The 237,229-nt window shown below is 40.4% G+C and overlaps 1 protein-coding gene and 1 non-coding gene across 4 annotated transcripts; both read left to right on the top strand.

Annotated features, from left to right (window-relative positions):
* The first annotated feature begins 46,167 nt into the window (after positions 1-46,167).
* CPEB3 (cytoplasmic polyadenylation element binding protein 3) lies at positions 46,168-195,839 on the top strand. Of its 3 annotated transcripts, XM_068961513.1 has the most exons (10): positions 46,168-47,175; positions 82,961-83,120; positions 90,343-90,399; positions 109,254-109,277; positions 121,902-122,069; positions 123,801-123,890; positions 144,831-144,949; positions 158,494-158,608; positions 167,820-168,001; positions 195,612-195,839. In XM_068961513.1, exons 1-10 carry the CDS (start codon positions 46,168-46,170, stop codon positions 195,837-195,839), a joined length of 2,151 nt encoding a protein of 716 aa, XP_068817614.1. The 3 variants fall into 3 exon arrangements, with proteins under 3 accessions (XP_068817614.1, XP_068817616.1, XP_068817615.1); XM_068961515.1 differs by lacking the exon at positions 109,254-109,277 and having other exon boundaries at positions 82,961-83,051; XM_068961514.1 differs by lacking the exon at positions 109,254-109,277 and having other exon boundaries at positions 121,929-122,069.
* On the top strand, positions 121,634-121,706 carry TRNAG-CCC (transfer RNA glycine (anticodon CCC)). The gene has a single exon. It is a non-coding gene; the product is annotated as a tRNA-Gly (tRNA).
* Positions 195,840-237,229: the final 41,390 nt, after the last annotated feature.

The following is a 237,229-nucleotide window of genomic DNA, read 5'->3' as shown; positions in this document are numbered from 1 at the left end:
TTTACGCAGAATTTTGCAATCAGCTCTTAATTTCTTGCTTACAGTCTGCTTCCTGAATATATTTGAACTAGAGTGTACATCGCCAGGAAGAAAAATAAAAATAACATGTGACCAGAAGTTATTTGGCCTCTGATTTCTGAAAGATGCTGTTATGAAAGACTTTGGGAATTTACGTGACTAATTATAATTAATGCTTTACCCTTTTCTCATGAAATGAGAAGCAGGCCCATGACAGGGGAGGGAAAAAAGTAATTTATTAAGGCATTTGAGATTTTAAATTCCTATTTATTACTACTCCTACTGGGTAAGTCTTCTCTTACTGTGTGTTTATCTGTTAAAGCAATTGTCAGCCAGAAGGAGATGGATACATACATTCTGCTCAAAAAACAGAATTTTATTCTAGCATATTGATTGCATAGGTTAGAGCAGACTCCATTTAATTTTATGACTTACATTAAAAGGAATTTTCACCTCATCTTAGAATTTCTGTTTGAACTTCAAACTGGAAAGTAATGTGGTACAGTTCTATTGCTAGCAAAGTGATGTGCAGATTATCCTTCTTTTTTTTTTTTAAAAAATTATATTAGCATTTTCATGAAAATTCTACTTCCTGGCTGTGTCAAAAATCCTTTGAAATAGGGAAAAAACTTTGTTATTCACCTTAAGACTGGTTAGGGAAAAATGAAGCAATTAGCACCTGACCTAGTAATCCCAATCCTTGGTATCTACCCAAGAGGAATAAAGATATATATCTACATCAAGACTTGTATGCCAACATTCATAGCAGCATTATTCCTAGTAGCCAAAAAGTGGAAACAACCCAAGTATCCATCAACTGATGAATGGATAAACCAGTAAATCTGCCTGCAATGCAGGAGACACAGTTTTGATACCTGAGTCCGGACGATCCCCTGGAGAAGGAAATGGCAACCTATTTCATTACTCTTGCCAGGAGAATCCCATGGACAGAGGAACCTGGGGGGAGCTACAGTCTGTAGGGTTTTAAACAGTCAGATGTGACTGAAGTGACTGAGCATGTACGCATGCACGCCCAAAATGTTATTAGCTGACAACAAGGAATGAAGTTCTAATACATGTGACAATATGGATAAATCTTGAAAACATGTTAAGTGAAAGGAGCTAGTTGCAAAACACCACATATTGTATGATTCCATTTATATTAAATGTTGAGAATAAATTCACAGAGACAAAGTAGATTAGTAGTTGCCAAAAGCTGGAGGGGCTGGAGAGAAATGGAGATTGCTAAAGGGCATGATGTTTTTTGGGGGGTTGATGAAAATGTTCCAGGGTTAGAGTGGTGATGACTAAACAGCTTTGTAAATTATATTGCAAAAATAATATAAAACAAATTTAGATTCTGGTGATGGTGACACAAATCTGTAAACAGACTTTAAAAATTTAATATGAGTTAATTTTAGAGTATGTAAATTGTTGTTGTTTAGTTGCTAAGTTATGTCCAACTCTTTTACAGTCCTATGGACTATGGCCCACCAGGTCTTCTGTCCTTGGAATTTTCCAGGCAAGAATACTGGGGGGCGTTGCCATTTCCTACTCCAGGGTATCTTCCCATTGCAGGGATCGAACCTCCGTCTCTTGGGTCTTGTGCATCTCCTGCATTGGCAGGCAGATTCTTTACCACTAGCCCCACTGTTTGTCAACTTTATTTTCCTTGGCTTTAGGATTTTCAAATTAGAATAACTGGAATCATAATTTATCCTGATTTTGAAGTAAAAAGTTCTTAATTGCTTAGATCTCAGTTTGACCCCCTCCAAATAAAAAGCTGAAATGCACTTACCTATTTTACATAGAGTTAAAGATTTATGGTAAATGATATTTAACCAAGAGATTAATAGCATGACCACAAAAATATTTTCCTCAATGTTATGTTTTGAAATATAAATTAATCTACTGAAAATGTTTAAAGATTCTCCCAACCTTGGAGGATTAAGATCGATAATGTAGAGTTATCCTAAAGAGTTATGAAATGTATTAATAATTTTATAATAGATTTAGAAATACCTGAGTATAAAACTATAGGAAATTTGAAGTAGTATATTACTTTAATGTTCTCCCCTGACACTTGTTTTGAACTGTCTGCCAAGGGATCCTAGAGATATTCCAAAGAAATAATAAAATATCCAGGTGTCCTCCAAGGAGAATTGTCAGTTGCTAAATTTGCTGATAAACTGCTGGTTGAGTCCACATTGCAGGTTACAAAATATTCTTCATTAATTTATTTAGCAGATATTTACAGAGTATTTATGATGTGCTTGGGTACTCTAGTCACAAATTAACCAATGACTGCCCTTTAAGAACAAAGGAAAGCTATGACAACCTAGACAGCATGTTGAAAATCAGAGACATTACTTTGCTGACAGAGGTCCATATAGTCAAGGCTGTGGTCTTCCAAGTGGTCATGTGCAGTTGTGAGAGCTGGACTGTAAAGAAGGCAAAGCACCAAAGAATTGATGCCTTCAAACTGTGGTGCTAGAGAAGACTTCTGAGAGTCCCTTGGACAACAAGGAGACCAAACCAGTCAATCTTATGGGAAGTCAACCCTGAATACTCATTGGAAGGACTGACGCTGAGGCTGAGGCTCCAGGATTTTGGCTACCTGATGCAAAGAGCCCACTCATTGGGAAAGACCCTGGTGCTGGGAAAGATTGAGGGCAGAAGGAAAAGAGGGCATCAGAGAATGAGATGGCCTTATATCACCATTGATGCAATGGACATGAATCTGGGCAAACTTCAGGAGATGGTAAGGGACAGGGAGGCCTGGTGTGCTTCAGTCCATGGGGTCACACAGAGTCGAACACGACTAGGTGACTGAACAACAACAGAGAACATACAAACTACCTAACGATACTTATATTTAAAAAAGTAACCAGACCGCTTACATGTGAAATAACTGCATGAGGATACATGGCAGTGTATGATGAAGTGCCAAGTGAGTGGCCTAGAAATACAAAGTGAGGTAACAGTTTAGAAGAGACTGTTGTGGGTTGGTGAGTTAGAGAACTTTGTGAGACAAGGGAAATTTAGGCTCTACCTTGTAGCAATAGGAGGAATTAGGTAGGTAAAGAGGTGGAAAAGGATTTGGGGTTTAGATAAGGATGAAAACATGTGGAGAGAAATTAACCTCTGTAAATGGCACAGTACCTCTCTGTTGGGCAAGAGTGAAAAATGTGGTTGGTTGGTTAATTACGGAATAGTTAAAAGGCCTTGAAGCCATTAATTCGTTTGACAAGTGTTTATTGAACAAGCAATATTTATGTGACAGGCTAAGCCAGGCACTGAAGATACTACTGGACAAAGACATAGCAACCCACTCCAGTATTCTTGCCTGATCCCCTGGACAGAGGAGCCTGGCGGACTATAGTTGCTGGGGTCACGAAGAGTCAGACACGACTTAGCAGCTAAACAACAACAACTAAGCCAGGCACTGGAGGTACAATACTGAGAAAAACAAGCACAGTTCCTATCTTTGTAGAGTTTACTCTTTATCGAGGGCAAGAGAGATAATCATATAAAGACAGTTTTTAGTTTGCATATGTTACATGATGTTATTAGAGATGATAGCTAGGATTTTGACCTAAACAGGGCAATCAGAAAATTTTTTCTCAAAGTGCACATCATGCTAAAGCCTGAGGAAGAGCAAAAGTTAATCGGACAAAGGGAGGAGGGAAGAGCATCCCACACCAAAGAACAGCTTGTGCAAATACCCTGAGAAGGAAGAGTCTTGTGATAAAGAATAGAAATGGAAACAAAAAGGGGGCTTGAGGCAAAATGGGACCAGAAAGGTCAGTCAAGTGACATACTCTGAAGAGCTTTATAAGCCAATTTAAGGAATTTTGCCTTTATCCTAGAAGCCTCTGGGAAGAGGAGTTTAGACATTCTGTAGGAAATGGAGAGTTAACTTGTAGTGGTTCCCAAACCTGCTGTGAGTCAGAGAATTCACCCTGGAAATTCTGACGCACGTGCCTTGTAGTTGTCCCCCTAAGTGATTACTAGACCAGTGATGTCTCTGCAAAAATACCATAGTGGTTGAGAGCCTCAGCTCAAAGCTACATTTGAATCTTAGCATTGCCACTCAGGGGCTCAGCAGTTTTGGGTGGGTTGCTGAATAAGCCACAGTTTCCTCATCTTCAGGAGAATTACAGTAACTACCTCACTGGGGTAACTACGTTACGGGGAGGATTAAATGAGAAAATCCATTTAAATTGTTCAGGACAATGCTGGGCACATAGTTAAGAACTCCACTGATATTAGCTTTTAATTATTACTAAAAATTCTCAAGTCAAGGTAACAGTGATTTAGGGGGATTAATTTTGCAGTGGTATGCAGAGTGGGTTGGGAACAAAGGCAAGTTAGGACTGGCCTAGATTTCAGTAACTTAGCCATGGTCTGTAACTATTTCAGAAGTTTGCTTTAACACAGCTATAAGTTCTTGAAGAGCCTTATATAGGCTAAGTAGTTTTCAAATAGATAATGTTCCTGGGCCTCTTAAAGGACTTGTTATAGGGACACCTTGATCTCCAGAATATATTTTACTGAGCATCTATAGGATTTGTTTGAATTGACCTTTTCTTAATTCTGGACAGAGGCTTCACTGGCCACTTAGGACAGTCTAAAACCTTTATATCTTCATTTGCTATGCAGAGAATAGAGTTTTAACATCTTATATCAACTCTAGTGAAAAAGATATTTACAAAAGGTGATTGATTTTACAAAAAAAATCATCATCCATTAATTAGTCTTTTCTTCCTCCTCATAAATACTGTGGAAGAACCATTACTCTTCATTGTCCTTGCTTATAACTCCTCTCTCCGGGTCACGTGTCCCTTGGATCAGTCAGTGGTGTGTCAAGAGTAGGTAAAAATCACAGGATGACACTCCACATCTTCCTTCTTGTATCTTGTTCCAGGAGAATCAATTTTATGAGCAAATATATATATAAAGAATTATATTCTTTTTAAAAATAAACATGGATGTCATAGAGCAGCAGTTCTGCTGATAGTTGTCTTAGCGAAAAACATGTTACGTGATTGAGCTGCAAGGTGAACCAGCCATTCATTTTTTACCTGAAAGACTAACAATAAACATTTTAAACTTTTGTGCTGTTAAGAAAATGAAAAGACTTTCATTCATTTAAGAATGGGAAAGAAATTTTGGAAATCATATATCTGAAAAATGACTTATATCTAGAACATATAAAGATTTCTTGTAACTCAACAATAGAAAGGCAAATAACTCAATTAGAAAATGGACAAAGGATCTGAGTAGATATTTCTTGAAGATATACGAATGACCAGTAAGCACCTGAAGAAGATGCTCACCAACATTGGTCATTAGGGAAATGGAAATCAAAACCACAATGAACTACTACATCACTCTCCCTAGGATGGCTATAATAAAAAAGATGAATAATAAGTGATTAGTGGTAAATGTTGGTGAGAATTAAGGAAAGAAGCTCTAGTATACTGCTGATTGGAAGGTAAAATGGTGTAGCCATTTTGGAAAACAGTCTGGGATTTCCTCAAAAAGTTAAACATAATGTTTCCATTTAACCTCGCAGTTCTACCCCCAGGTATATGCCTAAGAGAAATGAAAACCTATGTCAACACTAAAACTTGCACACAAATGCTCATAGCAGCATTATTCATCATAGCCACAAAGTGTAGCAACCTAAATGCTTATCATTTATGGATAGGGAAAATGTGTCCATACAGTGGAATGTTATTCAACAGTAAGGGATGAATTACTGTTACATGCTATAGCGTGGACAAACCTGGAAAATACTGTGCTAAGTGAAATAAGCCAGTCCAAAAGAAAACATATTCTATGATCCCATTTATATGAAGTGTTCAGAATAGGTAAGTCTGTAGAGGCAGAAAGTAGATTAAATGGTTGCTGACAGTCGAGGGAGCTGGAGTTTTGAGGAGTAACAATTAAAGTGTGCAGGGATTTACACCTATTTTTGAGGTGATGAAGATATTCTAAAATTGATTGTAATGATGATTGCACAACTCTGTGAATATACACTTTAACTGAGTGAATTATTTGGTGTTTGACTTGTATCTCCCTAAAGCTGTTGTTTAACGTTGTTGTTGTTCAGTTACCAAGTCGTATCTGACTCTTTGTGACCCCATGGGCTGCAGCATACCAGGCTTCCCTGTCCTTCACTATCTCCCTTGAGGTTGCTCAGATTCATGTCTGTTGAGTCAATGATGTCATCTAACCATCTCATCCTCTGTCATCTCCTTCTCTTGCCCTCAATCTTTCCCAGCATCAGGGTCTTTTCAAATGAGTCAGCTCTTCGCATCAGGTGGCCAAAGTATTGGAGCTTCAGCTTCAACATCAGTCCTTCCAATAAATATTCGGGCTTGATATCCTTTAGGATTGACTGGTTTGATTTCCTTGCAGTCCAGGGAACTCTCAAGAGTCTTCTCCAACACTACAGTTTGAAAGCATTAATTCTTTGGTGCTAGCCTTCTTTGTGGTCCAACTCTCATATCCATACATGACTACTAGAAAAACCATAGCTTTAACCATATGGACCTTTGTTGGTAAGGTGATGTCTCTGGTTTTTAATGCACTACCTAGATTTGTCATAGCTTTTCTTCCTGGAGCAAACACCTTTAATTTCATGGCTTTAACTTCAGTCACCACCTGCAGTGATTTTGGAGCCCAAGAAATAAAATCTGTCACTGTTTCCACTTTTTCCTCATGTATTTGCCATGAAGTGATGGGACCAGATGCCATGATCTTCATTTTTTGAATGTTGAGTTTTAAACCAGTTTTATCCCTCTCCCCTTTCACTTTCATCAAGAGGCTCTTCAGTTCCTCTTCGCTTTCTGCTGTAAGGGTGGTATCATCTGCATATCTGAGGTTACTGATATTTCTCCCAGTAATCTTGATTCCAGCTTGTGCTCCATCCAGCCTGGCATTTCACCTGATGTGCTTTACATTGAAGTTAAATAATCAGGGTGACAATATGCAGCCTTGATGTTGTTCCATGTTCATTTGGAACATTGTTCCAACATTCTAACTGTTGCTTCCTGACCTACATACAGCTTTCTCAGGAGGCAGGTAAAGTGGTCGAATTTAAGAATTTTCCTTAAGAATTTTTAAGAATTTTAAGATTCTTTAAGAATGTCTTTAAGACTTTGCTACGTTCTGTTGTAATCCACATAGTCAAAGACTTTAGTGTAGTCAATGAAGCAGAAGTAGATTTTTTTTTTTTTAATTTCCTTGCTTTTTCTATGGTCCGGTGGATGTTAGCCATTTGATCTCTGGTTCCTCGGCCTTTTCTAAATCCAGCTTGTACATCTGGAAGTTCTTGGTTCATGTACCGCTGAAGCCTAGTTTGAAGCATCTTGAGAATAATCTTACTGGCATGTGAAATGAGTGCAATTGTGTGGTAATTTGAACATTTTTTGGCATTGCCTTTCTTTGGGATTGGAATGAAAACAAACCTTTTCCAGTCCTGCGGCCATGGCTGTTTTCCAGATTTGCTGGCATATTGAGTGCAGCACTTTAACAGCATTATCTTTTAGGATTTGAAATAGTTCACCTGAATTCCATCACCTCCACTAGTTTTGTTCATAGTGATGCTTCCTAAGGCCCACTTAACTTCTCAGGAACATGCCCTTTCGTTGCTCCACGTAGCTGGAGGATGTGCCTGGCACCTTGTTTGTCTCACTGCTGGTCCTCTTGAGTGTGTAAACCTTCACTGGATGCTGGGTGTTGATCAGTGTGCCGCCCAGGGGCCTGGACAAAGGCCCTGTTGGAGTTGCTGACAAGGGGGGTCTGGGGAAGGCTGGAGCCAGTTGATATTGGAGGATGCCCAGGAGTGGAGAGCTTCCTGGTCTCACCTGGCTGCCCTGGGCCCGATCCGCTGCCCAGATGAATTACGATGGGCCACGCTGCTCAGTGTGCAGCCACCAGGCTGTTACCATAACAACAGGTGAACACTCTAAAATCCATTGTTAGTTGACTGATTTAATAACTTAGAACCTATCAATAGAACATAATATTATATAGCTGAGCTATTTCTATGTAGGCCATAATGAAAAGTTGGCAGAGATATAGTATTCAGCAGTTAGGACTTTTTCGTTCCACAGAAATCACCTCTAGCTAATTCAGTCCCCCTTGGGGACATTTGTTAATGTCTGGAGACTTTTTTGATAGTTACACTAAGGATGCTCTTGGCATCCAACAAGTTGAGACCAGGGATTCTGCTGAACATACTGTAAGGCACAGAATAGCCCCTCAGGGCAAAGATAATATAGCTCAAGATGTCAACAGTGATGAGGGTAAGAAGTGCTGAGCTAACTTAAGCAAAAGGCAATCTATTGGAAGGAATTGGGTGAGCTCACAGGATTGAAAATAAGGCAGAAGAACCAGGCTGGAAGCAGTCAGGTAGCAGCCACCACCGACCACCTTCTTGCAGGAACATTCCATGCTCTCATATGGGTTCAGCTCCCTCCAACTGTTTGTATTCTGCTCACAGATCAAAATCTGAGGAGGGAACATCTAATCAGTCTTCCTTGCCACTTGGCTAAAGGAAGGCAGTGTACCTTGAGTGGCGGCAATTCCTCAAAAGGAAGTCCATGCATTAGCAAGCACTTATTGAACATATGGTTATGATTCATGTACTGTCTAGGTGCTGGGAACAGAGGAGAACAAAAGAGACAAAAATGCTCTTATGGAGCTTATGTTCTTAGGATTCTAAATCAGGGAAAATCTTTAAGTAATAGTGTAAAGAAGGTTGAGTATTTGCCAAACACTAAGGCCAATAAAAAGACACATAGGACTTTTTTTTTTAAGTATTACCTCTGGATAGTGAAACTGAATATCGGGAGAGGAACCTACTTTTCGTTTTATTCCCTTTTGATGTTTTCATTTTTGCCAGGAGCCTATATTTTAAATTTGAAATTAAATTTATTTGAAATTAAATTTAAAAAATACTTGGTGCAGGTGAAGGATGAGTAAAGACTTTTAAAAAGTCATAATATTGGGGGTTCCCTGGTGATCTAGTGGTTAGGATTCTGGGCTTTCACTGTCATGGCCTGGGCTCAGTCCCCAGTCAAGAACTGAGATGCCTCAAGCTGTGTGGTCAAAAAATGTCACAATATTCCGATGGTTCTGTTTATCATGGAAAAACAGAAAGAGAAAATCTGACAGGAAAGTGTAGCCTGTAATCACTCAGCAAATATTTGTCAAACACCTGCCTGCTTTAGGTCCTTTTTGGATAAGGTATAGTGTAAGTAAATAGACCATCGAGCAGCAGCCACGTGTGAGGCACTCTGTGAGGTGGTGCATCTAGGAGGGTATTGCAGTTTGGGAAAGATCTGAGAGGTGCTCTCAGTGAGTGCTTGTTGGCGTCTACTTACGGAACACCTAATATGTGGACCCTTTACACACGTTATCCCAAATCCTAACAATGACCGTAACAGATAGTTGGCTGTGTCTCCTGTATCACAGAGAAGAGCGTGAACATTGGGAAGATGAAGTCATAGCAAATAAGTGGCATAGCTGACTTTTGAAGCCAGAGACATCTGACTTCACTGGAGAACAGTGTATGAGTATCAGTTCAGGTCAGTTCAGTCGCTCAGTTGTGTCCGACTCTTTGCGACCCCATGAACTGCAGCACGCCAGGCCTCCCTGTCCATCACCAACTCCCGGAGTTCACTCAAACCGATGTCCATCGAGTTGATGATGCCATCCAACCATCTTATCCTCTGTCATCCCCTTCTCTTCCTGCCCTCAATCTTTCCCAGCATCAGGGTCTTTTCCAATGAGTCAGCTCTTCGCATCAGGTGGCCAAAGTATTGGAGTTTCAGCCTCAACATCAGTCCTTCCAATGAACAACCAGGACTGATCTCCTTTAGGATGGACTGGTTGGATTTCCTTGCAGTCCAAGAGACTCTCGAGAGTCTTCTCCAACACCACAGTTCAAATAGCTGACTTTTGAATCCAGAGACATCTGACTCCACTGGAGAACAGAGTATGAGTATACAAATAGTGAAATAACAGTAAAGAAGAAAGTGACTGATTTGCAACAGCAATCACAGATCCACCTATGATTAATCTTTGAAAAATTTCAAAGATAGGTATCCCAGAAGCTCAGAGATGGGAAAAGAAGTAGCTGCATGTTGGAGTGGTCTGGGCAGGCTTCCTAGTGGAGGAGTGGTTTGAACTGGGTCTTGAAGGAGGAGTATGTGGATGTGTAAAAAGGCAGTGTGTGAGTTTTTACTAAATGCCTGCTTGAGTCTAGAAACATTTCACCTAATCCCCGTGGTTCCATTTGCGAGGTGAGGAAACAGAGGCCTCCCCGTAGCCTCACTCCCCTGCAAGCAATAGGCAATTAATAGGCATTAATTTTTGGCAGTTTGATGGGTGTGAAGTGAAATTTCATTGTTATAGTCTAGTGTTTACTTCTATTTGATAGCTTCTGGGTTTTACCTCTTGGGTAAGATGAACTAATGATGGAAGAGAAAGTGTACGTAATATACTAAAAGACAAGGATATGCTCTTTGGGGAGAATAGATATTCAGCATAAGTAGTTTTCTTCTATTAAAGCTTTTATGAATGTATTATAACTAATTTGATACCCTATGGCTGAAATCTCAACTTGATAAGTCTGAGAAAGTTCACCTATTAGTTTTATTCAGCATCATTTCTTGAGCTCCAACTGTGTACCAGGCACTGTAGAAAATATTGGAGATACAAAGATGTGAAAGATACTTGTGTGTTCGTGTCATCAGGTTGTCACAATTTAATGAAGAGACATATTGTCATATGTTTACAATACATGGAAATCTCTTTCAGTCATCCTTCTCCCTCACCTCATCCCCCTACCCTTCAGTCAGTCATCAGGTATGGTCCGTTTATCTCCTGAATACTTCTCGAATCCATTTATTTATTTCCATTGTCCCTCCCTTCATCCCAGTCCAGTTGCCTGTCATCTCTTACCTTGGACTATTTACTAGTCTCATTATCGATCTCCCCACCTATGCTTTCATCCCACTTCAGTTGATTTGAAAATTGACCTCTCCAGTTTACTTTTTCTTCCTTTGATTCCCGAGCAGAACGACTTGTTTAGAAATGTAGAACTGATCGTGTTACCTGCTTGAAATCCTTCCCTGGCCTGTTTAAATCCTGGAGAGAAGGAGCCAGTAGAAAGCATAAATTTAGCGATTTGGAGAAAAGGGGAGTAATCCATAAATTACGCCTTTTAAGCTTCATGAGGGCAGGACAGGACCCTACCTGTTTTGTTCACTCTTGTACCCCCAGTTCCTTGCACAGAGCCTGGCCCTTGGCAGATGTTCAGTAAATATTTAGTGAATTTTTAAAAGAGAGAGACACTTCTAAGGCTAGAATGAACACTGAGATGTTTGGATTCCGAAGTATCAGTACAAACTCTTGATTTTACAGATACAGATACATGGATAAACACACACAGATGTGTACATGCATACTCTTTTGGCTGTATCTGCTGGTAGGGCCTAAGGCATTTACCTCCCCAAACCAATGAATATATCTAGTACTGTCTCTAATACAGGCAACAAGCGTTCTTTGGGGAAATTGCTAATTCTAGACTGGTAGGAAAAGCACATCAACTTGGAACATCTACAGTGCCAGAAAGTAGGGATGTGCTCAAAAGATGACGGGGCCATGTCAAAAGGGCGTAGGTGTCAACTTGATGGGGCCCCAATGGCCAAATCAGGGACATTTCGAATAACCTTATAAATAATGATAATGAATTATAACCTTAGAATCAAATACAAATCTATGAGTCTATGCTGATAAAAATAAATGAATAAATCAGGGGAGAAGGAAAAATTCTTCCTTATAGTGGCATTCCAGCTAATTAAAAGGGTTGATGAAAATAGCAACTCACCACTTGCAAACACTACAGGAATAATGGATACAGGCAAGAATCATTGATGGATGCTAAAATCAGTGGGTAAAAATATGCTGATAAACAGGATGTTCACATAGTCGGAAAGTCTTCCCAAAGATATTTAAGAAAAAGGAAAAAACAGTAGGTTTATAGTGGAGAAATCTGGCAGACAGTACCTTAACCAAGTGATCAAAGTTATCATCACCACCATGCGTCATGTCCACATAACCTTTCTTTTGAAAGGATGCATGTGATTTCTGTGATATTATTGCCCAAAATCCATGATATGAATTTGATCATGAGGAAACATCAGATACACCAAAGTTGAGGATCATTCTACCAAGTAACTGGCTGCTGCTGCTGCTAAGTCGCTTCAGTTGTGTCCTACTCTGTGCGACCCCATAGACGGCAGCCCACCAGGCTCCCCCGTCCCTGGGATTCTCCAGGCAAGAACACTGGAGTGGGTTGCCATTTCCTTCTCCAATGCATGAAAGTGAAAAGTGAAAGTGAAGTCGCTTAGTTGTGTCCGACTCTTAGCGACCTCATGGACTGCAGCCTACCAGGCTCCTCCGCCCATGGGATTTTCTAGGCAAGAGTACTGGAGTGGGGTGCCATTGCCTTCTCCGAGTAACTGGCTAGTGCTTTTCAAAAGTGTCAAGGTCAGGACTTTCCTGGCATACCAGTGGTTAAGACTCCATGCTTCCACTGCAGGGGGCACAGGTTTGATCCCTGGTTGGGAAGCTAAGACCCCACATGCTGTGCCTTGTAGTAAAAAAAAAAAAAAAAAAGTGTCAGGGTTATGAAAGAAAGACTGAGGAATTGTCCCATATTTAAGGAGACATGATAACTAAATGCAGTATGTGATTGGCATTAGTTGGCTAGCTGGTAAAATACAGACCAGAAATAATAATAATTATAATTATTATTATTTTTAGACTGCATTAACTTTATTTTTTTAGTTTAAAGCACAGGTTGTTTTCTTGCAAAACCAATAGAAGCTAGTGATATTATATATTATTTCTTGTCATTGGTTTGATGTCTAAAAGATATTTTTCCAAAAGTAAATAAATAGGGGAAGTTTAGGAATTATCCTAAAAGGAAATCCAGTAGTTTATATAAATTAAGCAAAAAAATGAATAGTTCTGGAAAAACATACGTGAAATTTAAACTATTATTATTGGTTAATATCTGACACAGTGACTTTTAAAAAATTAATTAATTTTAATTGGAGAATAATTACAGTATTATGACGGTTGGCATATATCAACATGAATTGGCCACAGGTGTGTGTATGTCCCATGGCCCCCCCCCCCGTCCTCAACCACCCTCCCCAGACTGTAAATTAGGTAATAGTACTGAATCAGTGTTAATTTTCTGATTTTGATAATTATACTGAGGTAATTTAAGATGTGAGCATTTGGAGAATGTGGGTGAAAGTGTAGGGAATTTTTTTTTGTAACATTTTTGTGATTCTGAAATTAAAATGAAACATTAAAAGTAAAAGAAAACCCTGTTTCTAATGGTTTCATATTGCCCTTGCTTACTTTCTCTTACTTAACTCTACTTCCCAACACCTTCCTCTGGTTCACAAATGAACCCTGAGCTCTAGCATACTGGCTACTGGCTTTCTTCTTTAGTTCCTTGAACGCACCATGCTTCCTCCTCTTCAGATCCTGAAGGTAAGAAGCATAGTATTCTCTTTGCATGAAGCATGCTTCTTGTGAACTTTATTCTTTAAGGTTCATCTTATTTACTCTAGAAAACTCATCTCTGACCCCCTAGTTCAGGTCCCAACATTATGTGGTTTCATAACATCAGTTACTTTTTCACACAGCTGCCATGAAATTGTTTATCATGGAATTTAATATTGAAAGTCCTTCTCATTCACTAGAAATTCACGTTCATGAGAGATGGTGGAATTGTCTTTTTTTGCTCAATGTTATTTTCCTGGTGTCTTACGCAGTGGCTATTTGAGTAATTAATGCAAGTCATGCAATGGAACATCGCCCCTCCCCCACCCCCCAAAACACATCTTGGATGAAATTGGGCAGAGGAGATGTTTTAAGTTTGAGGAAATGAAGGTGGGGACCAGAATTGTTGGCAGTGACAAAAAAGTAGAGATGGAGGTGTCTTACCATGGAAGGTGCCATAGAACTCGATAAGGGAGGAGCAAGAGTCAAAAATGACTGGTTTAATCATCAGCTCATAAAGGTACACAGTTGAAATGACAAGAGTCACTTTTCCAGCAGTATTTTTTGAAAGTGTATTCCTAAACACTTGAACACGAAGTCTCTGTATTTAATAAAAATACTTTATGTGGTAAAATGTTGTTTTATGTGATAAATACCAATTGGCATGCTAATTAGTGTATTTTGTCTACTAAAAGTGCTAAAAAAAAGTACTATATCAGTTCAGTTCAGTCGCTCAGTCATGTCTGACACTTTGCGACCCATGAACCGCAGCACGCCAGGCCTCCCTGTCCATCACCAACTGCTGGAGTCCACCCAAACCCATATCCATTGAGTCGGTGATGCTATCCAACCATATCATATTCTGTCGTCCCCTTCTCTTCCTGCCCTCAATCTTTCCCAGCATCAGGGTCTTCTCAAATGAGTCATCTCTTCGCATCAGGTGGCCAAAGTATTGGAGTTTCAGCTTCAACATCAGTCCTTCCAGTGAACACCCAGGACTGATCTCTTTTAGAATGGACTGGTTGGATCTCTGAAGAGTCTTCTCCAACATCACAGTTCAAAAGCATCAATTCTTTGGTGCTCAGCTTTCTTAATAGTCCAACTCTCACATCCATACATAGTCATGGTAAAATACTATGTGCCTTGATAAATATTAAATGATAGAAATGACCATATGAGAATACTGGAGTGTCCCTTTGCAGTAGGTACTGTGGTGTTCCAACCCAGAGCCTCTCTTCATCCCTCAGCTGCTGGGAATTTTAGCTCCTGACGGTGAAAAGCTTTGTTTTTGCTGGATGTTGCCTTAGATTGTAGAGAACTGCCTCTCTTTAGGTTATCCTCTTAGAGGCCCACGGCCAGTGACTGGCTGATTTAAGATGCAAAGACCCAGCCTCCTTGCCTCGTTGGAAGACAAGTCTGAGGGACCCGTCCCAGCTACCACAGGTATTGGCTGAGTTACAACCACTTTGCAGTCAGTGACTCTCTCTGATTCTCCTGATCATCCTCATTTCAATGCAGATGTATTTGCCAGTTGCATCCTGCCTCAGTAAATCACTTCCTTGAAAAACTTCGTCTCAGAATCTATCTCCGAGGAACCTAACCTATGACCCTATCTAATTAGTCTTCTCCCTCAAATATACACCAAAAGTGCCCAAATAAATGTACACTTTGAAGAATTTTCAAGAACTCAGCTTCATTTTTATCAGAGAAAGAATAAGAAAATGAGTTTGGATAAAGTGAGAACCACCTACATTTACAGCTTCCTCATGGTAAAGGGAAGTTGGAAGTTTCTTGGATTTTAAAAGAGCAAACAGTTTTGCTGTTTTGGTTGACTGCAGTGTACTCTGAAATGAGAGGAACATTCTCAGTATGCTTCGTTTAAGTGAAACGAGGAAAATAATGAGTATCAGGGACCAGAGGAGAAATGGAATCATTTCACTAGAGGAAAGGATTCAGAGAGAGAGGGGAAATGATGATCTTCCTGAAAGTCAAATATCTATAAATCAAACATGTTAAAATATTGCTAAAACTTTGAGTAACCAAGATTTTTCTGTTAATCAAGCTCTTTATAATACTTTTGATTTTAAAGTAAAATTTCAAGAATTCTTCCATGTTTTTGTTTATCCATAATAAATAGAGCTTTCATCTAGAGTGTTTAGTTTCCGTTCTGTTCAGTTCTGTCTCTTCACATCACCACCCTTGTTCTCTCCTGCCTGAGTGATACAATAGCTGGCCTGCTAATCAACTCTCTCTCTGTTTCGACTCTTAGCCCCACCAAAGTCTGTTTTCACACAAAACGACGATGGCCTTTTAAAAGTATAAATCAGATTATGCCACTGCCCTGCTTAAAACTCTCCAGAGGATTCCCATCACACTTGGGGAAAAAAAATCCAAAACCTTAATTTAGCCTAAAAGGCACTGCACCATATGGCTTCTGACTGCCGCTCAGACCTCATTTTGTACCACTTGCTCTTGTTTACTTGTTCTCTAGCGACAATAGATTAGATGTTCCTCTAAAGTAGGGGTCAGAAAACTAAGAGGGGCCAAATTTTGTTGGAAGCCTATTTTTATACTGGCAAGGAACTAAGAAGGGGTTTTACATTTTTAAAGGATTGTAAAACAACTTACAACGACAGGAACAAAAACAAAGAAGAATATGTAACATGAGACCTTATGTGACTTGCAAAGCCTAAAATATTTGCTTTGTGGCCCAGGGAAAAGGTTTGCCAACTTCTGCTTTAAAGGCTTATTCCTCCTGCATTAAGATCTTCACATTAGCTGGTTTCTTTGTGTCCTCCACTACCAGTCTTCACGTGGCTGAAAGAGAAAGTATTGCTCAGTTGTGTCCAACTCTTTGCAACCCCATGGACTGTAGCCTGCCAGGGTCTTCTGTCCATGGGATTCTGCAGGTAATACTGGAATGGGTAGCCATTCTCTCCTCCAGGAGATCTTCCTGACCTAGGGATTGAATCCAGATCTTCCACATTGCAGGCAGATTCTTGACTGAGCTACCAAGAAGTCCTTTTAATTCAGGTGTGGACTTAATTCAGGTGTCACCTCACATTTGAGGCTTTTCAGTCAGTTCAGTCACTCAGTCATGTCTGACTCTTTGCGACTGCATGGACTGCAGGACGCCAGGCTTCCTCATCCATCACCAACTCCCAGAGCTTGCTCAAACTCATGTCCATCGAGTCTGTGATGCCATCCAACCATCTCATCCTCTGTCGTCCCCTTCTCCTCCTGCCTTCAATCTTTCCCAGCATCAGGGTCTTTTTCAATGAGTCAGCTCTTCGCATCAGGTGGCCAAAGTATTGGAGTTTCAGCTTCAGCATCAGTCCTTCCAATGAATATTCAGGAGTGATTTCCTTTAGGATGGACTGGGTGGATCTCATTGCATTCCAAGGGACACTCAAGAGTCTTCTCCAACACCACAGTTCGAAAGCAGCAATTCTTCGGCACTCAGCTTTCTTTATGGTCCAACTCTTGCATCCATACCTGACTACTGGAAAACCCATAGCTTTGACTAGATGGACCTTTGTCAGTAAATTGATAATCTCTGCTCTTTAATACGCTGTCTAGGTTTGTTGTAGCTTTTCTTCCAAGGAGCAGGCATTTTTAAATTTCATGGATGGAGTCACCATCTGCAGTGATTTTGGAGCCCAAGAAAATACACTCCATGTTTCTGTTTTCACTGTTTCCCCATCTATTTGCCATGAAGTGATGGACTAGATGCCGTGATCTCAGTTTTTTGAAAGTTGAGTTTTAAGACAGCCTTTTCACTCTCCTCTTTCCACTTCATCAAGAGGCTCTTTAGTTCCTCTTTGCTTTCTGCCAAAAGGGTGGAGTCATCTGCGTATCTAAGGTTATTGATATTTCTCTGGGAAATTTTGATTCCAGCTTGAGCTTCATCTAGCCCAGCATTTCACATGGTATACTCTGCATACAAGTTAAATAATCAGGGTGACAATATACAGTCTTGACATACTTCTTTCCCAATTTGGAACCATATTTTCCAATTTGAGGCTTTTGTTGACTACCTAACATAAATACCTTACCAGAGTCCCTTAATCACATCATCTTTTTTGTTCTTTAAGCACTTATCTGGTATTTCTTATTAATTTTTATTTTTTCAATAACCATTTCTCCCATGTAGAAATATCTTTTCTCTCTCGTATACTACTTTTGAGTGTTCCTGACCTTGTATTTTAGATGAAAGAGAGGGATAGTAAATACTGGGAGCCTATTGCATAGTTGGTGCTCAGAAAATGTGTTGAATGAATGAACTTCCAGATTATTTCTGAATATGAATTTTAGGGCTTGTGCTTTCTTTTTTGTTCTCTCTGGGAGGACCTACAAGTCAAACTGCAATGAAGAGCCACTTTAGAAAGGAGAGGCCAAACAATGTTTCTCCCTTAACAAAACAGATAAACTTCTGTTTTCCTTTTCCTTGCTTTCTCTAGGAGAGCCCACTGATAGAAGAATGGGAGATTCTCCCCAAAGGGGTGTCTCAAGGACATCTTATTTTAAGAAGAAAAAAAAAGAGGAAAAAAGTTTCTTCTTTCAATGTTTTAAATTTTGAGGAGACTTTTTTAGAATGGTAAGACTAGTCAAGGTCACATTCTCTAGGAACCTCTGAGGCCTTTGGGTGAAGGGTTTAGATAGGGCCCCTGGTTGAGAAATGGATTTAACACAAAGAGGAGCCAGGCCTGCCCTCAAAAGAGAAGCTGAGAACAACATGAATAGGGCTTGTTCTAAGTGATCAGGTATGATGCAGGAAGATGAAGGCCCAATAAGCACAGGTCCTGCATTTTTCTGGAGTTTATTTCAGATGATCAGGCCACCTGTTTTGACTTTTGGTTGAAAAAATACGGTCACTAAAGCAATGGGAGGCAGTAATTGTAAAGAAAATGTGGGCATTGTCCTCTGGGCATGTCAAGATGGGAGGGATAAAAGTTAAGCTTTAGAACTTGAGGTCTGGAGTCAAAATAGACCCGAACTTATTTATCCACTAGGCTTCCTAGTTGGCTTAGTGGTAAAGAATCCACCTGCCAATGCAGGAGACAGAGGAGATGTGGGTTTGAACCGTGGGTTGGGAAGATCTGGAGAAGGAAAAGGCAATCCACTCCACTATTCTTGCCTGGAGAATCCCATGGACAGAGGAACCTGGCTGGCTACAGTTTGTGGGGTCGCAAAGAGTCGGACATGACTGAGTGACTAAGCACGTCGTGTAAATAAGTGATCAGATAGTATAAACATCATCATCACCAGATGGCGAAGAAATTCTCTGAAGCTATAGGTGTTGAAACTAATAATAATAAAAAATCTGTACTCTCTAGCAGTTTAAGGATATATAACATTGATTTCTGCTTCCATAAATAGGAACTCAAGATAAGGAAAGAGGTAACGTAAGAAATGTTTGGATAGCAAGATCATTGTTGTTAGAAGAAGCATGGACTTAACACAACTTGTTTGACTCTCAGTATTAAGTGGAAAGGAGACAAGGAAATCTGTATGTGTATAGACCTTCCAGATAAACCCATCTGCTTGTCAGTGTTAGCTTTGAATTTCATACATTGACCTCTGTTACTTTACAGTTTATTAAAAATGCCCTTGTACTTGCTAATATAATTCTGATTAGTTAGGTAGGGCAGCTGTTATTATCTCTGTTTTATTCTAGAGGAATCAAAGACTGAGAAATTAAGAACATGGGTTTTAGAGTCATATTGCTAGGGTTATATTCCTGGTTCTTCCACTTCCCAACAGTGTAACCTAGGGTGAGTTACCTGAATTTCCCAGAGCCTCAGTATCTTTGCCTGTGAAATGGAAGTAATGAAGATATATACCTCTTAGGATTGTATGAAGTTAGTCATTATGTAAACAAAGTACAGGGAAATAGTATGTGCTCAGTGAATATTTGTAATTGTTATCTCCCAGGGCCAGGCAGCTAATAAATGGCAATGCTAGTCTCTAAATTTAGATAATTGGATTTCATACTGCATGACTTTTCTACACACCACCTCCCATAATATTAATAACGTTGACTCTCTGCCACTGTGATGATGTATGATGCATAACATTAGGACAGGTGGTCTAATTTGTTTTTCCAAAAGTGGTAGGAGATCCATCTAAAGTATCCCTTTTGGTACAGTTGGCACACATATCTGTTTCTCGGCCTCCTCAATAACAGGACAGCTGTGGCTTCAGGACAGAGATACACCAAAAAGCTTGGGACTTTGTTGGAGCAAAGTACTAAGGATACCAGTCTGCCACATGAGAAGTCAGAGACAGCCTACATTAAACTGAAACAATGGGAGATTTGTAGGATAGTTGAAAAAGCATGCTAACTAGTGAGTTGGAAGACTCGAATTCTAATCTTGGATCCATCACTTATAACTGTATCTTGTAACATCTTTGAGCCTGGGTTTCCACTTCTTTCTTTATTTTTCATTTTTCTAGCTTTGTTGAGGTATAATTGACACTGACATATTTAACATAGGGATCCCAGTAGTCACCTTTGGTGCTGTCACGTGTTCATAGTTTCTTTGTGGAAATGAAGAAAAGGTGCCTTTTCCTCTGGGTAGATAAAGGTCTGCCACTATGAGTCTTGAGCCTGGTAAGCAGAGCCTATGGGAGATTTCAGTCTTCACTAGCCTCCTTGGCCTGCTTTCTGGTGCATGCAAAAGCAAACATGAGGGCCCTGTTAGTGCTATTTCTCCACAGCAAGTGAGATAATAAGTTGGAGTCTGGTAAAGTCTAATACCCTCTGTGAATGTAAGGCACTGATATCACACAGTTTCAGATACCAGAATCTAGAGGTGACGTGGGTAGAAACATTGACCATTGCCCTTCCCTTTGGTTCTGGTGATCCTGGTGACTCATTAACTTGTACAACACCTACTGCATACCTGTATAGAGACTATGGCCAAGAAAGATTTTTGTCCATGTTTTTCAGGCCTGGACTAGCCTTGTTCTCTAGATCTAAGACTGAAATCAGTTCTTTTGATATTCATCCTCTTGAGAGCAATCATGTTGTTTTTAGAACACTCTGGAGTGGGACTGGGTCCTGCCCATAAATGGAATCTGCAATCTTTTGGTTAGAATTTATCTTTGGTCTTCAGGCAAAGGTCATTGAATAAAAGCTTTGTCTCAAGGGGAGAAAGGAAAGTTGTTCAGTCGCTCAGTTGTGTGCAACTCTTTGTGACCTCATGGACTGCTGGATGCCAGGCTTCCCTGTCCTTCACCATCTCCCAGAGCTTGCTTGAACTCATGCCCATTGAGTCAATAGTGCCATCCAAGCATTCTCATCCTCTTTCTCCCGCTTCTCCTGCCCTCAATCTTTCCTAGCATCAGGATCTTTTCTAATAAGTCAGCTCTTCGCATTAAGTGGCCCAAGTGTGGGAGGTTCACCTTCAGCTTCAGTCCTTCCAATGAATACTCAGGATTGGTTTCATTTAGGATTGACCTCACTGCAGTCCAAGGGACTCTCAAGAGTCTTCTCCAACACCACAGTTCAAAAGCAGCAATTTTTCAACACGCAGGCTTCTTTATAGTCAGTGCAAATCTCACATGACTACTGGAAAAACCATAGCTTTGACTATATGGACCTTTATCAGTAAGGGGATGTCTCTGCATTTTAATATGCTGTCTAGGTTTGTTGTAGCTTTTCTTCCAAGGAGCAAGCATTTTTAGATTTCATGGATGCAGACACCATCTGTAGTGATTTTGGAGCCCAAGAAAATACACTCTGTTACTGTTTTCGTTTCCCCATCTGTTTGCCATGAAGTGATGGGACTGGATGCCATGATCTTAGTTTTTTGAATGTTGATTTTTAAGACAGGTTTTTCACTCTCCTCTTTCACCTTCATCAAGAGGCTCTTTAGTTCCTCTTTGCTTTCTGCCAAAAGGGTGGAGTCATCTGTGTATCTGAGGTTATTGATATTTCTCCCAGCAGTCTTGATTACAGCTTGAGCTTCATCTAGCCTGGCATTTCACATGATGTACTCTGCATACAAATTAAATAAACAGGGTGACTATATACAGCCGTGACATACTCTTTTTCCAATTTTGAACCAGTCCATTGTTCCATGTCCAGTTCTAATTATTGCTTTTGACCTGCATACAGGTTGCATAGGAAGCAAGGAATTTCATCTGGTATTCCCATCTGTTTAAGAATTTTCCACAGTTATTGTAATCCACACAGTCAAAGGTTTTTATCACACTCAGTGAAGCAGGAGTAGATGTTTTCTGGAACTCCCTTGCTTTTTCCATTATCCAACAGATGTTGGCAATTTGATCTCTGGTTCTTCTACCTTTTCTAAATCCAGCTTCTATGTCTAGAAGTTCTCAGTTCACATACTGGCTTGAAACATTTTGAGCATTACCTTGTTCACATTCTTTGGCATTGCTTTTCTTTGGGATTGGAATGAAAACTGATCTTTTCCAGTCTGGTGGCCACTGCTGAGTTTTCCAGATTTGCTGGCATGTTGAGTGCAGCACTTTCACAGCATCATCTTTTAGGATTTTAAACAACACAGCTGGAATTCCATCACCTCCACTAGCTTTGTTTGTAGTGATGCTTCCTAAGGCTCACTTGACTTCACATGATAGGATGCTTGACTCTAGGTGAGTGATCACACCATCGTGGTTATCTGGGTCATTAAGATCTTTTTTGTACAGTTTTTCTGTGTATTCTTGCCAGTTCTTCTTAATATCTTCTGCTTCTGTTAGGTCTGTACTGTTGCTGTCCTTTATTGTGCCCATCTTTGCATGGAATGTTCCCTTGGTAGCTCTAGCTTTCTTGAGAAAATGTTTAGTCTTTCCCATTCTGTTGTTTTCCTCTATTTTTTTTGCATTGTTCACTTATGAAGGGTTTCTTATCTCTCCTTGCTATTCTTTGGAACTCTGCATTTAGATGGATATATCCTTCCTGTTTTTCCTTTGCGTTTTGCTTCTCTTTCTCAGTTATTTGTAAGGTCTCCTCAGACAACCATTTTGCCTTTTTGCATTTTTTTTCCTTGGGGATGGTTTTGATCACTGCCTCCTGTACAATGTAATGAACCTCTGTCCATAGTTCTTCAGGTACGCTGTCTCTTAGAGCTAATCTCTTGAATCTATTTGTCGCTTCCACTGTATAATCATAAGGAATTTGATTTAGGTCATATCTGAATGGCCAAGTGGTTTTCCCTACTTGTTTCAGTTTAAGGCTGAATTTTGCAATGAGTTCATGATCTGACCCACAGTCAGCTCCCTGTCTTGTTTTTGCTGGACTGTCTAGAGCTTCTCCATCTTCGGCTGTAAGAAATATACTCAATCTGATTTCAGTATTGTTCATCTGGTGATGTCCACGTGTAGATTCGCCTCTTGTGTTGTTGGAAGAGGGTCATTGAATAAAAACTTTGTGTTAAAGGGAGTAAGAAAAGTTGCTGAACCATAATTTACTTTCTCTTCACACCTCTAAAGCCCAAACTATCTGCTTGGCTGTTTATATCAAGTAGGACAGAGACAAAAAGTGGTCCGTTGGAGAAGGGAATGGCAAATCACTTCAGTATTCTTGCCTTGAGAACCCCATGAACAGTATGAAAAGGCAAAAAGATAGGACACTGAAAGATAAACTCCCCAGGTCAGTAGATGCCCAATATGCTACTGGAGATATAACTACAGAAAGAATGAAGAGATGGAGCCAAAGTAACAATACCACCCAGCTGTGGATGTGACTGGTGATGGAAGTAAGGTCCGAAGCTGTAAAGAGCAATATTGCCTAGGAACCTGGAATGTTAGGTCCGTGAATCAAGGCAACTTGGAAGTGGTCAAACAGGAGATGGCAAGAGTGAACATCAACATTTTAGGAATCAGCGAATGAAAATGGACTGGCATGGATGAATTTAACTCAGGTAACCATTGTATCTACTGCTGTGGGCAAGAATCCCGAAGAAGAAATGGAGTAGCCATCATAGTCAAGAAAAGAGTCCAAAATGCAGTACTTGGATGCAATCTCAAAAATGACAGAATAATCGCTGATCGTTTCCAAGGCAAACTATTCAGTATCACAGTAATCCAATTCTATGCCCAGACCAATAATGCTGAAGAGCTGAACAGTTCTATGAAGACCTACAAGACCTTCTAGAACTAACACCCAAAAAAGATGTCCTTTTTATTATAGGGGACTGGAATGCAAAAGTAAGAAGTCAAGAAATACCTGGTGTAACAGGCAAATTTGCCCTTGGGGTACAGAATGAAGCAGGGCAAAGGTTAGTAGAGTTTTGCCAAGAGAACGCACTGGTCATAGCAAACACCCTCTTGCAACAACACAAGAGAAGACCTTACACATGGACATCGCCAGATGGTCAATACCAAAATCAGATTGATCATATTCTTTGCAGCCAAAGATGGAGAACCTCTGTAAAGTCAGCACAAATAAGACCGGGAGATGACTGTGGCTCAGATCATGAACTCCTTATTGCCAAATTCAGACTTAAATTGAAGAAAGTATGACAAACCACTAGACCATTCAGGTATGACCTAAATCAAATCCCTTATGATTACATATTGGAAGTGACAAACAGATTCAAGGGATTAGATCTAACAGACAGAGAGCCTGAAGAACTATGGACAGAGGTTCCTGACATCATACAGGAGGCAGGGATCAAGACCATTCCCAGGAAAAATAAATGAAGAAAGGCAAATTGGTTGTCTGAGGAGGCCTTACAAATAGCTGTGAAAAGAAGAAAAGTGAAAGGCAAAGGAGAAAAGGAAAGATATACCCATTTGAATGCAGAGTTCCAAAGAATAGCAAGGAGAGATTAGAAAGCCTTCCTCGGCCATTAATGCAAAGAAATAAAGAAAAACAATAGAATGGGAAAAACTAGAGATCATTCAAGAAAATTAGAGATACCAGGGGAACATTTCATGCTGAGCACAATAAAGGACAGAAATGGTATGGACATAACGGAAGCAGAAAATATTAAGAGGTCGCAAGAATACACAGAAGAACTGTACAAAAAAGATCTTCACGACCCAGATAATCGTGACAGTGTGATCACTCACCTAGAACCAGACATCCTGGAAGTCAAATGGGCCTTAGAAAGCATCACTGTGAACAAAACTAGTGGAGACGATGGAATTCCAGTTCAAATCTAAAAGATGATGCTGTGAAAGTGCTGCACGCAAAATGCCAACAAATTTGGAAAACTCAGTAATAGCCACAGGACTGAAAAAGGTCCGTTTTTACTCCAATCCCAAGGAAAGGCAATGCCAAAGAATGCTCAAACTACTGCACAATTGTACTCATCTCACATGCCAGCAAATAATGCTCAAAATTCTCCAAGCCAGGCTTCACCAGTACATGAACCATGAACTTCCAGATGTTGAAGCTGGATTTAGAAAAGGCAGAGGAACCAGAGATCAAATTGCCAACATCCATTGGATTATCAAAAAAGCAAGAGAGTTCCAGAAGTCTACTTCTGCTTTAGTGACTATGCCAAAGCCATTGACTGTGTGGATCACAACAAACTGGAAAATTCTTAAAGAGATTGGGAATACCAGACTACCTGACCTGCCTCCTGAGAAATATGTATGCAGGTCAGGAGGCAGCAGTTAGAACTGGACATGAAACAACAGACTGGTTCCAAGTAGGGAAAGGAGTATGTCAAGGCTGTATATTGTCACCCTGGTTATTTACTTTTATGTAGAGTATATCATGAGAAATGCTGGGCTGGATAAGCACAAGCTGGAATCAAGATTTCTGGGAGAAATGTCAATAACCTCAGATATGCAGATAACACCACCCTTATGGCAGAAAGTGAAGAGGAACTGAAGAGCCTCTTGATGAAAGTGAAAGGGGAGTAAGAAAGCTGGCTTAAAACTCAACATTCAAAAAATGAAGATCATGGTATCTGGTCCCATCACTTCATGACAAATAGATGGGGAAGCAATGGAAACAGTGAGAGACTTTATTTTGGGGGGCTTCAAAATTACTGCAGATGGTGACGGCAACCATGAAATTAAAAGACGCTCCTTGGAAGAAAAGCGATGACCAACCTAGATAGCATATTGAAAAGCAGAGACATTACTTTGCCAGCAGAGGTCCGTCTAGTGAAAGCTATGGTTTTTCCAGTAGTCATGTATGGATGTATGGAGACGGACTATAAAGAAAGCTGAGCACAGAAGAATTGATGCTTTGGAACTGTGGTGTTGGAGAAGACTCTTGAGAGTCCCTTGGACTGCAAGAAGATCCAACCAGCCCATCCTAAAGGAATTCAGTCCTGAATATTCATTGGAAGAACTGATGTTGAAGCTGAAACTCCAATAATTTGGTCACCTGATGGGAAGAACTAACTCATTTGAAAAGACCCTGCTGCTGGGAAAGATTGAAGGCAGGAGGAGAAGGGGATGACAGAGGATGAGATGGTTGGATGGCATCACAGACTCAATGGACATGGGTTTGGGTGGACTCCGAGAATTGGTGATGGACAGGGAGGCCCTGCGTCCTGCAGTCCATGGGGTCGCCAAGAGTTGGACTCGACTGAGCAACTCAACTGAGCTGAATTGAGGACGAGAAACTCTGCTTCTATGAGTCACTAATCAGAAGACAATTTAGAGTCAGACAAACCTGAAATTAAGTCCTAGTTCAAACTTGTTACCTCGGACAGGTAAATCACCTTTCTAAGTTTCCATTTTCTTGTCTCAAATTAGGGACAATAACAGTACTTACTGCATAGATTTATTACATGGGTTAAATGAACTAATAAGTAGAAAGCATTTGCCACACTATGTATGTGCCATAAATGTTACCTCTTATTCCAAGGCTGTCTGTAATAGACTCTACCTGTCTGAGGGAGAACAGAGGCATGAGTTCTAGTGCCTTCCCTTAAAAAACTTAAGATATCTGGTTGAGGAGTTAACATAATTATACCAGAAAAGGTAAATAGAAATGCACAGCTATAAATGTGTGGTACAGATGAATGCTCTTTTTAGGAACTGGTGTTTGAACTCAGCCCCAAAGAAAGGCAAAGTAGAGAGGGTGAGAAGGGTACACCATATGGAACCAGTAGCATCAGTAGGGTTCAGTAGAGATATTTACCTGGAGAAGCAGGGCCAATGGTATCTAATAACATAGGTTGGGATTAGAAGGGGAGAGTTCTAAATACTAAGGTAGATGTTTGCTCTTGCCAGTAGATAACTACGAGTGATGTGGTGAAACTTGGACATGAAATTGTCCAGCAGGCGATTAGAATGCTCTTGGGAAAATGCTTAAAGCTGTAGCTAAACCTTTGGGGATGGAGGTTGAAATTGTGGAATCTGGTGATACTTCTGCAGCAGCTCCTTGGGAAGTGCCTGTTGACTCCAGTCTAAGGCAGGCAACTTGTGAACAGCATTTGAAGAACAACTTAAAAGATTAGGTAGTGTTTGCTTTTTTGAAGTCTTCTGAAAGAGCTCATGGCCTTTCACAATAATATTTTAAAATGAAAAATTTTTAAATAAAATGGCAGTTATTTTAGGGGGAGAAGAAATAACTCATATAAAGATTAATTATATTTTCTGAAATCATTCTGCAATTTTTGCAGTCTCCAGAAGGTTCTTGTAAGTGAGTTACCATGACAAAAGGAGGAAAATGATCAGGCTGTAGTTGATTGAAGGAAGGTGCGTGCATGCTCCGTCACTCAGTCGTGTCCATCTCTTTGCCCTATGGACTATAGCTGGCCAGGCTCCTCTGTCCCTGGGATGAAGGAAGGTATGCTGTATCAAAAACAGTTTGTAGAGGAGAATACCTTGTGGTGAGAAGGCTCTGTCCCTGGGATGAAGGAAGGTATGCTGTATCAAAAACAGTTTGTAGAGGAGAATACCTTGTGGTTAGAAGGCTCAATTTGCCATTGGATAAAATCTAAAAATAGTTTGGGTAGGCTTTTTTAAGAAATCAAATTTAGTTCCTGTTTATGTTTACAAATTTTTGATGCATAAAACTTTTTATGTAAAATATCTTTTTTTTTTAATGTAAAATATCTTGGTCTACTGAACATTATTCAGACCCAAGGTGAACATGGGTAGTTGATATATTTATGAATAGTAGGTTTTTAAAATTGAAATATAATTACATATAACATTATATTACTTTAATGTATATAACATAATGGTTTAATATTTGATCATTGCAAAATGATCATGACAAAAAAAATCTAGTTAACATTAATCATCACTAATAGTTACAGATATTTTTTTCTTGTGATGGGAACTTTGAAGATCTATTCTCTTAGCTACTGTCAAATACACAATACAGTATTTATTAACTATAATCTCTGTGCTGTATATTACACTTGTGTGACTGATTTATTTTATAACTAGAGGTTTGTACCTTTTGGCAACCTCTGTGAATATTAGGTTTTAGATTTAGTACAGTTGAAGTCTAGAAACATAGGGAACATAGATGAAGTCTGCTCATCTTTTTTTCCCTAACGGAATACACATGCTCAGTTTCTAAGTCGTCTCTGATTCTTGGTGACGCCGTGGACTGTAGCCCACCAGGCTCCTCTGTCTATGGGATTTTCCAAGCGAGAATACTGGAGTGGGTTGCCATTTCCTCCTCCAAGGGATCTTGATGACCCAGGGATCAAACCCACATCTCCTGCTTCTCTTGCATTGGCAGGCAGATTCTTTACCACTGAGCCATCTGGAAACACACATGTACACATTTACATGTCATTCTTTGAAATGAAATCTCCAACAAACATAGGGTGTAAGTACATAACCATATCTTTACTGTTTCATCATCACATGAAATTACGATAAAGAAGAATGACAAAGTAGTAAACGTATTAGGATGCTGAAAGAGACTTAATCTTATTTGGTAAATCAAAAGAGTAGAGACATCTTTCTACATTAGGTTATTATCAGAACAGTAACTATATTGTTCTTTTATCTATCAGTTCAGTTCAGTTCAGTCGCTCAGCTCAGTCATGTGTTGGACTTTTTGAGACCCCATGGACTGCATACACTATTCATACACTGTTTTCATATTAGAAGCTTAATTCTTCAGGTAATACAAACTGCTGAAGCTTAAAAATTTTGCTAATATGTATCAGATGCTTTAATGTTATGCCTTTCATCAAGTCTTGTTTTCTTTAGAAATATAGCTTTAAGGAAACAAAAGTTTGGAAAATAATGAAAATTTGGAAACAAATGTCCTACAACAGGAGAAAGAGTAAGTTAATTCCACCAAATTTTAGTATGGAATATCTTCATTAAACATTAAATAGCATGTCTTTAAACTAGTGGTTTTGAAATGCCTTTAATGGCAAGAGAATTTGGCTTCATCTAAAGTTAAGAAAGTACTTTCAGTTTCTAAATTGTAAGTACAATATATTTTCTCCTTTGATTTATCTCTGCATTACAGGCCTGAAGCCTGAATTCCAAAGATGAATATGGTCCTGATCCTGGAGCTTTTGGAGGAAAGACAGATGTGTAAACAGATAGTATACAAATATGGAGAATATTATAATAGAGATATGTGTGTGGGACAGAGGTGTATATAAAGAAAGGAACGGGCAGTTTTGCTTACATGGTCAGGGTCAGCTCTCTTAGGTGAGTAGGAGCAGGTTATCAAGATGTACAAAGGTGTTTCAGGCAGAAGGAATACATTCATAGGCATTATACTACATGGCGCAACCCATCCAGGGACCTGTAGCAGTAGTTTGGTATGGCTGGGAAGAAGAGTAGAAGATTCAGGTTGTATTGTATCCTTTTGGCAAGGGAAAAGTAATTAGAGTTTTAGAAAGGGGCATAAAATGGTAAAACTGTGAATGATTACTCAGGCTTTAGTGTGGAGGCCATATTTGGAAGAATACTTATGAGAGACATTCCCTAGAGAAGGAAATGGCAACCCACTCCAGTATTCTTGGCTGGAAAATCCCACGGACAGAGGAGACTGGCAGGCTACAGTCTGTGGGATCACAAAAAGTCGGACAGGACTGAGCGGCTGAGCACAGCAATGAGAGACATTAGGATGTTACTGCCATAGTTTAGGTGAAAGAAAGTGCTGCCTGTGAATGCAGAGGCAGGGGCAGAAATGTGAAACTGAAAGTCGCTCAGTCGTATCTGACTCTTTGCGACCCCGTGGACTATACAGTCCATGGAATTCTCCAGGCCACAATACTGGAGTAGGTAGCCTTTCCCTCCTCCAAGGGATCTTCCCAACCCAGGGATCAAACCCAGGGATCAAACCCAGGGATCGAACCCAGGTCTCTCACATTGCAGGCGGATTCTTTACCACCTGAGCCACAAGGGAAGCAGAAATTTAGAAGGCAAAATTAACAAGTTTTAGTGACCAATCCCTGATAGCTCAGTTGGGAGATCGCCTGGAGAATAGATAGGTTACCCATTCCAGTGTTCTTGGGCTTCCCTTGTGGAATTAGTCCTGAATATTCATTGGAAGAACCTGATGCTAAAGCTGAAACTCCAATACTTTGGCCACCTGATACTAAGAACTGACTCATTGGAAGAGACCTTGATGCTGGGAAAGATTGAAGGCAGGAGGAGAAAGGGATGACAGAGGATGAGATGGTTGGATGAAATCACTGACTTGATGGACATGAGTTTGAGCAAGCTCTGGGAGTTGGTGATGGACAGGGAAGCCTGGCATGCTGTAGTCCATGGGGTCCCAAAGAGTTGGACACGACTGAGTGACTCAACTGAACTGAACTGAATCCAGTCCAGTATTCTTGGGCTTCCCTTGTGGCTCAGCTGGTATAGAATCTACCTGCAAGGCGGGAGACCTGGGTTCAATCCCTGAGTTGGAAAGATCTCCTGGAGAAGGGAAAGGCTACCTACTCCAGTATTCTGGCCTGGAAAATTTCATGGACTACACAGTCCATGGGGTCTCAAAGAGTTGGACACAATTGCAGCCATGAAATTAAAAGACGCTTACTCCTTGGAAGGAAAGTTATGACCAACATAGATAGCATATTAAAAAGCAGAGACATTAGTTTGCCAACAAAGGTCCATCTAGTCAAGGCTGTGGTTTTTCCATTGGTCATGTATGGATGTGAGAGTTGGACTGTGAAGAAAGCTGAGCATCGAAGAATTGATGCTTTTGAACTGTGGTGTTGGAGAAGACTCTTGAGAGTCCCTTGGACTGCAAGGAGGTCCAACCAGTCCACCCTAAAGGAGATCAGTCCTGGGTGTTCATTGGAAGGACTGGCTGAAGCTGAAACTCCAGTACTTTGGCCACCTGATGAAGAGTTGACTCCTTTGAAAAGACCCTGATGCTGGGAGGGATTGGGGGCAGGAGGAGAAGGGGACGACAGAGGATGAGATGGCTGGACGGCATCACCGACTCGATGGACATGAATTTGAGTAAACTCTGGGAGTTGGTGATGGACAGGAAGGCCTGGAATGCTGTGATTCATGGGGTCGCAAAGAGTCGGACACGACTGAATGATTGAACTGAACTGAACTGAGCGACTTTCACTAGTGACCAGTTGGACCTGTCCATCAGTGAGGTGGAAGAGAAAGGATGAAATCATGTCCAGATTCTTAACTTGATTGACAACATGGATGGTGGTACCATTTAATAGGATTTAGATAAGAGAAGTGCTATAGGATCCTAAGAGAAGTTGTTGCTTAAGTAGTGGTTTGGAGCTTAGTAAAAAGATTTATTCTGGAAACCTAGATACTGGTGAACTCAGTTTTCCAGTTCATGAATGTAACACTTTCTTTTGGAGAGAGCAGAATTAGGAGAACTCTGGGGGTAACTGTATTTAGAGAGAGAGAGAACTGAGAATAAGCTTCAGAAGTGAAGAACCAGGAGAGCAGTATCTTCAAAGACAATGGAATATTGTATTAGTTGGCTACTTCTCTGTAACAAATTACCACAAGCTTAATGGTGGTAAGCTTAAAGAAACTCCATTCGTTTATTAATTTATAGTTCTTTATGACTGGGGTTCTCTGTTTAGGGTGTCAGATTCACTTTCAGGTTCATTCTTTTTGGCTGAATTGCCTTTGCAGGACTAGGGTTCCTATTTTCCTTCTAGCTTGGAATCTTTGGGGGGCCACCTTAGAATTCTGCCTACTACAAGAGTGTTATGAAGGATAAATGGAAAATAAAATAAAAATTGAAAAGTTGTCAGTTGGTCATTGATGAGTAAGATCAGAAGCCAGAGCAATTTTTGTAGGATGGTAGGGCAGAAGCTAGATGTGGTAAATTTAGGGAGTCAACTGGAAGTCAAAGGAAGTAAAGCTTGGATTTAGAGGTTTCTTTTAAGTAGCTTCTCTGGAATGGGAAGGAGAAGCCTAGACATAATTAACTTATGAAATGGATCTCAAGGAAACAAGATAGAATGAACTCTAGACTACAGCTGGAGGGATTAATGTAGACTTGTAGGGGAACTCAGTTTCTTTTGAGGTAGAAGGAAAGCAAGTATGAGTGGGGACATGGGTACGTTTGTAAAGAGGGAGGAAGGCAGCTGAGAAATTGAGGAAATTACTGTGTAATATCCTCAGTTTTTCCGTAGAGGTTAGAGACAGGGTCAATAAAAAGCAGGTGAAGTTTTGGAATTGCTACTTTGCAGCTAGGTTTTTCATAAAATTGTTGAATGAATGAGTGAACAAACTTAAACCTAATGGACAGAGAGGCAAGAAGTATAAAGAACCCCAGGTGCTCTTCAGAGTGCCTACCAAACCACACCTGAGTCACCTGGCTCCCTTTTGCTCCCTTTCTCTTGTTCCATTCTCACTTACTCTGATCTAGAATTGCTTAACAAGTCCTTCCTCAGATGCTCTGGACTTCCTGCATGTAAATTGCCTTTAGGCTATAACAATCTTAGAAGTTTTCTAGATGACTTAGGGGATATCTTTTCTTCCAAGGAGTAGCATCACTGACTCGATGGACGTGAGTCTGAGTGAACTCCAGGAGTTGGTGATGGACAGGGAGGCCTGGCGTGCTGTGATTCATGGGGTCGCAAAGAGTCGGACACGACTGAGAGATTGAACTGAACTGAACTGAACTGAACTAGGGGATATCTTATTTATCATAATTGACCAGAATGATTTTTCCTTCCTTAGACTGTGAGGCCTTTGAAGTCAAGGGATTTGTGCTTTTGTGTGTGTGTGTGTGTGTGTGTGTGTGTGTGTGTGTGTGTGTGCACCTCTAATACTGGTCTGGCACATAGGAATCCTACCTCCCTCCACTGGCCCCCCAGTTTATTTCTCTAGCTTCAATGACCCAGATTTAAGGCTCCCCTTCCTACTTGGCCAGATTTTGCTGTTTTCGCCTCTACCTTAGAGAAGATAGTTAATCTTTGCAAATACATGTATATGTTTTATACATTTAAAGAAAGTAGAACAAAAAATGGGCTTCCCTGGTGGCTCAGACAGTAAAGAATGTGCTTGCAATGCAGGAGACCCAGGTTCGATCATCAGTCAGGAAGATCCCCTGGAGAAGGGAATGGCTATCCATTCCAATATTCTTGCCTAGAGAATCCTATGGACAGAGGAGCCTGATGGGCTACAGTCCATAGGGTTGCAAAGAATGGGACATGATTGAACAACTAACACTTTCACTTTCATAACAGAAAGACAAAAAAGTACAAAAATCATGTGTCCTATTTTCTGAATTTTTAAAGTAAATACACACGTGTAACAGGATGTGTCACCAGTATCCCTGCAGCCCCCTTTTATATCCCCCATAAATCATTATTTTTCTGCAGAAGTTACCAGAATACTATCTTTTGGACCCATAAATTAGTTTTATTAGAACTTTATATAAGTGGAATCATATATATTCTTACATGGTAGACTTCTTTCACTTCGCATTGCATTCATGCAGTTCATCTAGGTTGTTCTATAAAGTTGGAGTCTATTCATTATCTTTGCCTTATGATATTTGATTCTAAGACTCTGTCATGATTTACTTATTCAGTCTGTTGTAAATGGATATTTGGGTTGTTTCCAGGTTTGGGCTATTGTGAATAATGTTGTTTTGAGTATGTCTTTTGGTGACCATCTGTTGCCATGTTTATTGTGTATATATCTGGATGCAGAATTGCTGGATCATAAGGTGTGTGGAATGGGCACATTTAATTCAGATGACCATTGTATCTACTACTGTGGACAAGAATCCCTTAGAAGAAATGGAGTAGCCCTCTGAGTCAGTCTGAAATGTAGTACTTGGGTGCAGTCTCAAAAACGACAGAATGATCTTGGTTCGTTTCCAAGGCAAGTCATTTAGTATCACAGTAATCTAAGTTTGTGCCCCAACCACTAATGCTGAAGAAGCTGAAGTTGAACAGTTCTATGAAGACCTACAAGATTTCTAGAACTAACACCAAAGAAGGATGCCCTTTTCATCATAGGAGACTGGAATGCAGAAGTAGGAAGTCAAGAGATACCTGGAGTAACAGGGAAGTTTGGCCTTAGAATACAAAAAGAAACAGGACAAAGACTAACAGTTTTGCCAAGAGAATGCACTGGTCATAGCAAAGCACCATCTTCTAACACAAGAGACAATTCTACACATGGACATCACCAGATGGTCAATACCGAAATCAGACTGATTTTATTCTTTGTAGCCAAAGATGGAGAAGCTCTATAGTCAGCAAAAACAAGACAAGGAGCTGATTGTGGCTCAGATCATGAACTCCTGATTGCCAAATTCAGACTGACATTGAAGAAAGTAGGGAAAACCACTCAGCCATTCAGGTATGACGTAAATCAAATCCTTTATGATTATACAGTGGAAGTGACAAACAGATTTAAGGGATTAGATCTGATAGAGTACCTGAAGAACTATGGATGGAGGTTCGTTACATTGTACAGGAGGTGGTGATCAAAACCATCCCCAAGGAAAAAAAAATGCAAAAAGGAAAAATGGTTGTCTGAGGAGGCCTTACAAATAGCTGAGAAAAGAGTAGCAAAGGCAAAGGAGAAAAGGAAAGATATACACATCTGAATTCAGTGTTCCAAAGAATGGCAAGGATATAAGAAAGCCTTTTTAAGTGAACAATGAAAAGAAATAGAGGAAAACAACAGAATGGGAAAGACTAGAGATCTCTTCAAGAAAATTGGAGATACCAAGGGAACATTTCATGCAGAGATGGACGTAATAAAGGACAGAAATGGTATGGACGTAACAGAAGCTGAAGATATTAAGAAAAGGTGGCAAGAATACACAGAACCATGATGGTGTGATCACTCACAGCCAGGCATCCTAGAGTGTGAAGTCAAGGAGGCTGTAGGAAGCATCACTATGAACAAAGCTAGTGGAGGTGATGGAATTCCAGGTGAGCTATTTCAAATCCTAAAAGTTGATGCTGTCAAAGTGCTGCGTTCAATATGCCAGCAAATTTAGAAGACTCAGCAATGGCCACAGGACTGGAAAAGGTCAGTTTTCATTCCATTCTCTAAGAAGGGCAATGCCAAAGAATGTTCAAACTATCACACAATTACACTTATTTCACATACTAGCAAAGTAATGCTCAAAATCTTTCAAGCCATAAGCACTTCAACAGTATGTGAACCGAGAACTTCTAGATATAGAAGCTGGTTTTAGAAAAGGCAGAGAAACCAGAGATCAAATTGCCAACATCCGTTGAATCAGAGACTAGCAAGAGAATTCCAGAAAAACATCTACTTCTGCTTCATTGACTGTGCTAAAGCCTTTGAATGTGTGGATCACAACAAACTGGAAAATTCTTAAACAGATGAGAATATCAGACGACCTTATTTGCCTCCTGAGAAACCTGTATGCAGGTCAAGAAGGAACAGTTAAAACCAGACATGGAACAATGGACTGGTTCAAAATTGGGAAAGGAGTACGTCAAGGCTGTATACTGTCACCCTGCTTATTTAACTTGTATGCAGAGTACACCATGTGAAACGCCAGACTGGATGAAGCACAAGCTAGAATCAAGATTGCCAGGGGAAATATCAATAACTTCAGGTATGCAGATGACACCATGCTTATGGCAGAAAGCAAAGAGGAACTAAAGAGCCTCTTGATGAAGGTAAAAGAAGAAAGTGAAAAAGCTGGCTTAAATCTCAACTTTCAAAAAAACGAAGATCATGGCCTCTGGTCTCTTCACTTCATTGTAAATAGATGGGGAAACAATGGAAACAGTAACAGAGTGTATTTTCTTGGGCTCCAAAATCACTGCGGACTGACTTTGGCCATGAAATTAAAAGATGCTTACTCCTTGGAAGAAAAGCTATGACAGACCTAGACATTAGGTTACATTATCAAAAAGCAGAGACATTACTTTGCTGGCAATGGGCCGTATAGTGAAAGCTATGGTTTTTCCAGTAATCATATATGGATGTGAGAACTGAACAATAAAAAAGCTGAAGACTGAAGAATTGATGCTTTCGAACTGTGGTGTTGGAGAAGACTCTTAAGAGTCCCTTAGATTGCAAGGAAACCAAATCAGTCAGTCCTAAAAGAAATAAACTTTGAATATTCATTGGGAGGACTGATGCTGAAGCTGAAGCTCCAATACTTTGGCTACCTGATGGGAAGAGCCGATTCATTGGAAAAGACCCTGATGCTGGGAAAGATTGAGGGCAGGAGGAGAAGGGGACGACAGAGCATGAGGTGGTTGGATGGCATCACTGACTCAATGGACTTAAGTCTGAGCAAACTCCAGGAGATAGTGAAGGACAGGGAAGCCTGGCGTGCTACAGTCCATGGGCTCGCAGAGTCGAACATGACTGAGTTGACTGAACAAGAATAAGAAAGTTGTGTGGACATTTGTTTTAATGGATCCTAGTAAATAGTTTTGCAGTGTAGTTGTATAGTTAAATTCAATTATACTTCCATCAGCAGTGTTTGAGAATGAGTTGCCTTACATCCTTGCAAATATATGGTATTTGTGTCTTTTCCAGTTTTTGTCATTTTAGTTGTATTTTGTATTTCTTTGGTGACAAGTGACGTAGAGCACATTTTCATATGCTTTTTGAACATTTGAGTATCGTTTGTTGAAGTCTCTTGCCCATTTTTCTTTGGGATGTTCACTGTTACTAATTTGTAAGAGTTCTTCATGTATTTAAATTATAATTATTTCAAATATTGCCTATATTTCTCCCTTTATTTGATTTTTCACTCTGACTTTTGGTTAACAGATGTTCTTAATTAGTTTAGTTTATTAAATTTTTCCTTTATATTCATTGCTTTTGTGACCTTTTGAAAAAATTTTTGCCTACTCTAATGTCATGAAAATATTCTCATATGTTCTTTTAAAGACTTTCTTGTTTACCTTTTACATTTAGACCTACAATCCATCTGGAATTGATTTTTGTGTATGGTGTGGTAAGGATGAAGGTCTCTTTTTTTGCCATATGGACATTTAGTTGACTCCAGTACTCTTTATTGAAAAGACCATCCTTTCACCACTGCAGTTACTGTGTCCAGAAATCTGGTCACCATGTTACAGGAAGGGGGGCCCCTTTCAGGGCTTTAGAGTGGGCTCTTATGTAACACTCGGAAATGAATTGCCCGAGGAAATACGTGTGCTGACAAAACAAGAGCCTTTATTGGTAAAGGGTGCCTGAGTGGAGAGCAAGAGGATAAGGGAACCCTGGAGAATTTACTCTGCCATGTGGCTTGTAGTCTTATGTTTTATGATTAGTTTCTGGGTTGTCTATGACAGTCATCTCTGGTCCATAGTCAGACTCAGGGTCCTTCCTGGTGGCACATTGATCTTTCAGCCAGGATGGGTTCCAGCACAAAGGATTCTGGGATATTGGTTGTCTCCTCACTCTTTTGGCTCCTCCTGAATTCTGGTTAGTTTTTGGAGGCAGGACCATGTTCCTTATTGGGACCTCTTGTTGTGGACAACTCAGGCAAGCAGTTATCATCATGTCTGGCCAAGACAAGTGGTTAGGTCAACAGTTTCCTAAGAACTATACATTTGTGGATCTGTTTCTGGACTTTTTGGTCCATTTGTCTATTTGCTTATCCTTGTGCCCGTAACCACACAATCTAATTACTATTGCTTCATAATAAATCTTGATGTCTAGTAGTATAAGTCCCTCTAAGTTTTTTTTTTTTCACCTAGGTATTGTTGGCATTGTTGTCCTTTGCACACAATTGTAAATTTAATTCAATAAATGTTTACTGAATACCTATTTATTATGTCCTAGGCACAGTGATATATGTTGGGAATATAGGTGTTAATAAGATAGGCGTGGTCCTTCCTTTAGTTGGAGAAGCCACTCACATAGAGATGAGAAGAGGGCCTAGGATAGAGTCCTGAGGAACTCAATACTTAAAGTCAGCAAAGAAGACTGAGAGAGAGCATGAGTGTGCATATGGGGGCAAGCGAGTAATACCCCAAAGGTAAGAAAACCAACAAAGAACAACCTGAAGAAAGCCAACGGAAGAAGGTATATCTAGAAAGTGTGGTTAATGTTGCTGCAAGGTCAAGCAAGATAAGACTGACAAAACATCCTTTGGACTTAGCTCTGATTGTCCATTGCTATAATGAAGCAGTTTCTGTAGGGGGCAGGGTGTGTGTCTTTATTAGATTGTAAAATCTTTGGTAGGAACAAAGTTCCTTGTTTAATTAGTGCTTAATAAATATTATTGCATGATGATCATCCAGGGATCTATATACTACTGAGCATCCTAAGGGCCAAAATGGTTATCTATTTTATACCACTTCCCATTCTTGCTGCTGATGAAAAAGTAATTGCTCTTTATTGTAAATGGAGAATAATTTAATACTTAACTCAAACCTTAGCTATTTTAGATAATCCAAAACCATACTTCATCCATCCATTCATTCATCCATTCATTCATTTATCCAGCAAGTATACATGGAGCAACCACCAACTACCCAGGACTCATGAGAACTGTATTGGAGATGTAAGTAGGGAAAGGAAGGAAAAAAGGAAGCCTGGTAAGATGTATTGACCCAGGTATATCTCAGTGAATTAACTTGGCAATAATTGCAAAAATCTCTGTTTTTAGAGCTTTCCATGATTATTCAAAAGGAGTCTGTGGTTAAGCTTTGTGACTTAAAGGCAAAATTTTAGAAAATGCTTCCTTTTTGGTTAAATAAAAAACAAGGGTTCAGGAGAGAAGGTATGTTTTGGGAGGCCTCCTATAATTTATTGTTTGCTTGGTATGTATTTATACCTTGGTATATAAATATATGGACTTCCCTTGTGGCTCAGACGGTAAAGCATCTGCCTACAATGCAGGAGACCCGGGTTCAATCCCTGGATCGGGAAGATCTCCTGGAGAAGGGAATGGCAACCCACTCCAGTATTCTTGCCACCACCCCCATTCCCCCAAAAGCAGCTCTGTTCTTTAGGGCTCTGATTGAATACCCCCAAGGAAATTTGTTTTAGATGAGTGTTCAGTCCTGTTCTATCTATTCATAATAATTCTAGATGGGATCCTCTCACCTGGCCAATTAAAAATACCTGCTCTCAGGCTGGCCATAGATTTAAGTTTTCTAGTAGGGTCATTTAAACTCAATTGGAGTGATGAGCTAAGTCTCAATAAAAAATTAACTTCTCACCTATTAAAAGGAAAACTCCTACAATTATGGGGAGGATCTACATGGTTAACACCAGGCTATGGTCATTTAAGTTTAAAGGCTCCTCTATGTTGAGAACGGTTAAATCATACTAAAAATGGTCAACCTGGTAATTATGAGACAAGGCTGGGTGCTTTATGAACTATGCCTGTTATTACCCTTAGAGAGAGTGATTGGTATAGAACTCAGTGGTTTGTGGCACTAGTTTATGGCGTTGACGTCTACAGGGATGACATGAAGGTGTAGCCTGGGATTCTCATGAATTTAAGGTCATACATGTTAACAAATTACAGGTAACCCCAACCAGTCCTCCACTGGTATGATCCCAATGGGTCAAAGATCTGTATTCTACTGGTATTCTATTTAGCAGTGTGTGTGTGTCTTCAATGGGGTTGGAGGATGTATGCAGGTCAGGAAGCAACAGTTAGAACTGGACATGGAACAACAGACTGGTTCCGAATAGGAAAAGGAGTACGTCAAGGCTGTATATTGTCACCCTGCTTATTTAACTTCTATGCAGAGTACATCACGAGAAATGCTGGGCTGGAAAAAGCACAAGATGGAATCAAGATTGCCGGGAGAAATATCAATAACCTCAGATATGCAGATGACACCACCCTTATAGCAGAAAGTGAAGAGAAACTAAAAAGCCTCTTGATGAAAGTGAAAGAGGAGAGTGAAAAAGTTGGCTTAAAGCTCAACATTCAGAAAATGAAGATCATGGTATCTGGTCCCATCACTGCATGGGAAATAGATGGGGAAACAGTGGAAACAGTGTCAGACTTTATTTTGGGGGGCTCCAAAATCACTGCAGATGGTGACTGCAGCCATGAAATTAAAAGACGCTTACTCCTTGGAAGAAAAGTTATGACCAGCCTAGATAGCATATTGAAAAGCAGAGACATTACTTTGCCAAGAAAGGTCCATCTAGTCAAGGCTACGGTTTTCCCAGTGGTCATGTATGGATGTGAGAATTGGACTGTGAAGAAAGCTGAGTGCCGAAGAATTGATGCTTTTGAACTGTGGTGTTGGAGAAGACTCTTGAGAGTCCCTTGGACTGCAAGGAGATCCAACCAGTCCATTCTGAAGGAGATCAACCCTGGGATTTCTTTGGAAGGAATGATGCTAAAGCTGAAACTTGAGTACTTTGGCCACCTCATGTGAAGAGTTGACTCATTGGAAAAGACTCTGATGCTGGGAGGGATTGGGGGCAGGAGGAGAAGGGGACAACAGAGGATGAGATGGCTGGATGGCATCACTGATCGATGGACATGAGTCTGAGTGAACTCCGGGAGTTGGTGATGGACAGGGAGGCCTGGCGTGCTGTGATTCATGGGGTTGCAAAGAGTTGGACACGACTGAGCGACTGAACTGAACTGAACTGAAGCCTCGACAACTTTCATAATCTTTAAATGATAGTAACCGGGCTATTAATCTATTGAATTCTGAGATCTCTGTGATGAGAAAGGCAGTACTACACAACTGTAAGACCCTTGACACCTTACAGCATCTCAGGGAGATATATGTGCTATAATTCAAACTGAATGCTGTATTTTTGTACCTGATAAATCTTTTAATGTAACACATTTGAACCACATGAAAGATCAAATTTCTGCTCTAAGTGACCCATTCCCTAGTCTTGACAATCTTTAAAAAAAAAAAAACTGGTGTCGGAGGCTCATGGCTAAAATATTTACTTTTAATTCTACTAATGTTATTAAGTATACAATTTGTATTTTGCTTGTTTCACAAGATTATTATTTCTTGTATTACCAAGTATATGACTGAGCCTTCAATGGAAATGATGACTAGACTTGAAGCAGTTGATCAAATGTATAGTTTGATACATGATCAATGATTGTAATAGTGTAACTCTAGAAGGCAATGGCACCCCACTCCAGTACTCTTGCCTGGAGAATCCCATGGACGGAGGAGCCTGGTAGGTTGCAGTCCATGGGGTTGCGAAGAGTCGGACATGACTGAGTGACTTCACTTTCACTTTTCACTTTCACCCATTGGAGAAGGAAATGGCAACCCACTCCAGTGTTCTTACCTGGAGAATCCCAGGGACGGGGGAGCCTGGTGGGCTGCCGTCTATGGGGTCGCACAGAGTCGGACACGACTGAAGCGACTTAGCAGCAGCAGCAGCAGCAGAAGGCAATGGCAACCCACTTCAGTACTCTTGCCTGGAAAATCCCATGGTCGGAGGAGCCTTGTAGGGGTCACACAGAGTCGGACACGACTGAAGCAACTTAGCAGTAGCAGCAGCAGCTTATAGATATATGAGTCATTTTCTTTTTAAATTTGAGTGTTCATTTTAGGAATGGAAGAGCAGAGATAGTTCAAGTATAGGCAGTGCTAATTTATTTTTGTCATTTATCAAAGGGTCAGAGACCAAAGTTTATTTTTCTTCACTGCGTATATTATTAGTAGACCTGTACTTGGGGTCAGGTGGATTGCTAAATGCCCAATTAAACCATTTTCAAGTACACCTGAATAATAAGATTTTCTACCTTACCAATAAAATCTCGGCATATTAATTTTAAATAATCTTGAAAAATCTATTTCTTAAAACAAGTCTTTATATGGATTTTATGAGGGAACTTTTGTTTTTTTTAAAGTTTATTGAAGTACTTGAAAATGTAGAAGTTTGGTAGATTAGGGAAGTCTTCAGAAGTAAGATTAACTGAGTTCATCCTTACAGACTCTGGAATGAATATGGTAAGTATAGCACGTTGTCAGAGGAAAATTTTTCTTTAGAAAGATAGAGGAAGGAAAGAAAATGGGGAATATACAGTAAGCTCATAGTAGGAATAAGAGGACCACTTATTTAGTTCTTTTAAAAAGAGCTTTTAGTAGATTGATTCAAAATGATTTTTTCTTCTTAAATTGTTTTGTTTTTTCCCTTGGAAATAAGTAGAAATAAAGACTGCTGACTGGTGCAGATTGGTAGTCTCTGATAATACTACTTTAGTTCTAATTGGTGAAGAGGGGAAATAGAGAATTAAGATAGTTTTAAATGATGTTTGACATTTTTAATTCTTAGTTCAATCAGCACAGTCATCAAGTGACTTTATTCTGAACCCCTTGCATGAATGGCATTGAACCAAATCCCACATGAGATAATACCTTCTGCCTATGTGAGCAAACTGGTAGTTGAAGTATTGCTTTCAGAAGCTATAGATAACACCAGTTGATGTTAAGATGTTGTGAGATTCCAGCCTTGGGGTAATGAGGTTAAGATAGGAAAAATGTACACCAGGGGAAAAAAGGTTTTAAAAGAAACTGTATCTACTTTCTGCTTTGAATAAAGATGTCACTGTCCTATGCAGTGAAACTATAAACATGTCAAATTATTTTTTAATATTTAACTAAAACACTGTTTTAGTTTTAAAGAGTTGAATTTTATTTGATTGATCATTGTATGAATAATGCAAAGTAAACTTTCATTTTGACAAGTAAAATAAGGAGGTGTATGATTTAGAGCATATCGAGTAGAATCTTGAAATAAGTGATTTGTACCTTCATTGAAAATCAAATAGAAATCTTGGTGGATAGCTGATGTCCAAAATTTATGACTGAAACCTATCTTTAACCTGACCTCCAAGGTTAATATCATATTTAATATTAAGGTACTTTTCATTTTATAATATTACATGTATTTAAGTATGGTCAGATTTTAAGTATCTTTCCCTAGTAGTCCACCTCCGCCCTTCTTTATTCTTCCCCACCCCACCTCTTTTGGTGTGGTTGGGTTCCTACAGCTGGCTACCCAGTCATTACCATTCTAATACCATTTAAGGTAGCTCCAATGGGTTTATTTATTTGAGTCCTGTAATCCAGTTTCTCTTTTAACCTGGCTTCCTAAATCAGTTGACAAACCGGTTTTTCTCTTAACAACTCGTGATTTAGATTGGTTAGGAAGATAAAATGTAATCCGGCACAACCTCTTTCCCCTGGAATCAGGATTTGAAAGGCTTCCTCCTGTCGTGGCTGAGCGTGCTTAAGTCGGGCAGAGTACCTAGTGAAGGACTTCAGCCCCCACAGTTCCTTGTGTGCGCATGCCCTCTCTTCCTACAGTTGTCAAAGTGCTTTTGCCAGAGCGGTCACATAATCAACCTGAAAGAAGAAAATAAATACTGTACACTTTTTAATTTTATCGATCCTTAAAAACTGGACCCTCAAAGGTAACTGCTGCTAAGAATTTGTTACTTGAGATTGGGTGATTGCATGTAAAGGAAGATCTATTGTGTGTGTGGTGGGGGGAGGGGAAGGAGGTATCTATTTCCCGGACTTTGCTGTAAATAAGAAAAAAGAAAAAAAGACTAACAAAAACCCACCCAAACGAATAGACTGTACGAACAGTTACTGACATTGCATATTAATTTTGTAAATGTTATTTTAATCTATTGCTTTTCTTTTGTTTAAAAGGGTCTTATTTATTAAAGATGGGTCTTGACCTTGACAGAGTGAATTTATGCAGAAAGTGAAATTAATGTCTTTAAGAAATGTTAAGAAGAGAAATGAGTGTTCCTAATATGATAAAAATTTTTAAATTTAATATATTAATATTACTTATAGCCTTAAAATAATCTGAGTCTAGCTTACTTTATGGCTTTTTTTTTGCCATAGGACAACATTAATTTTTCCACTATAAACATATAGTTTAAACTGAAGGCATTAACAGAAGGCATTGGTACTAGCATCAGAAAAGCTGTGATATTAAAATTATAATCAAATGCATATTTCAGCCATGATGATATGGCTATTGTAAAGACAATTCTAGCCCACTGGGAGAGACTCAAATCCCAGATTATAATGGTTTACTGCAGCACTGCTTAAACCAACTATAAAAATGTCTCTTTCTATGTCCATTTTCTTTGGCAACAATAGAACTTTGTGTTGCTGTGAATCCAAGCTCTTCCTGCCTCTTTGTCATATTTACAATACTGATCAAAGTCATTATTTTAAACCAAGGGAATTAAGGAACACAAAACCAATCTTAAATAGGTTTTATTGGTAGTAGTTGGCCATTTGTGATTTGTATTATACTGGGTTGGGTTCTTTTGGAGGGGTGGGTTGGGGAGGGAGGAGTTAAGGTGGCTGTGAAGCTTTTCCTTGAGCCCACTATTTTGTCTATGTATGAAACTTTAGAATGAGATATTAACCAGTTTGAAGATATTCTTCAACAAAATAGTAGAACTACTTTTAATTCCATTTCTTAGTCTGACATATTTTGCTTAATAGTTAACAGCAGTAGCAAATCCATTTCCCAGCACATTTATTTTACAGCAGTTATCGTGAGAATATCCAAAGGCACAACTTCTGTGTGTATCTGAATGCCATTTTAGGAGTGTCCTGAGAAAGATCCTTCTCCGAGTATCTGAGTTAATTAACTGTATTAAATATATTAATAACTTTGTTGCAAGTATACTGAATCACCATCTAAAAATAATTATGTATTTGGTCATATGCACCTTGAACATTTCAAAATACTTGTTTTCAGGGTCTCGGCACTGTAATATTCATATATTTAAAGGAATTAACGTGTTCTAAAGGACAAATGAACTCAGTGGTAACTATGGGTATGGAAATCTCCTGGTTTTGAGCGATTACTATTTTCATCCTTGAATGATAAAACAGGCTGTATGGCAGAGGTGAATATAGCCCTTCTATGCGAAATGGAAAATACCATACACTCCTTATATGGCTAAATGAAGCAGTGATGGCAATGCACTATAATTACAATGTATGAGAATTTGCGACTTTGTACTGTGCTATTTTTAACACGTTAGCTAGCATATGGTAATTCAGGGTCTTCAAACCATAATCTTCCACTGTTAATACTAGTGATAAGAGAATAGGTTCTAAATTTGCCAAAGTCTTGTGACCAAGGCAGCAGCAGGAGGATTCAAAAAATGAAAAATCTGGCAACCCCAGTATTATCTTGACTTCATACTTAAATCTGAGGGATTTTTTTAAAAGCCCCACCCCCACCTCATCTCATAGACAGTCCCCCGTCCTCCTCCCTCTTTTCTCTCTCCTTCTTCCTCCCTCCCTCCGCGTGTCTCTCTTCCTCTCTCTCTCTCTGACCTCAAATCCAACGAGAACATTTCTTCACTCTGCAGAGAAATTCTCAGGCTTCTGTTGAGACCTGAACTACTGAGATGCCAAGAAATCTCTTGAGAGGCAGAATTGGAAACGAGAACATTGGAGAATAAGCAAAAAACAAAACAAAACAAAACAAAAAACCCACCCATCTAATCCTTAGAATAACAAGAAGCAAGCAGTTGCAAATGTTTCAGTAGATTTTTACCTCTTTTAAAAGGATGTTGGTTTTTTTTTTTTTTAATGTCTCCTAACAAAATGGAGTAGCTGCAGCTACTGGGAGGCCAGAGAATGGTTGTGCAGTTGAGTCCTCCTAACAAATGGCAAGGATTTCCTCCCTCGTGGTTCGCTGCGGCTAAATGAAACAATTATCTAGGCAAGAAGGCAGTTTGCTAATCAAGGGGGATAAGACTACTGTTTCTTTAAAGTGTCCGAGCTGGGAAGGGGGAAGAAAGGGTCGTGTGTGGTGTCTTTTTAACCTTGCTGAAGGACGCAGCTGTATTTATTGACGTATGCAAATAGCTGGGGGAGGGTGGTGCTTGGGAAAAAACAGGAACCAGAATCAGTTTCTCATTGCAGGGTGAACGCTCTGAGTTCCGGTGAAGGGGAAAGAGACGTGGCGAAATTGCTGTCTTTCTGTCTTATAAGCACCTCTCTTACTAATACAGAAAAGGAACCTAGACATCAGAAAGGGTGAAGACGCTCTCACAGTATTTTTAGAGACCTTGCACGAGCTCCCCGACCCCAGCCCGACCTGTTCTTCTAAATGGGAGATTATGGATTTGCATTGCAATTGGCTAGTAGCGGTGGCACTGGATTTTCGCAACTAAAACACCCGCCCGCTCCAGCAAGCGGCTTTAACGAACACACTGACAATAACGCGTTTCTCTTTTTTCCCATTTCAGCTGCGCAAACCATGCAGGATGATTTACTGATGGACAAAAGCAAAACCCAGCCCCAGCCCCAGCAGCAGCGGCAGCAGCAGCAGCAGCAGCAGCCCCAGCCCGAGCCCAGCACCGCCGAAGCCCCTTCCACGCCCCTGTCCTCAGAGACCCCCAAGCCGGAGGACAGCAGCGCAGTGCCGGCCCTCAGCCCCGCCGCGGCTCCGCCGGCCCCTAACGGCCCCGACAAGATGCAGATGGAATCGCCGCTCCTGCCGGGCTTGGGTTTCCACCAGCCCCCTCAGCAGCCGCCGCCGCCACCGCAGGAGCCCGCGGCGCCGGGCGCGTCTCTGTCGCCGTCCTTCGGCAGCACCTGGTCCACGGGCACCACGAACGCGGTAGAGGACAGCTTCTTCCAGGGGATCACCCCAGTCAACGGGACCATGCTCTTCCAGAACTTCCCGCACCACGTCAACCCAGTCTTCGGAGGCACCTTCTCCCCGCAGATCGGCCTGGCGCAGACCCAGCACCACCAGCAGCCGCCGCCGCCCGCGCCGCAGCCAGCGCAGCCCGCGCAGCCCCCGCAGGCGCAGCCCTCGCAGCAGCGGCGCTCGCCTGCCAGCCCCAGCCAGGCTCCGTACGCGCAGAGGGGCGCCACGGCGGCGTACGGTCACCAGCCCATCATGACTAGCAAGCCGTCCTCGTCCTCGGCCGTCGCGGCCGCAGCCGCCGCCGCCGCCGCCTCGTCCGCGTCGTCCAGCTGGAACACGCACCAGAGCGTGAACGCCGCCTGGAGCGCGCCGTCCAACCCGTGGGGCGGCCTGCAGGCGGGCAGGGACCCTCGCCGGGCGGTCGGCGTGGGCGTGGGCGTGGGCGTGGGGGTGCCCTCGCCCCTCAACCCCATCTCGCCTCTCAAAAAGCCCTTCTCCAGCAACGTGATCGCGCCGCCCAAGTTCCCCCGCGCGGCTCCGCTCACCTCCAAGTCCTGGATGGAGGATAACGCTTTCCGGACCGATAATGGTAACAATCTGTTGCCATTTCAGGTAATGCTCCGGTGCACCTGTATACGCTTTCCTTCCACTCCCCTCCCTTTTCCCTGTCTTCCCTGCCATTTAATCTGCCATTGATTGTGGTTCTTTAAAAAAGGCAGCGTTTGCCAACTCCCCTGCCCTTTTCCGAAGCCTTCAGTTCACTGGGGGTGTTCCACTACGGGGACAAGGGTGGGGGAGACGTTGTGACTGCTCGAGGAATCTTATTTATGCACCCTGACGAGATAGAAAGGGGCCTTTTTCTTTTAGCCTATTTTTTCTCTTCGTCGTGCTTGTGCCTCTTCTCTTAACCTTCTTTGACAGGAAAAGCTGCAAGTGTATGGCAAGGTGCCGGCATAGTTCCAGGCTGAGTAGGCTGAGTGAGATTCCTGTCTTTTTCAGTGGCTGCACGTTTCACGTTATGCAATCCCGGGCTCAGGGTGTCTCCGGAAAGCCGTCCACTCCCAAACCACCCTGGCCCTACTCTTCAAGGGGTTAACAGCCCTGGAGTGGTGCTATTTCAGACAGTTGCATATGCTCAATTAAACTAATGTGAACACATGTGTTTATGTCTCGCTAAGGTGCTGGCATCATTAATAGCAATCAGCATATTGCCCCTGCCGGGAAAATTAGAGTGTGAGATTCCAATAAACACTGGAACTGTATCAGGAACCAAGATGGAAGAGTGGAAATTCTAGGGGTAACCCTTCCCATGTTAGCTAGGACTTAGAAATTTTTTTGTTTTGTTTTTAATCCAGAGGATAGAGACAATAGGACGCGACCTTCAGAGCCATATTGCAATGGAGTCTATTTGCTAGCCAGCACTGAAATATTTAAAGCTGCAGTGTCCTTCAGTTGGGTTATTTAAGAAGACAGTGCAGATCAATTACACTATTTGAAACTGGGCAAAGTGAAAGTCTTGCAACTTTAATGAAAAATGAGCCTTGTGTCTTGGTGTTAAATGCCAGTGAAAAACTCAGGAAGTGCTCCAGACAAAAAGGTTGAATGGAGTGTCCTTATTCTGTACTTGCTTTCTGATCCAGTGCGTGGCCACATCAGTTGGCAGTGTGCTGGACATCTTGAGTTGGAAAAGGGTGGTGAGGGTGAGGGCTCACTGGAGGCCTTTGTTCTCAGGAAAACATTCATCCTTCACTTACAAACTGATTTGTCCATAGGCTTCCAGGCTCGGTTAAAAAAGAAAGAAGGAGTGAGGGCGGCTCTGGATAAGACCCAGCTTAGATCTTTGGATCCAAGGAAATGAAACAGAAATCCTTTGAGCATTGCTGAAAAATGGCAGAATCGACATTCGACAGAGTTAGTTTAAAGCATCAGGTGCAGTTGGAGCCTTATTTTATTGCTCTTTACATTTCAGATGTGATGTTTGGTGTGGCTCCCATCCATGAAGGAGGAGGTAGGGATATTAAGAAACACATGATGCTGTAAGCTAGAGCAAGAATTTTTAACCTCGTCAGTTCAAGAGGGTCCCTGACACCCATAAATTATGTGTATGAGAATTTTTAATGAGCCAGTCTTACCAGATTTTTACAGGATCGCTTCAGGGATGGAAGAGTCCAATTTCTCTATGTGCTTATTTGTGTGTGTGTGTGTTGGAGGGCTAGACAGGCAGGCTGCCTTTGATAGGAGAGCCCCTCTTTTACTAACAGTCTCTCTTTTTATTCTGATGCGGTCTACCCAAATCTAGTTTTAGAAGATAACCTAAAATCTAACAGAGAGATTTCAGGCCTGGAAGCTGATAGTGTAGACATTAGCTATTTCTAAGAGTAGAATCTGAATACAACTAGGTTTTGATTAATTATTTCCAGAAATGGGGACTAGGGAGAGATTAAATCCATAAAATTTCCCCCAAACTGATATTGACAAGTAATATGGGGATTGCCAGTTATTTCTCAGCAAAGCGTTTACCAGCCATGCTAATAAGAGCCAGATGGACTGGATTGAGTTTGGATTCTTGTTTTTTCATCCCTGGTAGTGCTATTGAGTAGGGAAAGATGGCCAAAAGATTTGTAGGAGGAGAGATTTGATTGAAAAGTGAGCTTTATAAATTTGGGCTTAGGAAGAATTATGTGGACTTTATGTCTCTCTCTCTCTTTTTAAAAACTATTTAAAATGGAGCTTTAGGGTTTTGAAGCAATATTAGAACCAGAGTAGGAGTAACCTGGCTGTGTTTTGGCTTGGAATATTATCATACTAGGTTTCTATTGATAAATATATCAAGTTTAAAAAGACAAAAATACCTTGAGTCTTGAGGGCAGAAATTTACATGTTTGTGTGTGTATTTGAATCATTTTTCTACAAAAAGATAATGCCTTAAGTAATTCTTAATGACTTTTTAAAAATTATTTTGATAAATAGGACTTTTTTCTTTAGGAGTTTATTTCATAGAATACCACCTGAATTTGTTTTTATTCCACAGACTGTTTGAGCTAAAAGGGGCTTTCAATAGTGATCTACACTAATGTATCTTAAGATTAAAAAAAAAAATCCATATCTCCAGCCCATTCCCAACAGTGCTGCTTCACTCTTTCGCCAACTAATAAAATAGTTTTTGGAACTTTTCTTCTGTGGTTTATATTGTGAAAGCAGTCACTGTATTTGAATGTGATTTTTCAAACTACACATGCTTTCTATGCCCTTCCCTTAATTCTAACAAAGTTGACTGGTTTCTCTGTGTTAGGGTGGCTCCTTCCTTAGGGATTACTTGTATCTAGAAGCCACCTTGTTTCTATAAATAAGGAAACTGAGGTCCCGAGAGGTAGTGTGGCATAATTAAGGTACTAGCGCTTTGGCTAATTTTGTTGATGTGTGTTCTTAACTTCCCTGTAGCACTAGTCCTGTCAGGTACAATTCATTTTAATATCAGGCTCTCTTTGGGCTCCATTCAAAGGGACTTACTTATGGAACTCTCTCATGAGGTTCTCCATCTGGCTCTTAGTGCTGTACCACCCACCATCCGAGCTCAAGAGCAGTGAGTCACCCCGCATGGGGTATTATACTATGCTTCATTCTCTTATTTATGTAAGAAAGAGAAGCCTAGGTTTGTAAAAGGACTAGAACCAGAGGTATTTTCTCTATGTAATGAATTTGGGCTTAGATACCATTGTTGTCCAGAGACATTTAGAAAGGACTTTTGAGAGCACCTGTTCCACAACTCGGCTCATTTTCCAGAAGAGGAAATGAAAGTTCAGATGGCTTCCTCAAGTTCAGGTGGGTAGTTTCTATCAGAAGCAGATTTTGGAGACAGATTGCTAGGTTCACATCTTAACTCTGCCAGTTCCTAGCCTTGTAGTCTTGAGAAAATTGTGTATACATGTTGATCCTCAAGTTTATCATCTGTAAAATGGGGATAATGATAATTACTTGCTTCATAGGAATTCAGTGAGAAGCTACATATAAAGTGCTTAGCACAATTTTTGGCTCATAGTAAAGTACCTTATAAATGTTGAATTATGATTATTGCTAATTATAATGGTGACCAGAGGCTTTGTATGATCTTATCATAGTGGGGATTACTGCTTTTTCATTCTGTGCAATCTGAAAAACCCCAAACTTCTGTGTAATGTTATTTAGGCTTTTTTTCATCTGTCTGAAGGTACTCTCTGGTTACTGTAACAATGAGGTGATCGCCCACTTACCTGTGAGCGAGGTCCTTTGCTAAGCACTTCATATGCAGTTTCTTTTTGGAACTCCTTTAAAGTAGAGGATTATTAGTAGCCTCATTATCCTGACAAAGAAATTGAGCGTTAGTGCGTTTACATTATTTCCTCACAGTCACATAGCCAGTAACTGGCAGAGTTGGGATTTGAACCCAGGAGATCTGCCTCCAGAGCCTGTGGAGTACTAGTGTTAATTGTGCTGGTGGGTTGTCTATAACAGAGAAAGAAATTCCTTACATGAATTCATGGGAATATAAATTATTTAAAAAAAAACATGCCTATGCATAATAAATTTTGAAGAAACATCAATATTTTCAACCTACCTATTCTCCTTTTATTTTTGAAACTCTCTTTTCAGGAGGTAAACTGTCTAGTTTATTCTTGCTTTTGAGTAAGGATAGTATGTATGGCCTAGACCTTTCTATAGTTGGTTTCTTAACTACTGCTCTAATGTAAAACCACTTAAAGTCCACCCAATTCCACAAATTGTTTCAGAACTTATTATGGTATGGTTAATATATATGCCAGAAAAGCCACAGTATCTATATTCTATGTAAAAGAGGCATTGGTTAGAAAATATTGGAAGATTTTCTATACTACTGAAAACATTAATATATAAACTGTATACTTTAAAATTGCATGTAGAAAAGGACTTAGCTTTAAACTCTTCATAACCTTGTAGCAAGTTGATATAAAAATATGCTCTCAGAATTGTAATGAGTTTAGATATCCTCTAAGACATAATTTTCTACTTAAATAGCTTTCTCCATTGGTTGGCCTATTTTGCTGTCTTCCAAGGGCTGCGTAAGGGGTAATGCTTATCCACTTGGAGTATGTCATTGCTTAGATAGTTTTTGTAGTGTTTTGATCTGCAAGTGTCAAAAGAATGTGCTTACTACAATATGAAAAATTTGATGAAGCCTTGTGGATTTTACTGAGGAAGGGAATGGAGGGGAATATAGAGTAGTGGACAGCCTTTCAAGTTTGGAATGAGGAAAACTCTGGTTGAAGCCCCAGCTCTGTCACTGGTGATTAGAATCAAGTCATTTATCCAGTGATTTCTTTTTCCAAAAGTCTGCAGAAATGGAAAGAGCCTGTCTTTTGGGTTTCTTTTATGAGAGAATGTATATAGGTATCCAGAAAATTAGATACTGGTATGGCAGAGATATTATTTTGCCAACAAAGGTCCGTCTAGTCGAGGCTATGGTTTTTCCAGTGGTCATGTATGGATGTGAGAGTTGGACTGTGAGGAAAGCTGAGCGCCAAAGAATTGATGCTTTTGAACTGTGGTGTTGGAAAAGGCTCCTGAGAGTCCCTTGGACTGCAAGGAGATCCAACCAGTCCATTCTGAAGGAGATCAGCCCTGGGTGTTCTTTGGAGGGAATGATGCTAAAGCTGAAGCTCCAGTGCTTTGGCCATCTCATGCGAAGAGTTGACTTACTGGAAAAGACTCCGATGCTGGGAGGGATTGGGGGCAGGAGGAGAAGGGGACGACAGAGGATGAGATGGCTGGATGGCATCACCGACTTGATGGACTTAAGTTTGAGTGAACTCTGGGAGTTGGTGATGGACAGGGAGGCCTGGCGTGCTGTGATTCATGGGGTTGCAAAGAGTTGGACATGACTGAGCAACTGAACTGATGGCTCTTAAATGTCTGCCTAACCACTGGTAACTGGAGACAGTTCCAGTTTAATAGAAGACATGCTTGTTGCTAGCCAGTAGTCCAGGGTGAAATGCTAGTGGGCATCTGGAAGCAGAAAGGGCCTAGAAAGATGTGTCCAGCAGCAACAGAAGAGCAACGAAAGGCTGTGTGTGTGTTATGCTGACTGCCTGTCCTAGAAGCCAGTCATGGTGCTCTGAAGGTGCTCTGACTTATGTCACAAGGATGGTGTGTATTTGTAACTACCTGCTTCTTCTGTGGCTAAGTCACTAATGCAAGTGTGAGATTCTGGTTGTTCTGGAGCCCCAAAGGCTCTGATCTGAAGCTCCTTACCACCACTACCCTGAAGCCCACGCCAGACTCTGTAGGGAGCAGGGTAGTTATGAGAAAGAGAATTCAGTATAGATACCCACGTTTGGATCTTGACAGTTGAGGATTATATTCTAGCTACAGCTTCAAAGGTGCTTTCCTGGAGAGATCACTACTGCTTGCAGTAGTAGCCGGCTTCATAGGGAATTTTCCCCAATTGGTTCCTATACCTTGTAGGTGGCTTGTTCTGCGGGCATCCGTTATGCTTCAGTCCTGTTACATCTAGTTTTCATATGCTTTGGTGTTCATTACAAGTGCTGGGCATGTAAACTTCTTAATGTGAAACCATTGTAATGTTTTGACCTAATTTGATGTAGGGAAGTACTAGTGAATTATAATAATACAATAAATTAGCATATTAGAATCAAGACCACTTTTCTTTCCAGAAACACTATTACATAATCCTCAGAAATAATGACTATATGATATGAAACGTTGTTAGCAGTCTTCAGAGTTAGAGAAACAGAAATGGGCACCAAAGAGCCTTTATATCGTTTGAAGTGATCATAGAATAAATGTACACAGAGGGAAAGAAATGTTGTGTACTGATGTTGTTTGGATAAGACTTGTACAGCCAAATATCTTCATTTCTCAAGTGTTCAAACTTATTTCAAAGGCAAGGTCAGGTACAGGACAAAAAACTTAACTCCTTATCTTTAGAAATTCCGTGCAGTGAATTAAATGGCCAGTGTGACCAACTGAACCAGCATCTAGAAGTTCATGAGCATCTGACAGTAGGTGCTCACTAAATGAATGAATAAACATTTAAATACAAGTTGCTACAGTTTTGTCCTTTCTACAAGACCGCATGTTTAACATTTTCAAGACAACTTCTCCACTATAGCATTTCTCTACAAGGTGTTCATAGAATATGAAAACATAGGCAAATGTACAGAATGTCATAAAGGATATCTTCACATAGTTTCTAGGCTGTGACTCTGTTTGTAGGTTTGGCATGCTAAGAAGTAAGCAAGGGTCTTGCTTCGACGTGAGAAATTTTGGCCGCCAATAGAGGGTAACATTAACTTGTATCCTGTGAGCTAAATTTTTCTTTACTTCTTCACTATTAATCAACTCGTTTTTTTGGAGTTAACTGACCCTGTCATGGTGATCTGTTTTATTCCTGTCTTCCCAAATCAAGTTATAAATATTTGAAGTGACCAGAATGAGCGTCAGAATACATATTAAGGTGACAATTCTTTGGTCTAAGAGGTTGACACAGAAGTAGATTATAGTTGGCCTGTTCATCTAGTCATTCATTTGAAGATTGTGAGATTAGAAAGCAGAGATGTAAGGGGCAAAAGACATTGTATCTTAGATACATGGTAGAGTTTTGGGACTAGCTAAGGATTTAAATACTTAAGAGGAAACATTTTAATGATCTGACATTCTAACCCCCTAAGTCCAGGAGACCTAGTTCTTAGGTTTCAGATAGCCAGCAGTTAAAAAGGACAAGAAGTGAATGTGCTCAGAAGCACCTCTCTTTTGCAATCTGTTGTGGAAATTTTCCTTTCCTCTTTTGGACTAGAGACATATAAACTAGATATGCAGGGGATTAAAAATAGTGAAGACCAGTGAGGTTTATGAATAAAGATTGTGGGGAAAGGCCGAGAGACAATTTTTGGATCATGAATCCATTGTTTATGTGTTTGCATTTGATTTTATGGGTAAACTATTCAACTCTTTGCCACATTGTTATTTGAAGTGATTGTAATCAATGGTAGAATCCTGTGTTCAGATAAACAGCCCATGCAGTATTTTTGTTAATCACATATCTATTACAGAATTTGCTGATCAAAGGGATGGGATTTGTATTAAGTTTCTTTTGGCATCTTTGTTCACAGTCATAATCCATGTACTCCAGCTTGTAGGTGTTGTATTATTTTTGATGTCATCTCCAAACAGATTCAGCTAACAAATACAGGGGACCCTGCATGTCAAGCACTGGCCTCACCCTTTTCACATAAAATATTTTATTGAATCCTTATACGTTTCTTGTCAATTAGGGATCATCATCCACCTTAGACTCAGACTGTCACCAGACGAGTAAGGTGACAGAGGAGGTCTTTTGACTCTGTGTCCAGTTCTCTCATTTTACTACACTTGCTTGTCTGTTACCACTTAATGCTCTTTCAGTGTGCCTTTGATATTTCACTCTTTCCCCAGAAATTCCCTGATTCCCCTCATCCCTCATTTCCTGTAAGCCCTCCTTACTCACTGAAATGAGATGAGGTTTTTGTTTGTTTCCCCACACTAGAATGTAGGTTCCACAAAGACAAGGACCTTTTTCCCTGTTGTGTTTTCGGGGTTGTAATGGTACCTGGGGTATTTTAGGCACATGGTAAATATTTGTTGAATGATTCACATTTACAAGTGATCGATAAGATATTTATCGGTCATTTGCATGTAGTTGGCAATGTAAGAGCAATTTCATCTTATAAACATTTAACTGGCTGCTCCCCGAGGTCAGGCACTGTGGATTAAAGCTGAGCCGTATCCTGTCCTCACCCAACTCCCTCACAAACGTGAGCTAAAATATAGGATGGTAAGTTTTATAATGGGATGATATCACACAGCAAAGAGAATGTGTGGTTGAATCAGAGGAAGGACACATTAAATTGTGGAGAGGGGTAAAAGGGGTGGGCTGGAAAGGCTCTAGAAAAGTCTTTTGTAGTTAAAAATATTTTCAAATGTTTTCTGATTTTGAGAGTAATACATGTTCATTATAAACTTGAGGGAAAAAGAGTGGCTGTCATTCTTTCAGCCAGAAACAGTTATTCTTAAAGTTTTGGTGCATTTTCTGATAATTCTGTCTTTAATGTATTACATGTATAGTATATTTTATATGGTTGAGATGATTTTATTGTAAATACTTTTATTCCCATATTTTTTAGCTTTTCATACTATTAAATTTATAAACTTTTTTTTAAATAGTCCATCACATAAATCCCTTGCAGTTTAACAAATTATATTTGTATTTGGAGGATTTCACTTTTCAGTTTTTAACTGTTAAACCTAATGGTGTCATGAACATCTTTGGGCATTTAAAATTTTTATGTAGAGGTGAGTGGATAGGATTCCATAGACAGACCAGGACATCATGGTTGGCGTTGCAGCAAAGATTTATTTTAAACAGAGGGAAAAACAGAGTCACAGGAAAACACATGCACACACACACACACACACACACACACAACATGGTGTATTGAGGAAGCAGAAGATTCAGCATAGTGGTGAGGCTAGTGGGAGATGAGGCTGGAGATGTAGGTAGGGTCAGATCACAAAGGACATTCCAGCATTTCTGTGCCTTCACCTTTTTTCAGTAGGAACACAAGGATTTTTAAGCTGAGAAAGCCATTGCAAGGCTTTAATCTGCCCAATGAAGTGATCAATCTTTGTTTCAGAAAGATTCTTCTGGGATATGGATGGTCAGGAACTGTACATAAGCAGGGAAACCAGTTAACATGTAAGGACCTAAAGTTATTGAGAGGAAGCCACAGACTTGAGGAGTGAGTTAGGAGACCAACTGGAGGAGTGGTGATTGCTTGGATGTGGGTAATAAGGGAGAAGGAGGCGTTTAGAATGACTGTTCAAGTTTTGGTTAGGCAGCTGGGAAGGATGATTTAGAGGTGAAAAGGCTTAATAGTGGCAGATTAGAATTTTCATGACTCATAAACCCAGGTGGGTTTAGAGTGAAGGAACTTCAGGAGGGAAAGCTATGTGTTGGGAATATTTGAGCAAGTGATTTGACGTTTCTTATCCACCCATGCTTTTGTGTGACTCTTAATGCATGGGAAGAAGGCCTTATTAAGATAGATTACTTTGTGGACTACTTATTAGAACATGAAATCCAAGAGAAGAAATAACTACCGTTCTAAATCAAAAGCCTTTTCTGATTCTAGTCTTGATTTTTTTTTTTCAGATGGTACTCTGAGAATTAGACTATGTGTTAGCCGAGTAGTCATCTTGTTTATAGGTTACAGCTAGGCATCGCAAAAGCTATAAGGAATTGCTAACCAATTGATCTTATGGGAGAATAACAAGAATTAAGAGAAATGGGCCCTGGTATCCTTTATTACTTAAGCTGAATAAACTCACTTGAGAGGTCAGTATATGTTATTAGCCAGACTGAAATATCACTAATAAGGTCTTAGCAAAGTTGAGATTAGATCTTACGGAATTTAGCTCTTCTGAACTAATAAAATGCTTAGTTTTTAAAATGGGTGTAAACATGATGAAATGTTTTGAAGCTTAAGATCCATAGAGCCACAGGGAGATGAGCTCTCTGAGAGGCTGAAGGAGAGATGGGGACAGGGTATAAGATCCACCAGAATTGTGTGTTTATTCATTTGTATTTCTAGGGAGAGAAGTGGGCTTTCACGTCCATTAAATTCCCAAAGGAATGCATAACCTGAAAATGATTAAGAATCACAGATGTAGAATAAAAGTGCTGTCAAGGCACCCAGTACACCTTTAAAAGATGAAAACTTAGGCATCTCTTAAACTTTATCTTTCTCCCTCATCATAGCTCAAAGGAATTTCCCCTAACTATAATTTGAGAACTTTCTAAATAGAAGCAATCTAACTCCTCTTTTATGTAGCTTTTTCTGGAGCACTCTAATTAACTTTTCCTCATAATTTTTTGGCATTTATTTAATTGGTTTATATATATTAAATCACATACTTACAATGAGACTAACATTAAAAATATTAGGGGACAAACTAATCTTGTCCTACCAGGTTACAAGTCACCTGGTTGTAAGTAACCAGGTTGTAAGTAACCTGGTGGACAGAAGTTTATGGGCTTATTGATCACTGGTGTTGAATATACTATGGGCTCTTTTTTTTTTATTGGAAAGGTGGAACTTGTGGGTAAATCTGGAAAGTAAGCAAAGCTTCAACTATAGTAGATGCTCATGTATTGAATAAATAAACGGACTAGAAAGCTTTTCATTTGTTTTTGTTTTCTATTTTTTCCTTTTTTCTTTGGACTAGAAATTTTTGATTCAATAGAGGGCTGTCGATCCATTTCTAGTTCAGTTAGAAATACTGCATGCAGAAATTGCAAATATATGTGACCTCAGAGAAGTATTTCCCCTCTCCCATTTTGTGTCTTTGTTGTTGTTTTTCCTACTGTTATAACCTACTGAAGAGAATAGAGAGTAGACTAGAGGTGGTGGTGGTGGTTTGGTTGCTAAATCGTGTCCAACTCTTGCAACCCCATGGACTATAGCCCTCCAGGTTCCTCTGTCATTGGGATTTTCCAGGCAAGAATATTGAAGTGGGTTGCCATTTCCTTCTCCAGGGCATCTTCCCAGCCCAGGAATTGAACCCTGGTCTCCTGCATTGCAGGCAGATTCTTTACCGACTGAGCTAGAGGAGAGGGTAAAAATTGGAATTTAGACAGGTAGAGCACAGTTGTCGTAAATCTCAATGATAGACCTGCAAGATACCAAGAGATCTTACATTTTTCATGTAGAAACAATGTTGCCTGTATGATACAGGCGTTTTGTTGTTGTTGTTTAGCTTTGTAACCAATTAACTACTTAGAGGCTAGTGTGGACACGTAATTACCAACTATTACTTAGTTTCTATTGGTTAAGAGCCATTTTAACAGTAGAGCATTTTGGAATACAGTGTCTTTAAGATGTATAACATGAAGGCCTGGTAAGAAAAAGTGACCAAACTTTTGCCAGTTCTGAATTTTTTCGCAGCATCATATTCTGCACATACTTAAAGCAGAAAGGCTGTTCGGTTAGTTTGCTTGTTTGGGGAGGCAGTTGCTGGGTTTTGTTGTTGTTTGCTTTTAACGGGACAGTTTAAATTGAAGCTTTACCAGGCACCTCATTGCCATCATGCTCACTCGGAGTTCAAAAGGTATCTGAGGGGGGAGAAAAGCTTAAAAATAGTTGTTTCTTAAGCTGCAGAAACACAGTCGGAACACTTTGAATCATTTTACAATGCTGATGAAACATTATTTTGCAGTGTTTGTCAAGTTAAATTTTGTGTTGATTTTAAGCAGAATAAAGACAGACTAATGTGCTAATGTTTCAGGCTGTTGCAAAGTGTAAAACTTGGTGAATGAAAATTTTAAACCCTACTTTCAAAGGCTTTATAAATTTAGCATTTTAGAGGATTTGGGACTGGGTGGGGAGATTGATTTTATCATTTTGACCTTGAATTCCTCAACATTCCAAAGACATGAGCTCATCTGAAGGTAGCAAAATTATTTAGTTAACATTTTAGAGTTTACTGCCTACTTCCTACTTATTTGCCAGAGTAGGTGATTCCGTTTGACCTATCAACTTTGATGTGATCTAGCATATAAAATGTTATTCCAGTGTGGCTATTTTAAAGTTGATGAATCATCCAGGTATAACACAAGATTTTCATTTAAAAATACCGTGGGATATTTGATATTCCAATTCAGGCCTAGATTCTGTTAAATGTGAAATATAGAAAGGGATTTAAAGGATATTACAGTTTCATTTCAAAAATGTAAGGCCTGGAGTGAGGAGGAAAGGAAGAATCTCTTGGTGGTGAAGGTATTCCGTCACACCGAGGGTTATAATGGAGTACTGAAGCAGACAAGGGGGTTGAAGTGACACATTCTCTTAGCGGGATATGAATAATAGAGAACGTATTGAATACTGAGACGGCAAAGGACATTGAAAGACACTGAAGAAGATTTCAATGAAGAGGACAAAGCAAGGTAAAAGGATGCTTCAGCTTTTGTTACAATAATTAAATATTCAAAAAGGCAGCCACTTTATCCTATCCAGGAAGTTAAGCAGTTGCCCATTTTATATTCCAGTTTTATGCAAGCAAGCCATAGGCAAGTAAGCTGACATCAGGGATTTACATTAAAAAATTTCTTCTAGGGAATGTCAGAAGCAAGTTCAAAACCCAGTCTTTTAATCTCCTGTGGCATGATCATAATATTCATGATGCCTCTAAGACAGTTCGTTCATTGTAAACCATCAAAGAAAGATAGACCGTGTGTTCAGCATAATTTGCATTGTGTATATTATTAATGATCTAGTCTAATGACTTCACACAGTAGTCAGAATTGTAAAAAGATGGCCTATGTAGAAAAGATATGTTCTGTAGATTTGTATTCTGTAGAAAAAGCTGTAGAGAAACTATCTATGCTGTGTAAAATTCTTATATACTCTTATATGTTTTCTCTTTATTGTAAATCTATAGAAATTCACAAATATGTGGCAGTGCTGTTAACTGGAGTTTGAATTCAGTATTTACAAAGTTCAGACTATGTTCTTGGATTGGTGTTAGGTCTTAAGGATGACTCAAATGATCTGAATCCTATCTCTAGGAACTAACATACATGCAATGGAGCTTAGTATAAAAAGCAAAGACCAGATTGTGTGATGTGCTAGTTGCCATGAATGGCCAAGTAGGGGCAAGAATAATTTGGCCTAGAATTTTTCTTTTTTAAGTGATAGGGAGTTCCTTGGTGGTCTAGTGGCTGAGACTCTATACGTTCACTGCTGAGGGCTCAAGTTTAACCCCGATCAGAGAACTAATATCTCCCAAGCTGCGTGGCCAAAAGAGAAAAAAAAATTTTTTTTAATTTAAAAAGTGATTGTGTTAGTGTCCCTGTAGCTTCATTTTAAAGGATAAATAGAATTTGACTCAATAGCATGGAAATCCAAACTAAGGAAAGAAAAATGAGCTGTCAACGGTCTTATTGAAAAGACTTTCTGATGAGAGCTGGAAAACTTTTAGGTCTTACTGAGAGATAAGGATGGATTGGTTGTTCCTTAGGATTATACATAAATAAATAAATATTTTATTTTCTAGATTCCACTTGGTTTTAAAAAGCATATAAGAGAACTTAGATCAGAAGTAGAAGAGATAAAGGATGCCTTTCTTTGGGAAAATGAAGCAGAGAATTAGACTAATACTGAAGATGCTTATCACAATGGTGACAGTTTCGAATGTCTGGCTGTAGAGAGTGGGGTTGTCCTGCAGACACTGGGGAGCCCTGAAGGACTAATATGAGAGCAGGGGCACAATAAAAATATGTTTTTAGAAAGATAAGGCAGATGGTTTGAAGAAATGTGTGTGCCTGCCACAATGCAGCCTGGCGACAGGGAGGCTGGTGAGAAGCCTTGATAATCTTGGGTTTACCATAAATCTAGGGAGGTATATCCGATCACCAAATCTCAGGAGATATTTCTGGTCACATCACTTCATGGCAAATAGAAGGTGAAACAGTGGAAACACTGAAAGGCTTTATTTCTTGGGCTCCAAAATCACTGCAGATGGTGACTGCAGCCTTGAAATTAAAAGACACTTGCTACTTGGAAGGAAAACCATGACAAACCTAGACAGTGTTTGAAAAAGCAGAGACATTGCCGACCAAAAAAGCTATGGTTTTTCCAGTAGTCATGTATGGATGTAAAAGTTGGACCATAAAGAAGGTTGAGCACAAAAGAATTGATGCTTTCAAAACTGTGGTGTTGGAGAAGACTCTTGAGAGTCCCTTGGACTGCAAGGAGATCCAACTAGTCAATCCTAAAGGAAATCGGTCCTGAATATTCATTGGAAGGACTGATGCTGAAGCTGAAGCTCCAAGTTTGGCTGCTTGATACGAAGATCCGACTCATTGAAAAAGACCTTGATGATGGGAAAGATTGAAGGCAGGAGAGGGGGATGACAGAGGACAAGATGGTTGGATGACATCACTGACTCAATGGACATGAGTTTGAGCAAGCTCTGGAAGATGGTGAAGGACAGGGAAGCCTGGCGTGCTGCAGTCCACGGGGTTGCAAAGAGTCGGACACGACTGAGCGACTGAACTGAACTGAATTTCTCCCCACTGTTTATTCTGAAATATCAATATATAGAAAAATTCAAATAACACTAATGCATCGTTTCACAAATAATCCAAGGTGAGCTCTATTATGACTACTTTCCAGGCCAAGAATCAGATGAAAAGCAGTCCAACAAGGGAGGTATAACTGGGAAACCTTACAAGGGGAAATATGTCAGGAGTGCTGATGGATGGGGTTGAGGGATTGGAGTACCACATTCTTCTGAGCTGTTATGCTTAAAACAGTATCTACTTTAGGCTGTTCTCCCCTCATCTTTCTCTTCCCCTTCATGGCTTTACTCCAGCTAAAATGTGGTGACAATGTATTTTCCACAACATTCTCTAAGGAGGTCCCTATCCATTAAAAGGATTGAGGAAGAGGATGCCCTTCCCCCCTTCTCTTTGGCACTTGGAGAATTTTGCCACTTCTGTCTGAGTTTTATCATTTGAAGCTCAAGAAATCAAAATTGCTCTTGCCTGTTTTCTTCTTTACCTCCCGACAGGGATATTTTCACTTCTTGAATTCCTGTCCCCAAATAGGGTGAGTGTTATGCTGCTGAGGGGCTGTTCAAGTAGAGATGAGCTGCAGGCATGGAGTTAAAAGTGAAGATGCAGAACTGATGTAAAGTCAGGTCCTGGCAGTGAGTGAGGGTGTCTCTTCGTGCGATAGTGTTCCCTGTAACACCTTCTGCTGCTCTTCCTTCACAGAATTCACGAAAGGGTCATCTTAGATGTTCAGCAATTTATGTTGGCTCACTGCAGATTGTAGACTTGAAGGCAGGCTGGAAAACAGGGTCTCTGCTTATAATTTTTTGAGCTTTTTGAACACATCTCTCCCTTTTACGTATGTGTGTACACATATAGACACACACCCTGTGGAGACATTTTGAATAGACCATTTAATTATGAAGTGGTATTAGTGATCTAAAATAAAAGTAAAATTTTCTCTTTGGTTTTAGAATACTGTTTTCTCAGTGGTCATTCTTAAATCATTCTTCATTTGTTAATATGGATTTGATTTGAGTACTCATTGAGAGTGGGGAAATAAGAAACTTGTTGAAAATGAAAGTAAAACTGCGAGATTGTTGTTCATCGTATTAATAAATCAAGCAAATGTATTTTTGTCATAAATGCATAGTTCCCAAGTTAAGATTTTTATTCTGATGTTCTGTAGTTAGGTTGCCATAGGATTTGGAGGGTATCTGATGTCTGTATTTATTAAGAAACTCTTCTGATTTACTGATGTGTAGAACTCTGAGGAAGTTTCCTCACAAGAAAATAGTTAACCTTGGGTGGGATGGGTGATTATTTTGCAGTAAATGGGAATGTGTTACTTGAGATTAGTATGTATGCAGTGGTGAAAAGTTGAAAATTGAGTCTTATGTATGGTTTTCTGTTTAGTGATTTGAGGGTGTATTTAGCTTTTCATAAATATGGCTTATTTAAGTGGCTATAATTCTGGAGTTTAAATGTCGCCATTGAAGGAATCAAAATGGCACAATGTAATTCACAACGTAATTCACTCTGTACTGGGCAAACTTGGTGGACGCCAACTAAGTTGCCACATTATAATCAGCTCTAGACTAGGGGGTTTACCCTGGCCTTTGGACTTTAAATTGGTGTTCTACTGAGTTCTAAGACTAAGAGGGCTTTCCTGGTGGTTCAGTCGATGAAGTATCCACCTGCAATGTAGGAGACGGGTGTTTGATCCTTGGGTCAGGAAGATCCTCTTGAGAAGAAAATGGCAATCCACTCTAGTACTCTGGCATGGGAAATCGCATGGCCAGAGGAGCCTGGCAGCCGACAGTCCAGTGTGCTTGCAAAAGAGTCAGCCGTGACTTAGTGACTAAACTTACCAAGACTGAAAGAAAAGTAGTAGAGATGGCCACCTTTGTTTCGTTTCTTCCTTAAAACTCCTCTCTTGTACAAAACAAGAAAATGATAAGGATTCTACAGTCTGAAACTTAGATGATGTTTCCAGCCTTTTTATAAGACTCAAGAACCTCAATGAAACTGATACAGTATACTGGTTGTCTAATTTAATGTTACATACTCCTTCCTACTCTGTCGCAGGAACTTTAGTGCCCATGTGATCTGCTCTTTCACTTTTCCAGGAAAAGGTAGATTGCTACAAGTGTGGATTTCAATTTAGATAATTTAAATCAGACAGAACAACCTATATATGACTACTTTTTTCTGACTGTTCCTGTTACACCTCCTCAGTATGACTTATTGCATTTTACAACTCTTAATTCATTGACTTTGTTAATGCCACATACAGAGACCACCAGGGAAACCAGTTGATCATACAAAGCCAGATTTCCTAAACTTGCTGAGCCAGCACCATCTTGACAGTCTCATGAGTGTCTTAAAAGTGGGGGAGTTAGTGTATATAAGTAAATTTTGGAGGCTGAGGTTAGTTCAGTAACCTCAGTTATGTGGATGACACCACCCTTATGGCAGAAAGCAAAGAAGAACTAGAGAGCCTCTTGATGAAAGTGGAAGAGAAGAGTGAAAAAGTTGTCTTAAAACTCAACATTCAGAAAACTTAAGATCATGGCATTCGGTCCCATCACTTCACGGCAAATAGATGGGGAAACAGTGAGAGACTTTATTTTTTGGTGCTCCAAAATCACTGCAGATGGTGACTGCAGCCATGAAATTAAAAGACACTTGATCCTTGGAAGAAAAGCTATAGCCAACCTAGTCAGCATATTAAAAATCAGAGACATTACTTTGCCAACAAAGGTCCATCTAGTCAAAGCTGTGGTTTTTCCAGTGGTCATGTATGGATGTGAGAGTTGGACTATAAAGAAAACTGAGGACTGAAGAACTGATGCTTTTGAACTGTGGTGTTGGAGAAGGCTCTTGAGAGTCCCTTGGACTGCAAGAAGATCCAACCAGTCCATCCTAAAGGAAATTGGTCCTGACTATTCATTGGAAGGACTGATGTTGAAGCTGAAACTCCAGTACTTTGGCCACCTGATGTGAAGGACTGACTCATTGGAAAAGACCCTGATGCTGGGAAAGATTGAAGGTGAGAGGAGAAGGGGACAACAGAGGAGGAGATAGTTGGATGGCACCACTGACTCTATGGACATGAAATTGAGTAAGCTCCAGGAGTTGGTGATGGAAGGGAAGTCTGGTGTGCTGCAGTCCATGGGGTTGCAAAGATTTGGACATGGCTGAGCAACTGAACTGACTAACTGAGGTTAGTAATAGGGTGGTTTTAGGTCAGAAATTAGCATAGTGTGGGCAGGGATTGGTTAAATTTGTTAACTAGTCTAGTTTCTGGAATAGTCAGTGATTTAAACTTTGGAATATAGGAATTCAAGCTGAGTTGCCATTAAATCTGTCTGTAGCGGCACTGCCCAAAGAAATGGACTGCAAGGCACATAGGATAATTTTCAATTTTCTAGTGGCATATTTAAAAAGTAAAAAGAAACAAGTGACATTAATTTTAGCGATATATTGTTTTTAACCTGGTATATCCAAAATATCATTTCAACATGTAACCAATATAAGAATTACTAACAATGTATTTTACATTGTTCTTTTCATACTATGTCGCAAAATCTAGGATGTGCTTTTACATCTACAACACATCTCAATTTGTTCTAGCAACATTTCACTTACTCTATAGACTCGTGTGGGTTGAAGCTACCATATTGGACATTGCAAATATAAAGTCTTAGAACAAATGGATCTGAGTGAACTGATGTTTAAAGCAGTTTTGTCTTAGTTTGTGCTTTATGTCATGATTTGGCACAGTATATCTGTACTACAAATCATAGTATAGTTCCCCCCCCTCCCACAGGGCACCTGATTGTTTTTCTTTCTCTTTATTTTTTAAATTATGAAAATATGATAACACATTTACAGGAGACTTGGAAAATACAGAACAAAATTGCATTCAGTTCCACTACGTATTAGAATTTTTTAAGTAGGTAAATTAAAAATTTTATATAGTTTTATAACTTGTGATTTCTATTTTTTTTCTTTTATGCATAAATCTGTGATTTCCATTAGCATGCCATCATTAAAACAACATATAGAGAGATACAATATGTAATTTACTAAGAAAATATAACAGGTTTTTAATATGCTTTACAGACTATCTACTAGGCTAAGTCTTTGTTTCCATCAGGTAGAATGTTTCATCAGATTTTCTAAAGCTAGTGAGTATTTTGAGCAACAGATATTTCCCAGAAATGACTAAATGCGTATATTGTACTGACATTGTTTCTATTAATTTTATGTAGTGCTTTCTTTATAGTTGACAAAAACATTTTACATGCATTCTTGTTATCACTAAAAATATTTGTAGATATTATCTTTGAGCCTTTATGTTTACATTTTGAATGAAATAGTTTTCATATAGGATAGATGACTTGTCAACAGAATTATTCAAATGAAAAGTAGTTTTGGAAGTACTGTATATCTTGAGGTTTTGTTCATATCTACAATTTTTCCAAGTGACTACAGATTGTTCAGTAGTTTAGGTATTAGTCAAAGAGTGTGTGTGTGTGAGGGGAGGACTGTATGTGGGTATGTGTATACATAATATTTTCCCTCCTTTCTTTTGATCTCCAACAGTTTCCCTGTCTTCTATTATATCAAAATAATTACTGTAGGTTTTTCGTGTGCCATATATATAGAGAGAGGGGGCTTCCCAGCTGACACTAGAGGTCAAGAAGGAGACATAAGAGACTCAGATTCAATTCCTGGGTCAGGGAAGGTTCCCTGGAGGAGGGCATGGCAAGCCACTCCAGTATTCTTACCTGGAGGATCCCAAGGACAGAGGAGCCTGGGGGGCTACAGTCCACAGGGTCGCAAAGAGTCGGACACTGCTGAAGTGGCACCACACATGCAGGAATAGAGAGATGTATGTATATGTATTCAGTTCTACTTGAGTGCAGTTTGTTTGGCACTGGCCTCTTTCATAATTCCATAGTTTGCAGCCTGTAAATCATGCCTTGCTTTTACCTGAGTTCATCATTACTTCATGAAAAAGGAATTAAGGTTCATTCTGAAATGCCATACCATGCTATATGACACCTTCACTTCCCTAGGTGATGACAGAGACAAATAATATTCATTTGTTTATTTATTTCACATTTGCTTGGTGCTGCATTTGGTTGCATAGTCTGCTAAGTCCTTTGCCGATATCTTCATAGCATCCATGTAAGGTGGGTGTTATTGTTATCCTCATTTTTCATATGAGGAAACTGATTCACAGGGAGGTTAAGTAGCTTGCCATTTCTATTGAAATGTGAGTGATTTTCAATGTGCTGTGATTTACAAATCTTTACTTTTGCCTATCTACAGAGCAGCAGAGTTTTATCATTTTGGCTGCCATTGGTCATCCCAATGAAAAGACTGATTTTCTTTCTTTTTGGCCCTACCACCCACTCCAGTATTCTTGCCTGGAGAATCCCACAGACAAAGGAGCCTGATAGGCTACAGTCCATGGGGTCGCAAAGAGTGGAACACGACTGAGCGACTAACACGCGCGCGCACACACACACACACACGCTTGTGAGATCTTAATTTCTTGACCAGGGATTGAACCTACGCATGGCAGTGAAAGTGCTGAGTCCTAACCACTGAACCCCCAGGGAATTCCCAAGACTGATTATCTTTTGTATATGGTTGTGCAAATAGTGACTTCTTTCTGCTTTTTCCTTTTTAGTTCTTCTTGGCTTTTCTTTCTTTTTTCCTTTCTCAACTGGTGCCTTGAAATCCATCTTTTGAGTCTTTGCTTTTGGAATACTGTACATACCTCATAGTCTCGTTGAATGAGGATAATCAGAACAGCCAGTCCACTTGCTTGAAGCTATATTATATTCTAGTGACAGAGTTCATGGAAGGAATATTATCTATGTATTTATGCACAAACGTATATTTGTGGTTGTGTATTTATTTATGTCCACATGTAAATCTTTTTACATTGGTATCTCAGTTTTGAGGCTGTCAAATTCCCACCAGATTTTGGAAATAAAATTAATTTTCGTGAATTGAGTCAGTTTAAGACTCTCCAAATGTCTTCCCCTTAAAACAAGGTCCTACTTTAATTACTTTTAAAAAGCAAGTTAAGTGAAAAATTTTCACTTAAAAGTAAACACTTCCCTCAAAGTAGTGTTTGAAACACAAGTTGAAGTAAAACATTAGGGTTTTTTCAGTCATCTAATAGATGTGGGAAAGATTTAAAGTTATAGACAGAAAAAAAACCACTTTTAGAATTATTCATATTTTTTGCTTTCCCTTGTTCCTGTAGATTCAGCTTAATGAATAAGAAACAATAATATAAAAAGATACAACTCTTTTTCATACAAATACTGCTCCACACCAGGAATGATAGAAAAATAATGGCTAGATAATAACAGAAATGAAAATTATTAACTAGTAGTGATTACCCACCTAGACACAGAAGAGAACATGGTTTTAAAGCTTAGAATTGCCTGGGTTTGACTCCTATCTCAGATACTTTCTGTTTAATGTCTTTTTGCCTCGGTTTCTAATAAAGCAATAGTATTTATCTCCATAGACTCTTTCTCTTATGAGAAAAAAATGAGATGTAACATGTAAAGTGCTTAAAACAGTACTGGGCACATAGCCAGTGTTGATCAGTTCTGCAAGTATTTAATTCCAGGAGTTTTTGTTAGCCTTGTTGCTGGTTTAATAAGACAACAACGTTCTGGGATATGTTGAAATGGAATTGGGTATGCTAAGTAAGTCTCAAAAGAACACCCTAATGAAGTTCAGATGAGCTGAGGTGTGGGAAAATGCTTTCAGAGATGTAAAGTACTCTGTAAATAAAAGTTAACAGGAGGAAATCAGATTACTTGTTGCTTTAGGATGCTAGTGAATAAATATTTGCAGATCTGACTTAACAGATAAAGGTAATACTCTCCTCCAGATCCCCAAAGTTGAATACCAGGGAAAAGATTTAAGGCCACAAAAAAATAGTCTTTAAAATAAACTTGGACTCTTTTGTGGTAGAATATTATTCTGAAGTTGGGCACATTCACACACAAATTAACCTGATACTGTGCTGGAGAAATGGTTTCCTAAGGTATATCCTTAATGTTAATAGTATTTACAAATGAGTCTTATTTGTTTATAGCCTATACCATATTTCCTTTGAAGATCTCTTTGGGTCCTTCCAGATTTCTTGAGGAAGTTGGACCCAGGTGTCTGTGCAAGTCTCCATGCCTCTGGCCTTCTTTTTCTGAAAACATTTTTGATGTCTCTGTCGTTTGTGCTCCCATAATTCCAAGCACATAGCTCTGTGATTGTGCTTACCTCATTATATGGTAATTATCTGTAAGTGAGACAGCTGGCTTCTTATGGACAGGCTGTGCCTCACTTAACTTCTTCATTTTTAATGCTTGACATATTAAAGTTTTTAATAAATGTATGTGGAATAAATGAAGAAAAACAGCCCTCAGCACACTTGACAAAATCTTGTTAGCACTAACATTTAAAGCTGTTCTTCTAAAAAATATTCTGTGATGTAGATATTTTGGAAATTCTCAAAAGTACCTTAGAGTAGCATTACAAGAATGATATGGGCTTCATTTTGAACAAAATTTTTTTTAACCTTCCAAATAACAAATATTTTAATAAATGTAGATGCTTTGCATTTTGGATACTTTAACAAGTTTGCGTTTAATGTGATATCATTTAAATGGAAGATTAGGCTGAGGATTTATAGATGTTCTTTTCTTCCTGGAATTCTTACATAACAAATAATTTTTTGTGTGTGGTCAGCCTTCTCCAAGGATACCTGATTTGTATTGAGAACCAAATTTAAGATTTAGTTTCTTCATCTGTAAAATAGAGATTATAATATCTACCTCATAGGAAAATTATAAAGATTAAATAACCCAAGTAAAGTACTGAGCACAGGGTCTGGCACATATTAATTATCCATTATATGGCAGCTGTGACCTAATAAATTCTACAAGATGTAATGAAAACCAGTATACCCATCCATTTCCCTCTCTCTAGAGATAGATTTGAAGCTATTTTTGTAAATCAGCATTGTTTTATGTCAGAGCCAGTGGTCATAAAGGGGGAGTAACCCTTTTCAAATTCAAAAAGAATGCATTTTTAAAAATGGTTAAGAGAGCTTTTAACCAAACTTATCCTATTATATTTGTTGTTACTTAATCTGACCTAAATCAAATCCCTTATGATTATACAGTGGAAGTGAGAAATAGATTTAAGGGACTACGTCTGATAGATAGAGTGGCTGATGAACTATGGACTGAGGTTTGTGACATTGTACAGGAGACAGGGATCAAGACCATCCCCATGGAAAAGAAATGAAAAAAAACACAAAATGGCTGTCTGGGGAGGCCTTACAAATAGCTGAGAAAAGAAGAGAAGCAAAAAGCAAAGGAGAAAAGGAAAGATATAAGCATCTGAATACAGAGTTCCAAAGAATAGCAAGAAGAGATACGATCTCTGCCTTCCTCAGAGATCAATGCAAAGAAATAGAGGAAAAGAACAGAATGGGAAAGACTAGAGATCTCTTCAAGAAAATTAGAGATACCAAGGGAACATTTCATGCAAAGATGGGCTCAATAAAGGACAGAAATGGTATGGACCTAACAGAAGCAGAAGATATTAAGAAGAGGTGGCAAGAATACACAGAAGAACTGTACAAAAAAGAACTTCATGACCCAGATAATCACGATGGTGTGATCACTCACCTAGAGCCAGACATCCTGGAATGTGAAGTCAAGTGGGCCTTAGAAAGCATCACTACAAACAAAGCTAGTGGAGGTGATGGCATTCCAGTGGAGCTATTTCAAATCCTGAAAGATGATGCTGCCAAAGTGCTGCACTCAATATGCCAGCAAATTTGGAAAACTCAGCAGTGGCCACAGGACGGGAAAAGGTCAGTTTTCATTCCAATCCCAAAGAAAGGCAATGCCAAAGAATGCTTAAACTACCGCACAATTGCACTCATCTCACACACTAGTAAAGTAATGCTCAAAATTCTCCAAGCCAGGCTTCAGCAATACGTGAACCGTGAACTTCCAGATGTTCAAGCTGGTTTTAGAAAAGGCAGAGGAACCAGAGATCAAATTGCCCACATCCGCTGGATCATGGAAAAAGCAAGAGAGTTCCAGAAAAACATCTCTTTCTGCTTTATTGACTATGCCAAAGCCTTTGACTGTGTGGATCACAATAAACTGTGGAAAATTCTGAAAGAGATGGGAATGCCAGACCACCTGACCTGCCTCTTAAGAAATCTATATGCAGGTCAGGAAGCAACAGTTAGAACTGGACATGGAACAACAAACTGGTTCCAAATAGGAAAAGGAGTATGTCAAGGCTGTATATTGTCACCCTGCTTATTTAACTTAAATGCAGAGTACATCATGAGAAACGTTGGGCTGGAAGAAGCACAAGCTGGAATCAAGATTGCCGGGAAAAATATCAATAACCTCAGATATGCAGATGATACCATCCTTATAGCAGAAAGTGAAGAAGAACTAAAGAGCCTCTTGATGAAAGTGAAGGAGGAGAGTGATAAAGTTGGCTGAAAGCTCAACATTCAGAAAACGAAGATCATGGCATTTGGTCCCATCACTTCATCGGAAATAGATGGGGAAACAGTGGAAACAGTGTCAGACTTTATTTTGGGGGGCTCCAAAATCACTGCAGATGGTGACTGCAGCCACGAAATTAAAAGACCCTTATTCCTTGGAGGAAAAGTTATGAGCAACCTAGATAGCATATTGAAAAGCAGAGACATTACTTTGCCGACTAAGGTCTGTCTAGTCAAGGCTATGGTTTTTCCAGTAGTCACGTATGGATGTGAGCGTTGGACTGTGAAGAGGCTGAGCGCCAAAGAATTGATGCTTTTGAACTGTGTTGTTGGAGAAGACTCTTGAGAGTCCCTTGGACTGCAAGGAAATCCAACCAATCCATTCTGAAGGAGATCAGCCCTGGGATTTCTTTGGAAGGAATGATGCTAAAGCTGAAACTTGAGTACTTTGGCCGCCTCATGTGAAGAGTTGACTCATTGGAGAAGACTCTGATGCTGGGAGGGATTGGGGGCAGGAAGAGAAGGGGACGACAGAGGATGAGATGGTTGGATGGCATCATCGACTCGATGGATGTGAGTTGGAGTGAACCCGGGGAGATGGTGATGAACAAGGAGGCCTGGCGTGCTGTGATTCATGGGGTCGCAAAGAGTCCGACACGACTGAACAACTGAACTGAACTGAATCTGTTTTTATTATCAGTCTCATCTGGGCTTGGATGAGACTGTACAGTAAACTGGAGAAGCAGGGTTTTGGGGAGTTTGTTTTCCCTCCTTCCATTAGAAGAGAGGGGTTTGGAAACAGAAAACATAATACGCTTCTCTTCCTCTGGTTCCAGTCCATCAACGTGGGGTGAATTTTCTTGGTACTCACGAGGTTCCCTGTTTAAAAATAAACACACAGCACATTGGTGACATCTCCAGTGGTGGCCGGGGAGTGACAGCAAAAAGCTAGAGTCCGTAGCTCTTAATCTACGTGGACGCTGGGTGCGGCATCATCTATTGGTTTCTGAAGGGGAGAAGGACCCTAAACATGTGCTAGCCCAAAGTGGCAGTTGTTGCCTTATCGTTTTCATTGCCATAGGACTATTTGCATTAAAGCAGCTGTATTTTGCTGACCAGTTTTTAAATACAGGGATCAAAGGATAACAAGGGGCCAGAGCAGAAGCATTCACGTTGCGGCCCCTGTCAGATTCTGGTGAATCTGCGAATTCTGCTGTCACTTCACCTAACCGTTGGAGCCAAACAAGTGAACGGCAGCAGAGCATGTTTTGGTGTTTATTAACGTAGATATATTTTATGGCCTAGTAGTGCTTTTAGGTAGATGCTGGAGCATATTATTCTTAAAAGGTTGTACATGGGATAAGCTGGGTCTCTGAAAGTCACAGTGCTATCATTATAAGACTGGAATCTCTAGGATTAAAAAAGAAAAAAATTGGTCAGAAACAATAGGAGACGTGAAAAGGTGCTGTGCTTGAGGGTTTCCGGAGGAACATTAAAGACATCTTTATAAACGGAAATGAAGGGAGTCCAGTGGTTGAGACTCCACGTTTCCACTGCAGTGGGCATGGGTTTGATTTGATCCCTTGTCAGGGAACTAAGATCCCACATGCCACGAAGTACAACCAAAAAACGAAGTAGAAATGATACATACTGTGACAATGACTGGCAGCAGGGTTGCCTTTTGAATTTCACTACTGTGTGATTTCGATTTAATTACCTGGATCCTTCAGTGGCTCCTGAATGGAACATACTTTGCCTTTTTCAGTCATAGCTCAAAAAGTTGTTAGGACTTACGTGCTGTGACTAAACTAGGTGATTTTCAGGCAGTATCATAATTCCTCTTCAAATCTTAGGAAAGCTTTTTTCTTTTTTTAAATAATAGTTTTATTGAGATATAATTCATAAACCAAGAAATTCATTCACCCTTTGAGTATATTTACTAAATTATATGTCAGTCTTTACTATCTAATTTTAGAACATTTTTGGCATGGCCGAAAGAAACCTGTACCCATGAGCAGTCTCTCCCCACTTCCCTCCTGACTCTCCTAGCCCTAGGCTATACCCAGTCTGCTTTTCTGTCTTTGGATAATTTGCCTGTTTTGGACATCTTCTATAATTGGAATTATACAACATGTGATTCTTAGTGACTGGCTTCTTTCACTCATCATAGTATTTTTAAGGTTCGCCCATGTTAGAGAACATCAGTATTTCATTTTTTTGTTGCTGAATAATATTCTACTTGATGGGTTTGCATAGTTTCTAGTATTTGGAAATTGTAAGTAAAGTTGTTTTATAAAGTTTTGTGAGCATTTATGTACAGATTTTTGTATGGACATGTGTTCTTGTTCCCAAATTGTTTTTCCAAAGTGGCAGTACCATTTTGCATTCCCACCAGCAATTTATGAGAGTTGTTCCATGTCTTAGTCAGCATTTGGAATTGTCAGGATGTTTTGTTTGTTTGGGTTTTAGCCTCTCTAATAGGTATGTAGTTCTTTGTTAGTTTTAAATGAAAATCTTGCAGTATGAAGCCATCGGGAGGATGATTTAAATGTAAAGCAATCATTTACCGAATGCCTGTTATATGCCAGGCCCTCTACCGGGTGGTGAAAATATGGAGAAATAAGGTACATCTCTGCTCCCATGGAAGTTATAGTTTATTGAGGATAACAGGCATTAGTGTTGATTTTCTGGAGTTAAGATGTTGGGGTCGGAAACACCAGTAGAATCCAACATTACCTGGAAATGGCCAGTTTTGTGGATGGATTCTGACATTTATGGTCAGTAACAAGAAAACAATATAGAGAGTATATGTACCTTTGCATAATATTCTAAGATAGGTTTGGTTGTGAAGGTCTCCCCTTACGTTGTCATGTCTAATAATCAGCTACTTGGTATAATATTCTGCTACCTAACAGTTTTGGTCCAACACCAGCTAGTCACATATGCGCAATAACTAGGAAAAGGGGAGCTTTAATTTTCGGAGTTCCTTGGACCCTGCTCTTCTGACCTCTCTAGTTACCGCTTTCCCTCTCTGTGTCCTTTTTAGGTCTGACTTTCTGCCTTTTACCTAGCACACTGCTAAACTGTATAATCACTCCTTTTAAAAGTGCTTATGTACTTAGCTCTGAGCTATTTACCACAGTCAGAAGTGGTAGCAATAGGCATTTGTACTTTTTGTCCAGTTGACCCTGTCAGTATTTACCCAGCTAGATCTGGCCTCAAAGTGAATGTCATTTATGGTGAATAACATTCTAAGAGCCATGTTTCCCTGTGTCTGATAAACTGGGCCTCTTACCACATCTTATAGCAAACCAGTGAGGAGAGCTGTGCAGGAAGATTGGGGTGGCAGGGAATAGGACGAGATGAGGTGAAACTCCTGGGTTGTCCCGCAAGTTGTCATGCTTATCTCATTTTTGAGCATCTCTCAGAGCAGGTCAAACTATCCTTTTGCTGTTATACAGTAAGGAAAAAATATGATCTGATGAAAAGTTTGAGTGGTTGGAATTAGTCATCCTTATGAAGAAAAGAATGAGAAAGCTTTGATTTCTTTATGTACGGCTGTGTTGCAGGTTCTTGAGAATTTCTTGCATGGAGAATTGAATTGACAGTAATGTTGAAGAATATTAAAATTCATAGCAGGTGCTGGGATCAATTATTTTTCTCTGAAGATAGGAAAGTGAGAGAGATCTCAACTTTGTAAGGACTTCAGGTTGGATAAATGGAGAAGGCAATGGCACCCCACTCCAGTGCTCTTGCCTGGAAAATCCCATGGACAGAGGAGCCTGGTAGGCTGCAGTCCATGGGGTCGCTGAGGGTCAGACACAACTGAGCGACTTCACTTTTACTTTTCACTTTCATGCATTGGAGAAGGACATGACAACCCACTCCAGTGTTCTTGCCTGGAGAATCCCAGGGACAGTGGAGCCTGGTGGGCTGCCGTCTATGGGGTTGCACAGAGTTGGACACGAGTGAAGCGAGTTAGCAGCAGTAGCAGCAGCAGGTTGGATAAAAAAGGTGCATATGCTTGCTATTGAGTGACTGGGGGAGAGTCTACAATCATGTTTTCAAGAGGGCTACAAATATGATAATCTCATTTGGGATGGTTAAAATTGACTGAAGGACTTGATACCTACTGAAGATGAGATGAAAATCTACATTTGAAAAGTTTTTTTTTTTTCCTCTTCCCCATAGATTAGTGACATTGATTTTCCTTTATGTGAGAACGGTTTTAATCTTTGGACAAATGTTTATCAAGCAGCTTGGTACTATAGTAAAGTTCAGTTTGATATAGGGACCTCATGCTTTTGATATGTTCTGACATACAACAGCAGTATTGGTTTAGAACTATAAATTCCTAGACTTCTACTTTGTGATAAGTAGAAATTTTCTATTACTACTCATCTAATTGTTTCCTATCCCTATCTAATAGTTGTTATGAAATGTTCTATTTGTTCTTTCTGGTACTCTTAAGCATATTCTATGCTTGAGATTACTACATGCTGATCTTTAGCGTGTATTGCCTCTTGGATTTTTACTCAGGGCTGTCAGATTCCATAGATCCTTATGTTTCATTAGTAGTGGTGTCCTTCATAGAAACCAGGGGTCAGGAAACCATTTTGCCAAAGTAGCCAAGATCCGTCTAGTCAAAGCTGTGGTTTTCCCAGTAGTCATGTATGGATGTGAGAGTTGGACCATAAAGAAGGTTGAGAGCAAAAGAATGGATGCTTTTGAACTGTGGTGCTATAGAAGACTCTTGAAAGTCTCTTGGACTGCAGGGAGATCAAACCAGTCCATCCTAAAGGAAATCAGTCCTGAATATTCATTGGAAGGACTGATGCTGAAGCTCCAATCCTTTGGCCACCTGGTGTGAAGAACTGACTCCTTGGAAAAGACCCTGATGCTGGGAAAGATTGAAGGCAGGAGGAAAAGGGGACGACAGAGGATGAGATGGTTGGATAGCATCACCGACTCAATGGACATGAGTTTGAGCAAGCTCTGGGAGTTGGTGATGGACAGGGAGGCCTGGTGTGCTCCAGTCTATGGGGTCGCCAAGAATCGGACATGACTGAGTGACTGAACTGAAATGAGATAAAGTATGGAGGAAATGCATTTAAAGGACCAGAACAGAAATTTTGAGAAACTGGAGGATAGGGAAAAGAATCTGAAAATCAGAAATTATTTTATAGACTGTACACTGGGATGATCACTTGATTCCTTTAACATGCTGACTATGCATTTACCTGGTAGGCGGTATGTGTGTATAGTTGGGTAGGGGAGAGCCAAGAATAGATATTAAAAGGGACCTATCTCAGAAGCCACCTGATGTGAAGAGCCGACTCATTAGAAAAGACCCTGATGCTGGGATAGATTGAAGGCAGGAGGAGAAGGGGATGACAGAGAATGAGATAGTTGGATGGCATCACCAACTCAATGGACATGAGTTTGAGCAAGCTCTGGGAGATGATGAAGGACAGGGAAGCCTGGTGTGCTGGAGTCCATGGGATCACAAAGAGTCAGACATGACTGAGCGACTAAACAACAACTCAGAAGCACAATATTGATCAAAGAAAGCAAATAGCAAGATAGCATGCATGTTTTCACATTTAACAAAACATAGCAAAATAATATATGTTTTCTACGTATGTATGTATGTGTATTTTTAAAAATCTGAAAGAATATATGCCAGATGTATGTAGTGGTCTTAGAGAGTTTTAAAAAGGCAGGAGGATTGGCAGTTTTTGCTTTTTCTGTAATATATTGTGTATGTGTGTGTGTTTGAGAAGAATATATTCATATTTTTAATTATGTAATTAAATATCCACTTAAGAACAGGTAAAGCATATTCATTACCCTTAAACAATGTTTATAGTATAGAACAGGGAATTGAGATAGTTTCAAATAACGTAAACTGATCAGATAATAAAAGCAGTATGGTAGAAATTCAGAAATGACTAGTTTTATGGGTTCTTGCTTATGGGTTGAATGCCCTTAACCTTGAAATATTTTATCCTACGTATGTTGGAGCCCTATGATAAATAAAAACACCTCCTTCAGGAATTCCTCCTATTTCTTTGATATCATTTCACAACCCTATTTATCCTTTGCTAGCCCTTTCGGACACCTGTCCTCCTTTTGATTTTTGATCTTGTCTCTGCCCCATTGCTACCAGCCAAGCTCCTGTTGTTCACGGGACTCATGGCAACTGATCAGTGTAGAGCATTGGAGCATTACTGGTGTGAACTTGAAAGTCACATATCTGGGTTCACATCCTGATTTCTGTCCAGCTTTGTGACTTTGAATAGTTATATAACCATGATTAATTTTGTCATGTGGTTCCAGAGCTGCTCTTTTTTTTTTTTTTTCCCCAAATGCTCTCTTGCCCCTTGCAGCTTTGACTTTGTATCTCTAGGAGAGGAAATGTCTGGGAATAAGCCAGAAAGGTTTGGAAAGGGTCCTGGATTTCTCTCCCAAGAAAAAGGCAAATAAATTAAATAGGGCTGGTAGAGGCTTACCTGAGGTTGTCCTGGAGGGTAGATCAAACTTCCTCTTGAATTTAACTAGTTGTCAGTAGAACCAGGGTCATTGACCAAGGGCAAGTGAAGGTTAGGTTGCCTGTGTGGGAGAGTGGGATCAAAGAGTCCTCTCTGTGATTGTGTCAGGATTAGGTTGAGGTGGGTGTTTGTGAAAAAGATTTAAGGTGGAAGGAGTAGGAGGAAGTCAGGGAAGCAGTACAAGGAGTCCTGGTTCTGCCTTGTAACCTTGAGCCAGCTACTTCTGTCTCCAAGATTTAATTGCTTAATTTATAAAATGGGGTAAAAGCTACCTACCTCACAGAGTTGTGAGGGAATACATTTAGCATTTTTAGAACAGTGTCAGGCACATATTAAGTACTTGGTAAGTGTATTAACATTAAGTCAAGCTAGGGGAAGAAGGAAAGCAGGCCTGATGAACTGTAGAGTAAGGGTGGGCTGCCTCTGTGTACATCTAACTGATAACATCTGTCCTGCCTTATCTCTGGAGAAAAGAGTCAGTAATGGGAAACATTATTTATACACGTACTAATACATTCTGATATGTTTGCTTGTTAAAAACAAGCTTTAAAAGGTGTTTTCCCTGTTTGTTACTCCCTATACCTGGAAACAGAACTAATGGGAAAAAAAGACTTTATGTGATTATTTGCCGTTTGTCACCTCTGTTGTTAAATGGTAAATTGTGGTCTGATTTTCTGTGTGCATAATTTCTGATGAATTTCAATTCAGATTTTTTAGTTTTTCTATCTTTTTTGTTCCTGGTTAATCAGTTAATTCAGCAACGTTTACTACCTACAAAACTAAGAAGGGTGAATCGTATGTAAATCTAAATTAATGAGGCATAGATAGAATTAATTTTAGAGAAAAAGTAAGTCTCTCAGCACTTATTGACATTTGCTCAATTAAGAAGCCGATGTAAATTCCACTGTGCGTTTCACTTGTTTCATCTGTTGAGCACTAATATTCCAATATTAGTACAGATTTCAGTATTAGTTCAACAAGGTACAGATGCCTTGTTGTACTTTGCCATCTAGTACTGAAAACAGCCATAAAAAGAGAATTCTTTTCACTGCCATTTTATAAATGTAGATGATCAAGGCTTCGACTTGTTCAGAATGACATGCCAGCAAGTGGCAGAGCCAGAATTTGAAAATCAGATGTCTGATTTCAAAGTCTGTTCTTCTAAAAACTAGGCCACCAACTGCTTCTCTCACCCACAATCAATTAGGAGACTACAAAGCTGACCCTTGTCAAAGTGACCCAGCTTGTTTGTTTCTTGCTGCTGTCTAGTCTCTCCCCTCACTCTACTGTCCCATTTTAGTGATCAGATTCATGGGTATAAAGGCTTAACTTGAAGAATCATCCAGCCAGTCATAAGAATCACCAGGACATTAATTTCTTTTTTTTTAAATTGTTTATTTTTGATTGCTCCGTGTCTTCGTTGCTGTGCACAGGCTGTCTCTAGTTGTGGCGAGTCGGGGCTACTCTTTGTTGTGGTGCCTGGGCTTCTCACTGCGGTGGCTTCTCTTGTGGAGCTCAAATTCTAGGCACACAGGCTTCAGTAGTTGTTCACTGAACTCGGTAGTTATGGCTCACAGTCTCTGGAGTGCAGGGTCAGTAGTTGCAGCACATGGGCTTAGTTGCTCTGTGGTACGTGGAGTATTCCCAGACCAGGGATCGAACCCGTGTCCCCTGCATTGGCAGGCAGATTCTGATCCACTGTACCCACTAGCAAAATCCCATTCATTTCTTTTTAAATTATAATTAAGTTGCTTTTAGCCAGAGCCCAGGAACCTGCATTTTCACCATTCTACATGTGAGTTTAACAATCTGACAGGTTGGGAACAATTTCAGATACGTGAATGCTTCTCCAAATGTCTGCTGCAGCTTTCCTGACAGGCAGTCATCTAATATCTGATAGTCCTCTGACAGAAACTCACTGCCACCTTGCCAAGAAGGTCATTTCATTGGTAATTAGATGCAATGCTGTGCTTCCGTAGAACTTTCGTTTACCATCCCATATAGCTTAGATCAACTTCTTTGAACCTATTTTTATACTTCTTAAGTATTGGTTTGGAGGTCAAATCCAGGATTGAATCTTCTCTGAACCTTACCTCCCTTGTATAAAATGAAAATGTTATCTACCTTGAAGGATCATATGAAGAATTAAATGAAAAAAAAGAAAGTATACTGTCCTAGCTGGAAAGAGTCTAAAATGCCTTCATTAGCTATTTTTTAAAAATAGTTCCTTCACCTCATCAGCCTTTTTGGAAGTAGTGCCACATCTGCAGGGTTCTAGTTAGAAGTGTGGATACATATAATAGAAGGCTCTTAGACACAATCTGGGATTGTCAGTGCCAGAAATAGTCGGTCCTTTTGACTACTCCTCAACATACTTTTTTACTTCCTGCTTTGGGCAAAGAATATGATACTTATTTTGGGTACAGATAAGCTTGCATTTCTGAAAATTAAGCTTTACTCCATAAATAATTGGAGTTTCCACTGATAACTTGAACTCAAAGCAAAACAAGTAATCAGCGGCAAGATTCTAAAGGCGAAAGAAGGGACCTTCTTAAATTATATAGGGACCAAAATGGAGAAGCAAAGAAAATATTTCATGTCTCTTTCTTATCTATTAGTGCACAATTAACTGCTGAGTGTTAAAAAGGAAAAAAATGGAGTGTAGGCAGAAAAGGTTGGGAGGGCAGCCCAAAGAAAGAAACGTTGGACTCCCTGGTGGCTCAGTGGTAAAGAATCAGCTTGCCAGTGCAGAAGACACGGGTGCGACCCCTGATTTGGGAAGATCTCCACTAAGGTCTATCTCTCAGTGGAGAAACCAAGCCCGTACACCACGGCTGTTGAGCCTGTACTCTGGAGCCTGGGAGCTGCAACTCCTGAGCTCACAGGCCACAGCTGTGGAAGCCTGAGTGGCCTAGAGTCCGTCCTTCTCAAGAGAAGCCACTACAATAAGCCCATGCTCTGCAACTAGAGAAGAGCCCACGCAGCAGCAAAGACCTAGCACAGCCAAAAATGAATAAGTAGATAAACTTGTTAAAAAGCAAAGAAATGATGCATGCTAGCTCTTTGAGAAGTACAATGTGAGTAAAATGAACACTTCAGTTCAGTTCAGTCGTGTCCGCCTCTTTGCGACCCTCTGAATCTCAGCACGCCAGGCCTCCCTGTCCATCACCAACTCCCAGAGATCACTCAGACTCACGTCCCTAATCTTCCCAGGTAAGATCCCATTTTGCCAGTGAGAATACTGAAGACATCAAGAATAAATGAAGACAAGGCTAATTGCTGGTTAAATGACAGGTCCAGATTTAAGACACAACTTTATAGAATGTGATTTGAAAAAGAACTATACACACACACATATATGTCTGTCTTTTTTTTTTTTTCTTGACTGCACCACATGGCATGGGGGATCTTAGTTTCCCGGCCAGGGATCGAACCCATTTCTCCTGCATTGTAAGCACAGAATCTTAACCACTGGACTGCTAGGGAAGCCCCTGTATGTTCTTTAAGACATAGATGTGATTTAGTTTTCATTGTACTGTTTACATTCCTTTGTTAAAACACCTGTCATACTCTCATTTTAACTGGTTATGTCTCCCTCTACTAATTACTTGCAAACGGACTAGGTTCTAACATTCATCTCTGAATCACCAGGACCTGGCCCTTAGCTTGGGCATTAAAGGTTTGTAAGAATGAAATTTCTCTCTGTAGCGTCTGAAAATATCTGTGCCCTCTACCTCATGTGTGAATTTAAAAAGACATCTGTGCCCTTCTTACTGTGTGAGTTAAAAACAAGTGTTGGATTGGAAGGGGTATTATAAATAATCTAGTTCAATCCTCTCATTTGTATAAAGGGAGAAATTTCAGGCACGGACTGGAGAGGTAGGTAGATAATGATGTCCAGAAGCCCCTTGTTGATTGTAGTTGTTCTAGCACTTTTGCTTCTGGTTCTCAGTTTAGGGCTCTTCTTGGGTCCTGCAGCTAAACTTATTGCATTCATTCATTCAATAACCCTCTGGGTTCCCACTTTATGCTCAGTGCTGAGGAAATGCCACCTTCCTTTCTGCCTCCATGGATAGGTATATGGCTATACTTTCCAGAAACCAGAAGGAAACAGCTTCCCAAGATTTTAAGACTTAAGCTGGAAAATGATGACTGTAGCTGAGGTTTTTACCTAGTATATCCCTTTTTGCTCCTCTAGGCCATCATTTTGTTATTCTGTTGCTCAAAGGGGCGGATAAGTGATCATTTGCGAAGCTGGATAAACTCTTCAGGACCCTGAAAATAATCTCTCATTGCTGTAGTTTGATTTGGTGTGGTTGTTGAGGTTTATGACTGTATTGCTTTTCTTTTAACAAAAGTAAACTAAATCTGTTCTATAGTATTAAGTTAGGCCATGAACCACACTTCCTTTTAGGCTCATACTACTAAAAATAATTTGTAGGTGATGGTTTCCCATGGGCTTAAATGAAACACAGTAGAACAGTTTTTTTCTTCACTTTGTGTTAGCTCTCTGGTTTCAAAATGTTGTTGAATCTAACATCATGAAAACATATAACCTTGGGTTAAAGTTTTTTTTCATGTAGTGTTTTTCAAAAGGTAGTTTTAGTATTTTGGACACATTTTAATTTTTATACAGTATATCTAATGTATGGATCTTAGTAATAATTATTAAAGATGCCCAATACAATTAATTACATTGAAACTATAGCCTCCTTTTGATTTTTCAGGGAAATGTTTCCATTTGTAGACTGAGCTCTTAGTGTCTTTCTCTAGGGAAAAAAATCTCTATTCATTTGACTAGAACATTCATTTGATAGTAGAGGCAAAGGGTAAAGGGTTGAAGGCAAAGTCAACTCACTTGACTCTTTTTTGAATTTTTTTTTTTAGTTCATTTGAGAGAAAATTGGTCTGAAGTAGTGGGGCATATACATTAAAGAATTATTAGGGAAAAGGGTACAATTTAATTAATTATGAAAACATATTAAACTTCATGTTGTCAAGTCATTATTCTTAATGAAAAGAATGACTGTGTTATTAAAACTACCTTGAGTTTTGATTCATGTCATTAATCCATGGAAAGAAGCAAATGATATGGTTATTAATTTTATGAAGTAATTTTATGTATTATTTTGTTTTTATTTTTAGGACCGGAGTAGGCCCTATGACACTTTTAACTTGCACTCGTTGGAGAACTCCTTAATGGATATGATAAGGACAGATCATGAGCCTCTGAAAGGTAAACACTACCCTCCCAGTGGCCCACCAATGAGTTTCGCTGATATAATGTGGAGGAATCATTTTGCAGGTTAGGAATATTCATATGTCCATTCCTTGCTTGGTGTTTTAAACAAAAATCAGCTTTTTATTAATTGTGTTTTGTTTTTCTTTTTTGTTTTTGTTTGTTTGCTTCTGTAAAGCATTGTGGAATGTATTTAAAGTTGATTTTTTTTTAAACCTGGGTTCAGCTACCTACCATAATCATGGTTGACTGCTTTAATCATAATGTCTGGCAGAAGCATGTGTTGGGTAGCTGAGGTCGTGGTTTATAGCATGAGACCCGAGCCAAGTTTTCTGGGCTTTGTGTATTTGAAATCCTTGGCCGAACCTGGATTAATTCATTTAAATCCAAGTCTACTACAAGGAAGTATGAGATTTAATCTCCAAAGGCTCCTTCAGAAAACTTTGTAGAATAGGGTTTTATTAAAATAAAATCACTTTCCTAGGGTAGGAAGTATCACCACACACACTTTAAGAGCAGGTAGTGACACTTTGCATTCTCTAAGGCTACCCTCCCAGTGGCCCACCAATGAGTTTCAGGGAACTCAGGGAAAATGTTTTGAGTTAAATGTAAGGCATAAAGTCCCAACGTCAGCAATATTAGGATTTCCTATTTTTAGAGCCCATGTAAATTCAGGAGAGGGGGTGATATTACATTCATGATTACAGATAGTTCTTGTTATGGATTGTAGGAATTCTTGGGGGCATTACGATATTTAAAAAATATAGTAGAATAGTTTTTCTGTGGAGATAGCTATTGTACTTGGGTTGAGAGTCTAACTATCTGAAAACTGGAAGAGTTAGCCACAGGGACACTCATCTTGTGTGAACCCTTATGTCCTCTAGAGTTGTGAGGAATCTGATCCTCTCTGGTTCTCTGCGGGCTCTTATATAGGATATGACTGACTGGGAACGTGATAGTCATTTCCTAGTCATTTCCTCACGCCACGCCAAAAATCTATTTCATCATTTTCTTGTCACACTCATGATTTTCTGCTGCTTTCCTCAATTTCTAGTGAAAAGAAAGTGGTTAACAGGCTGTGAAGAAAATAAAAGATTTTGACAAAAGCTATATTTTAAGGCCTTTAGAAGTAGGAAAAAAACTGCCTCTCATTTTGTCATTGTTATAGTCACTGTTACCACATCTTTCTTCAGCAAAGATTAGGTACCTGGTAATTTCACTTAGAAGTGAGAATGGTGTTAAAAAAACACACACACACGTAATATTCGCAGACTGTTTTGTGTTTTTAGTATCTTCTAAGGCTACATCTGTCGTCCTTCTCTACCAGGAACAGCTGTAAGCCCATCCTATTATTCTAAAGAAGTCAGCCCTTGTTCTTTATGCATGTCTGTCTTCTCTTGGTCTGTGTTCTTCTAGCAATAAAAGATTATGAAAGGATGTTAGATTATGGTCTATAAAATAATTTTCTAGAGTTTTTGTGAATACTGATTAAGCAGGAGTTGTGCTCTGTTGAGAGTAGCGCTGCTACAGTACCTTACTGTGGGCCAGGGTAAATGTCTTATTCCACTTGTGGTGGCTCCCCCCCTTTTTTTTTTAATTTTTAATTGGAGAGTAATTGCTTTACAATGTTGTGTTGGTTTCTGCCATACATCATTGTGAATCAGTCATAACTATACATATATATATATCCCCTCTCTCTTAAACAAACCTCCCTCCCCCCGGCCCCAACCCTGGGGCCGTTTTTTTCTTATCTGTCCAGCTACCTCTGCATAAATTTCTCCAATACACTTGCAAATATGAGGTTTCATCTGTAAAAGGCTTTTGAATTGTACTTTAAGATACAATATGACCTAAGAAGTTGGAAGGCATTTAATATGTGCATTTTTACAGTCTCAACATGCTTACAACTTCACAATTCATACCACTCACAGTGATTTCCTATGAATGATCTACTTCCCGTGGTCAGTTACATCACCATGTTATTGTCCCCTAGTTAGGGTGTTTGAACTGCCTGCTTCCGTTTTCCAACTGGGAGACTTTTACATTTGGTTATAGCACCATATGTTTGATCCTTATTATTTCTAAAAACATAATTATGATGCCAGCATTTTAAGGGAAAGATTTTCAGTAATTTTTTACTTTAAAAATGGAGCGCAGTGTAATGACTAAAAGATAATTTAAAAATAAAAGAAACATTGTGATGGTGCCTAGTAAACACTTTTTCCCCTGCATAATAAACACTCTTTTTATCTGGTCTTCATAATTTATTAACAGACCTTAACTTTGGACTCTTAGGTTGTTTCTAGCTTTTTCTCCATTATAGATAGTGCTGCCATGGACGAGTTCTTGAGTGTAGCTTTTTTTTTTAAGGTAAATTCATAGAGAGGGTCTCTGGGTCAAAAGATGGAAATATCTAGATGAATTGAGCTTTAAGAGAAAGGTGATAGGCTAGGGTACCTATCATGTGGCTTCTGTATGAGTCTGTCCAAAGACACTGCTCCTTATCTATCCTTTTCTTCCTCCTGCCGTTAATATCCTCTTTTAGTTGAAGACTATTTTGAGAGTCTTTAAATTCAAGTTAGAGAGTCATTGGTTTTTTGTGCGCTTATTTGTTTTGGTGTTTTGCTCTGGATTTCGGTTTTCTTCAGAAAAAAATACATTCTCGCTCATTGTAAGAAATTCAAATGGTATGTAAAAAGATAAAAGAAAAGTGAAAAAACACCTGAACCTTACTACCTAGAGATAACAAAGATTATTATTTTTATTAACATTTTTCCAAACATTTTATATTCTCTCTGTAGGGTATGAGGTATTTCAACTCAGCCTTTCTGATTTTGCAGCCGTTCAAACCTGGGTTTGAATTCTGGTTCTCCCTTTAGTTGGCTATTGATCTAGACTCGTTAGCCTCTTCAAAGCCTTAGTGTCTTCATCATTAAAATAAAGCACCTCGTTCATAAAGTGAAGGAGAGATAAAGGCCTCAGCAGTGGTAGTGGTGTGCCTCTGCCCGACCTCGGTAATAAAGTAAACCTTTTTATCCCTACAGAATTTACTCCTTCTATCTAGGCTGCAGCTAAATGTTAAAGGCTTTCAAATGCAAGCTGTCAAAATTGTGTCTTTGCCATAGATACAAGTAGTAATTACTGAAGGATAAGCATTCTGTCATTATAAAAAACGACCTAAATGAGAAAGAAAAACAATCCTCCTAAGTTTTATTGGCTCTCCAAAGTTTTTTATCTGAGTAGTGTAAAAAAATATAATTAAGTAGGATATCATATTCCTGCAAAATAGAAGTACTTCATGATGTACATAAAGTAAACATGATGAAAATAAGTTCACAGTGATATTTCATTGTATAAATGTTTTCAATAAGAAACCCTTTTATTCAACTTTTCTCTTGAATTGAGGAGGAAAAGGATGAGTGAGGCCTTAGCAGGAAGAGTTGTCCTCTGTCCTCTTTTCTAGTGGACATAGGGAATGCTAACTCTTCTCCTGACTATGAGAATTAGGGGGATTTCTGGCATCAAGAGAGTTATGATTAGAGGTACTCTCCTGAGTTGCTACCATTGATGAGGCTTTACCTAGCCACTGGGGGAACCCCTCTGAAAACTCAGGGACGTTAGGTTTGATTATTCATACCCTCTCTTGGGATTTTCATTCAAAGAGGACTAAGTGATGTGAGAGAAGAAGAATAATAGGGCAAAACCAACAACCGTGCACTGGGCAGGGCAGGTGACATTATGAAGTCACCTCAGCCTGGCTAGAGTAGTACAAGCAGACACCGTGGCAAGAAAACAGGAAGCAATCACTTTCCTCTCATCCCACTTAGTCTGCATGTTGTGACAGAGGAGTAAGCTTGGCTGGCTGTTTGGGGGTAGTGCCTGATGAAACATTTAGCATTACACAGCCTTACAGAAAACTGGCTCCATTTCCGAAATGTTGAGGTCACCTTGTTTTAGAAAAAGTGCACCTTCATTACGTTGAGCTGATTCAGAAAGGTATACGGTCTCTTTACTTACTTGGATTACTGCTCCGGTTCTGTTTTTGTACTACCTCCTTTTGGCCCGTATCAGTCCGTCTTGTATAAAAGTTGGCTGATTGCAGAAACTGTTAGGGCACAGGCTCTAAGTTAGCAAGAAGTGATAGTTTCTGTTCTACACAAAAGGGAAGATGATACATAGAAGTTGAGTGATTTTTTTTTTAAGTTGGTAACTCCCATTAATTTGTCCAGTGATCCTTTTAGTATAGCGCTATAGTCACCTAAGAGTAAGAAAAAGATTAAGGGTACTTAATCCTGGGTATACCTCTGGAAATTTCTGGCTTTAATTGTTCCAGAGTACAGCCTGAAATGAGGAAATGTAGGCACAAAGGAATTGATAACATACCCAAAATTATTCACTACTGGTATGCAAAGAAACAAGGATTTGACCTCAGGTTGAACCTCATTTCTTTTGCTTTGTGGTTCTTTGAAACATATTTCAAATGTTATAGTACCATACTTTTATAATTTTCCCTTAAAAAAAAGGGTTTTAAAGCACCATTTTATTGTATTCTTACCTAATGCATTATTTTATCTTATAGATACTTTTTCTGAGACACTGTCTCTTCAACATTATTGGGAAAATTGGTAGGAAATAGAATGCAGTAGAATGTCCATTGTCTTATAATGTTTTCTAGAACACAGCGCTTACATTCTGTTACATAAAGGTCTCCAAAGGACTTGACTTTTTAGCACATATGGGAATGATTAGAGAAAGATACAGCAGTTGTTCCCTATCTTATAACAGTATTGCAGAAGTGAAGAGGTGACTTTCATAATCAATTACTAATTAACAGAAATTCCAGTTTTTACTTCAGACTTACAGAAGTATAGGTTTAGTTTGACTCTGAAACTAAATAACAGTAGAGACAGTTTTATATAACTAGCATCTTAAATATGAATATGAGTTGAGCTTACAAGACTGTGATTTTTATAGTCTGAAAAACTGTATTCTCCAACCTTGCTCCCTTCCTCTCCCACCCCCATTTATCAGGCCTTATGCAGTGGGGAAAGTGGGACACAGTCTCAGATTTCCACAGCATCATTTAACTCAGTAAAACCAAGTATGCCTTCCAGTTTTCGAAACCTTATATTTTACACTATACTTAAAAGATAGCTAGCTGACAAGAACAATTTAAAAATAGCAGACCATGGACAGGTGACAAAATGTCACGCAGGCAGCACCAGACTGCATTAACAAAAATCACCAGATGTCACACACTTGATTCTATTTTCACAGCTGATTAAACAGCAGTCTTTGTTGGACAAAGGGAAGAAAAAAGAAATGGCCTCATCTGAGTTTGGAGTCAGTTTTTCTTTTGCTTTTGATATTTTCTCTCTCCTTCAAAATCCCAAATAACCATAAAACGTAAGGCATGCAATATATTAAATTTAAAGAATATTATAAAATAAACCTCGTTTTAGATAAGAAACCTTTACACGTATATACTCCTAAACGGGCAGACTATAAATCAAAATGCTAACAGAGCTTGTCTTTAGTTGATGATCTTATTTTTTTCACTTTTCTGTATTGTCTGATTTTCTCCATGAAAATATATTTTATAATCTAGACATTAATTTTTGAAGAGGTGAAGAAAGTAGCTTAAAGAAGCCATAAGCAGTTTACTAAAAAGGATTTGCATATTGTTGGGAAAAAATTATAGATTACATTTAAGTAATTGATGATGATGGATTTGACACTGAACTCGAGTTTCTCATAAGATCTTAGTGGATGATCTTGATCTAGAGATCATTAAAGTGACCTCGAATTGGCCAAAAGTGGTAGGAAGGATACCAGGAAGGGCAAAAATTTTCTTCTTTTCAGCAAGTAGTGATACTTTCATTTACAAAACATTGCCTAAGGCTCTTGTTTTGCTACATCTTTAGAAGATTCAATTGGAAGTAATCAGTGTAGAGGATGATAATTAGAATTGAACTACAGATTTTCCTTTCAGCCTCATCTTTCTAGGCTGAAAAGTTTTAAGACCTGATGGAAAGAGTATAAAAAGGATCCAGCTTCTGGAGGACTACAACATAAGGAGTTCCAGAAACATAAAAACTATTATTTGATGTAGTAGTAATAAACTACACAATTCTTTACCATAAATGATTGTAGCACAGGAAATAGAAGTTGAATGAGCTAAATCTGGGCTTGCTTGGTTTTCTTGATAGCCCTTTATAGTTATGAAAACATTTAGGGAACATCCCTGCTTTACGGGAACAACACCAATATCTGAATATTCCTAGGTCAGAGATTGAGAGACCCTCTCAATGCACCCTTTTCTTAAATTCTGATTGGCAGTGTTTGGATTTTTTTAGGGCATATTTTTCAGTGACTGGTTGTTTGTTAAGTTTGAATACCTCAGAATATGATAAGTAAATCATATCCACCTCCATTTTCCCAAATAATTAATACATCTTCCACTCTTAAACCCCTGAGGCTGTTAAAACATTTGATTCAGACTTGGCATCTTACAGACCAGAGAGTAAATATTTTAGGCCTCTGGGCCATATGGTTTCTGTTGCACATTATTCTTTGTTTTTTAAATTTTGTGTTTGTTTTTACAACTCTTTAAAAATATAAAAATGATTCTTCGCTTGACGGCATACAGCATACAAAAATAAGCATCCAGTCCCCTGTTACTGTAAGGACAAAGGTCTGGACATAAGTATTATGTCCAAGGTCATCTAACTAGTTAGTGATAGGGGCAGCCCAGGAACCCTAAATTTTGGGGCCAGTAATTGTTCCCCACTATATCTGTTACGTAAATTTACATCTTTCTTCTGCTCGCCATTCTCATCATTATGTTGCATTTTGAGCCGCTTTGAAATGTTTGTCTTTGAATTCTCTCTAAGCTTCAAGTTTATATACTTCTTTGAATTCATTATTTTGGTGCTTGAATTTGAAGGGCAGTATAAATTGTTTAAATAAAATGTGTAATCCAGGGAGTTGGCATGTTTAAATTGGAATGCGGGAGATGCGTTAAAATTTCCTATTATAATGGAAGCTTCTTTTTTGTTTTGGTTTATTTTATTTGTTGTTATTGAGACTTTGGCTTTGTTTTAAGATTTTTCATGTGTATGTTTTTTGACTTGATTTAAAACTGTTGTAACTGCTGTGGCCTTTGATAGCATTGTTTATAGTTTAATCTGTTTTAGTTTTTTGTAATGTTCATATTGTGCAATATATTTGTGATTATATTTAAACATTCTTTTCTTTGTGCTTAAAACAGAATTGTTTTATTTTTTAGGACGCATGGGAATAAATTTCCATCATCCAGGAACAGATAATATTATGGCACTTAACAGTAAGTCTCCATATGAAATATTCTGTAAACTTAGCAATCGACAGCATGTAATTTCCACTTTCTCAGTTATTCATTACATTTCAGCCTGCCACTGACTGCAGTGAAGACCATTATTTTATACCAGTGGCTTTCAGAGTATGTTCGCAAAGTGTAATCCGTGGACCATCAGCATCAGCATCATTTGGGAACTTAGTAAATATGCAAAATCTCAGTCCCCACTACAGATCTTCAAAATCAGAAACTTAAGGATGAGTCCCAGAAATCTGTGTATTACTAAGTTCTGTAGGTGATTCTGATGCAGGCTAAAATTTGAGAACTGCTGCTGTATACAAGGGACTGAAAAATTACAGTCCTGGGAGCCATATCTGGCCCCCTGCCTGTTTTTGTAAATGGTTTCATTGAAACAGCCACACCCATTCATTTATGGATTGTCTATGGCTACTGTTGTTCTACAATGGCAGAACCAAAAAAACCCTAAACTGTTTATTGTCTGGCCCTTTACAGAGAACTTTGCTGACCTCTGCTGTATACTGTTGCAGTGCGGGAAGGAAGGAGGGCAGGATGAGGGTGGGAGATGAAAGGAGAGAGGGACTGGGCGAGAGAGTATGAATAAGTAGATCAACTTACTGTAACTCAGAATTTTCTCATTGTGGTAGGTAGCCAACTGGAATTCAAACTGGACATCAGGAGTCCCCCATTAGTGGAATTTGCAAAGGAATGTGTCAGTAGTTTTGCTGCTTAGCGATAGTTTTGTCAGTATAGTTGTTGGATTGAGCTCTGGAACATCAAAGCCTTATTAGCCAGAAAGTCGTTGTATTAAATCATACTGCAAGAAATACCTGGCTGGCATCAACTCTCCTTCCTATTGTCTATGGACCTAATAGTTTTGCAGAAGAACAGTCCCTGAAAGGAAATTGTCTCTTGTCTAAAGGACAGTACAAGCCATTGAATCCCTCAGGATGTAAATTTCCTTTTCCATCAAATGAGTGATATCAGGTTGTCCCCTCTCATCCTCCCTGACACACAAGCTGACTCTCAATACACATGGAAGACATACTGGGTCAATCTGCTGTTGTCTACAACATTACCTCTTTTCTTCTTGCTTGAGTAAGGATGGTGAAATGCCATTGGTGTTCCTTAGAGCATATTTAGGTTATCTCTATATATTCCATATTTCTCTTGGTTCTGACATGTAGCCTCCCTTCCAAGGAGCACTGCTGAGAACCACTGGCATTATTTGATAAGGCGGGGCCTAATTTGTTCCATGCATTTCTTCTAAATAGCTACTATCTCCTATTTTTGGGGGTCTTGAAAGCAATGAAAATTCCAGGCTATCCACCTCTATTTTTTAATTTCTAGAAGAAAGGTCACTTTACAGTTAGATTCTGCTACCTCTAACTTTTTTCCTAGAAGTCGGTATTTTAGGGTGAGGATTAATAAACATGCTTAGCTTGCTGACCTACAGCAATTTTGTGAACCTTTGTGAGAACACTTCAGTTAGATGATGGGATTTAGAATTAAATGTAAAGGGAAAGAACAATATGATAGTGTATCTGCTTGAAGGAATATGTGTGTATTTTAGAAAAGACCTAATTTGCCATGGTATAAGTCTTCTTCTGCAAGAGGGAGAGGATATAATTTATGATTTTCTGTGTAAAAAATGAAGCTAAAGGACACTTTTCTTTTTAAAAGGTTTTGATTCTCTTTGATTTGATTCTCTTTAATCTCTGCTTTTAAACAAGAGATTTCATTTCTGTTCTTTCCACTTTGTACATGTTGTTTAAATCCCCCGTTTAGCCTTGAAATTTCCTCATCTCTAAGAGAAGGAGACTGAATTAGGTCATCTTAATGATTGCTTTCAGAATGAAGATTCTGTGATGCTGCAATATTTTTTAAAGTACCAAAAGGGTCATTTTGTCAATATCTGTATCAAATGTTGATGAGTTATGCATATTTACAATATTATGGCAGATACCAGAGCACATCCATCTTCAAATGACTATGGGTACTGCCCTGTAGGCTCCTGAGAGTAAACCATAAATACAAGCAGGGTTTGACATCTGCATTACTTACTGTCAATTTGCTTTCAAAGTTGACTTCAACTTGAAATGATCAGAATAAACAAAATATTCTCCTTGGTAGATACTTATGAGGTCTACAGGTTTTGACAGATTTGCTATGATAAATCTTTTTTTCCCCTTGTATAGTTGGACCCAGCCCACCTGGTAACTTGTATATAACATGCACGAACACACCTGTGTATTTTTTGTCTTCCCTTTTATGCCTACAATTTGTCAGCCTGGTAGTTACTGTCTTGTGACTTGTCTGTACTTATTTTCCCTCAATCTTCATGTAGATGAGGTCACAAATCACACTGAGATGAGGTCAGTTCAAATCAGTTCAGTCCGACTCTTTGCGACCCCATGAATTGCAGCACGCCAGGCCTCCCTGTCCATCACCATCTCCCAGAGTTCACTCAAACTCACGTCCATCGAGTCGGTGATGCCATCCAGTCATCTCATCCTCTGTCCTCCCCTTCTCCTCCTGCCCCCAATCCCTCCCAGCATCAGAGTCTTTTCCAATGAGTCAACTCTTCGCATGAGGTGGCCAAAGTACTGGAGTTTCAGCTTTAGCATCATTCCTTCCAAAGAACATCCAGGACCGATCTCCTTTAGAATGGACTGGTTGGATCTCCTTGCAGTCCAAGGGACTCTCAAGAGTCTTCTCCAACACCACAGTTCAAAAGTATCAATTCTTTGGCACTCAGCTTTCTTCACAGTCCAGCTCTCACATCCATACATGACCACTGGAAAAACCATAGCCTTGACTAGACGGGCCTTTGTTGGCAAAGTAACGTCTCTGCTTTTCAATATGCTATCTAGGTTGGTCATAACTTTTCCTCCAAGAAGTACGCGTCTTATAATTTCATGGCTGCAGTCACCATCTGCAGTGATTATGGAGCCCCAGAAAATAAAGTCTGACACTGTTTCCACTGTGTCACAGATCAGTATTAATTCAGAATTTGTGATTATTCAAAGAGGCTGGGTTGAAGTTGAACTATATTTTCAGGCCAGAAGGGACTAGCTAAGAAAATTAAAGAGAGTTCAGTCAATGGTTAAATTTTTTAAAAAAGGAAATGTGAGTCAGTTGTAGTGTTTTTTTATTACCCCTTTTTGCTATGCAAAATTGGTGCTTCCCAGCTCTGTTCGTAACGCTGCCATTTGCTATATCTTTAGAAAATCTCCCATTGTTTTACTTTCCTGATCTTGCTCAATCCCAACACTCTCCTGAAGGTGCCATGTTGTCAGGTTTCCTGACTTGAGGAGACAGAGAGAGGTGTCCTGGTGAGCATTTTCATATCTCATTTCCACTCCCCAGCTTTTAATAGGCCAGTTTCCCATTTGGGGGATATTCCTAGTGCATGTCTTCCAGCTATACCTTCCTGTCAGAATCACCACTGCCAATGTCATCTAGAAGCCAGGAAATGGAGCTTGGGAGAAGAGGTTAGCTATAGAGAACAGTAAAGTGGTGGACATTTAGTGTGAAAAGACTGGCAATATTTGTGGAATGCCACAGAGTCTCCTGATTTTTGCTATTCAAGACCATGAATCGGGACTTCCCTGTGGTCTGGTAGTTAAGAATCCACCTTATAATGCAGGGGATGCAGGTTCGAACCCTGGTCAGGGAACCAAGATCCCACATGATGCAGGGTAACTGAGCCGATGCCCATGTGCCACAACCGAGACCCAGTGCAGCCAAGAGAATAAATAACAGTGAGACAAGCAAACAGTGACTCCAGTAAGAATTAGCAGGCCAGCCACTGGGGAGGAGACTTAAGAGACACATCTAAATTTTGGCTGGTCCCCAAAAATAATAGTCCTCAACTACAGAAGCAGAGATGGGAAGATTCTGACCCATCGGTAAGTTCTGCCACTTGTTGCTATTTCCAAAATGCAGTTAATTTTGAAACAATATGCCCCTGCCTTTTAAGCTGTTCGTGTATTTTTTTTCTTAGTTTTTCAATAATTCTCTCTTTTCATCCTCTTTAGCCTTACACCAAAAACACTAGAAGTTTGCATAAGGTAGTTTTATTTTTCCTTCTTTAGAAGGAAGGAGACTACCAAGAGTGCTTCCAGCTATATATGTAGTAGTTCTATTAGCAATATTTTTTTCTAACACTTAACTGTAGCTTGTGTGTTTTCCTTGGTGTGTTTGTGTGTGTGTGTGATTACACTCTAGGTATAGAGTTGAGTTTAGCAGTTATGGATTTATAGGGGATTGATACCTGCCTTGATGCTCTTTCCTGTGTTATGATGATCCTCAGAAAAGGATATTGGTGCCTTCATCATCAGTCAAATGAATCAAAGTTATGGTCAAATTAATGTTCAAAATCAGAATGCCAGGTGCTGTGATTTACTCTAGGAAAATCACTGCAGATTACTGCCAAATATATCCACTTTGTTTCTTTTGACTGGGCAGCTCCTCTTCTTTCAGGTGGAGAACCAGCTTGGAAAAACAGTGAAATACCAGAAAGATGCCAGATGAGTACATTAGAAACGGGAACTATTATGGCTTGGTGGTGGTTTAGTCGGTCAGTCATGTCTGACTCTTGAGACCCCATGGACTGTAGCCTGCCAGGCTCCTCTGTCCATGGGATTCTCCAGGCAAGAATACTGGAATGCATTGCCCCTTCCTTCTCTATAGTATGGCTTAAGGGATATCACTCAGCTTCAGGGAGGTACCTTCCAAGCAGGCTAGGAGGCTTGTGAAACATGGAGATGGAACAATAAATTAGCACAGTCAAGAAAAACATTGTCTAGAATCAGACAGATCTGGTCCCACCTTCTATAAGCTATGTGACTTTGGGGCCACATTCTTACCTTCTCTGCCTCTGGTTTCTTCAGCTGTAAAATGGAGATCATGATCACTAGGGCATCCGTATATAAATCTTTTAAAGTTTAGCGTAGCCGCCTTGTAGATAATGCTCTGTTGAACTGCTGTTGTGATTGCTTGCATCAGCTTTATGGCTGCCTTTTAGGATTTCCTTTTCTTTGCATGTAAGACTTCCAAAATATATCTTACATTGATTGTACTTAGATGTTTTCCTAATGGAATTTAAGGCAGCACGCCTGCAAGTCACTCACAGGCTCGAGTGGCTGTCCTGGGGTGTACTACATCTCTTTTTGTGTGAATCTTTTTTTCTGCATGAAATGCTACCTGCCTCTGTCCCCGGACCGAAGCATGCACCTTCCTTGGGGCTTAGAGTTGCTGTATCTTTCATGATGTTCGGCACTTTCAAAGGTGCTATACAGTGATATTTGGAATGTAAAATGGGATAGCTATTTTAGACAGCAGTTTGGCAGTTCCTTAAAAAGTTAAACATAACACACCTACCATAGGACGCAGCAATTCTTAGAACTGACTGATGTCCACACAAGGCGTGTATGTGAATGCTTAAAGTACGATTAGTCTTGATAGCCAAAATTAAAAATAATGCATATGTCCCTCAACTGGAGAATGGATAAACAAACTGTGGTATAGTCACACAGTAGTTCTATTTAGCAATAAAGAGGAACAAATTATTGATTCATTCAGCAACATGAATGACTCAAAATAGGCTGAATTTTAAAAACTAGAATAATATTACATTCTAGAACGTGAACACTAATCTATGGTGAGAGAAAATACAGCAGCTTTAAGAATATTTTGAAGTAATATCATCCCCCTTTTTTCAGAGAACAAAACTGAGGGCTTAGATCTTAGAGGAGTCATATGATAGGGATGGCTTCTGGCTGGCAAGTCTATGAATCTCCTAAGTATCTCTTTAGTTAAACCAACAAAAAGACAGTTATGACACTCTGCTGCTGCTGCTGCTGTGTCACTTCAGTCGTGTCTGACTCTGTGCGACCCCATAGACGGCAGCCCACCAGGCTCCCCCGTCCCTGGTGATACTCTGAGTACCTCATTATTTTTGTGAGATTTAGATGACGTTAAGCACATGTACAAATAAGGTATTAATATAGCTACGTTTTGGAGAAGGCAATGGCACCCCACTCCAGTACTCTTGCCTGGAAAATCCTATGGACGGAGGAGCCTGGTGGGCTGCAGTCCATGGGGTCGCTAAGAGTTGGACACGACTGAGCGACTTCACTTTCACCTTTCACTTTCATGCATTGGAGAAGGAAATGGCAACCCACTCCAGTGTTCTTGCTTGGAGAATCCCAGGGACGGGGGAGCCTGGCGGGCTGCCGTCTGTGGGGTTGCACAGAGTCAGACATGACTGAAGTGACTTAGCTTATAGCTACGTTTGGTAAGTAGAGGGCATAGTCTTATTTAGAGTAGATGGCTTTTTTTTTTTTTTTAAGACATTAGCTCTGTAATGTAACATAGGTTCAGTTTTATCTAAATTAAAATTTTTCATGCCATTCATTGTTTGCTATTTCTCACCTCGTGACTAGAGTCTGTTCCAGGTTTTAAGAGGTGAATAAGAAATTTGAAGTGTCAGTTTCCTTCTGACAGGGAGAAATCATTGTTTGCTATCACTCTTCCTTAGCAAACTTTTGAAATTGAAGCATCCCATAATAAAACCTTGTATGTTTGAAGACCTAAATTAATATATTTACAAAAAAAAAACAAAACATTGATCTGCTTGAGAAACTCTGAGGTCATTTATAGCTAACATGTTACACAGCTGATGCACCAAGAAACCTGGAGCTTAAGATTATGCTGCCTTCCACTTTGTCCTCGTTATTAATGCCTTGAAAATATTTTTGAAGACTCTGCCTCTATTTCTACTTGAACTGAGGGCTGCCAGTGCATTTGTTGAATCAGAAGGGCAATGTAAAAGGGTTTTGGTATGAACTTTTTGCCAGGCAGACTCCTCTTCCCCCTCCCTTTCATTCTCTGTTGGGAGTGATCTCCATGGGGAGCAGCTCAGCTGAGAGGAAGTGGCAGAGAGGGAGCGGAACATGTGATGCTTTGATGCTAAAGTGGGAATAATGCCAGGTTTGCTAGAATTTCAGATGGAATTTTCCAAAATTTGAAGAGTACATTGTATTTCTGCTCACCATGAGTTGATCTAAGTAGTGTTTTTTTTTTTTTAAGCAGAGTAATAAGATAGTGAAGGAATTATTTTGAGATTCTCAAAGATATTGTCTTTGAGTATTTTGAACTTTTAAAAGACCAGATCCCTGTTTCTATCTGAACAGATTTAGAAGTAAAATTAGTATATAATTGTGGAATGAATATATTCTAAATGATGACTAATTTAAAAAGCAGAATAGTAATCAGAAGGACATGTAATGATCTATATGTTTTAAGCATTCAAAATTCAAACTGTTTTGCATAGATGCTGCACATGAACATGGTAGGGACCTAAGGACATTGTTGTTTTATTTTGACCTTCTCATTTAACAAATGGGGAAGCTGAGTTCGAGACTATGTGGTTGTATGTCAATGCTACTGCTTTCTCAATTTGTCCCATCCACTCCTTGTAGGAAGCTGCTGTATAGGCATAGGGGGCTCAACCGGTTGTTCGAGGGGTAGGACAGTGTGGAGGATGGGGGAGAGGTTCAAGAGAGGATTTCTTGAGCATACATTTATTTATGAGGCATAAGGGATATACATATGTCCCTTCTCAAATTTATTGAGAAGGGACATATGTACACTTATGGCTGATTCATGTTGTATGATAGTGTAAAGCAATTATCCTCCCAATTAAGAAAAAAAAAGACTGTGAATTGGCTAGGGTGACATGATGGAGCCAGAACCATCTGCCTTTAGGTTGAAGATAAACTTTGCTTTAAATAATTCATTGTTAAAAGTGGTTACATTATTTTTTATACTAGTTTAACACAAACACACAAATTCAGTGTCTCTGGCAGAATATTACTTGTCACCTTGTTCATGCCCTGAATGCTCAATAAATCCTCTTTTCCCAAAATATAGAGTGATATACCTGGTCTACATGGCCTGGCATTAAATATGGTAAAGAAGTGAAGCCTGAAATATTCTTGACTTACTATGCTGGATTTTGGAACACGTTCTCTCTGTGTGTAAATATGTCTCAAGTATCAGGATTTGGGTGCTCTAAATAAATAATAAAGATTCAGGAAACTGAAAACTTGCCTGCTTTCCCCTGTGGATTTCCCTGTTTGCTTCCTGCACTTGTGTCAGCAGTAGAACCTGGACTTCTCTTTTATAACACTCATCGCCCTGGCGGTTAACTATTTAATGCTGGTGTTTCACTTTAATATGTATGCTTTCAAGAGGGCAGAGACTGGCTTCTGTTCATAGCTGTTTGTTGGCTTCCAGCGCAGTACCCAGTCCATGGAGTAGGTACTAAGTCTGGGAGACTGGAAGAGAGGGAGTGCTGTATCAGTTGTTCAGTCGCTCAGTTGTGTCTGACTCTGTGACCCCATGGACTGCAGCATGCCAGGCTTCCCTGTCCTTCGCCCTGTCCTTCACCCTGTCCTTCACCATCTCCCAGAGCTTGCTCAAACTCATGTCCATTGTGTCAGTGATGCCATCTTGTCCTCTGTCATCCTCTTCTCCTCCTGCCTTCAGTCTTTCCCAGCATCAGGGTCTTTCCTAATGAGTCAGCTCTTCGCATCAGGTGTCCAAAGTATTGGAGTTTCAGCTTCAGCATCAGCCCTCCCAGTGAATATTCAGGATTGACTGATTTGATCTCCTTGCAGTCCACGGGACTCTCAAGTGACTTCTCTAACACCACAATTCAAAGACATCAGTTATTCGGTGCTCAGCTTTCTTTGTGTCCCAACTCTCACATCCATACATGACTACTGGAAAAACCATAACTAGATGGACCTTTGTAGATAAAGTAATATCTCTGCTTCTCAATATGCTGTCTAAGTTTGTCATAGCTTTTTTCCCAAGGAGCAAGCATCTTTTAATTTCATGGCTGCAGTCATGATATCGCAGAGAGACTGAAAAGCACAGTATAACAGCCTTAGAGAATATCTAGTCCACCTTAATTTCTTCCTAAAGATTTGCTTTAACGTGGACTTGCCTGGTGGTCCAGTGGTTAAGAATTGCCTGCCAATGCAGGGAACAGGGGTTCAATCCCTGGTCCAGGAAGATTCCACATACTGCAGGGCAGCTAAGCCTGTGGACTGCAGCTACTGAAGCTCACGTGCACTGCAACAGGAGAAACCACTGCAATGAGAAGCTTGCACACCACAACTAGAAAAAGCATGCACAACGAAGACCCCACACAGCCAAAAATAAATAAATAAAAACATTGCTTAAAAAAAGAAAATAGTTTTTAAAAAAGATTTGTTGTAACTGTTCCTTTTGGAAGATGGTACTAACATGTATGGATCTAGCAATTAAATTAACATAAATTAACAGTTCATAGAGTGCTTTCACAGACCTCTCTCCGCCTTTGAAATGCTTTAAATGGTTTGCAAGACATAGTCAAAATTTCATGTTTCACTCCAGAATTATTCTCCTATCCAAGCAAAATATGGCTCTGTGATAGAGCAGTCTGTGCAACTTACTGCAGGTTTTAAGAGAAAATTGCAGACTTCAAAGGATTTTCTAGATTCCAGCATGTTTTAGGGATGCCCTGTGATTTGTTTCCTTCTGCTGTTGGGGCCCGTTGATAGAAAACAGAGAATTGTGGTCATTCCTTTCTTCATTGCATCCTTGTTTTAAACATGGCAGTGTCTTTATTTTCTGGAACTTGCTGATGTCATGCCACCAGCAAATAGCCATCGATGGCTTAGACACACAGATTGTTCTGCCAACCAGTCCTTTAATCCAAAAAGAGCAATGACTTCTGACCTTTTGGGTTTTTCTGGAAAGGTCACTCAGGTTTCCTTTAGTAGCAATTAACTAAATAATGCTTTATTGATGGTAGAGAATTCGTGCATTTCTGAAAATGATCACTTTTACTTTTAGAACATAGCCTCCCTTGTTAGTGGCAAGAATTTTAACACATTGTCCCTTAAGCCTCTGGTGTAGACTGTGAGTCTGAGACTTGAGCGAAGACTTGGTATGCAGATGATCTGGAGGGAAAATTTATTGCCTGAAACTTTGCCTTCTCTTCTTTGTTAGTCTCCATGCATGCACATACCTTTGTTATATGACTGAAGTTGTGGTTACTGTTGTCTTGTTGTTTTTCCAGACAAATGTAGTGGAAATAATGCAGTTTGGAAGAACCAGGCAGATCTGGGCTTAAATTCTGGACCCATCTCTTATTTGTTTCCTTGGGAAAGTTGCCTGTTTTGTTTTTTTTTTTAATTTTAAATGGACATGTTAATCCCTTCTTTACTAACAATAAAGTTAAGTGTGCAATGTTTGATTACCAAACCTGGAAAGAAATACACACCTAACAGATGTTAGTCTCTTATCTTCCCTCTTCTACCCATGTACCCCTCTCTTTTTCCTTTTGAGTTAGCAGTAATTCTTCATCTTGGCTCTACAAGCAACATGGAACCAAAGGTGGCACCAGGGAGGGGAATGAGCTTTTCTCTGTGGTGCCAGAGTTCTCCCCACATTCTCGGGTCTGTTCCTTTCCATAACTTTCTTCCATGAAGGAGCCCTCCTGCCCACTTGAGAGGAGCCTTGTTGGTAGGGAGGAGCCAGAGAGGCTGAGTAAGGGGCCTGGGTACAGCAGCAGCTGTTTTTGTCCACCCTTTCCTCCCTCTGTATAAATTTCCTACATTATCTGGGAATTCAGACGTGTAGGGTTGGCAAGTGTTGGCTATCCTGAACAATCTAAAAGTTGAGTGAGTAAAAGAGGCTTCGTGAGATTTTGGCATAGTGAAGATGCTTTATTGGCAACATATGCCAGATATTTGGGTGCATGCCGTAGGCATTTTCAGGCCTGACTTTGACAGACTGATCGGTGTAAAACATAAAATACTCTGGTATGTGATTAGGATCCTCAGAACTTTGCTTGATTTTGTGGCTTTGGGGGAGAGCAGTTAGTGTGCCATTTAGCAATGTGCTACTGAAATTAAAAGGAAGGTGGTAACAGTTACTCCCATGGAAAGCTCTGAGGCCTCAGGTGTGAGGGTGCAGGGGTGTCAACTGATGCCAGCTCATGTGCATGTCCACACTCTCTAACCAGTGACAGCAGTGACATGCAGAGGTTCTTTACCTAGGTTTGTTTCCAGAGAAATCTTGTCAGATGATCAAATTTTAAATGACCTTTCTCTGTTTCAGTGAAAAGTTTAAGACATGGACCTGGAAGTTCTGAAGTGATTACTTTGATAGCATGTCCCTTATTGAGAGGTTTACTTAGTAACCTATATGGTAAATGTAGTTTAGACATTAATACGAGGTGTGCATGAACACTGCACGATGGTATAGTGAAGCCTTGACTTGACCATTTTGGACAAGATAGGAAAAATAATAGTGGAGAGAAATGGAAAGGGGAGTTAGGAGTTCCCTAGGAAGCAGAGAAGAATAGATGTTAAGATGTGGGTATCTGGATCCTTATGTTAACTGGATAAGTGATTATATTATAATGATATTATCAGAAGAATAGTTGAATTGGTGTGACTGGAATATATGAGTCTCATGTATGGAATAGTGGGAATGAGGATATGAAAGGTGATCAGAGGTCAGATGGTGAAGGGCTTTGGTATTTGTTCTCCTGAGAAGCCTGGACAGACAAGTGTTGTCTTACTGGAAAATTGGGTTTATCTGAAGGAGGATGTTAAGGGTGATGTGGGGTATGGAAAACTGTTTCTTACGAAGAATAGCTACCGATAACTTCATTGCAGAAAAGAACTGCAAGGGGATGAACTAATGATCCTCACATAAGGGGCTGGTGTCTATGGTTAAGAGTAGCAGTGAGGCAAGTGTAAGAAAGAACTTTCCAACTGGAAAGAATTGTCCTACCATGGAGCATAAGTCTTCAGTTTTCAGTCATGTTCTCTGGAACCCCTGCACCTGAGGAGATACTTTAAGGACCATTATGAGGAGGAATATCTAAGAGGTGGGGCTCTGAATCGTATACTGCTTCACCCTAAACAACTGTGTTCAGGGAACAGATGTATTTGTTAACGGTTCATTTGTTGGAGGAGAGAGGATTCTGCTAATACTTACAAAAAAGCTTGGGGGAAAAATGACTCAAGAGACTGAAGTGAGCCTCATTTTTTTTTTTTAAACCCTAGCTCTTTTTCTTTTACATTAATTTTATTTTTGGCTGTGTTGAGTCTTTGTTGCTGCTCAGGCTTTCTCTGGTTGTGGCTGAGCGGGGGCTACTGTTTAGTCGCGGTGTGGGGGCTTCTCACTGGGGTGATTTCTCTTGTTGGGGAGCACAGGCTTGGTAGTTGTGGCACATGGGCTTAGCTGCTCCCGGGCATGTGGGATCTTCCTGGATCAGGGATCGAACCTGTGTCTCCTGCATTGGCGGATGGATTCTTTACCACTGAGCCACTAGGGAAGCCCATCAAGAATACCTTGATGAAGTTTTTCTAGCAGAACCAGGGAGAATATCTTTGTGTTGGTTATAGAAGTAATTCCTGTTTCGTGTGGAAGGTTGCTTAAAGATCTGTAAGCTTCCTATAACATTTTGTGAGCAATGAGACAGGATATTATGGTAGTAATAGCACTACCATATTAGTAGTGAAAATTTGAGTGAGATGTTTCTTTTTATTAACCTTGGATTATGAGAGGAGCTGGAGGGCTGCAATCCATGGAGTCGCAAAAGAGTTGGACAAGACTTAGCGACTAAACAACAGCATAATACTAAGAGCAAACTCTTGGAGGATGAGAAGGTTGTGGAAATCCTAAAGGGAATTTCTGTGTATTTTCAAGGACTGTACAGGTTTGAAATACTGGCTGTTTGATCTTGGTGGTTAGGAATAAAAGCTTTGCAAATGTCCATTGACTGATGTGTTACTTTACTAGGGATACTATAACAAAATATCATAGACCGGGTGGCTTTTTAAATAAAAGAAATTTGTTTTCTTGCAGTTCTGGAGACTGCAGGTCCAAAATCAAGGTGTTGGCAGGGTGGTTTTTCCTGAGGCCTTTCTCCTTGGCTAGCTGATGGCTGCCTTCTTGCTGTGACCTCACATGGCCTTAACTCTGTGCATGGGTGCCCCTAGTATCTCCTCCTCCTAAAAGGACAGCAGTGCTTGTGGGTAGGACCTTACCTTTATGGCCTTATTCAACTTATTTATCTCTCTAAAGACCCTGTCTTCAAATATAGTCACATTGCTGGTTAGGGCTTCAACCCTTGAATTTTAGGGTGAATGGATTTCACTTCCTAACAACTCGTAAATGTATCAGTTGTAGTATTTCCATACTATGGAATATTACTCAGCAATAAAGAGAAACAAAACACATGTAATAACATATATAAATCTCAAAAACATTATGCTAGATAAAGTCAAACACATTGATTTCCATTTATATGCGGTTGTATAAAGGGCAGACAAAATGAAGAAAGTAGATTAGTGGTTGCCAGGGCCCATGGTTCAGGGGATAAGATCAACAGCCAAAGGGCACAAGGAAATGTTTTAGGGAGATGAATTGTTCTGTATGTTAATTATGATGGTACAAGTTACATGGCTGTATATGATTACCAAAATGGATCAAACTGTAAACTTATAGTGGAGGAGTTTTATTGAATATAAATAATACCTCAACTTAAAAGAAAAAGAATAAATGCTTTAGAGCCAGTGTTAACCTGAATTCCGTCCCAGCCCTGATGAATAACCTGGACCAGGCATTCTCTTTGGGCCTCAGTTTGCCCATCTGGAAATATACATTATGGTAGTTGCTTTGGCAATTAGAACATAAGCATTTAGCATATAGTGCCTGGATCACAGTAAATTATTAGGTTGTTACATGGTATTTCTTTTCCTTTATGAAGTACGTAAGCAACACTAGTATTACACTTGCCAGTTATTAGTGTTATTTTTTGAAAAGATTTTTTGAAAAAATGGGTAAGAGTTCAACAGAAAAGGGTAGGAAGAAGGGATTTTGAAACATGCAAATACTTTATGGGAATGTAGCAGATGAAAATGTATCCCATCCCTTCCGGCATCATTTTAGCTGCTAAGTTTATGAATAAATTAATCTTTTCAGTTATAAATTGCCAGATTTGAAAGTTACTGAGCTAAAACTCTCACCTGCCACTATAAAGACAAAGATAGAGGCAGTGCATTCATGGGACAAACTCCATCACTCCTGCTCTTTGGGAATTTACAGTCTTAACTAGGAAAAGGGGGATATTTTTGTACTAACTTTAAGATCCTGACCCATCTTAGGTAGATTTTTTTTGCATGACTAGTACTTAGATGGAAGCTGAAAGGGAGGGACCATTAGATGTTCTAATATAATTTAATTTTGAATATTGAAATGGTATTAAAAAATAAGTTTACAGGGTGTTCTTAGAAACTGATTTTATTGCAAGTAGAGAAGTTAACAGCTTGTCCCTATAGTCAACAGTTTTGACATATTTCCAAGACAGTTAGTAAAATGTTGTGTTAAGATCTTTGTATATTGTTTGTTTTCCTAAGTATAGCATCTCAGGGACTCTGCTTAAGTTCCTGAAATGGGTGCATGCTACTTTGATCCACAAAAGAAAGAAGGTAGACCTCTCTCCTACTGCCTCATGCTATGCACCAGTGTTTTTGAACCTCTATAGTTGAATCTGTGTATGATGTTACTTTGCTACAGAAACTTCAGCAACTTTGGATGAATCCATGTAGATGAAAATTTAGTTTAGATTTTAAAGTCAGATCACAGGTTGTCCTTAGAGAATCACGTGTGTGAGTGCAGCCATTTAAAACCTAATGCGGCCCAAGTCTTAAGGAGTAACAGGTGGTCCGTTTTATAACAGTGCCTCCTGTGCCTAACAGAGCTCCGTGCTGTTAACATGAGGGTACCGTTCACAACGCACTGGTCATTGAGCATGTAACTGGCATTCAGAGTAACTGGCATATCCTATATCCCATAGTACATGCACCCTTTTATACTTATTGTGATGGATTGCAAAATATGTTTTTTTCAGTTTTGGATTATTCAGGTTTATGCTTTGAAGATTACAAAAATTTAACTTTTTGGACTTTGTACGTTAATATAATCCCAGGGAATTGATCTAAAATGTTTGTGCTATTTTTTTTAATTGAAGTGTGATTATGTACCAAACAATGCACAGACCATAAATATATACGTAGTACAAACCTAACACAAATTAACCCCTACCTAGATCAATACCCCAGAACCCCACCTCAGGTTTCCTTCCAGTTAATACCCCTAGCCAAAGGTAACCACTACCTTGACTTCTAGAAACTGAATGTAGCATTCTTAAATGAGGTCTAAAGTTGTTCAATACATAATGAACAGTAAAAGAATTTTATCTGTAATGGTGATGATTGCTAATAAATAAAGTTTGGAGGAAGTAGATAAGACTTTGAAAATTATCATATCTTGTCATATCTGGTGTAACTTTACGCTTTCATAGATTACATTACTAACATAGCATACTGAGCAGTCACATTACTTCCTTTATTTCTATGTGGGGTCATTTTGTGCTGGCTCATGTTGGGTTTATGTATTCAGTACTCTTTCTTGTGTAAAGCTATTTTTGTTCTCAGGGGAAGCACTGCTGCTGTGCTCCCAAATTTCTCTCCTTGGTGTTCTTTTCATTACCTCTCCCTTAGGGAAGAGTTTGACTCTAATTTGTCTATTTGCAAATAGCCCTTATGAGCAAAGTGTTAATCACCAACACAGGTGGCCTACATTCAGAAGGCCATCATGACATGCATTACTCCTTCCTTTGATTGCACATATAGCTAACAAGCCATATTTGCTGAATGCTAGCTTGATACAGAGCTTTCTGCCCGGTGCATTAGAGAGTATTAAAAGAAACATAAGATAGTGAATTTTTCCTCTGGGAATTTAACAGTATAGTGAGGTGGTTGAAAGTGTGGACTCTGGAGCCAGAGTGCTTAATTCATATTCCAAGTCCACCACTTCCTAGCTGTTTGATTTTAGGCAAGATACTTAATTTTGTGTCCCATTTTCCTCATCTATAAGAAGAAAGCAAAAGAATACTCATGTCATAAAGTTGTGGAGTATATTAAATGATATTAAAATATGTTCAGTTCAGTTGCTCAGTTGTGTCCGACTCTTTGCGACCCCATGAATCGCAGCACGACAGGCCTCCCTGTTCATCACCATCTCCCGGAGTTCACTCAGACTCACGTCCGTCGAGTCTGTGATGCCATCCAGGCATCTCATCCTTGGTCGTATTTTGTATTATTTCACACACATAGTAAAAACTCATTAAGTTTTAGCAGTTACAATAAAAATTACTACAGATATCATAGGTAAACTATTGAAATTGGGACCAAGGTAGCAAGTAATTATTCCACAGTGCATGATTAAAGCAAATTGAAGCATCTCAGATCACTGCTTTAAATTGGCTTGATCCAACCAGTCCATCCTAAAGGAAGTCAGTCCTGAACATTCATTGGAAGGACTGATGCTGAACCTGAAGCTCCAGTACTTTGGCCACCTGATGCAAAGAACTGACTCATTTGAAAAGACCCTGATGCTGGGAAAGATTGAAGGTAGGAGGAGAAGGGGCTGACAGAGGATGAGATGGTTGGATGGCATCACTGACTCAATGGACATGAGTTTGAGTACACTCTGGGAGTTGGCGATGGACAGGGAGGCCTGGCTTGCTGCAGTCCATGGGGTTGCAAAGAGTCAGACACAACTGACCGACTGAACTGAACTGACTCCGTGTGCCATCTTTGCCCCATGTTATCAGAGTCTCCAGGCTGATAGCAGCCAATTTACTGTTCATATCAGCAAATGGAAAAAGAGGAGTCTGTAAAAATCATGAACCATTTAAGGAAACTTTGTTTAAAACTCCCAAGTATTTGTGAAATACTGATCTATTTTTGCAGTTTCAATGTGAGAGATAAATAAAACCTCTTTCAAGGCAAAACAAAAATAAAAAACTCCCAAGTATGTCTTTTGCAACTCTTCCCTGTCCCCAATTCAGGAGGCTCTTCCCCTCCCCCTTGACTGTCTGGTTCTATTCACTTTGTGTTCTTTATTACCTGAATGTTTAGCAGTTAAAGTCTTCAGTGAGCAGTATTTTCATTTATCTTTCAGGGATGTTAAAGTCTGATGAGTCATTTGTACCTTAGTATCATAATCAAATTCTTTTTCATTGAGTATCTGGCCAGAAATCAGATAGAATGAAAGAATGGGAATGTATTGTTTGGGAGAGAAATGAGTAATTTTGAAATACAAAATGTTTTATTTCCTCTCTGAATAGAGATTTTATAGTGAGGAGTGTTGGGCAGCATGACATCACTGGGGATGGGAGAAAAGACAAAGAAATAAGTGGTAGGACGTCAAAACTTATTTTCCTCTCTCTTTTTTAAGTGTTGTCTATTAGTGTTAATTTACCCATGTTATTTATTATAAGTGAAGTAGGCTTTGGGAGGAACCAAGCTAGGAAACTACCATTTACTACACATTCTGTGGGAAAATGAATTCCAGGTTCCAAATAATGAAAAGTATAAACGTTCCTAAAATTTTTTTTTAGAATGCATTCCGCTTGTAAGTAACATGAACAGTAAACGCTATGTGAATTCAGAAGAGGTATTTTTCATTGAAAGTTAAAGCTATGACAGAGTTAGGGAGTATGTAGAGTTTGAATAATCCTTTTAATCTGGCTAACCCTTTTTAATATTTGTGTCATGGGAAAGTGAAGAGGCCAAAAGTGTGTTGATGAGGGTGAGTACGGTGTCTGAAGAAAGATGGGAACTGGAAGAATGAGGTTAGCAACTGGTATTTCAACTTTCTAGCTGAAAAGTCTGAATTCTTTTGCTAGGAGAGAAGTAGTTTTCTTTAGTTCTGCCTCATGCTACAAGTGTAACCCCAAATTATCCTTGGTTTTTTTTTTTTTTTTTTTTTTGGTTTAAAGTTAATATGGTAACATTTCCTGCCTTTAAAAAATGGATTAAATAGAGTTCTCATTTAAGTGTTACTGAATGTGGGGTTTCAAATTTGAAAAACTTTCCACTTTGGAAGTCATTGTAGATGACAGGATCTCCTATAGTATATGCATGATGGTAGTCTAGCTCTGTTAAACATTGTAACAATATACTCTGTGGGCCTTGAGTTTTGAAGGGAAAAATAATCTTTAAAGTACTCTGTTCTTCACTATGGGATGTACCCACTGCCTCCTTTCTGCTTTTTCCATTCATTTTCTAGATGAAAAAATATTGTTTCCTACACCTGTAATACTGTATGGAAAATAAATGAGGAGGCTTAGAGAAAACTTACAGTAACACATTCTGTAAAGCAACAGCTAATTGTGTAAAATTTTTATGCAGTTTTCAGGGAAGACTGTGAAGTGTGTGTGTGTGTGTGTGTGTGTGTGTGTCTACATGTGTGTGAAGAAATTTAGAATGACCACCATACACCACAGTTTTTACTTATTTAGGATGAATGTTTTTTACTTCAAAGTGATGTCTGGTGGTAGTACATAGTACGAATGAAGATTTAGAAATCAGCAAATAATTTTACAGAACTCTATTTATCTATAGCTGATATAGATAATGGGCCACAATATAGATCCTTATAAGATTTGTTAAACTTAAGCATCCATTATATCCTTTCCAGTGGCTGCCGCATCCAGTTGAATTTCTCTTTAAGTTTGTGATTTAACTTGTGCTTCATAAAGGGTTTTTTTTTTAATGTAATATCTCTTAGTCACGTTGAACAGTATCTCCAGATTAATTCTGAGAATACTTAGAAAAGGTTTGTGTGAATATTTTTTTATTTCTAAATTCAGCATTTTGATACAAATACCCATGGTTTTCTTCTGTGTTTACATGCAGCCAGGAGCTATGGGCGAAGACGAGGTAAAATTTTTTTAATGAGATCTTTTGCTTGCCAAATTGTGAGTAAATATGAGTGTGTGTGTGTTTATACTTGTGTGTGTAAAACAATAATTATGGTGTGGTATGATGTTCTAGCTTAATTATTTTAGTGAAATAATTCTCTTATCTCTTTTGTTATAATTATTTTTCAATGTTAGTTGGTAATTTGTTCTTCTAATCCCGATAAAGACATGGCAAAGACTATTTCTAACTGGAAGTTTGTGTTATATGGTTTATTGTGAATGATCTTAAGGGAATAAAGGCCAAGCATCTGTATTTTGTTGTTGTTCTGTCCTCACTGCGTTCTTTTCACGTTACTTAGAAGTTAGGCTTTGGAGGGCAATTCTTGATCTTAGTAGCTTGACTGGCGAGTTTTTTTTGTGTTACATCCAGAGACAGATTTACCTTGGAGCTAAATGAAGCTTGAGTTTCAGGTACCCTCACTTTCGTGGGATCCCTTCCAAGTTCTCTACCTTATCTTTGTTTTCTTTTCTTAAAGAGAGGTCCTCTATTTATGTAGGCTCTAAGATCCATAGAACTTGCATTCTCTCCTGTCCACACCCAAGCAAAGTAATGTTGCTTTCATTGTGTATTGCTGTAATCTTTCTAAAGCATTTCCATATCTATAATTTGTTAAATAATATTACAAAGTAGGTAGGGTAAGCCTAATCTAGTAGAAAGGTATGAAATTCAGGGTCAAAAACTTAGGTTGGAATCACTGCTTTATCACTAACATTTGGTATCCTCATCTATAAGTTATGAAGTAATAAAATCAACCTTGTCCAACTTCAAGAATGTTAGTTAGGCATCCCTGGTGGTCTAGTGGTTAGGACTGTGGCTTCTATTGCTGGGGCCCTGGGTTCAATCCCGGGTCAGGAACTAAAAAAAAAAAAATTTTTTTTAAGAATGTTAAGTTAGTGAATTAAAGTATAAAAAATGGAAGAGGAAAATTTATAAACTAAAAGCATTCCACAAATGCTGGTTGCTTGGTGCTCATTTGCAAAAGCTGGGAGAGATGAAGTAACTTGCTTTGTGATCTCAAGTTAAAGTCAGAGCCAAGACTGGAACCCTTGTCTTTTGGCTGCTTGTTGGGTGATGTTATGTCTCTGATTCTGTAAATGAGTCCTGGAGAGAAAATAATAATATTAAATTGATAGTATTTGTTCCACAGTAAATATTTGTTGAATAGGTGGATATCAGCAGGACTTCATATGTATTTGAGTTACCATTGAAACATTCTTTCATGGTGGAATCACATAGTCAGTTTTGTTTTCACATGATGGTGAAGAAAAACATTTGTATAATTGGTTATTTTTTAATTATGACAAGACCCTTTAACATTTTTTCCTCTTATAATTTTAAAATTTCAAGTGTAGAAAATAATATTACTGTAATTATTATGTAACATATTTTTTTTTTCTTGGTGCTAGGAAATTGATTGCTCTCAGGGAAGGAATAGAGAAGGACAGCATCTCAGGGGCAGATAACAGACCCTGTTCTCATCTTAGGCACTGGTCAGTCCCCAGACCTTGTCAGTATATTTCCTCTAGTTTCTCAGGCCTTCCCCATCCCTTTCCATTCGCTTGTTTCATCTTTCTGTCTTTCTTACCCTCTTTCTCCATTCAGGAGTTCTATCATCTGACGTCTTCTTGTTTCATCAGCCTCATCATCTCCCATTTTTCCTACCTCACCTTCCCCTTGACCAACCCTTGTGCTTTCCCATTGTCTAGCCATTGCAAGTACTGTCCACCCTTCCTCTCATTTACTTAACTAAAACCTATCTTTAGTTAATGCATTCAAGCCTGACTCAAGCCTTACCCCGTCCAGGAAGCCTTGCCTGGTGGCCTTACAGGCCATGTTTTCCTCTGCTCTGTTGCTTACTTTCCTTCTGCCTTTTCTATATGTCCTCATTCTTCAACGGGAGATAAGTTCTCTGAGGACAGTTGTCTCATGTGCCTTACACTGTGACGTACATATAGTTAGCACTTACTGAATGCTTATTGATGAGGATTGTTTTGAAGTCAGACCCCATGTCTATGCAGACCAGAATTTGACTTTGTATTTTTCAATTATTATATACTTAAAAATCATAGTATATTAAATACTAGGCATCAAGAATATGCGATCACCTGTAATTTCTAAACTGCTGAGAAAATAATTAACTCTTCCTAGTTCCGTGTTACCTTCCCCATCTTTATTTGTAAGGTTTGACTTAATCGTTTTCAGAAGCCATGATATCTTTCCATCAAGTGCTAAGCTAAACACTGCCTAGAATGACTTGGTCACTGCTCTGTAGAAGTCTGCAGTTGGATAGTTGTAGATGAAGAAGATAATGACAGAAATGTGTGTATGTGTCTGCACATACACACACATACACGTGCGTGACAGAGAAAGAGCGTGACAGGGCACTGAAATACTTGAGTGTTGACTTTCTGTAATGAGAAAAGAACAGCCAGTTAATTTTTCGATCCCTGCTTTTATTTAGTCTTCTGTTCCCAAAACAGAAAAAGAAGAAATGTCATCTTTTAAAAATGTGGTAACGTAGTCATACAGGATGGGGCAGGTATATCTCATATTTACTCTCATTTTCTGAAATACACTCATCTGGACCAACATTACATGGTATAAATATGATGATCTGGCCAATTTCCTCACACTTGTTTATTTGTATGATCAAGGATTGTATTAATGCTTGATTTATTTCCTGTAAACAAAATTTAGGCTTTCCCCTAAAAACATAAAAAGTGAACTTGCTGATGTGTGTTGGCTGTAACTTATATTCTATGTTTTACATACATGTTGGTAAACATTTTAGTAATAGAGGGCAGAGGGAATTATCTGTGACAGTTTCAAGATCTATCAGCAAAATTTAGGCTGGTGAAACCTTCCATCTTTTCTGATAAAACCTGGAAAGGCTTCCTGGAACAGGTGGAATTTCAAGAACTCTTTGGATGATGGAAAAGGAATAGGAAGTGAAGCACTCCAGGTATCTGATTCAACTTAAAAGGAAGCTCTGAGGTGAGACTGGCATGGCCAGATGCTTGGAGCGTGTGCCTGTGAGTGTATGCAGTGGGGGCCAGCTGGAGAGGAGAACTTGGCAGTGAGATGATCTATGCTACCCTGATGAATGGTTTTTGACACAGATACTGTCAGGCTTTAGGAGCAGGGTTTCATGATACAAGTAATGAAGACAGGAGAGAATTTGGACATTGGTTGACAGCTCGGATGGGGCATCAGGTATTGGAGGGTAGACTTTGGCAAATCAAGTGCCTTCAGTAGTACAGTTGAAGCAGTAGCAGTTGGAAAGAACAGTTAGGTGTGAAAGAATAGGATTTGAAAATGGCTATTGATTGTACCCCATGGACTATAACCCGCCAGGCTCCTCTGTCCATGGACTACTCTAGGCAAGAATACCAGAGTGGGTAGCCATTTCCTTCTCCTGGTGATCTTCCTGACCCAGGGATCTAACCCAGGTTTCCTGCATTGCAGGCGAATTCTTTACTGTCTGAGCCACTGGGGAAGCTCCAGTTGTATATAAAGAATTTAAACATTCAATTGTATTTCCCATTGATTCCCACTTTTATTTTAAAGATGTGTTCCAGTAGACAAATGTTGATTTCCCTTGTGGAATCAGAATGACAGCAAAGAATCTTAACATTTTTCTTCCATAGTGTTCTGACTTTCACAAGCTTTTATATATGTTTTCCCATACAGCTGCAGCCCCTGTTAGAAACTAGCCTAATCGCTGGTGTTATATGTGATATTTGCCTACACATTTTACAGCACACTTGATTAAAATATATGTTGTGTTTTCATCTCATACGAGTTTTTATGGTCTCTGGGAGACTTTTGTCCATATGCAGAGATGTTGGCTATGCCAGTGCTCTTGATGTTTAACAGAATTTCTTAGTTAAAGAGCAACAAGGAAAATATGAAAGATCTTTTTAAGTAATGTGAATGAGCAAATGGAAAGAATGATTGGAGTTACTTTACTATTGGAGTTACTGTGGATTGGTGTTACTATTGTAAAATGTAGTTCTGTGTATATTTAATCCATAAAAATCTACTGAAATTAATAGATGATTTAGTCAATAACAAAGGTTCTAAGAATCCAATAAAACAAACTTGTGTATGAATTTGGTGTTGTCTTTCTGCCAAAAGCCTGACCAAGGGAGGAGAGGTCAGCTGTATCAGTGAGACCATGGTACAAACACGATATTCTGCTAATTCAGACCAGGTTGTGCGAGCTTTCTTGTCTAGAGGAAACTCTGGTTCCAGAGTGAAACATGGACAGCTGAAGAAATATCTGACTGTTCATAGCTCTGGTATCTGAAGTATTACTGCTTATAGTAATAGGAAAATATGAGCACAGGAGATGGTGAGTGGAATAAGATCACTATTTTTTCTCTTTTGCAAAGAAGTTGGTCTGGAAGGAACCTACATTGATTATGAAGGAGGGGTTCTGGGCTGTCTACCTTAATTTCATTAAATGTTTGTGTGCCCACTGTGGGTCAGATGGTGTGCCAGACCCTAGCTGTCTCTCTTCTGAGTGTTCACTCTAGTGAAGGAGAGAGAGATGATACATTTTTATATTCAAACAAATATTTTTATACTCAAAAGTTTTGTTAAGTACTAGGAAGGAAGAACAGAGAAGGCAGTGGCACCCCACTCCAGTACTCTTGCCTGGAAAATCCCATGGATGGAGGAGCCTGGAAGGCTGCAGTCCATGGGGTCTCTGAGGGTCGGACATGACTGAGCGACTTCACTTTCACTTTTCACTTTCATGCATTGGAGAAGGAAATGGCAGCCCACTCCAGTGTTCTTGCCTGGAGAATCCCAGGGACGGGGGAGCCTCGTGGGCTGCTGTCCATGGGGTAGCACAGAGTTGGACACAACTGAAGTGACTTAGCAGCAGCAGAAAGGAAGAATGGAAGTATCCTTTAAGGGAGGATGATTTGCTCTGAGAGATGTTTAAACTCAAACCCTAGGGCTGGAAAGACAAAATGGAAAGTCTGGAAAGATTTGTTTATCTTTATTATTTATTTATTTGTTTGTTTGTTTTTATTTTACTTTACAATACTGCATTGGTTTTGCCATACATTGACATGAATCCGCCACGGGTGTACATGAGTTCCCAATCCTGAACCCTCCTCCCACCTCTCTCCCCATATCATCTCTCTGGGTCATCCCAGTGCACCAGTCCCAGGCATCCTGTATCCTGTATCGAACCTAAACTGGCGATTCATTTCTTACATGATAGTATACATGTTTCAATGCCATTCTCCCAAATCATCCCACCCTCTCCCTCTCCCACAGAGTCCATAAGTCTGTTCTATACATCTGTGTCTCTTTTGCTGTCTTGCATACAGGGTTATCATTACCATCTTTCTAAATTCCATATATATGTGTTAGTATACTGTATTGGTGTTTTTCTTTCTGGCTTACCTCACTCTGTATAATCGGCTCCAGTTTCATCCACCTCATTAGAACAGATTCTTTAAATAAATATTTTATTTTGGAAATTTCCACATACACAAAAATAGAATTGTTTAATGAACTATGTATTCATCACTTAGCTTCAATGATTATCAACATTTTTGCTTATCTTGTTTCTTATATTCTCCTTCCTTTTTTCCTTTAGAATATTTTAAAGGAAATTCCAGACATCAAAATACAAATGTTTTAAGAGGCTTGAAGTGTAGTACTGATAAATGTTTACAGCATTGATAAACCTTGAAAACATTATGCTAAGTGAAAGAAGGCAATTACAAAAGACCACATATTGGATGGTTCCCTTTTATGAAATGTCCAGAATAAGCAAATCTGTTGAGACAGAAACTAGACTAGTGGTTGCCGAGGGCTGAGAGGGTTCCAGGAAAATGGGGAGTGACTGCTAATGGGTTAAAAGGATGAATTGTATAATAAGTGAATTATTTTTTAATAAAGTATTAAAAAAGGGTAGTGGTGAAGGGGAGAGGAGCTTGAGGCAAGAAAGGAGTTTGTGTTTTTGAGGAAGTATCAATAAATAGAGCCCAGAATGGCTGAGGTTGGTAGGAGAGAAGGCGGGTGTATTAATATGAGGTTGGAGGAAGAATGGAAATCTGATCTCACTGGGCTTTAGCGCCTGGTAAGGATTTTGAATTTGATCCAGATATAAGAGGAAACCTATGAATGTTTTAAAGCAGGGTCAAGTGATCAGATTTATGTTTTAAAAGAGCACTCTGGCTTTTGTTTGGAGTGGAGTGAGAGGAGAAGTGGGTTGTCTAGTTCAAAATGATGGTAATAGTCTAGGCAAGAGAAGATGGTGTTTTAAGATAGGGTAATGCAATGGAGTTGGAAGAAGTGAACAATCGGAAGATATGTTCTGGAGACAGACTCAACCCTCTCTAATGGTGTTAGACCGAGGAATTGAATATGGAGAGCAAATAAGAAGGAAGACTCAAAAATGGTGTTTAAGTTCTAGCTTGAACACTTGAGTGAAGTGTGATGCCACATGTCTAAATAGGACTGAGCAAGAATAGGCTTCAGGCAGAGGTTGAGTTCATTTATAAATACATTAAGGTTGTGATGCTTAAGAGATAACCACATAGTAATATCAAGTAAGATGTATTTTTATCTATTTGTATTCTAGTATTAGGGTTTTATGTAAGATTTTTGTGTAATCAAAGGAATGCTGCTACCCTCAGAGATGTGAAAATGTTTTCATCTAGTTCAAATCTCTCATTAAGTAAACAAAACTCAGATAAGTGAAATGTTTTATCCAGGGTCACAGAGGCTGAAACTTGACTATCTTGACTTACAGGCAGCTTTTTTATTTTGTTTTCTCCACCTAAGGGAGAAATGCCTCATAAGGCATTTACTAAAACATCCCCAGAGTAATTCATTTCTGAGTTCTTTCCAAAACTAAGAGGAAAAGGATCAGGTTTGGAGTGGGAATATTGGGTGAAGATTGCCCTGGAGCTGCTGGATTGACAGCAGAGATGTGGGAGCTCAGAGGGGAGGTCCGAGCAGCTTTGGCAGCACAGCACGGCCAGTGGGCTACCATTCTGCTTCTTAACTGAAAATAGATATCAGAAAACCAGACCATTGGTGGAAGAGAGAGCCAAATGGCTAAAGTGCAACAATTAAGAAGTATTCCTCCTGCTTTTGCTGACTTATTGAGTATGAATATTTTATGTGAGAGGATGAGATTCTAAAGCAGATTTCTATGCTAGGTACGTAAGAGTATAAGTTTTGGTAAGTAATGTGACTTACTTAAAACGTTTTGCTCTTGGGAAATGCTTTTATTAAAGAAAAGAAACATGTCAGAGGCTACTAGTAAAGCGGGACCTCTAATGGGACACAATTTGGGTACAGACTCTTAAGTTTCAGTTTCTAGTAGCATGTGTCTAGAAACTAAAATTATACCAGTCTTCTCAGGGACTGTCTGTCTTGGAGGAAAGATTTATGCCAACCAGATGAATGCCTGGACAGACTAGAATGCCAGTGTTTCAACTTATCATGGAGATGGATGTAACAGAAATGAAACTTCAATGGCTGGCTATTTATCTAGTAGTTCAAGTCACCTTTTCATAATAATTGAATAATTAATAGAGCAGTCCTTCAGGAGCTTATAATCGGAGCACAGGGAAAAAAATTGTGTTTAGGTTCTAGAAAGATCAGATGAGCCACAGATGTCCCACAGAGTCATCCCCGCAGTATGATAAAATCCTCCTCTCTCCTTTTGGTTTACGCTGGGAGATGCAACGGATTCTTAATCTACCCTTCTGTCTTTTAAATGCTTCCTGCAGACTGACTGTTCTGATCTGAGAGGACTTGAGGCAGTCACGTTATAGTAAGGTGGATTAGATTATAGATTTTATGTTCCATTCCTGAAGATACTTTTCTTAACTTGATTGAACTTGCAAGTTTCCCAAGGCTCCGTACACTGCACACAATGTCTCTCTTAGTGGCTGTTTGCTACAGACAGGTCAACTGCTTTTCAGTGCTTCTTAAATTGGAGCATAGGAGTCACTGGGGAAATTTGTTAAAAGTGCAGATTTTCAAGTTTGACCTCTTTGATTCAGATTAAGTAAATCTGGGGACTGAGTTTATTCTTAGGTCTTACCTACAGTTAGAGAAACATCATATATGTGTGAATTCTTAGCAGTTTCATTTCCAGGGGCAAATTCTTTCCTGAAGTCTATGATACTCTATCTGCGAAGACAGAAATTTACTTTCAAAACCTTGGAAAGTTTCTTAAGTACCCACAACCAATTTTTAAAACAGGTCAAATTTTTGTAGTTAATTCTTGCTTTTAATTAATTTATTTTTGTCAAAATACTCTGGGGAGGCTGTGGTTATGTTGGCTACACAGAAAGAAACCTCTCTTTGTTCCAGAATATCTTGAACATCTGCTGCTTCTCCTAGCTGCTCTGGTTCAAGACTTCCTCATCTCCCAGGTGGACAAGTCACAGATTTCTTCAGAATTGCACCCCATCCGTCCTTTCCCTGGGTGTACATTATTAATGGAGTGATGGTAGCTGTTGTTGGATTTGGGGTAGAGGGAAGAACATAGTCAGGTTGTGACAGGAGGAAGATGGATTAGATGGGAGTATCAGTCTCTAGGGAGTGAGTACATTTTTTGTTTTTAAAGAAAAGCTAGTATTAGAATGAAATAGCAAATTTGGAAAATGTGGAGTGTAATATGTAATGCTTGAACAATCAGAAGCAAGAGAAGAGATCTCAGCCTTCTGGGAACAGGATCCCAGAAGGATCCTCAAACCCGTCTATTGTGTTCCAACATTTACTTATTTGCACATGTTATTTTCCTTTCTTGTCTGCTGCCTCACTGTTAACACTTACTGAATACCTATTTTGTGTGCCTTTATTAGGACGTGAAAATATAGTGGTGAACGAGATTAAATTGGTCCTTGTCCTAACAGAGCTTACAGTTTCATGGGGTTGGGGAACGAGATACCAAGTTAAAACCCATATGATAGCATAATGGTAACTAGGGGAAAAAAAAGGAAAAAGTGCTGTGAATGGATGGAAAAGGGCATCTATTCTAATCTAGAAGGTCAGGAAAGTTCCAGTTGAATTTCACTGACTTTTTAGCCTAGACCTGAAGAATCAATAGGACTTAATTAGAAAACTGGGGAGTTGAGAGGAGGGTGTTTGTTTTGGGTAGGGGAACACCTTTTCCTTAAGGCCTGAGGCAGGGGGGAATAACAGAAATATCTATGGAGGCCTGTGTCATTGGAGGTTAGTGAACCAGAGGGAGAGGCCAAGAGAAAGTCGCTCAGTCATATCCGACTCTTTGCGACCCCATGGACTGTAGCCTACCAGGCTTCTCAGTCCATGGGATTTTCCAGGCAAGAGTACTGGAGTGGGTTGCCATTTCCTTCTCCAGGGGATCTTCCTGACCCAGGAATCGAACCTGAGACTCCCACATTGTAGGCAGACGCTTTACCCACTGAGCCACCAGGGCAACAACTCTTAACGTAGGAGGGTTAGGCAGAGGCCTTACAGTTTACAGAGATGTTTTTGTACTTTATCCCCAAATTAGGGGTGAGGGGTTTTAAGGATGTGACAAAGAGTGTGGTCATGTTCAGATTAATATTTGAAAATGGTGGCTGTTTTGTAGGGAAAGCATTGTGGAGTACAAGGTAGGAATTAGCAGACTGAGCAAGTTATTGTATAGACTCTTGAGACTGTTTTCATGGGAGAGATGATGGCAGTATGGACCAGGGTGTTAGGGCTGAAGGTAGAGAGAACTGAATGAAGAATTATTTTGTAGCATGAGTTGGTAGGACTTAGTGGGAGATGGATTAGATGTGGAATATGAAAGAAAGGGATGTCAGGATTGACTCCTAGATTTCATGATTGAATTGAGTGCGAATAATAGTTATTTTCATTGAGATTGTAGGAATGCTAGAGAAGCAGGCTTGGCAGGAAAGATACGAGCTGTTTTGAAAGTTCTTTCTCTATGGATTCTTATTCTTCATGTTTGAAACTATAACTCCCACAAGATTCTGCTCAGAATTGCCCTCCTGTGAAGTCATTCTGAAGCTCTCTGAACGCCCTGCTTCTACCATTTTCCATAGAGCAGTAAATTGTGCCCTTGTGTCATTTGGTAAAGTCTTCTCTTAGTATTTCTGTCTCTACTTGATAATTGGGCTTCCCAGGTGGCTCAGTGGTAAAGAATCAGCCTGCCAGTGCATGAAACTTGGGTTCATTCCTTCGGTCAGGAAGATCTCCTGGAGGAGGAAATGGCAACTCACTCCAGTATTTTTGCCTGGGAAATCCCATGGAAATCCCATAGAAATCCCTGGTAGGCTCCTCTGTCCATGGGGTCCAAGGAATCGGATACGACTGAGCACATATGTATGCACGCATTTGATAAATTAAGTGCTTGCTTTTCTCTCTCCCCAGACTTGATTTCTTGGGCAGGGGCTACCAAATAGCTCTTATTTGTTTAATGTTCTCCAAATGTGGATAATTCTACAAGTGTTTTCCACTGAGTTACATAGTATGTTAAGATTTCCTTTATCTTAAATTCAGGTAATACTAGATTAAGTTATTTTACTACAGAACTTTCCCCAACCTTTGTATTCTAATACGGCTTGTGAATCTCTGGGAAGGGCATAACGTGTATAGTATTTTCCAATATTATTTAGTTCTCCCACCCTCTCCTCCACCAGATTTTGTTTTCTGAGCATCTCATGTTACTACTGTTGAGTGTAGGAGTTGGTGATAGGAACAAAGGTGGGAAATGCTGGTTTGGGTTCACGCTTGTCACGGTAGGGACATAGTTCACTGAGTGTGGACTACATGAAAAGCAAACCCACGGCCATGGGCGCACATCACTGGATGTCTTTGGGAAGCTTGTTTTGCCTGCAGTTGTTGCAGATCTAGTTCTTTTACTCCCACTGAACAAAACAGACATCAGGGGATGAGAATTTACTGTCTCTTGTTTGCCCTTGCCAGGCTAAAAAAGCTAGGTGACATGAAGTGACAAATTTTGTGCTGTTTCTTTGTAGCTAAGCTGGGAAGAGTGGAACAAAAAATTCTTTGGTCCTTTTAGTTATTAACTCTCAACATCAAAACAGTGCCTTTCTTACACCACCGGGGTTGTTCATAAAATAAACAGAGTTATATTAGTAACTTTTTTTTTTATAAAAGAAATAAATGTTCAGTATTTTTCTAAGGCTATTTATATTCTGTTTAGAGAGTTGGCTATAGTGATGCAAAACCTAGGTCTCAGGGAAATATAGAGTGGAGAGACTAAATGAGAAAGACAGTATCTTTTTTTTGAAAAGCTTATGAATTTATTTTAGAGGGGAGTTTTTCTCTTTTTCAAACGTTAGAAAGTTCAAGATAATTCATTTTTAGGGTAGAACCTAATGGAAAGTTTTACCAGGAACTCACTGACTCAAACAGGAAAAAAAAATTTTTTTTAAACTTAAATTTTATTTTGTAATGCCAGATGGCACTATTGTGTTGTATTTATTAACAGATTTTAACTTCTGGCATCTTCCTTATAGTCATGTGCAGAGGGTTAGGGGCCTTTGCTTCTCAGACTATAGAGTTAACAATGGACATTATTTTTTTGAATGACATAAAATACAGCTTGGGTTAGTCACAACCACACCTACATCTATATATCCACATCTTAATTTATATGTTTTGATTCACTTGCCCCACCTTTTATTATTGCAGACGTTCATTTCCAAATGGGAGTAGCTTGGAGTGGCAGGGACAAATTGATCATTTTTAGTCCTGCTCTCAGAGAAATTATCAGCTTCCGTCATCAGTTTAATATTCCCCCGCCTATCAGGGCCAGTCTTTAGAACTAAACCTCTGAGGTTACCATGAAGCGCAATCAAAATCTGTGAATAAAGATTTATTTTATTCTTCCCTTTAAGAAATGCCTGAGGAAAGGAAAAGTAATCACTGAATACTCTTAGCAGCAGAGATAGGGGCTGTATGAGTAAAATGTAGTGATATATTTTAGCAGCAAAAAACAGCTGTGGTTTTTTATGCTTCTTGCTTAGTATCAGTCCAGTCACTTCTGTGCTGTACTACCTTTACACAAACAATGATGCTATACATGGAAGTCTGGTCAGTGTTACCTAGCAGCCTAGATGGGAGGAGGGGTGTGGGCGAGAAGGGATACACGTATAAGTATGGCTGAATCCCTTTGTTGTTCACCCGGAACTTATCACTACATTGTTAAGCAGCCATACCTCAATACAAAATAAAAAAGTTTTGTTTTAAAAATTGATGCTATAAACTTGTCTAGACATGGTAGTCTGCAGTTGCTTATTCTACTGAAAAAAATCACTGTTTATGGGACTTCCCTGGTGGTCCAGTGGCTAAGACTCTGCAGTCCCAATGCAGGGGGCCTGGGTTCGATCCCTGGTTAGGGAACTGGATTCCATGTGCCACAACTAAGGATCAGAGAACCTGCATGCCCAGCAAAGCCACATAAATAAGTACTTAAAAAATTAATCACAATTTAAGATGTATTTTTTGGAATGCTTCACTCTGTACTTTGGTTCCTAATAAAACATGTGCTGTCCAGGAAACCACTTTTAACCATAGAAACTCCCGCATTTGTTTCAGGTCGATCTTCTCTCTTTCCCTTTGAAGATGCCTTCCTGGACGACAGTCACGGCGATCAGTCTTTGTCATCTGGCTTAAGTTCTCCCACTCGCTGTCAGAACGGGGAGCGAGTAGAGCGCTACTCTAGAAAGGTGTTTGTTGGAGGCCTTCCTCCTGATATCGATGAAGGTACCATGCCCTCACTAATGGCTTAATAAAGGCCAGGGTTATTACTTGTGTGATCTGACCCTACCTGTCCTCTTGAAGACGGCTTTAGGACCTTAATGTCTTAGTGTCAGGAGATGAGGATGCTCAATAGATGGAAAAGAAAGAGGTTTTGCACCTCTGGTCTGCTCTTCAGACATGGCAGTCTCCAAACAGCTTCTCATTTCCTTGTTATTAATTTTGGGTCACATTTTTAAATGATAATGAGAACTAATATTTACGAAACTCTTCCAGTAAGCCCCTTGTGTGCTATGTGCTTCATATTATCTCATTTAACCTCCACAGCTCTCCTCTAAGTCATCTCCTGCCAACTCCATTTTGTAGATGAGGAAACGAAGGATCAGAGAGATAGTGGTGCAATTGGAATCAAAATCCAACTGATTCCAGAACTTTGTTCCTATCCATCACACCATACCATTTCATAATTTAATGTAGATACCTGTTAATGAAATAACCCCTTTTGCCTTTGAAACAATTGAGGCTAATTAGAATATTTCTTAATAATGTGTTTGAGATACTAGCAATCCAAAAGTGAGTTTCACTAGTGCCTAAGGCTGGTCAACACATAGTAGGTTGTCAGTAAATATTTGTTGACTAGAAGAATGAAATAGAATTGTGACAGAGTTAACTCAAGGGAAGAAAACAACTCTAGTTCTAGTAGGCTTTGGATCTGCTATAAAAATATTGGTAAAACAGAATTGTTTTGCCAGCGTTATTCAAGCTATAATATTTCTCTTAATTTATCATGATTTTCTCTTTTTCATGAGAGAAATGGTTTTACTTTAGGTTTACTGCTTTGACGTTGTACACAGCTGAAAGCTCATTTTTCTCTAAACTATTCTTTTACTAGTGTTAATCTCATCTGTAGAGATGCCTGTTTATGGAAAACCCCTTGGATTTTTCTCTAAGACAAAGGTTTTGATCACGGCTGTGGTTTAGTCGCTCAGTCCTATCTGACTCATTGCGACCCCATGGCCTGTTGCACACCAGGCTTCCCTGTCCTGAGAGAGTGGCAACTTAAACCTGATCAGGAGCTCAGTTATAACCTTCTGCTTTGAATCAAAAGTCAGAAGGTAAAGATAAGTCCGTTAAGCTATACCTTTTGAAACATTTTCTTTATAGGATGTGTGGTAGATATGTGTAAGAGAAAGAGGCCATTGGCTTTTAGTTTTTTCTTATCCTTAAGTCACTTATTGTCCCTGCTCCTCACCAAAAGAATAGTATCTATTTCTAAAAGAATCTTATATTAACAATAATAATCTGATATTAATAATCTGAGATTAATAATCTCAGAGATTACTTCACATAAGTAGATATGTATTTCAAATATTTTGTGTATTTTGCCTTTTTTTTTCCTAAAAACGGAGAACATTCCTATTTTTACAGCCTTCTTTTTCCTTGACAGAGTAGTCACCTTCGCTAATGTCAGATATTTTTTCTTCCAGATTCTTTATATTAGGCTTATTGAAAGTGAAGGGAAGTAAATTATAGTTTGAAACACATTCTGCATGATTGATAGCAGATAACCAAATGTACCCCTCTAACAATGGTATTTCACTTAGTAAATTTGACTTCTGTAAAGAATGCTCTAGAAAACAGCTCTCAAAAAACATTTTAAAATAAAAAGATATCTTTGATGCTCTTCTGTTTGCAGTATTTTTTCTCTTCTGCTAACATTCCTTCTTTGTTTTGTAGATGAGATCACTGCCAGCTTTCGCAGGTTTGGACCTCTTGTCGTAGACTGGCCTCACAAAGCTGAAAGCAAGTCGTATTTTCCTCCTAAAGGTAATGTGCTTAAAATGTCTGCACTGTTCGCCGGTTGGAGAACTAGCATGATAGTTCAATAAAATGCAGCATTTTAACTCTGGAAATAGCTTTTGACTTTCCCCCCCATTAAGAAATCATTTTAATGTTGATTGTTTTGGGGACTGTTCCCCCAGGAGCGTACTGATTGTTTCATAGCATCTACTTTTATTGGCAATGAGATCCTGTGAGTCTGCTGTGAAGGAGCCTTGGCTAACTTTTCATTAATTGAAAGAAAAGATCTAGGGTTTGAGGATTGTCAACAATGGAAAAGATTATTTTGAATAAAATTTTATTTGTAGGCCTAGCCCTGTAGTTTTATAGATCTTATAAAACCCCAAACTTGGACAGTGTTTTAGTCTAGTGACAGTTCTAGTTCTAGTGACAGAAGAAGAATGACATTATATGAAATTACCTTTGTCCATGACTGTATCTTAAGTGACTTAGCCTGGTGATGGGTAGAGGGTGAAGTAGCATGACCTTGACTCCCTTTCCATAGCCTTGCTTTCCTTACTTTTGGTAGGCTTTTTTGATGGTTTATGAGGGCATGAAAATATATCACTTTGTTTATAGTTTATCATTTTGTGGAATCTAGGGAACTTTTCTGATGGTATTAATTCTGGGTATGTTCCTACATTTATATTGAAGAGTGTTTTGAGCTACAGAGAAAGTTTTCTTCTTGTGTTATGGTCTGTATGTTTCAAGGATGTCCTTCCTCTCTAAGGAATTCGGCTTTGATGTGTGTTATTGTGTAACAATACTCACCACAAGAATATGGAGTCTAAATACCTGTCCTTCCTGTGCCTTGTACAAGAATCAAATTATACCTTAGCCTAGGAATGGCAGGACGCTTCCTTTTATGTCTGGTTTATTACATTTGTTACCTGTACTTCTCCCCATTCTATTGCCTATGAAATAATTTATTCACTAAATATAAGGTTATTTGTTTGCTTTTAACATTCTTCTGTCGATCCTCTCCAATAATTTTTTAAAATTAAAAATAAGTTTTATATTAGTCTAAAAAGATAAAAATCATCACACTGATTATTTCAGTGAAGGAATGTATTCACTTTGTGGTACATATATGACACTAAAGAAATATTTAAAACATGTTTTTAACAGTGATTAATGGTTTGTTGAGTCAGAACCGTGGTATTTCAGTGAATGAATGAGTTCATCTCACTGTACTGCATGTAATACACTCTGTAAAGTCACATGTATAAAAAGGTGTTCCTGAGAGTACTAGTTGTACATGTGAATGAAGGCAGTGTCATTTTAGGGAAAGAATGTATCCACCATGCTGTGGTGCATGTGATACACTCTATAAAATGACATGTATAAAAGATACCTTCCCTCTACCTCCCCGAGACTGAGTATGTATTTATTCTTGAAATTAAATTTCAAATACATCTTATAAACAACCAACAATATTGTGCTTTAGACATGTGTAAGAGATATTTTTAAGAGTGCTAGTGGAAAAAAAATCATTCTGAGAAGGTTATAAAAATCATTCTGGGATAAAAGGTGCAGAATGATCATTGTAAAAACTAAAAATGAAAATAAGCACATCTATGATCATGTCCAAAGAAAATTAACCCAAATATACCTCTGTCAGAGATGATCACTATATACATTTTATTAAATATCTTTCTTATATCTCTTTATGAATACATACATTTATATGAAATTTAAAATTTTATATGATTGGGATCACAGTATATATGCTAATATTTAATAACATGCATTTCCCCCCAGCAATGTCAACATCTTTCTATAAGAAACTTACATTATCCTTAATGATCTTGTTTTGTTTAGTCAGTCCTATTGAAAGAGGAGAGTGAAAAAGTTGGCTTAAAGCTCAACATTCAGAAAACTAAGATCATGGCATGTGGTCCCATCACTTCCTGGGAAATAGATGGGGAAACAGTGGAAACAGTGTCAGACTTTATTTTGGGGGGGCTCCAAATGCAGATGGCGATTGCAGCCATGAAATTGAAAGACGCTTACTCCTTGGAAGAAAAGTTATGACCAACCTAGATAGTATATTGAAAAGCAGAGACATTACTTTGCCGACTAAGGTCCGTCTAGTCAAGGCTATGGTTTTTCCACTGGTCATATATGGATGTGAGAGTTGGACTGTGAAGAAATCTGAGCGCCAAAGAATTGATGGTTTTGGACGGTGAAGAAATCTGAGCGCCAAAGAATTGATGCTTTTGAACTGTGGTGTTGGAGAAGACTCTTGAGAGTCCCTTGGATTGCAAGGAGATTAGTCCTGGGTGTTCATTGGAAGAACTGATACTAAAGGTGAAACTCCAGTACTTTGGCCACCTCATGTGAAGAGTTGACTCATTGGAAAAGACTCTGATGCTGGGAGGGATTGGGGGCAGGAGGAGAAGGGGACAACAGAGAATGAGATGGCTGATGGCATCACCAACTCGATGGATATGAATTTGAGTGAACTCTGGGAGATGGTGATGGACAGGGAGGCCTGGCGTGCTGCGATTCATGGGGTTGCGAAGAGTCGGACAAGACTGCAACTGAACTGAACTGAACTGAGGACATTAAGTTGCTTTCAGTTTTTTCTCATGCTGCTTCAGTGAATATCCTTGTGCCTTCATTTTTTTGCTTTTTTCTATGACATCTTAGGGTGAATTTGCAAAAGTGAGGTACATGTTTATACATACTGCCAAGCTGCCCTTAACAAAGATCATACACATTTATATTCCACTGGTAGTACCTAATTTGTGAAACTTTGTTCTGTTGATGATCTAGAGATATGGCTCTTTTTCAGTCTTTGCCAATCTGATGGTTAAAATAACATCCTTTCTGGCATTTTTCCTCTTACTAGCCATTTGAATTTATTATTTTACTTTATTTCATTGACATTTCATTTCTGTCTGGGATTAATAATAGAGTAAGGAACAAGAAAAGATCCACCTTTGTTTTTCCAGGTAATATGCCAGCTGTCCCAGCTGTCATTTATTGACAGTTCTTTTTTTTCCTTATTGATTTGAATCATTAGAATTCAGTATTGGTTGAAAGGTCATCTCTCTTGTTTCTCTACACTGTATTTCAAAGACTAATTTTTTAAAAAGGTAAAAGATTTCATTAGTAATTTTGTTTATGTGTTACAATGATAGGTTTTTTTTTGATATATTGGATTAAAATATATTAAAATTAACTTCACCTGTTTCTGATTTTTAGCTTTTTAAATGTAGATATTGGAAAATTTTAAATTACATATGTGACTCATATTTATTGGGCAGCACACCTGCAGAGCACGAGTCAACAAACTCTCTTTGTTTAGCTGTGAGCTCAGAATGGTTTTTATATTTTTAAGTGTTGTGAAAACACATACACAGAGAAGAATAGGTAATAGAGACTATATGTGGCCCTCAAATCCCTTTGCAGAAAGTTTATTGACTTTTGTAGCCCAGAGAATTGTTTACCTTCTGAGACACCCAGTGACAAAGGAGGCATTTATTTCAGAGGAAGTCTGTGTAGACATAACTAATTATTAAATTTCGTTCTTCTGTTGGAGATGATCACTGTAAAAGTAACAGTGAAAATAAGGATATATATGGTCATACAGTCTTTACCCATTGGTCAGTTGTGTCCAATAGAGTAAAACAGAGTAAGTCATTGTTGTGACGTATGTTTTTGGTACATCAGTTCCCTTCAAGTCTTCTCTTTTCCAAGCTAAATATTTTCACATCTCTGCTCATATTTTATGCATAATGGACCACCATTATTCTTGCCTGCCTTTTTGGTACGTGTATCATCTCCGGAACTTCCCGCTTAAATTTGCCTCTGAGAGTTAAAGAGAAAACATTTGGGTTGGTATAAGCAGTGTAGAGCTTAGCAGCTCTATGAACTCTCCATGGTTTGGGTGCCCTTCCTATTTAACAGCGCAATAACATAGACTTGTAGGACATTAGAGAAGTTGCCCTTACTTTACGACCGAGGTTAAGTGTTGAGATGGACTAGTGAGAGCCAGGCCAAGCAGAGAATCTGGATCCCCTGATTCTGGTCCTCAGGCTTGCATCCTCAGAGAGCAGCTTGCCTCTCTGGTGATTTTGGGGTCAAGGAGGAGAAATAATTATTAAACTTTTGGCTCCTGTTGTGTTTTGCTTTCAGCCAAAGTCTGAAGGTTGACCTATTTTGGAAGGACCTAAAGAAATTTGGTGTTAGTCCAAGGTTGCAGTAACTTTGAGATTCCATGCCCATTGCTTTGAACACTGGGGACACCTAAGTAGTTTATTCCAAACTGTTTTGTGCCTCGTTAATAATGCCCCCTCGTGCTGTTTCTGCTTTTCTTTGAATTCCTCAAGTTTTAATTCAGGTCAGTGCTTTTTTGGTAATACTCCTCTTGTCAGTTATACTTTTCTTAGGTCCCTGCAGCTTGGCCATTAGGCACAGTTTCTTTGGCTTTATGCTTTAGGCTTATGTGTAGATAAGAGGAAAATAAGAACCATACACTATGAAGTCCTTCTCTTTTTTTCTCAGAACGTGTGTGCCTAATGAAATAAACAGTATCATTCGTGTATCCAGCAGGTACGCCAGTATAGATTTGGAGTACGGTTTGTCAAACCATGGCCATTTCATTGAACTATGGAGAGCTTAATATCTATGTAAAGAAGCAGTGACCACATAGGTCAACTGTTCTCTTAAGTGTTGTGGGGCCAGCAGAGTGAGAGGGGATGGAGACTGGGGTTCTCACCAGCACAAAGGCACTGAGGCATTTGATCACCTCTTTGAGGATATGCAGAACCCTCTGGAACAGTTTGTCTGTGGGTCACAAGCAGGTCATTGCTTGGTGTTCTCCACAGCACCTCTGAGAACATGAAGGAGGAAGAAAGCATGGAAATCATATTGTGTCTTCATGATGCATTCTCAGACCTTCTGAACTTTAGAGTCCTCTGGGGGAAATCATAAAATAACACAGTTACAAACTATAATAGTTCTCTGAAGGAAAAATGGAGAATGCAGTGACTTTTAAAAAGGGGACTTCAGTTTAGACTGAGGATATAGAGTTTCTTTGAGAAAACAGGGATTAGGTAGAACTGATTATTGAGGAGTTAGCTAGAAAGTGTAGGGAAGCAATTTTCAACCAGGGGAATACCATGTGGGAAATAGTAAGAAAAGGGCTTTACTTCCTTTGAAGAAATGAAGGAAGGGTGGTTGGAATGTTGTGATGAAGGAGAAAATGATGCAAAAGAAAGCCTTGGAAAGACATACAGTTTTTTTCCCTTCCCTCAGTTGCTCTAGTCTCCCAGAGAGAGTAGATATAAAGGCATTTCTGTGGTGTTTGGGGTGAAGGCAGAATGGAGTTGGGTCAAATAGAAATATCAATTTAACATACTTCCAAATAGTTACTGATAAAACTAAACCAAAGTCTTGCTTTGTGTTTTCTGCATTTGGTTCTTGATGATGAAAAGAGATTCAGCTAGTCAGAATATTGAGGAATTTTCCTGACATTCCATCCTCATGCTTTTTAGTTCCGAAATAGCAGAGTTGAAATTGTGAGTGCTGGAAAGAGAGGTTCTCCCAAATGTTAGCACATGAACCAATCCCTGCATTCGTACAAAATGCTAATCAACATCACTATGTAAGTAGCTTGGGTGCTAAGGTAATTCGAAGATAGTTACTACAAGTGGATGGTGAGAAAACAATTTAAGTGTGATAGAGGGCCTGCTTCCTGGTGCAAATGATCAAGTAGCGTTGAGATTATCAATCCATCTAATATTTGTTGCCCATCTGTCTGTGGAAGAATCTATACTCTCTGGCCTTGTGGGGCTCTAGAGAGGAAACCATTCTTGTTTTTGAGAAGACTGCAGTTTTTCAGAGGAGACATGAGAACACAGATGTGAAACATTAAGTAATCGTAAAGACCATGAATTTGGGAACTAGACTTGCTGGGCTACCCCACCTCTTAGTTGTATGACCTTAAGCATGATGTTTAGCCTTTCTGTTCCTTAGTTGCATCACTTGTAAAAGAGAGGTAATATGAGTACCTACTTCATAAAGTTGTGATAAAGACTAAAATGGATGAATCCATGTGTAGTACTTAAAATCATCCTGGCATACAGTAGGTTTATGAGTGATGTTATTTTTATTAAAGAAAATACAAATCAACTTATGGTTAATGACAAATGAGTGAAAAAAAATTCTAGGCATCCAGAGGAGGAATAGATTATCATAGGCTGGGGACTTCCCTAGTGGTCCAGTGGTTAAGACTTCACACTTCCATACATGCAGGGGCACAGGTTAGATTACTGTGGGCTGTGCAAGACCTGAGTCTTAAAAGCTAGACAGGGATAAAAGAGGTAAAATAATGATAATTATTCTGGGGGTTAGAATAATGAAAATTAGGATGGTAGATGTTTATTTAAGGACTTGTTGTCAGCTAGGCAGTGGGTTACTATTTTCTGTGCTTAATCTTATTTTAAACTCCACAAGATAAGTGCCCTTATTAGCCCCATTTTAAAGAGTAAGAAATCAGAAGAGTGTAATTTATTCACCATCATGTGTTAAACGATAGGCCCACTGAATGGGAGAATCGGCACTGTTGCATGTGGGACAGTCAATAGAGAGAAAACCAGTTTGGTGTGTGGTGTTGATCTGATTAAAAACATGCAGTTTGGTATGTCCTCACATCTTATCTGGGAGGAAATTCCTCATGGGCACTTGACATTGTGGCTAGGGAATTTGGGAAGAGTCTGACGCTGGAGGTACACATCTCTTGAGAGTCAACTTTATAGAGAGGAGGGAGAAGAAAATGAAAAGCCGTGAGTAAGTTCTGTCTGGAACCAGAAAGAAAAAGAGGACACGGCAACAGAGGTGAAGGGGAGTGAAGGACTGGCGTTGTATCTGTGACCGTGGTGGCTAAAGGAAAGAAGCTTCAAGCAAGAACAGTCAGCACCAACAGATACGCCAGGGTTACGGAGCAGTCCTTCATGGAGTAGAGATGCGTGTGGCTCTCTTGTCAAGTACAAGATCATAGTAATTTCTGTTGGTATCCTAATTCTAGGCCTTAGTATTGTAATGAAATAGAAAGCAATCTGTTTTGCAGTGAATAAGTGTTATTTTATAAGGAAAAAGAATAATTCTGCCTCCCTAGCAAAGCCACTGTCATCATTTTTGTTTCCGTCCAGTCTTTATTCATATATATCTTTTTTGTGGGAGTATAATAATAGCAGAGATACAGTTTTTTATTCTCCTTCCTCCCATGTTTCTGCTTAATTTTCTTATTTTTTAAGTGGCTGCCTCACTTATTACACCATAATTTACTTGCTTGTTTGTCATGTAGGCTATTATGAATAATGCTTCTGTTAATATATCCTTTTGTATGGTTCTTCTTTAGGATAAATTTGCAGCAGAAGCTTAACCAGAGTTGAAAGAAATGGAAGTCCTAATGACTCCGGATTTGATATCACATGGCTTCCCAAAGCAATTTTCTGTATGAAGTTTATGCTAATTTGGACATCTGCAGCACATTTTTTTGCTTAGTTTTAAGTCAGATGAATGGTACATTGCAGTTGTGGACTTACCTTTTTTGCCTATGTGTTTGGAATGTAATGGACCCCTACAGAAGCCAGAAATCACATTGATTTTGCTCTTGTACTTGAAGTTTAAACCTTTTCCTCTTGGGTCCTCTTCGTCTGTTGAATCTTGGGTATTTTTTGACATCATCTTCGGTCATTTTCTGCTTTACCTTCTCTGACCACACTGACTCCTTTGCTCTTCCTTGAGGTACACAAAGTCTTCTCAGGGTCTTAGTCTTTTGTCTGAAACTTCCTTTTGTCTGAAACCGTCTTGCCCCAGATTTCTAAATGGATTGCTCCTCTCTTCCCATAGACAGACTCTGCTGAAATGTCACCTTCAGAGAGATCTTTCCTGACTTCCATATCTCAAATAGCAGCCCCTCTATTCTCTTGCTCTCTAATCCTCACTCTCATTTTATTTTTATTTTCCACCCTCATTATTTATTTTTCCTTGTGATAAGGTATACTTATCACAACCTGAAAAAAATTGTATGTGTTTTTTTTTTTCCAGCTAGGAGTGTAAATTTTATAAGACCAGGGATTTTGTTCTTTGCTGTATACTCAGTACCTTGCACACCTGTATCAGTGGCTAGCCCCCAGATATTTGCTAAATGAGTGGATTTTATCTTTGTGAATAATGAGTTCATTACTTGTGCAGAGAGAAGCAGAGTCCATCATATGTTAGAGCTACCCTAAAGAGCATCTCATTCTAATCCAACCTTTATTTTAAGCCAGGACTCAAAGACATGATGTGTCTTTTGCTAAGAGCACACATCTCTTATTAGACAGACTTGAACCTGGCTGACCAGTAGTATATACTATTTCACCTGGTGAATTATCAAAAAAAAAAGTAGTTTTTGTTTTGCTAGGGTGTGTAATTTGTGGGAAAGGTAAATAGATTTAAACTATATAGTCTGATAACTTATGCTATTATTTGCAAGGCTGGATTTTATATAAAACTTAGCAACTTAAGCTATATGATCCATGGGCACACTTTCATAGCTGTTTAAAACTGAAAGTGATCCTTGGTTTTTTCCTGAGTTCTTCTCTTCTGTTGGTCACACTTAACTAGCTGAGGGTATTTCCAAAGAGCTGGTTTAGGTGAAGGCTGTAGGTCTGAGCTGCCCTTTAGCTGTAGCTTAACCAGGGGATTCTGCCTCTTGGGTGATGCCAGGCTGTTTCTGCACATGAGTGCATTGCTCTGTAGGCAAATCTTTGACTGCAAGGATCAGAGAGTTCTCTTGTGCTACTTCAAATTAGGGTTATGGTTATGAGGAACAAGGAAAGCCCCAAAATAGGAGCCACGATACAACCAGGTGTCATGGAGACTGTGCTCGGGGGTGGCAGGCTGCAGGGATTTGAACAGTAGGCACTATTAATTCTTCCTTGTAATGTTCTGCATTATTATGAGTCAGCTCTTCTCTGCATATGTGCTTCTTTCTGTGCTTCCAGGGGGCAAATTGATTTCATATTTCTAGTTGGAATCCAGAGAGAAGGAATCTGATCAGTTCAGTTCATCTTTTAACCCCTTGCTGTGACATAGGCCATCCTAATGGTAGTGACCTTAGAATCCTTGCTGCTGCTGCTGCTGTCGCTTCAGTTGTGTCCGACTCTGTGCGACCCCATAGATGGCAGCCCACCAGGCTCCCCCATCCCTGGGATTCTCCAGGCAAGAACACTGGAGTGGGCTGCCATTTCCTTCTCCAATGCATGAAAGTGAAAAGTGAAGGTGAAGTCACGCAGTCGTGTCCGACTCTTAGCGACCCCTTAGACTGCAGCCTACCAGGCTCCTCCATCCATGGGATTTTCCAGGCAAGAGTACTGGAGTGGGTTGCCATTGCCTTCTTCGTAGAATCCTTGAGTGCTTAATAAAAAATAAAGCAAATGGCATAGTTCTGCTTCCTTGAGCGTGGTGCTGTGCATGTGGGAAGATTAGGTTGGGCATGGCAAACTTTTGTGACAGTAGATGTGTTTCTCATAATCTCCCTCATCACCTCCTGGGAGAATAGCCCACATCCAAAGTTGCTATTACTAGAGCGACAAAAAAAAGTCTGCCTACTCTCAGCCTCTGCCCCTGGTTCTGAACCAAACAGCTGCTCCCCATGCTGCCAACAGTCTCACCTCCTGTGGTGGGGCTGAGGCCAGGGAGAGGAGTTGGCATCTCCTGGGCAGTGAGCACAGCTGCACTACCCCTGCTGGCAGAGACCTCTGGGGCAAAGGCAAGGCCAGCAGCCAGCTGCAGATGTTGGACAGGCAGTTGGCCACATGGCTCTGAAACTGTGTTGAGACTTCGGTGGTGCTGGCATCCTCAGCCCACACGAGAGCCAGCATCGGCCCCAGCAATTCAGGTGCACAGCCAGGTAGACGGAACTGTGACAGTCACGCCTATTTATGCAAGAGTGACCCATGGGCCTTGCTCTCTGCCTCTTGCCCACCTTGGATAAAGTATGTACTTCTAAGTGGCATTTCTGCTGATCATGTATTTTCTCCACACTGGTCAGGCTGACTTAACTGCCAGTCCTTGTGACCAAGGTCATACAGTCATGGAAGTTTACACAATACAAACATAGTTTGTGAAGCTGGCATAAACCCGGCCACGTAGGATTCACATTGACTTTGAGCTGACTAGCTAAGCAGATGCTGTTTAAGGAATAGGAAAGAGAGCTCTCCTTGAAAAGGGCAAAATAGGTCATTGTGAAGCTGCAGTGGGCTGGACTCACGGCATCTCGTTCCTTTTTCCTTCAGTTTGTCTAAATCTGGCTTTTGAAAGGAAAGTTTCCAAACTTCACATTTTTTTTCCTTGTAGCGTAAGTTGGATGGAAATAATTCAGTGTTGTTTTAGGCCCAGATTCCAAGTTTTTCCACCTTCTGAGTTACATAAACTGATCAAGTTGGGAACCTAATGGAGTTTTAGCCTGTACTTAACCTTTTGCAGTTTGTAAGCTTTTGAGTAATACTTGGCCTTTTTTTTTTTTTTTTTTAAAGCACAGTTCCTGGCTTATAAAATTCATAGTCTTTGATGAATTATGAACCCTTTTTTATATTTAATTGATAGAATTTTCATTCTTAGGATGAATTTTCTTATAAAAAAATATGGAAATTGCATTGCAGAGCAGCAGGAGTGGGCTTTTTGTTCTGTTTTGTCCTGTTTTGACAGATGGAGCAGTTATATTGTTGCTTTTAACAGCCTAGTACACCCTCAGTTTAAACTGTTCTATTAAATACCTCTTTTTTTGCATTATATTACAGATGTAAGAGTTAGTGTTTGACTTTAAACCATTAATAATTTGAGAGACTGTATAGAAAGAAACAGGCAGTAGGAATGTACAGACCATGGAGCAAAGCCAAGCAGCGACTTGAATAGCAGAGACACCGTGCCCTCTGTCTTAGCAGGATCTGTCGTGCTATCCCCAGGCAGAGGTGCTGGGAAGGGGCAATGCTGATTAAATTTGGAGAAGCCAGAGTTAAGTCCAATGAGAAGTTTGTTTTGGAGACAGTGAAATATAGGAACCAAAACGCCAGGTGCAAATTTGGTAGGCTGAGGCAGAGAGAATGTTTTAGAAGAGGGTGTGGCTTGGGGCAGGACTTGCTGACAGGAGTTGGAATAGGGCTAAGACCGTGAGCCAGAGAGCCCAAGAGAGGATGTGTCATCTGAGAGGGTTCAGAATGGGAAGCTGACTGAGAGGATCTCGGGAAACATCTTGAAAGCTGAGAGCACAGACTTGGGTTGTCTTCCAAAATAGAACGGATAGACTTCATCTTGAGAAAGGGAAGCCGTGACACCAAGAAGACCTCTTGGTAGCAGCATTAAGAACTCATCAGAGGAGTGTTAAAAGTGCACGGAGGCGAAATTAGATTGTCAAAGTTCAGGCAGTGTACAAGCAGGGTCGGACTAAAGCTTCATCTGCAGGGAAGTGTCTCCTGGGTTAAAATGGAGAGCTTGCCAATTGTCTAAGGAGACAGAACAACAAGCAGTGGGGCAGGAAGTAGCTATTTGTGGACTCGTCGTGGGCACCAGCAGTTACCAGCTAGATGACCTTGAGCAAGTTATTTAATCCCTGAACCTCAGTTTACTCATCTGAATTAATACTGCTATTATTATTAAAAGGATTATAGGAGACAGTGTACATATGCATCAGTTTCATAGAGATTAGATAGTATTAGCGTCCTTCCCCCAGTTAAAAATATGTTGCTCAGTAAAAATAAAACTGCCCGACTAGTTTGACCAGTTCCTTCCCACACCCCCAGTCTGATCTCAGTTGTCTTGGTCAGGTGCTTGTTGGAACTGACTGTGACTAGAACTGACAGATTTGGCAGACTTCACAAGGACCTCTTTATATAGGGAATGTGTGGTTATGTAAACACAGCAGACTTTAAGCCCAAATGCCCCAGGTCACTGCCCTGGACTGTAGGACTTTACTAAGAACACAGGAAGCAGGCTGCCAGTTTCCAGTTCTGGGGTGGGTCACTACCCGTCAGACTTTTCTTGTCCACTCTCCCCTTCCTCCACACCTCCTGCCCAGCAGCAAGCCCACCAAGCAACAGTTACTAGTGTAATAGAAAACACAAAACAGGCTTGAACCAAAATGTTTTTTCCTCAGCTCTGTGTAGCAAAGATAGCCAAAGAAATATATTTGGTTCCAAATCTCAGGGAAGTGTTTAGGAATCCATGGGCAGTACCTGCTGAGCCATCTCTGCATCTTAATTAGGCTAAATCCTTCCCTTGGAATGCCCTCCTCCAGTTTTTCATGTAAAACTTGTCTCCTATGCTACCACCGACAGAATGTCTTCCCTGATTTCTTCATCCATGTCTTCTTCACTGAAAGATCTGACTTCCTTCTATGAAATCCAACTTTTTAAAATACATTTTAGAAAATACTTCTAAGGACCCTGAATGCATTGCTCCTAGATTAGAGTTTTCTTGATACTTACTCTTCATGACCTTCATGTACTGGTTTATAAATTTCTGGAGTACAAAGATTTGCTCATACTAGGATTCCCCTGCATTGCCTAGGGTGCATAGTGAATGTTCATTACATCTTGGAGATCAGATGTTCTCATCTAAGATGGGGATGAATAAGGAATCCACTTCAGAGATCTACCATGTTCCACAGGCAGCAGGCAGGGGGTGATGAACCACTTCATCCTTTCTCACCTGCCACCCCAGTCACATACTCTTAACTAATAAACTCTACTCCCTGGTTCCCAAAGAAGCCAATCCTTTGACCCTTCCAAGTCTTGGCCTGTGCTGTTTCCTGAACTTGGACTGCCCTTCCTTCCTGCTGCGAAGCTGGTAAGTCACTTCAGTTGTGTCTGACTGTGCGATCCCATAAACGGCAGCCCGTCAGGCTCCCCCATCCCTGGGATTCTCCAGGCAAGAACTCTGGAGTGGGTTGCCATTTCCTTCTCCAATGCATGAAAGTGAAAAGTGAAAGTGAAGTCGCTCAGTCGTGTCTGACTCTTAGCGACCCCATGGACTGCAGCCTACCAGGCTCCTCCATCCATGGGATTTTCCAGGCAAGAGTACTGGAGTGGGGTGCCATTGCCTTCTCCCGCCCTTCCTTCCTAGAAAAGCAATTATCCTCCAGCCCAGATATGCCCTTTACAGTATGGCTTTCCTGATGTTTGGGCCTCTCTGCTCAGTGCTTTATATGATATAACCCCAATCTAACACTTCTCTTGTTGTTCTTTAGTCACTTATTTACAGGCTCCATTTCTCCAGGGCAGGATTTCTTTCTTGGCTTATTTATCTTCATAGCTTTAGTGCCTAGTGTCCTACCTTGAAACTCCTAAACATTTTTGGTTCTGTTGAATTGAATCCAAAGGCAAAGACTCCTGAGGCAAACCAAGTAGGTCCTCTGACCTGAAAGCCAAGGTCAGGGAGAATGTCTGGAGCAGACTCCCTGTGCCAGAAAACGTCTGAACTCACACAGCTCTGGCTGGAGAGGTGTCCTTCAGTTCTCTCTAGGAAGGTCACAGGAAATCAAGGAGCCTGGGTTCTGTGCAGGGAGTGAGCTCTCTCTCTGTCCAGACCTTGGAGCCTTCCTTCTGGTACTGATTTCCTCTCACCAGAAACTGGCCCTCCCTGGTCGGTCACCATTTTGTGAATGCAGCTGCAGCTCAGGGCACAGCTGTGCAAGTTGGAATTGTTTTCAAACCATTGTGGTTGATAACTTAAACATATAAATCACTAAGAACGTTAGTTGATTTTTAAGAAATATTAGGTCTTTCAAAAGATCACACACTTCTTTAGAGACTGAGAGAGTATATTACCCTCTTTGCCAGAAAGACCTTGTGGTTCTAATTTTTTTCCACAGTTTTTTATTTTGAAAAATTTCATAGCCTACAAAAAGTATGAGTACAGTGAACACCTATATAGCCTTCCTCTAGATTCTCCAGTTGTTAGCATTTTGCTTCATTTGCTTTTTCTTTTTTCATGTCAGTATGTGTATATGTATGTGAAAGTGTTTGTTGCTCAATTGTGTCCAAGTTTGCAATCCCGTGGGCTATAGCCTGCCAGGCTCCTCTGTCCGTAGAATTCTCCAGTCAAGAATACTAGAGTGGGTTGCCATTCCCTTTTCCAGGGGATCTTCCTGACCTAGGGATCAAACCTGGGTCCCCTGCATTGCAGGCAGATTCTTTACTGGCTGAGCCACCAGGGAAGCCTGTGTATGCATATCCACCTGTATGTGTTTATTTGTTTTTGGCCCCTCTGGGTCTTCCTTGCTGTGTGGGCTTTCTCTAGTTGCGGAGATCTGAGGCTGCTTTCCAGGTGCCGTGTGTGGGCTTCTCATTGCAGCGGCGTTATGGAGCACGGGCTTTGGGGTGCACAGGCTTCAGTAGTTGTGGCTTCTGGGCTCTAGAGTACAGGCTCAATAGTTGTGGCTCATGGGCTTAGTTGTTCCACAACATGTGGAATCTTTCTGGATCAGGGATCAAACCCATGTCTCCTGCGCTGGCCAGCAGAGTCTTTACCACTGAGCCGCCAGGAAAGCCCCTGTGTTTTTTGATGAATCGTGTGAGAGTAAGTTGTAGACATTAAGACTGTCACCTCTAAACACTTCCCCATATCTTCTGAGAGCAAGAGGTTTCCAGATTGTTCTAGTCATGTCCTTTAGAATTTTTTCTTTTTTAAAAAAGAATCCAAGATCCGGTCAAAGTGTAGCCATACATTTAGCTGTCATATCTCTTTAGTCTTCAATAATTTAGATAGTTTCCTATCCTTTTGTCTTTTGTGTCTTTTGGTGGGTTCATGTTGGATGCTCTATGGACTATCATTTAATTTGAATGATCGGTTATTTCCTTATACTGAGATGCAGGGGGAAACACTGTTAGCGGGTGACATGCTGCACCAAGGACGTAATACGAGAGGCACATTTAGGTCAGTCAGCCCTGTTGTTGGTGACGCTCAGTGTGATCATTTGGTTATGGTGTTGTCGGCCAGGTTCTTCCTTTGTGAAAGAACCTTTTCGTCCCTTTGCAAATACTAATTAATCTTTGAAGTGATACCTTAAGATTGCATGAGTAACTTGTATCTTCTCCCAAATTTACACAATGGTTTTAGCATCCACTGAAGATTCTTGCGTAAGTTGATGATTACTGTGAGGACGATGGTCATTTTATGAAAATCTGATTTAGTGAGATCTGCTGTTTAACTCCCTCAAGAGCCTTCATTCTAAATATGCTACCTAAAAATACATTGAAAACCGCTAAGTCTTTACTATGAAAATTTGATTGACCTAAATAAAGCTAAACTTCTGATTATTTTGAAATTCATCATTTTAACTCTTCTTAATAGAGTTTTTTTTTTTTTTAGCTGAGATTGTTTGGTTTTATAAGCTCTTCTTAATATAGTTTTTGTGGGCTCTAGGGTGGATGTATCTGCATAGACCTTAAATTGTAGGACTAAAGCACAGGTGACCACTTCCTGCCACTAAACCACTGTCAAATGATCACTGTCACAAAAGTGACAAATAATAAATAGGCAAGTACTTGTTTGCTAGTGGTGTTAAAATTTTTATGTCATCATTTTTAGGTGAGTCAGTACAAGTTAATAGATAAAGAATGAGGCCACTGGAAGCTGACCTAAATTTCAATCCCAAATTTACTCTCTAGGTTTTAATCTGAGGTATCCCATAACCTCTTAGAGCGTCAGTTTTCCTCATCTGTGAAATGGTAGTAATAACAACAACTGTATTTACTTCAGAATTACTGTGAGGTAAAGTGTTTATTTTTAGCAAAGCGGATCCTGTATTGTAAGCACTTAATAACTGGTGTTTGTGGTGGTAAAGTTGGTGGTGACTGTTACTTGTGCTAGGGATCAAATATAAAAAAATGTAACAAGAAAAATTATGTATTCAGGAACTTAGGAAGCTTTGCTTTTGAAAGGTAGCCAAGAACATTTTGGAGGTTGTGGTAATGTGTTCTCAGGTGTTAAGGGGGAGAATTTTTAAAATTTTTCCTTCAAAAGCCTGGCCAAACAAAATGGAATTATCCCCGTAAGTCCCTGCCCTCATGCCATACCTGTTTCCCCAGAGAAGCACATTGGTCAGTTCAAGCTTGTCCCCAAATCCCTCACAGTCCTCCTCTTCCTCCCCAGCCTCTCTGGCCCTGGTGGGAAAGCAAGCAGCTGCCTGCCACCCGTTCTGCCCATAACCCAGGGTGGGGATGGTGGCCATGCCAGGAGTTCCCACTGCTTCCTCAGAGCCCAGATTTCCACCCACAGACTGGCTCTGAGTTGAGGGCCTCCCATAGCTCATCACACTTCGTAGGTACTTGGGTAAAAAGGTCACCATTTCTGAAACTTGAATTTTATAATCCTATAATCTCTTGCCTGGCTCAGATGGCACGGGAAGATGGAGGGAGTTATAATTTTGAGGCCAAGTTTTTTTTTTTTTTTCTTAACACCTTTCAAACCAAACTAATAGAAGAACCTACCATCATTGTGACAGTTTCAGAAGTTCGAGTTTTAGGTATACAAGGCTTTTATTTAAAGACTGTATTAAAATCAACAAATAGTACCACATTGGGTCATTCTGTCTCCTGTAAAACTGGCTAATGATATACGAAAGCAAATATTCAGTTACCTTATTGTTTGTTTACAGTAATATTCAAGCTGTCATTCAAAAACCTTTAAGATTTTCCTTTAGTATCTAGATTACTTCCCTTTATTCACCAAATGCTTACAAATGCGAAGAAGAGAGTGTATCTCATTCATTTGAACTCTGAGTTTTATAATGAGACCACATGCAGAACTCAGTTTAATTTTACATATCACAGGGACTTCCTTGGTGGTCCAGTGGCTAGAACTCCCTGCTCCCAGTGTCGGGGGACTGGGCTCGATCCCTGATCAGGGAACTAGATCCCACAGGCCACAGCTAAGACCTGGAACAGCCAAAATAAATAAATATTTTAAACAGTTTACATAACACAAAAATAACTGAAAATGCAACAAAAGAAAAATTGACGCTTGCGCAATATCCTAGTTTTCAAAGCACCTTACATATGTCATCTACCAAGATGACTCTGTAAGATAATCAGGACAAATAACTAGTTTCTTCATTTTACAGATAAAAGAGACAAGATTCCTAAACTTTAGCATTCTGGTTCATGATTTCACCACTTAACTGGGTATTGGAACAGTCACCATCAAACAAGTCACTTAATCACTCTTCAGGTTTCTTTTTTACTTTCTTTCTCTCTGGTTGCTCTGGGTCTTCATTGTGGTGTGGGGGCTACTATTCATTAGGGTGCAGAGGCTTCTCATTGCAATGGCCTCTCTTGCTGTGGAGCACAGTATATGGTGGCACTCAGGCTTCAGTAGTTACCTTTCGAGGGCTCTAGAGCATGCGCTTAGTCGTTGAGGCACAGGGGCTTAGCTGCTCAGCCGCATGTGGAATCGTCCCAGACCAAGGATCAAACCTGTGTCCTCTGCATTGGCAGGCAGATTCTTATCCACTGTACCACCAGAGAAGTCCCTCTTCAAGTTTCTTTAACTGTAAAACAGAATTTAAAGTAGTGCTTGCCTCACAGAGTGTTGTGAAGATGGAACAAGTTAATACACATAAGGCATTTAGAAACAGCACCCGGTGCATAGCAGATGCTCAGTAAATGTTAGCTTCTATTATTACTACACAGCTAGTAAGTGTGAGGACTAGGACCCCAATCCAGGCGTGCTGACTCCCTAATCCAGAGCTCTGTCTCCAGTACCATGTGGAATTTGCCTTTTAGTAAGTCATTGATTTAATTTCCGTCTCATGTTGACCTTATTATTTTTGAAGGCATCTTTTTCTGCTTTGTTTGCTTTGACCTCGAATTTCTGAAGATCAAAGGGGAATGTGTTTGAAGTTTTCTTCCTTCCTGATTTTTTTTTAATCCTCTGACTTCTGTTGTCGTCTGGGTTTGGTTGACCTTGAGGTATCAGAAGGTGTTTTAGCAGGTGAACATCTCATGAAGTTGTTCTCATGGGTTGGTTGGGGTTTCTCTGAGTTTTACTTTGGTTGAAAGGCCTGGGGTAGGAGGCAGGGTTGGCTGCACTTGAGTTATACCCGTTCTCTGAGGTGCTAAAGGAATGTCTGAGAGTAGCGTTACTCAGAGTAGCAGCTGCAGGGAGTAGAGACCATTTGTCGTAAGAGAGCCATTCTGAAGAAATCGGTAAAGTATTATGGCATATTTTCTGGGAAGGGAAAAGAAGTTGTAGATTTTTTTCTTGGTAATAACATTTATAGCAGGCTTTTACTTGTGATTCCCAGTTTTTACTCTGTCCACCACCAGTGTTGACATTTATGGCTATGAAATAGGCCTGAGTGAAAAACCTGTGCACTTTTGTGGTAGCTACTCAGCTGCTATGGGGCGATACCCTCCCATTCCTCTGATGCCCAAGTTGAACCCAGTGTGGGATGTGATGCAGAAGATTGTAGGAGGCAGGCAGCAATGTACAGGAAAGGTGCAGCCAGCTCCATGGCCCTGCAGAGGCAAGGAGCTAACTCAGCTAGCGCACTGAGCTGTCCATCCCTAGGCCTTTTTGATGGGCCTGCTGCATTTACTGTACACAGACAGGGTCCTCTCCAAAAACAGGATGTTCAGTATGCCTCTCAGGATCTTTATGGAAGATTTGCACCAAGATTTAACTTGGTGAGGCAGGAGATTTGAGAAGACATGCCGAGACCTCTTTGTGATCTTTGCATTTTTTAACCCACTGACCTCTAATACTCTCCTTGACAAATTTAATTAATGTTCTCACATTAAATGAAAACACTGAACTTTTAATAGATTCCCTGGGGCTTGGTAATCATTTGATATCATTTCCAAAGGAGAGAGGGTATGAAGAAATGATGTATTATCCTTTCTAGTTTTTCAGTTAAGTTTTATTGTTCTTGCCTGGCCACCTGCTGAATTCTTTAGCCCATCCAGCCCGGAAGCGAAGCCCAGGAAACAACTCTGGGTCCTGCCACGCAGGCAGTCTCATTCTTGTGGCTCCATACCCGTTCCTGTGGGCTTGGTGCTTTCCCTTGTGTCCTGTCGTCAGCCTGATGTGGTGGCCACTCCTGGTGTGCTGCCTCATGGTTGATCTTTCTCCTGCTGAGTTTGCTTGGATGCTCTGTATAGTAGATGAGGAGTTGGAGGAGAAGATAAAGAGTACCCATTATTCACTGTCCACTGCCACTGCCGTTACATGCTGCTCAGGACTCCAGAGAGCTTTGCTTCTAGGCCAGTCGATGAGCTGCTTTGATGTGTGAGAAGCTTCTGAATGTGGTGGTTCTTATCCTCCTTCCCCACTTACATCTTTCTGGCCCTCAGAGTGCCAGTTCAGTTCAGTTCAGTCGTTCAGTCGTGGCCGACTCTTTGCGACCCCGTAAATCGCAGCATGCCAGGCCTCCCTGTCCATCACCAACTCCCGAAGTTCACCCAAACTCATGTGCATCGAGTCGGTGATGCCATCCAGCCATCTCATCCTCTGTCGTCCCCTTCTCCTCCTGCCCCCAATCCCTCCCAGCATCAGAGTCTTTTCCAATGAGTCAACTCTTCGCATGAGGTGGCCAAAGTATTGGAGTGCCAGAGGAGGGCCTTATTTCTGATGATTTCCTTTGAGGTCACTAGCAGGACTGGGAGTAGAGGTGACAGCTGAGAGACTTAGCAAAGCTAGAAGGATTGTAGAGAGGTCAAACAGTTGAACTTAGGCTTAGACTAACTCATGGTGGACCTTTGCTTAGCTGCCAATGTGGCAGCATGTGCCAGAGCTTGCCCCTCCAACACCTGTTGTCCTCTTTGATGTATTTGCTGATTCTCTCAAGTCAGCTTCCTTGCTTGTCTGGGCTCCCACAGTGCTTTTTATTTCCATTTATCTCCCTCAGCTTTGTAGCAAGTAGTTAATTGTTTTACAGTCTGTTTCTTCTACCATGTAAGTGTCTGGACAGCTGGAACTTTGTCTAGTTCCTCTCACTATTCCTCATAATCCATAGATTGTGTCATTTGTAACAGTTGCTTAGTAAATCTTACTAAATGGGACAGAGCTCAGCATGTCCATGGACATCCTGCCGCTCATGTCCATGTTTGCAGATCATGTACTCAGCTGTGAGGCAGGAGAATATCCTTGAAGAAACAGAGCATCACCATCAGACATGACATATAAAGACAACACTAGCCTATTGTTGAGCTTCTTTTTTCTTTTTTTGACAACTTTCGTTGAGATATAATTCTCAGTTCGCCCATTTAAAATGTATGGTTCAGTGGTTTCCAGTATGTTAACAGAGTTATGCAGTCACCAGCATGATCAATTTTAGCAGATTTTCATCATTCCCAGAAGAAACACATATCTATTCCCTCCACTCCCCCAGCCTTGGACAGTAGACCACTAATCTATTTTTGTCTCTATAGATTTGCCTATACTGGGCATTCCATAAAATATATAGTATTTTGTGCTTGGCTCCTTTCAGTTAGCATAGTGTCTTCAGCACACATTCAGGTTGAAACACGTGTCAATCCTGGAGCTTTACGGAAATTGGAGGCCAGGTGATGCTTGTTTCAAGAGCGGCTGTGGCTCAGGCCAGTGGTGAACCTCTTGTTGTTGTTGTCCAGTCACTAAGTTGTGTCCAACCCTCATTAAAGTTGACCAAGCCGATATAATGAAAGCTCCATAGATGTGACCTGAACTTGCTTCCCTGAGTCATTTTAGAAATCAAAGTAAAATTTATGAGTATCTAATAGAGTGCCTGGCACATGAGGGTCTCAGGGCGTATTTCTTCCCTGTGTCCCACTTCAGGTTCTTAGATTTTAGTAAGAACTCACCAAAGTGAAACAATAGATGAGTTTTTAGTTGGTACTTTGAGTTTAATTTACTGATTCCTCCCCCAACCCTTTTGTTTTTGTCTTCCCCAAGGCTATGCCTTTCTGCTGTTCCAGGAGGAGAGCTCGGTACAAGCTTTGATAGACGCCTGCCTAGAGGAAGATGGGAAACTGTACCTGTGTGTGTCAAGCCCCACCATCAAGGATAAACCAGTAAGTAATGTGCAGCCAGCTGTTGCTTTTCCAGAGCATGTGTGGAATCAGAATAGCTGATCACCTTTCCCTTGTCATAAGAATGCTGGGAACTAGGATCCTCTTACCCAGGGTGACCTCGCTATGCGGTAGCGTGCTGGACTGTTGTGGATGGGGAGCTAATAACAAATTTCTCAGTTTTTGGTTTTATACCTTTGGGAATAAATGTAAACAAATTTGCCCTTGTCTTTCACTTTACAGTTCTTTTTAGCTAATTCCTATTCAGAAACTCTGAATTGAGATAAATAATGCCCTTAGTGGTTTTGGCAGCTGGTTTCTGTCATTATTTCAGATCAAGGGTAGGAGTGATTTATTTATTTATTTATTTTAAATAAAAGATCATAATCTTCGATGTTTATGTGCCTTTGAATGCAAAGCTTTGTGCTGGGTGGTACCCACAGCTGGCTAAATAGAGCCTTCTGGGCCAGGAGCTTACACTCCAGAGTGGATAGCTTCAAGCAGAGAAGGGGCGGGGAAAGATGGAGAACGTGGCTCCAAAGCTGTAAAATAATGCGCACTGCTATGGAATTTGTGGTTGAGTCTGTGGTTTCTGAGCCAAAGAGTGTGAGTGAATAAGTCACTGGGTGAGAAAGGAACCTTTCTCCTGACAGAGGGGATATCAGTGGAAAAGAGGCAAGACTGTTCAGGGCAGAAGAAAAAACTTGACTAATGCAGCAGAAGTAAACTCCAGGAGGTGGGGAGGGATAGGGAGGTCTGGCGTGCCGCAGTCCATTGGGTCGCAAAGAGTTGGTCACGACTTGGGGACTAAACAAACACAACAATGATCCCTGAGGAGGTTGGGAGAGGGGTGAGACTTGTGTGTCAAGGCCTGATGCTCAGAGTGGGAAATAGAGTAAAAACAGTAGCGTGGGCTAAGGGGCCAAGGCACGTATTTACCACGGGGCCTGCAGCATCCCCTGTAAGACTTAACCAGAGGTATGGGCTTGGTTAACAGCAAGGTTTACTCTCAGAAACATGTTTGGGGAAGGAGTTGTGCTCGGATGTAAAGCTCCCAGTCTGAGTCTTGATTCTAGCATTTAAATATCTGCTTGACTGCATAAGTCACCTAATCCTTGCTGCAACTTGGTTTCCTCACTGATAAAATGAGAAGACCAATAGTTCCTCTCGGGATGTTGGGGGGCTCAGATAAGAGGAAGAAGCATGTAGAAGCGTTTGATGGGGTCGGGTACTTGCACAAATTGTGCTGCTTTGTCCTGCATGGTGTTAGAGGACTGGGGAGAGCGAGATCAGAGGTTACCTACTGAGCAGCATCTTTTGAAACAAATGGTGACTCTAGAACAGGGTTTATAATTGTTTGCAGAAGAATGATGCCAGGACTGGCCGTCTCTAAGTGGGAGAACGCAGCATGTAAAGCAGAAGAGTGGGTTACTAAGGAAAGGGAACCCTGAGTCATGTCACAATGATTGATGCAGAAGAAGAGGCAAGGATTTTAGCAGGTTTGAAAGTACCTCTGTAATTTTCAGTTTCTGGGACCATTATCCAGTTTCTGTAACAGCAATAAACAACATTAGATAGGGTAGCTCTTCAGGTAGCTATACAGAAAAACAGTAGAAAAAGATTTGAGAAAAAGAGTAGGGGGCCTTTGTTAACTTTGGTCTTAATTTAAACAGCATGGAGAGGCTGTGTTGAGGGAGACATGGAGACTGACTGGAATGGGAGTGTGTTTCTTCTGAGATAATAATAAGAAAGCTGCAGTAACTTGTAAACCTCTTTGGAACAATAGGAAATTAGACAGACTGAGCCCAATTTGGCAGGGTCGGATGTCAGGGGAAAATGGTCCCCCTTCTGAGAGTCTGCCACTGACACATCAGTGGAAGAGGTGTGGGGGTGAGCCGGGCAGTGTTAAGGTGGGGTTGATTGTACACTGTAGAAGGGGATTTGAGATATGTTTGTATCTGTCAAATGACAGAGACATAGAGGTACATATTGAGAGTTACACTTATAGGAGATGAAGAAGCTGTTGAATTGAGGGGAGGAGCCTGGAGATGAGCAGATGGAGCTTGTGTACCTTAGCAGGGCCGTGTCCCTGGCTGTGTGGGAGGAGGGGGACCGTGTGCTTGGCCAGGGAAAGCTCACACCAGGACTGGACGTCCCTGTGAGAGGGGATGAGCAGAGGTGGTATGGAGGCAGCACCATTACTGTTGAATATTTTCATGCCAAACATGCATATTACCCTTGGTATGAAGGACTTTTGAAATTAAATAGTGTAATAATCTGTTTTGGAAATGTTTATAGGGAAACTAACTTCCATTATTTGTGTCTCTACGAATTTCTGCCTTATTGCAGTTTCCATTTTCTGAGCTCAAATGAAGCAGTTTTATTGGAGCTTGGTGAGTTCTGAACGGTGGCCGCTGATCACGTATTTCTTTGACCCAGGCATACTCAGAATTTCCAGCATAAGCAGTTTAAATGAAACTTAGCATGGGAAACATGAAAGTCCCCAAATGCCTATAATTCTAATGAACTGGATCCCATTTTGGGTTCCGGCTCTTTGGCTCCAGTTTTGAAACCTTCTCTTTCTTGGCGTTAGTTCCGCATCTTCCACTCCCAGCCTTATTTGGCTACACTTCCCCCCATTTCCTGCCCCCTCCCCCTGCCCAGATTTCAGTACGTTCGGCCTCATCTAGGATGCTCCCACAGAAAGTGAGAGCTGGGTTGAACCTTTGGGAGTAAATGAGGACCTGGGCAATAGCTCGAGGTAAGGTCAGCTTCTAGAGGTTGCTCACCAGACCAGAGCTGTGTCTCTCTCCTGCTTTTCCTACTTTTTAGCTTGGTCGCCTTTCAGTTCTTAGTGCCCTCATTCTGTTGTTTAATTCTCTCCAACCTCCCTGAATTTCTCCTTGGAAATATACACCATGTTCCAGAGTGACCTCACAGATTTTCTATCCTTTGCCCTCTCCCTTCTCCGCAAATCAGCCTCCCGCTTCCTTTGTGTGGATTAGTTAATCAAATGGTTTTCCTAATACAGTGCCTGATAAAAAGCTTTTCCCTTACTTACCCTTTCTAAGATTGTTTGTTTTTTAACTCAAATGAATCTATAATTAGTGGATTTCAGGTAGTTCTATTTCTGGTCAGTGATTACCTTTCATTAAATGACTCCACTCAGGCTACTCTATGTATAGGTCTGATCCTGAAAGATGGCAAAAGAAACTGTATTTATGGCCTGATAATTGACTGGTCAGTGGTGTTTTTTTTTTTAATATAGTTTTTTTGGAGTATAGTTGATTTACAATGTTGTATTAGTATCAGGAGTATAGCAAAGTGAATCAGTTATACATATACATATATTCACTCTTCTCAGATTCTTTTCCCATGTAGTCCATTACAGAGTATTGAGCAGAGGACCCCTCAGTCTTAAAGAATGTAAGACAAGTTGGCAAGAGCAGGAGTAATTGCACAGTCTCTAGATTTGTGTTTGTTCTTCCCTCTTCTGGCAAGAGCAGTTCCATAGCTCACATGTCCCAGGCATCCCAGAGGACAGCTGCGTCCTTGTCTGTGCTTCCGGTGAAGCAGGCAGACAGTGCGACAGTGGTCCCTCTTGTTCAGGGGACTCTACCTTTTCAATGTATAAATAGGCTGAACCTGAAGGTTCAAGACGGCCGGCTGATAGAAGAGGAAGCCTAGGAGGGCTAACAGATGGAGGGGCTGAAAACAGTAACCCTGGAAAGGAGGTGAGGAAGAAGACGTCATGGTTCTTAACTTCTAGAACACTTTAGCCAGAGATATGGGATAGCAAACACCAAAGGAGCGTCAGAGAAGTTTCTTAATTCTTCCTCCTTAAAATTTATAGCACAATCACAATTTACAAATATCCTAAAACATGATGGATTGACATTGCTATATATTTTTAAAACTGTCTTACCAAACTGATATGTGCTTATGTAACGTCAGTTCTTCAAGTTATTGTTCAGGCCATCCACTTAAAACTAGAAAGACAAAAATTGAAAAACAAATGGTGGAGAAAAAAAAAGGAAACTGGAAATAGAAGCTGGTTTATTTCTTTAATTTTTAATTCTACCTACCTAATCTTAACTTTTTCTGCTTTCCTCCTGAACCCTATATTCCAATCAACTAAAATATTTCTGCCCCCATTTCAATTTCTAATTCCTACCCTTATTTTCAGACTCCTCTCAAATGCCATCTCTTTTATGAAGCTTTCTCTGATTACTGCACCATCCTATAGTGAATCATACCTTCTATTATAGCTATCTCCAGCCCACATATAACTTAAAAAAATACTGTGCCCTCCTTTTTCCCTTCAAACCATATTTGAGTGCCTTCTAGGGGCAAGGCCTTAGTATTGGTTACTGTGAATCAGAATACTTTGAATCAGACATAAAAAGTGTTCAAAAGCTTAATAGTATAATGAGTAGATTTTTAAAAAGTGTGTAAATACACAAATTTATAGAGCCTGGTGCATAAAAGTTTCTCAAATATTTGTCAAATTAAGAAAAATAATGACTACGATCAAGATAAAATGTAGATTAAGTATTTTGAACAATTCATATGTACCATGAATGATGAAAGAAAGCTTCTTGGATGAAGTGTCACTTAGATGGGGCTTTGAAGGGTGAAGGGAATTTGGAGATTGACCAGAAGTGTGGAGATGTCGGGGAATAGACATTTTGGAGAAACGTAACAGTACGAACACAGAAATGAGAAATTGTGTGGTATGAAAGCAGAACACTTCAGATGGAATACCAATGTATGAAGGGAACAGAGGGAAATTAAATTGGGAAAAACAGGTAAGGGTTTATAGGGCAATCTTGATTGATGGCCTCAGTCCTTGGGTTTTGGTATATTTGCTCAAACTCTTTCATTCCCCACCTACTACTTCCTAAGACAATAACAATAATTTTACCATGACTCAATCAAATCTGGTTTTGTGTACTATCTCAAACTTGGAAATCTTTAGCACTCTGATCTTCTTGATTTATTTATTTGTTCCTTGGGTCCTCAGGGTAAATTCCTGATTTGGGCACCTCCCATTAAAAGAATTTCTCCAAAGAAAGAATTCCTCCTCTAAACTGAGAGAAGTACCTCCTATTCATAAGTTCTTTTTTTTCTTTCCCCCGTCCCTGAATCTCTGAATTTGTGATTACGCCTTTGGAAGTTGTTCCTTTCTAGAAAAGCCTAAAAGATGCTGCAGGTCCAGTGTACAAGATGGTAACCAGGGGATGAAATAGCCAACCCCATCCCCTAAAGGACTGTATTCAGTGTTTTCCAAAGTGTGTTCTGAAGAACACTTGTCTGATCACACACTGGTCTCTTGAGAGGATCACTGACAGAAGAAGGTTTGCTCGTAATAATAACAGGTGTTGCTTACTGGGCACTTTTGTCTACTTTCTCCTTTAATTAAAGATTCCATAGCCAAGAACATTTGGGAAACATTGATATATTAAAGTTCTGAGGAGTTTTGCAATAAATAAATGTGTGTAAGATTGTTTAACCCACATATTATATACCTCTCTGAGGATTATACTTGTGAAGATCTGGTGGAATTAGTATTCCGTGAAGCTCGCTCAAAGAATAGGCTTCATCCCAGGAAAAACTTAGGTAACTTGAGCTTTTATGTGTACATTCCTCTCAAGAGTTTTAGTGAACAGCATGCCAGGGACAACATCCTTGCCCTAGCACCATGGAGCTGAAAATACACAGTTATGTAGACATTGGACAAAATCGTCTGGCTGCAGAGTACGAGTGCCTGAGGCTATGAACCTAGAAGTTAAAATAGCTGCCTATAGTGCCAGTTTCATTGTTAAATCATTTTCGAGCTTTTCTAACTGCTAGTTTTGTTAGTAGGTTTAAGAAGAGTCTATGGGTCATTTCTTAATGCACTGAGAACAGGCCATATGAGATTGGAAAGGAGAGAGAGTAATCGCTCACAAATAAAAATGTATTTTGACTTTTGAAGGCAACTTGTGAACCAGAGCTGGTGGCCAGTGGCCTGGAGGACAGGGAGCCTTGCAGGCACATGACATCATTGCAGTGGAAAGAGAGACTTGGGGTCAGAGAAACCTGTTTCAGTCCTGAGTTGGTTTCACACTGACAAGTTTCTTTGTCTTTAAAGTAGGGATAATTTTATAGCATAACAGTTATGGTGAGTGTAAAATGGCTAGCACAGTGGGGCAGTGTTGGCGCTCAAAAGTGCTAGCTTCTTCTTTCTTTCAAAAGGAAATCATCTATTATGCTTATACTTTCTAAGTGATGTGGGAACATCAGAAGTGGTGACAAGCACTAGGCACTTCTGATCACTGAGTGGGTCCCCTGGTGGCATCAGAAATTTTCACAAATTAGGCTCAAGCCCTGGGGCACCCACTGGTGCGCAGACATACTATAATTCCATGTCCCTGGAAGGTAGCTTTTGGTGGAGTGAGGAGAGTGATCAGGCAGCTATAGCGGGGCAGCTGCTGCACAGGTTCTTACAGCACCACCATCTGCCCCTCAGGAAAACCTTCATTAATTCACCATTATACTGAAGAGCTCAGAGCACTCACTAAGGCTTGGCTACTGTGCTGAGCAGTCAGGACCCACACAGAGAAGTGGTCTCAGCCTTACAGGCCCCTGGAGTCCAGTGGAGAGAAGTAGCCGTGTAACAGGAAGTGGAGTAAGGAGTCAAGGTGCTATGATGGAAGCATTACAGACAGTAGTTGGGCGGGGGAGCCAAACAGCAAAGTGATCAGGTGTCCCTGGGGGCTTCCCTGGTGGCTCAGCTGGTAAAGAATCTGCCTGCAATGCAGGAGACCCGGGTTCAATCCCTGCGTTGGGAAGATCTCCTGGAGAAGGGCATGGCAACCCAGTCCAGTATTCTTGCCTGGAGAACTCCATGGACAGAGGAGCCTGGAGAGCTTCTACTCCATGGGGTCTCAAAGAGTCGGACACAACTGAGTGACTAACACAGATGTAGGTGTCCCTGAGGGAGTCTGGAAAACCTTTAGCGGGAAGGTGTTTCCTTGAATCTTATGAATGTTAAGTCTAGATATTAATCATATCATCTAATTGATAATGGCTTGATTATAGCAAGTGTAGAGCAAGAAGGTGTACATGACCATTATCAGGGCACAGTCTATGCATGCTCTGTTTTTGCACTGGGTGCCCTTATGAAACAGTGTACAGAGTGCAGTTGAATTGTTCAGCAGTAACTGAAGGTCCCAGTGGAGCCTGTGGTTTCTATGCATCAGGCTGTGCAGCTTGGCAAAGATGGCAGCAGTTTCCGTCTTGTACCTGCACTATTTCCTGATATTGCTGGTGGGCCTTGGAGCATCCTAGGACGGTGTAAGAGAATTTCCTCGGATTATTTTTGGGTCCCTGTCTAGGAAAAATCCTGGCTATTTTACTGAGGTTCTCCAGGACCAGCAACCTATTGATATCTGAGGAATAATCTTCATTTGCTTTGAGTCCCAGTGGAGTTCTGCCTGGTGGCCCCAGACCTGCCCAGAGTACGGGAGTCATATCAAGGCCAATGACTCTGAGCAGCTATTAAGTCCTTTCTGGCCACTTAACTGTAGAAGATACAGGGAGGGCGTTTCCTTTTCCTCTCCAGTGGGTGGAGGACGGTATTTGAGAATAATAGGTAGCACCCACACTCCTCAAAGGTGGCTGAGCTGTTTGTTAGGGCATTATGTGGTGAAAATTAGGTTGAGATGAGATACCAAATACGAAAATACTTTGAAGAGTCTTAACCACAATTATTGCCATTATGACTCTTAGTTTTATAGTGGTCATAATAATAAAACGACCCCTTGCACCGTGGATGAGATAAAGATGCCTCACAAACCACAGACTAGCTTATCTGCGATACTGTGGGGCACTCCAGTCATTCTGTGAGGTCTGAGATGCTTAAAATAGAACTGCTGACAGCTGGGGTGGGTTCGGGTTCATTACCACTACAGCTGAGCTGTTGCAGCTGTATGTCCGCAGACCTAGGTTTAGCTGACTCATCCTGGCTGTCAGAAGAGCTGGGATGCTGCTTACTGGGGAGAGCAGTCCTGATGGTTCTGCGCTGTTGTTTCTCTGATTCATGTCAATTAAAAGGATTGTAGGATTAGGGAGAGAAAAATGGAGACATTTTCCTGAAGAGCTTGAGTAGGAGTTTGAAGGGTATTGAAAAGAGGAAAAATGAAATGGGGCCGGGTTGGGGGGATGCTGAACTATAAGCTTTTAGGTAATTTGTGGGAAAGAGAACAAATGGCCTGCAAGGGTTTGGTCAGGTAATTTCCTAAACTGACCACCAGATTGCACTGTTGACTCTGAACAGTTTGGTTGCACCTTGGAGCTGCCTTGAGCCCAGCAAATGAAAAGGAAGGCACCACACGGTAGAACCGTTCAAGTGGTAGGTATTAAGGAGAGGACCAGAGCAGGTATAGGATGAGAGGTGAAAGGTGAGCTCAAGATAACATTATTTATTAGTAGTGTGTGCTTAGTCACACAGTTGTGTCTGACTTTTTGCGACCCCCATGGACTATAGCTCACCAAGGTCATGTCTAAATTCTAAATAGGGGTTTGAACTGAGAGAGTTCCAGAGCTATAGGGAGACTTGGTCATATTCAGAAACTTGAAGCCCTAAGACTTGTGTTTAAAACTGTTCTTGCTAAAACTGTTCTTATCCTGTTATTAAAGATAAAATAAAAATGCATTTTTTATTTAACTTTGAGGCTTTTGCAAATTTTCAATGACATTTTCTTTTTAGGAAATAATGCTATAGCATCCTATCAAAATAAATGACCTGTATTATATTTCTTAAGTTTTTTCCCCCTCGAACTTAGCCTAATCTTATCCCTATTAATGACTCTGTTTTAAATAAAATGAAATTTAAGTTATTAGGCTGGTATAAACATAATTGTGCTTGCGGACTGTGAATTTTAAGTCATTATAACTAGGTTTAAGCACATCTTTATTAATCAAAACAGGAACCATTACAGTCAACACATTTTTGCCAATGAGAAATAAATTTGCTTATTCCTATAGAATAAAAATCCATGCTTCGGGAGTCAGTGAACTCTTGGAAAGTATTTTCTGCCTCCTGCTGGTTGTAGAGGCGTTTTCCCTGCAAAAAGTTGCCAAGTTGTTTGAAGAAGTGGTTGTTGATTGGGAAGAGGTCAGGTGAATAAAGTGGATGAGGCAAAACTTTGTAGCCCAATTTGTTCAACTTCTGAAGTGTTGGCTGTGTGACGTGCATTCAGGCATTGTTGTGGAAAGGAATTGGGCCCTCTCTATTGACCAGTGCTGGCTGCAGGCATTGCAGTTTTCAGTCCGTCTCGTCAACTGCTGAGCATACTTTTCAGATGCAGTGGTTTTGCCAGGGTTCAAAAAGCTGTAGTGGATCAGACTGGCAGCAGACCATCAGTGACCATGACCTTTTTGTGGTGCAAGTTTGGCTTTGGGAAGTGCTTTGGAGCTTCTTCTCGGTCCAACCACTGAACTGGTCATCACCACCTGTCATATAAAATCCACTTTTCATCACACATTACAGTTCAATCGAGAAATGGTTCATTGTTGTTGCATAGAATAGAAGGAGACGACACTTCAAAAATGCCAATTTTTTTGATTTCTGGTCAGCTCATGAGGTACCCACTAATAGAGCCTTTTCACTTTTCTAATTTGCTTCAAATACTGAATGACCATAGAAAGGTCAACGTCAAGTTCTTCGGCAACTTCTTGTATAATTGTAAGAGGATCAGCTTTGATGATTGCTCTCAATTGGTCATTGTTAACTTCCGATGGCCAGCCACTACGCTCCTCATCTTCAAGGCTCTCATCTCCTTTGCAAAATTTCTTGAATCACCACTACACTCTATGTTCGTTAGCAGTTCCTGAGACAAATGCATTGTTCATTTTGCAAGTTGTCTCCACTGCTTTATGACCCATTTTGAACTCAGTACTAACTGTTGCTGTTACATGTTAATATTAAGTTGTTTTAGATTTCTTGAAAGCTGTTGAAGTCATTTTATGGTATAAATTTGTGTATTTATGCTATCAATCTTTATGTTTGGTTTTTGCCTTTATCCTTAAAAAGCTTTTGCCTTTGGAGATAAGCAGTTATACAAAGCCAATTATTAAATCAGAAGATAAAAATTTAGAAGACTAATAATTCAGCTAGGAGGTTTATGGTCCTCACCAGAACTTCCATCGGAATACATGTTTAAAAAAGGAACTGAAACTAAGGGAAAACCATTTTTGTATTAATATTTTCTCTCATAAGTGCTTATGGAACAAAACAGTCCTTTGTGAACTGTGTGGTAACTAAACCTTTCTAATCAGAGATCACAGGCTGGAGCCCACAGAAATGATCTGGCCTGCAGTTAATTTTGTCTAGCCTATACAAGTGTGTTTCACATTTGAATGAGTTCCCAACATTCAGAAATCTTGGAGTTTCACATAAAAATCTGAATTTCTAGCTATTTTTGAGAAATGGAAAAGCCTGACAATACATTCGCAAATGATAAATACTAGCTGAGAGGAGTGTCTGCTTCCTTTAAAAGGAGTGGTTTAACACTGCTATATTTAAAATAGATAACCAACAAGGGCCTACTCTATAGCACAGGGAACTCAGCTCAATATTCTATAACAACCTAAATGGGAAGAGAATTTGAAAAAGAATAGATACACGCATATATGTATAACTGAATCACTTTGCTGTACACCTGAAACTAATACAACATTGTTCATCAACTATAATATAAAACGAAATAAAAGGAGTGGTTTACTCCATAGTGTCACTGCCTGCCTACTAACTATTGTCCTGGTAACCTGACATGTTTATGCTACCTCTCCTGCCCTACAGACGTTCTGTGTTGTGTAACCCTTGCTGTAAGGTTGTGGCATGGCCAAAGGGCTCGTGGGTGCTGCCTGCCAGATAGCCTCTTCCTGGAGTCACCTTTGCAACCAAATGTGATCAGGTTTCTTCAGGAAGTGGTACTGGAACCATGTCAGTTTCATTTAAAGTAATCTTCACCATTCTGGTGACAGCCTTATCTTTTCCTTAGGTTGTTAAGGCTTTTACTGCCCAGCATATATAGTCTGTTTGACAACACAGTAGAAGAATTGTTATACGAAGACATACACACACACACACACACAGAATAATCACTGTGGATATAAAAGTTGTTTTGCCAGGGGAAATTTGTGTTGAATTAAGATAGAGGTCTAATTTCAACATTTCTCAAAAACAATTACTAAAGAAATAAAGATAATAAAAAGTTCTTTTATTTATATTGTATTCCTTTCTACAAAATATTTGAGTCAGCTTACAAAGTATTTGACTAAAAGAGTAGAGAAACCTGTGTGTGTGTGTGTGTGTGTGTGTGTGTGTGTGTGTGTGTGTGTGTCTTGGGACCAGAGAATTTATTCAAAGAGTAAGTCAGAAAGAACATGAATATTAGACCCTGAGGTCTGAGAATAAACCTTAGAAGATGGAGAACATTCCTGAGTAAGAATGGTCTTATATTTCAGAAAGAAACTAAAGTGTAAATGAAACTTCTCAGTGCAAACAGTACCACAGTATTTCTTGCTTAGCATTTAGAGTGTGCTGATGTTGGCCTGTGTTGACATTTCTCTGAATTTGCAGTGGCGTGAGCTTTGAGGAGCTGTTTTGTGATGGCAGCTGGGAAATGTGGGTTTTGTGAATACGGTTAATCATTACTGTCTCCCTAGTCTTCTTCCTGTATTTTTCCCAAGAATAGGGTAAGGGAATGGGTTGTGTGTGATGTAATGAAGGGGTGGGGAGGGTGTTAGAGGGAAGAAGAGGCAGCAGTGAAGCCTCTCAGCAGGCGGATTTGAGATCTTCTGCAGAATTCTTTGAAGCAACAGCAACCTCTAGCTATTGTATGAGGCTTCATTTTCTGTACTTCTGATTAAATGAAACCAGCACACTATGGATATTATACATGAATTGTTTTTATTTGTGAGCCATATGATTGAACTCAGTTATCATAAAATAAATAGAATTACCAGATCCTGAAGCTACCTTAACTACTTTATTAGGGGTGAGACTAGAAGAAAAAAGGGCTCCGTACAGAAAAAGATTTGCCCTGTCTTTTATATGTTGACGTTAGAGTCCCTTCTCTTGGTGTCAGGAGATTGTGTTTTTAATTAAACATTAATAATGAGCCCTCATGAAGGCATTTGAAAGTGATGTTTTATTGTATTGGTGAATCTGTGGTAAATATCAAGAGACTGATAATTTCAAACAGACCAAATTTTACAAGGAAAGAACTAGATTTTCTTTTCCTCCCATGTGAAGATTTTATGGCTTCCAGTAACTGGTGAAGGCAATTGTGTCATAAAAGCTCCAAAAGTTGTGTGGGGGGTAAATTTTGTAACAGTCATAATTTGTAGCCTGTTTCTAATGAGCAGTGCCAGTCTTGGAGTTGATTCAAGGTGTTTTGAAAGTGTCATTGGCAGATTTATCTTTCAAATAGAAGAACAAGATATAAGGCAAGCCACATAAAAAATTGTCATATATATATTTCCTTGCATTAAGTGTTGATGGTTGAGCAATGGGAAAAGTGAAAAATTTTGTTGATACTAAGGAAGTTAAAATTCAGCTGTTTTGTTTCCTATCCTAATCAATGAGGCGAAAGGAGAGGCATGTTCCTTAAAAACCAGTGCTTGTTTCTTCGCTTTTACAACTGGCCTGCTTGAGCATGTGGCCAGCTGAGCGTGTGGCCAGGTGGTTTTCAGGCCGTGCTGAAACTGGCCTTTCTGTATGAGAGGGTTTTTTGGTGGTTGTTTTGTTTTAAGCTATTCTTAAGATAGTTCAGTTATGAATTGAAAGGAGTATGTTTTAAGGTTACGATTCTGGTGAAATATTTTATACGATAAGGATAGCATAGTGTAACTTATGGGCAGGGAGTCAGAGTCCCAGTGAAGAGATATTACCAAATAGAAAGAAATATGTCATAGAGATTTCTTTTCCTACTCTTCAAAAATTCACTTGAATTTCTAGACTTAGCTTTATTTTACTAGACTTATTTAGGAAAATCAGATCAACCAAAAGTAGATAACTCTGTGACCTTCAGTATTTGATATTGCTGGTAATTGTGTGCTAACTTGATAAGTGTTAAACTGTGTTAAATCATATTGCTGAAAGATAAATGTTTTCATTTTAGGTGGTGATAATTTAAAAGCCAGACATATAGATAATTTTTAGAAAATATTCTAAAAGTTCCTGTTCCCTCCTTAGGTGAGCTCTTAAAAAGCTAAGTGCTATAATGTGACAGGTTATGAACAGTTTAATGTGTTAAAATGGATCTTATTCAAAACCCAGACTCTTATCTATAAAAGACTACCCTTTTTTAAAACCACAGGTGGTTTCTGAAGGTTTCACAGCATATGTCTAGAGATTACATTAACTAATAACTGGATTTTGTTTGGGTTGTGTATGTTGTACAATGCACAAATCAGTGGGTTTATCTTTAGTCACCTTATTCTCATTTGGGGTTAATGGAAATGAAGTAAGGACCAAGTAAACGACTTTTTTTCAGGTGCAAATTCGACCATGGAACCTAAGTGACAGTGACTTTGTAATGGATGGTTCACAGCCTTTGGACCCCAGAAAAACTATCTTTGTTGGGGGAGTTCCACGACCCCTTCGAGCTGGTGAGTGGAAATAGTAACACCACAACAACAAAACCAACAACAACAACAATCCCCAATGTGTTTAGTCTTCCGTGTTTTCTACACTTCTGGTCAGCTATACACAGTCTCCAAAAAGAAGGCCATCATATCAGTTCCACTGAGCTGACCCTTAAATGTTTTCTGCCAAGATGTTGTATTTTCTTATGCTGCAAGAGTGAATTTCATTAAACTGTTATTTCAGAGGGTTGGATTCTAATTAGTGATTCCCTGTTCAACCAATTATTTAAAAAATAATAACAATGCATTTGGCAGTATGCATTGTTAGCCAGTTAGTATTGTTATGTAGAACAGAAAAAGAACCCCATCAGAAGTCTGTTCAGGGCAGCTGTGTGCACTCAGTGACAGACTACACCACTGCTAGAAACTGTGTCACTGAAAACCAGCCTGAACTCTTCCCAAGCAAAACAGATTCCTGTTTTTTTCTTACGTACTTTGAAAAGTGAGTTATGTATTTGAGCATCTTTCATTTGACTTCATGAAAGCGCCCCTGTTTTTTGTTTTTTAAGTTCCTTTCCAATGATTAAATAATTGTGCCTGCTGGAATTGGGCAGTATCCTAATTGACTGGGGCACCAAAGACAAATCTAATTGCTTATTAGATCAGTATGATTGCCTGTGGAATATAGTAAAATTATTTGTAAGAACAGTTTGTAAAGTGCTTTAAAATAGCTGAGTTTATTTTTTTAAACTAAGATGAAAAAATAAGCTAACCATTGCCATTGTAGTAGCAAAGGGCAGTGTTATCTCATGTTAGGATAAACAAGTAGGCTTAAGTATTCTACTTAAAAAGTAAAAGAAAAAGCAGAGATCATTAAATCAAGCTGTGAAACAGCTCTGTGACTTTCGTGACTTTTTAATTCTGAAGGTTCCTCAACTTTTCTAATGCATTTATTCAAATCTCAACTCTAAGCTACTGCTAAAAGTTTAGGTCTTTATAAAGATGTATTCATAATTCCATTTTGAAAGACCTTAAAACAAATTAATTATGACTGGAGTTCATAATTTTATGGTATTTCAGAAAGTCAGGTGTCTTGGGTCTTTTTCTCATCCTAGTGGCAAACTTGCCCAAAGAAAGAAAGCAGAGCAGCAGAGATGCTTCCCCCTTTATCTGCCATCAGAGAGTAAAGTCTAAGCAGGGCCAACTCAAACGTGAACAGCATTATGAGATGAGGGCCAGTGCAACCCTTTGTTTCTAAAGAGCTTGTGCTTTAAAAAAAAAAAAAGTGTGAGTAGGGGCGCTGTGTAATATTCCCGGCTTTTTCTAACTGGTGATATGTTTAGGAGTGGAGAGAGAGAAAAATCCCCTTTCATAGTCTTTAAACTGCAAATATATTCTAAAAAAAAAAAGGCATTCCTTGCTAGTACTCTCGCTGTTCTTTTTTGCAACTAAAGACAAACACAAAGTAGTTTTAATATCTTAGCCCTTTCCCTTTTTGCTTAGATGGGAATCTGAAAAAAAGTTTTCTGAAAGAAAAGTTCCTGCAGTTGTAAAAATAACAAAACTGACTTTAATCTCATGTCTGTTTTAAGTCACAAACACAATAGTTGATAACTAAATTGCCTTTTTAAACATTATTCATCCTTTATTCGTTCTGTTTGAATTATTTGAAAGGATAGATATGGACCTCTCTCTGTGATCATCTGTTTTTCACTGTTCTGTGATCACACTGACAGCATAAGACAGGAAACCCAAGATGCTGAACTGTATTCTTTCTTTAACATTCTATGTCTGTAAGATGACAGATGTTCTAGGGTTAAACAGGAATTATATTTAGTCATCTAGTCAGAAATTGGACTTTGTGTTCCCTGCCTAGATAATGCATGTTTTGTAAATTTCAAAGTTCATTTTTTTTAAGTAAACTAATTTGTTTTGGTTTAAAATTTTGTTTTTGCCATTGTTGGATATTAATCTGCAGTCACTTAGTCTAATGAAAATTCCCCCATGCCAGCACCTCCTATAAATGTAGCTAGTTTTTAAAAGGCTAAACAATCTACATTAGCGTCCTGGAATTTTACTCTATCCAAGACTTCCAGATTGGAGGCCAAGTAGTCTGAATAAAAGGAGTTAACATCTTTAGCTTTTATCCCTGTGCATAGAATTGAATTTCTTTGGAACACACTGAGCTTTGTGGACTGGTGTGTGTTTTGGAATAGAAGACTGTTTTTAAAAGAATTCAGTTTGACTTTGCTAGACAATCTTAAATTGACTACAGTGCAGTTCACTTGAACAGTAAACACGTATTGAGCACGCAGGGTGTCACTGGCACCGAGAAAGTGCACGTCATGCCACACTGAATGGACATCCCACTCTTGCTGAACAGGTCATCACCTATAAAGTCAAAGATTTCAGAAATGTACTAATAGAGTACTAACCCAATTAATTGAATACTAAATTATTTTCCTTAACATAATGTTCTCAATTTTTGGTTTTTCAATATTTCAGGGCATTTTTTTTCCCAGGAGTATTGTGGTTTGAATTCTGGAAAGTCTTAGAACTATTTTAGGCACTATATAGAAGAGGATCCTAAACTAGGTATTAGTGCTGGTACTCAACAAGTGATATTTTGTGTGTCCAGATTGATTTTCACCTTATCCTGGGCCAGGAATGGTCCTTCAGCACATTACAGTGAATAAAATGTTATCACTCAAGGATTATCCTTTTGGATCTCATAGGGCTTTTTGTCTTTGATATTTTCCCATTGTAAGACAGGGACCATTGTCACTAATAAATGATAATATAGTCACTAATAAATGATAATATAGTCCTATCCCACTACATAGAAATGCACAAACACTTCTGAAGATACAAGGCAACCTGTTTTAAGTGGATTGTCTTGACTGAGTTTAGGTTGTTCCTTCTGATCTTTTGACAAGCGTGACTTTTAAAAATTCAGTTTGGAAAAAAAATCAGGGGCGTAGAAAAATTAGCCTGAAAGTGGGAAAATATCGGTGGAAAATCTCGATGAGTTTACCCACAGATAGATTGCCTGATTGTTGCCTTTTCTAGGAAGCAATTTCTACTGTCTCTGTCTCTCCCTTCCATCACTCCTGTCAGCGTCAGTGGCAGGCCAAGGATGGTCTGCCTGACGTCTCCTGCTGATTCTAGATCTCGCTTTCCTTCCATTTCCCATCTCTCTCCACCCCCACCCTAGGAAAGGCTGTGGGTAGACTCGCCATGCCACCGTGTGGCTGAAGTGTACATATTCTTCAGAGAGTCAGGACGAGGAAAGAGGTGGTCCATCTCTCTTGTCTCTCTCTCCTCCTGCTGCCACCTGGACATGCAAGAGCATATTGCCACTCTTCATTCAGATGTTGTAAGCAACATGTCTTCCTAAATCTCAGTGCAGGAATTTCCCTGTTGCATATCCCTGTGGCATGAGAACCTTTCCTGACGGCATGTCTTTGCTCTGATAGCAAGTAAGTGCCAGGCTTGGGAGTTTTGAGGAGAGACCACCAGGAAAGAGTGGGAAAGGAAGGATCTGGTCGCTGTCCTCTCCCCTGGTTTGTAACCATAAGTACCTTCCGACTCGAGCTTCTGGGCCTAGACATCTCATTTGGGGGCTGCCTCAGTAATCCAGCTTTGGGAGCCATGCATTTCCAGCTTTGATCAGGCTTGAAAAACCCTCAGTCTTCCTTTCTAGTGAGAGGCATCTGTGAGCTGTTCCTCCACTTTATGACTTCCTTCTGACAGTTTATCTGACCAGGTCCTGCAGAAAAGATCAGTCTTGAGTTCCTGGAGCCTGCCGGTTGTCTGTCATCTTTGGATCTCTCACCTTCGTAACTGTTGTTCTGATGAGTCTCTCCTGTCTTTTTCTCACTATATTCTGCTATGGATCCTGCTGTTTTCTTCTCCTCATTCTGCCCTCCCTCCCCCCACCCCAACTGTTGTGAGGATGGCTTTTCTATGGAAATTCTAGAGGAAAACAGTTTTTTGAGGTAAATATTCACTAATGTATGGCATACATCTAGAGAACATGATGAATTTTTCTAAGAGCATTTATTCCACACATTCTGTGCAAACATTCTGGTAGGCCACACATATTAGGAATCATATTAGGAATGATTTGTGATTTAGGAAAGACGAGTATTATAACCGTATCCTTTTTGTTGAGTGAAGTGGTGGCAGACACAAATCATCTTATGTCAAATTGGTCAGCACTAGAAGCTTTTTCTTTCACCCAGTCCCAAGTTCAGAATGACTTATCTCAGATAAACTCCAGAATTGGCATACTGACTTCATTCACCACACTGCCCTTAAGATTAAGGATTTTCTAGTGTTGATTGGTATTTGTGAGCTCCCTCCTCTAGGAAGGCACACCCTCACCCATAGCTGATGTCAAAGGTTGCCATATCTGTGGCAGTTTGAATAACATTAAGTAAGACTGGGATGAACTGGTGCTTATGGAGCAGAAACCAGGCCAAGTTAATGTTAAGCAAAGATTTATGAGTTAAGCAAATGTTAAAGAAAAAAAACCCCTGGGCAAAACGAAACATTGAGCGCTGCTCTGTGCCCAACAGTATGCCCAGAGTTGTCATATATGTTTAATCCTCATGAAAACCTTGTGAGGTTGTAAGTGGTAGACTTTTCGTCATAGAGAGAAGGAAGCAGAGTTCAAAGGGGGTGATTAGTCAAGACCACAACAATTAAAAAAGCTAAGGCTCAAACTCAGATCTCCAGAATTCAAGTCTGGGACTCTTTACACAGAAGGAAGCTGCTTTATCAGAAGCTGAGTTCTGAGATTCTGTCTCCGTAACAGTAATAACAGTCAGCCTGGTACCAGCTCGATTTAATCAACTTAAATGCTCTTATTGCTCAGACTTAGTTGGTTGTTCATACCATTTATTTGAAAATATTCATAACTTCCCAACATCTCATGCAGAGTGGAAGCTTATGAGCATTTCCTCTACTGAAGATACGTGAACCGCTTTTGTGATACAACTCGGCAATTCCTTTCTTTCCGAAGCGCAGGCCTCTCGGTCACCCTGAGGTGCCTTATGCCTCTTGCCTGTCTGCTTTGTTATTTCCAAAGGGGAGACATGGAGCTTCTGGATTCATGATTTAAAATCTGAGAAGATGAACCTGTTAGTATTTCCCTCAGGAACGCTCATTCCTGCCCTGTCCCATTTGGCTCTCAGAGTATCTTGGACTTCTACATTGCCTTAGGCTAACTTTGAAATCTAATTAAACCTGGGGCGGTCGGGGGTGGGGGGAACGGATGGGAGAGTCATCATGATTTTCTTTCTGTTGAGCTGATCCCTTTCAGATCTTTATGAAGAATTGGGAGTAAAACAAGTAGGGGTTCAGATTCACCTCCAGGACATGGCCACCGCAACCCACAGGAATTCACGGACATACTATACGCCACATGCAACTGCAGTATTTTTGTTTCCCTCTCTAGTCTGGGACACAGGGAAGCTCATCACAAGAGCCAGTGTGTAGGTTAGATTTATAGTAGTGTACTGTTCTCATGGAACAGTTGTTTATGAGCTGACTAGAGTTCTCATAAGAGCATAGAACATCTTAACCAAAGTACATAATGCCCTTGGATATGGCTACCAGAACTCGTAATTTCCCACCCCTGTGGTGGCCAGACAGACCCTGATAACACTGTCTGGATGGGAAAGAAAAAAGAGAAGTGGTTTGGAGATATCTGACTTCCTCACAGACTCTGTCTATGCCTGCTGTCACCTCTATCTGTCTGAATTTCAACCTCTGGTACCCTCATCTTCCTCAGGTTAAATGTTAAGAACGTGCTCCTGGGAGATAACGCTGTCCTTGTCATCTACAGAGGATGGTTTCACATGAGGATTCACTGTTATACATTTAGTAGGTGGTTTGACTACATTTCCCAGATAAGACATATCCTTGATCAAAGACTCACATTTCAAGAGCAGGATGGAGTTCATAAAGTATAGATAGATCCATGAAAGTTTTAGTTGACTTCTACCAGATCCTTACTGCTTTTCTTCTGTTTTTCTCTCTTCCTCCCAAGTAGTCAAAATGGTAGCCCTCTTGCTGGCTCAGCTTCCTCCTCATTCAGAGGAAGGGATTTATATGGAACTTTCCTACATTAACTGATAATGCTCACTAAAGAATTCTTTAAAACCTAGCCTCTACGAGTAGTTGTATATTATGACATCTGTAGGTGAATTTGTATCTTCCGTATAAAAAGTATTTTCAGATTAGAATTTTGTAGGACTTGAGGAAAGCTTGCTCTTTGTTAGTTACCTGTATAGTAGATGAATTAAATTACTCTTTTTTTAATGTTGTTTTTACCAACTGGTTACTTTTCTCAATAATTAGAAATGCTGTTTAGTACTTAAGCAACATCCCTCTGTTGTTTGAGTGCAGCATGAGTTTAGGCAGCAGGAAGTACACTTTTAATGAGGACTTGCTGATTGAGTAAGGACCAAATACAAACAGCAGTTGTTGAGTTATTATTTACTTTTCTTCAAGGATCATCAGACTATTGAGGTTTTTGTAGCTAAAATACAGGTTAAGGTAGAGAAATGAGTAGTCTTCATATTCTTCCCTCCCCAAAACTTTCTGTAGTCACCTTCAATTCTTCTAGCTTCTCAATAAATTGTCCTTCACTTGAATAAGACTTCATTGGCTCAAATGCCTGCAAACTTTTGGGTGGCCAAGAAAATGACTGCACATAAGCTTCTAAGTGGAAATTATTAATTTATATAATTTTCCTAAAAGCCTAAGTGAATGAGGGTTTCTTTTTCCTATCAGAACTGCTTAACTGCCAGTAGCATCAGCCATGACTGAATCTTTGGGCCAAGAAGGTGATTTTCCAACAGCCAGATTCACAAAGTGCTTGTGGAAGGTGCTGTCTCTGGCATCTGCGGATCCCTAAAGTTCCTTTGGAGACCAAGATGCCACAGAAGAACCTCTGGTTACGGTGGCTCTTGTCTTCGGCTGGAGCTTCAAGCTCTCTCTCTAAATTAGACACTTTCTTGAGTCCTTCCTAAGGGTAGAAGACAAGCGCATTCAATCCTTTGCCAACATTCGTCTCCTGGCCGTTCACCAGGCTCGGGGAGTGTTCACTGTCTTATTCTATTCCAGAAGAAGCCAGGTCTTTGGGAAATTAGTGTTTAATTTCCAGGCCCCAAGGTTACCTATTTTACTAAGCCAACTTGACTAATAAAGGAAATTCATTAACAACTAAGGTGAATAAATTCAGCTTTCAATTTCTTCTTCTCTGTGACTGGAATAACATTAGCTATGTGAGGAAGTCCTTAAGCTATCATAAGTTGTTGAGACATAGTAAGGACCCACTAAATTCTGATATTCAGGGTACATACGTGATTCTTGGGCTTCCCAGATGGCTCAGTGGTATAGCATCTGCCTACCAAGTAGGAGACAGGTTCGATCCCTGGGTTGGGAAGATCCCCTGGAAAAGAAAATGGCAACCTACTACAGTATTCTTTATTCCTGCCTGGGAAATCCTATGCAAAGAGGAGGCTGGTGGGCTGCAGTCTGTGGGGTCACCAAAGAGTCAGACACGACTTAACAACTAAACAACAGGGACATGATTCTTACTGCACTGTTTGAATGAATGTGATTTCTGGATCCTGCCCCAAGACCGAAGTCAGGGTCCACTTGGGCTCTAACCAGCAATGTTTCTTTGACCGATATGACTCAGTAACTCTGATCATAATGGGATCATTGGGGTAGCTTTCTGCTCTTCTGTCTTTAAAAGCACTTCTTCTCTGGCTTAATTACTGCTAGCTTATTTACTCATCTTCTGAAAATTACCTGCTGGTTGTTAAGTCATTCTTCCTATTAGAAACAGAAGCTTAGAAATCAACTACCAGTATTAAGCAGTCTGGTTTGAAGAAGTCAGACAGAAAGACAGCCTTTCTTTCATAGTGACATAACTTTGTTATTGCCTCAGCAGCTGCCCATTATAGGAACCAGCAGTACATGGCTTTCTTTCTGTTCATAGAAATCTGGTGGAGTTCTTGCATCGTTAAGCCCTTCAGCCCTTGAACCTGCTGCAGAGCTCTCCTGCCACTCCAGCCCGTGCAGCTCTCCTTCTCCCCAGATACTGATTCCTGTGTAGCTCAGCTGTCTGGGGGCCTTTGCACACTGGCTGTGGCCCAGGTCTTCATCTGCCTTTCCTGTCCGTTCCTTTCCAAATACCATGTGTAGGTATTTGAGGAAGTGGATTCTTGGGTCATTCCCTAGGAGTAGGGCTAAGTCTTTTGGACTTAAAACCATGTGAGTGGCCTGAAAGGAGTGGTCATACCTGGAGGAGGTGCCATCCAGTATCAAGTAAACAATTAACTTCAGGCAGTTTGGATCCAGGTAAGTAACTGTATGTCTCTCCATGGTACCCTTTGATGAGGACAGTTGTAGAATATCAGACCTTTGGAATGTCCAGTTTCCCAATGCCTTCTGTCCAGGTGTTTTGCAGATATACCAAAGAGCTCTAGTGAAGAGTGCAGACCAGACCTCTGGATTTATAGCAGGGTACAGGATGGATGTGCTTTTACTGCTTTGTAGCAGCTCAGTGTTTCCTGGTAATTAATTATAAGCACTCAATAAATGTTTATTGCTGCTATTATCATTTTTAGTATTGTTATTTAGAATTTAGTGTGAGAAGTTAGTATGGAGATTCCTCAATTGAAATAAACTCTTAAAAATCTTTTATTTTTTAAAAAATTGTGAAGAGTTATTTCTAGGCTGTAAACATATTGCCTCTAGAATTAATTCTTTCTATAGCTTAATCTTAATTTACTAGTGTGACTTTAGTAATTACTTTCAGCCCTAGGGGTCAGTAAGTAGACTGTTTCTTATTAACTTGTTAGGGCACCTGAAATGCTTTGCCTGCCCAGGGTCCACTCTAGTGGACTAAGCAGTTAGAAATTAGAAAGGAGGGTTGCTGATAGATCATTTCTTTTATACTATTGCTGAAGTTCTCATTATGTAAATGTGTGTGTGTGTGTGTAAATTCTTTGTTTCTTTCTTTTTTCGTTTTGTTTTCAAATATCCTATGAGGAGCTCCCCTTCTTGAGTTCTAAGACTGGTGTGGACACTCTTCATGATACTTGGGTTTCCCATTTCTTAGTTACACTGCATGATTCTTCCATACAGTGCTTCCTTCTCCTGGACAAGAGACCCTTCTAAACACTTATACCAAATGGTGTTTATTTTCTTGCAGTTGAACTGGCAATGATCATGGACCGTTTATATGGTGGTGTCTGCTATGCTGGCATTGATACAGACCCCGAGCTGAAGTACCCCAAAGGTGCCGGCCGTGTGGCATTCTCCAATCAGCAGAGTTACATCGCAGCCATCAGCGCTCGCTTTGTGCAGCTCCAACACAATGACATTGACAAACGGGTAAGCAACTGCTTGGGGTATCATTGCTATGGGAAAGAAATCAAAGTTATTCCACGGACCCCTGGGGAGAAAATCACCTTATGCGGCATTAGTCCATGAGTCCATCTCGGCTGTGTGAAAAAGAGAATGCCCTTGGTATTTAAGGTGTTAATGAACTTTCTGTTTCCCTCATCCCTGGGGCGATGTTACACTTATGAAAGTAATGCTGCACAATTTAGTGAAGCAAACCAGTGCTGTTTAAAAGATAATGCCAGGACTTCCCTGGTGGTCCAGTGGCTAAGACTCAGCACTCCCAGTGCAGGGACCTAGGTTCTACCCCTGGTCAGGGAACTAGATCCCCCATGCCACAGCTGAAGATCCCGTGTGGTGCAAGGAAGTCCTGGCGCAGCCAAATAAATTGATAAATATTTTTGAAAAAAAGATGATGCCAAGAGCACAGTGACAAAGATTGAGAGCCTGTTTGACCCACGTGGTCCTCTAAAAACAAAGAACTTGGACTAACATTTAATGTTAACATTCAGGAGTATACATAAAATATTGAAGTTCCCGTTTCTCTTAAACTTGCAAGATCATATGTGATAGCAATTGCTGGAGCTATTGATAGCAGTAGCTGCTTGCTGTTCCCTCTAGTCCCCTCTCCAACTCTCTTTCTCCTGCTCATAGCAAATAGACATGCCCGTTACCTGTCTCCTTGCTCATTGACATTTCCTGCCTGGCCGGTGGAGGCACTCAGATTTGCTGTCGTCCAAACAGGAGATAGTAGAGCTGGAGAGCGTTGGTGTGCTCAGTTGGGTTTGGGGACAGATGCAGGTTTAAATCCTTAAACCCCAGTTCTGCCACTATTTGGAAGCTTGGGGGACTAGAAGGAGTTAGGAGCTAATCTGAGACCTGATTGATAGAATAATGGAGCAAGGGGGGAAACATCAAGCCTTAGACACTTCCATATGCAATTGTTCAATGGTTAATGCTTCCAGTCAAGGCCGTTTTGGGGGCATACACTGGACAGGAATAAATAAAGTAGTAAAATGTGTTTTCTTACCAGGTGTCAACTCTTCTCTGTGGTTGACTAACTGGTTTTGTGTAGCAGACCTAAGTGTGTTAGGAGGTGAAAGTTTCAATGGGTGATGGATTTTTTTTAAGTCACTAAGATAACATTTTCTTTAAGACGTAGATCAAATTACAAAAGCCAGTGCTTAAAATAAACAGTCTGTTTGCTACGTCTCTGGGATCCTTAAAAGTAAGTAGTGGTGGTTTGTTTTTTAATTAAAATGAATGATTGTTTTACAAAACTGTGAGACACCCTAAAACAGTGGAAAGTCAGGGGTGATAAAGATTCAGCTCCATTCCTAGTTTTGAAGTGCCCACAGCACCCCTTTGGTAGCAGTAATTCCCCTACAGACTGTGAGCTCCACAAAGCTGGGCATGGTGTCCGTCTCATTCTCTGCTTCCCCACTGCTTGATGTGTAGATACGGTTGTTGTCTAGTCACTCAGTCGTGTCTGACTTTTTGCGACCCGTGGACTGTATCCCACCAGGCTCCTCTGTCCATGGGATTTCCCAGGCAAGAATACTGGAGTGGTTTACCATTAACTTCTCTAGGTGTAGATACGGTAGGTGCTTGGTAAACCTTTGTTGGATTGACAAATGGTGCTCTGTGGAAGGTTCTGTTAACTTCTGCTGCTGGTGGACTTGCTTGTGCCTATATGTTTGTGAATCTGAAACCCCAGATTCCATTACATTTAGACTGCTTTTGGCCCCTGTCAGTGGTGAATCCCAGGCAATAAACTTAACCTGAAAAGCACTTGTGTATCATCTGTATCCAAGTAGCTTTCTTTTTGTTCCCCTCTGAAGCCAGAAGGCCTGAGACTGCTAAGGAGGTAGGTCCTAAAGATGATAAAAGAAGATTCCACCTTTCCTTTGCCCCCACCCTAACAACCTCCTGTCTTACTCCTTAGTTACAAGGAAGTGCATTTACTCCAGGGTTTATGGTATTCTTTGAACTCCTTTAAGAATCGTAGAAAATTCAGGCACTATTTGTTTTATTGCCTACCTCTCCTCTCACCTCTGCTATACTCATACCCTCAGCATTGATTCCCACAAGACTTAGACCTAGGTAAGGAAGAAAGAAGTCACGTTTCTTTTGTTAGCATAATCACAGGCCATTCTATAGAAAAGTGTTTGGCTCATCAAACTTCTTAGGAACGCCATTGACTATTTCTGCTCTTTGCATTTGGGTTACCTATACCTTCCATACCGTAGGATGGTCCTTGATAAACATTTAGGGTAGCAGCCAGTTGTAATAGAAGGAGTATGGAGTTTGGAGCCAGAACAGATCCCAGTACATTTAAACCTCTGCTGCACCAATCACCAGACCTCTGGTGACCTCAAACAAGTTACTTAATGCCCAGAGCCTTGGGTCCTCATCTGTAACTCCTGGGGAAAGTCTGAAGATGAAATGGGATTTGAAGATTGAACATCCAGAGTCATATGGCAGTTAAGATGTTTACCTGGCACTTGCTGATTTAACAGTATTCATCTTGCTGGAAGTGTACTTACACTGATGTTGTTAATATTAAATGGCTTGAATTTTATCATTGCTCTGCTGGAGATGCAGTGAAAAGTTACACTGGTTAGTGAAAAGAGCCCTGGGCAGAGTCAGATGGCTGGGTCTACATGTGGTCCTGTTCCCAGTGGGCTGTGTGATTAAAGTCTGAGTTTCAGAATAAGGACAATAATAGTAATAGCTTTGTGTACCCCACTAGATTGTTGAGAAGCCCAGAAGAGACACTGAAAAAGAAAGCAGTACATACAGTATGACTCACTGGGCAGGTGTATAGTGGGACTGTTGTGATGCCACATGGTGTCAAAAGGGATCTGTTGGTTCCTTCAGTGCCCTGGAATGAGAATCATTTGAGTGGGAAACTGAAAATTACTGCGAGTGATGGATTGCCTTCTCTCCCTGTCTCCCAGCTCCATCTTCATGCTCCTTGTTTGCGCTGACCAAGATGCAGACCATATTCTTTACTGTGAGAGATGGAGGCCAGCTTCTGTCTTGAGTGGGGCTCCTTTTCACTGGTTTTCTGTGAATATTGCACTCCCTTCCCTCAAACATTACTCTTTCCTTTTGTTTTCTTCTTGCTTTGAACACAGCCAGCAATACCTTTGGGTTTCCCTGGTGGCTCAGACAGTAAAGAGTCTGCCTGCAGGAGACTCAGGTTTGATCTCTTGGTCAGGAAGATCCCCTGGAGAAAGAAATAGCAACCCACTCTAGAATTCTTGCCTGGAGAACTCCATGGACAGAAAGCCTGGTGGACTACAGTACATGGGGTTGCAAAGAGTTAGACATAACTGAGTGACTGACACTTTGATTTTCAGCAATACCTTATTTTGTTGCCTAGGGTACTCTGAGAAGGCAATGGCACCCCACTCCAGTACTCTTGCCTGGAAAATCCCATGGATGGAGGAGCCTGGTAGGCTGCAGTCCATGGGGTCGCAAAGAGTCGGACACGACTGAGCGACTTCCCTTTCACTTTTCACTTTCATACATTGGAGAAGGAAATGGCAACCCACTCCAGCGTTCTTGTCTGGAGAATCCCAGGGATGGGGAGCCTGGTGGGCTGCTGTCTATGGGGTCGCACAGAGTCGAACATGACTGAAGCGACTTAGCAGCAGCAGCAGCAGCAGCATGGTACTCCGAGTCTCTGTTAATTGCACCCTTTGCTGTAGTGCTTTTATAGGTTGATTTCACTTTTATGTTTTGTGTCTTCTAAAGGTTGATTTGAGCTTTCCAGAGAGTTCCTATTTTATAAATAAGCAACATTAGTATTTCCTTAGGTTAGGCCCTTTTTCCTTGCCTGTGAATATAAAATATGCCAATATGCAACAGTTATAGAAACTGTCACTCCTGTAACTTCTGACACTCTCATTCTACTGTCATCTTACTCAACTATGTCACCATCTCTAGGCAAGTTCAGTTCATTTCAGTTGCTCAGTTGTGTCTGACTCTTTGTGACCCCATGAACCGCAGCACGCCAGGCCTCCCTGTCCATCACCAACTGCCAGAGTCAACCCAAACCCATGTGCATTCAGTCGGTGATGCCATCCAACCATCTCATCTTTTGTCGTCCCCTTCTCCTCCTGCCCTCAATCTTTCCCAAAATCAGGGTCTTTTCAAATGAGTCAGCTCTTCGCATCAGCTAGCCAAAGTATTGGAGTTTCAGCTTCAACATCAGTCCTTCCAATGGACACCCAGGACTGATCTCCTTTAGGATCAACTGGTTGAATCTCATCGCAGTCCAAGGGACTCTCAAGAGTCTTCTCCAACACCACAGTTCAAAAGCACCAATTCTTCGGCACTCAGCTCTTTTTATAGTCCAACTCTCACATCCGTACAACACCACTGGAATAACCATCGCCTTGACTAGATGGACCTTTGTTGACAAAGTAATGTCTCTGCTTTTGAATATGCTGTCTATGTTGGTCATAACTTTCCTTCCAAGGAGTAAGCGTCTTTTAATTTCATGGCTGCAGTCACCATCTGCAATGATCTTAGAGCCCCTCAAAATAAAGTCTGACACTGTTTCCACTGTTTCCCCATCTATTTGCCATGAAGTGATGGGACCAGATGCCATGATCTTCGTTTTCTGAATGTTGAGTTTTCAGCCAACTTTTTCACTCTCCTCTTTTGCTTTCATCAAGAGGCTCTTTAGTTCTTCTTCACTTTCTGCCATAAGGGTGGTGTCATCTGCATATCTGAGGTTATTGATATTTCTCCTGGCAGTCTTGATTCCAGCTTGTGCTTCCTCTACCCCAGCATTTCTCACATGATGAACTCTGCATATAAGTTAAATAAGCAGAGTGACAATATACAGCTTTGACATACTCCTTTTCCTATTTGGAACCAGTTTGTTGTTCCATGTCCAGTTCTAACTGTTGCTTCCTGACCTGCATATAGGTTTCTCAAGAGGCAGGTCAGGTGGTCTGGTATTCCCGTCTCCTTCAGAATTTTCCGCAGTTTATTGTGATCCACACAAAGGCTTTGGCATAGTCAATAAAACAGAAATAGATGTTTTTATGAAACTCTCTTGCTTTTTCCATGATCCAGCGCATGTTGGCAGTTTGATCTCTGGTTCCTCTGCCTTTTCTAAAACCAGCTTGAATAGCTGGAAGCTCACGGTTCACATATTGCTGAAGCCTGGCTTGGAGAATTTTGAGCTTTACTAGCGTGTGAGATGAGTGCAATTGTGCAGTATTTTGAGCATTCTTTGGCGTTGCCTTTCTTTGGGACTGGAATGAAAACTGACCTTTTCCAGTCCTGTGGCCACTGCTGAGTTTTCCAAATTTGCTGACATACTGAATGCAGCACTTTCACAGCATCATCTTTTAGGATTTGAAATAGCTCAACTGGAATTTCATCACCTCCACTAGCTTTGTTTGTAGTGATGCTTCCTAAGGCTCACTTGACTTTACATTCCAGATGTCTGGCTTTAGGTGACTGTGAGTGATCACACCATCGTGATTTTCTGGGTCATGAAGATCTTTTTTGTATAGTTCTTCTGTGTATTCTTGCCACCTCTTCTTAATATCTTCTGCTTCTGTTAGGTCCATACCATTTATATCCTTTATTGAGCCCATCTTTGCATGAAATGTTCCCTTGGTATCTCTCATTTTCTTGAAGAAATCTCTAGTCTTTCCCATTCTGTTGTTTTCCTCTATTTCTTTGCATTGATCGCTGAGAAAGGCTTTCTCATCTCCTTGCTATTCTTTGGAACTCTGCATTCAAATGGGTGTATCTTTACTTTTCTCCTTTGCTTTTCACTTCACTTCTTTTCACAGCTATTTGTAAGGCCTCCTCAGACAACCATTTTGCTTTTTTGCATTTCTTTTCTTAGGGATGGTCTTGATCCCTGTCTCCTGTACAGTGTCACGAATCTCATTCCATAGTTCATCAGGCAATCTGTCTATCAGATCTAGTCCCTTAAATCTATTTCTCACTTCCACTGTATAGTCAAAGGGATTTGATTTAGGTCATACCTGAATGGTCTAGTGGTTTTCCCCACTTTCTTCAATTTCAGTCTGAATTTGGCAATAAGGATTTTATGATCTGAGCCACAGTCAGCTCCCGGTCTTGTTTTTGTTAACTGTATAGAGCTTCTCCATCTTTGGCTGCAAAGAATATAATCAGTCTGATTTCGGTATTGACCATCTGGTGATGTCCATGTGTAGAGTCTTCTCTTGTGTTGTTGGAAGAGGGTGTTTGCTATGACCAGTGCGTTCTCTTGGCAGAACACTGTTAGCCTTTGCCCTGCTTCATTCCATCCTCCAAGGCCAAATTTGCCTGTTACCCCAGGTGTTTCTTGACTTCCTACTTTTGCATTCCAGCCCCCTATAATGAAAAGGACATGTTTTGGGGGTGTTAGTTTTAGAAGGTCTTGTAGGTCTTCATAGAATCGTTCAACTTCAGCTTCTTCAGCATTACTGATTGGGGCATCGACTTGGATTACTATGATATTGAATGGTTTGCTTTGAAAATGAACAGAGATCATTCTGTCATTTTTGAGATTACATCCAAGTACTGCATTTTGGACTCTTTTGTTGATCATGATGGCTACTCCATTTCTTCTAAGGGATTCCTGCCCGCAGTAGTAGATATAATGGTCACCTGAGTTAAATTCACGAATTCCAGACCATCTAGTTCGTTGATTCCTAGAATGTCAGTGTTCACTCTTGCCATCTTCTGTTTGACCAGTTCCAAGTTACCTTTATTCATGGGCCTGACATTCCAGGTTCCTATGCAGTATTGCTCTTTACAGCATCGGATCTTGCTTCTATCACCAGTCACATCCACAACTGGGTGTTGTTTTTACTTTGGCTCCGTCTCTTCATTCTTTCTGGAGTTATTTCTCCACTGATCTCCAGTAGCATATTGGGCACCTACCGACCTGGGGAGTTAATCTTTCAGTGTCCTATCATTTTGCCTTTTCATACTGTTCATGGGGTTCTCAAGGCAAGAATACTGAAGTGGTTTGCCATTCCCTTCTCCAGTGGGCCACATTCTGTCAGACCTCTCCACCATGACCTGCCCATCTTGGGTGGCCCCACACAGCATGGCTTAGTTTCATTGAGGTAGACAAGACTGTGGTCCATGTGATCAGATTGGCTAGTTGTCTGTCGTTGTGGTTTCCGTCTGTCTGCCCTCTGATGCCCTCTCTCAGCACTTACTGTCTAACTTGGGTTTCTTTTACCTTGGATGTGGGGTATCTCTTCACCTCTTAGGCAAGAGGTGGTTTTTTAAATTTTTCTTTTGATAACAACTTTATACCTTTTTGAAGTATAGTTCATATATGATCCATATCCAGCACCACAGTTCGAAGGGATCATTAGAGGCAGGGAATCCTACTTACTAACCTGTGCTCTTCAAAGTCACAGGAACAACGTAGGCTGGGCTGTTGGCAAATTTCTGCCCCCTGCTATGTATTAATTAAGGTCCCCCAAGAGTATGTCACCTGTTGGAGTGGGCTGATAAATCTACAGATCAGCAGGCTTTATGCCACATTTGCACAGCCTTGAGAAGACTCCAGAGGTAGAAGAAGCTCTAAATGGTGGTTTCTTATAGCAGGGTTCCCCACCATCCAGGCCGTGGACCAGTGCCTCCTGTCATATCAGCAGTGGCATTAAATTAGAAATAAAGTACACAATAAATGTAATGTACTTGAATCATCCAAAAAACTATCCCCCTCACCTCAGTCCATGGAACGATTAACTTCTACAGAACGGGTCCCCGATGCCAAAAGGGTTGGCGACCACTGTCTTACAGATCAAGACTGCTGCCATGATCTTGACTCTGCCACTGTGCCAGGAGGTCTGAATGGGAGTACTTTGCACATGGGTGACAGTAAGTGTGTGGAATAAATTAGGATGATATGTGAGGGAGCAGGGACTGGGAGTAGCCATGGAAGGCTGTCAAGGGTACTGGAATGAGCCACTGTCATCTCTCACCTGGACATCTACAGTTGCTTCCTCATTGGTCTCCCCAATTCAACTTTAGCCCATCTCCAATTCATTCTTTACAATAAAAACTAAAGCACTCTGGGCTTCCCTGGTGGCTCAGAGGTAAAGACTCTGCCCGCCAATGCAGGAGATACGGGTTTGATCCCTGGTCTGGGAAGATCCCACCTGCTGCAGAGCAACTAAGCCCATGTTCCACAACCACTGAGCCTGTGCTCCAGAGCCCGGGAACTGCAGTTACTGAGCCTGCACACCCTGGCGCCCACTCTCTGTGGCAGGAGAAGCCCCATGCACTGCTAGAGAGCAGCCCTGCTCAGCACAACTGGAGGAAAGCCCGCGCGGCAGCAAGGACCTAGCACAGCCAAAAATAAATAAAAAGTGAAAAAAACATCTAAAGCAGTCTTTAAAAAATCATCTTTAAATCACATCTTTCCCTCCTTTAAACCTTTTGATTATGTTCTACTGCCCGTAGGTTCGAGGTCAAAGTCAATTAACACTGCCTACGTGACCCTCTGTACACTACATACTGGCTCTGCTTCAGCTCGCATTTCCTCATCTCGGTCTTTTTCTCGTGTTTTACAGGGTGATTATGGATAGTTACCTCTCCCTGCCTAAAACCCACTTTTCCTTCAGGTCTCAGATTATTTGTGACAATTTTAGGAATCCTTTCTTCAGTGGCATTTACAGCTTTCCCATAGATCATTGTCATAATTGCATCTGTTATTCCTTTGTGGCATTCAGTACCTCTATAATGAAGCAATCCTAAAGGAAATCAAATCTAAATATTCATTGGAAGGACTGATGCTGAAGCTGAAGTTCCAATAGTTCAGCCATCTGATGTGAAGAGCCAGCTCGTTGGGAAAAAAACCCCTGATGCTGGGAAAGATTGAAAGTGAAAGAAGAAGGGTATGGCAGAGGATACGATGATAAGATAGCATCACCGACTCAGTGGACATGAATTTGAGTAAACTCTGGGAGATAGTAGAGGACACAGGAGCCTGGCTTGCTACAGTCTGTGGGGTTGCAAAAAGTCAGACACGACTTAACAACTGAACAACAAAAAGGAAGCAATGCTTTGTGTAATGTCCATCTGTGCTTCCAGACTGTACGATCAGTGAGGGCGATGATTGTGTCTCCTGTATTAACTCCTGGATACTCAGTAAGTGATACACAGTGGACCCACATCAATTAATTATATCTGAATGAATGAATGAGTCGTTGAATGAATGAATGCTGATGGCCTGAGAGCTTCCTTCGGCATGTCCAGCTGTCCACCAGAGGGCCCTCTGCACAGCTTTCTTTTTTCACTTAGTTAAATGCGTTCACTTGAATTAATAAAGATGTTTAGGTTTTGCTGTTTGGCATATCGAAAAGTATTCTTTAACACTCATGGTCCATTAAAGCTGGACTTGACCTTGGGCATGACCTCGTCTAACCCGGTTGATTTACAGCAGAGGAGAATGTGGGAGAGGCCTGGAGACAGACTCTCAAGAACCTGTCATTCTTGCTGTTCATCCAGGGTCTAATGTTTCTTTAACCCCACTTCTTTATTTTCACACAAACCAGGGTCTGAACTCCTGAACTGTATTATAGGTACTTTAGTTTTATGTGTGTTTCCATAGTTCATGTAACGTTTCAGCTGAACCTACACTGCACAGAACAGGACACATCTGGAGTCTGCTCTCAGGGTTTGCCAGTATGTCTACAAGTTACTTTGAACATTAACAAAAAGAGTTTGAAATTTTGTGTTGCAGTTGTCTTGCTTTTATTTTTTGTATTGTCTTCATGTAAACCTTTGTTCAAGTCAGTGTGAGCCAGTGCAATTCCACTGGACTGTAACATTTAGTAAAACTGTGGCATTTTTGCTGTCATAATGACCCTTGTTATTGATCATTATTATAAATGAAACACATGCAATTCATGCCTCAGTTTTTACTTCAAAGGAGATGTTAATAATAGCTTGGAAAAAGTCCTCTAAGGCTTATATTCATGCATACTTTATGGCTAAATGTTTACCAGCTATCGGCCAATTGGTTATTTGTCCCTATGGAAACAATATCAAGGTAGTATGATACCCAGCACAGGGTTCTCAGCATTTCTTTGCTTTGGCATACACTCTTATGGGTAACAGAGGCTCCCTAAAGCTAATGGGGGGTACTTATGTATCTTAGGGAGAAGGTACACCTCACACCCACTCCTGTCCTCACCACCCACAGAACCAGGCTATAGTGAAAAAGTGTCCTGGCTTGGAAACTGGGAGATCTGTTTATACTCCTGTCTCTTCTCCCAGTCACAGTGTGACCTTGGGCAAATTACTTAACGTTTTAGAGGCTTTATTTTAATGATTTTACTGTCCCAGGATAGTAAGAACATCTAGCCTAAAATCTTCAGGTTTATTACACAGATAAACAGTGAAGGTGAAGAAGTGCTCTGGAAAGTTACAAGGCTATACAGATGTTGATTTATATTGTTGCTGAACCTGGCCTGTTTGAACAGTGCTTTTATCTCCTAAGGATATGTCCAAGGCTAACAGTTAATTCTTTTTTTCCTTTAAAGTTCCTGCTCAGTTCCACTAAGAATCTTTAATATAAGGATAATGAAATAGTTGAAGTTGACACTAAAAAAAAAAAAGTTTAACATAAGTGCCAATCTACAGACAGACTGGTTAGATGTTAGTCAAGACACGCATGTAGAAACTCAAGTTTCATTTAAAGATGTAAATACCTGGATGCATTTTCTATTTAAAGGATTGAAGGTTTTTCCTCTTTTTAGTCTAGAAAGAGGTATTTCTATCAGCATCTTTTCTCTGATAATACAAAGATTTTGAGCCTGAAATTGAGTAGTGTTAGGGTTAAATTTTACTTATGTTCTCTTGAACAGTGTTTCTGTGAAAAACTGGGACAGTTTAAAGTGTTTAAGTACAACAAGGGCAAAAGAGGGCACCTGTACCCATTCTGTCTGTTTTAATGGTATTTTTAGAAGTGATGCCAAATGAACACTTAAGGTTTGAAAGCTCTGCTAAATCCAGTTTTCTTTGTAACTCAAGTCTAGGTCACTTACATATGAAAGATTTTGCAGTGTGAAAAATGAGACCATTAGAAAATGGGCAGTCTTTTTACATGGCCATTTTTCTGCCCTTTGTCTATTCTGCATGGTCCTGAGAAACTTGTAAGGATAGAATCATTTGAGTCTCCCTTAATCTGACAAAAACATGTGATTTGATTTATGTGAACTATTTCTTTATAAAAATCTAAGGGATTCCCACCCCCCACCCCCCACCCAGCTGTTGTTTAGTACCACTTGATCATGTTGCCGCCTCAGAATTTAAAAGTAGAAATGTTTATAACTTGAAATACATCATACATTATCATTTACCAACTTGATCTGTAGAGCCTTTTTACTAGTAGAAAGGATACTAGACTAGAATCAGCTAATCTGAAGTTTAGTCTTAACTATACTTACTTACTGTATACCTTGAAGGAAGGACATGCGTGTATGTGTGTTAAAGTGGTTTTGAAGGCTGTAAAGCATTCTGTCAATATAAAGTCACACTGATAACATTAATTTACATGAAATCATACATGACTAATATTTGAGCTCTTCTGGAAGATCATTAGACATCTGGTTGGAATTTCGCATGATAAAAAGAGTTAAATATTTCAGACAAGGTAATGGTAAAGTTGATTAGTTCTTTGAGTTTTTGAAAGAGGAGGAACTCTCAGTAGGAAAGTCTTCCCTGCCCAGGAATCTATCCCTAAAATTAGTTCTTCAAATCATCATTTTGTACATTGTTCATAAAACATGAATCCATTGGATTTTTAATATTTATTTTACCAAAAGAAATCCTTTTCTGAGTCAAATGGGTTTGGAAATGCTTTCTTAAAGGAAGTTAACTAGGCCAGTTTACTCTGGGAATTCTTGGAGTCTTCTATATACTAATCTTCATAGTGAACACACCCAAGAGGGAAACAAATGTTTTGATCATAGAACTCTTCTAAAATGTATCATCTCTTGGGAATAATGTTCTAGGGAACCCAGTTGAGTAACTACAGTATTTTCAGCTTCTTTTCTTCTTTCATGTTCAAATTTAAAAGTTTAATAAACAGTTGATTGTTTTTCCCTTCCTTGGCTCTTTTTCCAAGTTTGTTCCACACACATACAGTTTCTTTCCTTTGTTTTCTCATTGTGGTGACAAAACACATGAGATCTACACTCAACAAATCTTTATGTGCATGGTACAGTACTGTTAACTATAAGCACAGTGTCTTACTGAACAGATTCCTAGAACATTTTCGTCTTGTATAACTGAAACTTTATATGCTTTGAACTGCAGCTCCCCAGTTCCCCTTGCCCCCTGTCTCTGGCAGCCACCTTTCCACTTTCTGCCTTCTGTGAGTTTGACTACTTAGGTAACTCATATAAAACTATTGGGAATCACTCAGTATTTGTTCTTTTGTGACTGGCTTATTTCACTTAGCATGTTGTCCTTCAAGCTCACCCATGTAGTCACATGTGAACGGAGTTCCTTCCTTGTTAAATCTGAACCATATACCACTTTATGTATATGCTGCATTTTCTCTGCCCATTCATCTGTAAGTAGACATTTTGGTTGCTCCCACACTTTGGCTATTGTTATTAGTGCCACAGTGAACATAATAGTGCAAATATCTCTTCAAGATCCTGTTTTCAGTTCTCTTAACTACCCAGAAATAGGATTGCTGGATGGATCTCTTTTATCTACAAAGGTTGGGGCTGGGCAGGCAAACAGCAGCTGTGTATTCAAGGATGCTGGGGAGAGCTCTGAAGGTGTGATCGGTATTCCCTTTAGTATTTCTAGTTCTTCATCTTTTGATTATTTGAGATTATCTATTGTATCTTTCTTATATATAGTCCCTATACAAGAAGGGAAGAGAGTTTTGAAATCAGTATCCCATGAGAGTTGGACCGCAGAGAAGGCTGAGTGCCAAAAAATCGATGCTTTCAAACTGTGCTGTTGGAGAAGACTCTTGAGAGTCCCTTGGATAAGCAAGGAGATCAAAGAAGCCAATACTAAAGGAAATCAACCCTGAATATTCATTGGAAGGACTACTGCTGAAGCTGAGGCTCTCGTGCTTTGGCGACCTGACAAGAAGAGCCAACTCACTGGAGAAGACCCTGATGCCTGGGAAGATTGAGGGCAGGAGGAAAAAGGGTTGACAGAGGATGAGATGGCTGGATGGCATCATCAATTTAATGGACTTGAGTTGGAGCAAACTCCGGGAGGTAGTGACGGACAGGAAGCCTGGCATGCTGCAGTCCATGGGGTCGCAAAGAGTCGAACACAGCTGAGTGACTTAACAGCAACAATACCATTGGGAAAGAATGTTCCTTTGCCTCTCTTTTAGTTTAGTGGAGAGGACCTGGGAATCTGACTTTGTTAGCTAATTTGGAGCTTTCTGATACTTTTATTTAAGGAACATTGTGATAGTTAAGCCGTAGCACGGGAATATTTGCTTTCAGTAGCTTATTTTCCAAATAGCCAATTTGTTATTTAATCAGATGGTATCCACTGCCCCTTTCTTTGCAAGCACTTCAAATTCTTCACATATTTAATCATTTTTTCTCTCTTCACCTAAAAACACATTGGGCCTAATTTTAGCTAAAGACTGTCAAAGGCTTTGTATTTTTAGCCTTCGTGAAGATTAATCTGACCCAGTAACCATACTAACATAGTGCTGATAATACTACACCTTGTCCCTGGCCACAGCTGGGACAGACGGGATAACTCAACACCAAAAGAAGCGAAGGCTCGGACAACCTGTTCCCAGACGATTTCAGCTTCTAACCATAGTCTGGAACTCCCACAACCCAGACTTTAATTTTCTGTTGTTACTGGTTCTTGCCTTGATCTGGCTTTAAAGTCTCCCAGCAGTAGCTGTAGCTATGTTTGATTTGACCCTTTGAGAGGAAGCAACACCCAGGAGTGAGTTCAAATATTGTCTGAAATAATACCACATGGGCTTATTTTGAAGCACTAGGAGTCTCAGAACCTTTGACTAGAAATAGTTTTTTAAATAGAGTTTGGGTCATCTAAAGAAAGAGAGAGAAATAATTCCTCTTCTGTGAACTTCGTGGGACATTTTTGTCTTGTCTCTCCTTCTGTGGTCTCAACCCCTCATCTTTTCTGTCCTTCGCACTCTTTTTGTGTCTTCTACCATGGAATTGTGATCATTTTTAACATAACTGTTTAAAGTGATTAAATGTTCTTCTTTCCTTCCCATATTTGAGTATAGAGGTTGTTTATGAGATTATTAATGGAAAAAAGATAGCCACCATTTTTTTTAAAGCATTTACTTCACTAAGACATTCAAGTTCTTTGACCCCATAAGACAGGGGTATCAGTCAGTCAGCAGTTTCTTGATGAGTGCTTCTTCTTATTTGGAAGAGCTGGCCCACACCTCTAATATAGTAGGGGAAACTGAGGCCTGCAAGGTTATGATACAGCCAGTTAATGGATAGAGCCAGAGGGCTCTGCACTTCTATATCCTGTAGGGTTGAGAGGGAGGTGATGGCATGGCAGTCATGCATTTCACAGATCTTTAATGATTTTCTTACCCTTTGTTCTCCACACGATCCATTCTTCTGCCACTAAAGATGAGTTTGGGCTGATTTATATTCTCGCCTCCAGCCCCATTCCCAAACAGCATGGAAGGAAACCAGAGTAGACAGTGAATCTATGGATTGTGTAGGATTTTGTCAGCTGGACCTTCTTTGTTTCATGGAAAAAGTTATCTTAAGGCTAAACAGAACGCTCACAGATCTCTGTGTGTTCTGTAGACATACACAGCGTAAGTGTCAGCATTAGCACACGTAAGTATGTCTAGTGGTGGGACGGGTACAAAGGTATTTTAAAACCTTGCATCCCCTAGCACTTAAAAATATGAAAAATGTTCAGTCCCATCCTTTGAAAAGGGAGAAAGAAGATAAAATCTAACCCATTTTCACTACGTTTTCCTTCAGTTCAGTTCAGTTTCTCAGTCGTGTCTGACTCTTCACAACCCCATGAATCAGCATGTCAGGCTTCCCTGTCCATCACCAACTCCCGGAGTTTACTCAAACTCATGTCCATCGAGTCGGTGATGCCATCCAGCCATCTCATCCTCTGTCATCCCCTTCTCCTCCTGCCCTCAATCCCTCCCAGCATCAGGGTCTTTTCAATGAATCAGCTCTTCTCATGAGGTGGCCAAAGTATTGGAGTTTCAGCTTCAGCATCAGTCCTTCCAGTTTACACCCAGGACTGATATCCTTTAGGATGGACTGATTGGATCTCCTCGCAGTCCAAGGGACTCTCAAGAGTCTTCTCCAACACCACAGTTCAAAAGCATCAATTCTTTGGCACTCAGCTTTCTTCACAGTCCAACTCTCTAATCCATACATGACCACCGGAAAAGCCATAGCCTTGACTAGACAGACCTCTGTCGGCAAAGTAATGTCTCTGCGTTTGAATATGCTATCTAGGTTGGTCATAACTTTCCTTCCAAGGAGTAAGCGTCTTTTAATTTCATGGCTGTAATCACCATGTGCAGTGATTTTGGAGCCCCCCAAAATAAAGTCTGACACTGTTTCCACTGTTTCCCCATCTATTTCCCATGAAGTGATGGGACCGGATGCCATGATCTTCGTTTTCTGAATGTTGAGCTTTAAGCCAACTTTTTCACTCTCCTGTTTCACTGTCATCAAGAGGCTTTTAGTTCCTCTTCACTTTCTGCCATAAGAGTGGTGTCATCTGCATATCTGAGGTTATTGATATTTCTCCCAGCAATCTTGATTCCAGCTTGTGCTTCTTCCAGCCCAGCATTTCTCATGATGTACTCTGCATATAAGTTAAATAAGCAGAGTGACAATATACAGCCTTGACGTACTCCTTTTCCTATTTGTAACCAGTCTGTTGTTCCATGGTCAGTTTTAAGTGTTGCTTCCTGACCTACATATAGGTTTCTCAAGAGGCAGGTCAGGTGGTCTGGTATTCTCATCTCATTTTCCTTAATCTACCCCATATTTCTACTAAAATTACCTACTGCAAATCTGCTCTATCTGGAAGGTTGTGGGTAAGTTTGTTGCTAAGGAAAAGCTGTTTTCATGTTGCTGCTTTAATTTCCTAGGCATCTGTCAGCTACTTTCAGAACAGCAGGATTCCAATTCATAGTCAGTTGAAAAACTAAAAATTTAGCTCAGTCAGTAGAGAATCTGCCTGCAATGCAGGAGACCTGGGTTTGATTCCTGAGTCGGGAAGATCCCCTGGAGAAGGAAATGGCAACCCACTCCAGTATTCTTGCCTGGAGAATCCCATGGACAGAGGAGCCTGGCAGGCTACAGTCCATGGGATCGCAAGAGTCAGACACGACTTAGCGACTTAACTACTACTACTACTACTACTAAACATTCTCAGTATTGCCTGCCAGTGGAGGACTTTCTTTAGCAACTCTTAAGATACTGTGTGTAGTGGGGAGGATGGTAATTAGGTTATTGTGGATTTTAGACCTGGAAAGATGTACTCTGTGACACATGCCAAGAAGATTAGGAGCACATTATGATTAAAGCTTTGAGTTGTTGCTATTGTTAAGTCACTAAGTGGCGTCTGACTCCTTTGTGACCCCATGGACTATAGCCTGCCAGACTTCTCTGTATACCAAATAAAATGGTCTTTCCAGGAAGCATGTTGCTCCAGATGATAAGAAATGGCCTACCTGACTTCTGGGCAGGCCTTCCCAGACAGTTATCCCTATTAAATTATGCCTTATTCCTCTTCACTTGGCCTGTCTCTCCAGTTTGTCCACTCTGACTCCATGATCTGAAATCACTGCTGCTCCTTCTCTACTAGACACCTGTAAGCAAGCCTTACCTTCCTTGGGATGGCTGAGTATCTGACAGACTTGATTTGTTTTTTTTCCCATGACCAAAGGGCAGACTGCCGCAGGGTCCATCCTGTAACTGTTCTTAACATAACTTTTAACACATAATTCAAGCTGAACCTGACCTTGGCTAAGGCTTCCTTTCTCATTTCTGCAGCCTTTCGGGTCCAAGGAGAGAGAACTCTGGACCTGTTACTAGTTTATGGTCTCCCTGGGTATCACCTCTTTGCTACCAAGAGCTATTAGTCATTGCTTTATTTACTTTGGGAGGTCATTTTGTTGACTGATATCAAGACTACAGAGTGAAATATTTTCCCTGGTTTGTTAGAAGCACAGCAGCATTAGCATTGAGATCAGTTTATTACTAAAGTGTGGCTTCTTCCCATCTATATCATCCTGCATATATTATTCCCCTTGTCCACCTTCCTATAGCCATTTATCCAGCATCCCACATCAGTGTTCCTTATCCCTAATAGTTACCCCTCATCAATAGGTTGCACATGTTCTTCAGCATCCTGGGGCATGCTCATCTCCATTCGGTGTGTGTATGAACTCGAGCATTTCTCTCTGCTGGAAGTTCTCATTTCCTGGTCCTGTAAACCTTTTTGAACAAGAAGGTCAGCTTGGTGATTTGATTGGCTCTGTGTTGGGCTCTAGTGTTTAAACTTTAATGGTTGTATAAATCAGTAATATGATTCCAATATGCCCAATATGATTCCAGCAGGTGGGTGTCTCCAAAATGCCATAGCTTAATGATCCCTAATGGTGATTTAGGTGGTTAACAGAGAAACCTGTTTTTATCTTACTTAAAATTTAATTTAAATTTTATTTTATTTTGGAGGATAGTTGATTTACAATGTTGGAGAAGGGAATGGCAATCCACTACAGTATTCTTGCCTGGAAAATCCCATGGACAGAGGAGCCTGGCAGGCTACAGTCCGTGGCATCACAGAGTCGGACACGACTGAGCACGCACACACACGCACACACATTGCTGATTTACAGTGTTGAGTTAGTTTCAGGTGTACAGCAAAGTGATTCAGTTGTATATACATCTGTTCTTTTTCTGTTTTTATTTTAATAGTTATGTGTTGTGTATTGGCGAAAAATAGAATTTAGATAGTCAGGTAAAACATCAAGTAATAGTACAGATGGTGTTTGGATACGGCAAACACTGCAAATGGTTGGGAAGGCCTTTAAGAAGCTCTCAAATAGACCATAAACTCTTTTGAGGGAGAACTGTGTCTTATTCTCCGTTATATTTCAGTGTTTAATACGGTGGCATACAAGGAATAGGTGGTGATTTCGTCGCTAAGTTGTGTCCAATTCTTATGACCTCATGGACTGTAGTCCACCAGGCTCCTCTGTCCACAGGATTTCCCAGGCGAGAATACTGGAGTGGGTTGCCATTTCCTTCTCCAGGGGATCTTGACCCAGGGATTGAATCTGCGTCTCCTGCACTTGTAGGCAGATTCTTTACCAACTACCAGGGAAGCCAAAAAAGCCTAGGTGCTCCATCAATATTCATCAAATAAATTAATCCATTTGGGTGAAAATAATTACTCTTCTTTAATTTAAGGACCACCTAACTACCAATGTCCTTCATGCAGCTACTTCTGTTTGTTGGTACATATTGTCTGAGATACCATGTGACTGGTACCCTTTGAGAGGTTATGGTGGTCCAAAAGTTACATCCTTTTCTCTTCAGCTTTATTCAGAGTCTTATTTAATGTACTAGTCTCAGCAAATGTGATCATCTAGCTTTTAATCCAGTTAAACAGTTATTTGAAGTTGCAAAATTATAAAGAGTCTTTGAAAGGTATTAACAGTGGTAGCAGGCAGACACATTTTGAAGGAGGTGACAGAAAAACTGACCACTGCATCGTCTTACCTGCAAGACATCCTTTACCTTACTGTAAAGGGTGTTGGTAGTACCCTTTGCTTGAGAGGGGAAAGAATAGATAGTACATTTTAGGAAGATTTCTGTCTAAAAATATCAAAATTCAAGATGTCTAGCACCGAAAAGGAAAAATGTCTGCTTTATGGAAAATTAACTTATGAGAAATCTGTTATTCATTAAAGAAGTTGATTAAATAAGGCATCAGTGTGTGCCTGTGCCTGGTGCCTCTGGACTGATAGAGCTTTCTGACAGATCTTCTGAGTATTGTGTTTACTGGATCCCTCAAACCCCCATGTGGTGAGGGATATTGGTGCCAAGCTCAGCTGGAAGCCTGAATACACAGAAAGGTGCAGTTCAGTTCAGTTCAGTTCAGTTGCGCAGTCGTGTCTGACTCTTTGCGACCCCATGGACTGCAGCACGCCAGGCTTCCCTGTCCATCACCAACTCTAGGAGTTGATCCCATGGACCACAGCCTTGTCTAACTCAATGAAACTATGAGCCATGCTGTGTAGGGCCACCCAAGACAGACAAGTCGTGGTGGAGAGCTCTGACGAAACATGGTCCACTGGAGAAGGGAATGGCAAACCACTTCAGTATTCTTACCTTGAGAGCCCCATGAACAGTATGAAAAGGCAAGAAGATAGGACACTGAAAGATGAACTCCCCAGGTCAGTAGGTGCCCAATAACGCTACAGAAGGTGCAGTTCATTCATACTGCATTTTCAAGTATCAGCACGAGTGTATTACTTGACCTAATGTTTGTTTAGTGTTCTTCAGTTTGCAGTAGGTGTTTGTATCCATCATTCCACTAGATCCTAATATCCCCCTGCTATTGAAATCCCTCCAAATGAACCACTAAGTCAGTCTTTTTTGTAACTGCATGATAGTCCATGGGGTAGATGTACCACATTTTATTTAACCATTTCCCTATGAAATGGAGAGCTTCCCTGGTGGCTCAGTGGTAAAGAATCTGCCTACAATGCAGGAGATGCAGATTCTATCCCTGGATCAAGAAGATCTTTCCTGGAGAAGGAAATGGCAACCCACTCCAGTATTCTCGCCTGGAAAATCCTGTAGACGGAGGACCCTGGTGGGCTACAGTCCATGGGGTTGCAAAAGAATCGGACCCGACTTAGCGACTAAACTACCACCTATTCCTTGCATACTGTATTAAGAATTGAAATAGCCTCCTAGGTACAAAAGCCCCTCTTTGTCCCCTGTTTCTTGTTTGTAGAAAGAGGCTTTAGTCTCCGAGGCCTTCCCTGAGTTCCATGGAGGACTCAAGCAGTTACTAATTAGAGGAGTCAGGGAATGCAGTCAAGAAAGAGAAAGCAGTCAAGAAAGTACAGTTCAGTGATAAAACAGGGTACTAGTTCCTCCTCAAGGGAAATCCGACAATATGACGCATCTTTGAGTTGTTCAGCAAGAACTAAGACCGCCCTGGCCCCTAGGTGGAGACTGGTGACTACATGCTGACCACAAGCTGTTTGGAACCAAGTTGATAATTAAGACTCGTGAAACACCACCTTGTTACCTCACTACCGACCAACCAGAAAAAGGTCATGCCCCCTGCAACCCTCACCTCAAATGTTACCTTTTAAAGCCCTTCCCTTAAAGCCATCAAAGAGTTCTGGTCTTTTCAGCATGAGCCTCTCATTCTCCTTGCTGGGCCCTTCAAAAAATGCTTTACTTTCCTTCACCACAGCCTGGTGTCAGTGAATTGGCTTTGCTCTATGGTGGGCAAGCAGACCCAAGTTTGGTTCCATAACACTAGAATTTCTGAATGCTGAAGATAAAAAGAAAACATTGCATGTTTCCATGTGAAAGAGCTAGTAGCTATTACTATCTCTTATAAATGGAAGAAAAAAGAAGAAAACTGACATCAGAGTTTTCATATGCAGCACTGGGAGCTTGAACACCAAGGAATACTATCAATCAGTCTGAGAGAGAAGGATAAGACCCCCGAATCCTTTATCTAGTCAAGATATCATTTCTCTGTCAGGAGAAATGACAAAACTTACAAACTTGTAAGTTTTTAAAATTTGGAAATCCAATAAAGGAAAGGACTGTAATCTTGGGGGGAAAAAAAGACTTGGAAGAACATTAGCAGCTTTATGCTATTCTAGGGAAAAAGGGAGAAAATAGTCACAATTTGAACAAAAATTGTAAATTATTTGTAATGAAACAAACCATAAAGATAGGATCCACATAAAGAAATGCTTAAATGTAAAAAATTGATGATACTCTTATAAAAAAGGTTAGAAACCTAGAAGCTTCAGAAGGAGATAAATATATTAGACTATGTAAAAATAAAACACATTTAAATGGCAAAGATGCCCTGAAAAAAGTCAGCAGGCAAATTATGGATTTGGAAAAAAATTACAGATTATTATTTGTACCATACAAAGCACTCTTAAAAATTGGCAAGAAAAAGACATACAACATAGTGGTATACTGGATAGAAGATAATTCACATTAAGAATTGATGGGCAATCCACCTAAAAAGATGTTCAGGTTTCTTTATAGTCAGGAAGAAGAAAATTGATGTCATTTTATTCTCATCTGGAGACCATTTAAAAGAAGTGATAACTACTTATCATTTGCTGATAGAAATGTGAATTGCTACAACCCTTTAAAGAGGTAAACTGGCAAATTCTTCAAAATGTGTATACTCTTTGACCCAATAATCCTACTTCTGGTTGTCATTAATGTCATAATCCCAATGCTTAGAAGTAAAACCACAGATGTGAGAACATATGGAAGGTATCTTTATTGCAGAATTGCCAATAGAAGCAAAAAACTAAAAAGACAAACTAACTGTACACATATGGGTGTTACCCAGCCGAACTTGGATCCCCTCACCCATGGCGAAGTAAAGCCAATTCACTGATGCCGGCTTGTAGGGAAGTGTTTAGTGCAGGACGAGTAAAGGAGAATGGGCAGTTCATGCTCAAAAGACCTGAACTCCCTGTGGCTTTCAGGGAAGCGCTTTCTTTGAAGGGCAGCGTTTGGGGTGAGGGACGCAGGGGACATGACTTTCTTCTGGTTGGGTGGTGATGAGGTAATAGGGTGGTGTCTCAAGAATCTTAATCATTAACCTTCTAGTTCCAGCCAGTCTGGGGTCTGTATGCTTATGGGCAGCATGTGGTCACCACCTTCCTCCTGGCTGAGGGTCTTAGTTCTTGCAGAACTGCTCAAAGATACATGTCAGATTGTCATGCATTTCTCTTAAGGAGGAACTGGGACTCCTACTTCTTGACTGGTTTTTCTTTGTTTCTGCATTTCCTCACTCCCCTACTTAGTAACTGGTTGAGTCTGTTCTTTGGAGCTTCGGGACGGAGACTAAAGCCTATTTCTACAAACAAGGAACACAGAGAGGCTTTTTCACCCAGGAGGGCCCCACACGGTCCTGCTCCGTTGCAGTTCCCCCCGCTTTTTTTTTTTTTTTTTTTTCTGATACTCCTCCATCCTGAGAGGAACAGAGGGCAGGACAGGAAAGAACATAAAGTTTTAGATGGAGAGGATAATCATAACTGGACAGGGGAAGTAGGTTTTAGGGGGACTTGGTTTCAATATCTGGGATACACCTGGGGGGTGTGTTTTTTCTCATTGTTCCGGACTGGACCTGGTGGAGGTTTTGATACGCAGTTCCAGGACTCTTGTCATCTAATTACATTTCCTCACTTTTCCCCCCGTCTTGTTATTTCGGTTTATTTAAGTCATGTAGGTTTTGTTATTAGGTTCTCCTGGATCTATTTTAAAATTTTTCTTTTTTCTTCATCTTCAAATTATTTTTTTCCCAGAACTTTGAAGTATTTATACCCCTTGATCTTCTAGCCCACTACAGTGAATCTCAACAATGTTATCCTCTCTTCAGTTCATCTGATAGTTAGTCAAAAAGTCACAGTTTTGATGTATTAATTTATAATGTCTTAGTAATTTTTATTTTTAATGTCTTAATAATAGACATTTAATATTTTATATAATTTTTTACAATTTTTACAATAATAATTTTTGCGATAATATTTTATATAAATAAAATTACTTTTATTATAATGTCTTAAAAGAGTACTGTTCTGTCGCAGTCATGTCTGACTCTTTGAGACCCCATAAACTGCAACACACCAGGCTTCCCTGTCCTTCGAGAATAGTGTGATGAACCCCATCATACAGTTAGAACAGTTATGAACACACAAGGTTCCTGTCATTCAGTTTGAATCATTATCGACTTGTGACCAGTCTTGTTTCATCTACACCTCTGCCCACTTTCCCACCTTCACTCTAGATTATTTTGAAGCAGATCCCAGAGATCATATAATTTTTCATACTGAAATAAGTCAGTATGTGTCTCTAAAAGGTTCTCTAAAAAGCAAAACTGGAGTACAAGGTTTCCTTTTGGGTGATAAAAGTGTTTTGGAACCATACAGAGGTGGTGTTTACGCAACATTGTGAATGTATTGAATGCCCCTAGACTGTTCACTTTCAAATGGTTAATTCTTTATGACTTTAACCTCAATTAAAAAAAATAAAACTCTTAAAAATAACTAAGGACAAAAGCCCCCATATAACCACAATGTCACTTTTACACCCGAACAAAAGTAACATTAATGTATACATATGAAAAACTGGAAAGTACCCTTACTTAAGTATTCTCCTCAAGTATTCTTCATGTGTGTATATATTACAAAGAGCTGTGGTCCCATTCTCAGGCAGCTTTTTTTGTTTTGTTTTGTTTTGCTGAGTGTGAATTCTCTTTGTTCAGACCAGTCCTCTCTCTTACTGCTGGATCCTCTTTCTGGGCTTTTTTGGGGCTCAGATCTGGTTGCTGGAGCACCCTGAGTGCAGAAGATAGAGTACCCTGAGATAGAAGCAGAGCAGCCCTCAGCTCTTGGACCGCAGGTGGAGAAGCTGACTACTTCCAGTTCCTGGCACGCCTTCCTAACTCTAACCCTAACCCTAACCCTATCCGAGGTGGTAGTCCTAGGCACTCAGTCATCCCTTCACTCCTTCTTGGCCTCCAAGTGCAGGGAGCTCAGTCCAGCTCATATACACTCTAATGAGCCTGCAGCTCCCTTCCCCACCAGGAGCCCACTGTCTCTGCAGACCACATGCTTCCACAGATCTACCACCATCGTGCCTTGCTCCAGGACTCTGTCCTCAAGTTGCTAGAAGATAAGGAAAGATGCTGACCAAGGCAGGACTATAGACAGGAAATGCCAGAGGAGCAAAGTGGAGTATTAAGTTCAGAGGAAGAAGGAGGAGTTCCCTGTGGGACAGAAATAGCTAAGGAAGGTCAGCCTGTAGTTAATTTTCAACAAGGTTGCTGAGACCATTCAATGGGTAAAGAATAGTCTCTTCAACAAATGGTCCTGGGGCACTTAAAGAATGAAGTTGGACCCTGGTCTCACACTGTATACAAAATTAATTCAAAATCTATTAACCTAAATATGGGAGCTAAAACCATTAAATTCTTAGAAGGAAACATAGGGACAGATCTTCCTGACCCTGGATTTGGCAGTGAATTCTTAGCTATGGCATCATGAAGAAGAGCAGCAAAAGAAAAAAATAAATTGGATGTCTTCAAAATTAAACTTTTTAGTTTAATTAAAGAACGTTTTCAAAAAAGTGAAGTACAACCTACAAAACAGAAGAAAATATTTGCAAACCATATGCCTGATAGGAACTTCCCTAGTGGTCCAGTGGTTGAGAATCTTCCTTCCAATGAGGGGACGCAGGTTTGATCCCTGGTCAGGGAACTAACATCCCACGTGCTTTGGGGTAACGAGGCCCACGTGCCGCAGCTACTGCACTCTGGAGCCTGAGCACTCCAACTGGAGAAGCCTGTGTGCCACGATGAAGACCCAGCACAGCCCCCTTCCCCAAAATCATGTTTGGTAAAAGTCTAGTATCTAGCACATACAAAGAAACTCTTTCAACTCAACAATCCAATTTTTAAAACAGGCAAAGGGCTTGAAGAGACCTTTCTTCCAATGTGTAAAATGCCAACAAGAATATGAAAAGAAAAGAAAAGGAAAAAAAAAAGAATATGAAAAGATGCTCAGTATCATTAGTCAGTAGGGAAATGCAAATCAAAACCACAGTGAGATACCTCTTCACACCTCTTTTGTGATAACTTTAATCACAAAGATGGAAAACAGCAAGTGTGGGTGAGTATACAGGAGAATTGAAACCCTCGTACGTTGTTAGTGGGAATGTAAAATGGTACAGCTGCTGTGGAAAACAATTTAGCAGTTCCTCAAAAAGCTAATCATAGAGTTTCCATATGCCCCAGCAGATCAACTCCTAAGTATATACTGAAAAGAATTGAAAACAAGTATTCAGATTAACACATGTACACGTACATTCATAGCAGCATCATTCAAGATAGCCAAAAGGTAGAAGCAACCTGAATGTCCATTGAAGAATGAATGCATAAACGAAATACTGTGTATATATCTACATACACATATATCCACACATAGTGGAATATTATTCAGTCATAAAAAGGAATGAAATATTGCTGCATGCTACAACATGGATAAACCCCAAAACATTATGATAAGTAAAAGAAGCCGGACACAAAATGTCACAGTTTTTTATTCCATTTTTATAAAATATCCAAAATAGGTAAATCGGCAGAGACAGGAAGCAGAGAGGTTGTCACCAGGGGCTGGGGAGGGAGAGAAGGTTGGGATAACTGCTTAGTGGGCTACAGGCTTCCTTTCTGGGTGATGAAATGTTTTGGGACTAGGTAGAGGTGGTGGTTGTCCAACGTTGTGAATGTAATCAAAGCCAGTGAATCGTTTAAGATTGTTAATTTTATGTTAAGAAAGAAAGAGAAAGGAAAGACTGGACTTTCTTGGGTATGTGAAATTGTTGGGTGGGTTGAGCACTTAAGCGGGAAAAGAGAGTAGGTTGCATTGGAGTTGGGAACTAGTTGGGAGGGAGACTGGGGCAGATCACAAAGGCTGTGGCTTACTCTGGAGTCACAGGGCACAGGGAGTACCTGCTATACGGAGGCAGCTGGGCTACTCGTGAAGGCAGGGGAGAAACTGACGGGCTTTTGACTAGATGAGGAACACCGAGAGGCAGATGAGTGAAATGCTCACGTGGACACAGGAGAATTGAACCAGGGAAGGCCTGGAGCGCCGAGGTCATTGGCATTGGGCACGTCAGGTGCGTGTTGTGGGCGGGACTAGAGCGGAAGCGAGAGGAGTGACAGTGATGCTTAACTAGGGCTTATGGCACGCCAGGCACTGTTCTGTGTGCTTGACGTGGTTCAGCTCACTTGCTCCTCATAGGAGCTCTTTTCCTCCAGGGTACAGACGAGGAGTGCCTGAGTAGCCTGCACAGCTGGTAATGTGGCCTAGATCTGAACCAGACAGATGACCTCAGAGCCACGACAGTTTTAATTATGATGGAGAGATGAATGTGAGGTTTTTTTTTTGAAGCCCACCCACTAAGCTGTCAGGTTGAGGAGGGGAAGAGAAGGGAACTGGAGTCAGAGTGAATCCCCATGGGTAACCAAAGGGCTGGGACAGGTCATCTTCAGTGGGCCTTCGAGCAAAAATCTCTGGCTGGCTGAGGACCGGTGACTTGAGCTCATGGTTAGAGACAGAACTCCAGAGGAGGCCGATGGAGGGGCCTTGAGAAGAGAAGGACCAGGAACTCAAGAATCCAGTCCCAGCAGCCCTCACATCCCCACTCATCCCACCCTGTCCCCTGCAGCCTCGGGGTAGCCTGCCCCAGACCCTGCTGGAACCTCCTGGCTGTGTCCAGAGGCAGCTCGACCCGTCAGGCAGTTGGCTCATATCAGAAAAAAACATGGGTCCCCATCTCCACAGCCCCAGTGGCCACAGAGCTTGCTTGCTCTTGCCCAGAATGGCTCTGAGGTTGGCGTGAGAAAGAGCCTGATCACACAGAGACTTGCCTCCTTCCTACTTATTTCTAACATTCACCATGAAAACATGAACGGCATTCCCTGTCTGAGGTTCTAGGAAGAGAACATGGGGGAAAACTGGGGAAATTTTGTTCTTCCTCTCTCCTGGTTTTTATATAATATAGCATTGCTTCATTTAGAATAAAATGCCCCCTGCAGGACTGTGCTGAAAAGTCCTCTATTGAAGCTTCCAGTCTTGGAGGGAGATTAAGGCAATAAAATCTAAAACTAAAACAGCCTCAATCATTATAGTAGTTTCTTAATATCCCCCTTGTCCTCCTTTCCCTCCGGCCCATTGTAAACAGTACTGAGAGAGGTTAGTGTTTTGAAAGCTTGTGTTTAAAACGTCAAAGCCCAGAGCCTCGTTGGTCGCCCTTTAGCTGGCCTTGCTGGCCTCGAGGGGGTTTCCCCTCAGGGGGCTTCCCCTCCACCCAGCTCCTGCCTGCTCTGGGGCTTTGTCCTCGCTGGTTTCTCTCCCTGAAACACTGTTGCCTGTCACGTGCTGCCGGCGTTCAGGATTCAGCTCATGTGCTTTTCCACACACTTCCTCTCTTAATCCTCACCAGCACTCTGATGCAGACCCTGTAATGCCCATACAGATACACAGGTATGTGTTTCACTGTTAAACCTACTTTACAGACCCACAGATGGAGCCAGCAGGAGCGCGGAGAGAGGTTAAGAATTTACCTGTCATCACACAACGAGCACATCAAGGAGCAGATCCCAAAGCCCATACGCTCAGCCACTGCTAATAGCCAGCTGAGTTCAACACTGAGCCTGAGTCATACTAAGCTACGTTATGAGCTCTCGAGGGGAAGAAATGTGAGGAAGCTTTGCTAAAATCTCTTTTCCTGTCTCTCCTCTTTGGGTCCAGGTGGAAGTGAAGCCATATGTGCTGGATGATCAGATGTGTGATGAGTGCCAGGGCACACGCTGTGGTGGGAAGTTTGCCCCGTTCTTCTGTGCCAACGTCACCTGTCTGCAGTATTACTGCGAATACTGCTGGGCGAGCATACATTCCCGCGCCGGGCGGGAATTCCACAAACCGCTGGTGAAGGAGGGAGGCGACCGCCCTCGCCACGTTCCGTTCCGCTGGAGCTGAGCCCAGGGCAGACCCAGCCACAAGTACTGGAGTAGATAACAAGGAGGGAAAAGAGAGGGCACTGCCTCAGGGCTTACAGTGTTCTGGAAATCTGTGCATTTGTTCTCGATTTTTAAAGAAGAAATGGGTCTTTTTATTATTATTATTATTTACAGTCATATTACTGAACTCAGTGTCCAGTATAACGCAGAATTGCAGAGTGTATAACGGTACTGATTTGCACTTTGATTCTCACCTTTGTCTGCTTGGTACCTTGATTCCTTACACCTGATTTGTCACTCGTAGACTGCCATTCTCATCAGCGGCCATCAGGTTGATGTCTGTGATTTTTTTGTTTGTTGTTGTTGTTGTTGTTGTTCTGATCGTTTTTGAACTGGAGCATGCACTTATTTTCAGAAACTTAGAGAATCGCCCCTAGGAGAAGACTTACCAAAGGTAATACTCGTGAGTAGGTGGCGGATGTAGCAAAAACTTCACAACAATTCAGCAATCATTAGTTGGGGTCATTTAGAGTAAGGATAACCCTTAATGAAAATAAGCCTTTAGTTGCTCTCTATTTTGACATGTAAGGATACCTCATAAGCTGAATCTTTATTTTTCCTTCATGTTTGATTTTTGTTTTGCTGAGGATTTTGGTTAGATCTTTTAGTGTTATGTAAATTTATGCTGCAATAGCTTTTGCTGCTATTAAAATGGTATTATTAATACCATAATACTCTATTCAGGCTAAGGTATCAATTACAAAAAACCCAACAACACACTTTTGTGATTTAGGGATAGAATCAGCTGCCGAAAGGAGATCAGAATAGACTTGAGAAAGCTTCAAAGGAAGGTCACTGTTTCTGACTGCATGTTTACTTAATCAGGTTGCTGCATGCAATAAATTTTATATCTGATGTCTAGTATAAAACCTTCCCACAATGCACAAATTAAGAATCTATATAAGCTATAAAATACTGATTTTTAAAGAAAATTTTTTTTTCATTCACGGAAATGGTAATTGACTGGAGGAAGGCATGCCTCAATAAATGGAATGCTTCTGAAATTAGGAAGAGCCCATAACAGAATGACCTATATTAACAACCAATATAAAACCTAGGTGTAGGATATTCTTAAAGCAAATTTGTGGATGGTAGATGAAGTACTTTGCGGTGCTCTGTTATATATTGTGCAATTTATTTTATATAGTAAAGTGATTATGTCTAACTGTGATCAAACTTTAACTGTTTAAAGCCTCTGTGTCAGACATTAACGAACTTGACAGTTCATAACTGGTATATTATTAACTAACACATGAGCTCTTAGTTACAATCTCCTAGTGCTTGCACCATTTTACATAGCTTCAGACCTTGTCCAGAAAACCAAAGAGCTCATCTTAGCTTACAAACACTAGGAATATATACAGTATATAGAGATAAGTTGTCAGTTGACAAACTAGGCACATTTTAAGAAAGTTGTGTGATTGTGATGCTAAAGAAATGTCTGGACAAACTAAGATGGCCTGAGCAGGGTTGGTTGTCTGGGTGAGAAATTAACTACTTAATTCCCTGGATTTATCCTGTAAAGCTTGAATAGAATTCAGACCTGCTAGTACTACCATGGACATTTTTTTAGCATTCACTCTTGGGCTGCAGATAGTAATATATAAACACATAATGATTATGAGACTGTGTAAGTCTTTTTTTAAATCTTCTTCCTATGTTTTGGAATTCTGGGGACAATCTGACTGGATATGACACTGCAGAACAGACTTAAGTCGCTGTGTTTTACGTGCTGTGATGTCCTTGTACTGTCTTAAGTTAATAGTGCTTTGTTTTGTTTTGTTTCTTCAGTGTTTAGTTGCAATTACCAGCTCTCAAACTATAGTTTGTTTTCAAAAAGAAAAAAAAAACGAAATAGTTTTTTACTGGATTAAAAATGCTTATTAGAATTCTCCCCCTTTGAGGTTACCTCTGGGCTTTTGGTAATAATTGCTTTTTTCCAGCCCAGCTGTGGTTTTCTGTTTGTTTTTTTCTATGTTTGTGGTTTTTTTCATCTGTACAAGAAATTTTGTTATGCACTACTACTTTTTGTATTCTAGACAGTTTTCAAAAGTTGGCTGAAGATTTTTTTGTTTGTTTGTTTTTAAGGAAAAAGGCATGCTTTCTGACTGACATGATCTTTTGCAATACCTCAATTTTGAAATATAGGAAAGAAAATGATATTTTCTAAGTAAGTTTATTCAGAAAAATATATATTAATTTAATTCTGCAAGAAAAATGATTTAACAGATGGGTAACTTTATTTTTTTCATGCTTATTTGTGTTTTTGAAAATGAAGAAGTTAGAGCTTTATAACTATAATATTAAAGATCATATCTAACCTACAGAAATCTACCTAATTATGTGAAAGAAGCAAAACTTTTTGAAGAAGCACCCCTCTTTCATGTACTAAAGTAACACTGAGATTTTAAAAAAAATGCTGGAAGATTGAACAGCATAAAGCTGACGTGAAGGCGAAAAAAACATTGTCATGAAGAATAGGTTACAAAAAATAAACTCCATTTGGTGCTGAAAGTTGTGAATAGGTGGTGGAAACTACTTTCCCTTAATTTGTATATTTATAATCAAGCGTTGATTGTGCACGACTGACCAGGATTGTGAAAGAGTTCTTCTGTTTGTATTTTTTTAAAGAGAACTTTTTTTAGTTTATTAAATTATAACATGTTCCCTTTTGTTTTGTAAATAAATGTGCCCCCAAGTTGTTAATGTTATATTAAAAGAGAGGGTCCTTCGAAAAAAATTATTTTTTAAAAACACGGAGGTGTTCTGACCTGCAACTTAATGGGAAGCCCCCGGGTATCACAGGTCCTGCTGTGGCCTTTCCTTGACGTGACACTTGAACTAGTCGATTTTTTGAAGGCTATAACCTAACCTCGACTATTTGTTGTTATGTGCAATACTGTTTGTACTGTTTGTATAAAAAATAGAAAAAAAAAGAAAAGAAAAAAGGCATAAATCTTTATTGCAGATTTATTTTCATTGCAAACTTTAGACATTGTGATTCACTGAAATCATTTTTCTACTGTCAAATATGTACCTTTTCTTCATGCTGGTATTTTTTCAATAGTAATGTAGCCTTTGTACTGAGACAAATTTTCATTGTTATTTTTAGAAAGATTTTTTGCTAAGAAAAAAATTAAACATATTTACATATTTTTCATTTTATTTCGTATTTTCTTTAAGGAGTGCTTTCTCAATCATTAATAGAGTTGTTTCTGGGAGGGACTTTCATATCTGGTCAATGTCATAATATTATTTTGTATTTTTACTTGGAATAAATTAATTTTATGATGCTAATTCTTTAAAAGTTTATTTTTTTCATTTTCAGTTATTTTTGAAGCTAAAACCTTTGTAATATTGTTACTAAAGTGTCTAGTTTTTTGAAATGCAAAGCTTTATGTATTAACTTGCTGATGTGGTTTACAATAGTGTGATAACGATGAAAATGGTTGGTTATGTAAAGTGATTGGAAAATGTAATGGATAATTGGGTAATAAAATGACAGAATGAGCAGAACATGTGAGATTTCGACAAGCCTTTTCCTTTATTACAGTGGTTTAGTGTAAGACTAGGGATGTCACAGTACAGTTCTCTGGGGATGTCACAGTGGATTTATACAACACCAGGTGCAGCCAAATCTGTGGCCCTGATGATGAAGTCACCCGTTGCTGAGACACCACCAGGTTGAGAACCTGGCCAGGTCAACAGAGTGGTTCATTGCTTTCCCCCTCTAACTCTTCATTCTGTCGTGTGTGTGTGTGTGTGTGTGTGTGTGTGTGTGTGTGTGAGAATCTGCCACTGACTGCTGTCCATGTATGAGACAGTACCTTTCACCAGGCCACATCTTTGCCTTGTATTTACAGTGGTGACGTCTGAGAGTGAAAGGAAGTCTCTGAGAGGACCAGCCCTCTGGGTGGCTAGACTTGGATCTCAGTGTCTTGCCCAGGTGGCCTCCCCGAGCACATGGGTGACCTGGCGAGGCGGCACACTCGGAGGTCACCACTGTACACGGACAGCTCAGACTTCGTCTTCCTCCACTCCCCACCCCCCACCCCAGCCCCGCCTGCTCCCTGTGAATGGTGGCCCCTGTTTGTCCCTTATTGTGGCAACACATCCGGCCACTCTGAGCATGATCTGTCTGCCCTCCTGCTTCTTTTCCAACACCCAAACTCACCTTGAAGCTGTGCTATTAAGGCAGCGTGTCATTGTCATGGCACCTAAAATTAAACCAAAATCATACAACTGCAAAACTGGTGTTGCGTAAACAGAACATCCTATGACTTGCTCTAGACAGAGGGTGTGCTTCTCCCAGTCCTTGCTGGCTTCCTCCAGGGCCCTTGTCAAGGAAGCACGGTTATCAATGACTCAGAGAAACACATGTCCAGAGTTGGCTCTTGGGTATGCTCTATGTATTCAGTTTTGTAAATAATATATAGATTAGATCAAGTTGTGATGTAAAATTTTAACAAATTGGATACTACTGGTTGGAATTTTACATTAACACAAATAAGTGATTAGGAACAGAAGAAAAGAAATTGGAAAAATTTGCTTAGTGCTATAAAGATTATGCTTAGATTTCTGCCTATATCTTGTGTTTTATAGCTTGTTAGTGAGGCATGGGCTAATGCAGAATGTACTGCATTTATGCAATTAGCAAATAACTGCTAGTTTTCATTTTTATCTATTATATTAGCAACAAAATGGCATTTAACTGGGTAAAGCTCCTACCTAAATATTTGAGTATTGTGACATCTCTACTTGCAAGGTTTGAGTGAAAGATTAGTCACAGATTAGTGAAAAAAGTTATCTTTTTGTTAAAACTGGCTTATTTGTATGAATTGTTGCTTTTTCACCAGTTTGTATGGTATGTCATCTAACATTTTCTGGTTTTTTTTTTTTATAATAACCAAACTTCTCTATCTCAGCTGCAATAGTGTTCCATTTTACCACAGAGTATTTTATAATTAATGCTGTTGACTTTATACCCCAAAAGGGTCAAGAAATGGATATGTAATTTGGGGGTGTTTCGATTTGTATGACAATGAAGTTAATCACAACAAGTAGAAAACCTGGGTGCTAATACAGGACAACTTCTGCTCTTTTTCTCTTCTGGATATAGTTCTGTTGGGGTATAAAGTATTAGGTATTTGTATTTTTGCTGTCAAAATAATGGACCTAAGTTTTAGAGTGTTCACAGCTAAGATCTCTGTATTTGTTTTTCAACTAACAACTAATTTTAAATGTATTGTATCTTTTATTACCTGTTCTCTTAGATTGTTTTTGCTAGTAACCCTTACTCAGCTTCCGCCTTTGGGGCTTGGACTGATAATTGCTTGTGTGGAACTGCAGTACTGTGACTAACCATGGAGCTCAATGCAGCTATTGCTTACAAATGCTTAAACTTTGTAGTTTGGACTTTTTTTTTTTCTGTAATAACAACTTATTAAATCTAGTTGTATGAAGTACTGACACTTGTCATCCTTTGCACTTGCTAAGGAGTAGCTTGGAATGTATGGATTGCGTCTGGGAACATTTGCACACTCCAGTTTGCTTGATGAGCTTTTTTAGGGGGAGGGGGGACAAACTCCTTCACAGCAGGTTCAGTGCAGCAACATTCACCTTTTTAATGATGTGAACACTCGTTTTTTTAAAAAATAACACTAGTGTATTTGAAACAGGAAGGTGTTTGTTGACACGAGTGTGTATGCACGATTTTATGGTGCAAGTGGGCTTTCATGCCAGCGCTTGCCACGGGAAGCCAATTTTCAAAATCAAAACCAAGAACGTCAATGAAAACGTAAGTACTCCCCCTTCTGTTTTAATTTTTACGCTAGGCTCTCAGGGATCCTCTCGGAAAATGGGTCTTTTTACAATCCTGTAGTGACTTTGGACATGCCAGAAGCTCTCTTGTAGGCACTAACTCTGGTCCTTGTAGAAAACGGACCCCGAGTGCCCGCACGAAAGAATCCCCGGGGCGCTTTTATAACATTCAGGTGCCAGCGTCCCAACCCGGTGCCGTTCAGTGGTGAGGCGTGGGGTACGGCGCAGGTGTTTTCCGTCCCGAGAGCCTCGGGCGCGCGAGGGGGCGGGGCCGGCGCCAAGCAGCGCCCCGCCTCTCGGGGTGTCCCGGCTCCGCCCCACAGCCGCTCGGCTTCGCGGGGGAGCTGGCCGCGCGGCGCGGGAACGCCAGGCTCCCCGTCGGGCCTCCACGGCCCGCCTCGCGCCCCCCCGGCCCGCCTCGCGCCCCTTCCCGCTGCTGGTCCCCAGAACCGGCCCCAGGCTGCCCTTCCCCGGTGGCCCCCGCGCTTGGCGGCGTCCCGCAGGTAAGCTAACCCGCGACTCACGCTCGCTCCCACCCGCCGCCCCCCGGCTTCGGGCTTCGGGCGCTGTGGCTTCAGCAACCGCCTCCCGAGCGGCAGGCTGCGTCCCGAGGCCTGAAGCTCGGGCGGGAGGCCCGGGGTTCAGCGCAGCCGCGTCTGCGGACTCCATCGACCATTTGGAGCTCTGTGACTGTAGCTTGTGCAGCCCCTTCCAAAATGGGGAGAGGATTACTGTTTCAGGTCCCTTTTACGCTTGGTTTTCCAAAAATATATTATGCCTTACACGACAAATGGAATCCTGTTTTCAGAATGTTGGTCTGCTTTGCGCCCCATCTCCTGGCATAAGGATTCTGGGATCCTGGCTCGGAGGCGGCGTAGGTAAATGAACGGTGCTGAGATGACGATCAGCTGGCTATTTCCAGGAGAAGCCGGGAGGCCTGGCGTTTCTGGGGCGTGTGGTTGGAAGCGGCGGTTCTGAAGCAGCCCCCTGACTGGACGCTAACTAAGCCCTTGCCGAGGGGACAGACCCTGCCTGCTGAGAAGGCTGGGGTTATGTCTAAACTACCTGCTTTACAGAAAGAAAAAACCTTACACGCAAGCGCTGATGGACACAGCTTAAAAAAATTGTACCAGACCCATGGCACGTGGGGTCACTTGGACACTTAGATTGGAAGACAATATATTTTTAAACAGAGCAGGTGTACTAAATAGGTTCATGATTACTCATGAGATGAGGGGAGTCCAATTGAGGAGTCCTGTTCTTCAAAGGACTGTTGGGAAGGAAAACTGTTGGCTCTAATTTAGGCTCAGTGATTAGAAGCCTGTGAGTTAACTGGCAAAAGACAGATTAACAGGAGAAAAGGCAAAGCTTGTTCATATGCACATAAATCCAGCAAAGAAGTGGTCCCTCCAAATTAGAGGTAGATGTTTATAATCTGATTTAACAGGGGGAAGAAAGGGGGAGAAAAGGAATTCTATGGGATGATCAAATGGTTTCTTTTTTAAATCAGCTTTCCAATGCAATTGTTTCTTAATTTGCAAATTAAAAAGATAGACTATAGTTGATTTACATTATTAGTTTCAGTGTCCAATATAGGGATTCAATATTTTTATAGATTTAGGGAAGATGGGTTTTTAGGGGAATAAATGGAAGCTAAAAAAGTTTGTGATAATGTTTGTTTATGCAGGTGGAAGTGTCTTCTCTGTTCTTTGGTGAGTGAGTGCAACTCCCCAGGAGAGGGCCTTGATTGATTACAGCCTCACTCTCGGAAGCTTCTGCCTTTAGTCAGATAAGGGACGCTTTGAAAATGCTTCTTTTGCATCTGTTGAATTTCAGATGTCTCAAGTTTAAAATAATAATCTTCGCATCAACTCTGGGAATCCAAGGGGTCCTCACAAATAAATGTCTGGAATGACTCACTAGGACAGGTAACTGAAAGTTACCTGTGTCCTGTCCCATTACATAGTATTGTGAAGGGAGCTAAATTGCAAGTCTGGGCATTGTTTGTGTTTAGATGAAGACAAACACATAACTGTTTGTACCTGTGTAACTGTGTGCACCTTCACCTTAGTATTTAATTCTGGCCCACGCTGTCATGGTGTTTTCTTTGCTGATTCTGGTGGAATCTATGGTTTGAGCTGAACTGCTAATGCGAAGTATAAGGGAAACATTCCAGCTTGTCATCTTCACCAGAGGCCTGACTCCCTGGCCAAGTTCTGGTCCCTAATGCAGGAAGTTATCTTGTGCACCTGGTCTCTCCTTTCAAAAGGGCCCTTCTGCTCAATTCTACTACTCTACATTACGAGCGAAAAAACCACAGTTCCAACACATACCCGCAAGGACTAACATTTAAAAGACCGACACTATTAAGTATCAAGAAGAATCTAATTAAGTTCTGATAGAGGTATAAAGTGGTACAACCATATTAGAAAACTATTTGCAAGGGTTGAATGTGACTGTCTTCTCACTCATGGGCACAAGCCCAACAGAGATGTATAGCGTGTTCCCGAGACACTATGAGAAAGGCAGCTTTATTTCTACAGCTCCCATCTGGAGGCTCTCCACATGACCTGCGCATTAGAATGGATACAAATGGAATACTGTGTAACAGCATAAGGATGAAAACCTACAGATGTATGCCACAGACTCAGTGTTGATCAAAATCACCCAGACAAGGAGTACATAACCTGTGACTCCCACGTATATAAACGGGGAAGGAATACCTGAAACGGGGCCTGGAGTTGGCTGCGGGGTTGCAGTAACTCTCTTGATCTGGGTGTTGCATACAGGGTGTGTGCAGTTCGTGAAAATTCACTGAGGTCTGTGCACTTTCCTGTGTGTTCATTGGAACATTAAAACAAAAAGGGGGCCTCTGTGAAAGGTAAAAGCTGATGCTTGGCACAGACACAGTTCTTTCCAGGCAACCTTCCTACCCCTGGCCTGGGTTTCTCTTCTGGCTCTCGCTGCTACCAGGAGCCCATCCGTACTGGCCTGCTTTCCCAGTCACCCAAAGCTCAGTCTCCTGCTCCCCATCTTCCTCCCTCCCATCTTCCTTAAGCTTGCCCACACTCAGGAGGATTTGTTTTGATTTAGTCAATTTGGAAAGAGAGGTGGAAGAGAGAAATGGAGTTTAAAAACCTCCATCCACTAGTCTCTGCAGTTGATGGTTGAGCCTCAGACATTGAAAGTCATTTAATCTCACGTACATACGCTGACTGACTTACATGCAGTCTTGTTTAACATGCAAGATCTGTTGACCCCAATTCCACATTTATATAGCCCGATTGACATTTTTTAATATTTATTTATTTTTAGGCGGGTCTTAGTTTGCAGGGCACAGGCTCAGTTGCCCTGCAGCATGTGGCAACCCAGTTCCCCCACCAGGATCGAACCTGTGTCCCCTGCATTGGAAGGCAGATTCTTAATCACTCGACCACCAGCAAGTCCCTTGATTGACTTTTTAACATTATACTTTCTTTTATTTTTAGATACATGTAGATTCAGATACTGTTGTAAGAAATAAGAGATCCCATGTATTCTTTACCCAGTTTTCCCGTACCATGTTGCAAAACTGTATTGAATATTATGCCCAAAATACTGACATTGATAAGGACAAAATGAAAAGCATTTCCATCACCGTAAGAACACCCACTACCTTCCCTCTCCCATCCTCCTAAATCCATGGCGATGACTTATCTGTTCTCTGTAACTTTCTCATTTCAAGAATGGAATATAGGGAATTCCCTGGCGGTCCAGTGGTTAAGACGCCATGCTTCCACTTCAGGGCAGCACAGGTTTGATCCCTGTTCAGGGAATTAAGATCCCACATGCAGTGTGCTGCCCAGCCAGAAAAAAGAAGAGGAATGGAAACATACAGTGTATAACCTTTGGGACTGGCTTTTTTCAATCGTAATTCTCTAGAGATTCACCTTGGTGGTTGTATTATCAGTAGTTTGTTCCTTTTGATTCAGTTCAGTCGTGTCCAACTCTTTGCAGCCCCATGGACTGCAGCATGCCAGGCCTCCCTGTCACCAACTCCCGGAGCTTACTCAAGCTCATGCCCATTGAGTTATCCAACCACCTCATCCTCTATTGTCCCCTTCTCCTCCTGCCTTCAGTCTTTCCCAGCATCAGGGTCTTTTCCAATGAGTCAGCTCTTCGAATCAGGTGGCCAAAGTACTGGAGCTTCAGCCTCAACATCAGTCCCTCCAATGAATATTCAGGACTGATCTCCTTTAGGATGGACTGGTTGGATCTCCTTGCAGTCCAAGGGACTCTCAAGAGTCTTCTCCAACACCACAGTTCAAAAGCGTCAATTTTTCGGCACTCAGCCTTCATGGCATGGATGCACCATGGTTCGTTTAACCACTTGTTCGAAGGACATCTGGATTGATTCTAGCTTCAAACTATGAGAGAGAAAGCTTCTGTAAACATTCATGTACAGGTTTTTGTGTGGACATGTCTTCATTTTCTCTAAATGCCCAGGAGTGCAGTCACAGGATCCTACGGTATTTTCATGTTTACTTTTGGAGAAACTATCAAAATGTTTTCTAGAGTCCAGTGTACCTTTTACGCATTAACTGAAATGTGTGATGATCCAGGTTCTCTGTGTCCAGGATTTGGTTTTGGTGCTGCCTTTCAGCTTAGCCCTTCTCATGTGTGTGCAGTCACAGCCCATTGTTGTAATTTGCATTTCCCTGGCGGCTAATGATGATGAACACTGTTTCATGTGGACTTTTGTCATCTCTGTGTCCTCTTCAGTGAAACGTCTCTGTTGTTGCCCATTTTCTGATTGGTTTGGGGTTTTTTATCATTTTTTATTCACTTTACTTGATCAAGTAGTGCAGAGCTCCCATACCCCCCTTTCAGTCCTCTCCCCTCAGGTTGCCACTATTAATACTTTGCCCCTATTAATACCTTAGAGTGGTACGTTTGTTACAGTTGATCAGCCAACATTGATAAATTATTAACTAAAGTCCACAGTTTGTTAGGATTTATTCTTTCTTAAATTTATTTTTATTGATGGATAGTTGAACTAGTTTTGTTAATTACTTCTATACAGCAAAGTGACCCAGGCATGCATATTCTTTTCCATTATACTTTATCATAGTTAGTTCAGTCGCTCAGTCATGTCCAACTCTTTGTGAATTGCAGCACGCCAGGCCTGCCCGTCCATCACCATCTCCCAGAGTTCACTCAGACTCGTGTCCATCGAGTCCGTGATGCCATCCAGCCATCTTATCCTCGGTCGTCCCCTTCTCCTCCTGCCCTCAATCCCTCCCAGCATCAGAGTCTTTTCCAATGAGTCAACTCTTCACATGAGGTGGCCAAAGTACTGGAGCTTCAGCTTAAGCATCATTCCTTCCAAAGAAATCCCAGGGCTGATCTCCTTCAGAATGGACTGGTTGAATCTCCTTGCAGTCCAAGGGACTCTCAAGAGTCTTCTCCAATACCACAGTTCAGAAGCATCAGTTCTTCAGTGCTCAGCCTTGTTCACAGTCCAACTCTCACATCCATACATGACCACTGGAAAAACCATAGCCTTGACTAGACGGACCTTAGTCAGCAAAGTAATGTCTCTGCTTTTGAATGTGCTGTCTAGGTTGGTCATAACTTTTCTTCCAAGGAGTAAGCGTCTTTTAATTTCATGGCTGCAGTCACCATCTGCACTGATTTTGGAGCCCCCAAAATATAAAGTCTGACACTGTTTCCACTGTTTCCTCATCTATTTCCCATGAAGTGATGGAACCAGATGCCATGATCTTCGTTTTCTGAATGTTGAGCTTTAAGCCAACTTTTTCACTCTCCTCTTTCACTTTCATCAAGAGGCTTTTTAGTTCCTCTTCACTTTCTGCCATAAGGGTGTTGTCATCTGCATATCTGAGGTTATTGATATTTCTCCCAGCAATCTTGATTCCAGCTTGTGCTTCTTCCAGCCTAGCATTTCTCATGATGTACTCTGCATAGAAGTTAAATAAGCAGAGTGACAATATACAGCCTTGACGTACTCCTTTTCCTATTTGGAACCAGTCTGTTGTTCCATGTCCAGTTCTAACTGCTGCTTCCTGACCTGCATACAGATTTCTCAAGGGGCAGGTTACGTGGTCTGGTATTCCCATCTCTCTCAGAATTTTCCACAGTTTATTGTGATCCACACAGTCAAAGGCTTTGGCATAGTCAATAAAGCAGAAATAGATGTTTTTCTGGAACTCTCTTGCTTTTTCCATGATCCAGCGGATGTTGGCAATTTGATCTCTGGTTCCTCTGCCTTTTCTAAAACCAGCTTGAACATCAGGGAGTTCACGGTTCACATATTGCTGAAGCCTGGCTTGGAGAATTTTAAGCATCACTTTACTAGCATGTGAGATGAGTGTAATTGCGGTAGTTTGATCATTCTTTGGCATTGCCTTTCTTTGGGATTGGAATGAAAACTGACCTTTTCCAGTCCTGTGGCCACTGCTGAGTTTTCCAAATTTGCTGGCATGTTGAGTGCTTTCAGGATTTGAAACAGCCCAACTGGAATTCCATCACCTCCACTAGCTTTGTTCCTAGTGATGCTTTCTAAGGCCCACTTGACTTCACATTCCTAGATGTCTGGCTCTAGATTAGTGATCACATCATCATGATTATCTGGGTCGTGAAGATCTTTTTTGTACAGTTCTTCTGTGTATTCTTGCCACCTCTTCTTAATATCTTCTGCTTCTGTTAGGTCCATACCATTTATGTCCTTTATCGAGCCCATCTTTGCATGAAATGTTCCCTTGGTATCTCTAATTTTCTTGAAGAGATCTCTAGTCTTTCCCATTCTATTGTTTTCCTCTATTTCTTTGCATTGATCACTGAAGAAGGCTTTCATATCTCTTCTTGCTATTCTTTGGAACTCTGCATTCAGATGCTTATATCTTTCCTTTTCTCCTTTGCTTTTCGCCTCTCTTCTTTTCACAGCTATTTGTAAGGCCTCCCCACACAGCCATTTTGCTTTTTTGCATTTCTTTTCCATGGGGATGGTCTTGATCCCTGTCTCCTGTACAGTGTCACGAACCTCATTCCATAGTTCATCAGGCACTCTATCTATCAGATCTAGGCCGTCAAATCTATTTCTCACTTCCACTGTATAATCATGAGAGATTTGATTTAGGTCATACCTGAATGGTCTAGCGGTTTTCCCTACTTTCTTCAATTTGAGTCTGAATTTGGCAATAAGGAGTTCATGATCTGAGCCACAGTCAGCTCCCGGTCTTGTTTTTGTTGACTGTATACAACTTCTCCATCTTTGCCTGCAAAGAATATAATCAGTCTGATTTCGGTGTTGACCATCTGGTGATGTCCATGTGTAGAGTCTTCTCTTGTGTTGTTGGAAGAAGATGTTTGCTATGACCAGTGCGTTTTCTTGGCAAAACTCTATTAGTCTTTGCCCTGCTTCATTCCACATTCCAAGGTCAAATTTGCCTGTTACTCCAGGTGTTTACTGACTTCCTGCTTTTGCATTCCAGTCCCCTATCATGAAAAGGACATCTTTTTTAGGTGTTAGTTCTAAAAGGTCTTGTAGGTCTTAATAAAACCGTTCAACTTCAGCTTCTTCTGTGTTACTGGTTGGGGCATAGACTTGGATAACTGTGCTATTGAATGGTTTGCCTTGGAGACGAACAGAGATCATTCTGTCGTTTTTGAGATTGCATCCAAGTACTGCATTTCTAACTCTTTTGTTGACCATGATGGCTACTCCATTTCTTCTGAGGGATTCCTGCCCGCAGTAGTAGATATAATGGTCATCTGAGTTAAATTCACACATTCCACTCCATTTTAGTTAGCTGATTCCTAGAATGTTGACGTTCACCCTTGCCATCTCTTGTTTGACCACTTCCAATTTGCCTTGATTCATGGACCTGACATTCCAGGTTCCTATGCAATATTGCTCTTTACAGCATCGGATCTTACTTCTATCACCAGTCACATCCACAACTGGGTATTGTTTTTGCTTTGGCTCCATCCCTTCTTTCTTTCTGGAGTTATTTCTCCAGTGATCTCCAGTAGCATATTGGGCACCTACTGACCTGGGGAGTTCCCCTTTCAGTATCCTATCATTTTTCCTTTTCATACTGTTCATGGGGTTCTGAAGGCAAGAATGCTGAAGTGGCTTGCCGTTCCCTTCTCCAGTGGACCGCATGCTTTATCATACAATGTTGAATATACTATGCAGCAGGAGTTCGTTGTTTATCCATTCTGTGTGTGTGTGTGTGTAGGGTTTACTTTTATGTTGTACATTTCTATGGGTTTTGACAAATGCATAACGTCATGCATCCACCATTATAGTGTCATATAGAATAATTTCACTGCCCTAAGATTCCCATGAGCTTCCCCTTCCCCCTTGCAGTCACTCTTCTTTTTTCTCTCTGTGTAGTTTCAGCCTTTTGCGAAATGTCCATGTAGTTGGAATCATACAGTGTGTAGCCTTTTCAGACTGGCTTCTTTCACTTAGTAATATGCGTTTCAGTTTTCTCCAAGCCTTCTCATGGCTTCAGAGTTCATTTCTTTTCAGTGCTAAATACTATTCCATTGTTTGGATGTACCACAGTTTACTGATTCTTTCACCTGCTGAAGGACATCTTGGTTGCTTCCTGTTTTGGCAGTTATAAATAGAGCTGCTATAAATGTGTAGGTTTTTGTGTGGACATAAGTTTTCAACTAATTTGGGTAGACACCTGTGAGCACAGCTGCTGGCTGGCTCATATGATAAACATATGCTCAGCTTTGTGAGAGACTGCCAGGCTGGCTTCCAAAGTGACTGTACCATTTTGCACGCCCACCAGAAATGACTTCCTGTTGCCCTGCATCCTTCTCAGCATTTGCTTCCATCAGTGTTTTGGGTTTTAGCTCTTTTAAAAGGTGTGTAGTGGCATCTCATTGTTTTAATTCATAGTTCTCTGATGATAATATGAGGTTGCTTTTTGTGTGCTTATTTGCCATCTGTATTATTGATTTGAAGTCTGTTGAGTTCTTTAGCCTATTTTTTACATTGTTTCCTTATTGTTGAGTTTTTAGAATTCTTTGTGTGTATTAGATACAGGTCCTTCATATGTTTTGGAGATAAAGTTCAACTTATCAATTTTGTCTTTCATGGACCATGCTATTCATGTTGTATCCCCAAACTCCCAAACCCATAGATCATCCATGGTATTTTCTGGACATTCTATACACTTGCTTTTAACATTTATGTCTATGATCTACTTTGAGTTAATTTTTGTGAAAGGTGTAAGCTTTGTGTCTAAATTCACTTCTTTGCATGTGGATGTCCAGATGCTCCAGCATTTGTTGAAAAAACCATCTTTTATCCATTTAATTGCCTTTGCTACTTTGTGAGAGATTGGTTGACTGCATTTATGAGGGTCTATTTTGGGGCTCTATATTTTGTTTCATCAGCTTCCCAGGTGGCTCATTTGTGCAGAATCCACCTGCAAGGCAGGAGATGTGGGTTTGATCCCTGGATTGGGAAGATTCCCGGAAAAGGAAATGGCAACCCACCTAGTCGTCTTGCCTGGGAAATCCCGCAGCGGGCTACAGTCCATGGGGTGCCAAAGACTTGGACCTTCTGCTCCATCGTTCTGCGTCTGTTCTTTTGCCAGCGCTACACCATCCTGATTACTGTAGTATTGCATTAAAGTCAGGCAGTGTCAGGCTCACAGCTTGGTTCCTCTTCAGTGTTGTGTTGGATATTGTAGATTCTTTCCTTTTATGTACAAACTGTAGAATCAGTTTATCAGGACCCACAAAATAACTGTCTGGCATTTGGGTTGGGACTGCACTGAATCTGTAGATCAGTTCGGGAAGAACTGAAATCTTTAATAGTTGAGTCTTCTTATGGATAAATATGCAATAGCTCTCCATTTTTTACTTTTCCTTTCTTTTTTTAGAATATGTAGTTTTCCTCGTATAAATCTTGTACATATAGTTTAGATTTATGCCTAAGCATTTCATTTCAGGGTGTTAAGGTGGATATATAGAAAAGCAATGAACTTTTTATTTTTCAGCCTTATATCCTGAAACCTTGTTATATAATCTCTCACAAATTCCAGGGTTTTTTGTTCAATTCTTTGAGGTTTTCTGCATAGACAACCCTCTGTTTTATGCAAACAAAGACAGGGTGATGTCTTCCTTCCCATTATTTCCTTTTCTTTTCATACTGTTTTAGAGAGGACTTCCAGTATAATAGTGAACAGGAGTGGTGAGAAGAAGACATCTTTACCTTGTTTCCAGTCTTAGGGGGAAGCATCTAGATTATTATCCTTAAGTATGATGTAAGCTGTAGGTTTTTCATAAGTGTTCTTTATTGAGATGAGATAGATAGTTCCTCTCTATTGCTGGTTTTTATGATGAATAGGTGTTGGGTTTTGCCAAATGTCTTTCCTACATCTGTTGAGATGATGATACAGTTTTTCTTGATTTTTAAGTAGTGAACCAGTCTTTTATACTTGGAATAAATCCCACTTGGCCATGGTGTACATAATTTTGTTTGTACATAATTGGATTTGATTTGCTAATATTTTGTTGGAGATTTTACATCTGTGTTCATGAAAGATGCTGGTCTACAGTTTGGCTTTCTGGTAATGCCTTTATTTGATTTTATGTTAGAGTAATTCCCTCCTCATAGAATTAGTTGCGATATGTTTCTTATGCTTCTGGTTTCTGAAAGGCATTGTGGAGAATTGACGTCATTCCTTCCTTCAATGTTTGGTCGAATTCATTAGTGAAACCACCCGAGTCTGGTGCTTTCTGTTTTAGAAAGTTACTGACAGTTGATTCAGTTTCTTTAATCGATGTAGGTCTATTCAGATTATCTGTTTTTCCTTGTGTGAGTTTTGGTAGATTGTATCTTTCAAGGAGTTGGTCTCTTTCATGTAAATTATCAAATTTATGGTTATAGAGATAGAGTTGTTCACCAGCCTTTATTAATGTTCATAGACTCAGTGCTGGTGGGCTCTCCTTCACTTGTGATATTAGTCATCAATGCCTTCTCTCTCTCTCTCTTTTTTTTTTCTTTTGGTTAGCCTAGCTGGGTAGAGGTTTATCAATTTTATTGATCTTTTCAAAGAACCAACACTTTTGGTTTCATTTTCTCTATCTTCCTATTTTCTACGTCATTGATTTTTTGCTCTCATTTTTAATTTATTTAAAAATTGTTATTGATGTATGGTTGATTTACAATGTTGTGTTAATTCTTCTGTATAGCAAAAATGACTCAGTTATGTAAGTATATGCACACACACACATGTATATATATTCTTTTCTATTACGGTTTGTCGCAAGCTATTGAATATGGTAGTAGGACCATGTTGTTTATCCATCTTTATGTAATATTCAGGCTCTTCTAATCTCAAACTCTCATTCTTCCCCTCCCCTCCCTGTCCCGCTGCCCCCAGCCTTGGCAACCACAAATCTGTTCTCTGTGAGTCTGTTTTGTAGATATGTTGACTTGTATCATATTTTAGACTCTACATGTAAGTGATATCATTTGGTTTTGTCTTTCTCTTTTTGACTTCCTTCACTTACTATGATGACCTCTAGGTCCATTCATCTTGCTGCGAATAGAATTACTGCACCTTTTGATGCAGAGTCATATTCCATCGTTTACCTACACCACGTCGTCTTTATCCAGTCATCTGTCGGTGGACGTTTAGGTTTCCATGTCTTGGCTATTGTAAATAGTGCTGCTGTAAACATAGGAGTAGATGTGTCTTTTCACATGTAGGTCTTCCTGGGTATATGCCCAGGAATGGGATTCCTGGGTCATATGGCACCTCGAGTCTTTTGAGGAACCTCCACGTCGGCTGCACCAGTTACCATTCCTACCACAATGTAAGAGGGTTCCCTTTTCTTCACATCCTCTCCAGCGTTTGTTATTTGTAGACTTTTCAATGATGGCCCTTCTCACTGATGTGAAGCTGTGTCTCATTGCATTTCTCTAATTATTAGTGATGTCAAGCATCTTTTCATATGCTTTCTGGCCATCTGTGTTTCTTCTTTGGAACAGTGTCTGTTTGGGTCTTCTGCTCGTTTTCCGGTTGGGTTGTTTGCTGTTGTTGTTGAGTTGTGTGATCTGTTTGTATATTTTGGGTATTAAGCCCTTGTCAGTCACATTGTTTGCAAATAATTTCTTCCATTCAGTAGGTTTTCTTTTCATAGAAAAGATGTTTTTTATGTTTTCCTTTGCTGTGCAAAAGCTTGTAAGTTTGATTAGGTTCCACTTGCTTATTTTTGTTTTTATTTCTATTGCTTTGGGAGACAGACCCAAGAAAACATTAGTACAATTTATGTCAGATAACTTTTTGCCTGTGTTTTCTTCTAGGAGTTTTATGGTGTCGTGTCTTATGTTTAAAACTTTAAGCCATTTTGAGTCTATTCCTGTGTATGATGAGACTTCATTGACTTTCATGCGGCTGTCCAACTTTCCCAACACCACTTGCTGAAGACACGTTCTTTTCTCCATTGTATATTCTTGCCTCCGTTGTTGAAGATAAATTGACTGTGGGCATGTGGGCTCCCTACTTATTTCTGGGCAGTCTATTCTGTTCCAGAGATTTGTAGGTCTGTTTTTGTGCTATTACCACGCTGTTTTGATTACCATAGCTTTGTATTAGGTTTGTGCAAACATAATTGTGGTTGTGGACCGTGAATTTTAAATCACTATAACTAGGCTCAAGCACATCTTTATTAATCAAAATAGGAACCATTACAATCAACACATTTTTGCCAAAAGAAATGTTTGTTTATTCCTGTAGCATAAAAATGGATGCTTCAGGATTCAACGAACTCTTCAAAAGCATTTTCTGCCTCCTGCTGGTTGTGGAAGCGTTTTCCCTGCAAAAAGTTGTCAAGATGCTTGAAGAAGTGATGGTTGGCAAGAGGTCAAGTGAAAATGATGGATGAGGCAAAATTTTGTAGCCCAATTCATTCAACTTTTGAAGCATTGGTTGTGTGACGTGCAGTTGGGCATTGTCGTGGAGAAGAATTGGGTCCTTTCTGTTGACCAATGCTCGCTGCAGGCATTGCCATTTTTGCTGCATCTCATCAATTTGCTGAGCACACTTCTCAGATGTAATGGTTTTGCCAGGATTCAGAAAGCTGTAGTGAATCAGACAGGCAGCAACTACTAAACAGCAACCATTAACTTTTTTTGGTGCAACTTTGACTTTGGGAAGCGCATTGGAGCTTCTCATTTCCAAACACCGAGCTGGTCATCGCTGGTTGTCATTGTATAAAATCTGTTTTTCATCACACAGCACAATCCAATTGAGAAATGGTTCGTTGTTGTTGCATAGAATAAGAATGTGTGTGTGTGTAGGTCTCTTAGTCATTTTCAGCTCTTTACGACCCCATGGACTGTAGCCCGCCAGACTGCTCTGTCCCTGGAATTCTCCAGACAAGGATACTGGAGTGGGTTGCCATTTCCCGCTCCAAAATAAGAGAAGCACTTCAAAATGACACTTTTAAAATTTCCAGCCAGCTTAAGGAGGCACCCACTTATTAGTCTTTTTCACCTGTACAGCTTGCTTCAAATGCCAGCCACTGTAGAATGGTCGGTGTTGAGTTCTTCAGCAGCTTGTCATGCAGTTGTGAGAGGCTCAGCCTCAATGATGGCTCTCAATTGGTCATTGTCAATGTCTGATGGCTGGCCTCTGCACTCCTCATCTTCAAAGCCCTCGTCTCTTTTGCAGAACTTCTTGAGCCACCACTGCACCGTACGTTTGTTAGCAGTTCCTAGGCCAGATGCATTGTTGATGTTACAAGTTGTTTCTGCTGCTTTATGACCCATTTTGAACTCAAATAAGAAAATCACTTGTATTATCTTTTGGTCTAACATCATTTCTGTAATCTAAAATACATATAAATAGCAAGTAATAAGTCATTAGCAAAAAAACAAAATGAAAAATAGGCATTAAAATGATGTATAACATAACCACATTTAAGAGTGTATTCCAGTATCACATGGCAAAGTTCAGCAATGGAAAACCGCAGTTACTTTTGCACCAATCTAATAGTGTTGTCTGAAGTCTGGGAGGGTTATGCCTCCTGCTTTGTTCTTTTTCCTCAGGATTGCTTTGGCAATTCTGGGTCTTTTAGGTTGTGGTTGTTCAATCGCCAAGTCGTGTCTAACTCTTCGCGACCCCATGGCCTGCAGCACACCAGGCCTTCTGGTCCCTCACCATCTCCCAGAGTTTGCCCTAGTTCATACCCATTGAATCGGTGATGCCATCCAACCGTCTCATCCTCTGTCGCCCTCTTCTCCTCCTGCCTTCAGTCTTTCCCAGCATCAGGGTCTTTTCCAATGAGTCAGCTGTTTGCATTGGAGTTGGAGCTTCAGCTCCAAGTATTGGAACTTCAGCTTCAGCATCAGTCCTTCCAATGAATATTCAGGGTTAATTTCCTTTAGGATTGACCGGTTTGATCTTGCTTTCCAAGGGACTCTCAAGAGTCTTCTCCAGCACCAAAGTTTGAAAGCATCAGTTCTTCGGTGCTCAGCCTTCTTTACTGTCCAACTCTCACATCTGTACATGACTGCTGGAAAGACAACCGCTTTGACTATATGGACCTTTATTGGCAAAGCGATGTCTTTGCTTTCTAACACACTGTCTAGGTTTGTCACAGCCTTCCTGCCAAGAAGCAGTCATCGTCTAGTATCAACACCCACAGTGATTTTAGAGCCCAAGAAGTGGGACTCTGCCCCTGCCTCCAGCTTTTCCCCTTCAGTTTGCCATGAAGTGGTGTTACTGGATGTTATAAGATCTTAGTTTTTTGATACTGAGTTTAAGCCAGCTTTTTCACTCTCCTCCTTCACCCTCATCAAAAGACTTTTTAGTTCCTCTTTGCTTTCTGCCATTAAAGTGGTACCATAAGCATATCTGAGGTTGTAGGTATTTTTCCTGGCAGTCTTAATTCCAGCTTGTACCTCATCCAGCCCGGCATTTCGCATCATGTGCTCTGCACATAAGTTAAATAAGCAGAGTGACAATAAACAGCCTTATCGTGCTCCTTTCTCAATCTTGAAACAGTCAGTTGTCCCATGCAGGGTTCTAACTGTTATATCTTGACTCACACTCAGGCTTCTCAGGAGACAGGTAAGATGGTCTGGTAGTTCCATCTCTTTATAAGTTTTCCGTAGTTCTTTATGATCCACACAGGTAAAGGCTTTAGCGTAATCACTGAAACAGAGGTTGATGTTTTTCTGGAATTCCCTTGCTTTCTGATGGGAATGATTCTGCGAATGTTGGCAATTTGATCTCTGCTTCCTCTGCCTTTTCTAAACCCAGCTTGGACATCTGGAAGTTCTCAGTTCACGTAATGCTGAAGCCTGGCTTGGAGGATTTTGAGCATGACCTTACTAACATGGGATATGAGTGCAGTTGTCCAGTGGCTTGAACATTCTTTAATACTGCTCTTTTGGGGAATTGGGATGAGGATCGACCTTTTCCAGTCCTGTGGGTTTTCCAAATTTGCTGACATATTGAGTGCAGCACTTTAATAGCATCATCTTTTAGAATTTTAAATAGTTCTGCTGGAATTCCATTGCCTCCACTAACTTCATTGGCAGCAGTACTTCCTAAGACCCACTTCACACTCCAGACTACCTGGCTCTGGGTGAGAGACCACACCATTGTCGGTATTCGCGTCTTTCAGACCTTTATTGTACCGTTCTTCTGTGTGTTCTCTCCGTTTCTCCTTGATCTCCTCTGCTTCGATTAGGTCTTTTCTGTTTCTGTCCTTTATTGTGCCCGTCTTTGGATGGGATGTTCCTTTGTTATTTCCAGTCTTCTTGAAGACATCTGTAGCCTTACCCTTTCTGTTGTTTTCCTCTATTTCTTTGCATTGTTCATTGAAGAAGGCCTTCTTGTCTCTCCTTGTTATCCTCTGGAACTCTGCATTTAGTTGGGCATACCTTTCCCTTTCTCTGTTGCTTTTTGCGTCTCTTTCCGCAGCTATTTGTAAAGCCCCTCAGACAGCCACGCTGCCTTCTTGCATCACTTTTTCTTTGGGGTGGTCTTGGTCGCTGCCTTCTGTACAGCGTCATGCAGCTCTGTCCGCAGTTCTTCAGGCACTCTGTTTGCTAGGTCTAATCCCCTGAATCTATTCATCACCTCTGCTATATATACATGAGGGATTTGATTTAAGTCTTAACTGGAAGGCCTAGTGGTTTTCCCTGCTTTCTTGAGTTTAAGCCTGAATTTGGCTATGAAGAGCTAATGATCTGAGTCACAGTCAGCTCCAGGTCTTGTTTTTGGTGACTGTATACAGCTTCTCCATCCTTGGCTTCAAAGGAGGTAATCAGTCTGATTTTGGTATTGACCATTTGGTGACGTCCATGTGTAAAGTCATCTCTTGTGTTGTTGAAAAAGGGTGTTTGTTATGACCAGTGCGTTCTCTTGGCAGAATTCTGTTAGCCTTTGCCCTGCTTCATTTAGTCCTCCATGGCCAGACTTGCCTGTTACTCCAAGTATCTGTTGACTTCCTACTTTTGCATACATTTGGTGTTAGTTCTGGAAGGTCTTGTAGGTCTTCATAGAACTGTGCAACTTGAGCTTCAGCATTACTGGTTGGGGCATAGACTTGGATTACTGTGATATTGAATGGTTTGCGTTGGAAACAAATTGAGATCATACCGTCGTTTTTGATACTGCACCCAAGTACTGCGGTTTGGACTCTTTTGTTGATTATGAGGGTTACTCCATTTCTTCTAAGGGATTCTTGCCCACAGTAGTAGATACAATGGTCATCCAAATTAAATTCACCCATTCCTGTCATTTTAAGCTCACTGATTCCTAAGATGTCGCTGTTTACTCTTGCCATCTCCTGCTTGACCACGTCAGTTGACCTGGATTCATGGACCTAACATTCCAGGTTCCTATGCAATTCTGTTGTTACAGCACCGGATTTTACTTTCGTCACCGGACACATCCACAAAGCTCTTGTAGCTGTCCTCTGCTCTTCCCCAGCAGCATATTGGACACCTTCTGACCTGGGGGCTCAGCTTTCGGTGTCCTATCTGTTTGCCTTTTTCTGTTCTCACAGCTGTTATACTGGAGTGTTTTGCCATTCCCACCTGCAGAGGATCACACTTGGTCAGAACTCTCTACTTTGACCCTTCCACTGGTGGCCCAACACAGCATGGCTCACAGCCTCACTGAATTATGCAAGCCACTTTGCTACGACAAGGCAGTGATCCGTGAAGGGGTGGGTATTTTATGGTTCCATATAAATTTTAAAATTATTTGTTCTAATTCTGTGAAAAATGACATTGGTAATTTGATAGGGATTGGATCAAATCTGTTGATTGCTTTGGGTAGTATTAGCATTTTAACTATTCTTCCAATCCAAGAGCATGGTATGTCTTTCCATTTCTTTGAATCATGTTTAACATCCTTTATTAGTATTTTATAGTTCTCAGCATAGAAGTCTTTCACCTCCTTGGTGAGGTTTATTCCTGAGTAGTTTTTTTGGATGCAGTTTTAAAAGAGGTTATTTACATTCTCTTTCTGATATTTTATTGTTAGTGTAAAAAAATGTAACCAATTTCTGTCTGTTAATCTTGTATCCTGCTAGCTTGTTGAATCTATCGGGGTTTTTCTGGATATAGTATCATGCTGTCTGCATATAATGACAGTTTTACCTCTTCCCTACCAATTTGTGTACCTTTTATTTATTTTTTTACTTGCCGTGGCTAAGACTTCCCATACTATGTTGAAGACAGTGGGCATCCTTGTCTTGTTCCAGATTTTACCATTGAGTATTCAATTGGCTGTGGGTTTGTCATAAATAGTTTTTATTATATTGAGGTGTGCCTCTATCCCTACTTTGTCTGTTTTTATCAGGAATGGATGCTGGGTTTTGTCAAGTGCTTTTTCTGTATTTATTGGGATGACCTTGTGGCTTTCTCCTTTCTTTCGTTTATGGCGTGTATCACACTGGGCCATCCTTGTGACCCTGGGGTGAAGCCAGCTGGTCATGGTGTATATCTATTTTTATGTGCTGTTGGATTTGGCTTCCTTTTATTTCGTTGAGGATTTTTGCATCTATATTCATCAAAGATGCTGGCCTGCAGTTTTATTCTGTGTGTCTTTGTCTGGCTTTGGTATCAGCATATCTTCTGCCTGTATTAGGTTTGTTTACTTTTCTTTCTCTAGTTTACTAAAGTGAAAGCTTAAGTTTTGATTTTAGATCCTTTGTCATTTGTAATATAAAATATTGTAAGATGATAATTCATATTTTCATTTAGTTCAAAACATTAATTTGATTTCTCGAGATTTTTTCCTTTGCCCCATGTGTTATTTATAAATATGTTGTGTAATCTCCCAATATTTTTTGAATTTTCCAACTATCTTTCTTCTGTTGATTACCAGTTTAATTCCACTGTGCTCTGAGAGTATGCTTTGTATGATATTTGTTCTTTAAGTTTGTTGAAGTGTGTGTTATGGCCCAGATATGGCCTGTCTTGGTCAATAATCCACGTCAGTTTGAGAAATGCATACATGCTGCTGCTGTGTTTGTTTAGTCGCTCAGTCGTGTCCGACTCTGCAACCCCATGGACTGCAGCACGCCAGGCCTCCCTGTCCATCCCCAGCTCCAGAGTTTGCTCAAACTCACGTCCATTGAGTCAGTGATACCATCCAACCATCTCATCCTCTGTCATCCCCTTCTCCTCCTGCCTTCAATCTTTCCCAGCATCAGGGTCTTTTCCAATGAATCAGTTCTTTGCATCAGGTGGCCAAAGTATTGGAGCTTCAGCTTCAGCATCAGTCCTTCCAGTGAATATTCAAGGTTGATTTCCTTTTGGATAGACTGGTTGGATCTCCTTGCAGTCCAAGGGACTTGCAAGAGCTTTCTCCAACACCACAGTTGGAAGGCATCAGTTCTTCGGTGTTCAGCTTTTTTTTGTTGTCTAGCTCTCACATCCATACATGACTACTGGAAAAACCATAGCTTTGACTGTATGGACCTTTGTCAGCAAAGTAATGTCTCTGCTTTTTAACACACTTTCTAGGTTTGTCATAGCTTTTCTTCCAAGGAGTAGATGTCTTTTAATTTCATGGCTGCACGAAAAGTGCAGTCTATACTTTAAAGTCACTGTCTGCAGTGATTTGGGATCTGTCACTTTTTCCACTTTTCCCCCATCTGTTTGCCATGAGGTGCTGGGACTAGATGCCATGATCTTCGTTTTTTGAATGTTGAGTTTTAGGCCAACTTCTTCATTCTCCTCTTTTACCTTCATCAAGAGGCTCTTTAATTCCTCTTTACTTTCTGCCATTAGGGTGGTGTCATCTGCATATCTGAGGATATTGATATTTCTCCAGGCAGCCTTGATTCCAACTTGTGCTTCCTCCAGCCCGGCATTTTGCATGATGTGCTCTGCATGTAAGTTAAATAAGCAGGGTGACAATATACAGCCTTGACGTCCTCCTTTCCTGATTTGGAACCAGTCTGTTGTTCCATGTCTGGTTCTCATTGTTGCTTTTCTCAGGAGGCAGGTAAAGTGGCCTGGTATTCCCATCTCTTAAAGAATTTTCCACAGTTTGTTGTGATCTACACAAAGACTTAAGCATAGTTGATGAAGCAGAAGATGTTTTTCTGGAAATCTGTTGCTTTTTCTATGATCCAAAGGATGTTGGCAATTCGATCTCTGGTTCTGCTCCCTTTTCTGAATCCAGCTTGTACATCTGGAAGTTCTCGGTTCACATGCCATTGAAATCTGGCTTGCAAGATTTTGAGCATTACTTTGCTAATGTATGAGATGAGTGCAGTTGTGTGGTAGTTTGAACATTTTTTGGCATTGCCTTTCTTTGTGATTGGAATGACATCTAACCTTTTCAAAAGTCCTGTGGCCGCTGCTGAGTTTTCCAAATTTGCTGGCATATTGAGTGCAGCTCTTTCACAGCATCATCTTCCGGGATTTGAAATAGCTCACCTGGAATTCCATCACCTCCACTAGCTTCCACTAGCTTTGTTCGTAGTGATGCTTCCTAAGGCCCACTTGACTTCACACTCCAGGTTGTCTGGCTCTAGGTGAGTGATCGCACCGTCGTGGTTACCTGGGTCGCTAAGGTCTCTTTTTTTGTCCAGTCCTTCTGTGTATTGTTGCCACGTCTTCCTAGCATCTTCTGCCTCCGTTAGGGCCAGTTCTACCACAGCCTTACTGAGTGTTTGCCCGCCGGGTCTTTCAGTTATTGATGGCGCTGTGGTGCCACCTCCAACTGTAGCAGTGGATGGATCGGTTTCTCCTTTCAGTTCTGTCAGCTTTTGTCTCAAGTATTTGGATGGTCTGCTGTTAGAGCCGTGTCCTAAGCATAGCTGTGTCTTCTTGGAGACTGGATTCATTTACCGTTTATGTAACGCCCCTTTCCATTGTGGGTGATCTTCCTTATTCTGAAGGTTGTTGTGTCTAAAATTCATATAACTACTGCAGCTCTCTGTTTCACTGTTTGTTTGTTTGCTTTTGGTTGTGCTGAAACTTGGTTGCTGCTTGCAGGCTTTCTCTGGCTGCGGTGAGCAAGGGCTGTTCTCGGTCGCGGTGGCCGGCTCCCCGTGGCTGGTGGCTTCCCTTGTTGCAGAGCTCTGTCTCTGGGACGTGCGGCCTCAGGAGCTGTGGTGCGTGGGGCTTAGCTGCTTCACAGCCTGTGGGATCTTCCTCAACCAAGGACTGAACCCGTGTCCACTGCATTCGTAGGCAGGTTCCTATCCACTGCGCCACCAGGGAAGTCCCATATTACAGCTTCCTTTTGATTTGTGTTAGCATGATGTATCTTTCTTCATCTCTACTTTAAAAATTTTCTTATTTAATTGTGGTTAAAAAAAAAACAACACATAACACGGCACTACCACCTGAGCCATTTCTAAGTGTTCAAGTGGTATTGAGTGCATTCATCGTTGTGCGGTGGCTATTGAAAACCCTTTCTTCCTGTAAAGCTGTAAGTCTAGACACGCTAAGCAACAACTCCTCACTTTCTTCCTCCCCAGCCCCTGACAACCACCATTCTGCTTTCTGTTTCTGTGATGTTAACTACTCTAGATGCTTCATTTACGTGGACTCATACAGGTTTTTTTTTTTAATGACTGGCTTGTTTCACTTAGCATAGTATCTTTCATCCATATTGTAGCATATGTCAGAATGTCCTTTTTCTTTTTTAAGCTGAGTAATAGTCCCTGTTTGCCGGTACACAGTTTATCCATCCATCCATCTATTGACGCATATACTTGGATTGCTTCTACCTCTTGGCTGTCATGCATAATGTTGCTGTGTTTTTAAGATTCTGGTTTTAGTTTTATTGGATACTCAGAAGTGTTTTTGCTAGATCAAGTAGTAATTATATTTTTAATTTTTTGATGACTCACTATACTGTTTTCAATAGTGGCTATACCATCTTACACTCCCACCACCAGAGTTCACAAAGTTTCCAGTTTCTTCACATTATTGTTAATACTTGTTTCCTGTTGTGTTTTGTTTTTATAATAACTACCCTAATGAGTGTGAGGTGATTCCATCCCTTTACTTCTTTCTAATCTATATCTTTATATTTAAAGTGGGTCTCATGTAGATAACATATAATTGGGACTCATTTCTCTCTCTACCTTTTAATTGGTGTATTTAGTTAATTTACATTTAGTGATTTTTGATGTAGTTGAATCAGTATCAATCATATTTATAGCTGTTTATTATACATTGCTCTCATTTTTGACTTCTTTTAAAATTTCCTATTTTTCTGCCTTCTATGCATTTATCGAGTAAATAATAAGATTCCATTTTCTCTTATTTCTTAGAACTTCAATTGTACTTCTTTTACAATTTTTTATAACTGGTGGCCCTAGGATTTGCAGTTTGCATTTATACTAATCTAAGTCCACTTTCAAATAACACTGTTCTGAGCTTCATGCAACCCCATGGACTGTAGCCTGCCAGACTCCTCTGTCCATGGAATTCTCCAGGCCAGAATACTAGAGTGGGTAGCCGTTCCCTTCTCCAAGGGGATCTTCCCAACCCAGGGATTGAACCCAGGTCCCCTTCATTCGGGCAGATTATGTACCATCTGAGCCGCAAGGGAAGCCACATGGGTTGTGCAGTTACCTTATAATAGTGTATTTCCCGTTCCTCCTCCTTGTCCCTGATAGCATGGCTTTCATTCATTCCACTTATAGATAAGCTATAATCATCAAATACATTGTTGCTATTATTTTGTATAGTTACTACTAGATTAAGAATTTTGAAACTAAAAGATTTTGCTTTCCTTCCTTTCATGTTTTTCCTTTGTATATGTAGACCTGGGTTTCTGCCCATTATCATTTCCCCTCTTTCTGAAGAACTTAATACTCCATGCAAGCAAGGCAGGTTGGCTGATGACAAATTCCCTCCGTTTTTGTTTGTCTGAGAAACTCCTTATTGCTCCATTTTTGAAGGATAATTTTGCTTGATACAGACTAGTAAATTGGTGGGTTTTTTTCTTTTACCATTTTAAATGTTTTACTGCACTCTATACTTGCTTGCATGGTTTGTGAAGACAAGTCCAGTGTAATTTTTATTATTGTTTCTCCATAGGGAAGGTCTTTTTTGCTTCTGGCTTCTTTCAAAAACTTTTGTCTTTGATTTTCCACACTTTATGCTACGCCTGGGGCGAAGGAGTGTTTATTCTGCTTGGTGTTTGCTGAGCTTCCTGGATCTGTGGTTTGCTTTGTGATGCTAATATTGGAAAATTCTCATTATGAGTTAAAATATTTCTTTTGCTCCTTACTCTCTCTCTCCTTCTGCTATTCCATTACACGTTACACCATAATTGTTTCTTAACTCTTGAATAGTGTGTCGTTTCATTTATTTTTTCCTCTTTGCAATTCAGTTTGGGAAGTTTTTATTGACATATCTTCAAATTCACTGACTCAGTGTCAGCTCCACTGTGAGCCCATCAAAGGTATTTTTCATTTCTGTTACAGTGTGTTTGACTTCTAGCATTTTCTTTTCAAAAACATTTTTATTGTTTTAAAAAAAATTGTATTGCAGTATAGTTGCTTTACAATGTTGTGTTAATCTGCTGGACAGCAAAGTGACTGTTTATATATGTACATACGTGTGTGGGGGTGTATACACCCATTCTTTTTCATATTCTTTTTCAGTGTGGTTCACCACAGAATATAGATACAGTTCTCTACGCTATAGTGTAGGCCCTTGATGTTTATCCATCCTGTACACGGTAGTTGGCATCTACTCATCCCAGACTCCGCTCCATCCCTCTCCTTCTCTTCCTCCCCCTTAGCAGCCACAGCTCTGTTCCCTACGTCTGTGGGTCTGTTTCTGTTTTATAGATAAGCTCATTCGTGTCTTTCTTAAAATTCCACATATGAGTGATATCTTCACGGTGTTTGACTTTCGTGTGTGACTGACTTCACTTAGAAGAGCCATCTCTAGGGCCGTCTGTGTTGCTGCGAGTGGCATCCTGCGTTCTCTTTCATGACTGAGTGGTACCCCACTGTCTCTGTGCACCACATTTTCTTTACCCGTTCACCTGTCAGTGGGCATTTGTCCCGATGACACAGGCTATCTCCATGTCTTGGTTGTTGTGAGTAGTATTGCTGTTAACATTTGTTGTTGTCGCTCAGTGGCTAAGTCGTGTCTGACCCTTTACGACCCCATGGACTGGAGCACGCCAGGCTCCTCTGCTCTCCTCTGTCTGCTGGACTTTGCTCAGGTCCGTGACCAATCAGCCGGTGACGCTATCTCCACAACTGAGTATTGTCTCCATTTTGGCCCAGCCACTTCATTCTTTCTGGAGCTGTTAGTAATTGCCCTCCACTCTTCCCCAGAGCACACTGGACACTTTCCAACCTGGGGGGCTCGTCTTCTGACGTCATAGCTTCGTGCTTTTTCACGCTGCCCGTGGGGTTCTCCAGGTAAGAATGCTGCAGTGGATTGCCATATCCTTCTCCAGTGGACCACGCTTTGTCAGAACTCTTCAGTGCGACCCGTCTGTCTTGGGAGGCCCTGCAAGGCTTGGCTCATAGCTCCGCTGAGTTATGAAGCCCCTTCACCACAAGGCTGTGATCCATGAAGGGGGCTATTGACATAGAGGTGCATTATCTTTTCAGATTATAGTTTTGTCTTAGTATATGCCCAGGAATGGGATTGCTGGATCATATAGCAACTCCTATTTTTTATTTTTTGAGGAAAACTCCTTGCTGTTTTCCATAGTGGCTGCACCAATTTACATTTGGCTCAGCAGGTAAAGAATCTGCCAGTAATACAGGAACACAGGAGATGTGGGTCAATCCCTGGGTCAGGTAGATCCGCTGGAGTAGGAAATGGCCACAACCCACTCCAGCATTCTTGCCTGAAAAACCCTATGGACAGAGGAGCCTGAGGGGCTGTACAGTCCAGAGGTTTGCAAGTTGGGACACAGATGAGTGACTAGGGTTCTCTTTTCCTCCACACCCTCTCCAGCATTTTTGTAGACTATTTTTTTAGTTCTTTTTTCCAAAAAGTGTTACTTTGTTCACTTATTTATTTCTGGTGGTGCTGGGTCTCTGTTGCTGCGCTCGGGCTTTCTCTGGGTCTGGCGAGCCGGGCCTACTCCAGTTTCAGCGTGCAGGCCTCTCCCTGTGGCGGCTTCTCTTGGGCTGAGCATGGACTCGAAGGTGCCTGGGCTTCTGTAGCCGCAGCATACGGGCTCAGGGCCCGGAAGGGATCAAACCCATGTTCGCTGCATTAGCAGGTGGGTCCTTAACCAGCGGAGCACCAGAGAACTCCACCCATTTTTTAGTTGGGGGGGTGTGTGTGTTGTTACTGTTATATGAGCTGTTTGTGTATTTTGAAAATTGAACCCTTGTTGGTCGCATCATTTACAAATATTTTCTCCCAGGAAGTAGGTAACCAGGCCTCTAGTGTGAGGCTTTCTGTCTGTCGGCTGTCAGGCTCTCTTTAATATTTGTTGCAGTGTTGGCGGCTTCAGTTTCCTCTAGTATCCGCGTCTTTGTCTCCCCTCTTTCCTTTGGGTTATTTTTTCATTTTGTTTATGGTTTTCTTTGCTGTGCAAAGCATTGTAAGTTTGACTAGGTTCCATTTGTTTATTTTTGCTTTTATTTCTATTCCTTTGACCCAAGGAAGCATTGGTACAATTTATGTTAGAGAGTGTTTTGCCTATGTTCTGTTATAAGGGTTTGATGGTGTCATGTCTTATGTGTAAGTCTTTAAGCCATTTTGAGTTCATTTTTGTGCATGGCATGGGGGTGTGTTCTAATTTCATTGGTTTGCATGCAGCTGTCCAACTTTCCCAACACAGATTGCTGTAAAGACTGACTTTTCTCCGTGGTGTGTTCTTGCCTCCTTTGTTGAAAGGACTGTCTTTTCTCCGTGGTGTGTTCTTGCCTCCTTTGTTGAAAGGACTGTCTTTTCTCCGTGGTGTGTTCTTGCCTCCTTTGTTGAAAGGACTGTCTTTTCTCCGTGGTGTGTTCTTGCCTCCTTTGTTGAAAGGACTGACTTTTCTCCGTGGTGTGTTCTTGCCTCCTTTGTTGAAAGGACTGTCTTTTCTCCGTGGTGTGTTCTTGCCTCCTTTGTTGAAAGGACTGACTTTTCTCCGTGGTGTGTTCTTGCCTCCTTTGTTGAAAGGACTGACTTTTCTCCGTGGTGTGTTCTTGCCTCCTTTGTTGAAAGGACTGTCTTTTCTCCGTGGTGTGTTCTTGCCTCCTTTGTTGAAAGGACTGACTTTTCTCCGTGGTGTGTTCTTGCCTCCTTTGTTGAAAGGACTGTCTTTTCTCCGTGGTGTGTTCTTGCCTCCTTTGTTGAAAGGACTGACTTTTCTCCGTGGTGTGTTCTTGCCTCCTTTGTTGAAAGGACTGTCTTTTCTCCGTGGTGTGTTCTTGCCTCCTTTGTTGAAAGGACTGACTTTTCTCCGTGGTGTGTTCTTGCCTCCTTTGTTGAAAGGACTGACTTTTCTCCGTGGTGTGTTCTTGCCTCCTTTGTTGAAAGGACTGACTTTTCTCCGTGGTGTGTTCTTGCCTCCTTTGTTGAAAGGACTGACTTTTCTCCGTGGTGTGTTCTTGCCTGCTTTGCTGAAGACTAGCTGACTGCAGGTGTGCGGGCTCTCTTGCTGAGCTCTGTTCTGCTCCGTGATCTGTGTGTCTGTTCCTGCGCCAGTGCCACGCTGGTTCGATTCCTGTAGCTCTCTAGCATTTTCTGAAGTCTGGGAGGGTTATGCCTCCTGCTTTGCTCTTTTTCCTCAGGATTGTGTGGGCAATTCTGGATCTTTTATGTTCCACATAAATTTTAGGATTATTTGTTTTAGTTCTGTGGAAAATGTTGTGGGTGATTTGATAGGAATCTCATTAAATATATAATTGCTTTGGGTACTATGGCCATTGGGCTTCCCTGGTCACTCAGATGGCAAAGAATCTGCCTGCAATGCAGGAGACCCAAGTTTGATCCCTGGGTTGGGAAGATCCCTGGAAAAAGGAATGGCAACCCACTCCAGTATTCTTGGCTGGGAAATCTCATGGACAGAGGAGCCTGGTCAGCTACAGTCTATGAGGCTGCGAAGAGTCGGACATGACTGAGCAGCTAAGCAGCAGCAGCGTGGCCATTGCGTTTCTAATATGGCAATTCCGAAGTCTGGTGACGATGCTTGCTTTGTCTCCTCAAATTGTGTCGTTTCTTGCCTTAGCCTGTTTGTGATTCTTTGTTGGAAGCTGCACATGACATGTTGGGAAATAGGTAAATAAGCCTTTACTGTCAGATTTTGTCTATTTGAGTGGAAACAGTGGCTGACTTTATTTTGGGTGGGTGGGGGGGGGCCTCCAAAATCACTGCAGATGGTGATTGCAGCCATGAAATTAAGACACTTACTCCTTGGAAGGAAAGTTATGACCAACCTAGACAGCATATTAAAAAGTAGAGACATTACTTTGTTAACAAAGGTCCGTCTAATCAAGGCTATGGTTTTTCCAGTAGTCATGTATGGATGTGAGAGTTGTACTGTGAAGAAAGCCGAGTGCCAAAGAATTGATGCTTTTGAACTGTGGTGTTGGAGAAGACGCTTGAGAGTCCTTTGGACTGTGAGGAGATCCAACCAGTCCATCCTAAAGGAGATCAGGCCTGGGTGTTCATTGGAAGGAATGATGCTGAAGCTGGAACTCCAATACTTTGGCCACCTGATGTGGAGAGCTGACTCATTTGAAAAGACCTTGATGCTGGGGAAGATTGAGGGCAGGAGGAGAAGGGGACGACAGAGGATGGGATGGCCGGATGGCATCACTGACTCAATGGACATGGGTTTGGGTGGACTCTGGGAGATGGTGATGGACAGGGAGGCCTGGCGTGCTGTGGTTCATGGGGTCCCAGAGTTGGACACGGCTGAGTGGCTGGGCTGAGCTGAGTGACTGAGCTGAGCGGCTGAGCTGAGCTTGGCTCTGTTTAATGTTTGCTGTAGCTGTAGGTGATGGTGGCTTCAGTTTCCTCTACTGCTCTTGTTTTCGTCTCTCCTCTTTCCTTTGGGTTGCCCTAGAAACTGTCTTTTAAAAGAGGTTTTGGACTTCCCTGGCAGTCCAGTGGTTAAAAATCCATGCTTCCACTGCAGGAGGCATGGGTGTGAGCCCCTGGTCTGGGAACTAAGATCCCATATGCCATGTGGTATGGCCAAAGAAACCCAAAACCAATTTTTTGAGATAAAATTCATATATAGTTAACCCATTTTAAGTGTGCAATTCAGTTATTTTTTATATACTCACAGATACAGCAACCATCACCACAGTCAATATTACAAATTTTCATCCCAGAGAAATCTGACCCCATTCCCTATCACGTGCCTGATACCACTCTCCCAGCCTTAACAATCACTCATTTCCTTTCTAGCTCTGCATAGTTCCCCTTCTGGAAGTTTCCTATGGGTGGAATTGTGTACTATGTGGTGTTCTGTGACAAAGCCCTTTCACTTAGGAAAATGTTTTCGAGGTTCATCCACACGGCCACATATATCAGCACTGTACTCACTTCTATGGCCAAAAATACCATTTGTCAAGCGTGTCCATCTGTCAGTTAATGGGCATTTGTGTGGTTTGCACCCTTTGTCTGTTATAAACAAAGCTGCTATAAACATTTGTGTACAAGCTTTTGTGTGAACATCTTTCATTACACTCAGGTATATAACTCAGAATGGGATGGGTTTAACTTTTTAAAAAACAGCCAAACTGTTTTCCAGAGTGGCCATACCCTTTGCTCTGCGTCTTCATCAACAGTTCATGTTGTCCGGGTCTAAAATTTTGACTTATTCTCGTAGGGCTGTCCTTGTAGTGGAGATGCCACTCCACACGGTTGGGAAAGACCGTGAACACCTCTCATGTGCTTATTTATCTTCAGTGTGTCGTCTTTGGTGATGCACCTGTTCAGATCTTCTGCTTGTTTTTAAATTGGGTTGCTTACTGAGTTTTAGAAGTTCTTTACGTATTCTTAATATGCTCAAGATACAAGCCTGATGTCAGATATGTGATTTGGAAGTATCTTCTCTCATGCTGTGACTCTCCATTCTTTCTAGTGTCTTTCAAATAGTGGAAGTTCTTAATTTTTTCCAAAGTACAACTTTTAAAACAGTTTATTTTTTGGCTGCAGCGGGTCTTTGTTGGGGCAAGCCAGGGCTATCTTCATCTTAGAGTGGGCTCCTCCTTGCGGGGGCTTCTCCTGAAGGACACAGGCTCCAGGGCATGTTGCCTTCAGCAGCCGCAGCTCTCGGGCTCTGGAACCTGGTCTCAGTGGTTGTGGTGGCACATGGCTTAGTTGCTCTGTGACACCTGGGCTCTTCGCACACCAGGGATCAAACCTTGGTCCCCTCCATCGGCAGGCAGACTCCCAACCACGGACCACTAGGGAAGTTCGACTCAGTTTTTCTTCTATGGATCATGCTTTTGGTATCATTTCTAAGAACTCTTCACCCAACCCAACATCACAGAGTTTTTCTCTGATGTTTTCTGTTTCTACAGAAGTTAATCAGCTTTAGGTTAATCATGTTAGTCCATGATTAACTTTGAATGAAATTTTGCAGAAGAGGTAAGGTATGTTTGGAGTTGTGAGGATTTTTTTAGCATATGGACACGTTTTTGAAAAGATTATCTTCTCCATTGAATTGCTTTAGCACCTTTGTAGGAAATCAATTGGTAATTTGTGTTATTATATAGAATTTTAGTGTCATTTTTTGTAGGAAATGAATTCTGTTCCAGTAATCTGTCTTTATGCCAGTACGACACTCTATTGATTACATTTACAGTAAGCTTTAAAATCTGGCAGTTTAAGTCTTCCAACTGCTTCGTTTTTCATAGTTGTTTTTTATGATCGGGTTCGTTTGCCTTTCTACATTTTAGTTTGGCCGTGCCGGGTCTGCTACTGCGCGCAAGCTTTTCCCGCGCCGTGGGGGCCGCTCTCTAGCTGCGGGCTTGGGCTGCTCGCCACAGTGGCTCCTCTTGTGGAGCCCGGGCTCTGAGGACACAGGCTTCAGGAGACGTGGCGCAGGGCCCTAGTTGCTCCGCGTCATGTGGGGTCTTCCCAGACCAGGGATGGAACCCATGTGTCTCCTGCATTAGCAGGCGAATTCCTTACCACTGAGCCCCAGGGACACCCTCCTTTGCCTTTCTATATAAACTTTAGAGTCCATTTTATTTCTACAAAATGTTCTCCTGGAATTTTGATTGGAATTGCTTTGTGCCTATAGACCTAAATGGAGAAAACTGCAATCTTTAACAGTTTTGAATCCATGAATGTAATGTGTATCTCTATTTTTTAAGATCTTTTTTATTTCTTTCATGAGCATTTTGTAGTTTTCAGCACACAAACCTTTTAAATATTTTCTAAGACTTGTTTTATGGACTTCAGTGCTATCATATACATGTTTAAAATTTTCAATTTCTAATTTTTTATTGCCAAACGTATAGAGATACATTTTAATTTTTGTATGTTGACTGTGTATCCTGAGAACTTCCTAAACTCAATTCTAGTAGCTTTTCTTGTAGATTGTTTGGAATTTTCTACATAGACAATCATTGTAAGTCAAAAGTTGTGTATCTTATTTTCTGATGTGTGTGCTTTCTTTTTTTTTGCCATATTACACAAGGAAGGGCCTCAAACATATTTTTGATCCATCTTTATGCCACTACTACACTCTCTTCAATAGGAGTGGAGAAAGTAAACCCTGTATATGTGATTTTACTTTTTTAAAAATTTGCTGGGACTTGCATTGACTCAGCATATGGTCAGCTTTGGTGAATGTTACACATAAGCTTCCAAAGACTGTATTCTGCAGTTAGGGCAGTTGTCATGTTCGTTAACTGTATTATTCAATTACTTATATACTGTTGCCTTTTTTGGGAGTGGGAGGGTCTGCTTATTCTACTGAAGGAGGTGTGTTAAGATCTCTAATATTCCCTGTCCATTTCCTTTTAAGTAGTTGTCTATTTGTCCTTTATGGATTTTGAGGTGTATATCAATTTGGAGTTGTTCTAACTTCCTGGTTAACTGAAATCACTTTATCATTATGAGATACCCCTCTTTACTCCAAATAATAGTTTCTGCCTCGAGGTCTACTTCTGAGGTTAATGTGACTGTGTGAGCTGTTGGCCTATGTCCTCTCCCTCCTCACTGGTTTTCAAGCTTCTCCCATTGTGTTTGGTAGAGTTCAGTTCAGTCGCTCATTTGTGTCCGACTCTTTGTGACACCATGGACTGCACACTCCAGGCCTCCCTGTCCATCACTAACTCCAGGAGCTTACTCAAACTCATGTCCATTGAGTCAGTGATGCCATCCAACCATCTCATCCTCTATTGTCCCCTTCTCCTCTCACCTTCACTCATTCCCAGCATCAGGGTTTTTTCAAATGAGTCAGTTCTTCACATCAGATGGCCAATATATTGGAGTTTCAGCTTCCGCATTAGTCCTTCCAATGAATATTCAGGACTGATATCCTTTAGGATTGACTAGTTGGATCTCCTTGCAGTCCAAGGGACTCTCAAGAGCCTTCTCCAACACCACAGTTCAAAAGCATCAATTCTTCAGCGCTCAGCTTTCTTTATAGTCAAACTCTCACATCCATACATAACCACTGGAAAAACTATAGCCTTGACTAGACGGACCTTTGTTGGCAAAGTAATATCTCTGCTTTTTAATATGCTGTCTAGGTTGGTCGTAACTTTCCTTCCAAGGAGTAAGCGTCTTTTAATTTCATGGCTGCAGACACCATCTGCAGTGATTCTGGAGCCCAAGAAAATAAAGTCTGACACTGTTTCCACTGTTTCCCATCTATTTCCCATGAAGTGATGGGACTGGATGCCATGATCTTAGTTTTCTGAATGTTGAGTTTCATGCCAACTTTTTCACTCTCCTCTTTCATCAAGAGGCTCTTTAGTTCTTCTTCACTTTCTGCCATAAGGGTGGTGTCATCTGCATATCTGAGGTTATTGATATTTCAACCTCAAGCAATCTTGATTCCAGTTTGTGCTTCTTTCAGCCCAGCATTTCTCATAATGTACTCTGCATATAAATTAAATAAGCAGGGTGACAATATACAGCCTTGATGTACTCCTTTCCCGATTTGGAACCAATCTGTTGTTCCATGTCCAGTTCTAATTGTTGCTTCTTGACCTGCATACAGATTTCTCAAGAGGCAGGTCAGGTGGTCTGGTATTCCCATCTCTTGAAGAATTTTCAAGTTTATGGTGATCCAGAGAGTCAGAGGCTTTGGCATAGTCAATAAAGCAGAATTTGAATTTTTTTATGGAACTGTCTTGCTTTTTCGATGATCCAATCGATGTTGGCAATTTGATCTCTGGTTCATCTGCCTTTTCTGAATCCAGCTTGAAGATCTGGAAGTTCACGGTTCACTTACTGTTGAAGCCTGGCTTGAAGAATTTTGAGCAGTACTTTGCTAGAGTGTGAGATGAGTGAAATTATGCAGTAGTCTGAGCATTCTTTGGCATTGCCTTTCTTTGGGATTGGAATGAAAACTGACCTTTCCAGTCCTGTGGCCACTGCTGAGTTTTCCAAATTTGCTGGCATATTGAGTACAGCACTTTCACAGCATCATCTTTCAGGATTTGAAACAGCTCCACTGGAATTCCATCACCTCCACTAGCTTTGTTCATAGTGATGCTTGACTTCGCATTCCAGGATGTCTGGCTCTAGGTGAGTGATTACACTGTCGTGGTTATCTGGGTCGTGAAGATCTTTTTTGTACAGTTCTTCTGGGTATTCTTGCCACCTCTTCTTAATGTCTTCTGCTTCTGTTAGGTCCATACCATTTCTGTCCTTTATTGTGCCCATCTTTGCATGAAATGTTCCCTTGGTATCTCTAATTTTGTTGAAGAGATCTGTAGTCTTTCCCATCCTATTGTTTCCTCTTTCTTTGTGTTGACCAGTTAGGAAGGCTTTCTTATCTCTGTTATTTTTTGGAACCCTGCGTTCAAATGGGTATATCTTTCCTTTTGCCTTTTGCAAAAGGAACTTTGCTGCCAAATGGGTATATCTTTTCCTTTGCCTTTCGCTTCTCTTCTTTTCTCAGCTATTTGTAAGGCTTCCTCAGACAATCATTTTGCTTTTTTACATTTCTTTTTCTTGGGGATGGTATTGATCCCTGCTTCCTGTAGAATGTCACGAACCTCCATCCATAGTTCTTCAGGCCCTCTATTAGATCTAATCCCTTGAATCTGTTTGTCACTTCCACCTTACAGTTGTAAGGGATTTGATTTAGGTCATACCTGAATGGTCTAGTGGTTTTCCCTACTTTCTTCAATTTAAGTCTGAATTTGGCAATGAGGAGTTCATGATCTGAGCCACAGCCACCTCCTGGTCTTGTTTTGGCTGAATGTATAGAGTTTCTCCATCTTTGACTGCAAAGACTATAATCAATCTGATTTCGGTATTGACCATCTGGTGATGTCCATGTGTAGAGTCTTCTCTTGTGCTGTTGGAAGAGGGTGTTTGCTATGACCAGTGCGTTCTCTTGGCAGAACTCTATTAGCCTTTGCCCTGCTTCATTTTGTGCTCCAAGGCCACATTTACCTGTTTCTCCAGGTATCTGTTGAGCTCTTACTTTTGCATTCCAGTCCCCTGTAATGGAAAGGACATCTTTTTTGTGTGTTAGTTCTAGAAGGTCTTGTAGGTCTTCACAGAACTGTTCAGCCTCTTCAGCATGATGGTTGGGGCACAGACTTGGATCACTGTGATATTGTTGAATGGTTTGTCTTGGGAACGAACAGACATCATTCTGGCGTTTTTGTGATTGCATCCAGGTACTGCATTTTGGACTCTCTTGTTGACCATGATGGCTACTCCATTTCCTCTAAGGGATTCTTGCCCACAGTAGTAGATATAATGGTCCTCTGAGTTAAATTCACCCATTCCAGGCCATTTTAGTTCACTGATTCCTCAAATGTCGATGTTCACTCTCCTGTTTGACCACTTCCAATTTACCTTGATTCCTGGACCTAACATTCCAGGTTCCTATGCAGTATTGTTCTTTACAGCATTGGGCTTTACTTCCATCACCAGAGTAGGACATTATCAATGTGTTGTTCATATGAATGTCACTCAGTTTTTTATTTTTCAAATGTGAAATAACAATGTATGTGATTTGTATGTATCAAATAAGTGTTTCATTTTTGCCTGTTTTTAGTATATATAAGTAGACTCAACTATACATATTATTTTTGCATTCAACCTCAAGTTTTTGAGACTTATCCACTTTATACCCATTGGTTTTCCCCTGCTGTATAGTACTTCACTATATAAATAATACTGTAGATCTCATTCGGTCCCACACATCTTACAAATATTGTCTTCCCCAAATTTATATTTCCAGGTTGACCTTTCCTTTAAGTCAGCATCTCTACTTTGATACAAGGATCTCAATTTACCAACCAGAAGATAATTCTTGATTTCCTGCTCTCCCATTTCCCAATCTGTTCCTTTTTCAGTGTTCATGTCTCCTCATGACACCATTTACCCAGCTCTGCAAGAACCAAAATGGAGATGGAGACACATTTGGTTTCCGCCCCCCAGATCTGTTTTGTATTATTTGCAGTAACATCAAACGTCCATTTACAAGTTTTCTGGTCGGCAGTCAGCTGGAGACTCAGGTGTGATACCTGGTTTCGGGAGGGAACGGCCACCCACCCCAGTATTCTTGCCTGGGAAAGCCCACGGGCACTCTGTCACTCTACAGATTACGGAGTCACAGGAGTAAGACGTGACTTGCGACTGAACGACGGCAACAGCCATCAGTAGCACATGTGTCAATGCCCGTCTCCCAGTGCTCCCGCCTTTCCTCCTTGGTATCTGTATGTTTGTTCTCAACACCTCTATTTTTGCTTTGCAAATAAGATCATCTGTACCATTTTTCTAGACTCCATATATGTGTTAATAAACAGTATCTGTTTTTCTGACTTCACCGTGCATGACACTCTCAAATGACCCAATTTTGTTCCTTTTTATGGCTGAGTGATATACCAACCATTATATAAATGCACCACATCTTCATCCTTTCCTCTTGTTTACAGACGTTCAGGTTGCTACCATGTCCTGCCTACTGTAAATACTGTTGCCGTGAACGCTGGCGCACCTGTGTCTTGTTGAATCCTAGTTTTCTCTGTGTGTATGCCCAGTAGTAGCATTGCTGGGTCATACGGCAGTTCTATTTTTAATTTTTTAAGGAACCTCCATACTGTTTGCCATCAATTTACACTCCCACTAAGAAGGTTGCCTTCTCTCCTTACCCTCTCCAGCATTTATTCTTTGTAGAGTTTTTGATGATGACTATTCTAACCAGTGTGAGGTGATACCTCATTGTAGTTTTGATTTGCATTTCTCTAAAAACTAGCAGTGTAGAGAGCATCTTTTCACGTTTGCTGGCCATCAGTATGTCATCTTTGGAAAAATGTCAACTTAGGTCTTCCACCCTTTTTTTTTTCTCCTATACTGAGCTACATGAATCGCTTGTATATTTTAGAGATTAATCATTTGTCAGTTGCTTTGTTTGCAAATATTTTTTCCCATTCTGAGGGCTGTCTTTTTGTCTTATACTTTCCTTTGCTGTGCAAAAGCTTTTAAGTTTAATTAGGTACTATTTAGTTTTTATTTTCATTATGCTTAAGTGGGTCAAAAAAGATCTTGCTGTGATTTATATTACAGAGTGTTCTGTCTATGGTTTCCTTTAAGAGTTTTAGTGTCTGGCCTTACATTCAGGTCTTTAATCCATTCAGAGTTGATTTCTGTCTGTGGTATTAGGGAATGTTCTAATATCATCCTTCTTCATGTAGCTGTCCAGTTTTTCCAGCCACTGGACCAGCAGGTAAGTCCCAAGAGGCAGTTTTTGATGTCTGACACTGACTTGTTGGATGGCAAATATTTTGTTAATTGGCACAACTCAAGTTTTTGCCTTAGAGCCTCACATCGTCTACTCTGGCACTTGATAACATATGCTCCTACAGTCAATTTGGATGATGCCAGCAAGTGTTCTGGGAAATTGGGGAGGTCTATCTTTA

Source organism: Capricornis sumatraensis, chromosome 23 (genome assembly GCF_032405125.1).
Source record: "Capricornis sumatraensis isolate serow.1 chromosome 23, serow.2, whole genome shotgun sequence".
Lineage (NCBI taxonomy): Eukaryota > Metazoa > Chordata > Mammalia > Artiodactyla > Bovidae > Capricornis > Capricornis sumatraensis.
The sequence above is the reverse complement of the archived record's forward strand: the minus strand, read 5'-3'. Positions and strand labels throughout refer to the sequence as shown.

What these genes read in the sequence shown, in the direction of transcription:
- CPEB3 (XM_068961513.1), top strand. Translation starts at nt 46,168, where the DNA reads ATGCAGGATGATTTACTGATGGACAAAAGCAAAACCCAGCCCCAGCCC. An exon ending in GTGGAGGAATCATTTTGCAG is followed by an intron (nt 83,121 to 90,342) that starts GTTAGGAATATT and finishes TTTATTTTTTAG; the next exon opens with GACGCATGGGAATAAATTTC. An exon ending in GTCGTATTTTCCTCCTAAAG is followed by an intron (nt 123,891 to 144,830) that starts GTAATGTGCTTA and finishes GTCTTCCCCAAG; the next exon opens with GCTATGCCTTTCTGCTGTTC.